The 281,459-nt window shown below is 52.1% G+C and overlaps 1 protein-coding gene across 30 annotated transcripts; it reads right to left on the reverse strand.

Annotated features, from left to right (window-relative positions):
• Positions 1-14,540: 14,540 nt before the first annotated feature.
• ARHGEF10L (Rho guanine nucleotide exchange factor 10 like) lies at positions 14,541-194,263 on the reverse strand. Of its 30 annotated transcripts, none has more exons than XM_074018537.1 (28): positions 193,993-194,263; positions 132,840-132,919; positions 125,161-125,346; positions 124,330-124,363; positions 111,061-111,152; positions 109,710-109,793; positions 105,308-105,477; positions 100,152-100,268; positions 97,145-97,253; positions 93,910-94,016; positions 90,843-90,920; positions 89,608-89,787; positions 88,251-88,367; positions 86,696-86,788; positions 85,236-85,409; positions 80,223-80,368; positions 77,719-77,900; positions 75,014-75,129; positions 74,333-74,460; positions 72,724-72,824; positions 64,241-64,362; positions 58,222-58,308; positions 56,871-57,094; positions 53,635-53,789; positions 45,828-45,976; positions 24,493-24,667; positions 17,168-17,290; positions 14,541-15,562 (listed from the first exon to the last, which is right to left on the reverse strand). In XM_074018537.1, exons 2-28 carry the CDS (start codon positions 132,874-132,876, stop codon positions 15,030-15,032), a joined length of 3,819 nt encoding a protein of 1,272 aa, XP_073874638.1. In that variant the 5' UTR covers positions 132,877-132,919; positions 193,993-194,263; the 3' UTR covers positions 14,541-15,029. The 30 variants fall into 30 exon arrangements, 24 of the variants coding, with proteins under 24 accessions (XP_073874638.1, XP_065385081.1, XP_065385090.1 ...); XM_065529009.2 differs by having other exon boundaries at positions 105,308-105,480; XM_065529018.2 differs by lacking the exon at positions 193,993-194,263 and adding an exon at positions 174,620-174,719 and having other exon boundaries at positions 105,308-105,480.
• Positions 194,264-281,459: the final 87,196 nt, after the last annotated feature.

Below are 281,459 nucleotides of genomic sequence, written 5' to 3' on the forward strand. Positions count from 1 at the left end.
AAGCACCCAGCACTGGGGCCTATGACAGAGCACGTGTACATTTCCTTTCCTTTCCCATGAGAACTGAGCCTCTGAGACAGAAAACAGCACAGCCCATGCTATTTCTAGCAAGATAAGGCGAAGAAACAGAATTGGCATGAAATGGATCCCATCAGTTGCAGTGACAGAAATCAACTCAAACTAACTTAAGGAAAAAAGAACATTTATTGGCTCATGAAACTGGAAAGTCCAGAGGGAGAACTGGCCCACAGAAGCAAAGAGCCCAAAGGTATCACCACCACTACTCTGTCCCTGTCTTGGCCCCCTTCCCTCTCATGTGGCTGGGACTGCTCCATACTGAGCAGGGGTGGGAATGGAGGTGGGGGACATGACCACACTGATTCAGGGTTTACATCTTCCCAATTTAGCAATCCCAGAAAAATCTGAGAGCTTCTCTCACCCAGGAGGAACATGTGAAAGCCAGAGAAGGGCCCTGATTGGTTCCTCTTGGTTCACATGCCCATCTCTGGACCAATCGCTATTGCCAGGGGTGAGTCATTTTACTGATCAGGCCTGGGTCCCACATCCACTCCTGTGGGTGAAGGAACAGGGTATGTTTTTTATTGGCAGCCCCACCAGGTGAGCAGGTGAGGGGGGATTTCGAAAGAATGCTTTTACTACCAAAAGAGGAGAGATGAGGTCACACAGAACAAACCACCCCAAAACTGAGCATCTTAAAACAGCAGGCTTTGTGATGATCTCATGATTCTGTGCTCAGCTGGGCAGTTCTTCTGCTCGACAAGATGGCATCTGGTCATTTGACCAGGCAGCAGCATCCAAGATGACTCCCCCATGTGTGCTGCCTGCGGGGTGGCCAACTAGGGGTGCCAGGCCTCTCTCTCAGGTCCTCTGTGTCTCCATGAGTATGCCTACACAATTTCTCCATCAGGGTACTTAGACTTCTTTTGGGATCAGGGTTCCCAAAAGCATGAAAGCAGAAGTTGCCAGGCTCAGAACTGTCACAGCACTCCTTCCATCATATTCCACAGTTCAAGCAAAGACCAACTCAGATTCAAGAAGAAGGAAAATAAACTCCACTTCTCAATGTGGGGAAGTGGCAAAGAACTTTCCACCACCTTTAACTCACCCTGGGAGGGTTGGGTACATCAAAAAGCACCTATGGAGGTCCTGTTTGGGGCCAGGCCTTGTGCTGGGGGCTGGGGCTGAAGTTCCTTTCCTCAAGGGACACAGGATCTCTCAAAGGGCACAGAATGTTCTCATAACAAGCTACCCCACCACCCTGCCACATTGCCATGGAAACCTGGAGGCTCAGGGGCTCCTACTGTTCCTGCCTTCCTCATACCTGAGGCAATCCAGTGAAACAGAAGAAGAAAAGTCCTTTCCCTGGGAACGAAGGGAGGTTCAGGAGATTCCGAGGAGGGGTGGAGGCCAGTGCACCCACGGCTCCTAGGGCTGCCAGAGGTTGGGTTTCTTACTCTCCTAAATCAAGACAGAAAAGTTCTGGAACCAAATCGACCTGTGTTTGAGTCTAGGGCCTCCAAAGACCAGTTACATGGCCTTGGATAGGTCACTTTGGGTCTCTGAACTTCAGTTTGCTCGTCTCTAAAATGGATTTGAAAGCAGCACACATCTAAGTCTCTGAGAAGACAATGAACTAACTGACAGAGCAGATGCATCACCATATTGGACAAACACCACTATTTTAAGTTCACCTTGATTTAAAAACTGCCCAAATCCAGCCCCAAAACATCAGCCTAATGGCTAATGTCAGCATAACCAGAAACATTCCAATCCTAAGATAAACCCCCCTCCAACCAGAAACACACCAACCCCAAGATAGCCTCCGCTCCGACCAGAGACATTCCAACATCTTAATCAACTTTCCATCACGTGGAAACATGCCGAGCCTGTGCTAAGCTCTCCCCTTCCTAAACCCTTAAATATCCTTAGTCTGTAAGAGAGAATCCTCCTGACCAAAATCAGTCAGAAGCCCCTCTCAGATTTACTCTCCAAAATAAAGCTGGCTTTGACTGTTGAGCTGCTTTTTGTGTTTCTTTCCTCTTTCTTTAACTGTTACACTAACATTCCTGAAGAGTCTGGTGCAGTGCCTGGCACATAGTAGGTGTTGAACAACCAGGGCTTATTAGAACAGGTGCCACCACATCCCATCTACACCTGTCCGCAGTTCTAAGGTCTGTACTGAGCAGCCAAGGTTGCCCTGTGCTGTGGTTTCATCTCAGCTTCTTTAGCTCCTTTGCACCCAGGTGCCCAAAGCTCCCGTTTCCCCTGGTCCAGAGTTACACAGGAAAGAGCTGACCCCAGGGTCCCTTCCTGCTCTAACCATCCTTTGGGGACCACCCACCCCTCTGAACTCCTCCATCCCTGCCTGTGGGGTTCAGGTCAGCGAAGAAGGGTAGACTCAACACACTTATTTTGTTTTACACACTTTGAGTTTGGGCCTCTTGAACTTCAGACCCAGAGAAACATGTAAATAGGATGTAAATAGGCCCTCATGTGTATGCAAAACAGTCTATAAATGCATGACCCTCAGAAAGGAAAAATTAAGCAAAACAAAAAAAGATAAATAAAATAAATGCACGGCCCTGGATTTGCCAAAGAAAAAATGCCTGGTCATCCAATAACAGGAGAAGAAGATTGTATCTCCTCCTTAGAGTTAGGTTCAGACCAGAAAGAACTCACAACACCTTCTGGAAGGGAGCTGAGGGATTCCTGGCCACCCTGGGTCACAGCACTCCCCTGACACCCCAGTTCCTGAAGCCACAAGCCCCCAGCCCTGGGTTTGAGAAAAGAGTCCAGCCCCACAATGGTGCCCAATTCCCCTGCAGCTGAGCACCTGGATCTCTCCACCTTCCAGATGGGGTCCTCGCAGAGGATGGTCCCCAGCCCCAGGCTCAGTCCCATCATACCAGCCCCACCCACTCACAACTATACACTCACAACAGGTCAGGCCCACCATTAATGTTATTACCATTAAAAATAGTTGCTGTTGATGGCACACCTCCCCTTTACCAGGCCCTGTGCTGAGCACTGTGTACACATCGTCTCCTCTAATCCGAGCAGCAGCCCAGGATAAATTCTCTTACTACCATCTTGCAGAGGGGAAAACTGAAGCCAGTAAAGGGTAAAACCCCAGGAGTGGAACCAAGTGGGAGACTCCACATCTGTGAGGCCCCAAAGCCACCAGCATTCTTTTCCCTGAACTCTCTTTCTTTTTTCTTTTCTTTTCTTTTTTCTTTTCTTTTCTTTTCTTTCTTTCTTTCTCTTTCTTTCTTTCTTTCTCTCTCTCTCTTTCTCTCTCTCTCTTTCTCTTTCTTTCTTTCTTTCTTTCTTTCTTTCTTTCTTTCTTTCTTTCTTTCTTTCTTTCTTTCATTTCAAGACAGGATTTCACTCTGTCCCCCAGACTGGAGTGCAGTGGCACAATCACAACTCACTGCAGTCTTAACCTCTTGGGTCCAGGTGATCCTCCTACCTCAGCCTCCCGAGTAGCTGCACTACAGGCATGTGCCACCACCCCCAGCTAACTTTTTAATTGTATATAGAGACAAGGGTCTCCCTATGTTGGCCAGGCTGGTCTCAAACTCCTGGGCTCAAGCGATCCTCCCACCTCGGCCTTCCAAAGTGCTGGGATTACAAGTGTGAGCCACTGTGCCCAACCAAACTTTCTCTTTTCAAGCCTGTCTCACCCATGAAGCTAGAGGCTCAGATCTAGGAGGGTAGGGCTGTGTCTGTCCCTCCACTGCCCAGGTGCCAGAGCCCAGCCCAGAGCCCGGCACACAGCGGCCAGCAGTAGACATTTGCTGAATGAATAGGTACACTCGCTCAAACCCAGCTGGGTTTTCTGCAAATTCGCACCATCCACTCTCTGGACCACTGTATGGGTCATTGTGGGATGTGTATTTGACAGTACACTGCCGACTGTACTTTGTCCTTGTTTTCTAAAAATGCTTGGTGAGTGGCAACAGTGTTTGTATACCCTAAGCCAGCAGAATGGAGAGAAGTTTCTACACAGACAGCAGGGCCCTCCAGCTAACTTAAGAGGGGCTGTGGCCACTCTTAAGAAGGTACTAAGGGCAGCTGCGCACAGTGACTCATGCCTGTAATCCCAGCACTTTGGGAGAGGTCAAGGCAGGTGGATCACTTGAGATCAGGAGTTTGAGACCAGCCTGGCCAATATGGTGAAACCCTGACTCTATTAAAAATACAAAAATTAGCTGGGCATGGTGGTGGGTGCCTGTAATCCCAGCTACTCGGGAGGCTGAGGCAGGAGAATCGCTAGAACCAAGGAGGCAGAGGTTTCAGTGAGCCAGGATCACACCACTGCACTCCAGCCTGGGCAACAGAGTGAGACTGTCAGGAAAGAAAAAAAAAAAGAAAAGAAAAGGAAAGAAAAGAAGGTGCTGAGGACTCAGCAAGATGCCTATGCCTGGGTGTGTATTCCGAGAGACAAAGAGGGGCCTCTTGGAATACAGGTAGACACCTGGCTGACCCCTCTCGAGACGGTGATAATCAAGTTAATGAGGGCCCACTAGAGGCCAGGAGCTGAGTATTTTACATGAATCAGTTCGTTTCATCCTTGTAACAGCCCCTGCAGTGAATGCTGCGAATAGCCCCATGTTCTGGAAGAGGAAACTGAGGCCCAGGATTCACAAGCATTCTGCAGCTTGTATTGACATGTCACCTGTTCTCACACGGGGTCCTCAGGCAGTAAAGTGGTGGAGGGTTGGGGGGTGCTGGGAAACATGCTTTGTTTTCTGACCGAGGATAGGGGCAGCAGTCGGGGCATGGTTAAAGGTATGGTATTGAGTCCACAGCCCTGGGTCCGCTTCTGTGCCATGTGATTCCAAGGCAAGTGACTTCACCTCCCTGACCTCCGTTTCCTCTGTAAGGTGGGGACAATAATAGCACCTCCCCCTGGGTGTGGTTGTGATGACTGCTGTGATGGAAGGTAGACTGCACACATCCCAGCGCCGGAACCCAGAAAGAGCACAGCGCTTCTGGACAGGATTGGACCACAGAGGATCACTCAGCGGACCAGTGACAGAGCCAGAACTCGAACCCAGGTCTCCCAACTCCAGGATCCTCTGGAACCCACACACCGGGCACCTGGAAGGGCCCACGATGCAGAGAAGGAGCCTCAGTTTCCTGCCTCAGGTGGAGAGCCCAGAATGACCGCCACTCACCAGGAAAGGTTTTATGGTTTCTGTGGAGATGAAGAGCTGACAAGAAATAGCTTGGGTAATTATATTAATTTTCCTCAATTTACACATTCTTGCTATTTGCCATTTCCCCAGGAATGTGTAAATGAGGAGTTTCGAGTGGTTCGGCAATGCCGCAATTAGGTCTGCATTGTTAAAAAGTTTCCGTTAAGTGTCTTATCATTGGGTCTCTTTCACGATTGGGAGACCTGTCTCCCATTCAGACTGGGAGCTCACCGAGGGCACAGGGTTGAACTCCCACTTCAGCCCGGGGATCTCCACCATCGGATTGGAGAATCCTCTGAGGACAGGGAACTATCTCCCCCAGCAGATTAGAGTTGCCCCCCGGGGCAGAAATTAGATCTTACCCCATCTGGGGTAGGGACAGCAGAGTCAGGGCTCCCTAGCAGACTTGTGACTTTCCCATCAAACCCGGTGATAGGAGCTGCACGTCCTCCAGCAGCCTGGGAGCTCCCTAAGAACAAGGCCATCTCCCCCAGCAGACGGGGAACATCCCGGGTCAGTGACTCAGTATCACCCATCAGAGCGGTAGGACTGTGAAAGCTCAGACCTCATCCTCCTGTGACCACCCTGCCACCCCATGGCCTCCTGCATGAACACACAGGCTCGTGCTTTGGAGTCTAAAGAGAGCAGGCATTGAGGCTGGGAGCAGTGGCTCATGTAATCCCAGCACAGTGGGAGGCTGAGGTGGCAGATCGCTTGAGCCCAGGAGTTCGAGACCAGCCTGACCAACATGGCGAGACCCTGTCTCAACAAAAGATTGGAAAAACTAGCCAGGCATGGTGGTGTGTGCCTGTGGTCCCAGCTACTCAGGAGGCTGAAGCGGGAGGATCTTCTGGGCCTGAGCAACACAGCAACACCCTGTCTCAAAAAAAAAGCAGGCACTGGGTCCTCCAGAAGGCATGCTTCAGAGGCTCCATTACCCCCAGGGAACCGCAGGGAAGCTGCTGGGCTTTCACAGGACCGGAGCCAGCTGGGGGGCCACACAAAACATATTGGTGGCAGGAGGGCCAGTTCCGCTCTGAAAGGGCAACAGACTTGTGGCCAGTAGTCTGACATGGTTCTGGCCCCAAGGAGTGATGCCTGGAGTCTCCTCCTGAGCCCAGGTTTAGAAACAGATCACGCCAGCTTGGACTGAAACACGGCCTCAAGCCCCAGCCTTAGCCCTCCCAGGACCAGATCTCCCCAGGATCCCTTCAGTCCTCCCTCCCCCAGCCCCAGCTCTAGCTCCCAGCCCCAGCCCAAGGCCCAGCCCCAGCCCCAGCCCCAGTGCATGGCCCAGCCCCAGCCCCAGCCCCAGCCCCAGCCCCAGCCCTCCCCAGGGCCTCCCTCAGTCCTCCTTCCCTCACCCCCAAGGCTGTGAGCACTCCAGCAGGTCACTGCATCCTCTGAGGCTTCATTTCATCTGCCTCCCTTTCTGGTTAATTTTGAGGATTCCCAGAGATAATGCTTGTAGAAGCAGCAGCTGGGCCTGGAGACACAGTAGAAACTGCTCACACCTGAGGCCCCCTGGGTGCTCACAGCCATCCCTTAAGGAAGCCCTCAAAAGCCCATTTGTTCAGCTGAGGGCATAGAAGCCCAGGAGTAGCACTCGTTTAAGGCCACACAGTCAATATGTAACAGAGCCAAGATCCAAACTCAAATCTGCTCCAACGCCCACATCTGCTGTGCCACACCTCCCTGCCTCCAGGAAGCCTTCCTTGGTTGACTCTCCTTGGCGCCAGCATCCTGCCTATTGGACTACATGTTCAGAGAGGACAGGGACACTATTACATCCTTAGTAACTCTAGCCTAATGTCAGGTACAGCAAAGGTGCTTAGTTGTGTAGGGGGCGCAATTTGTTGGAGACACAGCCTGAGGTTTATTTTTATCCCTTATTGTATGAGTCGTTTCTCACAGTGCTGTAAAGAAATACCTGAGACTGGGTAATTTATAAATCAAGGAGATTTGATTGACTTACAGTTCCCCATGGCTGGGGAGTCCTCAGGAAACTTACAATCATGGTGGAAGGGGAAGCAGGCACCTTCTTCCAAGGTAGTAGGAGACAGGAGCATCTAAGAGCAGGGAGGCCGGGCGCGGTGGTTCACACCTGTAATCCCAGCACTTTGGGAGGCCAAGGCAGGTGGATCACGAGGTCAGGAGATCAAGACCATCCTGGCTAACACGGTGAAACCCCCGTCTCTACTAAAAATACAAAAAAATTAGCCAGGCGTGGTGGCGGGCGCCTGTGGTCCCAGCTACTCAGGAGGCTGAGGTAGGAGAATGGCGTGAACCCGGGATGCGGAGGTTGCCGTGAGCCAAGATCGTGCCACTGCACTCCAGCCTGGGCAACAGAGTGAAACTCTGTCTCAAAAAAAAAAAAAAAAAAAAAAAAAAAAGGCAGGGAAAGCTGATCTCAAGAACCAGCAGATCTCATGAGAACTCGCTATCACGAGAACAGCATGGGGAAAACTGCCCCCGTAATCCAATCACTTCCCACAGGGTCTCTGCCTAAACACCTGGGATTACAACTCAAGATGAGATTCGAGTGGGGACACTCACTTATAAATCTTGATGAGTTGATGTTTCCAAACCTCCACCTCAGTCAGTGCCATTTATCACATGTTGTGGGGTGGGGGTAGGAAGAGTGTTATGGCCTTAACGTTTGTGTCCCCTCAAAGTTCATGTGTTGATGTTCTAAACCCCAATGTGATGATATTCGGAGGTGGGGCCATTGGGAGGTGATTATGTCATGAGGGTAGAGCCCCCATGATGGGGTTCATGCCTTTATAAAAAGAAGAAAGAGGCCGGGCACAGTGGCTCACACCTATAATCCCAGCACCAGCACTTTAGGAGGCCAAGGTGAGCGGCTCACCTCAAGTCAGGAGTTCGAGACCAGCCTGACCAACATGGCGAAACCCTGTCTCTACTAAAAATACAAAAATTAGCCAGGTGTGGTGGTGTGCGCCTGTAATCCCAGCTACTCAGGAGGCTGAGACAGAAGAATTGCTTGAACCCAAGAGGCAAGGTTGCAGTGAGCCCAGATCGTGCCACTGCACTCCAGCCTGGGTGATAGAGCAAGACTCCATCTCCAAAAAAAAAAAAAGTGGGGGGGAAAGAAAGAGGGACCAGAGCTTACACTCTCTGCCATGTGAGGACACTGCAAAAAAGCAGCTGCCTGCAACCTGGGAGGAGCCTCCCGGACAGTGGATCTGCCAGCTCCTTGCTCTTGCACTTCCAGCCTGCCGAACTGTGAGAATAGATGCTCGTTGTTGAAGCTGCCTGGCAAGTGGTATTTTGTTAGCACAGCGCGAGCTGAGACGGAGATATAACCTAGAACAAACAACCGGCTTTGGGTTCCAAATTCCACATGTTTGTGTCCACAGCAAGACTATCCTCTTGAAAGTCTGGTTTTGTTGGGGTAGAAAAAATTTTAAATGATAAAAGCCACAGCTTGCTACGGGCACTTGCTATAGCGCACAGGCAAGCACGCCTGCTCTCTCCACCTAAGTCCCATCTCTGGCTAACAAGGAAGCAGACACGACTGCCAGGAACCCACGCCTCCAGGGGCAGCTCAGTCAGGCACCCAGCTGGTGGGGGTTGGAGAAGAAAGCTCTACACTGTCTCCCAGAGTCCCTCAGCGGGCTTGGGCCCGAGGTACCCACTCAGTAACATGTTCAATACCTCCTCCCGCACTGGCTGCCTTCCCTTCCCCATTTCATGCCCCCATCAGGGTTCCCTGGTCTCCCCTCCCAAATAAACAACCTGAATCAAAATCCTTGTCTCAGACTCTGCTTTCTTTTACGAAGCAAGAACAGAGCTCAGCGCCTGAGCACACAGCTCCCACAGGCCGAAGGGCAGCTTTCCCTTTAGGAAATCCCTTTGTAAGCAGCAAGGCAGCAACAGGATGGACTGGAGGGACCTGCCTGAGGTTGAACTCACCTGGCTTCTAGGAGTCCATCAGAAAGGTTGAAGCGAGCACGAGAGCCCGCGGGCAGGGGTCTGATCCCTGACATACCCCTCAGGGTGGGGAGAGCAGGGCAGGGGAGGGGTCTGAGGTACACAGGTCTGTGAGTGTCCTGGGGGTGGAGGCTGGTGAGGGTGTGGAAGGGCTAAGGGAGACTGAGACAGGGTTGGGGCATACAGAAGGTGAGGTGCCCAAGACCAGAGACAGGCAGCACCGATAATGCCAGCCTGACACCAAGGATGGGACGGCCCACCATGGCAGGGGATGTAGGGACATGGAGACCAAAAGAAGCCAGAACAGAGAGTAGGGACACCCCCAACGCCCCTGCCACTGTGCAGACACCTGCACCCTGGTCACCACCACTGCATCCTATTAGCGTCCCCTGGGTTCATATGCCAGGCGGGGGACAGAAGGGGAAGGAGATGGGCCTAAAAGACTATCAATTCACCCCAAATAGACTGTGTTAGCCCCAAGAAGCAGCTTAAGCCCCAGCGGAAATGATTATGTCACATTTAATTAAGAATTAGAGGCCGGGCACGGTGGCTCACGCCTGTAATCCCAGCAGTTTGAGAGGCTGAGGTGGGTTGATCACCTGAGGTCAGGAGTTCAAGACCAGCCTGGCCAACATGGAAAAACCCTGTCTCTACTAAAAATATAAAAATTAACCAGGCATAGTGGCCGGCACCTGTAATCCCAGCTACTTGGGACGCTGAGGCAGGAGAATCGCTTGAACCTGGGAGGAGGAGGTTGCAGGGAGCCGAGACGGTGCCACTGCACTCCAGCCTGGGCAAGAGTGAGACTCCGTCTCAAAAAAAAAAAAAAAAAAAAAAATTAGAATTAGAGTTTTCTGCTATGAGATGTCCAAACTACAGTAAGGTCCGTTATTGGAACGCAGTGAGAGGGTCATTCTGTATCCCAACTGCAGGTCTCCCCCCACCGCAGGCAGTCGGGCTCCAAGGCCGGGGACTGCTCAGATGCTGGATGAGGACGGCCTCTGCTTCCCTCCCACCTTTGGGGTCCATAGCTTGGGGCCAGAAGTGCCCAGGGAACAATTCCCACCTCCCTCTGAGGGATGGGGGTATCAGGCCCTGACCTCCCCAGGCCTGAGCGCAGAGACAGAGGCGGCTGGCAGTAACCCAGCCTGGCAGGCTAGCTTTCCCCCGGGGTGGGGTTGGGGCAACCTGTCACTAGCCAGAGATTCTCAACCAGCCGCTGTGCAGGATTCCTGGTGGGAGACCGGCCTGGCTCACAGCTGCCTCCTGAGAACTGGGCTTGTCTGCAGCCTCAGCCTGCTCACCAGGGGTGGAGAAAGTAGTTTTCCCCCTTGGGGAAGGGCAAGGGGATGAAGGCCCATGAACCGATAAACTCCGGGGCCTCTGAGCTGTGGCTTGCATGGCTGGGGCATCTGTCATGGCCCCTCCTTCCCTCCACCCAATCACTGGGGCCTGAGAACCACCCAGGACCCCACTGCTCATGTGCTCCTCTCCCAGACCCTCCTTCCTCATCCTCAGGCTTCCCCACCACCACTTCTGCCCACATACCTCTCCTGTGGCTAAATTCAAGGTAGGCCTCAGGCTCCTCCTTAGCCTCAGCAGCATTCTGCACAGATCACCCCTCCCCTTCCAACCCTCGCCCTGCCCTCTCAGTCTTCCACCTTCATCCTGGCATCTCAGCCTCCCCCCTGCTTCCTGATCAGCTCCTGGACCTCCCGACACTGGCCTTCTCTGGACTCTGTCCTCACACCTCCTCCGTCCACTCTGCTCCCTTGGAGGCTGCACCCAGGCTCAGGCACCCCTGGTATGGACCTCTCTGCTGACTCCAAATTCACACAGTCAACTGTCCTCCCTACGTCTCCACTCGGATGCCCAAAGGCAACTTAAATGTAGCCCGTCCAAACCCCATTCCCGCTCTTCCTGCAGAAAAGCTGCCCCTCACAGCTACCCTGCCAGGGAAGCTGGCAGCTCTGACCTTCCTGTCGCCAGGCCAGACCCCGGGGACATGCTTGACTCCTCTCTTTCCTTCCCAGCCCATCTATCTGCAAACCTAGTGGGCTCTAGGACAACAGAATCCACCCTGAAGCTGACCACTCTCCATTGCTGCCCCTGCCTCTCGAGCCTGGCTGACTGCAACAGCGCTCAACAGGAGGGCTCCTGGCTCCCACACTGGTGTCCCCAACTCCACGGATTATTCTTAATTTAGCAGCCAAACGTGATTGTTTGAAAATATCAGACAGATGGTGTCTCTCTTCTGCTCGAAACCCTCCAGTGACTTCCCACTGCCCACTGCCTCCCCTCCCCAGCCCGGCCCTGCTCCAGCCACACTCCTGCCTCCGCGCTTTGCACCTGCACTTGCCCTCAGCCCGAAATGCTCTACCACCCGATGCCTGCTCCGCCTTCAGGTCTTAGCTCGGAGGTCACCTCCTCAGTAAGGCCTCCTGACCACCCTTTTTGATATCATGAGCCCCCTCCCCAGCACTCCCCATCCCCCTTCTCTGTTATGTTTCTCCAGAGCTCAAATATCATCTGACATGTTTTTCTCCTGGTCTGTTCCCTCCCGCCCCCACCAGTAGAATGGAGAGCTGTTGTGTATGGGATTTGCCTTTTTCACTACACCCTACCCAGTGTCTACTTGAAAACGGGTCCGGGCGATGACTTGAAAACGTAATCGGCGTTCCGTGAATACTGAATGAATGATGATCCGTTCCCATGGCAGGGACTCCCTGAGACCCAGATTAAGGCACTTGCCTGATGTACCCCAGCTGCTAAGTGGGGAGAGCACAGTAGCAACTCTGCGCTGTTTGTCTCCAAGCTTTTGCTCTGGGGGGCGAGTAGTCTGATGGCTAAGAGCCACCTTGGTGGCAGACAGACTACAGTCTCAGGCCTGACTTTTAGGCTCTGAGGCTTCCTAGGCAGGTTGCTTAAATTCCCTGAACTTCAGACCCCTCACCTACAAAACGAGGCAAACAAAAGCAGCCTCAGAGAACAGTTGTAACGAAGAAAGGAGTTCAGGCACCCGGAACACTCTGGGTATTATTACTTTATCAATATCTAAGGCCAGGCCTCCGCTCACATGCGAGGCACGTCCTCAGTGGGTCTCGGGAGCCGTTCGCAGCGCCCCGACCCTCCCTTGCTCTGTTGTCGGAGGCACGGGAGATGAGCTGGTGACTAATGTGATAATTTCACTGAAGTAGCAAAGTCAGTCGTTTTCTCCGTGACGGGATTTAACAGGCACCATTCGATCTCCCAGGTCCCTTTTAGCCGAGTGATCTGTAGGTCTAGAATCTAACAGGCCCATGGAGATCCCAGATGCCAGCTCCAGCACCAAAGAGGAAACTCCTCAATAAGAACCACCAGCCTTGGCCGGGCGCGGTGGCTCAAGCCTGTAATCCCAGCACTTTGGGAGGCCGAGACGGGCAGATCACGAGGTCAGGAGATCGAGACCATCCTGGCTAACACGGTGAAACCCCGTCTCTACTGAAAAAAAAATACAAAAAACTAGCCAGGCGAGGTGATGGGCACCTGTAGTCCTAGCTACTCAGGAGGCTGAGGCAGGAGAATGGCATAAACCCGGGAGGCGGAGCTTGCAGTGAGCTAAGATCCAGCCACTGCACTCCAGCCTGGGCAACAGAGCGAGACTCCGTCTCAAAAAAAAAAAAAAAAAAAAAAAAAAGAACCACCAGCCTCAAACCGTTTGGAGCGAGGATATAAGGAACCATCACCAAAAACGCCACTGGAGGGCTCTTCCAGATGCTTTCTGTGGTGTCTGGAACTCTGCGACACATCACCCCCTCCATTCTAGAGATAAGGAAACAGAGGGACGTGCTGGGAGCCACACAGCTGCATTTTGGTGGGACTGGACTTGAACGCGGGCCGGCCAGACCCTACAGTCCAGGCTCACTCCTTGTACCAGGCAGCCTGGCCTCACTGGTCTCTGTCTCAGGAAGTCTTGGTTGACATTTGATTGATGGGATAAACACACCTCTTGGGAGGCCCATTCAGACAGAGTATTTGTTCAATAACCCACTTGTACAACAAAAATGGAACCAGGGCACTTTATTCTCTTCCAAGAGAGGTAGACAGGGCAGTGATGGTTCTTTTGATACAAAATGGGATCCTGAGGCCCAAAGGAGGTGGAATCGTCTGAGCCATAGTCAGTGTGGGACCTTCAGGTGTACTGGTTCCTCTGGACCAGCTTCCTTTCTCCCTTTCCCGGGGACCCACACTGGCTACCTCCTTCTGGGCATAGCCAACTTCTGTCTACCCTCCACCTGAGCACGGGCTGCTCCTCCCTCCCCCTTCCTCCTCCGCAGCACCCTCGATCTCCTCAAGCCTTCACTCGCGGGTATTTACGCCTGCCCTCCCAGCTACATCATGCACTTCCTGTGGGCATGGAGAGCTGCAGTCTTGCCCACATAGCACAGTGCCCGGCAAATAGCAGGAACTCGAGGGGTTTGCAAAATGAGTAATGAATGACTTCTCTAGTGGGCGAGAATCTATCAGGAGGTTAGAACCCGGCTGGAAGGTCCACTCCTTGGTAGTTTTTCCACTGCGTTCCCAGCACTTCAGTGGAAAGAGCTCAATGCAAGTACTGGTGGGTGGTGGGTAGACAGACGACAGACAGGCAGAGGGTGGGAAGATGGAGGAAACACTTCCCTTTTGGGTGGTGGCTTTTGATTTCGACTTTCTTTCCTGCAGGCAGCTCTAGAAATCTAAGGATGAACTGAGTCAGAAGAGAGGAGCCAGGGCCAGAGGCAGCCCCACCTGCCCATCCCACCTGCAGTCTAGGCTCTGCTCCTGCTGCTAACGGACCTCACCTGAAGCCCACCCAGTCCTCCCTCTGACCCCAAGTCCTGGGACATGGCTGCCAGTTTGCAGAGACGCCCCTCATCTTCCCCTCCCTGCTGGCTTGCACTGTGAGACACCACGGCCTTCCGCCCCCATGCTACTCCAGAGCTGGGGGGAACCCGTCTTTTTTCCAAAAAATATTCAGAAAAGAAGCTCCCAGAGCTCCTTCTGGAGCAGAAGTGAGCTTTCTTCTACAGCAGAAATGGTTATATCTGTGCCACCTCATCCTTCACCACTCACCACTCAAGTCACATCTGAAATGTGGCTACGGTGACTGAGAGATTGAATGTTTGATTTCATTTTCATTAATGTGAAAATTAATTAGCCACCTGTGGTAAATGGCAACCAGATTGGACTGTGAGGTTCTAGAGCCAATTCCCGCAGCAGCTCCACCCTCCGGCCAAGCCTAAGAGTTGCTCCTGGGTCCTGAATAACCCCTCTCTACCAATAGCTGCTGTCTCTGTCTCTTTCCCATCATGTCTTTAAAAAACCACAACAAAACCTCAATCCAAGTCCGGATGTAACTCTTGTCTTTTATTCCAGCATCTCCCAGAGCTCCAATATGTACAGACTTTATTTATACACATATAATATACACCATATATACGTATTTATAGATATTCACACACCAGCCCACACACTCGCACACACTCACATGCACACACCCTTCCAGGAGGGATGTGTGGCTGCCTTGGAGCCCCGCTAGGGCCCAAACAAGTGATACTGGGCTTGCCAGGCAGTTGTGAGGTTTTGTGTTTTTTGCTTTTAAAAAGAAGGCCATTTCCTCCAGATGTGTCCTCCCTCTCCCCAAGCCCTAAAACTTCTCCCCAAAACACTCTGAAAATTTTTTTTAAAAAGAAGAGGTTTTCCTTTGCTCTGCCCAAGTAGTTTCTGGAGAGTCCAGGCCCAACCACACATCCCGTGCAGGTCTCTAGAGCACAAGAGCCGGTTGTAGCCTCGGTCAGGCCTGCAGCTGTGCCCTCTGAGGGAAGACGGGAGGGGCTATAGCATCAAGGGCACCTGCCAGATGAGGAGGGTGCTGTTGGTCTCCCCACACGGGGCCGGCCTCCCACTGCTGCCCAGTGCGCTGCCGAAGTTGCGGTAGCCCTGCCCACCGGAGATGATGGCCACGGAGCAAATCTCCTTGCGGTGGGCGTCGCGGGCGCAGGGCCGGCTGCGCACCCAGACGTCGGGGTCGTCGGCCATCTCGTAAATGGAGCCGTCTTCCTCGCTGTGCTCCAGGGCCGCGCCGTCAGCAGGCGCCGGCTCCCGCATGGAGAGCAGCGGGCCCGGGAGGTGCGCGGTGGAGCGCAGGCGGTACTGCAAGAGGATGCCCTTCTTTCGGGTCAGCTCTCGGCCCACGTGGCTGTCGGGCACGGGCTCGTGTGCCTGCCCGTCTGGCTTGTCCTCCTCAGCCCGGGGCCCCTCAGCCTCCTCCTGGTCACTCCGCAGGATGTCGGGGGCCAGGATGCTGGTAGCCACAGCCAGGAAGGCCACGGGCCCACAGTGCCCGTTGAGTGAGACCATGCCTTTCCCTGCAGAAAATGGGGCGAGAGAGAAAGGGGCCCAAAGGCCCAGCGCATTAAGGGAGGCGCCTGAGTCTCTCTCCTGGAGAACTCTCTGTGTGGGTATTTGGGGGGGGGGGGGGGGTCACTTCTTCTATGTTGGCACCTCCCCCGAAGGCCACGGGTCTGGCTATCCCATGCTCCTGCACAACTTCCTCAGGGGAGCGGAACAGGAACCACCTTATACACCACACAGGGGAGCCTCAGTGTGAAATTCCAAGAATTTCCTCCTCTCTGAGCCTTTGCCAAGAGGCTGCCTCTACCTAGAAATCCTTTCCCGTCTACCTGATTCTGCAACTCTTTCTGCAAGGCCCAGCTCAAGCTCCTCACTGTGAATCCCTCCTGAATTCATGCATGGGGAGCTGCCCGTCCCAGTCTCTGTGTCCCCAGCCCGCGGAGCACCCTCATCCCAGCACCTGTCACCCGAGCTATGATGACACCCAGGAGACCATCAGCTTGTTGAGAGCAGGGTCTCTCTCTGCCTGATTCATCCCTACATCCCAGGATTTCACCTGGAAATAGACCCTCCACAAATGCCTTTTGGATGGACAAAATGCCCTATTTGGATGGACAAAATGCCCTATTTGATGAGACCTTGAAAATAGAAAATCTCAGAATTTAGAAGCTTTTTTTTTTTTTTTTTTTTTTTTTGAGATGGAGTCTCACTCTGTCCTCCAGGCTGGAGTGCAATGGCACAATCTCTGCTCACTGCAACCACGTCCCAAGTTCAAGAAATTCTCTTGCCTCAGCCTCCCAAGTAACTAGGATTACAGGCGTATGCTGCCACGCCCAGCTTTTTTTTTTTTTTTTTTTTTAGGTAGAGACGGGGTTACACTATGTTGCTCAGGCTGGTCTCAAACTCCTGAGCTCAGGCAATCCACCCACCTCAGCCTCCCAAAGTGCTAGGATTACAGGTGTGAGTCACTGTGCCCAGCCAAAGCAACTCTTCTTTAGCAGAAGGACTTGAGGTCTGCGCAGGGAGCCAGCCCACCCCCAGGGCTTCCGATCGGCCCTGCTCCCTTGCTGAAAGAGACCACAGTCATCATTCTCAGGGCAGAGGCAGAAGGGGCCCCGGGGCTCCAGGCATCCAAGTGTGGGGGGCTTCTCTAATCCTGTCCTTGTTCTCCTGGGCCCAGTGGCAGAGATCAGAGCAGACCTTCGTCTGATCTATGCGAACACATTCATTTGCACAGGGACCCCACGAGGAGGCTGGGCCTGGCCCCAGAAGCGCTTAGTTATTTCTCTCTCTGGAGCCTGGACATCTTGAAACTGCTATGGGAAGGAGCAGAAAGGGCCAGTGGGGCCCCTGCCATTAGGCAGGTGTCTCAGCCAGGCCCCAAGCCACTCTTGTGTTCATCTGCCAGATTAGGAAACTGAGACTCAGAAAGGTGGGAGACTATGGGGCTGGGACGATTCAGTTCTACTGGCCACCATGCCACCTGAGATGAGAGGAAGCTGGAGACTGGAACCCCATCCCCATACCGATGAGGGCATAATACACCCTCCCTGCCGAGCCCCACCGGCCAGCCGTAGCTGACCACCAGGTCCTGCCAACACCAGCTCCCAAAGCCTCACCTGTGATCTTAGGGATGCCCTCCAGCCGAGGCACAGGCAGCAGGACGATGACACCCTGGTCAGTGCCCACCCAGAGCAGACCCTGGCAGATCAGGAGGCTGGTGACACATAAGTGTTTCTGGCCTGCAGAGAGAGAGGGTGGCTGAGCAGTGCCCTCCTGGGGAGACGGCATGGGCTCTGGGCGCCACCACGAGGTGAGGGCATGGCACAGCGGGCTCCTCCCCTGAAACCAGCAAGAAGCTGGACGGTGGGGTGGGTAAGAGCTGGGGCTTTGAGGGCTAACCTGCCTGGGGTGTGGCCGTGGGGTCCTCCAGCTGGGCACTCCCCTAACCAGCCTCAATTTCCTCCTGTGTAAAATGGGGCTGCCATGCGGATGCATTGGGGAAACACCACAGGCACAGTGCCTGATCTATGTGCGCTCTCAATACACGGCGGCCAGGTCATCTGGCACAAAGGGTTGTCCAAGGGCAACCCAAGCAGGGATCCAGCTGGCCAGCTACAAGCAAAACCAGGGAAGACTGGGGAGGTGCAAGCTTCTCAACGGTGTTGGTGCAGATGGAAGGCATAAGGGCCGGGTAGGGCTCGAGAGGCATCCAGGTGGGTCTGCCGGTGTGGATGCTTCAGATGAGGTCACAGCACACCCTGCAGGCCCTGGGCCCAAGAGTGAAGCAGAAAGCTCGCTGGTGGGAAGAGCGTGTTTCCGATGCCAGCCCAGATTCACTACTCTTAGCTCTCCCCTCAGTGCTGTCTCTTCATTTGAGCAAGAATGGCAATGTCAGGGAGGCCTGGGGGCAGTCCCCTGCTCCTGACAGAGAAGGCGCCAGGTGTGGGCTGCCCAGCACAGGGGCCGAGAACAGGGCTCCAGAGCCAGGTGCGGGGCTCACACCTCGGCTCTGCCACTCTCCTGCTACGTGACCCGGGGCCTGTCCTAAACTCCTCTGGGCCATGGTGTCCTCACTTGTAAAAGGGGACAAAGATAATACAGTCACATGTCACATAATGACCTTTCGGTCAACAACAGACCATGTATACAATGGCAGTCCTATAGGATCATATTTTTACTGTCCCTTTTTGATGTTTAGAACACAAATACTCTCCACTGGGTTAAATGAATGAACGTAAAACAACCCTGTGCCCACACATGGCACAATGGGTGCTATTGCTGTCATCACTGCTGCTGCACTGTTGCCAACAATTCTCAGCAACGGGAATGGGCACAGAGGAGAGGCTGGGAGTGCAGGGGGCAGGAGGCTCTCTGAGGGGGCTAAGAGGCATGGAGTATAGGCTGCCAGCTCAGGGACAGACCCCCCACCATGTCACACACAGGGTGTACGGCTCTACCATACTTCCTTGGGCTTCACTGGGCACCTGCCTTTCTAAAGGGCTGTCTCCTTCTTGCCCTAATCCTGCTGCCTTCTGGGAGAGGCTTAGGCTGCATTCCAGAAAGTTCCCACTTTCTGCTGCTTCTGGTCCATGGATCACACTTGAAAAAATACAGCTTTGGAGTTTCCAAAGCACTCGTATACCTGCTCTCATCTGACAGAAGCCTTGCAATAGCCAAGACGTACGCAAGACACAAATGCTGGCCCCATTTTCCAGGCACGGATGTTAAGGCTCAAGGAGGCCCCCAGCTGGTGAGCACAGGGTGGGGTAGAGTTGAGGTCTACGGCTCACCACCGCCCAGTGCTTCCATCACCTCTCCCTCCTTGGGCGTGACACTTCAACTCCATACATGTGGGTGTATGTGCTTCCTCTGCAGTGTAGGCATGGAGAGAAATGGTGTGGCTCTCTCACCCCAAAAGGCAGGTTACCGACTCAGGGTACACCCAGCATTGCCTAACACAGTATGCCATCCCATCAGCAATCCATTTACCTCCCAGATGCCTACTGCATGGCAGACACCACACTCGGTGCTGGGGGCACAGCTGGGACCATGTACACAGAGTCCTGTCATAAGAAGCAGACACTCTAGAGTTTTCTTTGATGATGGACATGTTCCCTACCATGCTGTCCAATTTGACAGCCATCAGCCATATGTGGCTTCCGAGCACTGGAAATATAGCTAGTGGCACTGATGGACTGAATGTGTTATTTTCTTTCATTGTAATAACGGCTACTGTATTAGACACAGAGGCGTAGAGAGGAGATACAGGAAACAAAAACAGAAACAAGGGATGTAAACACCAGGCAGAGGATTGAAACAGGGTGACGGGGCAGAGCCAGTGGAGGATTCCCGGGTCTTCAGGCCTCTCTCTGCTTCCTGGAAGGATGGGGAGGCAGGCGTGAGGCTGCAAACTCCCGGCAACAAGGCAGAGGTGACCACACCCAAGACCTGACCCGAGGCCCAGGAGACAGGGCATGCAAAGGCCCTGTGACAGGAACAAGCTCAGCCAGTCCACCAAGCAGAGTGAAGTCAGTGCAGCTGGGGCACAAAGGCGGACTCCAGATGGTCAGAAGAGGGGATGGGTCAGGGCCAGGACTGGGGCTCTTAATTCTGGCTGCAGTGAAAAGCTACCAGAAGGCCTAGGCAGGGGAGTGGCGTGACCCAATTTGAGTGGAACGTTCTAGCTGCAGTTGTGGAGGGTGGAAATGAGAGGAGCAAGGAGCCCAGCAGGGGCTCCCACAGCTGCCCAGGCAGGAAGGGAGGCAAGGAGAGCCCAACCTGTTCGAGACCTGTTTGGAGCAGAATGACAGAGCTGCTGGGAGAGGGGAGCAGGGGTGGAGCGAAGGAAGGAACCCAGGACAGCACTGAGGCTCCCCTGCCTGGAGCAGCTGGGTGCACAGCAGTGCCATGGCCTGAGATGGCAAAGGAGCAGGTTTGGGGGTTGAAGCCCAGAGCTCCTGGTTGGATGTGTGGTCTGAGACACAAATTAGACACCTGAGTGGAGCTATCGAGCAGGCAGTGGGATTCGAGTCTGGCAACATGATGCAACCTCAAAAAATCACATTCATAGTGCCCATGTAATGTGGAAACACAAACCCGGCTGGAAAAAAAAAGCCCACTAGTGATTTACAGGCTTGGCAACTGGGGCTATTTCACAAACAGTACCTGGGTGTCTGTGGAGCTGGGACTATTTCCCACACCTAAATCCATTCCAAAAGTGAAGGCTCACTATGATGGCAGCCTCCGGTCCAGGGTCAGGCCCCCAGCCCTCCTGGAGTTGGCCAACATGGGAGGTTCAGGCCATGAGCTCCTTTCCTCAACACCTGACTTCTCTTGTTAGCCCTGGCCAAGGCCTGTGATGATCTTACTCTGCTGTTTGTTTACTTATGACAAGCTTTGTGAGGGCAGTGGCTTATCTGTGTGCTCACAGTTAACTCCCCAACTCCTGGCCAAGTACCTTGGCTCATGGTAGACTCTCAAGAAGTATCTGTGAGTGAATGAGTAAATGGATGGATGGTTGGACAGATGGATAGATGAAGGAAAGGAGAAAACTTGGACAAGTCACTTCTCTTATCCATCAATGAGTACTACAAACCTCCCTTGCTCAATTTTATAATTATTAGAAATACTAAATATATACACACATATGTACACATAAAATATATACACACAACTGAGCACAGCTCTTAGCCCATAGTACACAATCAATAAATAGAGGCTATGAGGATAATGTTGACGATTATTAAAAGGATCTGGACGTTAATGTCTTCAGATCAGCTCCATCAGAGCCATAAACCCGCAAGAACAATAAAGCCAAGAGAGGGGACAGTAGTGAATTTTTCATTCCACAAGCCTCATCGCCTCCCTCTCCAGGGCCCCCAGGGCATGGAGACCGGCAGGAGACCATTTCCCGATGCCCCTGCATCCTCCCGGCCCCCACTGGACGGCGAAACCGACAAATGGGAGGAAGGCAAGCAAGAAACCGAAAGAGATGCCGGAATTGAGAAATGACTTCATCTGCAGACCTCATTCTGGGGCCTTCCCCTCCCCCTCCGCCTCAAGGAAAGAGCAAGACACTTCACAAACAGTCCGAAAGAAAAAAAAAAAAATTTTCTAATGGTGAATAAATATTTTATCACAGAGACTTAATGCAGCAGTGTTCAACTCACCCAAGCCATCTATCTGGAGATATACAACTTTAAAAAGCTCAGGCTCTTGGAGAACATTTTATTAATGACCTGTCTGGTTAAAAGGAGGAGGGAGTTTAGGTTAAAAAATGCATTAATACCAGTCGGGTACTCGAGTGGAAGAAAGGGGTCAGGGGAAGGAAGCGTGATAAATTTTTAACACACCCTAAAAAAATCCACACTTAGTGGAGGAACAAATTTATTACTAATTATGCAATTATTTCATTTGGTGGTGTGGGGGAAGGAAAAAAATACTTAAAAGCCTTTTTAAAATATCTCTAATAAAGAATTTAAGAATCCTGCTGTGTTGCGCTTCTGCAAAGGCACAACGTGGGGTGGATCTGAAGCTGCGCCCCACGCTCTGGTCCCCAGCATGGTGACTGGGGCTGGCTCTGGCTCAGGGACCCAGTCTCAGATATGAGGGGTCAGGACAATCTGGTCTGGCAGGTCCCCAGGGTTGCTGATTAGGAAAGTTCAGGCCTGAGGGAAGGAGGGAATCTTCGGGAAACCCCACACTCTGGAACCTCAGCCTAGACCCAGCCCTCTCCAGGGTTCAGCCTCAGGGAGGTCTGGCAAGAGAGGGGTCACCTCTGTCTGCTCTGATGCAGCTGATGCGACAGGAATGGCACACTGACCTGGAGGGTCTTAGGAGGGGCAAGGAGTCCTCGTAGGAGATGCAAGGTGGGGATGCAGTAAAGACGATGATGGCAAATGTCACCATCATGGACTGCTGCTGGCTTGACACGGGGACTGTGGGCACTGCCCTCACTCTGTCTCATGCAACACCCACACCTGCCCTGTGGGGTGGGGACCGAGGATGGGAAGCGGGTGCTTCGAGTGCTCCCAGTCAGAGCTGGAAGGCAGGGGAGCAGGGATTCCAGGAGGAATCCTGGCTCCAGGCTCTGGTGTACCCCACCCAGCATGGCCAAGCTGACTCAAATCTCAGCCCTTCATTGTATGAATGGGGAAACTGAGGCCCAGGACAGGAACACAACCGCCCAAGCCTACACAGTAAGTGTGAGGAAGCTCTAATGAGAGCCCGTGAGGCTGCTCCTGGCTCTGTCCGTATCAGCACTGCGATGGCAGACCAGTCATTTCACCTCCCGAGCCCCAGCTTACCCGGCCCTCAAATCATCGTAACAACGAATGCCCTTCCTTCCTTAAAGGCAAAGAGAAAGTAAAGAAAACAGACGTGAAGGTGCGTGTGAAACACAGTGAAGTCAGGGTTGTACAGGCAGGAGGGGTTGTTCTAACTGCAGCCGGGTCTGTCCACACATCCTGCCTCCCACCACTTGATGAGCTTCACTCTCTCACTTTCCTCTGCGCTGACAAGATGAGATTCCAAAGATTTTTAAAAGCCCGTAAGATTATCCATTTCTTCATTGTTCCACTAACTTGAAATAATTTAGCTATCAGAGGAAATGTGGAGATAGTTCTGTGATACAGAGACATTTTTATCGTACTTAAAATGGATTGAACTTGTATAATGGCTAAATACTATGAAACAAGAAAGGGAGGAAGGAGGGAAGGAGGAAAGAAGAGACAGAGGGAGGAATGGAGAGAGGGAGGGGGAAGGAGGCAACCCAAACACAGGTCCCACCAAGCCTCTCACACACCCCAGGAGAACATGAGTGAAGGGTTCAGTCTCATCGGGCACCTGCCACCCTGTTGGCCCAGGACAGCCACATTCCCAGCCCGGGCAGCATTTATCCTCATAACAGTCCCTGAGCTGGGAACTACATCCCATCTTACAGAGGGATGAGGGGCTCTGGGAGATGAAGGGACTTGTCTGATACTACGCGTTGGCCAAGCCAGGCCTCAAGCCAACTCTCTTTCCCCATTACACACAGTAGGACGCTGGACTGAGTCCAGTCTGATGTGACTTGTGGTCCTGCCTCTGGTCCACTGCATGACCGTGGGCAAGACGCCTGGCCTGCTGAACCAATCTCAGTGTCTGCATCTGGAACGTGGGGACGATCCCCAGCTTGCGGGGTTAGGGTGACATGAGATCCTGTACCCAAGCACCTGCGGCCTCATCACCTCGGGCCTGGGCAGGGTGGCAGTTATTACACCGTTGTGACTGCCATGGACTGTGTTGTTAGTAACCACTATCCCCGTGTGACCAGTTCAGACTCAAGGACCATCATGACTGGCTAAGAGGAAGCAGAAACCAGGCTGATTTCTAGGCCCTCGGGAGGGAGTTAGGGACCAGGCGCCTGGGGTAGTAGAGGTCCCCAAGGCTCCTGCAGTGCTGGCTAACGTGACTGCCCTTGGTATGGCCCCAGAAGACAGAACACTCAACCCTGCTGGGCATACGGCTGCTCCCAGCCTCTGCCATGGCCCATCTGCCAGGTCCTGTGACAATCAGCTCCAGGCCCCTGCCTGCCACACGAGCTGTGTTTCCCTGGCCCGAGGGCCCTTTGGCTCTCCCAGCTGCTGAACCCAGCACTGCCTGGGGCACTGGGACAAGACAGAGCCACTGCACCCTCCCACACTGGCCTCAGGTCAGTCTCTCTGGGGGAAGCTGGACCAAGGAGGGAAGCAAGGTTAACTGACGCCTGCTGGCCCCATAGGCTGCTCTGAAGCCAGCTGGGGTGAGGATGGGCATGGCGCCTGCATCTTGGGCAGCAGGTGGTAAGGAAGGGCTGAGAGCCAACTCCATGGAGGCCTTGGGGGCATTAGGTGAGCTCCAGCCTTAATCGTTTGCTGCCATTCCCACTTCATCTACACACGGCTATGCAGGAGGGGCCCTAGCCATAGCAGATGCCATCCAAACCCACAGACCAGAAGGCCAAGAGGGACATTTGCCTTTCTTAGAACAACCTCCAAGGACAGAGACCATCCGTTGGCTTTCTCACTTTCCCATCACCTCATCCTGCAGGGGATTTGAGGCAGAATTGGGTGTTTGGTCAACCTGGGGAGTGGGGCAGAACAGAAAGACCTGGATTCCTGCCCAGCTTGGCCTTTCCTTAGCAGCTGCCTGACTTTGGAGGGCCCACAACTGGGGGCCACTTCCTGAGCGCCCCAGGGTGCTGTGATGTGGTAGCTGGATACAGTGACAGGCAGGGGCTTTGAGATGACAGTCCTAGGTGTGAATCCCAACCCCACCACTTCCTGGGGAGTGTCCTGCCTTAAAGCCCCAGTTTTCAGGGTTGACGAGGGAAAATGGGATAGGCTGCCCAGGTCACACCGCTACCTGGTCGTGGAAGGTGCTCTGTGACTGTCACCTCCCGCCCTTCCCGCGGCAGCCTCACCTGGCAGGAGGAAGGTGGTCCTGGTGGCAATGTTGATCTCTTGCAGATGCTCCAGGGTCTCGGTGTGGAAGAGGCGGATGGAGGTGCCAGAGGAGAAGGCCATCCAGACGCCGCTGCCTGCCTTCACCATGTGTGTCACACTCACTGCCTCGTCCTGGTGCGCCTCGAAGCTTTGCTGTGGCACAAAAGGAGGGGTGTCGGTGCTGGCTGGGCCTGCCAGCTGAGCCTCCCTACAAGGCCCCATCCCTGGGCCAGCCATTCTCACATTCTTCAAAAGCACAAGCTACTCAGGGCTGGAAAGGAACCTTAGAAGCCCAGCTGTGCTGTGTTGGCCAAAGTTTAACAACCGTCAGGGAATCCTGCTTTGCAGGGTTTGCCAATTTCCATGGTGTAAACATTCTAACGTGGCCAGTTGCAAACTACCAACATGATATCACCAAGTGAGGAGCAGGAAAGACACGCACACGCTCACTCACAAGCCAATAGAACCAGGCACGGTCCAGTGACCCCTCAGAGCTTTACCTTACTAGAGGGAAAGATGGAGCCGAAAATCATGAAAGAAGAAGTTGTGGTTTACGTAAATGATTTAAAGTGACAAAAGCAACTGACAGAATGACCGGGGAAGGAATGGGGGTAATATGGGCCACATCCTCATCTTTCACAGCGAGGAGACAACAGGTAATGTCCCAAAATTGATATATCAGGAAACAGCAGAGTGAACAAGTTTGGGTCCTGAGGAAAGTGCCAGGTGGATTAAAAACATAACAGGTGAAAAGCATTCTCTTCCAAAAAGCAGAACTGAGATAAGGATGGGGGATGAGTCCTTCAGGATAAACCACTTCATGTTTTCTTTTTTTTTTTTTTTTTTGCAAGTGTATGCACAATTTTGATCTTAAAACAAACAAAAACTTTTTTAAAAAAGAAGATACAAATGATCAACCTTCCCCTCCACTGCAGGACAAAGCCCAAGTTCCTTAGCTCAGCATTCAGGGCCCCAGTGCTGCCTCCACTCCTGCCCTTCCTTGTGGGCTCCCTACATGTCAGGCCAGCCAATGCTCAGGACGCACCACGCAGCCGTACCTCTGCCCTCGCCGTGACTTGCGCACAGCACGTAACCTCCCTCCCCAACTGTCCTCCTTCAACATCTGAAGACTCCACTTCAGGGTGGTGTCCTCAGTCCAGGAGGCAGGCCCCACCCCGCCCAAGGACCAGCCACTTCCTTCTGAATGGTGTGCTCTGCTGTCTAGCCTGGAATACCTACACCATTCTGTGGCTGTACTTGGCCACTTCCCACAAGACTGTGGACTCCAAGGACAGAGCCTGAGCCTCATGCCCTTTAGTGTCTGTCCCCTGCTTGACACAGGGCCCAGCACAGTAAAATTTGGTCAAAAAATGAATGGATGGACATTTCAATTCCATCTACAACACTCAGATGTCACTAACTCAGGCACACCAGACTAGAAACAATCTAAATGCCCAAGCCTTGGGGACAGGCAGGTAACTCTGTGTATCCAGCTCTGTGCCGTCCTCCCTGCATTTAAACTCGTGCTTATAGACACTGCATGATGGACACAGAAAATGTGAATGCTACAGAAAATGAAATTAAAAAAAAAAAAACCCACACCCAAAGCTGGGGGAAGAAGAGGGGCAGGAGAGGGAGAGCTGCACCCTGAGGATTACCCCAGGAGCAGGATGGGGTACGTTTCCTCTTTTCCAGTTTTCTAGCTTTTCTCCTTTTTCCATAAAGAATTTGTCCTGGGTGGAAGCCCAAGACTGCAGGAGGATCCTGGATGGGGCATTTATTTGGGATCCAACCTGCTATTAAATCTGACTTCCTTGGCAGCTTCACAGGCCAGGCCTCAGTGTCTTCAATTGTAAGTGCAGGCTGCTATGAGGATTACGGGGACCTGGGTGAAGAGAGCTTGGCAACAGCCCGGTGCCTAGTAGGGTCTCATTTATTCAGCAGATGTTCTGAGTCCCTACTATGTGCCTGGTATGGGTCTAGGTGCTGGAAATGTCGTGATGACTGCAAGACCCACTCTTGTGGGGCAAACGTTCCCAGGACAGGAGGCAATTAACACAAAGAAAGATTACATCAGATAGTGAGAAGCACTGCACAGAAAAAATACTGAGAGCCATTGACTGGGGTCAGGGAGGGTCTCGCTAGGAGGTGACATTTAGTGAGAGACCTGAATGATGTGGAGGAAACATCCTTGTGATGATTGGGAGGAGGGGGAAGAGCATTCTAGGCAAAGGGCACAGCAGTGCAAAGGCCCGGGGGCAGGAATGAGAAGTAGAAGGACCCATGGTGGGGAGCACAGCAATGGGACTGGCCAGGGCAGGTAGGGCCAGATTGCACCAGGCTACCTTGGAGTCCATGGGGAAAAGTTTAGATTTTATTTGCCCACTGCAGGGGGTTGAGCTGGTAAGTAACAGGGTCAGTTTTACTTTTAAAGAAATTCAGTCTGACAACAGTGTGGGGAAGGCTGGCTTCTTGGTTCAGCCCCCGAAGACCTCGCATGGGCTTAGCAAGTGGAGCGGGAGGAACAGGACTCAGCCTCTTTTGCCCTGGAGGATGGCCCCAGCTCCTTCCCAGCTCAAATTACTAAGCGGTTTCCCACTGAGTTAAGGAAGCTTGTGAGGGGCAGGGGTCTCCATGGGGAGCTGAGCCAATGAGCTCTGGGCTCATTCCTGATCGGAGTATGGGGACCAGGAGGGCAAGACTGTGAGCTGTCCAAGGAAATTGCTTTTTCTGAGCCAGTCCCTGATGGCTGAGCTGCGAGTAGCAAGGGTGGCAGGGGGAGCAGGAAAGGCCAGGCTCCCCAGAAGAGGAGAGGGGAGGGGAGAAGAGACAGCAGTGTGGTTCCTCTCCCCAGGGTCAGGCTGCTCTTGGAGAGGGGTGGTTCTACTGCACAGCCCACCCCTGGCCAGGGGGACGCCCCCAGAGCAGACGCGGTAGTTTCCTCAGACCGAAAGTTCACCAAAGGCAGAGGCGCAGTGTCTCCACTGGGTGGGGACCCCAGGAGAAATGAGAGAATCTTGTATCAAGCTGGGCATGCTCAGCGGAAGCGAACTGTCTCCTCTCTCAGACTGGGGACTCAGGCTAAGGGCTCCGGAGGTATCGGGGGTCTCTTCCCCTTTTCTTAGCCACCCACTCCCTGCCCTCAGAGAAGGACCAGGTGCAGGAGGCTCAGACCCTCTGATTTTTGGGAGGAGGCCACGCCTCCTCCCAGCCTGCACAAAGTCAGGTTCAGTAGTCCATGCCGTATGGGGGAGAGACCATGTCCCCATCTCTCTGGCCTTCCGCCCATATCTGCTGCCCACAACCCAGGCAGTCCTGGCTTTCAGTTCTCTCATCCTGAGATGTGTGCTCCTTCAAGGAAATATGCAGAATAGCTTTGTTTTGCAGAACCAGCCTGTAGGAGGAATCCAGGAGGAAGGAAACCTCCCACGAAGCCTTGCTGGGAAAAGCCAGCTGAGGCAGCATCAGCCCCAATCACAGATGAGGACAGTGAGGCTAAGGGGACCCTGTCAGCACCTGTCAGCGAGCAGCAGGGCGAATGGAGGGGGCAGCAGGACAGTCAGTGAGACCCAACATGCTTGTCTGCAGGCTTTTCCAAAACACAGCACGCACCTCCTTGCTCATGGATGCACAAACCTGCACACACTGGGAGAGGTATCTGCACGCTCACGCGCATGCAGCCAGCCTCCCTCTCGACTCCCGAAGAAAGGTCAGAAGTACTTCCTGCTTCCGAAAAAGCCAAGCGCACTGAAACCCAGAGGCCTGGGACCAAGGAAAGCTGCACCTGAATCTGCAGCCAGCCAACCCTGTGTGCTGCTGTCAGAATCTAATTAAAAGAGAAGTCGGTGGTGGAAATCCAGGCTCATTTCTCCAGTGGCATAACAAGTCTGTCTCCAGGCCCAGAGGGCTTTGCAGAAGGCTTGTGCAAACCTGCCGAGCCCAGAGGGGGGAGGCGGGCGGGGGAAAGGGCAGGAATGAATAAGAAGAACGGCACAGCATCTCCAGCCCCAGCCCCAGTCCGGCATGTCTCGGTTACCTCTGGGCTCCTGGGTCCCCTCCTCATGCCAGGAGCCTGGAGTCCTGCCTGAGCCTCCTGGGCCCACAGGGCAGGGAGTAGGTGGAGCCAGAGAGACGTGCCAGCATCACGGGTCCCAGAGGGGGCTGAGGGACTAAGCCTGGCACCCGGGTGAGAGCAGGGGGCAGTGGTCACCTGGGTGAGAGCATGGGGGAAGCCCTCACTGCCCACTGATCTCGCTGCTGGCAGGCCATGCAGTTCATTTCATTTTCCAAATACAAGGTATCCACGTACCCTGAGAGAGCTCAGAATTCATTGCCAGGGGAGGCTGTCAGCTCATCAAACTCTGCTCTCCTCCCAGCCGGGAAAGGGTGAAACCCTGCTCACCCAGCCCACCAATCCCAGGCCACGCACCTCCAGACCTGTCCCTCATCCTTGGCTGGTCTGGGAGGTCCAGGCGTGTCGGGTTGGTGGGGTGAGGGGCTGTCCTACTCTCTAAGAGGCCTCTATCCCCTTTATCCCTGAAAAAGGCCACCTACCCACCCACTACCAGGAATGCCCAGTGCTTCCTGCCCCCTCAGCCTCCATGATCAGGCACAGCTATTTGCTGGGTGAGTGCTCACCCTGCACCAGAAACTGTGCTGTTAGGATTATATACTAGAGCAGCCGTCTGCAAACAATGCCCCTCAGGCTACAACCAGCCTGCACCAGTTTCGGTAAATGAAGCTTTATTGGAACACAGTCACACCCACGTAGAAAAGAATCCACTGAAGTAGCTCAAGATCACAGCATTCCAACTGTACACCCCTGGTCCCTGCTGGAGGACAAAATGATCTGCAAGGGAAACCTGAACTTCCTTGGCAGGCTTGGAGGTGGTGGGGCAGGCACAGTGATTCTGAGCCTATGCAGTGGGACTGAGATGCACTGATGTTATTGGGAACCAGGGTTTGTATAGATAGAAGGGAGTCCGGTGTGGGATGGCAGAGATGAGGGTAGACTCTAGGATCTCAAATCTAAATTAGAGATACCAAAACGAACTCTAACTCGAGCTTTCTTCCCTGGCCTTGTCCACTGAAAGAGCCTGAAGGCAATCACTCTAGCCAGGGCACCCTGGAGAAATGCCTAGAACTTCTCACAGCTGAAAAGCAAGGAAGGGCTCAAAGAATGATGGGGATGTGTCCAAAGGACCTAGGAGCCAGCACGAAGGGGTCCCCATGGGCCAAATTCGAGACAATGTGACATCAAAAATAATAATGATGGTCCTGATTAGAGCATGCTGGATTTTTTTTTTTTAATCTAGGAATTTGTAGTGATAGTAAGGGCAGAGTGTGGAGTGGGGTCAGGGAAATCTCTGTAACTAGTGACAACTAGTCAATGCCGAAGGCATGGCAGAATTAGACAATGGTGAATTGGCAATCACCAAGGATGACCCGTGGATGACAAAGCCCCAGGGGGAAAGTTTGTGGAGGAACAGGATATTCACACAGTCTCCAAGAATCACTCAAAGGTGACTGAGTAATCACAAAGGGAAACCAGCATCTTTAGACTGAGAGATCCGGCCGACACTACCCTAACCAAGTGATCAGGACAGGGCCAGCTGCTCTTCTTCCTCCCCGAGGACTATTGTGGGAGGTGCAGCGCTCCCCTGACCCCCGGCCCCGCAGCACCTGGCCAAATGCTGGCACCTCATCGGAAGGAAATAACCAGGCAATTCCAGACTGTGGAACCTCTATGAGACGCTGGCTTGGACTTCTCAACAAAGTCAATATCATGAAGAAAACAAAAAAGCAAAGGGATTATTCTAGATTAAAAGGAGACTTAAGAGACAAGAACACCAAAGGCTGCATGTGATTTCAGGCTGGATCCTGGATGGCATCTGGGGGAGTAGCTCTGAAAGATATTTTGGGGACAACTGGGAAAATCTGCACCTGGACAGTATTTAGATAGCATCACTGCATTGACCTAAATTCCTGGGTGTGATATGCCATGCAGTTATGTGGGAGAGACAAGAAGTATTTAGGGGTAAAGGGTAATGATGTCTGCAACTGGCATTTTTAAAAGTGAGTGTATGTCTCTGTGCGTTATGGGGGAAGATTGTAGCAACATGCTAACAGTTAACTGGGTAAAGAATATCTGTGTAATGTATTATTCTCTCCCCTTCCCTGCAGTTTGAAATTTTTCAAAGTAAAAAGTTATGGGGGACTGGGCGTAGTGGCTCACGTTTGTAATCCCAGTACTTTGGGAGGCTGAGGTGGGTGGATCACTTGAGGTCAGCAGTTCAAGACTAGCCTGGCCAACATGTCTCTACTAAAATTATAAAACTTCTCTGGGCGTGGTGGTGGGCACTTGTAATCCCAGCTACTTGGGAGGCTGAGGCGGGAGAATCGCCTGAACCCGGGAGGCAGAAATTGCAGTGAGCCGAGATCACGCCACTGCAGTCCGGCCTGAGTGACGACAGAGTGAAACTCCATCTCCAAAAAAAAAAAAAGGTATGGGAGAAAAGTCAAAGTAATTAAAAAAACAGAAAATGCTGGCAGGCAGAGGGGAGGGGTTGGGTCTGCCTCCTCCGGCTCCCAGATCCCCGCTACCCAAGTGACTCAGTCTCCTGTCATCCGTACACGGGGACAGAAAGAGAACATGCCTCTTGGGCACGCTGAGGACTCCAGGGAGAGCATTGGCACACTATGACCTGGAATGAACCCAGGTGAGCTGAGACGAACCCGTGGGTCCCGCCCCCACCCAGGGCGCCCCTCCCTGCAGCCTCCCATCCACCCGCTGCAGGCGCCCACACAGTCAGTTTCAGGTGAGTGATACTGCTCCCAATAGTGCTGACACAGCCCAACCTCCAGTCCTACAATATTTATGTGCCTCCAGGTGACGCTTCCGTGCATGCTTTCCATAAATTCCCAGGGTGAGCAGCTCAGCACTCAAAGTCATTAGAGCTGAGATGTCGCCAAGGGGCCGGAAGGCTCGCTGGGTTCAGGGGCTCTCAGGAGCTGCGAGCTCCTGAGGAAATGGCAGGAGGCTGGCGGGGCTTCTACTTTCCAGGTACCCACTGTGTGTCAGGACTTTCCAATGCCTGACTGGGCACTGTGCACACAGTGTCTCACCTCACAGAGACTCTATGAAAAGAGAGCAAACCAACCCCAGGTGGCCCAGATGGGCAGGGGCAGGGCGGGGCAGGAGCAGGGCAGGGGCAGGGGCGGGGCAGGGGCAGGGCAGGGGCAGGGGCGGGGCAGGGGCGTGCACCTTGCTCCAAGCTCACATGCTCTCCTCCGAGGGTCTTACGGGGGACTCTCACTGCTGAGCACCAGAGCTGAGTGTGAGCATGAAGGGGCTGTGCCACCCACTCCCAGCCTGGTCACCACCGAGCTGGCCCTGGGAGACACAGTCGTGGGCCCAGAGATCACCCACAATCACCTGCCAGCACCTCACCAACTCTGCCTCCCTTTAATCCCCACAGCCACCTGGGAGGTGGGCGTCACCATTCCATCCTCACCCCACAGCTAGGGCACAAGAAATGACCTGTGCAGGGCCACCCCGCCAACAAGGGGCAGGGCTGGGAATTCAGACCCAGGGTCACGTCCGCTCTGCATGGCTGCACTGGGCACACGGAGAGCCGCCTTCTACAGGCAATGATCACAACTCCCTTCCTGGTCTTTATCTCATTCTCATCAACACTTTACAGCTGAGGAAACAAACTGAGAGGCTAAATGATGTCTGCAAAGTCGCACTGCTTAGGAAATGGGAGGAAAGCCAAATTCAAACCTAGGGTGACCAGTCCGAGCCGGTTTGCCCAGGACTGTCCAGGCTGTGGCACCGGAAGCCCCAAACCCCAGGAAATTCCTCAATCCTGGGCAAACCAAGACACTTGGTCACCCTCACGGGACTCCAGTGACAATACTCGGCCTGCAAGCCATGGATGGATCCCTCTGTCGGCTCTGTCTGATTCCCCAATACTCCTGCCCTCAGAGCCCTGACCTGGTTGAGGCCAAGAGGTTGTGCACCAGGAGCAGATCTGCCCTGCCTGATGCGTTTCTCAGGGAGGCTCCGGGTGCAACGACCGGTCCACCTCTTCCCAGCAAACTGGTTAAGGTCTCCGGGTCTCCGTTCATTCATCTGGAAGGTGGGCGTGAGGTCATCCTGTGGAGCAGAGACTTCACTGGATGCTGGACTCTCCTAGCGCAGGGCCATCATGGGAGCCTGCGAGGGATGGAGGGATGGACGTCCCTGCCAGCTCCAAGACTTGTGCCCAGATCCCAAATTTCCTTCAATAATCCATTTTGGAATTGATTGTACAAAATTTGGTATTTTTGGTGTGTCTTTCTAGAAAGATGGTTAACTATTTTTACCAGCATTTCAGAGAGGTCTATAAACCACCCTTGCCTACCTCCAAAAAAGTTAACAATTCCAAAAAAGTTAACAATAACAAGTAAGGCCTACTTGTTACTAAGCACACAAGAAAGTGGACGCAGATGTTGGGGTCAACCCAACAACCCAGACCAAGGCATACAGAAAGCACCACTGCAGAGAATGCTGTTCTGACCTGGCTGTGCCAAAATTTTGCCTTTAAAAACAAAACTAAACTAAAATCCGGCCAGGTTCAGTGGCTCATGCCTGTAATCCCAGCACTTCGAGAGGCCGAGGCGGGAAGATCACCTGAGGTCAGGAGTTCAAAACCAGCCTGGCCAACATGGTGAAACCTCATCTCTACTAAAAATACAAAATTAGCCAGGTGTGGTGGCACATGCCTGTAATCGCAGCTACTTGGGAGGCTGAGGCAGAAGAATCGCTTGAACCTGGGAGGTGGAGGTAGCAGTGAGCCGAGATCACGCCATTGCACTCCAACCTGGGCAACAAGAACAAAACTCTGTCTCAAAAAAAACAAAAATAAAAACAAAACAACCACCACCACCACCAAAAAAAACCCCACAAAACCTGAAATCCATCAGTGCACCTGGCTATTCTGGAAGAAGTGGAATAGAAAAAGCATCTTGAAGTATGGGCTATTGATATTCTCCTCATTAGTCCTGTTTAATTTCTTTTGTTTTCTTCAATTATGGCAGCCAGACTAGCGTTTCTTCTCCAGCATCGATACTTTAGGACGGAGGCCTGGGCAGCCAGCTACCTGGGCCATCTGGGCCACCTGGGGCCAGCAACCACCTTTGCTGTGAGTTTTACCCTCAGCAGCTGCTCCAACCTTGCCCTGTACAAGCATGTGCCAGGGCTGAGCTAGTACCTGCGCCTGCCCCCCACGCTGGGGACCTGGTGAAGACTGAGCCATAGAGAGGGGTCAGGCATCTTCTGGCTCCTACACGTGCTGGGCTACCCTCAGCTAAGCTCAGCTCAGCTCACCTGCAGCCCCCATGAGAAAGGAGGGACCACCGAGCCTCTAGTCAGAGAGGACAGGGAGGCCAGGCAGGGGAGTGACCAGTGCAGGCAGTGACGGCACCAGCCTGGGTCTGCATGGCATTCACTGTGGCCTGGGATTGTCTTGTTATGTTTGCTGTTTGCAAGAAGCAGTAAGCCCACAGGCCCGGGGGCAGACCTGCAGGGTTCAGGTCCCGACCCTGCCACTTCCTGCCTTGGTTTCTTCCATTTTAAAGTGGGTGTGATAATATTAATAGTACCTACTGCACAGGGCTGACTCACAGAGATGACTCGAGTTGCTGCTAATGGAGAGTTCAAAGCAGCCTCTGGGACCCATGAGTCTCAAACCACATTAAGTGGGTGGTGGTGGTCTCTCCCCCCATGTCCCCTCCCCTACCACACCCATATCAGATAGGCAGGTCCATGAGGGCAGGGGCTGCTGCTGGGACCCAGTGCCAAGCACAGGGACTGAAGCTCCAGCCAGTGCCAACCCTGGGCCAGAGGGCCTGGAAGAGCCGGGGCGGCACTGACCGAAGGAGACACCGATACAGAGATAGAAGCTGAGATCAGCAGAGCGTAAGCACACAAACCAGACCACCAGGGAGGAAGAGACGAGTGAGTGCTGAAAGAGAGACAGACAGACAGTGGTAAGGCAGAGGAAAGAACGCCTGTGCGTGCAAGAGGGTGCCGGTGAGCAGGCGCAGTCAGGGTTGTTTCTCTGGATACATTTAACATCTAGAAAGGGAAGCACTGAAGGCAAAATCAGGTCCCTGGCTGAGCCCCCAGCACACAGTAGGGGTTTGGTCACTATCAGCTCCTCACCTGATGTAAAGGGATTTCCTACACCCTGCTGATTGCAGGCACGCGACCACCCCTGCCCACCTCCTTTCCTTGGTCCTGCTTGCTCACTCAGCAAACCTCATGGAGCGTTCGTGCCTGCCAGGCCCTGAGGACACAGCATGGCCAGGGAGATGCTCAGAGTCCTGTTCCAGGCCCCAGGCGATTGAGGAGGGAGTGAGGACTAAGGGAGCCCAGAGGAGAACTAGTGGAGGTAGTTGGGCTCCTTGGAGAAAGGGGCAGGAAGTCAGTCACCACTAAGATTCTGCCCAATCAGAAGACAGCCTGAGGATCCCAGCAGAGAGAGCAGTGGGGGCAAAGGCCCGGGGAAATGGAGTGCCCAGGCAGAGCCTTTGGGGGACTGGGACCTGTCCAGTGGCCGGAGAAGGGGACCTCAAGGGATAGTGACCAAGTGCAGCCTGACTTTGGGCCACAGGCAGCCTGGATGGTTCTGATGCAGGTTCAGATGTGATAGGAGCAGTCAAGCCTCAGCATGAGCCCAGCAGTCAAGCCTCAGCATGAGGCCCAGAAAGTGTCTCCAGGCACTGGCTGTGGCTGCCCTGCTCTGCGCTGAGCTCTGCATAAGGGAGCCACGTGGAGCCTGCAGGCCTCGCCTGCATGATATTGAATGGTGGAATCCAGACACCTCACCTGGCCCTCCACCACCCCACACCTGTACCCATGCCTGCACCTACACCTGCACACAAACCTGTACCCACACCTGCACCCACACCTGTACCCATGCCCGCATCTACATCTGCACACAAAGCTGTACCCACACCTGCACCCACGCCCACATCTAAACCTGCACACAAACCTGTACCCACACCTGCACCCACACCTGCACCTATACCTGCATCCACACCTGCACCCACGCCTGCACCCATGCCTGCACCTACACCTGCACACAAACCTGCACCCACACCTGCACCCACGCCTGCACCTACACCTGCACACAAACCTGCACCCACGCCTGCACCCACGCCTGCACCCACACCTGCACCCATACCTGCACCCATACCTGCACCCACACCTGCACCTACACCTGCACACAAACCTGTACCCACATCTGCATCCACACCTGCATCCACGCCTGCACCCACACCTGCACCCACGCCTGCACCCACACCTGCACCCATGCCTGCACCCACGCCTGCACCCATACCTGTACCCACACCTGCACCCACACCTGCACCTACACCTGCACCCACACCTGCACCCACGCCTGCACCCACACCTGAACACACACCTGTACCCACACCTGCACCCACACCTACATACAACCTGCACCCACACCTGCACCCATATCTGCACAGTATCTGCTCAGCACCCATTTGCCTGTGCTTAGCCAGAGGGGACATCACCAACATCTTAAGGCTGAGACTCTAGGTTCCCCTTGATGACAGTGCAGGGGGGTGGGGAGGCCACAGGCAGAGATGGCTCAGCCAAGGTGGTTGCCCTGCTTCCCACATAGGCTGTGAGAACTGCAGAGAAGGATGGTTCTCAGTTTCCACAGGTAAATCCCCATCCAAGACTGCTGGGCAGTGGTGGCTGCATGAAAGGTCAGAAGTGGCCGGGCGCGGTGGCTCAAGCCTGTAATCCCAGCACTTTGGGAGGCCGAGGCGGGTGGATCACGAGGTCAGGAGATCGAGACTATCCTGGCTAACATGGTGAAACCCCGTCTCTACTAAAAATACAAAAAACTAGCCGGGCGTGGTGGCGGGCGCCTGTAGTCTCAGCTACTTGGGAGGCTGAGGCGGGAGAATGGCGTGAACCCGGGAGGCGGAGTTTGCAGTGAGCCGAGATCACGCCACTGCACTCCAGCCTGGGAGACACAGCGAGACTCCGTCTCAAAAAAAAAAAAAAAAAAAAAAAAAAAAAAAAAAAGGTCAGAAGTGATGTGCCCAAGACAAAGCTGGGACCAGCCCAGAACAGGTAGGGCTGGGAAGGGGGAGTGGGACAGCTGGGGTTTCCAGGCTTGATCAGAGCCCCAGCTCCCAAGTGGACACTGCACAAAAGACTCAAGCCACAGTCAAGAACTTATATGATATAGACACGTGTTGCTTAATGACAGGAATAACGCCGTTCTGAGAAAGGCACCATTAGGCAATTTTGTCATCTGATCATAGAGTGAGCTTACACAAATCTAGGTGGTAAGGCCTACTGCACACCTAGGTTATGCTGTACAGCCTGTTGCTCCTAGGCCCCACACCTGTATAGCATGAGACTGTACTGAACACTGAAGGCAACTATAACACAATAGTATTTGCGAATCTGAACATATCTAAACATAGAAAAGGTACAGCAAAATACGGTATTGTAATCGTAAGGGACCATCATAATATGTGTGCTCTGTTGTTGACTGAAAGTCACTACGCAGCATGTGACTATATTAATATAACTGACCAATTTCCCTCCCTCTCACACGCATGCACAGGCATCAGCTCACGCTTCTCAGGGGCCCTCCCGCTGAATGCCCTCCAGGGAGCCTGGCCCACCACCAGCCCCACTCTCACTCCCCTCCTGGGTTCCTTCCTGGGCTCCTCGAATCAGTGGCAGATGTGTCTGCCCCATAGCTGGGCACATGTATGGGGCTGACCCGCATCCTCTCCTGTGGGTGAGGCTTCCTCATTGGGGCACCTGCTCTGCAGGACCTGTGCTGTCACTGGGCTGGTGTCACCACCCACTCTATGAAGCTCCCTTCTCTCCCCAGGTACCTGGGAGGAGCCAAGAGCCCGGTCTTCACCTGTGGTCAGCAACCCCCATCAGGGCCCACTAGTCGTGTGAACACTATGGGCCAAGAGTAGCTGGAGCCCTGGAAGGCTCAGAGTCAGGCAGAAGGGAAGAGCTGGCGTGGGAAAAAAGGGAGATTTGGAGGAGAATGAAAGCGAAGGAGAGAGAGAAGCCAAGTCAATGCCTGCACTTGCACTTCAGGACAATACAGAGAGAATGAGACCCTGGCCCTGCTCACAGATATTTTGCCATCTGGAAGGAGGAAGGTGTGGGCAGAGCACACCCACAAGACCCAGGGGAATACAGGGCCGACGAGGCAGAGGACGGCAGACCAGGTGGGGGCTTCGGAATCAGAGGCACCCTGAGAACCTGGCTCCACCACTGTGTGGTCCCGGGCACCCTGAGCAAGTCCTGTGACCACAAGGATGCAACAACTGACATGTGGTGCTTCCTCCCACCAGGCACAGCCCTGGGATCTGCATGTACAGGAAGCTGCTTAGTCCTGGGGCAGGTTCTGTAATTATTCCCCATTTTACAGGAAGGAAACTGAGTCATCAGTGGAAAGGCTAGCCAACCCAGAGCCCACACCGACCATCATCCAAGCCCACTCAGACAAGGTATGCAGGGGTAGCCGGGAATGCCTCCTGCAGAGGTTGCCTCCTGTGGACCCTCCCTGCAGCCCGGCTGCCAGGATCAGAGGACCATTGCTTAGCGGCCACTCTGCCTGAGTGTGCATTAGGCACTAACCTACACCCTCTGCACGTGTGACCTCATTCATTCTTCCCAACCACCCAGGGAGGGATCCTCCCTAATTACACCCAGGGCCTGGCCTCCACTGCGTTAAGCCCTCAGCCCAGCGGCTGACATTCAGCAGACCCATGTCCATGGCTCTATTTGTTCCTTGCCAAGTTCCAGAAGGACTGGGCAGTTGCCCCTTGGACATCTACCCTCCCCCTCTCCCTGCTGATGGGCTCAGAGGGGAGGTGGATGTGGAAGAGACACACGGAGTGGAGGGGAGGCGAGGATCAGGGGCTGGCTGCTGCCAGCTAAGACTGGGGGGTGACTCACAAGGACAGGACTGCCCCTGCTGTGCCAGCACCCCTTCCTCACCTCCCGTCCCATATGTCCTCTCCATGATGTCTGTTCGTCCGCCTTCCCTGTACCGGCTCCCTTTCTCCTCCAGGTTCCGTCCTGCTCCAGGTCAGGTTTCGTGAAGCCTGTTCCCTGAGCCATCAGCTCCCAACTGGTTTTTAAAATCACGAAATCTTTTCATCCCCTAAATCTTCTGGTTGGGGGAAAACCAAGTGCTAGACACAGGAAAGATGTGAGCTCCTCCAGGTGAGGAGAGAGGGGCCTGGAGGCTGACCCTCAGCCATCTACTGCCCCACAAGACATGCCTTGAGATGCTCTTCACCCCCTTTGGGCCCGACTTTGCAGCCAACCAACTTATTTCTGACCCCTCCACGGAGGAAGGCCCTATGGGGTCCCAAACGCACCCCTACCTCCCATGTGTCACAAATTTCCTGAAAGAGAATCCTGAACATCTAACTTCAAGCCTTCCTGATGCTGGAAAACGCTCGCCTTCCTTGTGAACTTGCTCTTGTCGGAGCCTCCTGGGAAGTCTCCACAATCTTTAGAAAATCCATTTCTCAAGTTTTGCTTGCCAACTTTTAATTTAAAAAACATAACAGGGTGACAACCACAATGACACACACATTAACAAAAAAAATTAAGACAAACTGCCGAGCAGAGCTGACTCCATGCGGTGATAGGACGCGAGACCCTGCACGCACTGGCGGTGGCCCAGACCCCGGGCGCTCCTCCTCGGCAGCTCCTGGGCGCCGGGAGGGCCTGGTGCATCTTTTCACCCTCACGCCAATTTGCATACCATTACCCAAGAAGCCCTGCGCCTAGATTTCTCTTCTGCAAATTCCCACCCGTTTCGTGTCATAAATAAGATAGGAGACAGAAAACTAATACAGCCCAGTGATGCATTATTCATGCCATGTCACACTGGTATGATAGATTTACAACAGCTAATACATGCAAACTAAGTTTAGGCACTAAACATGAAAATTAAGGGTGGGGAAGGCAGCTGGGGGTGGGGGGGGTGGGCACGGGAAATCAAGGGTTGTTGGTGTCCAGGAGCCCAGAGAAGTTTCTTCTCTGTCATGCTTAGGGACAAAAAGCATGAGTGCCGGTATGAGAGACCAGTGCAGAGGTACCAGCAGGAGGCGTCAGACGCAGAGCAGATTGCTGACAGCACGCACTTCACGAAGCACCTTCATGCTCCGAAGCTGGTTAAAACCAAGCCGGTCGGCTGTTCCGCAATGCCCCCACCGCACTTGGGGAAACACCACAGACAGAGCCCATCTCCCTAAGGGCTGCCCTTCTGGCCTTAACCACCCTTTACTGAGCACCTGCTCTGTGTCAGACCTGGCCTTGGGCCACGGGGATACGATGGTAACAATGGGAGCCAGTCAGGCCCGGTCCCACCCTACTCAGCTTCGGTCTGGTTAATCCCATAACCGGCCCCAGGATGTCAGCACGTAGCTGTGGTGTGTGTAGGAGGTGAAATGGTCCAGACAGGCTTCTCCAAGGATGGGGAGCCTGGGTCTAATGGGGGAGGGGCTACCCCAGTTAATCCCACCACAGCCATGCAAGGCAGGAGCCGGGCCTGGGGTCCAAATACTGATGCCACTCGCCCCAAGTTCCAGCACTTTCCAGGCAGGACCCAGGCCTGCGCTTCTTGGAACTGCACCACGAAGGCTGAAAATCTGCTTGGGGGAAGGGGGTTGCCATAGAAACACCGCAAGGCTGGAGTGGGGGCAGGTCCAGGCAGGGCTCTCACCCTCAAGTGACACAGTTGTCCATCTGTCCCTGGCTGCCATCCAGGCAGGGACTATCCCCACTGGCCACAGAACCTCTGGACAAGCCCCTTCTGTGAATTCCTCCCTCCCCTCTCTTGGGAGGGGCCTCCCTGCCCTACTTCCTTGAAGGCACAGTTCTTCCCAGGACACTTCCCTAACTGCCCCAGCGCAGAAAGAATGCCTAACCCCCCAAATCTCACCTTCCTGGAGTCCTGCGAGGGCCCTGCGACCGCCCTGCAGAGGCAGCTCCACCTTGGAGGAGGAAGGTGCCGGCACACTCACCCCTAACTGGCTGAGAGGCTACACCGTGCCCGGCCCTGGGACTCACTGGTTAACAAGGCAGTGAGGCGCCGTTTCCATGGTGCTTACATCCCAGTGGTGCAGACGGACAACTGCATTCAAGGAGATAATTGCAGAAAGTGACCAACACTCTGAAGACAATAAAGCCGGGTGATGTGCTGAGACCATAAAGGGGTAGGGATGACTCAGCTGGAGCAGTCAGGGTGGCTTCACTGATGAGGCGGCAGTTAAGCCGAGACCCAAGCTACAGAGGAGCCACACAGGAGGGGAGCAGCGCTCCAGGCAGAGGGAACAACAGAGGTGAAGGCCTGGTGGTGGGAAGGAGCTTGGCCTGGTGGTGGGAAGGGGCCAGCATGGCTGCAGACTGAAAGCAAAAGGGCCTGGCCTTTAGTCCACACCCCCATCTATAAAATGGGCCCAGTGGGTCACTCCTCAGCCTTGAGGAGATCCAATAGCATAATGTGTATTCACAGCCCAGCTGGGTCCCCAATACCCCACCCTGTCACTACTGTTGTCCTCCCACAGGCCAGGGTGGCAGAGACCCCAGCCCACACCTTGTCAGGGAGCAGCCTTGAGGGCACCGGCCCTCCATGCAGCAGAGCACACCCCGTGTGCCTCAGGCCTGCTATCAGCCTGTTCCCAATAAGTTCTTTTAAATTAAGATGCAACAATCATCCCACAGCCGGCTTCCCCCTCCAGCGATCGGTTAAAATGAACTCCAGACGACTGGATTAGACTTTGAAGGCGGTGTGATCTAGATCATGAACGCACAGGACGCGGTGTTGACACGGGCCCCGGTGAGCGACATTATTATTTACCAGGCCTCGCTTCTGCCTCTGCTGGGATCAAGGAGCTGAATAAGCAGTTGGTGGGCAAGCGTAAAACCCACAGACCGACCGCGGGTGCCAGCTCTGCAGGGGATGGTGGCATGAAACAGGTCAAGGCGGCCCAGCAGGGACCAGCTGGACAAGGCGCGGAGTCCAGGCCACATGGGCCTCAGGGAGGCAGTCCTCAGCTCAGGCGCCCCACCCCTGGAGGCCATCTGGCCACTCGAAGGCTGCCGCTGGCCTGGGCGTTGCTCGCGGTGCTTTCTTCTGGCCAGAACATCACTTCCCCCTTCCTTCATAGTCACACACCAACTCACCCGCATAGCTGAGCCCGGGGATCCTGACCTCCAGACAACCGTCTCCTGCTCCTGTCCTGCCTCCGGCTGGGTCTGGCACCCCTCTCGCCTCCCCCGGGATCCTGCCTACCCTGGGCTTTCCCTGTCCCTGGTCTCACAACACTGGGCAGCAGCTGACAGTCCCAGCTCTGTCTCTGCACACTGGACTCCGAGCTCCTGGACTGCTGAGCCCACCTTGCTCATTTCTGTGCCTCCAGCACCTCACACAGAAGGCCTGGAATTGGGAGCCCCTGCTAGGTGCCAGTGATCCAGGCACTGTGGAAACAAAGATGAACACAACACAGTCCTCAGCCCGGAAGGCGTGCTCATGGAAACAAGAGGAGCTCCCGGGAGTTACATCTGACATGGACAGAAAGCTTTGGAGGCCCAGGCAGTCCAAAGGAAACTGAGCCTTCTGCCTACCAAGGTGGATGAGTTAAGCACAGGGGTTCAGAATGCCTGTGTTCAAATACCAACCCTGCCTCTTCTAGCTGTGTGACCTTGGGCAAGTTACTTAACCTCTCTGTGCCTCTGTTTCATCTGTAAAGTGGGAATAATAGTATTCATCTGAAAGCGTGATTTGAGGATTAAATGAGATCCTACAGGAAAAGTGCAAAACTTATTTCTGGTCCAAAGGAATTGCTCAATATACATTGGTTTGGATTACTTCCTGAGGGTGGGAGGAATCAGAAAAGCCCCTTAGAGGTAACACAGTCCTAGATTAAGCCCCTGTGTTTTCACATTTGGTCCTGGGCCATGCCAGCCACACCCTCGGCCAAAACACATGCCTGAATCTCCTGGCTTGGAGCATTGAACAGCTCCAAGAATCTCAAACCCCATAGGCGGTTTTCTCAAGCCTAGGGCAGATTCTGCCACATGGCTGCCAGCAAGGAATGCCCTTCCTCTGAAGGTAAGCGTTCTGCTGCAGACATCACACGCGAGGCACAGCCCACAGGTGCCGAGCCCTAGGCACACGTATGAGACCACAGCCAGTGAGGGAGCAGCAGCAGCCCAGGCTTCAGGCGGCTCCCCCAGGCCTGGCTGGCCATGCAGTGGCAACTGTGGTGAGCGTGGAGCTGGGCAGCCCAGGAGCAGGTCAAGCAGTCGTTAGCAGCAACCAGACGGAGCCATTTCCAGATCTCCAGCGCCAAGGTGGAGCCGGCTTCCCCTGTATTCCAAGCAGCAGGAGCATGGCCTTATTAAATATGCATGGCGATCACCTTGTTACTGTGCCGAGTGATTGTATGTACTGAAGGCAAGCTGCCCGCGCTGCGCAGCGAACAGAAACTTTTCCATTTTCCCGGTTGTGGACAGGGGCGCGTGCTGGCCTCTGCTGCAGGGGCTCCCTGGCCACCCCTTCCTCCATCTCGCCTCCCTCCAGTCAGCAGCCCTCCTGATGCCCCCTGAGGTATGCAAAGCAGGTGAAAGGCCATATTGATCTAAGGGTCTAAAGACTCTTCTTTAGAGCAGCTGACCCAGAACTAATCTTAAATAATCACAGCCTCAGGCTATAGCCTGGTGACCACTGGGGCCCCAGGGATGGTCACGCCAGAGCTGAGCTCTGTGGGCTGGGAGTGGACTGCACTATGGCTGGCAAGGGGCAAAAACAGGTGAGAGCCAGGCAGGGCCTGACCCGGGCCCCTGTCCTTCCCTTCACCATCTGTCCCATGCTCCTGGACAGCTGTCGGCAGGAGGAAGGCTGTCTTCCGGTGAGGCGAGAGGATAGCAGACCTGCAGGGTGGGCTCCATGCCCCACACCCACTGACGACACTGACCCCGGGAGCAGCTTGATTTTCCAAATCAACGACATACACAGCAGTGCAGATTTAAGATGGGTAAATTATTACAATGACAGCAAATAATGTTCATCCAGCCCTCCCCCTTTCACTTGAATGTCCTCAGTTTGTCCTCCTGCTAACTCCCCACTGGTACTGTTACCATCCCATTTTACAGATGAAATAACTGAGGCCCAGGAAGGCTCCATGTCTTATTCAAGGTCGCATCGCTTGGCAGGGGCACAGCTAGGGTCCCGTCTGAAGCAGCCTGCTCTCCAACTGCACACCTCTAAGGGGACAGGGTGCCAGCTACCCAGAGTTGGAAGTGGCTGGGACACAGGCAGGGGGGTTGCTGTCTTCAATGATGCCTCCCCAGTCCTCCCCACTCCTGAAGTCTCAAGTGCTCCTGAGCTGCCGGAGAGCCTGGGAGGAGCTCCACAGGCCCAGCTCACAGGGGCAGCTCTGTGCCCTGGGGCCCTGCCACTCACATCTCCCCCGCCAGCAGGTCCCTCCTGTCTAAGGAGCTGGGCTGGGTAACTCCACCTCCCCTTCCCAGCACCCAGGAAGAGCCACTGATCAGTTACCTCCCAGGCTGCCACTGGCCGGGTACCATGGCTCCCAAGCATCATCTTACTCCTTGAGAGATAGTTAATTTTATGTGTCAACTTGACTGGGCCACGGGAGCCCAGATATGTGGTTAAACGTGGCTCTGGGTGTGTCTGTGAGGGTGTCTCCGGATGAGATTAGCATCTGAACGGTAGGCTTAGTCATGCACACGGCCCTCCCAGTGTGGGCAGGCCTCACCCAATCTGCTGAAGCCTGAATGGAAAAGGCTGAGGGGGAGAATTCGCTCCCTGCCTGACTACCTTCCACTGGTTCTTTCCTGCCTTCAGAATCACGCTGAAGCATCAGCTCTTTTGAGTCTCAGGTCTGCCAGCTTTTGAACCGGAAGGCACACCACCAGCTCGCAGGTTTCCAGGCCTCCGTATTCACACTGAACTATGCCGGCAGCTTGCCTGTGTCTCCAGCGTGCTGTCCATAGATGCTGGGGCTTTGCTGCCTCCACCACCCCATGAGCCGACTCTCTATAAATGAATCTCTTCCTATGTACGTGTGTATACATATACATGCACATACACACACTCACATATGTCCCATTGGTTCTGTTCCTCTGGAGAACCCTGACTGATACAGTAAGGAAAAGGATTCCAGGAATGGGACGCTTATTCCCATTACAGACTAGAAGCCTCGTGCTCCCATGGGGGCCAGCACAGAGGCCCCAGGTGTAAGCCACAGAACTGAAAGACAATCTGGTTGGTTTGGCTCCAACAAGCCAGGGAAAAAAGCGGGCCACATCCCTGAGACTCAGCCCCCAGTCTCAGAGCTCATTCATAAGGCCTCATGCCTCAGTTTTCCCCTTTGTCAAATGAGAGTTGTGTCATCTGGAGCCCAGCCCTGATCATCTGTGCTCTTAAGATCCCAGGACTCCACTTAGTGTTTCTGCTGTTGAGTAGCTGATTTACAGCTGCATGAGAGAGAACTAGGTAGGCAAATGAAGACGCCCCTCATGAGGAAGCACCCTGGGAGGATTCCACTCCAGGCCAGGTGGCGACTCATTGCAATCGATAGTCCAAACAAATCAAACATCACCAAAATGCCTCTTGGGGAACCACGCTAGGTCTTCCGCCCAGGATGGACTGCAGGTGTGGTCAGGTAAGCGGGCAGTGCTGTTGATCAGAGACAGGCATGGGCCTAGGCTGAGCCAGGGACGAGCCCCCCAGACCAGTCCCTCATCCTGGGGACCAAGGCGTGGGCGGTGCTGGAAACAGGGCAAGGCAGGACCCAGGCAGCCTCTCCCTCCATGTGGTTTGAAGAGCCCAGCGGATGGCTGTATCCACCCTGGCCACACCCTCAGCATGGCCCGGGCTCCGTGGGTACAAGTCCTGGCTATCAATCCAAGGACAGGGACCCCAGTCCCACTTCCACAAGCAGCAGCCAACACAACTCAGGATCCAGGCCACAGTGCAGTGCAGCTGGGCGCTTTCTGCTCTTGGTAGCCTTGGCGATGTGTGGCAGAGGAAGAGATCAGGCCCAATTGGGACCTTGGCCCCCTCTGCTTCCAGACAAACTCTGCCCAATCGATCCCTGAGATGCCACTGGGAGCTGAAAGCAGTGCCAGGGTGGACGTAAGAAAGGGTCAGCAAAAGGGACGCAGGCCTCCAGGGCCACAAGCCAAAGGATAGGGCAGTACCTGAGGCTGGAGGGTGGTGGCTTCCAGGACAGAGACCCGGGGCCCACAGCTGGCCCACACAGCATCCTCCAGGCTCAACAGGGTGCGGACAGGCCCAGGCCCCACAGTCAGGCACACGGGAGGGCTCTCCAGGTCCCACAGGACACCTCCTGCAGGGAGAGAGGGGAGGCAGGTCAGGGGCCAGGAGTGGCAAGCAGGTCCCCCAGGAACGCAGGCCAGCAGCAGGGGGCTCAGCGGGGCCCCACACACCCTCTCCCCGCACTCCAGGGCCTTTCGCTCTCCATCCAGCTGGATGGTGGCTGTCCCCATCTGCCTCCGACTCCCACCATTCATTTCCCACACCCGGCCACACCTACTCTCAGATTCGTCCCTTCCTTCCTCCCTCCCTCCATTCTCTTTCCCCCTTCCCTTCCCTGCCTCTCTCTCTCTTTCCCTCTCTCCCATTCGTGTAGTAAGCACCTACTCCACACCAGGCCATGCACTGGGTGCTGGGAAGACAGAAAGGAATCAGACACAGGCCCCACCCTCAAGGAAGCCCTTCACTGGTCAGAGCAACCAACAGGTTAATCAACAGTTATCACATGACATGCCAAGCACAAATGAGCAGGCCTGCACCAGGGTCTGGAGAACTGCTGAGATGGACAGAGCTAATTCTGCCCTGGAGGAAATCCGGGAGGCTTCTCAGAAGAGGCAGCATGATATGGTGGAAAGTGTCCTGGACCCAGAGTCGGGAGACTTGGGGTCTAGCCCTGGTTCTGCCACTACTAACTTGCTAAGGACCTTGAGCACATCTCTACCCTTCAAGAGGCCTTGGTTTCCCCATGTGTAAAATGGGGTGGGGAGTTGACAAGATTGTCTCTGAAGACTTTTCCGACGCTGTAGCTTATCCAGACTGAATCTTGATTTCTCATGAATCTTCTGGCCAACTCCAAGGCACTTCTGTCAAATTTACCAAGACCTCTTCCTCCTCCAGAAACACTGCTGCTACCAGGTGAGGTAGAGGTTGTTTTTTGTTTGTTTATTTATTTGTTTTTTCTTTGAGACAGAGTCTCATTCTGTCTCCCAAGCTGGATTGCAGTGGCACAATCTTGGCTCACTGCACGCTCTGCCTCCCCGGATTCCAGCGATTCTCTTGCCTCAGCCTCCGAAGTAACTGAGATTATAGGTGCCCACCACCATGCCCGGTTAATTTAAAGTAGACATAGGGTTTCGCCATGTTGGCCAGGCTGGTCTCGAACTCCTGACTTCAAGTGATCCACCTGCCTCGGCCTCCCAAAGTTCTGGGATTACAGGCATGAGCCACTGCGCCTGATCCAGAGGATGTTCGGAGAGACAATAAATCTCCAGTCTGTCATCCCTGAAAACCAAACAGACCTAGGAACCTGGCCCAAGCCAGGTCCTCCCCTCCCCCGGGATGCTGAGCTCACCCAAGAACCATTTTCTCTGGCAACCAAGCAGTGCGTGCCGAGATTGTTTTTTCTCAGAAGTCACACCCGATGCCACACAGAACCCTGGTGGCTGCCCTGTCTTGTCAGGGTGCCAGGTAGGTAAAGAGAGTTGAAGGGGAAGCTGGGCCCAGCCTGGAGCAGCCTGGGCCATGGCACACTCTGGAGAGAGAGGCAGCAGTGGTGGGGACTGAGAGACAGGACACAGCCAGCTGTGAGCCTGCCAATGCCCTGCTACCCCACCTGGCCTCCGCTGGGTCCCTGATACAGAGCAGCCCATCACAGGCAGACCCTTCCCCTCTGAGCCAGCTGCTTGGTGGCACGATGGGGCACAGCTGTCTCCAAAGCTTGAAGAGCCGCAGGGTACGTGACGGAAGCCACTGCTGGGGTGTGGTCAGAAGAGCCAAACTAGATTCCCACCCCCTCCCCGTCCTTCCCTACCGTACCCTGTCTTATCCCATGCTTTTCCTGGTCCCAGTTTTCCCTCCCTCCCCTCCTCTTTCCCATCTATAAAACAGGTTCCCCTTCTGCCCTTATGCCCTACTTAAAATGGGCAGACTCCAAGCTCAGCTAAGAGGCAGGGGAACAAGGACTCCCCTCGACTTCCAGGCACACAGAGCGCTCTGCCCAGCCAGCCAGCGTGAGCACAAGGGAAGCAGTCAGAGCAGGGCAGTCCTCAGCCCCAGAGCTTCTTTGTGAACTGGGACAGGGGGCTTCGCCTCTCTGGACCTCAGTTTCCCTCATCTGCACACTGGGCATGATAACCACACCTGCATTTCTCCGGATGTTGCAGGGAGTCAATAAAATATGCAAGAATATTTATCTGGGCACACAGTCAGGAGCCCTGACAGCAGTTCTTACACAGCATTCTGTATCCGCACACCAGGCCCTCCTTCCTTGAATTACTTCCTTAACTCCCAGCAAGCCTGTGTGGTAGATACTATTATTATCCCTGTTCATAACAGAGACAACTGAGACATAGCGAGTTTAAATAACTACCCCAATTCACTCAGCTACAAAGGAGTCTATGCTTGTGGCTCTTACTGTTTGATGTCATTTGCCACAACACAACAGTGTGTGGAAGCAAGTGTTGAATCCACTTAACCAACGTGACAGCAGTGACCTGTGGAGCTAAGACCTTGCACAATGGGTTTTGAGCTTGGCTCTGTCTGACTCTGGGCCTGGCCTGCTTCTCCAACCACACTACCCTCTCAGGTTTCTGAAGGGCTGTGCAGCTGGGCCTGGTGTCCAGGAGGGGTGAGTGACCTGAAGGCGGCCAGGCCTCCACCAGGGCTGGAGCCAAGAAAATGCAAGGCTTTGAGCACCCCCCAGTGGCCAGAGGTGAGTAGTGTTCGTGGCTGGAAGCTGGAGTCTAATTAGGCTGCTATGGCTGAGATGGGGGCTGGGACCCCTCCCAGGGACAAAGCAGCTAGGGATGGTGAGGAAACACCTCCCAAAACTGGAAAGTGAGGTTCTATCCAGCAGTGATAGCCACCGGAGCCCCTGCATCCACTCCCCTGGAACAGAGCCTCGTTGTGGCAGCCTAGGGTAGGAGCTAGGGTCAAACCCTGAGGACTACATGAATGCCGTTCCTGCATTTGCGGGGAGTCTCCAGAAATCCTCTAAGAAGTCCTGACTCCAGGGCAGAATGATGAACTGTGATGAAATTTAATAATGCTAATACTGTTAGATGAAAAAGCTCACAAAGGCCGGGTACGGTGGCTCACACCTGTAATCCCAACACTTCGGGAGGCCGAGGCAGGTGGATCACCTGAGGTGGCGAGTTCAAGACCAGCCTGGCCAACATGGTGAAACCCTGTCTCTACTAAAAATTAAAAAATTAGCTGGGCATGGTGGTGTGCACCTGTAATCCCAGCTACTTGGGAGACTGAGGCAGGAGAATTGCTTGAACCCGGGAGGCAGAGGTTGCAGTGGAGCGCCACTGCACTCTAGCCCGGGCAATAGAGTGAGACTCTGTCTCCAAAAAAAAAAAAAAAAAAAAAAAAAAAAAACGCTCATAAAGGACACTGGACAGGAGTCCCTCATTAGAGGGCCCATGGTGGGATCCTGAACAAGAGACTTCCCCTTGCGGGGACTCAGTTTTCCCATCTGCACCATGAGGACAAAACTTGGTCCTCTGAGATTCTTTCCAGCTCTCATACACCGTGATTCTGAGATCACAAACCCAATTGCTGTGAGCTCTGATGAGAGCTGCCCCTGCCTGATGGCAGCCCCGCACTTTCCACCCCCCTCATCTTCCCCTCCAGTGGCTGTGTGTATGCACACACATGTTCTGGAACACAGGCCCACACGCACACACCTGCCCCTGCGTGACAGCCCATTCATCTGGCCCCGGCACCAGCTCTCACAGCCAGCACAAGGGAGATGAAGGTCCTGTCTCAGCAAAGGCAGCTTCAGGAGGCTGGCATCCCTCCTCTCCCAGCCCGCAGTGGAGAAAGCCCTCGGGTCTCCCTCAGGGGTCAAGATTGTGCTGCAGCCAGAAAGCAGGTCCCAGAGTGAGTCATCACAGCTGAGAGGGGCCCAAAGGGCAGCCCCTCCTGGGCGACAGTAAATAGTGACTGTGATGATGATGACTGTGATAAAGGGACACGTGGGAGGCGCCAATCCTCCAGGCTCTGTCGTGGCATTCATGGGAATTGCCATGTCTACGCTTCACAACCATTCTATGAAGTGGGGCTGCCCACACCCCCATTTCACGGGTGAGGAAACTGAGGATTAGAGGGCAAAGCAAAGGCCCAACCTCTCGCAGTGGGAACTCAATCCTAGCAGCCTGATGCCCAACCCATCCCTCACCCATTATGCCATGTACCTCCTCAAGGGGGGACTCCAAACCACGGCACCAGTGCCCAACCAGGGATACTCCAGCATCCCCACCCAAGGCCTGGCAATGCCCCTGTATCACGGGAGAGCCCAGGTAGCACGCAGGCAAGGACAGTGGCCACCTGGCTCAGCTCCGGGCCCCAGCACCCTGCTGTGTGCCTGACACTTCAGGGGCACTGGCTTATTGAGCAAATGAATGAGCGAAACAATGAATGAGAACAAGCAGATGCTCCTGAGGGCAGCAGAGTGACTGCCATGGCCACACTGCTCTCGCCTCAGTTTCCCCATCTCTCAGCTGCAGGTGGGACTCTGAGGCTCTGCCAGTCCATTCCTCCACGTGGCCTGGTCACTGTGGAGTCTGGACAGTCAACCTTCAGCTACTGGTTCTGTAGGTTCTGTCCTACAGACCTATTTGTGTCTGGTCCTGTCCTTCTCCAATAAGCCAAAGCATGGCCAGGAATGCCAGTTTTAGCAGGAATGCCAGTCTTGGTCTCAGCCTAACCCGGCAGGACAGTGACCATGTGACTTCAAACACCAGCAAATACTTCATGGAGTACCTGCTTCTGGATGAAGATGAGGGGTCTAGATTTTCACAATCCCTGGACCCTCCACACCACCAGGGCCGCCACAGTGGGTTCTGAGGTTGATACAGAGCCTGCCAGGTTGATGCAGGTGCAGTTCCAAGCACTGGCTCTGCCGCTGGGATGGGTGGGGGTATCTGAGGGGTATCCAAGGCCTCAGTGAATCTGGATGAGGGCCAAGCTGATGCCAGTCCCACAGCTGGTCACAGACCAGGAGGATGATTCCAGACCCGGCTGCATGTAATCCAGGTAGAAGGTGATGGAGGCGAATCCCACCCACCCCATACCGTGTAGCAGGTCCTGAGAACCCAGCTGCCTGCCTGGGCCACCTCTGAAAGATAACACCGGGTACGGGTGGGGATACCAGGTAAGGCAAGCCCTTTCTCAGGGGCCTCCTGGCCACAGCCAAACTGGACACCCAGAGAGAGCATGACCACCAAATTCACCTGTCCAGGTGGCTGCCTCAGCCTCTCAGCCAGCCAACCTGCCTCCCCTCCTGTCTACCAGCCAGAGGGACCCCAGTGCTCAGCCACCTCTAACATGCCTCTCTACTCCCTGACACACTGAGACAAGTTGGAGGCCCTCACAAACAGCTCTGTCTGCCCCTGGCTCACGCCTAGTGCCACTTCATCTTCCAGTTGTCCAGCAAAACAGCCTCCTCTCCGGCTTCCCCCACCAGATCAAGCATTCTCCTGCCTTCGGGCCTTTGCATGTACTGTTCCCTCTGCTGAGAACACCATTCCCCCAACTCTCCACTTGCCTGACTTCTTAAGATCTTAGCCTCAGGATCCCCCTCCTCAGGGAGGCCTTTGCGGCACACCCCGCCCCATACTTGGGTAGTGAGGCTGTCACACAACACTCATTCCTTCCCGTAGGGGCCCTCGGCACCATGTATAATCTTATACCTCTGTTTGTTTACTAACCGATTCTCTCTCCCTCTATAGACTGTAAGCTCCATGAGGGCAGGCAGTCTGTCCATTTTGCTTGCCACTGTGTCCATGGCATATAGTACGTTCTCAGTAAGCATTTGGTGTACACATGTTTGCAAGGCAGGAAAGCTGGTAGAACATCTCAGCCTTCAGGCCTCATGGCCTCCACTCTACCTGGACAAGCCAAAGCCCCCTCACGTCTGCAGAGAGCTCTAGTCTGGGAGGCAGGGTACTGGGTGCAGGTTCAGCTCAGTCAGGGGGCTCTGGACAGTCTGCTCCCATCCAGAAAATGAGGGCGTGGGGTTCAATGGTCCCCAGTGGCCCTTTTGGTCCTGACAAACTAACAGGCTCCAACCCCAGGCTAGAAGCCAATGGGTAGACCCCAAGCCCCCTGTTTTGGGGTGAACTGTGGCCCCTCATCTGTATGTTAAGGTCCCAGCACCCAATACCTCAGAATGTGACCTCCTTGGGAAGTAAGGTCACTGCAGATGTAATTAGTTAAGATGAGTTAATACTAGAGAGGAACAGGTCCCTAATCCAATATTATCTGTGTCCTCATAAAAAAGGGAAATTTGCACACCGACACACAGCCAGGGAGAACACCACGCAGAAGCTGAAGTTCTGCAGCCATAGGCAAGGAAACACCTGAAGCAGCTGGGAGCAAGGCCCTTCCCTAGTGCCTACTGAGGGCACATGACCCATCCAAACATGGACCCCTGGGTTCCAGCCTCTAGGATACGCGACTCTACATATCTGCCATTTGTGGTCCTTGTCAGGGCAGCCTCGCCTCCTTCCAACCCAGGTGTCCAAACTGGCGAATCGAGCAGTAAGAGGGAACAGGCCAAAGGCGACCCAAGCTGGGGACCAGGGTGCCAGGGCGGCACAGGCCAGGCTCACAGTGTTCCGTGGGAGCCGGTCGGGAGTGGTCCCTCTAGAACTCCTCATGCGTCTCTGCAGATCTGAGCCCGTATTTACATTCACACGCACACTCGGTCTGACGGTGAGAAGGGTTTTTTCCCTCCCTCTTCCCCCTTTAATTAAAAACTATAAATGCCTTATCAAAAGCTAATTAAAAATACCAACACAGTGCCAAGTGGCAAAAAAAAAAAAAATTTAGCTCAGTACAAATATCCGTTTATTACCCTGCAACAGGCTGTGATGATGCAGCAACCATAGCCTGGCTGGCGGAAAAGGCAGAGGAGAAGAGACGCCATGGGCCTTCAGGCTCCTCTGTCCCTTCCGGGGGACTGGGGGTGGCTACACTCTCCGCTCAGTCCCCTTCATCAAATCGGGGCTGAACAAGCCCAGGGGATGGGGATGACAGCAATCCACATGGCTGGGGAGAAGGCGCGTTCGGTCCCCAGTCAGCATCATCTCAGTAAAGCAAACGAAATTCTTAAGGGGTGCATGAAAATTAAGATAACGTGCATGCATTAAGCACTTTACCCCTGCCCTGGAGCACAGCAGCCCAAACATGGCCCTCCTGCCCTCCTGACATCGTAACCTGTGCTAGGGATGACTCAATAAAACAACCCAGACGGAAATATTTGACTCCACTGAGTGCGCCCTGGGCCTGGCCCTGTGCTTTGCCCTAATGGAGTTGTCTAACCCTCCAGGACCCATGAGCAGTGGGCGCTGCCCTTATTCTCATGAAGAGCCCCAGGCACCAAAGAAGGGAGACCATGCAGCAAGGGATACAGCTGTCATCGGGCAAAGCCTGAACGGGAAGCCAGGTCCCTCCGACCTGCGAGTACCTCTCTTATCCGCTAGAGTCTCCTGCCAACAGGTTTCACTGCCCACATGGTAGTGAGCACCCTATTCCAGCAAGTATTCACGTATGGAGGGGCCACCCATTGAACCCCAGTGGGGCTCAGGGATCTCCAAATGCCCTCAGCACTAAGATTTCCCAATTCATCCCTGCCCAGCCTCCTGTATCCTCTCTTGGTAGAGAATCTGGCACCCAGCTGGCATCCAGAACTGCCCCCCTTCCCCCATTTCCCCCAGTCCTCACCGCTGGTCCGAGGGTAGGCAGCAAGGGTCCCATCCTGCAGGCCAGCGAGCAGGTGGAAGGGGCTGTGTCGCAGGCAGAGCACAGGCTGCAGACCTGGGCTCCTGCAGGTCGCCAGGCACTGGGTGCCAGTGTCCACACTGCCATAGAGCAGGATGCTGCAGAGAGAGGTCGGAGAAGCAGTCTGAGCAGTGTGAGTGACACACTGAGCACTCCCACCCGCTCACTGCCCCCATGCCCTCCTAGGGAGAGGGCCCCAGGGAGCTGCTCCCTCTAAGCCATGCCTTTCTGCTGTGTGGCCAGGCCATAGCTCCACCATGCGGGAGCTCACTTTTCCATGGTTTTCTGGAATGGTACCCTCCCTGACCTCTGTCATGAAGAGGACTCAGGGAGGCTCCAGAGGCAGCACAATAAAGGTGCTGAGAGAGCTATTTTCAGAGTCACATGGACCTGAGTTCGAATCCAGACGTGCCACTTTCCAGTCTGACAGACCCTGGACTGCTAAGCCTCAGTTCTCTCTGTAAAATGGGGCAACGATGCCTACTTCACCACCATAAAAGGAACAAAGTACTGACACATGCTACACAGAAGGATCCTGTAGGTGTGATGCTAAGAGAAGCAGACAGGAAAAGCCACATAGCGTCTGAGTCCATTTACATGAAACATACATAGCGTGTGAGTCATTCACATGAAACATACATAGTGTGAGCCCATTCACATGAAATATACTAGTATGCAAGTCATTCACATGAAATGTACATAGCGTGTGAGTCATTCACATGAAACATACAGTGTCATTCACATGAAACGTACATAGTGTGTGAGTCATTCACATGAAACATACATAGTGTGAGCCCATTCACATGACATATACTAGTATGCAAGTCATTCACATGAAATGTACATAGCGTGTGAGTCATTCACATGAAACATACAGTGTCATTCACATGAAACGTACATAGTGTGTGAGTCATTCACATGAAATGTACATAGTGTGTGTCATTCACATGAAATGTACATAGCGTGTGAGTCATTCACATGAAATGTACATAGTGTGTGACAATCACACGAAACATACATAGTATGAGTCCATTCACATGAAATGTACTAATGTGCAAGTCATTCACATGAAATGTACATAGTATGTGAGTCATTCACATGAAACGCACACAGTGTGTGTCATTCACATGAAATGTACATAGCACATGAGTCATTCACATGAAATGTACATAGCATGTGAGTCATTCACATGAAATGTACACAGTATGTGGCAATCACATGAAGCATACATAGTGTGAGTCCATGCATATGAAATGTACCCAGTGTGAGTCATTCACATAAAATATACATAGTGTGAGTCATTCACATGAAATGCACAGTGTGTCACTCACATGAAACATGCAGTGTGAGTCCATTCACATGAAATGTACATAGTGCATGAGTCATTCACACGAAATGTACATAGCATGTGAGTCATTCACATGAAATGTACATAGCATGTGAGTCATTCACATGAAACATACACAGTGTGTGTCATTCACATGAAATGTACACAGTGTGTGGCAATCACATGAAACATACATAGTGTGAGTCCATTCACATGAAATGTACTAGCGTGCAAGTCATTCACATGAAATGTACATAGTAAGTCATTCACATGAAATGTACAGTGTGTCATTCACATGAAATGTACATAGCGCGTGAGTCATTCACATGAAATGTACACAGTGTGTGTCATTCACATGAAATGTACATAGCATGTGAGTCATTCACATGAAATGTATATAGTGTGGCAATCACATGAAATGTACATAGCGTGTGAGTCATTCACGTGAAATGTACATAGTGTGTGGCAATCACATGAAATGTACATAGCGTGTGAGTCATTCACATGAAATGTACAGTGTGTCACTCACATGAAACTTGCATAGTGTGAGTCCATTCACATGAAATGTACATAGCACGTGAGTCATTCACTTGAAACATATGTAGTGTGAGTCCATTAACATGAAATGTACTTGGAGTATGAGCCATTTACATGGAACATACATAGTGTGTGAGTCCATTTATACAGTGTCCTGAGGAGACAAACCCATAGAGACAGAAAGTAGATTAGTGGTTTCTGGGGTGGGGGTGGGGAGCAGGAGAATGGAGGGAGATTATTTAATGAACATGTGGGTTCTTTAGGGGGTAAAAAGAAAGGTCTGGAAGGCCCCTCCTAGGTCCAGGCCCTGGCTGGGCCCTTGGCTGTAGGCCAAGCCTGGACTGTGCGGAGCTTAGAGTGGCTCCCAGTTGACTTCAGTAACCTTGGCTTTTGCTCCTTACTCGGTTTCCTTGTGTGGGAAAGGGGAGGGAACGACCTCCGCATTACAGAGGAGTGGCTATGAGGCTCACCTCTGAGCAGCACACAGTAGGTGCTCAGGAAACATGCTCTCATCTCATCTCCTTCTCTCTAGGAGGGGTGGAGTGCACAGAGACGCAGGGAGGACAGGACACAGCAGTGCCAGGCCCTAGACTTCCCGGGGCACGGCCCCCCTCAGATCTTCACTGATCCTCACCTTCACCTCCCTGTGCACAGGATGAACATTCCCTCTCCCTTTCCGCTACGGGAGGTGGTCTACCCACCCTGCACAGGCCACAGCTTGCCCTGAGCCTCCTTGCTTTGAGTCAGGGTTTTGCTGACTCACAAAGCCCCAGATGTCTTACAGAGGGCAGCCCTCTCTGCCAGTAGTAACCTCTTGACCTGGAAATACCCTGGAACCCTCACCCTGCCCAGCAAGGCGAATGGGGGCCACATATGGTGAACATTCAATGACAGCTAAGTGAACTGAAGGCCTCATGTGGCTGTGTCTCGGTGGGCTCTCACGGCAGCCCTGCATGGGGGGATTCTGGTCCCCACTTTACGGATGAGAAACTGAGGTTCAGAGAGGTTAAATGAGTGCCCAGGACCCAGAGCAAGGAAGTGGGTGAGCTGAAATTCAAACCCAGGTCTGGCTGACAGCAGAGCCAGCATCCACCTCCACCAGCCATGCTGCCTGGGAGGAGCCAGAAAACTGCACTGCAGGCAGCTCCCAACACTTCGGCGGCCACACTGGGCAGCTCTGGTGCCTACCTTCCTGGAGACCAGGGGCAGAGAATGTTGGCAGGCAACAGGCAGATCTGGAAAGCTACAGGAACAGCCCCCACCCAGTGCCCAGCCCTGCAGGGGCTGCTCTCACCCCTCCTTCTGGGCCCCTCACCTGCCATCCTGGAGCCCGAGGCAGATGGTTGGATGCACTGCGGCCGAGGGGTCAGCAGCTGTCCGGCTCTCATCTCTGCTCTCCGCCTCCTCCTCCAATTCTGGGATGTACTCCATGCAGAGCACAGGGGCTGCCAGTGGGAAGGACTTGACGGTGCGGGGCGAGGGCCGGTTCAAGGAAAAGATTTCCACCTGGCCCCCTGCACCTTCCTGTCCACCCCCGACCTGGGAGCAGAGACCCAGAGAGGCCATCAGGTGGGAACCACAAGAGGGAGCAGAGGAGGACCTGCTTTCCCAAGGACCCCATCCTTTAAGAGACACATCCCTTCTCCTGCCCACACGCTCCTGCGGTCACAAAGGTCATTTACCCCCAGCTGCCATGGCAACAAGTTAGCTTCAGGGCCCATAGGAAATCAGGTAAGGAGCTAAGGTGGGCTAAATACTCAGTCAGCTTTCTATTTCCTCCTCTGCAGGGTGCATTTCAACCAATATAAAGTAAACATCTACTCCATCCCTTTAAAATGCCCTTCTCTGTGTTGACCATTTTTTTACCTCTGTGTCTAGCATATGATAGATACATACTCAACATATTGTTGTTGGATGGATGGATAGATGGATGGATGGATGGATGGGTGGACAGATGATAGACAGATAGATGGAAGGCTGTATAGGTGAATGAATGGATGGGTGGGTGGATGGGTGGATGGACAGATAAATAAATTGATGGATTAAATATATATTCTTGTTGGATGGATAAATTGATAGGTAGGTGGGTGGGTAGATGGATAGATGGATAGGTGGGTGGATAGATGGATGGATGATGGATGGATGGATATACCATGTGCTAGATCCTGGGGAAACGATGAGGAACAAATCACTCTCAGACGGCGAGCAGCAATGAGAGCGCACAATTTGCAGCACAAGGAATATGGTGGAGGGTACCTCACTTGAATCAAGGGAGGCTTTGCCAGGAAGCCCAAGGATAGAAAGGTGGGCTGGAATGTCTGCATGAGTAGGGCACTAGCCAGCCCTGCCTCCTGACTCCAGGGGCGAAGATCCTGAGACCCAGGCCCTCTGCACAGCTCCCCCTTTCACTTCCTTCTCAGCCCTGTCACCATTTGAAAAGGCACACTCTCTTATTAGCTCCCTGGTTTTCTGTTGCCCCAGATGAGGTTGCACCTCCCAACTCCATATACAGTGCCTGGCACCAGAGGTTCCCAGGAAGACCTTGCTGGATGAAGCTGCATGAGATGAGGCAGGCAGCTGCTGTCTCCAGCACCCCCTCCCAGGTACTGCTCTTCCTACTCCCGTCCTGAGGCCAGAATGCCCAGCTGGGCAGGGGGGTGACTCACCCAGAGGTAGCCCTGTGGAAGGGAGGTGCTGACCGCTGAGAAGCCCAGCAGGGGACAGTTGACAGGACTGTGGACCAGGGCCCCAAGCTGCAGAGACAGAAATGGTACATGTGAGGTTAATCGTCAAGGTGCCCAGATGCCAATATTTGGCAGATTCCTGGGCCCCATCCAACTCTCCCTGGATTAGAATCCCTGTGGGTGGAGACCAGGAAAGCAACATGCTTCACAAGTGCCTGCTTCTCCAGGCAGTTCCTACACGCTCACACTTGTTTTTCCTCTCCTAGAACCTCCCGGCTAGAAGAGGCCTGCAGAAGGCTCTGTATCAGCCCAGGGTCTCTGAAACTGAGCAGCTTCCAGATACGGTTTCTTGAAAGCCACTAATGCCCACCCCTCCTTATTCTACAGACGGGGAAACGAGGGTCACAGAGGGCAGGTGACTGCCCTAGACCACAGGGGAGGTGAGTGGCAGGGCTGGGCAGCTTGTGAGGGCCACGCACAGAAACCAGGGCTCAGCCTGTCACCGCTATCACCAGTAACCACCTTCCGCCTACTCCCCCTGAATCAGCTGCCCCAGACCCCATGTTGGGTGGCCTCTTTCTGAGGCCTGTCTCCTGAGCTAGACCTGGCCAGTCCCTCTCTCTGGCCAGGACAGCAATTCTAGGAAATGGCCTGACCCACTCATGGGCCACATTGAAAGAGAAGACAGAGTGGAGACAGCGCTTGGCTGGAGGGAGGATGCAGCCGACCACTGGGCCCTTTTCCAGGCAGCTGCTGCCCTCTGCTGGTGCTGAAGGCCCTAGCCGTCCCTGGACCCATTGTTAGAATATTCTAACAAAATTTCTAATGGCCATGGGCGAGGGCCCTAAGAGGTCACCTCATCCAGCCTCCTCATTTAGCAGATGCCAACTTAAAGGTCAGAGGGAGGCGTGCCTGGCTCAAGGTCACACAGCATGTTAGTTGCAGAGTCAGGGCTAGAATTCAAACCTTCTACTCCTGGTTCAGGTCTCTTTCTATTCTGGTTGAATTTTACCCCAGAAGCCTGGCTGCACGCCAGAGGCCTCGGCACTCGGGGACCCCAGTTCTGCCTGCTGAAAACATGGGTCCCCACATTCAGAGCAGGGGGCTTCACAAAGCCTGGCCTCCGGGCTCCGTCTTCTCTGCTTCCTGGTGGCTGCATCTAGCTGAGGGTGCACACCCTTTCTGCTGGGCTGATGCTCTCTCTCTGCTCCCTTGGTGGAAAGGAGGCCACAGCAGCCCCTGCTCGGGCATTTCCATGGCAACTCCAGTGGGCCCTGATGTCAGCTGAGTCAACAGAGCCAGGTTGAAGATGGTGGGAAAAACTCAAATGGCTCCTTCATGGGCAAGGCCCTGGCCCTAAATGTCTTGCCTATGCCAGGAAGCTGGGAAGTCAAGGTACCCTATGCAGAAGAGAAGAGGGGAGCACAAGGCTGTGAAGGGAAGCAGCTTCAGGTACAGCCAACCTGGCTCCAGCTCCAGCTCAGTGGTTACCATCTGGATGGTACTGAACAAATCAGGTCCTCACCTACAGAGCAGAGACCCTGAAATCTCTCAGGATGGCCGTGGGGACTGGAGAGGGAAAGTGTAAAGTACCCGGCCCAGGGCCAGGTACCCAGTTACCCCACAGCTGCTAAGCCTTACCAAGGGCCTCCCATGGGATATTCTAGCACTTCACACACCTTAGCTCATTTCATCACCGCAGCAAAGCTATGAGGGCGGAGCTATCACGGATGAGCAGAAGACAGGGTACATGGCCAACAGCAGTTCTGGCTGAGGTTGGTGAAGGTCAAGACACAGCCCAATGGGCTGGTGCTTTGGCCTAAGCAAGCCTGGCCACAGACTCCCTGTGGGTCTGGGCTCCCAAGATGCTTGAGTTTTAAAGCATCTCAGAGCAGGCAGCACCCCCAGCCCCATCCCCAAAGCCCTGTCCCCGGGCAGGCTCTGAGACTGACAGTCAAGGAAACGGGTTTGTGCTGAGCCCTCCCTGCCCACCTGCTGCCCTTCCAGGGAGAACATTCCCCCTTGGGTGGAGCCAGGGCTCCAAGAAGAACCTTCAACACCCCAGTAGTCAGGCCTTCAGAAATGCCACAGAACAGACTCCGGTGTCCTTTCCTTCCTGGGGACCAAGGTGTCCTCAGGTGTTCGCTTCCATTTCTTGAGCCCTGAGCGCACCCCATGCAACTGGCTAAGCACCTGACCCAAATTGTATCCTTTAATCCTCATGGTGACCCAGTCAGGGAGGTGCTGTGACCACCCCAGTTTAAGATACCATGAGCTGAGGCAGCATTCCTGATGTCACACTGTTGGGACTCAATCCAAGGCAGGTGGCTCCTGCTGATGCTTTTTCACGCCCCCAGCCGATTCCCTTGAGTCAGAAGGCCTTGGTGTGGCCCAGTGTGGGTAGCGGCCACTGTCAGCACAGACGAGAGACCTACTCCTGCCTCCCGCCCCAACACCCCGGTCCCTTGAAGGAAAGAGCCCAACACACCCTCGTCCACTGGTACAAGAGTACTGACCCTGTCTACACTGTGGCCAGCAACTCCCTCTGCCCAGCCCAAGCCCTCCCTAGACAAATAGTCTGGACCACTGGTTGCCATGAGGTCAGCCAGAGCTGGAGTCACCCCTGCCCCAGGACCACCTGGAAACGTGGTGTGCTGGAAGGGGGCCTGGGCAGCGGTTCACACACTCACATCTGTTTCTGCAGTAATTGGACAGGGCCTTGGAACTCCAAGGCCCTAATTCATCAGGCTGCCAGCACACAGCTGATGGGGCACATGTGTCTGGACTGGCGGGGGGTGGGGTAGGGTGTGGGCAGAGTGGGATGGCAATTTGAGGCCTAGCAAGTGTGGTCAGACAGGCTCTGCTCTGGCTTCTGGGAGCTCCACAGGCCCCTTACCACAGAGAGTCACTTGCCGCCCTCCACTAGCCCTGGCGCTCCTCAGGAGACAGTGAGCTGGGGCCAGCAGGACTGAGGCTTCTGGCCTACCTATTCCTGGGCCCTGAGAGCTCACACTGAGGAGGTTCGTGGGCCCTGGTTCCCCAGGTTTGAGGTGGCAGAGGCTCCCCACCTGGATGGGGGTTTCTTCTGGGGAGGCCCTGGAGGCAGTGGCCAGTCTGTGACTCCACCACTGGGGTCTGATCTGTCAGGGCTCAGCCTGCATCCTGTGCTCTCAAGAGACCCAAGGCCCTAAGGGATACAGGAGAATCCAATGCCCATCATAAAAGTCACCCAGGGCCAGCCTTCTGCAGGGATGCCCTAAGGCCAAGCTGGCCGCAGGCACAGTGGGCCCTGCTACTCCCCACTCCATGGTCGCTGCCTCCAGCCCAAGGCCCCAGGGCCCACAAGTAACCCCCAATCTGGCATACCCCATCTATCACCAGTTAAGCCAGTCCCACCCCAACATATCCCCAACGTGTTCCCACCTCCCTTGCCCAAGGCCTCCACCAGGGCTGGGGCACTGGTGATAGACAGGGCACCTAGCTGGGGTACAAAATTTAAAAGGGCACCAAAAACGCAGTCACAAAAAATATATAGAGAGAGACAGAGTAAGGCAAATCAATATTAATGCAAAAAATCCACAATGAATAATTACTTAAAAGTTTAAATACAGACAAAACTTCACCCTACACTTGTACAACCCTGGCTCACTCGCCTCACCCTAATCCTGGCCCTTTGTGTATCAAGAGACAAAAAGAGTGACCAAACCACAAGCAGAAATTTGCTGATTTGGTTACATTTAAGCACTGCATTAAAACCGTATTTATTTTAATTATTGAGATTTTTGACATCTGCTGGAATTTTGTGCCTGAGGCAAGGATGCCTTACTCCAGTCACAGCCCTGGCCTCCACCCACGTCAAGTCTTGTCACGTCTCAGCAGGATCCTGAGCTGAGCTCTGAGCTGCTCCCTCTATATCCATTCTTTTTTTTTTTTTTTTTTTTTTGAGACAGGGGCTCACTGTGTCACACAGGCTGGAATGCAGTGGCACGATTTCGGTTCACTGCAACTTCTGCCTCCCAGGTTCAAGTGATTTTTCCACCTCAGCCTCTCCAGTAGCTGGGACTACAGGTGTGCACCACCAAGCTCAGCTAATTTTTGTATTTTTGGCAGAGACAGGGTTTCACCTTGTTTGCCAGGCTGGTCTCGAACTCCTGACCTCAAGTGATCCACCTGCCTTGGCCTCCCAAAATGCTGGGATTACAGACATGAGCCACCCCACCCAGCCGACATCCATTCCTTTTGTATTATTTACTTATTTATTTGAGACAGGGTCTCACTCTGTCCCCCAGGCTGGAGTGCAGGGGTGCAATCACAGCTTACTGCAGCCTCAACCTCCTGGGCTCAAGCGATCCTCCCATCTCAGCCTCCCAAGTCGCTAGGACTATAGGCTCGCGCCACCACACCTGGCTAATCTTATTTTTTATTTTGTAGAGATGGGGGTCTTACTATGTTGCCCAGGCTGGTCTCAGACCCCTGGACTCAAGTGACCCTCCCACCTTAGCCTCCCAAAGTGCTGGGATTACAGGCATGAGCCACCACGCCCAGTCCCGGTATCCATTCTTGTCTGCAATTCACTGTCACACACCAGCCAGAAGGATCCAAAAAATGCAAATTATAAATCAAATCGTGCTAGTCCCCAGCTTGGGAAACATCTGTTTCCAAGGCTTTTCACTGTTCTGAGAATGAAATCCAAAGCTGACCCAGCCTGCAAGGCTGGTGTGGTCCAGCTCACCCATCAGCTGACCTCGGGGCCCGCCCTCTCTCCTCCCGCCTTACCTGGCTTCCCCCACTGTTCCTGCTGCACCCTCTGTGTGGGTTTGTCTACTGGGAATATCATTCCCATCCCTGGGCTGAATCCTTCTTGCCATTCAGGTCTCAGTTTAAACGCCACCTCCTCCAAGTGGCCATCTCTGAACCTCAACCCACCCATGTATCTATTGTGGCCCCGATGTCTTTGTTATGCACCTCACTCTTTTCTATTTCCTTTGGTTTGCTGGGTTTTTGCCTCTCTCTCTCTGCTAGGATTCAAAGCTATATAAGGGTTGGGACCTTGTAAGTCTTAGTCACTACTGTATTCCCAGGGTCTAACACAAAATAGGTGCTCAAAAAATTACATGCAGAATGGACAAGTGAACAAATGAACTCACATCTCAAGGATTTGTTCTTTCAGCTGTTTAGATCCCCAGTCTACAGCCCAATCGGCACGTCTCTTGGGGCTCACCAAGCTAAGCCTGGGTCCCCAGCTGGTGCTCCCATCCCTGCAGCTGAGACGACCTCATCTCCCTGGGAAAGGGGAGGCAGTAGTTGCTCCAGATGGAGGGCGGGCTAGGACAGGGTATAAGGCCAGGTAACCCGTAGGGGCTGAACATCCTCATGGTTAAGACCCTGGGTGTTGTGATCAGGCAGGGCAAGGTTCAAATTCTTACTCGCTGTGTCCTTTTTGGAAAATCATAGCACCTGTCTTAGCCTTAGTTTCCTTATCTGTGAAATGGATAGAGAAACATCTACTCGCAAGGTTCTTATGGATATTAAAATAAGAGAATGGCAGGAAAGAACCAGGGGGTACAGCAAGTGCTCAATACATGGGAGGCCTGATGGCACATCAGGGAGCATCCCACAATGAGGGCAATCCCTGCACCAAAGCCAGCTCCTACCTGGCAGACCACAAAGCACCCAACCCACAGGGGCTGGCACAGCCGCTTTGGTATGATCTGGAGCCATGCCATCAACAGATGAGATCATTGCTGTTTATTATCTCAAAATAATGGAATTTTCCAGTCACTTGACCCACAGTGGTCATTCGCCTCCATTTTTTTGGTGGGAAAGCTAATTCCCGAAGCAACAAAAAGGCTCGACCAAGTCTGTCAGTAAGAATTTAGAAGCCGCAGCTGGAACCTGAGCCTTCCCTGCTGTGGGCGCTCCCTGGAAACTCTGGTTCTCCCAGGCGAGGGGGAGCCGCAGCCACCTTCGAGGTCGGCTCAGCAAGATCCGCTCCACTCACCTGCAGGCTGAGTGCCCGGGAGGAGAAGGCAGGGATGCAGCAGGCCAGGATCGGGCACCAGAACGGGGCTTTGCTCTTCTTGTCCTCATCCGGGCATAGCCAGCCTGGCTGGTTCTCCTCCCCTACAGCAAGAGGAAGGAGGTGGGTAGAGCTGGTCAGAGTCCAAGGACCAACCAGGCCATGAGGAGCCCTCCAAGCCCCAGGGAGCCACTGCAGGCCCCAGAAGCCTGGCCCCATCCAGTCACTCCCCACCCTACTCCTGCCAGACTGAGATGAAATCCAGCCTCAGGAGTGAGGCCGTGGCCAGGGTCTCAGGCAGGGAGCTGAAAAACTTAAGGTCCCAGCTTGACCATCCTACTGCTGAACAACCCTGTGCAAGTCACCCCAACTCTCTGAGCCTCGATTTCTTTGCCTAGAAAATAGGAATGCTAGAAATGCTTTCGTCCTGTGGTTGTTATGAGAACCAAATGAAATAATAGATGTGAAAGGGTTTTTTAAAAAAAATATTAAGATGCTGAACAGAGTACAGATCCCTGTTGCCTTGAATTTCTGCTGCAGAGTAGGAGATAGACCATGAATGATCAGAGGACAGGAGGCCGCCATTGTGGCACTCACACTTGACCGTGGTGGTGATGGAAATGCGGGAGAATTACACTCCTGCTTCCTTCAAGACTATCCTGAAATTAGGAAGCCACCTGCCTTCAGTTCGCCCACCCTAGCTGTGCCTCAAAGCTCCCAGGGACCTGTTACAAGTACACATGCCTAACCTGATCCCAGACCCAGGACTCACCACGGGAGATCACCGTGCTAAAGAGCATCTGCTAAACCTCGTTCTTTATGGAGGCTCCTTTACACGGCTTGGGGCTCTGCTCACACGTCCCCTCCTCCGAGAAGTCCTCCCTGACTACCCTGACTACAGTGGCCCCTTCTCTCAGGAATCACTCTAAAGACCCTGTCTTACTTTCCTCACAGCCTTCATAACGATCTAAAATTATCTGTGGTTCATTTCCATAAGTCTCTAATGTGAAAGCTATAGGCAGTGGGGGTCTGCACTGTCTCATTCACCGCTGTCCCCCTGACACCCAGCACACTGCAAGGCACATAGTGAGTGCTCAGAAAACATGGCTGGAAAGAATGAATGAAAGGAAAGAGGGAGGAATAAACCACTATCTGTTCTGAAGAATTCTCCCTGTGGAGGATCCCTTCCTCCTTTACGCTCCCTATGAGGACTCCCTTCCAGGAAGCCCACAGCAAGGATGGGCATGAGGAAGACGCCACCTACTATGCGCCCACACATCAGGCACCACACTGAGCGCCACCGTCTATGCCTGGCTTAGTCTTCACAATTGCTGAGCATAGTCAGAATCATTATTTTCACCCCACAGAGGATGACACTGGCACTCAGGGATTTGGTAACACAGCCAGACCACAGCCATGGCTAGGGGGCAGCACCCAGATTCAGGCCTAGGTCTGAAACCCAAGACTGAATTCTCTGGACTAGACCAGGCAGCCTTCAGCAACCACACCCACCGAGGCTCCGTCGCAAAGGCCTGTGGGCCCAGTGATGCTAGAGTAGCTCTGCTGCAGGCAGCCAGAGACATGGACAGGTGGCCCAAGGAAGAGAGGCCACTTACTGCAGTGACCCCACGCTGAGGAGTGCCCAGAGCTCCAGAGCCACAAGGGCAGGTCACAGACTGAACCGTTGTGTTGCAACGCACTTCTCCGTGACAGAGAGGAAGCTGGGACCTACAGCCAGCCTGCCTCTCCCCTAGGAGGGGCCAGCTCCGCCTAAGAGTGCCCGCCAGCCACACCAGGGCCCCCTGACACTACAGTCATCTTCACTCAGCAGCCAGGCCCATCCTGCTAAAACTTACATCTGGCCTCACCGTTCCCCTGCTTGGAAACATCAATGGAGACCCAGTCTGCCCAGAATAAGATCCAAACTCTCCTGGAAGAGCTGCGAAGGCCCCTTCCCTCCCCGGCCTCCTCCCTCGGCCACCAGCTCCACTGAGCTGGACTGTGCTCAGCAACCTCACTGGGACGGGCCCGGAGGGTCCCTCTGTCCGGAACTCTACCCCTCAGCTCCCCAGGGCTGGTTTCTCTCCTTCTTAGAGAGGCCTGCACCGCCCATGTCTCCATGCCCTGGCCTCTACCACCTCAGCCCACTGGAGGGTATCACACCTCTCAGAGCTACTCCCTGCTCCTCCACCAGTGTGGCTCTTCTTCCTTTGTGTGCGTGCACATGTGCATGTGTGCACACGTGTGTGTGTGCGCACATGGAAGTAGGGGCTCCTCCACCATGTCGGTGTTCTGTGAAGGCCGAAACCTCCCACCCTATTTCCTTCCACACCTCACCCAACCCACTCACGCAGCACTGGACCCACCACGGACCATCAGTACATTCAGTGACACGAACAAAAAGTCTCTTTTCTCAGAGCTTCATTTTCCAGGTTTGTCAGATGTACCCCTGACATGAACATTAATCTGACTCGCTTTCATCGAAGAGATCCTGCCGGGTCAGAGCGAAGGGCTGGACATGAGTGAGGAAGGACCACCCTGAGAGCAGTCGCAGGCCATCGCTGCCCGAGAGAGGCGGCATCTGAACGCCAGCACAGCAGGAGGAGCTGGAATGAGGTGGCAGGTGAGATGCTATTTGAGAAGTGAAAGACATTCCCAAATGTCAGGCATAACGACGTGAAGGCGCCAGCACCCAGCGCGCTCACACCCTCCGGCCTGAGTCACTGAGCAGTGAACTCACTCCCGAAGCGGGCCCAGAGCCGTCGTCCTCCATGTCCGGCCCTCTACCCTGCTGGGCCCTGGAAGCAGAGTTACGTAAGACCTGATCCCTGCCACTAGGGAGGAAAGGCCAACATGAGAGACCCTCAGGGAAAGGGCACGACCGCACAGGGCGCGCACATTGCCATAACAGACACTTCTACGTGCCCCCACCTCACAGTTTCCACACTGCCTCACTGCATCCTCACAGCCATCATGGGAAACAGGTCCTTCCATCCACACTCCACGCTGGCCAGCAGAGGAAAGGGGAAAGCAGGGGAAGGCCCAGATGCCAAGGAACTAACCCACGGGGGCACCTTGCATGGTGCCTGCAATGCAGCTCGTCCCGGGGCAGCGCAGCTCTCCTAGCCTCTCCTAGCCTCTCCTAGCCTCTCCTAGTGTGCCGGGGCTCACCACGCCGCCTCTTGGACAAGCCCCTGGGCAGCAAATAAAGATAGGCCAGATTTGAGAGCTTGTCCCTGCTCTCAAGGAACTTACAATCAAGCAGATCCTCACCTCTACCAGACAAGAGCTCTGGTCTGGACCCCCAATTCCTCACCCCACAGCCTGCAGGAGCTAGGTGAGCGAGCATCTCCCCGCCCTAGCCCCTGTCACCAGGGCACCCAGAGCTCAGCTCCTCTCTTTCCTCCCCGAACACCCATAGCCCATCAAGTCCTGGCAATTTATTCGTATGTATTTTTTTAATGATCTGACCTTCTCCTTCCAGATGGTGCCTTCCCTGCCTGCGACTGGGGACATTACAAGAAAATGGAGTCGTTGCTCCCCATCTGCCACTGCCATTGTTCCCATCACAAAACCAGAGTGGCGGAGACCAAATGAGAAGGCTGCTGTCGCTGAAAATTGAAAGCCCGCTTGGGATAAGTGACATTAAGAACTGGCACCGACGGCAGAGCCGCGATTTCCATTTGACACTAAGTGGGGGCTTATTTAGCGCCCAGCTCTGTTTGCCAACACCCCCTGGGCATGAGAGCTCCCCATGGGACACAGGGAACAGCTCCAGGGTTGCAGATCCCCCACCACCCTCAGAACAATCCCCTCTGGTCTGCTAGAAGGACCCGGGCAGATCCCACCTCAGTCTCCAACTCGCCGTGTGACACGGAGCCAGGTACTTACCCTCTCTGAGCCTGCGGCCTCATCTAGAAAATGGGGGAAAGAACTCCAACCATATGGAGTTGTGAGCACTGGAAATCATATATATCATGCCTAGCAGACACCAGGCACTCTGGAAATAGCAGCCATGATGGTCGCTGTCCTCGCTGCTCCTATTACTGAGGGCAGCTGAGCCCACCGCAGGCCCTGCCCCGCTTCTCCAGCCCGACCTGCCTCCCAGACTCCTACTGGGTTCAGTCCCAGTATCATGCCTTTACTGCTCTTCCCGAACCTCCCAAACTTAAAGCCACCTTCAAGATACCGCTCACACCTCCCCAGCACCACAGAGATGCTGCTGGCCACAGCCACAGACGTCAGACTGGGCCAGACCTCAGCAGGCATCTCATCCAACCACCTGTCCCCTACAGAGAGGGCCATTGGTGTCCAGGGAGGCCAGGCAAGTGGCCAGCCTCCCAGCTGGGGTAAAACCAGGGTCAGGCTCCAAGGCCATGCCCTCCTTGGAGAGTAGACCCATCCCTTCCAGCTGCAGGGCGTGGGCAGATCCCAGCACCAGCCTGTGGGACAGCAGTGAGGGTTAAAGGACATGATGAGGTCTAGAACGCACTTCACACGCTGCCAGGGCTGTGCTCAGGACCCAGCAGCTGGAGTCACCACTGGAAGGAAAACTGGCGTCAGTGTGATGACTACGGGCCAGGAAACTAAACCAAATGAGAGGCGGCAAGGGAGGGGAGGGCCCAGCCCGGCGCTCAGGCTCACTGCCTTGGGCCACCTGGTTATGTCCCTGTGAGTTTGGCATTGGCCGTGGCCTGCCAGGCCCATGTCCCCTTGAGAGGTGGGAATGAGGAGGGCCACGGGTGGGAGGAGCTCCAAGGGCCCAAGGGTATGGGGCAGCAATGCAGCTGTGTGGGCAGAGCAGGTGGTGCTGGGGGAGGGCACAGGAAGGGAAATCAGGGAGCCCCCTACCTCACCTCTTCCTTCTCTGGGGCCTTCCATCTACAGCCCTGTTCAAGCCCTAACAAGAGCCGAACCGGTAGAAAGAGGTAGGAAGATATCCTGGCCCTGTACTAAATCGCGTGTGACCTCAGAAAGGCCATTCCCCTTCTGAAATGCAGACACTGCTTGACCTAGGAGCCTCTCTGACAGCTCCTATGTGCCAAGGGCTGGCTGTCTAGGCATCTTCCACGCACCATCTCCCCACATTTTCATGTGACCCCTGTGCAGGGGGCACTGGCATTTTCCCCATTTTCTGATGGAAAATCCAAGGCATCTCAGAGTAGTTTGCCGGGATCACAGAGCTGGTCAGTGGCAGAGCTGGCAACGGAACCTGGATGGTCTGGCTCCATTTCCCATGGTGCTGAGGACCACGCCTTACTGCCTCTCAAACCTTCCTGTGTGCCAAAGAATGCAACAGGGCCCTTGGAGATCTAGTCCAACTCACAAATAGGAAAACTGGGTTTCGGGATGGAGTCTGCCTTTCCCAGGACCACAAGGTATGGTGGTGGCCACGCTGGGGTTTGAACTGGGTCCGCAGATTCCCCAGGGCTCCCTGCCCCTCCAAAGGGCAGAGCTAATACACTCTCCCAGATCCCAGGCTCCCCCACCACATCCCTCTCCTTTCTCAATCTTCAGATTATGATCCTGACACACTGTAGTCAGGGAGAGAGAAAGATACAGAAAATAAAATAAAGGAATAACAGGCTTTGGGAATAAATGTTTTTAACATATTCTATTTCTAACAGGCTCATATTATTGTCCCCTCCCAAACCAGGCACTGCAGATTAAAAAAAAAAAAAAGTACTGGCAAAATAAAAGAAACAAATAATTCAAGCCCCAAGGGAACACAGGCATTCAAATAAGATTTCAAATGACTCTCCTTCCATTAAAACTTTTGCTGCAGTGAAGCTGTGTGAAGATAAGGCAGCCCAGCGTCTTCACAGGCTGCGGAGAGCTGGGGCTGCCTGAATCGCCATCTCCCATCCCTCCAGCACCAAGCCCCATGCAGCAAAGCACATGTTGTTCAAACAGGAGAGTCATCTGCCTTTAAAGCAGGTGTACACATGGGGCTTGGGCACTTCCCAGGATGGAAGTGATGCGCGGGGTGGGGAGGGGAGCGCATGGTCCAAGGGGCAGGGAAGCCACGTTAGCCTTTCTGAGGGCCAGGATTCCCAAAGTCTTCTGCCAGGGACAGGGCAGCTTCTGCTTAAAACCCTTTCTGCACACTCCAAAGGCCTTTCTGTCACCCAGAAACATCCAGCTGAGGCCAGAGCAATATCAGCACTGGATCCAAGAAGGGATGGGCTGAGTAGAAGCCTCTGGTCCAGGTTCCCCCACAGGCAACCCCTCCCCATTCCTTCCCCCACCTCCACACCTGCCTCTCCCATGCCCTCTCCCCACAGCAGCCAGAATGACCCACTTAAATGAAAATCAGATCAGGACATTATTCAGCTCTCAATGCTATAATGCACAGCTTCCCATCATGCCCAGAACAAATCCCATACGGCTCTCCCTGGCTTCCCAGAAAACCTGCCCACAACATACCCACCCACCTACTTCCCTCCCCTTCATCTGCCAGTGCTGGCCACTCTGGCTTCCTTTTGTCCCTACCTCAGGGCCTTTGCATGTGCCGTCCCCATGCCTGGATCACTCCGCCCAGATCTTTGTGCAGCTTCTGAGGTCCCTGCCTCCAGGTCCCCCACATGGCAGCCCCAGGCCAGCTCTATGCCCTGCACAGCATAACTCCTGCTTGCAGATTTGCTCCCCATTTAATGTCCTCCTTCCTGCCCCTCATAAATTTAAGTTCCTTGAGAGCAGAGATCTCTCTGCTTTTGTCATTATTCTTTCCCCCATGCCCAAAATTACGTAGAGTCTCAATAGTTTTTTTCAATTAATGAAAACCAGTGACAAAGGTCCTCTTTTTTTTTTTTTTTTTTCTTTCTTTTTTGTGAGATGGAGTCTCACTCTACTGCTCAGGCTGGAGTACAGTGGCACGATGTTGGCTCACTGCAACCTCCGCCTCCTGGGTTCAAGTGATTTTCCTGCCCAACCTCCCGAGTAGCTGGGACTACAGACATATGCCACCACGCCTGGCTAATTTTTTTGTATTTTTAGTAGAGACGGGATTTCACCATGTTGGCCAGGCTCGTCTCGAATTCCTGACCTCAGGTGATCTGCCCACTTCGGCCTCCCAAAGTGCTAGGATTACAGGCGTGAGCCACTGCGCCCAGCCAAAGGTCCTGACTTCTTTCCAGAAATGTTTGTTTTGTTTTGTTTTGTTTTGTTTTTGAGATGGAGTCTGGCTCTGTTGCCCAGACTGGAGTGCAAACTCGAACTCCCGGATTCAAGCAATTCTCCTGCTTTGGCCTCCCAAGTAGCTGGGACTACAGGCATGTGCCAGGCTCATTTTTTGCATTTTTAGTAGAAACAGGGTTTCACCATGTTAGCAAGCATGTCTCGATCTCCTGACCTCGTGATCCACCTGCCTCAGCCTCCCAAAGTGCTGGGATTACAGGTGTGAGCCACTGTGCCCGGCCTTCTGTAAATGTTTTAAAACCTGTTGGAAATGTGTGCTTCTCTATAGAAAGATCATACCAGAAACAAAATCAAAAAAAATGTCCCTGCTATTGGCTGGCATCGGCAAATGGGAACTGTGGTACATCATAGGGAATAATAGCTCTGTCTGGAGGGTACATGAGCCTCTCATCAACTCAAAAAATGGACAAGTAAAGTAATTACAACTTAATGAACGCAGTCTGCAGACAGACTCTTGCCAAGCCGAGGAAGCAGAATGGACAGGGATCGAGACCGGGCTTTGGAGGCAGGCCGCCCAGGGTCTGCAGCCCAGATCTGCCCCTTCCTGCTGTGTGACCTCAGGCAAGTCCCCGCACCTCTCTGGGCCTCAGAATCCTCAATGGAAAAGAGATTCTCAACAGACCTAACTCTTAGGGCTATTGTGAATGTGAAATGAAAAAGATGCACATAAAATACTCAGAAAAGTGCACATAAATATCCATTTATGTATCTGTGTTCGTATCATGGGGTGCACCGAAAGAAAAGCATAGTAGTGAGGTCTTTGGTCTTTGAGAATCAGTATAGTCCAACCTGCATCATTTTTCCAGGTATCATTTTTATTGAGATATAATTCAGTTACCATAAAATGCACCCTTTTGAAGTACACATGTCACTGATTTTTGGTGTAGTCACAGAGTTAAGAAATCACCACCATCTAATTTTAGAACATTTCATCACCTCCACCAAAAAACCCTTAGCAGTCACTCTCCATTACCCTCTCCTCCCAGGTCCCTGGCAACCACTAATTTACTTTCTGTCAAGTTCCATCAATTCCTAGTTGGGGAAGCTGAGGCTCAGAGAGGGGAAGTGACTTGTCCAGGGTCACAGAGCAGAGCCTCAGGGCTCTGGCTCCGGCCCCAGCTGTTTCTCCACCACACCGCCTCCCTCCCACTCAGAAGCCTCCCTGCCCCCCACAGACCCTGAACACCCATCCTGTACCCTCACATACCCCAAACCTCCCCTCTCTGCACCCCTGCCCCCTGAGGCACTCTCCCTGGGGCTATACTCACGGAGTCCGATTTTGGCCAAATGTAACCTGTTGACCCAGGAAATCTTGCTCAGGGGGTTGGGGGTGATGAAAACCACCATAAAGCTGATGGGGCGGCCGGACCTGCGGTGAGAAGGGTGAGGGTGGATGTGTGAGTACCCACACAAGGGCTGGGCTCCCCCGGCTGTCACGTAGTACTTCCTCCAACCCACGTGCCCTGGAGATTGGGGAGGTCTGGTCGGAGCATCCCCAAAACGTGGCCAAAGAGGTTAGTGGCCTGGCAAAGCCTCAGTCCCCTGGAGGAGGAATCCCTTCACCCACAATGGCCCCCAGAGGGAGGTACCTGGCCAGAGTGGCCGAGCCACGCTCCCCAGCCTGGCTCCGGGAGCCTCTGGCTTTGTGCCCGGCAGAGCCTCTGCAGGCTGCGACTCCACCTAGTCAGCGGTCAGCTGTCCACAGGCCTTAGACACCTTACGTGTCTGACCACGTGCCTCTAGAGGGAGGAATGGGTCTCACTTGGGTCTGTTCCCAGCACCTGGCATAGGGCAGTTGCTCAGTAAATGTTTGCTGAGTGGACACATGAATGAATGAAGAAATGAATGAATCGGGTTAAGCACCAGCTTGGGGCAACCAGAGGTTGCTGTTGTCACCATACTGTCCTCTCACCTCGGAGCAGTGGGGGCCTTCCTAGCCCTTTGGGAGGTGGGCAGGGCAGTGTCACAAGCCTCTAGGGTGTGCGTGGAGAATGGGAGGCAGAGAGAAGGGAGACGGAAGAAGGGAGATGGGCAGGCCACTCGGCAGAGAGGCGGTAGATTCAAAGCTGCTGACTCCTGCACATGGTTCCCTGGGGAACCAAGCCCATGGTCCTGCCTCAAATGATAGTGCTCCAACCTTCTCTTCCTTGCAGCCACTGTGCTTGTGACACTCTATCCCCACCTTCACCCCACCCTGGAAGCCAAAACCTGGGCATTGAGCCCCTCACTGCACTGGCCTCGGCTTCAGAGTCAGACCCCATCAGGACCCAGCTCTGCCTCTCACAATGTGGCCTTCAGCCTCTCCTGTAACTCTCTGAGCCTCACCTTCCTCATCTGTAAAGTGGAAATAAAAAGACCCAACTTACAAAGCCTCAGGAGGACCAGAAAGATACCTTCCCCTGTCTCTGCTGGGCCAAACAGCTACGTCTATCATCAGTTCCACAAACCTCAGTTGGGGTCTACTGTGCACAGCTTCTGTGGTGGGCATTTTGGGGGTAAGGTAGTGCTGCGGGGAGGCTGGGTCCAGAGAGAGGAAACCCAGGGCCTGGCCTGGGGGCCTAGATAGGCTGATGTGACTGAAAAGGACATAGCGCAATGGAACTGACCAATGGCAGAGTGTCTGAGTATCCTAACAGTGAGCCAGGCTTATCCAGGATATGACCAGGGTGTTCATTCATTCATTCATTCCACAGTCTTTCCATGAGCACCTACTGCATGCCAGGTGCTATCCCAGACACTGCCCACGATGCCTACATATCCACTCCCACCATGGCATCTTGACAAATAAGAGGGCTCCAGGTACCCTCTCCGGATCCCCTGCTCCACTGGAAGCCCAGCAGAGGCAGCAGCCCTCCCTCCAAGACCCCCTCCTCTCACTTGTCAGGTTTCCCAGGAAGCAGGAGCCTGAGACGGCATTTGTTGGCCGAGTGGATCTCTTCCTCCTTCACCCGCATCAGCCTCTGCAGGGCCAGGCACCAGTCTTGAGCCACGGTCATGTTCAGGTTCTAGGGTTCAGGAGGCGAATGAGGTTACCACACAGCCCACTGGTTCCCCAAAAGCCACCCCAGATCCTATAGGAATCACAGCACCCCAGAGGAAGGGAACTGAAGAAGTCCTGGAGCCTCACTGAGGCTGCACATTTAGCCCCAAGCAGGAAGCCAACTCGCCATGCCCCAGGCTTCCCAGCCCTGGACTCAGATCCCACCTGGCAGCCCTCCTCTGAGAGGGACAGGCCGTCGCAGCCACTTCCCTTCCAGACTGGGCAGAGGCCCAGGAGGGGCCACATGACGGAATGGCCACTGTGCAGAGAACAAAGACCCCACAGCCAGGGTCCGCTCAACCCAAACCAGAGGGTGTACCCGAACCAGGGGCTGCACAAGAGACTTCCAGGCAGGGACACAGAGCTTCAGCAGCGACGGTTGCCTATGGGAGCTCAGAAGCCAGAAGCGCATGGTGGGCATGGGCCAGGAGAGGAGCCCCTCCCTACTGAGCTTTCTGAATCCAGGTACTGCCCACACCAGGGAGCTCAGGCCAAAAAGGCCAGGCCAGGCCACGTACCTGGTAGGTGCCGTGCAGCGTGCTGATGAGAAGCGTGATCTGCTCCACCACGGCCAGGTCCTTCTGCAGGTCCTGCAGCTCCTGGAAGAGGCGTGGGGGGCCGAGGTACACCTTATCTGGGCAGAGGAGAGACCAACTCGGGCTCAGGTGAAGAAGGCGTTAACAAGAAGCCAAGCATCTGCTCACAACAAAAAAGATCCAGAAAGTAACATTATCCAGTTCCTACCCTGCCCAGAGCACCCAGACTAGCTGGGAAGCCAGATCCTTTCAAGGGTGAAGCCTAACACCTGAGATCCAGGCCACAGTCAGTCCGTACAAAGGGCTGTACGAGACCACAAGACCAAGAGCAAGCTGTGCCTGGGAGCAGGGAGGGGCCTGCATGGGGCTGGAAGTGTGGTGGGCACTGCCGGGAGAGAAAGACAAGAGCATGTGCAAAGGCACTGTGGCTTGAGGCACCCCGTGAACAGCAAGTTGTTCAAAGACAGCCTGAGGACCTATCGTGTGCCAGATTCCATGCTAGAGACTGGAGACAGCAGTACACAAGACAGACAGGGTCCCCACTCTTCCGGAGCTTATGACCTGGGCAGGACGAGTGGTGGAAGAAGCGGTCAGTTAACGAAGGTGGGTGGTAGGAGGTGGTGGGGAGAAATATCAGCGTGGTGGGACAGTGATGGGGTGAGTGGGCCCAGATCCCCAGTGATGATACAGATGGAGTAAGGATGAGATGGGGGTACGGGGCGGCAGCTAGAGATAGAGCAGGAGGGTCCAGGAGGACCAGATGGGAAGGCTTTGAACACCGGGCTAGGAATCTGGACTGTATTCTCTAGGCCATGGTTTTGCACACTGAGGTCTTACGAAGCCCCAGGGGAATGGAGGGGAAGCCTTAATGGGGGTTTTCATTGAGACAATGATCTGAAAAACAGGTGCGTATCCTGAGTCACCTGTGTGGAATGAGTTTAAAGCCACACTCTGCTGCCTGGTATCAAGGCTTCCATGGACTGTGGCACCTGAATGGTCACCGGGCAACAAGCAAAGAGCGTGGCGAGCTTGGGATGTGGACAATGCGCTCACATCAGAGGGTCTCTGCAGTGACCCAAACTGGGGAGCTCATGGGAAATGCAGATCCCCAAAGGGCACCCTGTGGCACAGGCACGAAAACGCAGAGGCACCTGCTCCACCAGGGCCTGCGCCACATCCACATTGTGAGCAAATTGGTTTCAGCAAAACAACATCATCCATCAAGTTACATTAATGCTGTTAATTGGAATGTTATGGTTTTGTAGCTTTATTTTTATTCAGTTTGTGGTTTGGTTTTGGTTTTATGGTTCTTCAGAGGCTATAAGCAGAAGGCGTTGATTTCAGGGGGGTTTGTATTTGTATATATTTGAATACAATATAATGAAGGGTTCCACAAGAACTTCTTTCCCCTTTAGAAGGGGTCTGGCAGTACGTGACTCTGGTTTGAGGAATGCGGCTACAGACACGTCATTGTCACTGAAGGAGGGATCCCCTAAGCAACCCTGGAGTGCATGAAGGATGCTAGACCCCGCGGCCAGCAGAAAGGAACCCTGTGCCCCAAGCGGCGGCGAGGGAGAGTGCGGTCGAGCCAGCGCAGAAGGTGCCTCTGAGGAAGGCACGTGGGCCAGAGGATTCTTCCTATACCCAGCAGAGCTGCCGGAAGAGACAGCATCGGCAAGCGGGCACAGCTGTCCCAGACCAGCACCCAGACGGCAAGAGTAGGTGGTGCAATCGCTCCCTCAGAATTTCCAGAATTGTGAGCGGCCCATGAGGCAACCTCCCGGGTCAGACAGTAGACAGAGGGGGAAGTGAAACCCCAGTGCCTTTCTCACCCATGGAAGATGCCTCTGGGCACAGGGTTCCTTTCTGCTAGCCCTGCAATTTAGCATCCTGCGTGCATTCAAGGAACACTTATTAACGCCCATCGTGCCCTGGGCTCCCGGACAGGGCTGCAGCCAGGCTGAGAGGAGAGACATCAACCGGTCAATCACTCATAAAGGGGAAAATGCACCAGAGGTCTCGAGAGCACAGGAGGGGCAACCTGGCTCAGCACGAGGGCATAAGAAAAGGCTTCTCTGAGGAAATGCCATTTGAGACAAGCATAGATGAGACAAAAACAGGATGGCAGGAGAGTACTTGGCAAAAGGCACAGGCTGGAGAGGGCATGGTGGGAGGGAGCGTGGCCCATCCAGGAGCCCAGAGAGACTGGCATGGCTGCAGCAGAGAGAAGGGGCAGAGGGAGGTGAGTGAGGCAGGTGGGGCGCCCCCAGGACCGGCAATGGGAAGCCACTAGGGAAGGATGACACGCACTGATCTGACCTGCGTTTTGAAGAATCAGCCCTGGGGATGCGCAGAGGATGGACAGGGAGGGGGCACAGGTAGGAAGAAGGAAGGAGAGCAGCCAGGTAGCTGCCACAGCAGGACTGGGTGTGTGGCACCCAATGTGGAGACGGAGCGAAGTGCATGGATTGGGAGATGTACCTGCGCACACGCAGGTGAGGCCGTAGCTCTGCATTTCGGTCCAGGGTGGGGCTGCAAAACCAGCAAGAGCTTCCCGGCCAAGCCACCCATCAGATCAGCCTGTGTAGGAGTCCCCAAGACGGGGCCAAGCCTGGGTAGGAGCAGCCCAGGCTGTGGCTGGTGAGGGCGAGGGTGATGCATGCAGGGCACAGAGAGGGGGTACTCACTCTGGGCCTGCCCTGAGGTGGAGGCCTTCTTGGCGCCTGCGTGCTGGATGAGCACGTTGTCCTTGTCATAGGTGCCACCGTCCTGGCCCACCTCTACCACCTGCACCTGAGGCAGCGCCGTGTTCCACTTCACCACGTACTTGGGCCCCAGGGGCACCAGGCTGCTGATCTCCAGCTGGCCCCTGTCGGGACAGAGAGGACGAGGCCGTGGAGAGGCCGCAGCCACCCCGCCCCACGGCTGGCCCAGGGCAATGCTCCTCCACACCAGCTCAGCCAGGCTTCACGCAGCCCCAGCGCAAGACCTCAGGCCAAAACCAAGCCAGGCAGAGCAGGGAGCCCTCACCAGGGTAGAAGCACCAGGCGCCCAGGGCCCAGCCCCATGTCCAGAACCACATGCCACCAGAGCCCCAGAGCCCCGGAGCCCCCTGAACCGCGTACCTGTGGTTGGCAGGCCTGGGAAAACAGACAAGAAGGAAAGGGAGGTTGTTATTACAAAGGAGTGGCTAATCTGGGGGCTGTGACCCCATGGGGGGCCGGCCATGGGGCTGGAAGGACAGACAGCCTCCTGCGGGGAGTGAGGGCATCAGAGGCCAGGTGTGGACAGAGGCGGGCCTTCCTTCATCTCTAGGTCTCACAACAGCCCCGCTAGGAAGCTTGGATGATCCCAGACAAGGACACTGATTCTCAGCCAAGTGAAGTGACTCAGCCCAAATCACCCAAACTGATTCCCCAACACTGGGCCACTAGCACCCCACTTTGCACTTTGCGCTAGAGCAACATGAAGGCAGAGAGGGTATTCATCATACCGCGGCACCGTATGATGTCCAGGATATAAATGGGACTGAAGAATTACCATCTTTGATTGAGTGAGTGAGTAAATGAACGAATGGGTCAGCCACAAGCCCTGCCCAGACCCATCTGTGACAGAGGCTTCCTTGCCTGAGTCCGTAACCAGGCCCTGAGCTCCTGGAGGCGGGGGCCAGGTCTCGGTCTACATTCAATAGATTCATAGACGGGTGGACAAATGGGTGGATGGTGAATGAGTGCGCAGGTCCTGAAACAGCCCTGTTTGTCCCCTTTCAGGACTCGTGATCGGTAACCACAGAAAATCCCCAAACCTACTCTGGCCAAACCCAGGAAGGCCCAAGCTGACTCAGTCCAGAGCCTAGAACTGATTCAGCTGGGAGGCGGGAGAGCTATGCTGAGATTCACATTCTACCGAGGTGATTGTTTCCCTCCTAGATTTCGGTGATTGTGGCCATACTATTGCTTCTGTGATGCTTTTTTAAAGTGGTGTCAAGGTGGGGCACAGTGGCTCATGCCTGTAATCCCAGCACTTTGGGAGGCCGAGGCAGGCCAATCACCTGAGGTCAGGAGTTTGAGACTAGCCTGGCCAACATGGTGAAACTCCGTCTCTAATAAAAAAACAAAAACAAAAAAAAAGCTAGGCGTGATGGCGGGTGCCTACAATCCCAGCTACTTGGGAGGCTGAGGCAGGAGAATCGCTTAAACCCGGGAGGCGGAGGTTGCAGTAAACTGAGATCGTGCCATTGCACTCCAGCCTGGGAGACAGAGCAAGACTCCATCTCAAAAAAAACAATAAAATAAAAAAATAAAAATAAAAATAAAATAAAAGTCTTGTCAAATATTGAGAGCAGAGATTCTCCTAAGAGCCTGGCTAGAAAAACCACCGCTGAAGTTCTCAGGGAGCATTTGATAGAGGGTCCCCCGCAGGACCAAGCAGGGGACACGAGCAGGTGAGCCGGGCAGGGCAGGAAGGCTGGAGAACAGCAGGGCCCAAGACCCAGCACCAGGCCCACGCGGCCTCGGGCAGCCAGGCCCCAGAATGTTGGATCTCTCCTATGTCTCACCCGTGGTTTGGGCTCCCTGTGTGAGTAAAACATAAGATACCCAGAAGCCTAAAGCAACTGACGGGCCACATCTTCAGGCTCCGGCCTAAAGCCTCGCCCTCACCCCGCACCAGGGCTCCGGCTCCCAGGCACAGCCCAGCAGCCGGGCTCTGGGCATTTCCACAACCCCTGGCCCAGAACCAGGAAACCAGGCTCCTCTGGGCTGATGACGATGCTCTGGTCTGTGGGGGAAAGGCAAAGGCTCACATTGAGAAATTCTGCGATCTGGCCAGAGCAAAACAGATTTGAGTTAAAGCCACAGGGATATGGGGTAGACACAAGGAAGAATCTCATGAATTTCAGTGTGGACAAAACCACTGTTTAGTCACCAACTGCAGAGTTCCAGAACAGACAACTCTGTACCATGGACAGCTGTGTGCCCAAGGCTGAGGGCTGCCCCCGATGACTGCTCCAGGTACTTCCCAGCATTGGGGACCAGCGGCAGAGCAGGCCGAGAGGGATGGAGAGGAATATTGGAAATCTAAACCAAGCTCATGTAGGGTCCCACTGCAGTGGGCGGCAGAGAGACTGGAGTAGGGCGGGACGGAGCATCTAGGAAGGGGTGCTTGCCCCCTCCAACCCAGGCCCACTTACTTGAAGTTGATGTTGGCGCAGACAAGCATGTCATTGAGCAGGAAGACCCGACGCTCCTTGGACTTAATTAGCTGCCCACGGTCACCGTACACGGTCTCCGTCAACGTCTCACACAGGAGCAGCTGCCGCTGGCCCGAGGTCAACAGCTGGGGGAGGGGCAGGGAAGGTCAGCATCAGCATCGTGGCCCGGCGGCTTTACCACGCCACAGACTCAGAATCCTCCCATGGTGCAGAAAGGGAGACTGAGCCTGGGAGAGGCGGAGGAGGTGGAGCTACTCCTTCCATCCCTGGGTGACAAGATGCACTGGGGAGGAAGACCAGAGGACCACACGCTGGGGTCTCCTTTCTGGGCAGGCCTTGGGGAGTCTGAGCATTCACCAGCACCCGTGTGGGCCCAGCAGCCAGTGCCCCCTTCTCAGATGAGCCAGCCATTGCCAGCCCCTCTCTGTAGGGATTCTGCTTGATTGCCACTGCCAAGGACACAGCTCTGGAGTTACAGAGGTAGCTCTGCCCCCGTCCCCACTCCTGCTGTGAAGCCCTCGGGCAGGTCACTTCGTATGTCCAAGCCTCAGTTTACTCAGCTACGAAGTGGGGGCAATTACCTCTACTGTTCACACAAGGTAATGAACATGTGACCAGGTCTGGCTACACGATTCTTGGGGTCCAGTGCAAAATGAAAACATAGGCTCTTGTTCAAAGTGACTATGAATTTCAAGATGGCCATAACAAAACATGAAAGCAAGCATGGCGCCCTTCTGGGCACCAGCCGTGTGTGATGGCACAGGTCCCGTGTGATGGCAAGGGTCACACGTGAAGGCACAGGTCACATGTGATGGCACGGGTTACTTGTGAAGGCACAGGTCACATGCGATGGCACGGGTCATGGCCTGAGAGGCCAGCCCTGTATGTGTGCTCCATAGACAGCTCCTGTCTGTGATAGTCTTTCTGGTGGAGCAGGCGTGGCCTTGTGCAGGGGACCCCAGCCTGCCCCCCAACCTGTTGAAAGCCTTGGCCTGTCTCGCCTCTTAGGTAGCCTCATGACAGAGTTGGAACAGACCTGCCAGTCTATAACACCACCTTCTGAGGACAAAGACTTTCACACCCCAGGCATCGGAGCAGGCGCTTGGCAACCTCAGGCTGGATGTCAAGACCCCCCTGCTGGTGTCAGGGCCACTAACTCACCCAGGGACCCCCTGGGAAAACGTCTTTTTTCTAACGGGGATTTTTTTTGGGGGGGGAGGGAAGATATTCAGCAAAATTCATTCCCAAAACCCGTGACTCTGACGACAACCATTACGCTCCCCTTCCTTCCCCATCCTGTCTGGGAAAAGGACAGATCACCCCAAGCCTCCCCGGGAGAGAAAAAGACAGATCACCCCCAGGCATCCCCAGGAGAGAAAAGGACAGATCACCCTGAGCCTCTCCAGAGAAAAAGACAGATCACCCCCGAGCATCCCCAGGAGAGAAAAGGACAGATCACCCTGAGCCTTCCCGGGAGAGAAAAGGACAGATCACCCCGAGCCTCTCCAGAGAAAAAGACAGATCACCCCCGAGCATCCCCAGGAGAGAAAAGGACAGACCACCCCGAGCCTTCCCGGGAGAGAAAAGGACAGACCACCCCAAGCCTCCCCGGGAGAGACTGCTGTTGTTCTCCAAAGCATCATCTCTCTCAAGTCAACACACAACCAAAAGTCCCAGTGGGACCAAATGCCCAGTGTGTGCCAGGCCCTGAGGACAGCACTCAATATTCCACATCTCATTGAATCAGCTCAGCAGTCCTTGAGGTCCTCCCCATTGCCCAGGTGAGGAAACCGAGATTCCAGGGGTAAAGTGACCTGCTGAGACCCGCCTGCTGTTGATTGACAGCACAGGACAGAGCAGGCCATGTTCACCGTTCCCTGCATTGAGCAGCTAGTTCATAGTGTGACAGGAGCCAGGGGAGGCCCCGCCGCTCCTAACATGCAGAACTCAGGGTCCTCCATGGCTGCTAAGGCCAGGCTCCACCTCACTATTTCCACAAGCAAACCAAATGCCAACTCAAGAGAGCACTACTTGGACCCTGAAGACAGCAGGGCCCCCCACCCCAAGGGCTGACCAATGTGCCAAGACCCAGAACTTGGAAGAGGAAAGTCCCCTGGGCTATGGCAGTCAGCCCCTGCCCCTTTGGCAGATTAAAACCAAGAAAAAGAAAAAGAAAACCAGGATGTTGCACAAACGTCCCCTTTGGAGGCTCCTGCGTAGGCTATTTTGAAACAGCTGGCATGGTTCCGTTTCGGGTTACACCCAGTTTCGTTTCTGCTTCTCCCTGGGTGTTGGTGATAGGGACATCACTGAACAGGTCACAGAACTGGCCAGGACTCTCCAGGGAGGGCCCTGGAAGGGAAGCCCAGGGTGCAGGCCCCACCACACTCTTCCTAACATCTCACACGGTCCAACCCACCCTTACCTGGCAAATGGAGAAACGGAAGCTTAGAGCCTCCAGTCCTTTGCCCAACATCAAACAGCCAGGGCCCACCTCACAGAACAGGAGAGGGCGGAATGGCTCTTTCCAAGCAATACAGAATTGATTGCCTCCTCCCACGAGGCCTCTCCCCACTGCGGCTGCAGGGGTGTATGAGGCAAAGCAAGAGAAAGCCTCTTGGCCACCAAAAAGGGAGCTGAAGGTGGGGAGAGGAGGAGATTCCTGAGCACAAAGGCCAGCACGGGTGGCCATGGCTTCAGCGGGGCTGAAGGCTTTTTCTCCCGAGACATTCCAAACTCGAGGCTTGTGTGGGGGATGGCTGAGTTAGTCCTGCCTGGAACCAGGGGGTGGAGAGTGACCCTGCCGCTCACGCCCAACCTGAGCCACGTGGATGGGGACATCCCGAGGAGAGGGCGCTGTCCCCTGCCCATCTCATCTTCCCCAGCCCAATCCTTCAGGAGTAGGTAAAGTGAACTCAGATGCCTTAGAGGCCAGCAGGTAACATCAGTGGGAAAGGTGGGTGGGGACCAAGGGGAAGAGGTCACCAGCCACTCAGGGGGCTGGTGCCGCGTGGGAAGGTGGGCCAGTGAGCCAGCTCTTCCTACCCTCCGAGGAGACCCACAAGTCTGAATTTTATACGATCCCTCCCAATTTTTAAATGTTGGCAACTACTGCCATGTTCTTAAAAATACCGTGTGGGCCAGGCGCGGTGGCTCATGCCTGTAATCCTAACACTTTGGGAGGCTGAGGCAGGAGGATCACTTGATCCCAGGAGTTTGAGACCAGCCTGGGCAACATAGTGAGACCCCATCTCTACAAAAAAAAAAAATTAATTAGCTGGATGTGGTCGCTCATACTTGTAGTCTCAGCTACTCGAGAAGCTGAGGCAGGAGGCTCACTTGAGCCCAGGAGCTCAAGGCTGCAGTGAGCCATTATTGCACCACTGTACTCCAGCCTGGGCAACAGCATGAGGTCCTGTTTCAAAATAAAATGAAAATGAATATTAAATTAAATAGGATAAAATACTGTGTGGGCCACAACACAACCTGCAACGTGAATTTAGCCCGAAGCAGCAGAGTCCAAAGATGTGGGCTGCCTGAAGCTCGGCACTGCAGGGGATCCTACAGGAGGACTTGTCCCCGCCCCACTTCACAGCCATGGGGTGGAGGGCAAAGATGCTGATGCAAGTTAGACAGCACTCTACACTGTAAAGTGCAGCGCACACGGAAAGGGCCACCGTCCCTCTGGGCACTCCTTCCTGGACTCTTAGAAAGGTCTTCCCCATGCTGCTAAAACCTCCCTCCCGGAAACGGCCAGCCACAGGCCTTAGTTCTGCTTCTAGGACCCCACAGAGCCAAGAGCCTCCCAGTCTATTCCCCAGAAGATTTAAACCTCTCCCTATGACCTCACACAGTATCCCTTCTCCAAAGAACAGTCCTGCAATGTGCCCAGGGCCTGGGCACCCCAGCCTGAACTATCCCAGCCCTCCCCAACGCTCCAGTAGGTGAGCAGGGGGGCCGGGGTGTGGGACCTCCCAGAGACCCCAGCAAAGCACCAGGCAGTTCATGTCATATGCTGAGAGGGAAGAAGAGGGACTCCAGTGACCAACAGGTGACTCTGTGAGGTGACCTTGTGCTTTAAAAACAGGCTCCTCTGTGGACTCATTTGCAAGTCTTTTTTTTCCCCCCCTTTGGAAACATAGCATTTTGCTCTGTCACCCAGGCTGGAGTGCAGTGTCACAATCTCGGCTCACTGCAACTTCTGCCTCCTGAGTTCAAGTGATTCTCCTGCCTCAGCCTCCCAAGTAGCTGGGATTACAGGCGTGTGCCACCAAGCCTGGTTAATTTTTGTATTTTTAGTAGAGACAAGTTTTTACCATGTTGGCCAGGCTGGTCTCGAACTCCTGACCTCAGGTGATCTGCCTGCCTCGGCCTCCCAAAGTGCTGGGATTACAGGTATGAGTCACCACACTCGGCTCAATTTTTTTTTTAATAGCATGTTCCTAAGTGGCAACCCCAAAATGTGGTATGGACTTTTCATCTTTCTTCTTGTGTTAAGGACAGTCAGGAAGCCGCTTTGCCAGCTCCCTCCTTCACTGCAGCAGCCCTGGGGCTCCGGTGCTATTAAATGCTCCTCGTTTCAAAGGGAACAAGTGAGATTCAGAGAGGGTGGGTGATTCCCTTGAGGGCACACAGCAAGCACCTGTGGCAAAATCTGGATTTAAACCCAGATTCTGACTCTCCAGAGCCTGCTCATTTAACTAGGCTTTGATTTCTGGAGTCTTTACTGGAAATCACACTGATGCGCAAAATGAACTTTTATCCTAAAATAACATGAATAGGAATGAACGTGGAGGTCCCGCTGAGGATCCAATCCTCAAGTCACGTCTGGGGGCCTGGAAGAGCGAGGCCTCCCCTCCCTCAGAGAACACTGCCACCTAGTGGGTGGCGTGGGTCAGGGACACGGGCAGGAGCGCAGGTGAGGGCAGGCAGGTGAGGGCAGGCAGGTGAGGGCAGGCAGGTGAGGGCAGGCAGGTGGGAGGACCAGTTCACCTTATTAAGGCTGCTGCGGTCACTGACGCTCTTGGTCAGCTGCTGGATCTCAGCCACCTGGTCAGCCAGACGCTTCTGCTCGTTCAGCTTCTCTGCCAGCGTCTCCAGCTCCGTGAGGGCCAGCTGCAGCGACAGCCTGTCCGGGTGGCCCCTGGGGGTGTTCTTCAGCATGTCCTGCCAGGCCAGAGCCGAGACTGAGCAGCCCACCCATGACCAACTCTACCCCAGCCTGGGCAAAGCCTCACCCTGCGCACCCCCCTACACACACTCGGTCTGCAAAGGGCCCGGCCTGAGGCCAGGACACATGGCACCAGATGCAGAGCAAGACCTCAAGATACAGCTAATGAATGAAAAAGAAAACAAAAGCATGGATCTTTCTAGGAATAGACTCAAATGAACTGAAAGCAGGCTCTCAAACAGATATTTATCCAGCCATGTTCATAGCAGCATTAGCCACAGTCGCCAAAATGTGGAGGCAAAAATGTCCATCGACACACAAATGGGTAAACAAAATGTGGTCTCTCCATACAATGGCATATCATTCAGCCTTGAAAAGGAGGGAAAATCAGACACGTGCTAGGACACGGATGAATCTTGAGGATCTTATGCTAAGGAAAACAAACCAGTCAAGAAAAGAAAAACATTGTGATTCCACATATACGTGTTCTCCTAGAGCAGTCAGAGTCATAGAGACACAGGGTAGAATGGTGGTTGCCAGAGGCTGTGGGAAGGGAGAATCGGGAGTTGTTAAATGGGCACACAGTTTCGGTTTGGGATAATGAGAAAGTTCTGGCATGGGTGGTGGTGATGGTTGCAGAACAATGTGAATGCACTGAACTGTACACTTAGAAATGGTTGTGATGGTAAATAAATGTATAGATCAATCACTGACCAATTGATAAATGGTATGGTTACATGAGAGCCTACTCCCACAGCCCGGCAGCACTGAGAGTGGAGAGGAATATGCCACCAGACCCCTCAGTCTGGTAACCACCCTCTCAGCTCCCTGATGAGGACCAGCCCCTGCCCAAGGACCCTCAGCAGTTGGGACAGTGTCCCAGGCTCTCCAGGACCCTGTGTGGGGCTAATGTCCCTTAGGCATCCCCTGTTCTGCAGCTGGAATCTGAACTGGCCAAGCTCAGCACGTTTACTGGACATCTCCATGCCAGGAGCCCCGTGGGTCCTGGGATTCCCTGTGCCTTCATTCCCTTCCTGCAACCTAGGCTCAGGCCACCAGCAGCCTCTCGGCATTCCCCACAGAGGGGTGTGCCAACTGAGCTGTGAGTTATGATCAGTGTCACTCTAGAAGTGGAGAAAGATGAGGCCAGAGTCCCACAGCAGGTTGGGTGGGTTGTGGATCATGGACAAGAGCCCGGACCTCCTCCCTCCCACCCCAGGAGTCGCCTCCCAGCCCACAGGCAAACCCTGTGGGTCGAGGCTGCTGGAATCCCGAGCGGTACCTGAAGCAGAAGGATGAACTGTGGGAACCTCTGGATGGGCTTGACCATCAGCCCGTAGAGGGTGACACGGTCTGGGCTGCACACCTGCCGTCGCTGGTGGAGACAAGTTTCTGTCATTCGCTGACTCCCTGCAGAGAGGGCCCAGTGCCCCAGAGTCCAGACACTGTCCCCATTCTGGGGTCCTCTCCCCAGGCCCTAAGACCCTGCCCATCCCTGGGCTTGCAAGAAGAGCTGACAGAGGTCCCTGGTTCCGCAGCCAGGGATCCCTCCCACCACCAGTGCCCCTGCATGGCCCCACACCCTCAGGAGACTAAAGCAGTCATCTTAAGGTCTCTGGACTAAAGGCATAACCGGAAACTCGGTAATTTATTCAAGACATCAGACTTCTAGAAGTGGCCAAGGCAACCATTCCCTCCACTTAAACTAAATGCAGACAGGTTTGGGCTAGGATAAGGGGCGGGGCACAGGGGGGGCCTTCTGTCCTGTCTCTTGCATCTGTCCCCCACTCCATCCACACACCTGTTACCTGGTCCTGGCCCCCATATGCTGCAATCCCACAGTTTCTCCACCTGCCTCCACTTCCATCTGCCCCAGCTCAAAATCCTTCAATGGCTCCCCATTGCCTGAAATATTACATCCTAGGCCCTGAGCCTGGAGGTCTAGAACCACCCAAACTGAACTCAGCTGCCTCTCGGTGTGCACACTCAGGCCTTCTCTCCTGGGACTCCCCAACAGGCATCAGTGCTCCCAGAATCCAAACAGACCTTCCCACCCCTCTCCTCCTGCCTCTGACCTTTGCCCCACTATCCTTACACCTGATATAGCCTCTCCTCTGTCTTTTACCTGGCACAATCCCACCATCCCCCACCAGGGCCCATGTCAGATGGCAGCTCCTCCTGATCCCCTGTTCTTTTCGATGGAGACAGTGGGTTCCTCCACCGAGGCCACGGCATCTAACCTGGGCTGCCTGCACATGTGAACGTCTCCTGGCACCTAGCCCAGCTGCATCCTCTGCCAGCCAGCAGGCTCCCTGCTGGCAGGGGCTCTGACTCACCAGACTACACTCCCAGAGAAATCAGCGGAGCCTGGGCTCAGCAGCACATGAGAACTCTGAAGTTTTCGAAGCCTTTAACCTTTACTCTCCCACGCAATGCTCAAGATACTCCTTTAAGGAATTTTCTCACCCTTTCATAAATGAGGAAAAGGAACCAGCTTAGCAACCCTGGAGCCACAGCCCGCCACAGGGCCAGCCAGGTGGACCCACGCACTCACCAGGGCACAGGAGGCAAAGGCTCAGCGAGATGACACAGGTCTCCCCTCTACCCTGCCAAAGCTCCAGGATCCCAACTGCTTAGAGACACTTGGCTACCCTCCTCCCAGGGGCAGGAGGCAATGATTTTCCTCCCATGGGACTGGGCTGCCCCAAAAGGAAGAAGGGAGGTGTCCAGGCCAAAGCTACGATGTCATACCCAAAGCTGGGGCCAGAATGCTCCCTCCCGCCTGAGCAATCTCCCTGCCCACCCTGACCAGGCCCGGTACCACCGTGGAGGCCCACCTTGAGGAACTCGAGGAAGGCAGGCTTGGTGAGGCAGGCCTTCTTGATGATGGACATGGCGCTGGTGAAGTTGTTCACGTAGTCACTGTACACGTCTAGCACCATGGACTTGGAAAACTGAAACAAGGCCGGTGTGGGCCAGGGAGGCCGCCTCAGTGCAGGGAGCGGAACGAAACGAGGCAAGTATGGGCCAGGGAGGCTATCTCAGTGCAGGGAGCGGAAGGGCAGCCTGCACTCACCCCATGCTCCCTTAGTGCCTCGAGCTGTGCAAATCCATCAACCTCACTGGGGTGAGGACATGGGGCTCAGAGAGGTAGAGAGGCCGGCCTGAGGTCACAGGTGGGATGGGGTGGTGCCATGGGAGAGCCCAGGGGGCCTTCACCTCCCAGGTCTCCATCCCCAGTGCAGCAGCCCAAGCCCACAGGTGGAGGGAGGAGAGGTGGGGAGAGAGGAGAGGGGTGGAGGGAGGGTGGGGGCAACACCCATTCTACTGCATTCGTTCATGAAATCGAATGCCCCTGGCCCTCCGCCTTTAAGGAGAGTGCTCCTGGCCTCTCACCAGGCAGTGTGCCCAGAGTTGAGTTGCCGAGGGAGGGATGGTCGGCCCAGAGTCAACCAACCCTCTCACCAGAGCCCCTGACATACACCTGGAAGGTCGGACCTATTTAGTGACTCTATTGAGCACTATGGCTTTCAAAAAAAAAAAAAGGTTTTTTCTTTTAGCAAAACCTTATCACCTAAAACACATCAAAGCAGAGTGCTACCAACGTGACCTTCCCTCACCCCATGACCCTCAGACTTCAGCCAGAACAGCCAGAAATCCAGTGCACCCCTCATTCCACAGATGGGAAGCCTGGGCCCAGCGTGGGCCCTGGACCTGCCCTAGGTTGCAGAACTGAGCTGGGACCACAACCAGGTCCCCCAGATCATGAGCCAGTGCCCCTTCCCCAGCACTGCAGCACGTCCTCTCGGGGCCAAAGTTGTGGTCTTTCACAGCATTTCACACTGGCTTGTCACCCCTCAAGTGCTCGGTAAGGGAGCTTGCAACCGGCCAGGTGGCTGCCCACAGTGACTGGGATGCCAGGGGCGCTGCCACCTGGGAGGAACCAGGACAGCCACCTGGCTCCGGCAGCACCATGGCCTGCCAGCTATATCCAAGGACATCCTGGCCACGTCAAGGTGTCACACTCACCCCTAGATCAGGTCTGGAAGACTCAGAGACCCTGCCACCCTCTAATCCCACTGACTTGAACAAGGAGAGCAGGCAGAGGCAGGAGACTGGACTGCATGGCCCCGGGGTCAGACTGGTTGTGGTTTTACCTTGGTGGGCTGGGGGAAAAGTTTGGGGGACACTTACCGAGGCCACGAAGAGGTCCCCGATCTTCTCAGTGGAATCCCACTCAGCCACGCGGGAGGACAGGGCGATCTGGAACATGGAGTGGCAGTGCAGGATCTCCTTCACGCGGAAGAACACCGCCTGGCACTTGCGGGCACTCAGTGCCTTGGGCTCCATCTCCATCAGGGGGTTGCGGTAGTCCTGCCGGGGAGGGCGGGGTGAGGCCACAGGCCAGGCCGCAGCCTCTCTCCCTACCTGCCTTCATGCAGAACTCAGCCAACCATGAATGGTCCTTCCTGTGGCGCGGGTGGAGGCACTCATCCCTCACTCATGTGTCCTTCTGGAAGGATCTCCATCAACATAACACCTTGGCCTCACTGGTCACCCACAACACCCCCATGCTTCTGTGTTAAATTGGGTGGGAGGAAGAGGGTCTTTTATGTGCCATCTGCCGGCAAGGAGCTCCTTGGAGGCCGGCCTGAGGGCAAAGCTCTGCCTGTCACTGAGCCCGTGAGTGGTAAGGTCACTACAAGCTCCCTTGGCTCCCACACCCAGCGTCACTCTCCAACCAGCTTTGTCAGAGACAGGTGATATGTTCATCTCTACCTGCCTGACGCCTAGGATCTCTCTCTGAGGATCCAAACTGGAGAGGGGAAGAGAGGGTATCATGAGCAACAATTCCCTGCCCCGGGGTTCTCACTCTGGTAGCCCACAACATCCCAGAAAAGTCACTGTCTCAGGGATTCAAACACTGTCTCAGGGATTCTCAGGTTGGCACACACTAGTCACTTCACGCAAGCATCCACTCAGCAATCCCTGGGCCTCCTGATGCAATAAAGAGGACTCAATCCTACCCCTCCTGATGCAAGAAGGAGGACTCCATCCTACACATTTTCCCACCTAAGGATCTCAGGAGGATGGGAAGACATGGTCCAAGCCCCAGGGGCTCCCAGAGTGTCAGGAAGGACACAGTCCCTTCCAGACATAAATGGGGGTATATGCCCTCAGCTCTCCAGGAGTCATTTCAAAGAATCCCATTTTGTTCAGAAAGAAGACACTCCTGTGAACACCAAGGCGCCAGGACTTCTTGCTGCCTACATTTGGAGGTTCTACTGTCTGTCCCCATAAAGCAGTGCTGGCTTGTGGTCCTGTCCCCTCAAAACTGCCCACAGTCCCCAAACACTCCATGTAAAGTAACCCTCCAGGGCCCTCCCTGCTTCTCCCCAGAGACCCTTGAGAACTCCCTGAAGTCGCACCTGTAGTATCCGCTTCAGAGACTCCACGTAGCTGCCTTCGCTCTGCACGATGGAGCCCAGGATGTGCCTCCGGACCACCTGCTCGGGCCGAAAAGCACAGTCAGTGCACATGACACCTGCTGCACAGGGCCAGTGCCTGCTGTGGCCTAGGTGACAGGAAGGGGAGCTGATGACTACAGGACAGAGAAACCCATCCCTCCCAGTCCCACCTGGGACCACTGGGTCTGGTGGCTGCTCTTCCTTCCACAGCCCCTGCCAACCCAAAAGAAATGCCCTACTGCCCAGGCTGCAGAATAGAGGCGGAAGGGCACATCCCAGGGAAAGCCCCTCTACGCACATATATCTGGGGGTGGGGTAATCACCACGCTCCTCCATGGTGGCAGGTGACCACCTCCATCTTTGGACAACTCTAATAGAAAATTCTAGGCCGGGCGAGGTGGCTCATGCCTATAATCCCAGCACTTTGGGAGGCAGAGATGGGCAAATCACCTGAAGTCAGGAGTTCAAGACCAGCCTGGCCGACATGGTGAAACCCCGTCTCTAGTAAAAATACAAAAATCAGCTGGGTGTGGTGGCGCATGCCTATAGTCCTAGCTGCCTGGGAGGCTGAGGCAAGAGAATTGCTGGAACCTGGGAGGCAGAGGTTGCAGTGAGCCGAGATCGTGCCACTGCACTCCAGCCTGGGCAACAGAGCAAGACTCCATCTCAGAAAAAAAGAAAAAAGAAAAGAAAATTCTGTCTTAGCATTATCGTGAACTGAATCTCAGCTCCCTTCACTTGTGAATGAAATCCTTGAGCTATCCCTCTTCCACAAGACAGGCCTTGGGGTACTGTCCCCCCGCATGGGTGGTCTCTGCTTCCGGCTAAACATCCCCAGTCCCTTCTCCTTTCCCTCCCACCATCACCCTAATCCCTCCAGAAGCCTGGTCCACGGAGGGGACCACAACCCCTCAGCCTGCAGCACCCCATTGAGCGTGGTGTGGCTTGCACCTCCCTCAGCTGGGGATCTTTCCAACACAGTCACCTGGCTCCCACCCCAGACCTTCTGAAGTTCTACTGTCCTCCGAATGAGGTGCAACCTGGATATCAGGGATTTTGAAATCTTCCCGGGTGGCTCTATTGTGCAGCCTGGGACAACGGGACAGTTAGGACAGTGCTCACAGGTGTCACATGTGAGAGGGGTCCAAGGGGGAGCCCATCCCTCGCGATCTCAGGTTGGGAGGTAACTGACCCCCCGCTCTACCCCCACAGCTGTCCCGAGTGTCCATCAGGAGCCCACTGTCACTAGAACCCTGATCCCCTGCCCTACTCCCTCTGCTGCCTCCTCCTGCCTCCAGCAGGCTCTTCTCCCATCTTCCACTGCCCTGCCTGCAGCCAGGGCTGACCATGGCCTGGCCACACAGTCTCAGCAGATGGCAAGACCCCTGCCCCATTGTCGATCCATTGCCAACAATTCCCAGGTATTCAAGCAGCACCCAGAGCAGAGCACAAGGACATTTGGGGCCGTGTAACTCCCCGTGGTGGGGCTGTCCCATGCCTTGCAGGATGTTCAGCAGCTTCCCTGGCCTCTACCCATCAGATGCCAGTAGCAACCCAAGTGATGACAACCAAAATTGTCTTCAAATGTTGCCAAATATCTCCTGGGGGGCAAAAATCACCCTTGGTTGAGAGCTGCTGGCCCAGAGTAACTGACATTGCCTGATCCAGAAATTGCACAGGGCTGCAGGGGAAAGGCCCAGGGGCAGCACCAGGAGGACGGAGTCCTGGGCAGCACGAGCAGGAGTGGGAGGCCCGGATTTTGAGCTGCAGGTCTGGTCTCTCGGGCTCTCATAGCTGAGGCTTCGCCATCACAAATGCCATGCTGGGCCGGGCAGGTACCGTCCATGAGGGAGGCAGGTGGACTGCCATGAATGGGAGAGTAAGTGTCCTGAGAAGGGAGCCGCCTGCCCCAGCTCTGCTCTGGCCAGCTGCTGCCAGCAGGAGTCTGGTGGCTCTATCTTCCTGATTTTCAAAAAGGGCCAAGCGTCAGGATTTTCTGCTGACCAAAAAAATGGGAAATCCCTTCCATTGAGCTATCTGCCCTGACACATCCCGCTCAGTGGCCTCACAGCCAGAGGAACCAGGGATCTCGCACCCTGTTTCACAGCTGGCAAAACGCAGATAGCGAAGGGAAAACGTGACTGGGCTGAGATCCCAGAGCAAAGCCGCCCAGCCTCAGCATGATGCTCTACAATAAGAAAGCCTTTTTTTTTTTTTTTTTGAGATGGAGTCTCGCTCCCTTTGTCGCCAGGCTGGAGTGCAGTGGTGCGATCTCGGCTCACTGCAACCTCTGCCTTCTGGGTTCAAGTGATTCTCCTGCGTCAACTTCCTGAATAGCTGAGACTACAAGCATGCACCACCATGCCCATCTAATTTTTTTTTTTTTTTTTTTGTATTTTTATTAGAAACGGGGTTTCACCATGTTGGCCAGGATGGTCTCGAATTCCTGACCTCAGTTGATCCACCCATCTCACCCTCCCAAAGTGTTGGGGTTACAGGCGTGAGCCACTGCACCCGGCCAAGGAAGCCATTCTTAAAGAGCCTCAGTTCCTGGTAGGAGCTCGTGGCAGCACTGAGGCCCAGGGTGAGGACCAGTGGACAGATGGCAGGGGCTGGGCACCTACACACCTGCAGCCTCCCCTGAGTCTGTTTTCCCATCTTATTCTTCAAATGACACCTTAGTCAGAAACAGCCAACAGGACAGCTCTGCGTGGCATGGAGTGGGAGGAGGCAAGCACTCTAGATGCTGGGAGCCCACCCCCTAAAACCAACAGCACAGAGCACATGGGGTAGAAAGTGGGAAGCCTGTGCAGTGGCTGAGGAGAGAACCCGGGGGGAGAAAGTGGGAAGCCTGTGCAGTGGCTGAGGAGAGAACCCAGGAGGCTCCCGCCCAGCTGAGCTCTGCCAAGAGCCCCCAGTCATCACATCCCCTGTGAGATCCAGACCAGCAGGGCCCCAGAGAACAGGCTGGAAGCCCCAAGCCACCCCTGCCCCTGCAGACCTCCACCTTCCCCACTCCCCCACAGACCTGCTGAGGGCTCAGGCCCTCTGGCATGGGGCCCAGCTCTGGGGCTGGGGGCTTGATGTCCGAAACGCTGACCTCCAGGAGCCCCATATCCTCCTCCTCCGAGTCACCTGGAAAGTCAGATGGGCCGATGACACAGCTAAGGCAGGGACAGCACACCCTTCTCAGGCCTCAGGAGCTGAGAGCCCCCCTAGACCAGCCTTGGACCCGGGTCCTAGGGCACGAGCAGCTCCTGGGGCCCCGTGGGGTTACAGCCGCCCGGTTGCTCCTTCTCAGGAGTTCCCTGCTACGTCTCAGGGCCTGGAACAGTCCATCAGTGAACAATTGCGAGTGAGTGAGCGAGAGGGTAAACAGGCAGAAACCAAAGCCACATCCTGCAGGGCCCGGGCTGTCGGCATCCACGCTGCCAGAAGCCACTGTCCCTGCTCAGGCCCGCCCGCTCTGGCCTGGCGAAGGCCAGTCGCCCGTGTCCCCATCACTAGGAACTAAAAATAGTTTTCTTCTGGAAGTCTAAAACGGGGAAGAAAATAAGCCCCGAGAAGAACAGGGCAGCGTGGTTTGGCACTTTCATTTCTAAATGAAAAATGCAGAGCTAAAGGGAAAATGTTCAACAGGAGCCTGACAGGGAATCCTGGGCATGAGTGGAGCTGGACCTCGGACGGAGGACGTAATGAGATGGACAAAGGCCCAGGCCTCTGAGAGTGGGAGGAGGTCAGACAGTGAGGGAGGCTCCAGAGAGGGTTCCAGCCCCCACCAGAGCAAGGTACAGGTGCTGGGAGATGGGACCCCAGCTGCTGAGGGGCTCTGACTCCAGCGGCGGCTGTGGGCAGCAGCGAACGGGAGCTGTGAGGAAGCTGGGGAGGAAAGAAGAAGCGGCAGCGATCCCAGGGGTGGGAGGGGGCAGGGACACCCCAGTAGGCCCTTACCTGAGCAGGAGACAGAGGAGGAGGAGGAGGAGGGACAGCGGATGACAGCGTTGGGGTGGGGGTGGTGCAGGCCCTCCTGCCGGGCCCACATCACGCCCCGGGCATCACTCCGCACCCACCCCAGCCGGCCTCGCAGCTTCCTCTTCCCCCACGAGCTGCTGGGTAACATTCTTGGCCTGTGATCCGAGCCCTGCCACGGCTATTAATATCGCCTCTGCGGGGAGGGTCACTTCAGGAAGGCGCTGGGCTCATGGGCGGGGTGGGGAGGCCTGAGGAGAGCCCTGGCCAGCCTGGGGTTGGGAGGGTGACCCAGGAAGAGCTCCCAGCCAGCTGGCCTGGCCACGCTGTCCTTTCTTAGGACCATCTCAATGAGTTTAGAATGGCCACTTGGCCTGCTCCCTCCCTCATCAAGGGTCAGTGCTCCCCGAAATGCAGAGGGAACATGGACAATCACTGAGCACCCGCCTGTACCAGGCCTGCACACACCTACCTGGTTTATCACCGCACCAAGTACACAGGTGGGGCTCAACCCATTTTACAGATGAAAACTCATTTGCAGTCTGCTGCCCCAAAAGGGGAAAAAGTGCAAGGTGACATGGCCAGAAGGCCACAGAGCCAGGGTCTGAGCAAGCCAGCACGAGGCCGTCCTAGCACCAAACGCCTCCACTAAGGGACTGACTGCCCACCAAGAATAACGTCTGCTACACAGGACTCTCTCTGTCCCCATACTACCTCGGACATCCTCACCACAGCCCTACAAGAGAGACAGCCACGCCACTGTACGGATGAGGAAACCGAGGCACAGGGAGGTGAAACTACATTTTCCAGGAGGACACAGGCTCTCAAAGTTCTGCCTGGCTTGAGGCCTGTGTTCCTTCCGCTGCACCAGACCATGAGCTGAGGACGGGCAGGAGACAAAGCCTACATCCTTCCAAGGAGAACTGGCACCCCCAGAATTCCATCAGCTGTGATCCCACTGTACTGGGATTCTTTGTCTCCTTGTCTGTCGCCTCCAAAGATGTGAGGTGAGCAGCAGGGGCTGGTCTCACTTGGCCCTGTCCCACCAATGCCTGGGAACACATCAGGGGCCCTGACCTAGACATTCTCTGGAGGAATGGACCAGAGCCTGGTGGGGACCAGGAGCGAGGGTAGGCACCTGAAGGGGGGTTCGGGGGAACAGGGGCAAGATTCATGTTCACAGCTGTGTCCCAAGGCTTTAGGACAGTTCCTAGCACATAGTAAATGCTTAATAAAACTTGTCGCATGAATGACCAATTGAAATCTAACCATGGGACACTTCTGTGTAAAACCTTCTACTGACCTTCCAGCGTCCTTAAGACCAAAGGCAAATGCCCAGCAAGGCCGACAGAGCCTGTACTGACCAGACCCTAACCTATCACGCCTGCCCTCACTCCCGCCACCTGAGGCCTCCTCTATCCCTTCCAGGCCTGTGTGTCCTCAGCCCTGTCACAACCTCTCTGTGCCTATTCCCTCATCTGCTGCATGGGAATGTGAGAGTTCTCTGCACCTTGTGTGGTGAGGATAAGGATTAAGTGAGGAACTGCAGGCTCATAGGAGAGCACCTGGCACACAAGAAATACTCAATCGGTGCTGACTAGGAGCACCTCTGGAACATCTCGTACTTTCCCACATCCGGGGCTCTGCACACCCGCTTGCTCCTCTTCCCAGAGCACCCACTCTGCTCCACCTGGTGACCTGTGCCTCCTCCTTCCCTGATCTTCCATCCCCCAAGTCCATCCTCATTTTCTCCATGCCCCCAGGGCACCCCAGTGGACCACTTGTCAACCTGTCCTGTCATTTCCCACGTCCGTGTCTGTCTCCCACGCTGTGCCACCAGCTGGCCCCGGAGGCACTGCTGATACATGCACCCTGGGTCCCTGCATGCAGCGCCGGCTGTGGCGCTTAGTAGGATTCAGTAAATGTCAGCTGGTTGGAGAGATGGGTGGATGGATAAAGGAAGGAGGCAACAGGAACAAAAAAGATGAGGACAGGTGAGCCAGACAGCACAGGGGGCAGGAAGCCAAGACAGCTGTGACAAAAGCAACAGGGACGCTGAAGGGAGAGGCCCAGCTCTCCCAGAAGAGACAGGCCATGCCTGCCAGAGGAAGGGGAGGCACACTGGGACCTACCAGGATATTTGGGACTCAGCCCCCAACCCCCACCGCCAGAGGAAGCCATACGCCAAGTGGTACCCACCCAGCATGACCACTGGGTTGTAAAGCAAAATCCCACCCTCCTGACCCGCAGCCCAGAGCTGGGCACCAGACCCTCCCGCTCGGGCAGCGCCTCACCGAGGACGTCCTTCCTGTGCAGGAAGGAGACTTTGCGCATGACGGCCATCCGCGTCTTCTCCAGCCCATCCTTGGTCCCGCTTTTGGCGGCCTTCATGAGCTGGGTCATCTGAGCAAAGGTAGAGAGGCTCATCAGGGAAAGGACGGCCTGGGATGCCTGCCACCGAGGGCCACCCGCCTCCCCGGGCCTCAGCCTGCAGAGGTCAGAACCACCCAGACCCTTTCCTCCCAGGTCAGTGAGCAGAGGCCAAGGACGCCAGCGGGGGTGAGAAGGTGCGTTCATGCCCAGGGATCTCCCTCTTTATGGGCAAGAGGGGGCCATAACTGATTTTTTTCCCTTCGGGACAGACTATGTGAACAGATTTCAAATCTAGGAGATGATGTGACCTGGCGAGGAGTGTGGCAAGGGGTGCTGGAGACCTGGAGCCCTGGGCCACCCCCCAGTGGCATGACTCTGGGCATGTCACTGAACGTCACTGAGCCTCCATTTCCCCAGGCAAAACTGAGGAACAGCAATACCTATCCTTGTCAGGGTCTGTGAGCACCAAACATTCCGGGTCTGGGAAAGCTCCCTGAGCAGCAAAATGCACCCCACGATGTCGAACATGACCTTAGGAGCAACTGAAGGAGGTGTGTGCACACCCCCATCCCATCAGCCAAACCCAGGCGAGGGACCCGTCCCTTGCCTCCCCCAAAACAGTCAGGTTTCTTACTGAGTCACTGTCTGGGAAAAGGAGAAAAGGCTGAAGTTGCCAGAAAGAAGAGGCAGCTTCCCCTGGCGGTGGGGGGGAGCCATGGACACGAGCGTAGCAAGCTAAGCAGATGTGAGAAGTAAGGAGAGCGTGTGCCCAGGAGGGAGAAGTGGGCATCCAGGGCGATGGGGGAGCCCAGGCCTGAGACAGAGCTGCCGTCCCCTCAGCCAGTCCTTTGTCCTCCCAAGCCCCAGCCCCGGCCCCTGCATCTTCTCCAACACACAGCAGCACCAGCCGAGAGAAGGCTCTGCCATGACAGAAACACCTGTATCTGCCCTGTCCAAAATGGAAGCCACAGGCCACATGTGACCATGGAGCACTTGAAATGTGCTGGTGCGAGGAAGGACCCAAATTTCTAAGTATATTTAATTTTAGTTAATTTCCATTTAAAGAGCCACATGGCTATCATAATGGACAGTGCAGTCCTAAGAAAACCTTCTCCTTCCTAAAACTCTCTACTGAAGGTGGGGAGCGTGTCTCTGGTCTCTGCTCTATCACCTCCAATAACCCCTTGGTCCCCACTTAAGTATCCAAGTACTTCTTGGGGGTCTGGGCAAGGAAGGGTTGCTGAAAAGCCACCAGGTGCTGTGCACGGGGAAGCAGGGGTGATGGCTTTTAAGGAACGAGGCTGACTTTCTGGAAGGAACCAGCAGCAGGGAAAAAGAAGGAAGTTCCCTGCCTGCCCTGCATTTCTACGGGACAATCCTAGAGTAGTTGTGCTTGGCCTTTTCTGGGGTTGGGCAGGGGGAGTGGTCACAGAGCCTTTGAGAATCTAATGAAATGGATGGCACAGACGCTCATCTTCTTGTTGGGGGAGCGGGAGGAGGGGTTACACCCTCAGAGACCCGAAACCTCTGTTCCAGAATCCAGTTTCTGTCCTGGCAGAAAGCCATCAATGGTGCTGTCGTGAGCCCCACAAGTGGTCTTTCAGGGGATCATCTGAGGCCATTCTCCTGGCATTTTCCTGGGCAAAAAAGAACAGGCCAACACCCTAGAAAGTGTCCCTGAGTAAACCTGCCGAATCCACCCCTTCCCACAGTGTGTGGCCACACCAGGCGAAATGCCCGGTCTTAGACTCTGCCCTTCGCTAGCTCCGGGTCCTTCTCTCAGCCTTGGCTCCCTGAGAGGTTAGAGCCACCCCCACCCTGGGTTACAGCCCTCTAGGGGGTATCTGTGAAAGATCTTGTAAACTGTAAGGGGTCTGCTCTCCTCCTCCTGGAAGGCTTCACATTCCAATAAAGTGGGCAGCACTGCAGGATGGAGGATGTTTGGGCTCCGGCACGCCGCAGACCCGAGTTGGAATCCCAGCTCTGGTCTAGCTGACCACTGGTGTGGCCACTAGCCGGTTACTTGACACTAAAAGATGCAGAAAGGCAGCTACTGCCCAGAGTGCCACAAGGACAGGGCGGTCAGGTGCGTAGATAACAACAGCCACTGTCCACTGAGCTCCTAGACCCAGCACAGCACCACACACCCAACAGGCCTGACCATCCACCCTCACAGCCACCCTGGGGGCCGGTACTGTGCATGCCCCCATTTCAAAGGCAAGGAAACCAAGGCTCAGAGAGGCCAAGGGGCCTGCTCAGGATCACACCATGAGGAAGTGGTGAGATTGGGATTCAAACCAGGCCCACAGACCTCGACAGTCCATGCCTTCAGCCAAGACACACAGCTGGTGCTCAGTTAAGGGAAGCTACTGTTGTCGACACCATCATTATCCAAAAGTTGAAGAAAGTACTGTGATTTCTCCTACACACTTCCTTATCCTGGATTCCTCTGAACAGTGTGGAGAGATAGGAACATCCAATGTCACCGACATTCACGTTTTTTAACGTGTAACCCCAACTGTGCAGATTATGAAATGTGCAGATTCCTAAGCCTCGTCCCAGACCTACAGAAGTGGCACCCTTGGGGCTGGAGCTCAGGAACCTGCATTTTTAACACAGCACCCCAGGTGATTCCAAGGGTCCTGAAGTTTGAAAACCCTCCTGGGAATTCTCGTGGACTATCAGGGTTTCACTTGCAGGTGGCGAGAAAGATAGGGGCGAGAACATGGAAGGGAACACGTGGCTTAAGGCATCTGCCAGTTCCAGCACAGACGAGAGGGTGGCCAGGGTCCAGGTCTCAGGACAGCCCTGGGACTCAGAGTGGGCCTGGGAGGCTTCGTGGTACCAGGGCAGCAGGCAAGGCCCCTGGAGGTAGCTGCAGCCGGAAACAGCTCCCATCCAGGACTTGAGAAGACAGACAGACAATACCTTACAATCGTACTTGTGCTTCAGCTCCTGCATGTCTCTCCCCCCAACTCTCAAAGCCAAGATGTCTCTCTTAGTCCTGGCGTATCTCTCCTTTAGCCTAGTCAGGTCTGGAGAAAGCTGGAGCCCCAAGCGGCCAGGCAGAAGGAGAGCAGGTGAGAGGAGCAGGCGGGACAGGGAGGAGACAAAACACAGACAACAGGGGAGAAAGGAGACTCAGGTAAAGTGCGGATGGACAGCTCGGGCAGGCGGGATGCGGCACCCCAGGTCCCAGGCAGCAGTCCAGCCAGATCCTGCTTGGAATCTGCTCCAGCTGTGTCCAACCCCACCACGCCAGGCAGCTGGGGGCCGGGTCTCTGCAGCAGGGAATCTGGGCTGCTGGGGTGGAGGGGTGGGAGGGGACCAAACCCAGGCCTCCTATCTTAGGGAAATGGGAAAATGTTCTGAGGGCAAGGACTGTGTCTTCTCCCCAGCCCCGTGGCCCAGCACAGGGCTTGTAACATAGGAGCTTCTTGGTAAGTTTGTGACAAGGACAGATGGCAGGTGGATGGATGTATGGAATGAGGTCGGGGGATAAATGGATAAGTGGGCAAATCCACAGAAAGATGAATGGATGGGTAGAGGGAGGGTTTGGCAGATGGATGGGCAACAGACAGGCAGGTGGATGGGTAGATGAACAGGCTCATAGAGGGATGGATGGATGGATAAATAAATGGATGAATGAATGGATGGACAGATAAACAGATGGATGAGCAAATGGATAAATTTGGTTAGGTGACTATATAGCTGGGCAAATGGACAGATGGATGGATGAAGAGAGAGTCAGATGAAGGAATAAGAGGATGGATGGATGGATGGATGGATGGATGGATGGATGGATGGATAGGAGAATGGATTTAGGCAGTGCTGTGCTGGCAAATATTTAACAACCAGTTCTCCAGGAAAAGGGCCCTGCTTTGAAGCATTTCCATGGTGTGAATACTTCCACCAATTTCAAGCTATCAAATTGACATTACTGAATGGGAATTTGTAAAGAGATGCTCATAACTGGTTCCTGAGTTCTTGTGAGCTGACACTAGCTGCCTCTGGCACACTGCTGGAGGATGAATGGAGGGAGGATGAGTGAAAGGTAAAGGGAGGGAGGGGGATGGGCAACTGGATGGAAGAATGGATGCTCAGCTTACAGACTATCTGCAGGATGGATGGATGGACAAACAGATGAGAGAACAGGTGGATGGACAGAAGAACAGATAGATATTCAAGTGCATGAACCATATGAGCAACAGTGATATTTGGTAAAGTGCACAAAAGACCAAGACAGGTGCTATTTCTAGAGAAGCAGACACAAGGATCAAGAGGCAGGTAGACCTACTTCAAATCATGGCTCCCTGCTTACTAGTTGGAAAAGTCTCTACCTCTCTGAGTTGCAACTTCCTCACTGGTAAAGTGGCCATAATAATAGCCTCTGCATAGGGTTGTTGAGAAAATTAAATGTACATGCAAAGCTGAGAGCCGAGAGCTTATTAAGTATTCAAAAAATGGAAGCCATTATTATCTTTCAAATTGCAAGTGCTCAATATTTGTTGGGTGGGTGAATGGATGAGTGGATGGATGGATGGATGGATGGATGGATGGACATACAGACAGATGAGGCAAATGTGGTGTTGCATTCTACATCATTTAAATCTCTCTGAGCTTCACACAGGTTTTCTGATCAACAAAATGAGAATCTTAGCAACAATAATACTGACCACTTAGGGTACCACTTAGGGTAAATGGCACTGCTTTGTAAAGTGCACCATTCTAGGCAAATGTTCACTATTGTCATGCAAAGAAGTATGCAAGACAGGGGTCTCTCTGAGACCTACCCAGACTCCCAAAAAACTGGGGAGTTTGGGGTTTGACCTGAGTCATGTTCATCTATAAAATAGTTTCACACAATAAAATCAGAAAGTCCCTGGGTCTTCTGGTGCTCCCTCCCTTCTCTCAGGGTCAGAAGAACAAGGAAATGTCAGGATCAGAGGCCACTTGCTGAGTTGGCCAGATCAGAGCAGGGGGTGGAGCAGGCTAGGCCAGGGCTGGCATTTCTGTAATGAATCCACGAGTTCTGCCCAGTCCCCGTCCAGCTAGATCAGAGACCTTGATTTCAAAGAGGTCACTGCTGGAGAGTGGAACAGTTCAATGCAATCCATCCCACAACTGGAAAAAAAAAAAAAAAAAAAAAACCACAGACCCCAGATTGGCACCAGCAGGACCACTTGTTCACATAACAGGATGAGGTAGTTGCTTCCACTTGGGTCCGTGCCCTTCTACAGATCCCATGGTCACTTTTTTTGGCAAGAGTCCACCTGCCTAGGGATGGCCTCTACGGATATCTGAAGAAGGGGTTCCATTAGTTCTCTTGCAGCTGGGCAGGGTGCCTGGCAATGGTCAGACTCCAAGAACAGGACAAAACACATCCCCAGATCCCTGCTGTCCTATGCCCGCAGCACATATAACACATAGCCAAGCAGCAGTGGCTCTAAAACATGCAGCTGCTGCAATGCCAGCGGGTGAGCAAGTGCGTCCCAAGCGGCTCAGGAGGGTGAAGCACCACAGGCAGGCTCAGTAGAGTCCCTGGCAGAAGTGGGTACCTGAGGAAAAGCCCTCCACAACCTCCTGTCTCCCTAGGAGCCTGCTGATCAGGGAGCAGGTGGGCCTTGGCCATGGCCAGAGAAAAACTCCAAATGGTTAGAAATCCTAACAACCGTGCAAAATAGTTTGTCTGCTGAGGAAGGGTCCAAAGCCTCCAGCTTGAGAGTGTGAGGGACACAAGCTCACAGGCAGCCCCCAGAGGCCCCATTCCCAGGGCCAGGCCATGGTGAGCATGGCCCAGCATTTCTTGGAGTACTCTGTGAGCCCCTTGTACTCCCTGGGGGCAGAGAGCTGCTTAAAAGGCAGATTATCGGGCCCCACCCAACCTCTGAATCAGAGTACCTGGTGAGGCCCTGGCATCTGTGATTCAATCAGTTACCCATGTGATTCTGATGCCTGTGGAAGAATGAGGACCACCACTGGAAAGCCTGAATTCAGCATCGTCATCCCTCCTTCCCTCTGAGAGAAACGCATGGTATCCTCCCAGTCCCAGCAAGAGGGCCGGGGCTACCATGGGAAAGAAGGAACGCCAGAGGCTGAGGCTAAAAGGCTAGGCCAGGACTCGAGAGTCCCAAACTGGTCACTGCCCAGAGCAGGGCTGGGACACTCCAGTCCTGCCATAGGGAGAGGCTACTGGGGGGAGTGGGGGCTTCATAACCAAAGCCCCCTTCCCTAAAGCAGTGCATGCTGCCCCTTCTGAACTGCAGGAAGAAGCTACAAGCTATTCCTGGGCTTCTGCCTAGGCTGCTCCCGCAGGCTGGATCACCTGTCCCATCTCCTCTGGCTCCTAAGCCCAGCTCCAACTCACCACTCTCAGAGGCCTCCTCTGATTGGTCACATCAGTCCCTACCCCTATCAGGCACACAGCCAGGCTGGACACAGGCTCAAGTTTATATAAAGGCATTTTTGTCTTCATTTTGTTTTGAAGGGCATGATAGTTTATTTTTGAAAATTGCACCACACTGATCATGATGACCAGCATTTTGTCTTCATTTTGACAAACTGTTTCCCATTCAGCGTCTCCTGTGGACCGTAAAGGTTCACTGAGTACAGATCAGGTCTTTCTGTTCCAATGTATCTCATCCCACAGCTGAAGAAATGGACTAGGCAGACCGTAGGTGGTGCAAATGCTTCGCTTTTTGGCTAGCAAGACATTAAGGCTGTTTCCCACAGCCCAGCCTTGGAGGCCCATCCCTGGAAAGTCCCAGGCTTGCTCAGGACTCAGGGAGCCCATCTTGGTCTGAAGAACGGCTGCCTGAGGACTCAGGTGTTGGTGTTCCTCCGGCCAGCATGCCTCTCCCAGAGTGGATCCCCAAACCCAGAAAAGGTGGGAAGCACCGGGAAAGTCCCCTCTCTTGTCCCTACCCTGCCCATGAAGGAATGGCCCCAGGTGGAGCTCTCCTGCCCTGCTACATCTTTTAAAAGGAGCTTGAGGCTGGGTACGGTGGCTCACACCTGTAATCCCAGCACTTTGGGAGGCCGAGGCAGGTGGATCACTTGAGGCCAGGAGTTTGAGACCAGCCTGGGCAACCTGGCGAAACTCCATCTCTACAAAAATATAAAAATTAGCCAGGCATGATGGTGCATGCCTGCAATCCCAGCTACCCAGGAGGCTGAGGCAGAAAATTGCTTGAATCTGGGAAGCAGAAGTTGCAGTGAGCCGAGATAATGCCACTGTACTCCATCCTGGGTGAAAGAGTGAGACTCTGTCTCAAAAGAATAAATAATAAAAATAAAAGGAGCAGAGGGGCCCCATCCCCTCTGCTTAGTCAGGGCCTATAAGAAGCTGTCCCCATGAAACTGCAAATCTCAGCACGGACAGACACTACCTCTTGGTGGCTTCTGCAGAACACAGGGAAGGAGCATGAGTGCCACGGGAAAGGAGGAACCAGATGACCTGTCCTCCTCGCAGCCTCAAGGGCTCCCCTCCAGGAAATAAGCAGAATGGCCCCTGCTCCAGGCAGAAACACCAGGAAAGCCGAATGCATGGATGGCACTGTGTGAGGCCCCGGAGAGAAGCCTTCCATGTCGCTCTGGCTGAGCCACAGCAGCCCCCACTGTCCACTCCCCAGAGCAGAGAGGACTGTGCGGGCTGAGGCCTGGACTGTCCCCGAGAATCAGTCCCAGAGGGCGGGGAGAGCAAGTGGATCTGATCCCGGCTCCACCTCTAAGCAAGTTGCTGGGCTACCTGGAGTGCGGCGTTGAGAGGACTCTGAAGCCCAGTCTGAGCCCGTGAGCATGAGGATCAATCGACCAGGTCTGCTATAGCAAGGGGATGGGAGGAGCACCTGTGCCAGGTACCAGCCATGCCCATCCCGGGCTTACAGCTGCCAACAGCAATGTCTGTGGGCCACCTCCTGTTTCAGGATGCCCTGGGCTTCTGGCTCCCCTCTCACCACACATTCCTCGGAATCCCTGGGACCCAGACGTGAGTCCTGGGCCTGGCCCTCACCACCCTGCTCCCTCCCTCCCTGAAGGGGTCTCCATGCCCTGAGTGAAGTGAGAGACACCCCCGGTCCCCTCACCTTGGGCTGGAAGGACACTCGGTGCTTGGTGGGCTCGACCTCCGGCTTGGCCTCCTCCCCTGAGTCCTCGCTGTAGCTCTCGAACTCACTGGAGCTCCAGCCTAGGTCCTCCGCCTGCCGAGGGGCCCCAGCCCTGTGCGCATCCTCGTCGAGCAGGTTCCTCTCTGCCCCTGCTGGCCAAGCGGCAGCCGGTGAGCCCAGGCCCTGAGGCCAAGCCTACCAGACTTCCAGCCTCAGACCCAATTTCTGAACACAGGTGGGGTGAGGCGGGGTCAGGGAGAACGTGGGGGCCCTGGGGCTCCAGCTCTACTTCCTCAACCATGAAACGAAGATGATAATACATCTTCCCCCTCGTAGGGTAAGGAGGGCCTGAGAAAATGGGGAAAACACAAGAAACACATCAGCTGCGCATGGGCCCACTCACTTCCTTTTGCTCCCAGCACTGCTTTTGTATGGTCCCAGCTCTCATTCTGGGCCTCCTTGGCAATGTTTTTTTTTTCTAGAGACAGGGTCTCATTGTCTCACCCAGGCTGGAGTGCAGTGGTGCAATCACAGCTCACTGTGGCCTCAAACTCCTGGGCTCAAGTGATCCATCTCAGTCTCCCGGGTAGCTGGGACTACAGGCGTGAACCATCACACCCAGCTATTTTTAAATTTTTTTTGTGGAGATGGAGTCTTGTTATGTTGCCCAGGCTGGTCTTGAGCTCCTGGGCTCAAGTGATCCTCCTGCCACCGCCTCCCAAAGTGCCAGGGTTACAGGTGTGAGCCACCGCACCCAGCCGAGCCATCACACGTGACCTGTTTCTTACTGGAAAAGAGAAGACCCGGAGCCAAGTCCTGGCTCAGGCCCTCAGCATCCTCACGAATGAAACAGAGATTGTTGGGGCCTCAGAGTCCCTCACCCCAAATCTGAGTTCACGTGCAGCCCGAGATCTTCCAGTAGGGGGTGCAGCTGGCCCGGAGTCCAGGAGCTCCTTTCCTTCCTAAGCCCGCGGGAAATGCCTTGGACTGAAAACTTGGGGACAAAAAGCTGAGTCACATCGTCTGGAGGGACAGGTCCCACAAGGGCCAGGGCACTCGTGGGGCCCATTCAATTGGGCTATGAGATGCCGCTTGAAGCCTGAGGTGGGAAAGCCACTGTCCCGAGGCCAGAACACGTGGCCCCAGCCCCAGCTCTGTCACTGGGGGATCTTGGGCAAGGCCCTTTGCCCCTCTGGGTTTCATTTCGTCATCTGTTACTTGGAGAACCGCAGACCTCACGGAAGTGGGGTCGGACACCAAAATGTACATGAAGATGAAAATGCTTTTGTCATCACAGAAGAAATATAGCATTGGGAAAGGTTTTTTTTTAAAAAAAGGAATCTGACCGGTCGTGGTGTCTCCTACCTGTAATCCCACCACTTTGGGAGGCTGAGATGGGTAGATCGCCTGAGGTCAGGAGTTTGAGACCAGCCTGGCCAACACAGTGAAACCCCGTCTCTACTAAAAATACAAAAACTAGCCAGGTGTGGTGGTATGCACCTGTAGTCCCAGCTACTTAGGAGGCTGAGGCAGGAGAATCACTTGAACCCGGGAGGCGGAGGCTACAGTGAGCCAAGATCGTGCCACTGAACTCCACCCTGGGTGACAGAGACAACATCTCAAAAAAAAAAAAAAAAGAAGAAGAAGAAGAAAAGAAATCTGCTCAGAAACGACTATGCCAAAAAACTGTGAGCTTTGGTCATCGGATACCTCTCTGCAAAATGGGGCTAATAATAAGCGGACAGATCGAGCAAATAAAACAGCCAAGAGGCTCTTGGCAAAGTGCCTGGCACATAGCATGCACTCAGCTGAGAGCAGCAGGCCGTCACTCATGGTGGGTCTGGGGGAGCTTGGGTGTCAGTCCATAGACCCAGGGCCCCCGAGCTTCACCCCACAGGAAAGCTGGGGTGTGAGGGGTTGGGGGCAAGAGTGCCAGCCAAAGAACAAAACAGATGTGCCAAAGCTTAATGGGAGATGGATCCCAGAACCAGGAGGGAACATGAGGTTATTTTTAAGCAAAAGATAATGGTAACTGATGTCTTTAGAGAGTGAAGCAGCTGTGACCTTCAGAAAGCCAAGCTGATTGTCCCATTACTGCAGTGGAGGCCCCTCGACTAGTGACCAAAGAGGCAGAGTTCTCGGGGTAGCCCTGAGGAGGAACCCCGGCAGCACGTGGCAGGTCCATGCCTCCACAGGGCTGAGCTGTGCACCTGACCACCTCCATCCTCAGTGTGCCACGGCGGCTCCCAGCGGCCCTGTGCAGACAGCAGGGTGTGAAAGATCACTCCTGTTAGACAGATGGGAGAGACGTGGCTGGCCACAGTAACACAGTGAGTGGGGCTGGGGCTCCACACCACCTTCCATTGAAGTCTCTACCATCTACACATATAGAAATATCCTCTCCAGTGGAGACAGAGTCACAGAACTCTTGTGCCTGTGCACCGCCCGAGGACCAACTCCTTAGCTTTCAGGGACCACATAACGGTCCCCTCATGCTTCCTGCTCAGTGTCCTCATCAATTACCTCATGGAATCCACACTACCACCCTAGGACTGGCTATTATTGCCCCAGTTTTACAGATGGGTCAACTGAGGCCCAGAGAGATTGGCCAGGACCCTGTGTGACCCTCCCCAAAGGCCTGTGAGCTGGGGATTTTCCTGCTTTATATGAAGAAGCCAAGGCACAAAGGCACAAAGCCCTGTGCCCAAATCAATGGCAGAGCCGGGATTCAAACACAGGGCTGCGTGTGCCCACTGTTGCATACAGCCTGTCCCTCGGGTAACGACCTCCTCTCCGAGCTCCTGCTGAGCCCACATCAGCCCCAGGCAGGCCAATGCTGGGACCCTCGGCAGGCATAACACTAACAACAGCCACAATGGCCCTGTGTGAAGAGCGTCTCCAAGAGCCAGCCCTGCACTGAGCTCTTTGCAGCCTTGTCACACTTGATCCTCCCACAGCCCAGCACGCGGGGATCCTGGAGTGGGTATTGTGGTCCTCATCTGCAGGCTCAGAGCTAGGGCGCAAACACAGGCTGTGTGACACCCAGGCCATGAACATGCCACATCCTCCCAGACCCTGAGGACCGTGAAGACTGGGGCCAGGGACTTAGTGGCTTGATTGAATTCAGGTGGGAAGTAGGCCAAATGGGTTAAACAACAACTGAGGCCCCTCAGCCACTCAGACCTCCCAGCTCTGGGACTTTCCTAAGACTCCTTTGCCTCCCAATACAGTGGGAATCCTACAAACAGGAAAATGTGCTCCAAGCACATCCCAGGCTTGCTAAAGGGATAAGCATATCCTTGGCCCATCTGTCCCCGTTTCTGAGACAGGAGTCAGGAGTGTGGCTCTGGGGCCCTCGGGCCTTGCCATGTTGTCTGTGTGTCTCTCCCATTGCGCTTTGTGCTGCTCAAGGATGGTTAGAGCCTCTCCATCAGACTTGGAGCTCCTCAAAAGCAGGCAGGGGCTGTGCTTCCCCGTTGGATGGAGAGCCCCTGAAAACAGGAGGAATCGCATAGTAGGAAAAGAAGTCGTCTGTTCGAATCCTGGCTGTGTGCTCTGGGGCTGGTGGTTTAACCTCTTTATCACGGGAGCCATAGATAAGCCTGGCCCTGCTGACCTCATGGGGTCGTGGGATCAGTGGGATCAAATGTGCCTCATCTGTCATAAAATGTCACTCAAATCCTCCTGAGGTAGGGGACAGAGCATTGCACTTAGGGTCAGAATAACCCACATTCAAATCCTAGCCCTGCCTTTGCCGTTCCCTTGTCTGTAAAATAAGAACGTAACATCCCAAATCAAAGTCTTGAAGCCGTTCCATGATTGAAAATATGCTTGGCCTAACGTGTTCAAGCAAAGATGGCTCTTCCTGTTAATTGTCATTGAACAGTCCTCTCTCCCATCAGGTGAGTTCCAGCAAGACTCGCCCTAGTCCCGCCCCATCTCCCTCTGTGGCCACAACCACCTGCTTGCCCGCCCACCTCAGCCCTCAACCCAGAGCAGGGCGCAGGGCTTTGCAAAGCTTTATCTGCTTTACCCTTTGAGTACAACAGGCTGTCTTCTTCCCCAATGGCCCTGGAAAGCCGGGAGTATGGCCCCATTTTCCTGAGGGAGGAATCAAGGCTTGAAAAGGTGATGACCTGCCCAGGGACCCACATTCGGAGCATGGCCCTGCCCATGATGCCCATGCCCTGCCCAGCCCCGCTGGCCACGCCCTCAGCCATCTCCAGATTATCCCTGATGACTACAGTTGTTTCTAAAGACAAGAAGGAGGGGCACAGGGCCAGGTGGGGATAGAAGGAAACAGAAGGAGACGACCCTCCCCGGTCCCCGCCTCCCTCCCCTGTCCCCAAGAGAAACGGGGAAAGCACTGCAGACACCATACCGGGCTGATGTGCATCTGGGCTCTCGCAGGGGACGTCGTCATAAATCACATCCTCTTCCAGGGCGGGGAAAGTGAACCGGTCGACTGCGAGGGAATGGGGGAGACAGAGCACCAACACGGGCTGTGGCAGCCTGGCCAGAGGTGTTGCAGATGACATCAGGACTGCACCAGCTGGTGGCACGCAGCACCCTCCTTTCTGCCAGCCCAGTCCAGCCCTCAGCCTCGCCAGCTGCTCTCAGGGGATGCTGGCTCCCCGTTTCTCCCCGCCCCCCACCTCCTCCAAGGCGCCCACCTGGCTCCCTGCTGCCCACAGGCCTGCTCATCTGGCTAATGGACAGCTTCTCCCGGCCCCTGCAGGGAGCACGATGCAATCCAGCACCTGTGCCCTCGCCCTAGCATCCTCAGTCACCCAGGACCCTGGGGCTAGCCCCTCATCACTGAGCAGTGCTAGGGTTGGGAAAACCAGCCCCCACCCATGATGGGAGCTGGTCCTCGACCCACAGGCCTTCCAGGAAGAAGTCACAAGACCCACTGGTCTGTGATGCTTCCCTAGGTCCTGGGGCCCCTAGAGCCCTGTCAGAGCCCCCTCTTCCTCCCACACCAGCTCCCAGGCCTGCCCACATCTCTCTAGGCCCCTAGTTCCCACCCTCAGACTTCCCGTCCTACAAGACCATGATAGCCTCCCAGCAGGCTCCACCCCTCCCCACCCGGTCTTCTACACTGCCCCCACCCCAGTACAAGGGGACGGAAAGGCAAAGGCAGCCACATCACTGGCCTTCCTTCTGTGGCTTCCTATTTCCTTGAGAACCTTAAGCACAGCCTCTGAGGCCCTGAGGAGCTGCAGGGCCCGCAGCCACACCTCACCCTGTAATGCTCCCCCACACCCCACAGATGGTACCCTTGCTGCTTCCCAGGAGCCAGGTGTCCTCCTGCCCTCAGGCCCTTGCACAAGCTGGCCCCTCTGTCTGGGACCCTCTTTCCCCCACCCCTGCTGCCTCCTTCTCTATCTGCAGGGCTCATCTGGGCAGGCACCTTCCCATGGCAAAGTGTCTGGTTCTGTTAACAGAGGGACCTCATCCTGGTCCCCAGGGCATGAACACCACTGAGCCGCCCTGGCTTGTTGTGGGAGCTTTGTAAGTATTTGAGGAGCAGATGAAAAACTGGGTGTGTCAGCTGACCCTGGACCTCGGCTCTTGTGGGCAGTGGTTGGTCCTCCGGGGCCACAGCAGCCCCCAGTGAGGATGAACCCTGGGCTCACAGGAACCCACATCAGCTCTCTTGGGTTAGGGAAGACTAGGATATCCCGGAGCTAGCTACCCGGGGTGGGTGGCGGGCCGGAGGGGAGACTTACTGCGACGGGAACTCTTCCGCTTCCAGCTGGAGTGCCGGGCCCCGGAGAAGGCTGCATCCGCTGCATCCCCATTGCTCACCCAGGCCGGCACCCTGCGGGCAAGAGACGGCACTGCAGAGGTGTCCAGAGGTGGCCCCTGGAAGCCTCTGGCAGACCCTCACCTGGTCAGCAGGACATGATGGGCAAAAGTGGGCTGAGGGCCAGGCTACTGGGGAGACCCGAGGCGGAGGTGGCCTCAGACAAGCCCCCAGGGTCCTCATCTTTAGAAGGCACGCACAAGGCTGGGCTGGCACTTCACGAGAGCATAAAGATCAACTGCGTTCACAGCGATAACCACTTAGCACTGTCCGCAAGGGGGCTGTCTCGTCTCTCGCCAGTGCAGACTCAAAGGGAACCTCCATCTCTCCACTCTCCCACATACAACAGAAGGGGCAGGCTGGGAGATCCCTGCCTCTTACAAGAAACAAGGACTTGGCCGGGCACAGTGGCTCACACCTGTAATCACAGCACTTTGGGAGGCCCAGGCAGGTGGATCACTAGAGGTCAGGAGCTCAAGACCAGCCTGGCCAACATGGTGAAACTCCTTCTCTACTAAAAATACAAAAATTGGCCAGGCGTGGTGGTGCGCACCTGTAGCCCCAGCTACTCAGGAGGCTGATGCACAAGAATCACTTGAACCCAGAAGAGGGAGGTTGCAGTGAGCCAAGATAATGCCACTGTGCTCCAGCCTGGGTGACAAAACAACACTCCATCAGAAAAAAAAAAAAAAAGGAAAAAGAAACAAGGAATTGCAAAGCTTCAAAAGACTATACGTGGGAGGTAGAGCTTAGTCCCTCACGCACACTTGAGGAGGGGCTGGCCCAGTGAGTCCCTTCCACAGAGCAGACATGCAAATGGGAAACAGCAGAGAAGCCCAGCAGACACGTCCTGAACCAAGAGACCCAGGTGAGCATCTGTAGCGACACCACTCAGGTGCCATGTGTCCTGATATGACGTCATGAAATGGGTACTTCACCTCCGTGGTGTTTTTATCCAAAACCCATAACCCCAGTCTAATCATGGAGAAAACATCAGACAAAACCAGAGTGGGGAACATTGTACCGAATACCTGGCATTACTCCTCAAGACTATTTTTTTTTTTTTTTTTTTTTGAGACAGAGTCTTGCTCTGTCACCCAGGGCAGTAGTGCAATCTTGACTCACTGCAACCTCTGCCTCCTGGGTTCAAGCAATCCTCCCACCTCAGTCTCCCGAGTAGCTGGAATTACAGGCACGCGCCACCACACCCAGCTAATTTTTGCACTTTTGGTAGAGACTGGGTTTCACCATGTTGGCCAGGCTGGTCTCGAACTCCTGACCTCAAGTGATCCACCCACCTCAGCCCCCCAAAGTGCTGGGATTACAGGCGTGAGCCGCCGTGCCTGAACATCACTCCTCAATAGTCTCAAGGTCACAGAAATCAAGGAAAGACCGAGAAACTGCCGCGGGCCGGAGAGGGCTACAGAGACATGACAGTAAAGTGCGATGTGGGATCCTGGATTGGATCTTGGGTCAAAAAATGAACATAAGTGGGAAAACTGATGAAATCCACACAAAGTCTGTTTAGTCAATGGTAATGTGCCAACGTAGGTCTCAGCTTTGACAACTGTGCCAAAGCCATGTGAGATGCTCATAGCAGGGAAGCTGGATGAGGGTAATGTGGAGCTCTATGTACCATCTTCAGAACATCTCTGAAAATCTACAGCTATTCTAACGTGAATTTTTTTTAAGTCCAGGTTCAAAAAAAATAAAATAAAACAAAGATCAAAGACCACTTATGCCAACTGAGAGGGCAGAGGCCTTAGACTGTGAAGAGAGCAGCGCCATTGCCAAAGAATCAACTTGAACTTCCTGGCACCCGAGCCCTTAGCAGATGAAGAGCAGGACAGTGCAGGGGAAGAGGGAGGGGAGGAGGCTGCGAGGAGGGATCTCCGCTGTTGAGCACCTTCTGTGAGCCAGGCCCTCTGCCTCACCTTCCCAGCACCAAATGGGATCCTGGCATCTTCTGTATTCTGCAGGCAAGTAGAGGACCCGGCCCAAGATCACTCTGCCAGGGAGTGGCAGGGCTAGACCATGAGGCCAGCTTGCCTGGCTCCCAAGCTGAGCTCTGAATACCACCCTCCACTGCCTCTCAGATAATAAGCAGAGTGATGGTGGTGGCGAGAATTTTCCTGCCTGTCCTATCCGGTGCAGCAGCCGCCAGCCACATGGTTATTGAACACCTGACATGTGGCTAGTGGGACTAAGGAACTTAATTTTTAATTCTATTTGATTTCAAGTAATTTAATTTTAAATAGCTACACATGACTAGTGGCCACTGGACTGGGTGGTGCAGGTCTAAGTCACCTGCCCTATTAGAGGAGCAAGTGTCAGCTCACAGCCAGAAGTCAGCAGTGTCACCCTAGGGCAAGGAAGGCAGCACATTCAGTCCTGGGGAAACACTTTTCACCAGTGACAGGAAGTAAAGGCCAAGAGAGGACAGGGCTGCTCTGGACCAGGAAGGTGGGTGATAGGCTGATGGGAGCCACCTGAACCCCGATTTCTACAGCTGCTTCGCTGAGTCGCCACCTCCTCAACACAGAAACATCCTGAAGGCGCCGCATCAGTTGCTCAGAATTATTCAGATGGAACCAAACTGTTCCAGCTGGAACAGACATGAGCTTGGAAGAGGTTGGCTGGACAGTCTCCCGGCCACAGGTCCTCTTGGCTCTGATATGTGACCATGACAAACAGTGACCGTTACAAAGCATCCGCTATGCGCTGCTTGCTCTGCTTTACATGTAATTGCACGTTTCTTTCTTTTTTTTTTTTTTTTTTGAGTCTCACTGGTCACTCAGACTAGAGTGCAGTGGCACGATCTCAGCTCACTGCAACCTCTACCTCCTCGATTTAAGCAATTCTCCCATCTCAGCCCTGAGTAGCTGGGACTACAGGCATGCGCCACTACGCCCAGCTAATTTTTGTATTTTAGTAGAGACAGGGTTTTGCCGTGTTAGCCAAGCTGGTCTCAAACTCCTGATCTCAGGTCATCTGCCCACCTTGGCCTCCCACAGTGCTGGGAGTGAGCCAACAAGCCCGGCCTGCACATTTAATTTCGCAGGAACACACCGGAGGCGGGTGTTGTTACCCCCATTCACAGTGGGGAAACAGCCTCACAAAGGTTCAATTACTTACCCAAAAATCACTCAGCTAATGAGTGGGAGCTGGGATCTTAGACTACGTCTACCTGCAAAGCTTCTATTGTTTCAACCAGACCACCTGGAAGCAGAGGACTTGCATGTAGACATTCGCCTACATCACAGGCTTGCTGTGGCATACGGTCACCTCAACTCTTGCCTGTTTAGTCACCACTTTATAAAAAGAAAGAGAGCAGTAGCCCTCGGCACACTCAGAGGCATAAGTTCAAGTCTCCAACTGCTGTGGTGTGAATGTCTGTGTTCCCCTGACAAAAAAAAGTCCATGTGTTCAAATCCTCACCCCCAAGGTGGTCGTATCAGGCGGTGGGGCCTTTGGAGAGGTGATTAGGTTTTAAGAGCAGAGCCCCCATGGGTGGGATTACTGCCCATATAGAAGAGGCTCTAGAGAGCTCCTCTGCCCTTTCCACCACGTAAGGACCCAGTGAGAAGGCGCCATCTATGATCAGGAAACGAACCCTCATCAGACACTAATCTGCTGGCGCCCTCATCTTGGACCTCCCAGCCTTGAGAACTGTGAGAAATAAGTTTCTCTTAGGCAGGACATGGTAGCTTACGCCTGTAATCCCAGAACTGTGGAAGGTTAAAGGTTAAGGTGGGTGGATCACTTGAGGACAGGAGTTTGAGACCAGCCTAGCCAATATGGTGAAACCCTGTCTCTACCAAAAATACAAAAATTAGCCAGGCATGGTGGTACATGCCTGTAATCCCAGTCCTCCTGGCTGCACCTTATCAAAACCCAGTGAGCGACCAGCCTAGGTACTGGCTCTGGTGTCCTGGTCTGGGGAATGGGGGTCTGCACAGCATAGAGAGGTCACTTCATGCCCACCCCCACTGCCCAAGTCACCTGGCCAGCAAGTGGCACAGCGGCAGTTTGAACCCCGGAGATCTGCCTGCAAAGCCTTGCTCTCAGGACCACCTCCACTGCCCCCCTAGACTGGAGCAGGTGTTCCTGGGGCCAATGAGATGGGGAAAGGGCTTCCCAGGCAGGGGAAGAGGAATAAAGTTGGGGGAGCAGGGACACGAGCAAAGTTCCAGTTCAAGACACGATGTAAGGAAGGCACAGCAAGAAATAAGGCTAGGGGTGCCTCCTGTATCCGTGACCCTCCCTGCTGCCTGCCAAGGCCCCAGACCCACCCTGTAACCACCCGGAGCAGCCTCTCCCAGCCGCTGTCCGTGGAAGCCACACAGGGCTGCAGTGTCTAATTCTCCCAGTGAACAAACACTCCTTCAGGGGCCTCCGGGTCATGAAAGAGCCATAAAAACCAATAAGAGGCAATTATCTCACCCTTATCTGAGCTTCCCGCTCTCCTAATGCCTCTCAGCTTGCAAATGAGAGTAAGGCCAGCAACCTGAATGCAAAGGAAAGAAGCTGAATCCATGGAGAGGGGCGCCAGATGGGGAGGAAAAGGCAGACAGACGCAGAGGCAAGGGAGAGAGGAAAGGACCCCTCCCAGCACCCCCAAGCAGCAACCTACATTGCTGGCAGAGGAGTTCAAGTCCACCAGAAGGCCACCGGGCGCGTTTCTGGTCCACAGAGTTCCAAGCACCTTTGTGCCCCACCTCTTCTCTCTCCAAAGAGCAGCAGGGCAGGGAAGTGTAGGTCCCCGTGTGCCACCATGCCTGTCTACTTTTTTTTGTATTTTTAGTTGAGACAGGGTTTCATCATGTTGGCCAGGCTGGTCTTGAACTCCTGACCTCAGGTGACCCACCTGCCTCGGATCCGCCTAGTACTCCCAAAGTACTGGGATTACAGGTGTGAGCCACCACGCCAGGCCCCCAGCCTATTTTAAAGATAAGAAGCCCCACTCCAGAGAATGGCACCCGCCACCCCGGCAGGGGCTGGTACAGGCCCTAGTTTCTCAGTGAACCTCCAAGGGTCCCTTCCCAGAGTCTGTCCCATGTGGGTGGTCGGGGAGGAGACCCCCAACATCAGAACAAGTAAGGATTCCTGGCCAGCGGGGTCCGCACGCACAGGCAATCTGGGGCCCTCGCCAGGACAAGGCATAACAAATATGAGAAAGGAAAGAATTTCACCTTTGGGGATGGAACTAGAAAGGACTGGAATGACATTTGCCTTATAAGGCCTCAAGGAAAACCCGAGCCGCAGCACAGGGAGGGACAGGACAGAAGAGTCTGCGTAGGACAGCCCCACACAGTGTCACCGCCCACCTCGGAAACGCCCCCCAGCATGATGGCCCGATCAAGAGATCAAGAGACACGAAGGAAAGGGAATAACATGCAGCCCAGGTTCAGCCTCCTGCCGGGTCTCTGTCGGCCCTGGCCACTTTACCGGATTGTACAGCATGTCAAAGCTGAGGACCTTAGAGAGCATCTGGCTTGGCTGCCCACTAGAGTCAGCAGGGCGCCCCTAGAAGATGCGGGTGCCAGGGCCCCTGCCCCAGAGACTCTGACTGTTGCTCAGGGGTAAGCTCCCTGCGGGCTCCAGCATGCAGCCAGGGTTGAGAACCAGGGCTCCCAGGCGTGACAGGGGAAGAAGCAAACACTCCGGGGCCGTGACCTGGGATAAGACTGTGGCTCGGCCACTTGGCTGTGTGCACCAGGACAAGTTACTGAATGTGGACCAGGGTGAAGTATCAGTCCTACTTCCAGCTGTGAAGATTCAGTGAGATGATGAAGCACTTAGCATTTCTCCATGCCTCAGTTTCCATATCTGTAAAATGAGGCAATGCTACCTCCCTCACAGGGTTCTGGTATGGAGTAAATAAAGAAGGCATGTAAATCTCCCAGCACAGGGGCTGGCATGTGGTACTGCCTCGTGTGCGCTGCTTCTCTGCCCTCTCCTTCCCTCCACCCTTCCTCCAGGCACGGGGTCCTCACCTACATGTGTTCCCTCTTCCCTCTATGGCCCCCCATCCTGCGCACAGAGGGCTTCCAGGACCCAGTGTGTCTGTCCTGTGCCACCCCACACATGGTCACAGATCCCCTTACTGGATGAGCCGAGAGCAGTGAGAAGCCCCCCAGGGGAAGTCTCGGAGCGGCCCTCAGGTGGCATCATATCACAGACCTCAGCAGGGAGCAAGCTTCGAGGCTTCTGGGGAACCATCTCTGTACAGCTGGCCCCCTACACGCATGCTGGGCCAAAGCCCGGCCTCTGGCCTCCTGCCCTGTGGCATACGCACCTCCCTCCCTGACATCTCAGGGGCCCCAAGGCTCAGTCAGACATGGAGAGGCCCTGCACCCCCGGCAAGAATGTATCAAGAGCCATAGGGGTTGTTGCAGAACAATACAAGTTCCCCTGGGGAAATGCTCATGATATGTAATTAGCTTAAAAAAAAAAAAAAAAAAAAGCAAGGTGAGCCACGAAACAGCATGTGCAATAAAACCACAGTTTTATAAAAAAAAGTTTTGCATACTTGTATACATGCCTAGCAAAGATGCTGGACAGAAACACACCATGGTAGGATTAAAAGTTGCTTTTAGTCTATCATTTTCCTTACTTTCTAATTTTTCTACAACAAACATGTATTTTTTTTAAAGGAAGAGAGAGAGGGAGGTGGGGAAGAGATGGACTGATGAGCATCTCAGGTAATGCTAAGCAATTCATTGGCAGGGAGGGGTCCCTTGGGCCTGGAGTCTGCCCCAGACAGATCTGCACCCTTTGGGGACAGTGACAATGGGCAGCTTACCAAGTAAGCACCTAATCTCTCACATCTCATTTCATCCCCACCAAAAGTGTCATCTGGTGAGTCTCATCACCCCACTTTACAGAGATTAGAAACTGAGGGGGCCGGGTGCGGTGGCTCATGCCTGTAATCCTAGCACTTTGGGAAGCCAAGGCAGGCAGATCACTTGAAGTCAGGAGTTTGAACCAGCCTGTCCAACATGGTGAAACCCTGTTTCTACTAAAAATTCAAAAAAAAAAAAAAAATTAGCTGGGCACGGTGGTGGGTGCCTGTAATCCCAGCCACTCGGAATGCCGAGGCAGGAGAATCGCTTGAACCCAGAGGGCAAAGCAGAGGTTAGAGTGAGCTGAGACCACGCCACTGCACTCCAGCCTGGGTGACAGAGACTCCGTCTCAAAAAAAAAAAAAAAAGGAAGAAAAGAAAAGAAAAGAAACTGAGGGTTAGGCAGAGAAGCCAAAGAGCACATCCTGGGTCATGCAGCTAACACGTAGGGCAGGCGGGATCCAAACCAGCTCTGTGTGGGAGACGGTAGCACCAGAGGGATTAGAACACAGGTTCTGGAAGCCAGCTGGGGTTATCTCTGGCTCTGCCCATCTTTCTCTGTGATCTTGGGCTGATGTCATGTCCTCTCTGTGCCAGTTCCCACATCTCTAGAATGCAGATTATATCAGCGCCTGTCCTGTGAGAGTGTTGCAAGGATGAATGGCACTGGGGAGGGAAAGCTCTCAGAGCCCAGCATATAAGAAGTGCTGGGTACATCCAGGCCATTATGATCTGGCCCTAGAGCCAAACACACACAGGCACGTAAAAATAACACGGCTGGCAGAGCACGTCGGCCCCCATCGCAGTCACTCAGTAAAGAGGTGCTGGGTGGAAGGACAGGAAGACGCAAGGGAAGGGCAGGGGAATCCCAGCCAGTCAGCAGAGCACCATCCTAGATGCACAGAGAGGGCCATAGAGGAAGAGCAAACAGAGCCCCTGGCCTGAGGCTTTGAGCCCAAGCACCACGCCTGCCAGCCCAGCCCCACAGACAAGTGACGCCCTCTCCCGGGTCAACAAAATGGCGCCCACGATAATTTCCTCTTCCGGGGCTGTCGTGTTCGTGTCCTATGGCTGCTGTAACAGGTGACCATGAACTTAGTGACCTACAACACAAATCTATTCTCACAGGTGTGGAGGTCAGCAGGCCATCAAGGGATTCGCAGATTTAAAAGCGAGGTTTCGGCAGGGCTGTGCTCTCGCTAAAAGCGAGGTTTCAGTGGGGCAGCTCCAGGGGAGAAGCCATCCCCCATCTTTTCCAGCCTCAAGAAGCCGCCTGCATTCCTTGGTCACAATCCCGTCCCCCATTTCCAAGGCCAGCAACGTGGCATCTTCCCACCTCTCTCTGACTCTGGCCCTCCTGCCTCCCTCTTGTCACAACCCTTGTGGTGACACTGGGCCCACGGATAACCCAGGGTCATCTCCCCATCTCAAAATCCCTCACTTAATCACATCTGCCAAGTCCCTTTGCCACGCAACGCCACAGATTCGCAGGTGCTGGGGATGTGGACGGGGAAACCTCCAAGGGGTGGAAGGGCCGTGATTCTGCCTCCCAGTTGTAAGAATCAAAATAAGATGTAAACTGTGAAGTCCGTGCACGTGTAGGTTGTTAGTATTGTTGCACCATCTCTGTGCCAGGCACCGGGATAAAAAATGGTGAGGCAGAGTCCTACCGCTGCAGGGAGAAAGGGAGGGATGTCACAGGATTCCTCGAAGGCATATTTATACCACGAAGAGATGCGCCAACCAGGTACCCTGTGTGTGCCTTTTTCAACGAAGAGACTGTGTGCGTCCTCAAAGAGCCTGGGATCCAAAGGTCCTGGCTCTGATTGGAAACTGGGAGCCCTTATTTCCACCCTCGGAGGAGGAAAAGAAGGAAAGAAAACACAAAAACCAGCTTTTCCAATTTAGGATTTGGCAAGGGACCTTCAGAGAAAGATTTTTAATGGAAAGAAGGACCTGGTCCCCACAGCCCTCCCATGAGGGACTCCATGGGCAGAAAGCCGGTATCTGCCAGGCCTCACGTCCCACACGGACCCTGTGGGACAGGACACAGGAGGCTCAAATGCTCTGGATTTGGGAAACAGCGCATGTAAGGAGAATTCCAGGATTCCAAGCAACTCCAGACTAGGTCTGTGGCAATCTGGAAAACCTTGAAGATTTCCTCCGGCCTTGCTGACCTGCCCTTCCCAAGAGCCCCTATGTCCCCCACACCCAGCAGTCTCAGAAGGCACAGGCCACCAGTGCCCTGTTTCCATCCTGTGCCAACACTGCTTCGTTGAGCCTGGTCTCCTCTTGGCCTGATCCTCTCAGTCCCTGGTACCTCCAGGGAGGATGGGTCTCCCTGTCCTCTCCCAAAATCCGGCTGCCCCATCCCTTCCCCTGGCTCCAGGCTCCAGTGACAGACACTGGCCAATAGGCAGTACAATCATCTTATCCAGAAAAGCCCAGGAAGGGGTAGGCCAGGTACCTATAGGGAGCCCATGAGAATCCCCGCGACCAGGGCCAGGAGCCAAAACGCTGACCCACAGAAAAGTGTGGAGGTCACAGGGGGATAAAGGCAAAACTAAACAGGAAAAGCAAACAACACCAGAGGGGGCCGGAGTCCATGGGGCTATTGCACTCAGAGGCGAGGGGTGCAGGCCTGAGTCCAGGAAAAACACAGGAAGCCAGCAATCTGCAGCGCTCACGTTTCCCGGGCACTGCTGGGTACTCAGGGCTACTCTTTCAATCACGACTCCCCCAGCGAGAGCTCAGGGTGGACATGAGTGCACCTGTTTCAGAATCCACCAGGAGAAGCAAACCCTGCAGGCCTCAGCAGACAGCTTTGAGGGCAGACAGGCCTAGTCCCAGCCCTGCCATTTACTAGCTCCATGAGATTTGGGTAAATTACTTCAGTTCGCCAAGCCTCAGCTGCTCGTCTGCAAAATGGGCATATTCAATAGTCCCCGTCTTCTAGGGCTCCTAGGGGTATAACTAATAAGATAATATGGGCCAGATGCAGTGGTTCATGTCTGTAATTCCAGCACTTTGGGAGACCAAGGTGGGAGGATTGCTCGAGCCCAGGAGTTCAAGACCAGCCTGGGCAACAGAGTGAGACCTCCATCTCTACAAAAAAATATGAAAATTAGCCTGGGCACGGTGGCTCACACCTATAATCTCTGCACTTTGGGAGGCCAAGGTAGGTGGATCACCTGAGGTCAGGAGCTCGAGACCAGCCTGGCCAACATGATGAAACCCCATCTCTACTAAAAATATAAAAAATTAGTTTGGCATGGTGGCGCATGCCTATAATCCCAGCTACTCAGGAGGCTGAGGCAGGAGAATTGTTTGAACCCAGGAGGCAAAGGTTGCAGTGAGCCGAGATGGCGCCACTGCACTCGAGCCTGGGCAACAAGAGCAAAACTGTCTCAGAAAAAAAAAAAAATTAGCCAGGCATGGTGGCACATGCCTGTAATCCCAGCTTCTCGGGAGGCTAAGGCAGGAGCATCACTCAAGCCTGGAAGGTCGAGGCTGCAGTGAGCTGTGATCACACCACTGCACTCCAGCCTGGGCAACAGAGTGAGACCCTGTCTCAAACAACAGCAAAAAGAGATAATGTACATAGAGCACTTAGCACAGCCTGTGGCTCAGCACAGCACCATCAACACCAGTGAGGTCAGGTGACTCTAGCTATGTGGCCTTGGACCACACAACCACTCCTGCTTCCCTTCCCTGGCCTCAGTCTTGGCCCCTGCAGGTGCCAGAGTCAGAATCCAATAGAAACCCTATTGACATGCCGTTTGGTTGGAGGTTGGGGGGTGGGCTGGTATTTTTTGATAGGTTTTGTTTGTTTTTGAGACAGAATCTCACTTTATCACACAGGCTGGAGTGAAATGGCGCAATCTCGCCTCATTGCAACCTCCACCTCGCAGGTTCAAGCGATTCTCCTGCCTCAGCCTCCCCAGTAGCTGGAATAACAGGCACCCGCCACCAGGCCCGGCTAATTTTTGTATTTTTAGTAGAGATGGGGTTTCACCATGTTGTCCAGGCTGGGTCTTGAACTCCTGACCTCAGTGGTCCACCCACCTTGACCTCCCAAAGTGCTGGGATTACAGGCGTGAGCCACTTCACCCGGCCTGACATGCTGTTAGTTTTCTCCTTGCTTCCACGGAGACACAGACCCTCTTGTCCTTCCGTCCATCATTCGTTCAACAAGGACATCTTTGGTACTCAGCCCGTGCCTGCCACTGTGCTAAGCCATGAGGTTCGGCAGCAAACAAAACATCCCCCTCCAAAAAACCAAAAAGTCCCTGTCGCCATAGAGGTAACTGCTGGTGACGAGACCAGCACACCCCTCTTTCCTCACAAGATCTCCATGCTGGGGGAGCGAAGAGGAGGCTCTCTTTGCTCTGCTCTCATGTCAAGGGAAGGGACCTCACCAGGAATCACGCACCGGGCACTGCTGCGCAAGGCTCCCCATGAGGGACCTATGGAACATTCCACCAACCGCTTAGACGCCACTCTCCCAAGAGCTCAGAGATCATCTCTGAGTGGGCAAAAATCTTACCTCAAAAAATGGACACACAATCAGATCATTCCTATGAAGCCAGCCACACCCTCTCATCAGGGACCAGGGCATGAGCTCCTGGAGGCACAGAAGCACGGTGGCCAAGCGCCTGGCCTCCGTGTCAGAGGGGCCTTGGCCTCTGTTCTGAATGAGCATGTACTTATCTACATGGAACCCTGGGCACATCACCTACCTCCTGGGGTCTCTAGGAGGGTAGCTTGAAGGAAGCGAGTGCGCTGACCACCCTGTGTGCCAGCCCTGTGCCTCTGCTCAGGGGCTTCCTCTGTGGGCACTCCTCCTGCCCCTCTGCCATCCTGAATGGAGAATTTCCACGCACTTGCTGAGCCAGGACCTGGCCCAGGAGTCTTCCCTGATGGCCCCACCCTTGATCCCCTCCAGTGTCCCAGCTCCCTGGGCATCCGTCTCTGTCCCACTCTGACGCATCTGCATCTCCCACCAGACTGAGTTTCTCCACAACCTCACCCCTGGCCCACCCTGGAGATTTAAACCCTTGGAAGATTGCAGCCATCACGGCCCTTCCCAGCCCAGGTGCAGGACGAATGGCTGCTGATTCATTTCAGGTCCCTAATCAGGGAGGATAGGCTGGCCCCTAATTCTGACCTTAATTACACAGCAGCAAGCTCAGCAGAAACCCTCCCCGAGTCCACCCACTCTGGACAGCAAATGAGTACATGAAGGACTTCTCCTCCAGGGGCCTGGGCCTGCAATCTGCATCTCTGAAACCTCCCGCTGGGTGACACCTGCCTGAGAATCAGCCCCTCTTGCTCAGTTTGGGGCACCCCAGGAAGACAAAGCAGGGCTCAAACATGCCTCCCCTCACCAGGGTAGTCAGGATTTAAACTCGGGGTTCCAGATGCTTGGGCCATTCATTTGGAGCCTAGACCCCTCCACTGCTTAGGCAAGGAGGCTCTAAGCACCCGGTCCTGAGAGGCCTCAGCTCCCACCACCCCCAGTTGCCCAATTACCCTTCCAACCCAGACGTGACTTGCAGAAGACAAAGAACGGTGATAAAAAGCAAATGCCTTGATTAGGCACCTACCACGAGGCTAAGCATTTACCCAATGGCCCATTTTTACAGATGAGAAAACCAAAGGGGGACTTGACTGACAAGAGGACCTATGGCCAGTGTGGGGGCCACAGACAAGATGCAGGCCCTCACCCCAACATCCAGGCTCCTAACCACTAGACTACACTGCCTCTGACAGGCTCGCAGGCACCGAGGGCAGGGTCCCTGACAGCAACTGATATAGGATTGGGAATATTAGCAAGACAAATGGTAACTGCAAAAATAATTACAGTGGGCTGCATCCCCCCACCCTCAAACACCCCCAGTACCCCCCGACTACACACACACACACACACACACACACACACACACACACTCACACACACACTGAGCACCACACAGCTGTTCGCTTCTTCAAGACGAACCCAACAGAGGGGGTGCTCTCATTGTTTCCCTTTCACCAGTGAACAGACTGACACTTGGACAGTTTCTGTGACTCCTCCAAGGCTACACAGCTAGCAAGGGACAGAGGCAGGGTTTGGAGCCAGGCCTGCCTCCTGCTGTTTCAGAGGCTTGTGGGCAAAGTAAAGGAAAAAGTACCATGAGTTTCTGGAACTGACCTCTTCCCCCACGGCACAGGGCCTCAATGAAATGCTTTCCTCCTTAGCTAAAGACCAGTCAGGTCCTCTGGGCCTCAGCTCCACCCCATCCCCACCCCCTGCCCGGTGTCTCCCCGTTTCCAACCGCCAAAGCGAAGGAGCCAGGTTCACTTACTCTGTGCTGGGTGGAGCAGCCGCTGGGTCTGGGTCTGCAAAAGAGGAGCAGACAGAGAGCCTGTCAGGCCAGAGGCTGGCCCCAAGCACTCAGGCCTTCCCCGCCCCTTTCCCAGCCTCCCCAGGGGCGCCGCAGACAGGGCCTGGCCAGCCTGGGTGCCTGCTGAGCCCCGCCTCCCTCCCCCAGCCCTGGCTCAGTCATCAGCTCCCCTACCTGGCCTGCACCACCCCCACCCACCCCATGTCCCACTTCCCAACTCCAGCCAGAACTCGTGGCAGCCGCCCCGCCTGCTCTGGGCCTGCCCTCCACCCCCAGCTGCTCCAGGAGCCTGCTGTCCCCAAGCCTGCAGGAAGTTCCAGCTGGTCGGGTCCCCAGATTCTCTCTCTGATAACAGACTCTAAGAGCCCAGAAGCTGCCATTTAACACCAGCTTAGCAGGGCCCTCCTGCCCCCCAGGGTTGCCAGCTCCCCAAGGCAGACAGGAGAGGGGACCTCTGGGAGGCTGCTCTTCTGGCTGGTGTCGATTCTTTAGGAGAAGCTGCAGGGAGGACTTCAGAGACACGAGCTCTGGGCAGCAACTGTCTCCAAAGCAAAACTCAGGCCAACCACTTCCATTTACAATGTGCCAAAGTGCACCAGATGTTGCAGGAATGCTAGGAATTTCAAATTCCCAAGGGAAGCCATAGACTGCAGCTTCTTCCCACTGGCTTTTCCCTTCCTGCTTTCTGGGGACAGTGGAGGGGCCACCAGGCATCCCTGAGAGCCTGGAGCTTCCGCCAGTTCTCTATGCTCCCTGTAGCCCCAGGACCGGAAGTTCCCAGAAACATCTTACCAGTGACAGGAATGGGGTCGAAGTGGATCAGCGGGGGGTCTGTGTCCCTCTTAGGAGCAAGGCTAGGGACTCCCAGGGCTGCGCTGGTGTCCTCTTCATCATCACTGTCGTCAAACTCAAAGGCCTCTCCTGGGTCGTCCTCCGCCTCGGAGGAGGGGCCTGGGGCTCCTGGAACCAGCTGATCTCCTGGAAGAGAGGAGGAGTTGGCCAGGCTGCAGGATCTCCGAAGTTTGGTCAATGGAGAGATGGCTGGGGTAGATGGGCATGGGCTGGAACTGGGTGAGCACTTCAGGTCTGAGCCAGGGAATGAGAGCCATCAAACTCAAGCCACATGGCCCTACAGTGCTGGTAAGGCTGAGGGGAGGCGGTTGGGTTAGGTCTCTCAGCAAGTGGCAGTTGAGGGAGGGAAGGGAGTGTGCTCCCGGGGCGAGCCTGTGCACCTCAGTACTTCAGTGTATATCTTTCCTCTTCTTATTTCCTGTCTCCCTGTTTTGTGAGCAAGGGGTCTTTTTAAATGTGTGTGTATGCATGAGCACAAGCTTATCGTATGTTTCTGTGTTGATTTGTCTGTGTGTTTTGTGTGTGCAAACGCGCACAGACAGGTGCCTCCTTCCCACTGCACTTTATTTGGTATGTGCAGCAGCATGAAACACAGCTGCCTAGGAATGCCTGGACTTGGAGGCAGCCTGCTTGCAGGTACTAGGGCACAGACTGACTAGGGCAGGAGAAAGCATCAAGCTCGCAGCATGGAGGTCAGCTCGCTAGGCCTCATCCCCTGCTTTTCCCCTCCTGGGGGACCCCCTTCATGACTATGAACTCCTGTCCTCCTCACCTATTAAAGCTCAACTCAAGCAGAGAGACCCTCTCCGCCTACCCTACTACAGGAGGCGTGGCCTCCCCTTCTCTGCCCCCGCCCCTTGTTTGTACTCCCACCAAGATCGGATCCCTGAGAGCAGACGTCTCACCTATCTGTCCCCTCTACTGTGGGTCCTGGACTGACCCAGACCAGGAGCTCAGCCGCTTTTGTTAAATGAGTTAAGGGATGAATTCTCCACCCTAGAGGGCACAAGAAGCCATTTCCAGCCATTTCACCCCATGGAGCTTCCCCAGTCCTCTTCCTAGAAGACTTCCTTCCTGAACTCTGGGCTGAACGGAACCTCAGGAGTTCAGTAACTCCATCCCCTACCTTATGCAGACCCTCTGCAAAACCAACAGGCAGTTTGGTTCTGGTTTTAAACATCTGCCAAGCTGACCGCCCTCAGCAGTCCTCTCGTGGCACATGCCACACAGCTCAGGCATGAGCTCTGTGCTCACATGGCCGTGTCTGAGCTCCCTGCTAGCTGTGTGGTTCCGAGCAAGTCACTTTGCCTCTCTGAATCTTTGTTTCCTCTGCAAACTGGAGAATAGAAACAGCACTTTCCCCATAAGGCTGACATGAACGTCCACTGAGGTGCAGCTTAGGGTTTCTCAGCCTTGGTACCACTGACATTTGGGACTGGATAATTCTTTCTGTGGGTGGGGAGGGGGACTGTCTTGTGCCCTGTAGGACGATTAGCAGCATCCCTACCTTCTACACCCTACAGGCCAGGGGGACCCTCCAGCTGTGACAACCAAAAATGTCTCCAGACATTGCCCTATGTCCCCCTGGAGGGCAAAAATCACCATTATCAGAACCACTAGGGTAGGTATAGCCCTCAGCACAGTGCCTGTATATGTAAGGATTATGACAATAACAGCTGTTGCAATTACTGTTCCCCTCCCAGCCTCAGACCCTTGAGGACAAACAGGATTTTCTAGTCCCTGGGTCTGCGGACCCAGCCCTAGCAAATGCTCAATAAACATTAGATGGATGGATGAGTGATGGGTGAGGAGGTGGCTGGAACAGAGAGATGGACAGATGGGCCAGCAGATGAACAGATGGACGGATGGACATATCTGATTCCAACAGTCTCTTGGATTAGAAAAATCCAGTCACTCCCCTACAATGACCTGGAGGTTCCCAAAGCATAATATTTTGGGGGCAGATGTAGGAAACCCCTTCTTCAGTTGCTCAACTGCAGTGGAAGCCCAGAGCACGCCCTCCCTACCCAGAGTGAGAAGTACCCAACTTCCTCTGAGGCCATGGAGGAGGAGACACAGCTGCTCCTCCTGGGACTTTGGGGACCCCACAGACCAGGTCAGCAGGGGTGGACTCTGGGCAGCGATGCGGCCTGTAGAGCCAACTCCTTCCCCAGGTGTCAAGAAACAAGACCTGAGAGAGCCTGAGCTGTGCCCCGGGCAGTTTCCTCATCCAGCTTCAGGATCACCTCCATTTACCCAAGACCCCAGAGACACAGGCAAAGCAATGTGCCCACAGTCAGCAGCTAAGAGGATGGGATGGATTGGAACCCAGTTCCATTCACCCTCCACACCCATCTACTAAGCCCTCAGACATTCTGCCCTGCACTGACATAAAGGGCTTGGGTGGGAGCTGGATCTGTGGTTTTCAGATGCAGTTCCCAACCCCTGGTAGCTCATAAGTTCAATCAGGGGATTCCCAATCAGGATTTCATTAGGTGTTTGGATTGCTTGTTTCAGATGTTTCTAAACATTGTATTCTAATATTAGTAAAATGATATGGGGTGTTCTTTTTGATATTATAATACCAAATAAAATACATTTGGTATTGAATTATTTCAGATGTTTAAAAAATAATGTATTGTGATACTAATGAATTCACCTTGGTATAATTTCGATATTAGTTTTGTCACTTCTGTTTCAGTTACATATACACATTGGGTAGGGGTGTGTGTGTGGGTGTGTGTGGCTGTGTGGGGGGTGTGTGGGGGCATGTGTGTGGTGTGTGGGTGTGTGGGTGTGTGGGGGGTATGTGGGGTATGTGTGTGGGCGTATGGGTGTGTGTGAGTGTGTGGGCGTGTGTGGGGGGTGTGGGTGTGTGGTGTGGGTGTGTGGTGTGGGCGTGTGTGGGGTGTGTGTGTGGGGGGGGGAGTGTGGGGGTGTTGGTGTGTGTGGGTGTGTGTGGGTGTGAGGGGGGTGTGTGGGGGCATGTGTGTGGGGTGTATGTGTGGGTGTATGTGGGTGTGTGGGTGTGTGGGTGTGTGGGGGGGTGTGGGGGGGTGTGTGTGGGTGTGTGGGTGTGTATGTACACACACATGTACATATGTGCAAAGAATCTTCTGCTCATCCCTTGCTCCCTCCACTCCAGTCACATTGATCTCCTTCCCGTACCACAAATGTGCCAGGCATGCCCCTGCCTCAGGACCTTTGCACTTGCAGCCCCAGGGCCTAGCACGTTCTTCCCGCGAGTATCTTCTCCTGCTCTCCTCTCTTTCAGGTCTTTACTGCACATCATCTCTCTGCATGCTGTGGCATCTCTACTGCACGCTGCCACAGAGACCTGCTGAGACTCCCAGTTTGTGCTGCCTACTTTACCTTTCTCTATGGCTGTTGTCAGCATATGATGCTATATGCTATTTATGTTGATGTCTCTCTCCTCTACTCAAATATAAGCTTCACGAGGGCAGGTATTTTTGTCTGTTTTGTTTGCTGTTGCATCCTCAGCATCTAGTGCAATGTCCAACATATAGTAGGCACATGATAAGCGTTTACGAAACACACACACACACACACGCACCTCTGTTGTCATGTCTATGGGTGGCAATTTTCAAAGTTTAAAACACAGGCTGGGTGCTGTGGCTCACACCTGTAATCCCAGCACTTTGGGTTTGGGTGCCTGGGGCGAGAGGATGGCTTCAGTTCAAAAGCTTGTGACCAGCCCAGGTAACATGGTGAGACCTTGTCTCTACTAAAAATGAGACAATTAGTCGGGTGTGGTGGCATACACCTGTAGTCCCAGCTACTTGGGAGGCTGAGGTGGGGGGATCGCTTGAACCCAGGAGTTCAAGGCTGCAGCGAGCCATGATTGTGCCACTGCACCCCAACCCAGGTGACAAAGCGAGACTCTGTCTCAAAAAAATAAACAAAAGTAAAAATGTTTAAATAATTTTTAAATCAGCTGGGTATGGTGGTGTGTGCCTGCAGTCTCAGCTACTCCAGAGGCTGAAGCAGGAGTTCAAGGTTGCAGTGAGCCACGATCACACCATTGTACTCCAGCCTGGGTAACAGAGCAAAATCCTGTCTCAAAAAAATTTGCTTAAATTCTGGAATAAATGACCACAAAGTCCCCACCCACTATTTTGGGGGTACCAGATACAGGCTCATCCTGACTTAAACAGGGCTTTCTTAGCCTCTCAGTGCCCCCTGGTTGTTGCCCGAGTGAATCTGCTGGGAGTGGGGGTGGGGGTCTCCCATTATAAGTGAATGGTGTCACTGCAGTGACTAAGGTTTTAGAGTCAGACCACCTGAGTTCAGCTCAAACGCCAGCTTACCCAGGTACCAGCTGGATGAGTGTCGGGTTATTTGACCAACTCCCAGTTTCCTGATCTGTAAAATGAGGACAATAATAGCAACTACCTCACAGGGTTGTCGGGAGGATGGAATGAATGAACGTAAATAAAGCACCTGGTGCAGGGTGTGTGCTCACCAAATGTTAGCTGTTCTTACGATGATGATTCTGCATATCATTATCACCATCGTTATATCATCACTGTCATATTATTACTACCATTATCACTGTTATTATTATGATTTCAGCCTTGTCATAGCCCAGTCCCTGCTGCTGGGTGAGAAGGGCAGTCCTCTCCAACTCCCAGGCCAGGCAACCCTGAGGCAACCTCCAGCCATGTCTTGAGACTCGGGTCACTTCTACACCTCCTTTTTTTTTTTTTTCTTTTTAAATGAAGCTCACTCTGTCACCCAGGCTGGAGGACAGTGGCATGATCATGGCTCACTGCAGCCTCGACCTCCTGGGCTCAAGTGATCCTCCCACCTCAGCCTCCCAGGTAGCTGGAACTATAGGTATGCGCCACCACGCCCAGCTAATTTTTTTTTTTTTTTTTTGCATTTTTTGTAGAGACAGGGCTTCACTGTGTTGTCCAGACTGGTCTCAAACTCCTGAGCTCAAGCAAGGCTTCCCAAAGTGCTAGGATTATAGGCGTGAGCCACTGTACCTGGCCTACACCTCCTCCCTGTAAGAGTACAAATAGCGGCTGGGCGTGATGGTTCAGGCCTGTAATCCCAGCACTTTGGGAGGCCGAGGCAGGCTGATCACGAGGTCAGGAGATCAAGACCATCTTGGCTAACATGGTGAAACCCCATCTCTACTAAAAATACAAAAAATTAACCAGGCATGGTGGCAGGCACCTGTAAGTCCCAGCTACTTGGGAGGCTGAGGCAGGAGAATGGCGTGAACCCAGGAGGCAGAGCTTGCAGTGAGTCAAGATCGCACCACAGCCCTCCAGCCTGGGTGAAAGAGCGAGACTCCATCTCAAAGAAAAAAAAAAAGAGTACAAATAGCTTCAGTTACCCATGCATGCAGTGAGCAGCTCCCAGCATCCAGTGGGCAGGGAGAGGGAATGAGAGGTAAGACACAGTCCTGGGGTCCAGGGGTGGACTGTGAGCTCCCCTCTGAAGTTCACTGTGAGGCTGGCAGTACAGAGCCAGCAGGAGAAAACCTAAAATCTCAGAGACTGAGACGGTGCCAAGAGGAAGGGGCTGGGGCTCTCTGGGGCTTCAGGAAGGGCTTCGAGGATGAGGCTGCCCTTGCACTGAGCCTTAAAGGATGAGAAAAGGCCTGACAGGCTCCAACTAGAGCATGGATTCCAGGCAGAGGCCACAGCAAAGACAGAGAAGAAACACCAAGGGCCCCAGGGGCGCTGAAGATACACGCAAGGATGAAGAAGGTCACTAGACAGTTGACAAGGTGCGTGCAGGAATCCCCTACTCAGGAATTTCAATTTAGTTTGGGAAGGTAATGGGAAGCTCTCAGAGAATGAGGAAATGGTAAAGAGCTGGGTTCACCCAGATGATACTAGCCAGCAATATTAGAAAGAGCTGGAACAATAAATATTTGTCAAATGTTTGCTGAACAGAACAGAATTGACTTAGTCATAAATTTTTTTTCTCATTCCCCATGTTCAGGTTCAGGCCTCTTGGTGGGGAGGGGAAAGGGAACAGATGCCCACGGCAGCAGGGGCGGGATGGGGCAAGGCCATGGCCATGCATGCTGGGACCCAAGTCCCCGTTGTGAATTGGGAGGTGAGATGTGCTTGCCCCTAGGCCCCCTTCTATCCTCCCCCCAGGCAATCAGGCATTGCTCCTTATCAGAAGGAAAACTCAGGAGGCCCAGCCCAGCCCAGCTGAGAGCTGCAGGAAGCCCTTCCTAACCGCCTGCCCGGGTGGTGCAGCCAGAGCTAGTCACTCATGCCTCTGATGTTCCTGGACACACCGGGTCCTTGTGAGAACCAATACAAGCGAGTCCAGGAGGCGGGGGACCCTGGGAAGCCACCCATCGCCACAGAGAAGACAGGTCTGCTGTGCTGCTCCCCACCCCCACCCCAGAAGAACCCCGAGGCTCAGGGAAGAGGAGATGCGTCATTTGGCTCTCCCAGGGGTGCGGGCACGTACTGTCTGTCCTGCCGACACCCACGATAATAAGCACTCCCATCCGTGAGCAATTGATTACCCCAAGCCCATGCCTGACAGATATTTAAACCTTGCAACAGCCCGGGAGAGGGTGTCATTGTCCCCATGTTTACTGATGATGAAACTAAGCCACAGAGACAACATGTCACTTAACCAACCCCGCAGTCTAAGTGGCAGGGTCGGGATTCAAACTCAGATGGGGCTGATGACAAAGCCCTCACTCGTTACCATCTGCAATTCTGCCTCTCTCGTAGTGGTACAAGAGGACAGGAAGCTGCCGCTGAGGGTGAAACAGCCCTGGGCCCTGTTCCTCCCGGGCGGGGCCTGGATTCCACCTGCAGCATCTGAGGCCCCAGTGCCAGGGTTGCCAAATGAAATACAGGACACAGACTTGAATTTCAGATAAACAATGAATAATTTTGTTAGTATAAGTATGTATTTTTCTTTTTTTTTTTTTCAAGACAGAGTCTTGTTCTGTCACCCAGGCTGGAGTGCAGTGGTGTGATTTCAGCTCACTGCAACCTCCATCTCCCAGGTTCAAGCAATTCTCCTGCCTCAGCCTCTCAAGTAGCTGAGATTACAAGTGCCACACCATACCCAGCTAATTTTGGTATTTTTGTAGAGATGGGATTTCACCATGTTGGCCAGGATGGTCTCAAACTCATGACCTCAAGTGATCTGCCCGCCTTGGTCTCCCAAAGTGCTGGGATTACAGGCGTGAGATACCACGCCTGGCTGTATTTTTCTTTTACTTTCTCTTTTTTTCACTCAACATGGCAATGCTACCACTGTTCGATGGCCTGACCCTATGGTGCAACCCTCTCCCCCAACCTCAGTTCCTCACCCCTGATTTATAAGCTTCAGCCTGAGACCCCCATGTGTTCACCTCTCCAGGGGATCTCAGGGAGACAGCAAAAGGATTGACCCTTGCCCAGAACCTCCTCCGTGAGCAGAAAGTTACTTCTATTTTGTAGACAAGGAACATGAGGCAGAGGACGCGGCCCAGGCAGGGCCAGCAGCCAGCAGAGCGGACTTCCCACCCGGCGCCACGCCGCTCCAGAGCAAGGCCCTCCGCCGGCCCCTGCGGCCCCGTTCTAAGAAGGAATGAGAGGGACAGGAAGCCCTGGGTACGGTACCTATGGCAGGCTGTGGAGGAGGGTTGGAGGAAGCCATCAGACAAGGTCCAGCTCAGACCAGCACTGTCCCAGCTACACACCTGTGGAAAGAAGACCAGAAATTGCATTAGCTGGAGTCAGGGCTGCAGTTTCAGCCACGGAGATGAGTCACTGGCTCACAACCTGTGCTTCAGTCCGGTGGCTCTCAGACAGATATTTCTGGGCAGCCCTAGAAAGGCCCCAGCCTCCACCCTTCATAAATCATTAACCCATAGAAACACCAGCAGCTGTGCAGCCCAAATCCCTGCAGCCACAGACCTTCCTGTTGCCAGTGACAAGGGACCTGCTGGGTGTCCCTCCTCATCCCCTCTAGCTTACAGGTGAAGCTCTGGCCCCAGAGTCCAGGGTTATGCTCAGTCCCCCACCTTCCAGGAATCATATCATGCCTGACTGTCATAAATGGGGCTGGCTACTTCCTCCTCCTGGCTGCCCAGGAAGCACGGGCTCCGCTCCCTAAGGTCTGCCTGCTCCTGCCAGTCCCTTCCTGTGGCCCTGCTGAAGGCCACTCTCACTCTGCCTTTCCCTGTCCCGCCCCATGGGTTGACCAGCAGGCAGGAGGTAACCTGGCCTTGGCACATGAGTGTGAGGAAAGCAATGGCTCCAGAGGCCAATGGCGCAAGACAGGGACAGAATCCCAAATGCTCAGCGCAGAGGCACAGTTCCTCCTGCCCCAAGGTGGCACCGCCCTCCCCTCACAGTGGGAGATCACATCACCAAGAGGCCGACACCTCCGCCTCCAGTGAGCTTCCTGGGCCCTGGAGCCAACCCTGCCCCAGCTCCCTACTGTCACCTTCAATTGTGCGCTGGGGGCTGTCCTCCTAGACATCCTGTGGAGGAGGACATGCACCCTGGAGGGAAAGCAGCCAGCCCTCTGGTCTAATCTGCCCAGGCCACAAACTGGCTGTGTTCCTGTTTTCGTTTCCATTCCTAAAGGCTTTATTTTTATTAAACTGCCTTACTAAACAAAAATGAAATGCAGGTTAATGGCAATATTAGTAATAGTAGACATTCTTGCATTGCCAACGACATCTCAGATATAATTTTAAGCTCTTTACAAATATTAACATCTATTAGTCCAAATTATAAATGAGAAAATGAGACCAAGAATGGTTAAGTAACTTGCCCAAGATCACAAAGGTAGGAAGAGCCAGGGTTCAAACCCAGGCCATGGGGCTCTGGAGTCTGTGCTCAGAAGCAGCCACTAGACTCTAGCACCTTTCAGGACTCAAACGATACAACAGGTAGACAATGAAAAGTTAGTCTCCAGGCTGGGCGCGGTGGCTCACTCCTGTATCTCAGCACTTTGGGAGGCCAAGGTGGGCGTATCACGTCAGGTCAGGAGTTCGAGACCAGCCTGGCCAACATGGTGAAACTCCATCTCTACTAAAAATACAAAAATTAGCTGGGCGTGGTGGCACATGCCTTTAATCCCAGTTACTCAGTAGTCTGAGGCAGGAGAATCGCTTGAATGTGGGAGGCGGAGGTTACAGTGAGCCAAGACTGTGCCACCACACTCCAGCACTCCAGTCTGGGAGACAGAGCAAGACTCTGTATGAAAAAATTAAAAAAAAAAAAAAAAGTCTACCTCCCATCCTTGTTGCCCTAATCCCGCAGTCCCTCAGAAGAGATGACTGTTACCGACTTCTCAAGAATCCTTCCAGAACTTTCCCATGCATGGGCCAACTTGCATATCTGCAGATATGCCTTGTTTCATACAGTAGGAGCACACAGCACCCACTGTGCTGCAACTGCCTTTTTAACTTAAATCTCTGTGATGATTTCAGAATACTACTAATACATAGAAATTGACCCCACTTTTTTTAACAGCTGCATAGTAGGTTTGGTTTTGCTTTGATGTAGGTATATTTTTTTTTCGGGGGGGGTTTAATTTATATAGCCCCCATCGATAGGTACTGAGGCTGCTTTGGTCTCTGTTTCCCAGGTTGGAGTGCAATGGCACAATCACGGCTCACTGCAACCTAGAACTCCTGGGCTCAAGTGATCCTCTTGCCTCAGCCTCCCCAGTAGCTGGGACTACAGGTGCACACCACCACGCCTGGCTAATTTTTAAAAATTTTTTCTAGAGATAGGGTCTTACTCTATTGCCCAGGCGGGTCCCAAACTCCTGGGCTCAAGCCATCCTCCATTCTTGACCTCACCAAGCGCTGGGATCACAGACGTGAACCCCGACGCCTGCCTGCGTTTCTCACTGTGACTGATGATACCAGTTACTCTCTGCTAAGCGTGTGACTGTGCCTTTTAGATCCGCACTGAAAGCTCTCAGGACTAAACTGGTGCTTCAGCAAAGGGTTTTGGAAAGCAAACTAGTATGTCTGCAAACCCCTTTGCAACTTGAAAGATCAAACAACAGCTGTACAGCTGTCCTGCTACACAGCCCCCTCCCAGTGGGCTCATTCAAAACCCCTGAAGTCTGCTCGGCCTTTCTCTGAGGGCTCTGCTGCCCCAAGAGCTCCAGGAGGGAAGCGGCAGAAAGACCTATACCCATTTTACAGAAGGGAAAAGGGAGTCTCTTTGCCCAGCCTCCTGCCCAAATTGCTCCTTAAATACAATTTGATGACACAGAAAGAGGCAGCTTCTTTACCCTGGGGCCAAAACCTAGGATCCTTCCCTCCCAGAGCAGAAAGCCCAATGTCCTCCCCTTTCTTCACCCTTTGGGGCCGATTCCTGCCCTCCCCTCCAAGCGCAAGGCTTTCCCTAGAAAGGAAGAGAGACACCAACATGTATAAAGCCTGACATTTTATTAGCATTATTCCATCTCATTCTCATAACACCCCAGCTTACGGATGAGGAAACAGAAACTCAGAGAAGCAAATATTTTTCCTAGGTCATAGAAGCAAGAGGACAAGCACACTAGGATTCCAGCCAGCGAGCACTGACCCTAAAGCCTCATCTCAATCCTCTGATCACACTGCCTCCCTAGCCTTTGGGGCTGGAATCTGGAAGGTGTTTGCTACAGACTAATGCGGGGCTCTGAAGTGTCGGGACAAGGACACAGGCCAGCAAGCCCTGCCCATACTCATAGACCTATGGCCACCATTTTGCACACACAGGCTGCTAGTCTCAGAAGGATGTGGACAAGGGAGTGGGGATGGCTCACAGAAGCCCACTGCCACCACTACAGATCCTCACGGGGTTAGAAAAGAGTTCAGGGTACCCAATACCACTAAGGCTCCACTCAGCAGCTATGAGACCTTGGATGAGTTAATCCTACCTCTGGACCTCAGTTTACTCATCTGCAAAATGGGGATTAAAAAGTACCCACTTCAGTCCAGTCATGGTGGCTCACGCCTGTAATCCCAGCACTTTGGGAAGCCGGGGCAGGCAGATCACTTGAGGTCAGGAGTTTGAAACCAGCCTGGCCAATATGGTGAAACCCCATCTCTACTAAAAATACAAAAAATTAGCCAGACATGGTGGCGCATGCCTGTAGTCCCAGCTACTCAAGAAGCTGAGGCAGGAGAGTCACTTGAACCTGGGAGGTGGAGGTTGCAGTGAGCCAAGACTGCACCACTGCCACTCCAGCCTGGGCGACAGAGCAAGACTGTCTCAAAATAAATAAATAATAACCATTCTCATCTTTTTTTTTTTTTTTTTTTTTTTTTTTTGAGATGGAGTCTTGCTCTGTCGCCCAGGCTAGAGTACAGTGGCGTGATCTCAGCTCACTGCCAGCTCTGCGTCCCAGGTTCACGCCATTCTCCTGCCTCAGCCTCCTGAGTAGCTGGGACTACAGGCGCCCACCACCACGCATGGCTAATTTTTTGTATTTTTTAGTAGAGACAGGGTTTCACGAACCGTGTTAACCAGGATAGTCTCGATCTCCTGACCTCGTGATCCACCCGCCTTAGCCTCCCAAAGTGCTGGAATTATAGGCATGAGCCACCCGCACCCAGCCCATTCTCATCTTTAAAAAGGGAACTAACACAAAAGCATCATGGCGTGTCAGAATCAGAAAGTAGCTCCAATATGGCGGTGTTGCTCTTGCTCTTGCTTTACAGACGTGGAAACTGAGTCCAAAGGAGGAGGACACTGCCCGCAGTGCTGTCACTCTCCAGGTGGTGACAGCAAAGGCCATGGTTAGAGGATAGGATTTGGTGCCAGGATGATTCAGGTTCAAATCCCAGCTCTGCCACTTGCCACAGCAGCAGTTAATTCCTTTCTCACTGGGACAATGGGAGTAAGACCAGCACCTGCCTCCTGAGCATCCTGTGCTCATGAAATGAGGACCCACCGGTGGGTGTGACGAATTCTACACTCCATGCCCTGCACGGAGTAAGCTCTGGGTAGACAGGGACCTCCGTTACCATGGGGACCCTATCCAGGCTATGTTTGGGGGGTGAGGTTATAGCAGATTGTCTTCTCTTGGAGGTCATCTTTTTAATAATGACCGCCAAACCCAAGGGACAGGCGGACACCGAACAGCTCCCGTTCCTGCTGCTGTGTGGAATGGCTGAGGAGGAGGCAGCACTCAGACAAGGGAGGAAGAGGCGAGGCCCCAGCTCCCAACTGCAGGGTATGCCCACCAGAGGCCCGGAGCAGGTTAGGCTCGGTGACAGGCCACCCAGAGCAGCCCGGCACTGGCACCTCCCGCTGCCCTCAGCTGCCCAGCCCATCATAGCAGGTGTCTTCCTGGCTTGGCTAATTTAGTCAAAGTGCTCATCAGTTCGCCTCCCTCTAGGGTTCAAAGACCATCTGCCCAGAGGCCCCTCCAGGAAACCCTCCTCCTGCCTGCCCCTGTCCCACGCTGGGCCCCCCAAGACTATCTCCCACCCCTCACCCATCAAGCTGCCCCATCCCTCTTCCACCTGAATGAGGCCTGGAGGAAGAAAACACCTGGGGGCCCTGAAAGTCTGGAAGGCTGAGCAAGTCATGCCTTGAGGACAGGGAAGGCCGGCCTCTCTCTCCAACAAGGTCTAGGCAGAAGCAGGGGAAGCAGCAACTGGGTTGCTGGGCTGAGCTGGGCAGCGGCCACCCAGCCCTGCCCAGAGAGAAACAAGAATCGGTTCTGGCCCAGGCACCCTTGTCAAGCTCTGGCCTCGGAGGCCCTCTGCAGGGTCCACCTCCTGAAGGAGAAAGAAGGTGGGGAATGGGGGGAAAGACCAGGTGCTTGGGCTGGTCAGGACTGGAGCTCCTCCACATACCTGTGTTCTCTGAGAGGTCGCTCTGGCTTTCAGCTCTCATTAGACACATGCTAGGCCAACCTGCCTGCCACCTCTGCTGCCACAGAGACACTCCACAAACACACCTGCCACCTCAGCTTGTTGCTTCAAACTCTTCCCCATCACTGTCAGAATGGAGCCTGGGTCCTGAGCAAGGCCCTCCAAGATTCGTCCCCTCCACTGACCTCTCGGGTCTCGGCAGCTCCGGGCCTGGCCTGGAACTCTGCTCTGGCTCTCATGAATGGCTTTCAGCCCCATGACCATGCCACCCGACCCGTTTCACATCTCCGGGCCTTTGCTTAAGCCGTCTGTTCCCTCCACATGGAATTCTCTCTCACAGCCAGCAAGCAAATTCCTATTCAACCATCAAAATCCAGCCCCATTTCTCCTCTACAAAGCTTCCTTAGACCCATTTCACACAGTGGTTTCCAGTTGTGAAGCTTTTTAAAAATACTTATGTCCCAGGCCCACACCCGGAGATTCTGTTACAGTAGCTCAGAGGTGCAGCTGATAGGGGGTCAACAGGCTCTTTTCAAAGAGCATGGGTGGTGCTGGGACACGTACATGCCTGCAGGCACAGCCCCATTATAACTGTTGTCCTCCCTAAGAGCCTGTGACCTCTCTGGGGGCACTGGGCTTCTTTCCATCTCAGCATGGGTAGCACTGGGATTGGCCCGGGGCACACACTAGATAACAGCTTGTGACCCTCCCTTGCTTGGGACCCACCCAGCATGGAACCAAAGGGCATAGACCAGGAACCCAGGAGGCCGGGACATCCCTGCTCCTGGGGAGCTGCTTGTGTGGGGCTTCAGCCCAGAGGAGGGGAGAACAGATGGAAGGTGGAGTACAAGCCCTCCTGGTGTCCTCTGCCTGTCCTGAAAGCCCAGGACCCAGAAGGAAGAGAAGGGGATGCAAACTGCACAATGGAGCTGGAACAGGAAGTGGGGTGGGGCCTCCTGACCAAGAAGAGGGCCCACAGCTCCCCCATGCAGGGCAGCAAGATGCCCACAGCTCTTCTCAGATCAAAGGGCCACCTGGTGGAGAGTCCGAGATGGGGAGAGAGGAGGAGCTGCCTTCAAGAAAACACAGGCGGAGCTACAGCAGGAGGGGCGCAGGCAGAAGAGAGGGATAAGGTACGTGGACAGGAACCCAGCCTCAGTATGAAGCCAGCCCAGACAACGTTCATCCTCTGCTCTCCAGCAGCCCTGCTCCAAAGCAGGCACCCCTCGGCACCTCCTGTGCTCACCTGTCAGGTGCAGGTGTAAATAAGATGACATTGGACAATGCTGGTAGGTTTGTAACGAATGTCAGTTTCCTTTCCAGAGTTCCTGCCAGTCCCTGAGGACCAACAGCATTTTCTCATTTTACAGACTGCTAAACTAAGTCTAAGACAAACGTATTCCACCAGAACACCAGGCCTGAGATCACAAAATTTGAAATGACAATAGCTGACGCCTCCAAGCACTGTGTGCACCAGGCCCCATACCGAACATTTTAGTTTGCATCTCATTTGATTCCCACAGCAGATGGGGAAAACAAGGCTGACAGAGACTGAGGGGCATCCCCAAGGCCATACAGCTACTGAGCCCCTGGGAGCAAAAGGGCAGGACCCAGGCCCAGGGTGGAAGGGGGAGTAGGGGAGTGGGTGGGTCGGGGAACGTCCTCCCAGACCCTCCTCAGTCCTGCAGGTGCTAGAGCTGCAGAACCTGGCAAGGGACCACACATCCCAGCTCCTCCTTCACCCACCTGATGGACACTCAAAGGGCTTCCCAAGGTGGGGGTGACTCCAACTTCCTTTCCTCTTTACCAGGGAGGGGGAGGGGGGCTCTGAGAAGGGGGCCTGCCTAGCTGGGGCAGGGGCCAAGTTTGGTCAATGGCTGGAGCCTCAGACAATGAAGACTCTGTCCTGAGCCCAGAGTCGGTGGCACCCGCCCTCCCTCACTGACCTCTTAGGGAGCCCCTGGTGAGGATCCACAGGCAGGAAGAGTGGGGAGCACTGGGGAGGGGGCCCTGGGAGTAGGTCTCTGTGGGAAGGAGCTGACCCTGAGGCCAGGCCAGAGGGGACCCCTGGGGGCTGTTGCCTGGGAAACCAGAGCCAGCCTGGAGAAGCCGCTGGACAGCGTGGGAGGGGGGCAGCCCCAGACTCTGTCTCCAGCCTCCCTCCTCCGCCTCCTCCTCCTCCTCCTCCTCCTCCTGCTCTTCCTCCTTCCCTCCCATCCCCCAGACACATTAACCCCTTCGTCCCCAACAACCCAGCCCAGCAGGAGTGAAGAAGCTGAAGTGCTGGAGGAAGCCGCCTGCCATCAGCTGAACTGACTCCCTTCTTCTCCAGAGAACCCCAGACCCTCAGCCCCACATCAGGGGTGTCCCTGCGATGGGGCACTGTGGCTCCCACCTGGAAGCCAGAGAAGGGACAGCAGCTGGCATGACACAGACTCTGTGACATCACCTCGCCCATTCGAGCCTCAGTTTCCCCACCTACAACAGGGATGCCCGCCTCCCAGCCGCTGAGTGTCCCCGCTGCTGGGCCCTCGCCACTCAGCATGAGAGTGTATTTAGGCTGCAGGCAGCCTGCGAGGCGGGTTTCCTCCCTCCTTTTTAGACACAGGGAAGCTGAGGCTCAGATGGGGGAGGGACCTACCCAAAGCCCCCCGGGAGGATGAGGCAGGCAGGGAAAGGGAGGTCCGTGTGCGTCCCTGCAACCCAGCAGGTGTACACAGACGGAAGAATGGCAGGAAAGAGCTGGGGTTCAGGGAAGGGCACTGCCAAGGGAGACAGTAGGTGTCAGGGGCACACACAGGGGTGTCTACCCCTCCCCAGGCATCAGGGTGGAGCCAAAGGGAGGGGCAGGGTTGCTCCTGCTACACCTCAGGGCTGAACTAAAGCCTCCAGGGGGGCAAGGTGAGGTGCAACCTTTGGGGACTCTGTGACCCCAGTTCACCCTCCTCACCTCCAGGGGTCAAGCTCACCTCCTCCTGCTTTCCCAAAGTAAGTCACTCATCCCGTCACTCCCTTCCCCGCTCAGCCAACATCTCGCTGCGCACCTACTGCCTGCCAGGCCCCAGCTTGGCACTGGGGACAAAGAAACAAAAGAGAGTTCCAGGTTCCTGTCCTCAGACAGTAGCCACAGGAGGCCAGCGCGTACAGACCCCAAGGCAGGGGCGGGCCCAGTGTCCCACTTCCAGATCAGAGCCAGGGCAGGGGCCCAGGAATCAGGCATGTGTGATCCTGGCTCCACCGCTGGTTTAGGCTTCTTAGACTCACTTAGCCATGTAAGTAAAAGGGGGGAGTATGCAAGGAGGAGAGGCTCTCTCGGGTTTAGATGAGGAACCAGTAAGGTAATAAACTTGGCCCAGCTCTGGGCAGGAACTCACCTAAAGCACAACAAAAGGATGGCAGGAAGGGGCCCGCACCGCGCTCTCCATCGGTCGCAGGTGGAACCCAACCCAAAGTTAAACTCTCCATGCCTGCAGTTTTCTACCCTGATATTCCCACAGGGCCCCATGGAGAAGAGGGCTGAGGAAGGGCGTCGCAGGCTCCCAAAATGGACCCAGTACAAGGTATTCTCCTCTGCTGGTGCCCTGGTGGTCTCTCCCAGGCTGCACCCTCCCGCATCGAGTGGATTGACCCCCGCAAGCAAAGAATTCGGGCTGGGTCAGGGAGATGGTTGCGCGCAGCTGCATCTCAGAATTGCTGCCCACCAGTGGCCCCTGCCTTTCTGCGTGGGATTACCTGCAGGGGCCCCCTGCCCATCCCATCCCTGGTCTGCAGGTCTACAGATGGGTGACTGGAGGAGCCCCCCACACTGGCCTCTGAGCTGATGCCAGAATGGGATGAGATGGGGTACGGAGGGCAGGGAGGAGTGTTTCGCATGGTACAGGGATGTCTTTCTGGGGTAGAAGCCAAGGCCACCGAGAGACACAACTCCTCTCTACTGCGTCATTCCCAGCAAATAGAAATACGTAGCCAGACACGGTGGTTCATGCCTGTAATCCCAGCACTTTGGGAGGCTAAGGTGGGTGGATCACTTGAGTTCAGAAGTCCAAGACCAGCCTGGCCAATGTGGTGAAACCCTATCTCTACTAAAAATACAAAAATTAGCTGGGCGTGGTGGCGTGCACCTGTAATCCCAGCTACTTGGAAGGCTGAGGCAGGAGAATCATTTGAACCCAGGAGGCAGAGGCTGTGGTGAGCCGAGATTGCACCACTGCACTCCAGCCGGGGGGACAGAACAAGACTCCATCTCAAAAAAAAAATCATAATAAATAAATGAACAAATACACTGCGTAGTTACTGCTCATCTGATCCCATACCATCTCCACCCACTACCCCATATCTCTGCTCCCCTTTTCAAGACTTCCCCGAGGAGTACCTATGCTCCGCCTCCTGTCCGTCTCCCATTCTGTGCTGAGCAACCAAGTGTGTGCCCACCGCTTTGCCAGCCAGTTCATGAGGTCACCTGGGGCCCCCACTACACCGGTTCTGATGGACACATCTCGGACCCCATTCTGCCTGATCTGCCAGCTGCTCCCTTCTTTCACTTCTCGCTCCGGCTCCCCTTCCTCTGCTCTTCCTTCCTCCCTCCAGGTTGGCAGTTCCCAGGTTCAGGCTCCACCTCGGCTCCTCCCCAGGCCACCTCGACCACCTGGCTCACTTCGTGGGTCCAGAGCCATGGCCATAGTGATGCTGCCAGCCTGTCCTGCCCTTGAACTCCAGGCTCCGCCCCTCTGCCTGCTCTGTGTCTTCACTCAGTGATCGATCAGGCGTCTCAGCCTTAATGTGCCCTTACCCACCTCCTGATCACCACGCTGCCACGAACAAAGAACCCTGCTCCTCCCAGTCTTCCCATCCCGCTTGCTAGCTCCATCCCACCAGCTGCTAAGGCCAAAACCTTGGAGTCATCTTTGACGCCTCTGTCTCACACCCAGGGCCTACTATTAGCAAACCTGCTGGCTCTACCTTCAATATACGCCCAGAATCCAAACTCATTTCACCCTCTCCACCGTGGCCCAAACCACCATCATCTCTCACCTGGGCTATTCAAAACGCCTCCTGACCAGTCCCTCTGCTCTCACCTCTACCCCTGCCCTGACATGTTGTTCTCAACACAGCAGCCAAGTTCATCCTCCACTCAGAGCCCTGGAGTGTTTGCCTATCTCATTTAAGGAAGACCAAAGTCCTCATCTTGGTCTTCGAGGGCCCACATGTCAGAGCCCCCACAACCTCCCTGACTTCATGTCCTACCTGTCTCTACACAGCTCACTCTAGTCACTACCAGCTTCCAGCTCCCTGAATGCCCCAAGCATATTTCTGCCTCAGGGCCTTTGCACTTGCTGTTCCCTCTGCCTGAAATGCTGTTCCCCCTGCCTGAAATGCTGTTCCCCCAGGTACCCACACACTGCTGCCCTCACCTTCAGGGCCTTGCTCCAAGGTCGCTGTATCAGAGGCCTTCTCCTGACAGCCCACACACATCCCCCTGACCCAGCGTCCCCATTGTCACAGGATTTAACACCTGCAGCAACTACAAATTTTAGTTATTTATCAGTTTCCTCCTAGGAGAATGTGGACTCCATGAAGGCAGGACTGTGGCCACTGTTCCCCACTCTTACCTGCACCCACGGCACAGGCCTGACACACAAGCGACCCAAGGCACAGTTGCCGAAGGAATGCAGAAATCCCTGGTCCCAAGTTGGGCCCCTGGGGAGGAGGCAGCCACAGCTGGGCCCCTCCCTTCTGAAACCAGCCTGCACCCAGGACAGCTCCTCCCCAGTAAGCTTCACAAACAGCTTCACGGCCAAGTTGCAAAGGGGCAGTTCCCCAAAACCAGAGTGGAAAGAGGTCTGGGGCTGATGCCAGGAAATGATGAGAAGGGGAGGAGTGGGACAGGGCCAGAGAAGGACTTGGACTGTTTTTAAAAACTCTCTCCCAAAAAGACCACATTCTTCCTCTGGTGAGTCAGAAGCATGTGGCCAGGCAAAGGGGACAGGACCTGCAAGCCTCCGCGGCTGCCACTGTCATCTGCTACTAGCAGGCAGGCACATACCCCAGCCTTTCCCACGGGTCAGGTGTGAGGCCCTGGCATCTATTCAGCTTCCCAGAGAAGGAGCAAGGCTGGGCACCGGTGTCCCAGGTTGGCAGGCCACAGACAGCAAACTAGGCCTCCCTTTCAAAGCCCACAGGGTCCCATCTGGCTCCAAGCCCTTTCTTCAGGCCCAAGCTCTGACTGGCAGGGAGGGGGCCATTCACTCTGTCCCACAAGGGAGCTCTGGGCAGGAAAGAAATAGCCTTCGCAAAACTCAGAGCTAAAAGCAGCTCAACCCACCCAACCAGGGCAGGGCAAGCGGGCCGGCAGAATCTGAGGTCTCCTGAAACGCAAGCCCAGCATGGAGCCACAGGACACCCAGGGGCCCTCAGCCACACAGCCCAGGATAGCTCTGGCTGAATTCAGAGTAGCCAGCACTTATGATTCAAACCATGCCCCTCAGTGATGTGCTGTCCTCCCCAGAGATGGGTGTGAGTGCAGTTCCAGCTGTTCCGGGGCTTCTCTGGAGGGAGTTGGCTCTGAGCACTGCTCCAGGCCAGGAGACGTGTCTGGTGCCTCCTCTAATCCTCCCACCAGCTCCTCCAGGCGCAGGGCCAACCCACAGATGGCAGTCACCAGACCCCGTTTTACAGAGGAGGAAACTGAGGCTCAGAGAGGTAGAGAGATTTGTCCAAAGCCAAGAATCTGATCCAAGGTGGATCCATGATTAGACCCAAGGTCTTTCAGCTGTGACTGGAAAGGTCCATCAGGATCAGGCTAGTGGGTCCATCCCACTCCCTTGCAATTAACTTCACCATCTGAGAAGATGCGGCCTGGGGCTGTGGGAAGGGGACAGGGGAGACTGGGCTGGAGGTGCTGGGGGAGGGAGAGCAGGGAGGGATGACTCCAATCATGAAAAGGATTTGCCCTGAGTCCTGCTGTCCTGGGTTGAGGTCAAATCTGGGACCATGATCCCCCCAGAGAATTGTTCCCAAACACCCATCCTCTTTCCCTATCAACTTTAACAAGAGCCAGACTGCTTCTGACCGACCCTGTGGTGCGACTTACGAGGAACCAGATGACGCGGATGCTGCCCACAGCCTGGTCCTAAACTCCCCCTAGTATTCCTTCGGCCTTGGCATGGAAGCCACACTGGGTGCAATGAGCTTCAAGCCCCCCACTGCCGACATCCTGCAGGCAGACACCGCTGCTTGTCCAGTGAAAAACGGGACCACTCTACTCCAGGTCATTTCTGCTCTGAAGCAATCTCTGGTCCTGCCAGGGTGCCCTCCAGGTTCCCCTTTTTGCCACCACCATGCCCTGCATATGAATTTTTAGGAGAATGAGCTCTGTGCTCAATCCCAGCGGAGGCCAGCTGTGACAGATGCCATCCACTGCTCCGATCCCTGGTTTCCTCTTCCATACAATGACAACTGTAAGAATCACCATGGCACAGGGCTGTTCTAAGGATTAAATGAGATAATAATTCTCAGAAAGTGCTTCACTGAGAGCCTGGAACACAGTAAGTGCTCAATATGTGTTTGTTGAATGAATAAATGACCGCCTACTCCTAAATGAACAGCAGCACTAGCCTACAAGAAGGGGTGGCGTTCCAGGCTAGAGCTGAAAGGTCCTAGAGCTCCCCGTCACTGCCCTCCAGGAAGGCACTGCCTGCCTGGATGAAGGCAAGGCTTAGGGGGCAGCCCCTCCCACAGTATCTGACCATGCAGTACCCACCCTCACTGGGGAAGAGGAGGCCACTGAAGTGCTCTAGGAAGCCATCAGCTTGGCCCAACACTGAGCACCCAAAAGCCTGCACCCAGCCCCTTCCTCTTTTAAAGTCAAGATTCCAGGGAAGAGGGTCAAGGTCAGGAAGGGGGAGTATCCAAAAACGAGACAGCAAGGCCAGAGTTGCCTTAGTTGGTGCGAAATGCAGCAATGACCAAGCTCTGTACATGATGCCAAAGAGACATTCCAATTCCCTGCATCCGCATGGTCAGCACAGGGCCAGCTTGGAGCCGTCTGCAGACACAGCGCCTTCAAGTAAAGCACTCCGGCTGCAGAATCAGCCCCAGGAACTCAGGTTCCACTTCCTGACTGGACCTCAAAAAATATTCTGCTAGGCTGGTCGCAGTGGTTCACGACTGTAATCCCAGCACTTTGGGAGGCCAAGACAGGTGGATCACTTGAGGTCAGGAGTTTGAGACCAGTCTGACTGACATGGTGAAACCCTGTCTCTACTAAAAATACAAAAAAGTCGCTGGGCGTGGTGGACATGCCTGTAATCCCAGCTACTCAAGAGGCTGAGGCAGGAGAATCGCTTGAACCCGGGAGGCGAAGATTGCAGTGAGCCGAGATCGCGCCATTGCACTCCAGCCTGTGTGACAGAGCGAGACTATGTCTCAAAAAAAAACAAAAAAAAGTCTGCTCAATTTAGGAACAGCAAACCCCTCCAGGCAACAAACCTTCAATGATCCCCCAGCATGTCCCCGGTGTCACTTGACACAGGAGCATCCCAAGTAACCAGCAGAAAGAGGCCAGTGGCCTGGGAAGGTGGGATCAAGGGCTCAGTTCTTGCAGGCTGCCAGCAAGCATAACAGGTGCCCAAAAATGCTAGCTGGAGGGGCGAATGCACAGACGGCCACCTGGACACTGCCTGCCAACACTGAGCCTTTGCCAGGTCTATCCAAGGTCGTCCTGTGGCCCGGTTCTTTGTCAGAGGATGAGGACACAGGGACACCATCTGCTTCCAGAACAGGGTGCAAAGCAGGAAGAGAGTGATGGCGGTCACATCTTCCACACATGCTGTGTCAGAGTCAAGGTCTCCAGACCCCCCACTCCCTCACTCTGGAGACTTTTAAGTTCAACGGCATTCAAGAGGGTGACAGAAAAGCCAGTCTTCATCCCTTGGGATCCCTCTGCCATCCAATAACCCCGCCCTACTCATTCAGCAAATCTTGATTGTGCCCCGGGAAGCACTCCAGGTTCTGGGATTTGCTGATGAGCACTTGGTCCCCTGGTCATAGGTGCCGTGAGGTGAGGGAGAATACTGGGGCTGAACTGAGGTTCAAGAGGACAGTTGAACATCTGGACTCAACTCTCCCAGGTATGATGCTGGCCATGTGATGACTGGCCCAACACTGCATCCACACAGAACAGGGCGCATGAAGACCTGGCAATGATCCACTTCATTCCACCAGGGGCCCTGCTTCTCTGTGGCCTGGACAAGGTGCACAGCTGCTCTGGCCTCCAAGGGCCCCTCCACATCCCAGAAGATGTTTGCATTTTATGCCAAACCAGATCACTGATGCTCCCAAGGTACATGGGATGTTGAGGAGGGAGATAGGATTGGATTTCAAAATTTCCATCCCATCTTAATTTATAGTTACAGCTTTATAGATCTATAGGAGGCCATGGTTCTCAACCGGGGGCTATTGTGTCCCCCAAGGGACATTTGGCAATGGCAGGAGACGCTATGGTTGCCACACTAGGTGGGGAGTGGGGACGCTACTGGCATCTGGTGGGTGGAGGCCAAGGAAGCTGCTAAACATCCTTTAGGGCACAGGACAGCCCCAACGCAAAGAATGATCCAGCCCAAATATCAATGGATCGAGGCTGGGAAACCCGGATCAGAGGGCATTGGTGAAGTCCTCTGGGGATCTATAGCAGGCGCTGGCCTGTTAATGCAGGGTTGTGTCACCGTCACTAGTCACAGGAATACAGAGACCAAAGCCATTGCCACTGGTTTCCATGGCAGATAAACACCAGGCTACAAGTGTCTAAAGAAACTGCATCCTGCTACAGTACTTGTTTTTGTGCCTCTCCCTGCTAGACTGTGGGGGCGGAGACCACGACCTACTTGTCTCTGCATCTGCACCACCTGGCCCAGCATCCAGAATACAGGAGGTGGGGAGAGGAGGCAGCTGGGGAGGCAGGGGGAATATGTACGGCCACTTCTTTAAGGTGGGACTGCATCTTATGCCTCTCCACATCCTCAGCGCCCAGCCACGGTCCTGGCACCCGAGTTCGTAAATAATCAGACTGTGAGCTCTCGGAGACCAGGAGCTGTGCCCTCCTGCCCTGTGTCCCGGAGCCTAGCGCATGGCTCAACCCTGTATGCATATTCATCGAGTATCCCCTGCTGTGGTGAGAAAGACACAGCCGCTGGCAGTCCAGAAGGGGACGGAGAACGGAACGGAAACGGTATTGACAATAGCCGCTGGGCTTCCCTTCAGGAGGCCTGGGGCCTCTAGGAACTCCTGAGAGCAGACTCAAGCCTAGATTCAGGCAATGGGGAGTTGGAGGAGGACCTGTCCATCAGCGCTCCTTGAAAGGGTGACCAAAAGCATGGATAGTTCTTCTGCAATGCCTGGGACGCAGCAGCAAGAAGCAAATGCTTCGTGGGAGGGAGAAGGGAAGAAGGTAGAAATGAGGGCTTCCACGGCCTGTGCCTTGAGCCCCACAGTATTTGCATGTTTGTATCCCCCTACAATTCCTATGCAGAAACCTCACCCCAAGGTGATGGATTAGGCGGTGGGGCTTTGGGGAGGTAATCAGGTCATGAGGATGGAGCCCTCGTGAAAGGGGTTAGTGTCCTTGTAAACAAGGCCCCAGCTAGGCCCTCCCACCACACAGGGACACAGTGAGAAGGTGTCATCTATAAGGAACAGGCCCTCACCAGACACCGAATCTGCTGTTGCCTTGATCATGGGCTTCCAGCCTTCAGAACTTTGAGAAATAACTGCCTGTTGCTGGTAACAGTCATGGCATTTCGTTATAGCTGCCCGAATGGGGCCTTGGATGGGAGTGAAGTGTCCCGGTGCTGCCTTTGCTCCTCTTGTCCTTGCTGACCTGGCCCAGGGACTCATCCATTCACGACAAGCATTAACTGAGGAAGTGGAATCCAGGTCCCAGTCAAAGGGCACAAAAGAAATGCAGTGGCTCCTTGGGTTGCCCAATGTCAGTGCTAAAATCAACATCAGACACCAAACGTGTTAACAGCGTGCTAAGGGCCCAGTGCTAATCCAAGCCCTTTACTCCTACAGCTCCTATAATTTCTTCCTAAAAACCCTCTGAGATTAGGGGCCACTCTCATTGCCATTTTACAGATTGGGAAACAGAGGCATAGAAAGGTTCCGAAAATTGCTGGAGGTCACACAGTCAATAAATGAGAGAGCTGGGCTTTGAACCCAGGCCACGTGGCTGCAGAGCCTGTGCCTTGAGCCCCTGCAGTATTTGCATGTTAAAACCTCAGCCACCAGCCAGCCACCAGCCAGCCACCAGTCAGCTGGGCTCCTGTGCTGCCGGGGTGCACTCAGGTGGGACCATGAAGACCCCACCCATGGGAGCAAGTAGGACAGGGCCCCAGTGGGACAGCACATCAGGAGGAGAACTTGGGGGACTCACAGACCAAGTGCCCCAGACCAATGGCCCCCCGTGAAGTGTTGCAGCTGCACTGCCCCTAACAGAGGCTCTGAAAGCCGCACCCCTCCAAGTCTCTCTGGGTCCCAGCCCTAGGCTCCCGGGCATTCCGATCCAGAACCACCTGGGGGCTGAGGGCAGGCTTATGTCCCCGTGAAGACCTGGGGTTCACCCAGGCCATCCAGCCACCACCCTGGAGATGTACCCAGGCAGGGGTGAGCTGAGACACAGGCCCCACTGTGCAGGCCACAGCAAGCACTATGTACCAGCCATGCCAGAGCCAGTGACCTCCCGCTCTGTGGCTGAGGATAACGATGATGTCAGACCAAGCCTGGAAGGGCCTCCTTGGGGCTGGCAGCATCCATCTCTCTCCCAACCTGGCTCCTTGAAAGGGCACCCACTGATCAGAACAGGAGTTAGTGGCAGGAGCTATCTGCTGTCCACTCGCAGCACTGACCCAGTCGTTGTCTGGGTCAATCATTTTGTTTCTTCCCACAATCAGACCCTCTCAGATGATGGAGGAGTCTTTGAGAGGCTGAAATCCAACCTGTCAGTCACAGAAAGAATTCCTCCTTGAGGATCCTAATAGATGGGTGGGTCTGTGCACAGGCTCTGGAGTCAGACAGTGGGGACACCAAATCCCAGATCCCCAACCTAGCAAATGTGCGACTTAACCTCCCTAAGCCTCAGTTTATTCATCTGCAAACTGGGTGTCATGACACACCTGAGACCCAATTAGGTAACATTCATTCATTCATCCAATCATTCATTCATTCAACCCACATTTATTAAGCACCTCCATGAGCCAAGCCCTGTTCTGGGTACTTGGGACACATCAGTGAACAAACAGAAAAGAAAAATGGGCTGGGCACGGTGGCTCATGCCTGTAATCCCAGCACTTTGGGAGGCCGAGACAGGCAGATTGCTTGACCTCAGGAGTTCAAGACTAGCCCGGGCAACATGGGGAAACCCCATGTCTACAAAACATACAAAAATTAGCCGGGCATGGTGGTACGCGCCTGTAGTCCCAGCTACTCCGGAGGCTAAAGTGGGGGGATCACTTGAGCCTGGGAAGTCGAGGGTGCAGTGAGCCAAGATGGTGCCACTGCACTCCACCCCGGGCAATGGAATGAGACCCTGTCTCAAAAAAACAAAAAAAGAAAAGGGTTCCCTGACAAAGCTTACTGATCCTAGCCCTGTGCCTGGCACAGTGTGGGTATTCCATAAATGCCCCCCACTCTAAGCCCGACTCACTGGCCCACATCAAACTCCCATATTGAAATTCCTCCTTTGGCAGAAGAGTCCTTGCCCCCGAGGAGAAGGGTCTAAATCTGCCTCCTCCCCACACCCAGCCCTCCCCTCATCCTCGAGTTTCTCAGAATGAGGCCTCTCATCCTGCACAGGCCAGTCCTCAGCTTCCTCTCCCATCCCAGGGCCCCTCTTGCCCTGGTCAGATGGTCCCATGGCCGCCTGCTGTGGCTCCCAGACTCCCAGTTCCCACGTCAATCACACTGCTAGGATGTACCCCAGCTTGCCACTGCCTCTCCTATTAGTTCAACAAACACCTCTTGGGTGCCCAGCATGGGCCAGGGGTGAACTGCCCTAGGACAGGGCCCACATGGGCTGTGCTTCCTCCTTCAAAGATCTGGGCATACCTGGTAACATGGCAGCCTCAACTCACAAGCAGGGAGTAGCTCACCTCACCAATGTATACAAAAAATCAACACAATACCAGCAGAAGCAGCCTCCGCACTTTCCTGCTAACAAGTATGAAATCAAAGTGACAAAGATTCACCTGAAATCCCAGCACTGCTCTCACTAGCCGGGAATAAATGAACGTTCAATGTCATTTCTGAGACTCTACTAAAACCAGGAACCATATGCAGTGCTATGTGTTATTTCACATAATCCTCACAACACTGCGAGGTGGATATCCAGGGCCCCACTTGACGCCCCACTCAATCTTTTTGTGTGTTTGTTTGAGACAAGGTCTCACTCTGTCCCACAGGCTGGAGTGCAGTGGCACTATTATGGTTCACTACAGCCTCTACTACCCAGGCTCAAATGATCCTCCCACTTCAGCCTCCTGAGTAGCTAGGACTGCAGGTGTACACCACCACGCCCAGCTAATTTTGTGTATTTGTCTGTAGAGACAGGGTCTCATCATGCTGCCCAGGTTGGTCTCCAACTCCTAGGCTCAAGTGATCCACCCACCTCAGCCTCCCAAAGTGCTGGGATTACAGGCGTGAGCCACTGCACCCAACCCCGACTCAATCTTGAGGCTCCCAGGGGAGCTGCTCCACCTGCAATGGCTAATATCATACCGGGCACTAACAAGTCTTCAATAAATGTTGGTTGGATTGAACTGAATCTGAAAACTGAGGCTGAGAGAGGCAAAGCGACTTGTCCAAGGTCACACAGCAAGGGAGTGGGTCGGCCAAGCTATGGCCGAGGTCTGTGCAGCTCTGATGCCTTTGCTCAGCCTCCCTTGGAACCTTCCCGATGAGCAGCTGTGGTTGACAGCTAACAGGAGCTCTGCCAGGACAGGCTTTCCAGGGCAAAAGGCACTGCCATCTCAGAGCCCCAAGAAAGGAGAAGCAAGGGCTACAAGAGACCGTATTAGGGAAAAGTAAAAGAAAGGAAAACAAAAAGTGCACTGGCCGAGGAAGGGCCAGCCTTGTGAGTCATGTACCCCAGAATATTCCTTACATAGCTGGCTCCAGGGCAGACCAGGGAGGCCAGGGCGCCCGACAGCCCCAGGGACCTACGCCAAGGAGCTAGGAGTGCAGCATCGGGATCAGGTGGGCCTCGGGCTGGGGGTCAGCCTGGCTCTGCCACCAGCGCCCATCGACGCTGGGCAAGTCACTTCTGCTATCAGGGGTTCTGAGTTTCCCCCTCTGTGAAACAGGAGAAGAAGGCACTCAGAACTGCAGAGGGCTCATCAGGGCTACCTCTGACTGCAAGGCTGTGGGGGCAGGACCAAGGAAAAGCCAGCATCTCCCTCTCCTCCCAGTCAAGCCTGGCCCCACCTCCCAGTGCCCCCACTGTGGAGCTGACGCCCACTTCTGCCCCATCTCCAGCTGCCCACAGAACTGTCAGAGGCTGCTCCCGGGCTGCCAGCATCATGGCGGTGAGTGCAGGGCAGAGGAAGCAGCCCTCAATCACCTTTGAGGCCCACTGGTTGCTCTCAGACTTAGAAGACAGTCATCTGAGGGTCTGGGCAGGGGAAACCATCTTACTGAGCACCTACTGTGTGCTGGGAGCTTTGCAGACACCATCTCACTCTAGCTTCACAATGTACTCTGAAGTAAGACTTGTTATTCCCATCTTTGGAGGAAGCCCCAGGAGCCCCAAAGGCTGAGCAAGGCAAAGGCACCTGCCCAAGACCACACAGCTACTAAGACCCAGGATTCAAACCCAGTCCTGAAGCCCCTAAACCTGTGTTCTCACTCTTGCTCATGTGTCAGCTCCCAGAGGACAGAAACCGCGGCTCCTCCCTGGGTGTCCCCACAGTGCCTCCTGGGAGGTCTTCAAGAGGTGCTTGAGGGCCGGGTGCGGTGGCTCACGCCTGTAATTCCAGCACTTTGGGAGGTGGGCAGATCACCTGAGGTTGGGGGTTTAAGACCAGCCTGACAACATGGAGAAACCCCATCTCTACTAAAAATACAAAATTAGCCGGGTGTGGTGGTGCATGCCTGTAAACCCAGCTACTCAGGAGGCTGAGGCAGGAAAATCGACTGAACCCAGGAGACGGAGGTTGTGGTGAGCTGAGACTGCGCCGTTGCACTCCAGCCTGGGCAACAAGAATGAAACTCCATCTCAAAAATAAAAAAAGAAAAAGATGCTTGTTTGGCTGTCCAGGTGGTTACTCCCAAATCCCAACCCAGGCCCCATTACTGCACTCAGGTGTCCTGGGTTGGTTCCTGCCTATCAGGGACCCCAAACCAGCCTGACCCCACTTCACAAAAGGGGCATTTGAGGCCCCGGCAAAGTAGAGCCAGAAAGCAAACCTAGGTGCCTCTGATACACACAGCATTGCCGTGTGACCCTAACAGCAAGGAGACAGCTGGAGATCCAGGTGGGACAAGTGTGGACTCTGCAGGGAGGCACTCCCGGGTTCCAGCCACAGGCCTGTTTCTCATTAACCGTGTAACCGAGCTGGCCTCCCCTCCTGATGTCTTGGTTTCCTCCTCTGCTGTAAAATAGATACAGCAGCCCCTGCTACTGGACAGTGGTATGAATTCAGTGCAATCACCTGGCACAGAGCAGGTGACCTTGTTCCCCTGGAGGGCACCTGCTTGCCTTGACCATCAGCTTGGAGGAGAGGGGGCACTCAGAACCTAGCAATCCCCCAAGCAGCCAGTCTAAACAGGTTTGCATTCAGAGCTATGCGTGTGGGTTAATATTTACCTGCTTGTGACCCAAATCTTGCAGGGCATCAGGCATGCCTGAGTCACCCAACCCTGAGAATTCAAACCAAGCAGGAACATGAGGTGTGGAGGGACGGGGGTGCTGAACCCAGGGCAGGCACCAGGAACCTCAGTCTTTCCTGGGCACCCAGACGCAGTGTGGCTGGAGGAGGACAGTCACCTTCCCCAGCACTCCTGCAAATGAAATGGCGCCAGCCTGACCCTCTGCGCCTGTAGCACCTTGTTCTAAAGACCCTGGGCCCCAGTCACATGACCATCCCTTTCCTTAGGAACCTGCAACTGTGAGGGCAACTGAGGGAGAAGGCCAGGGCCAAGAGAGGTGGCCCGACAGACCCCACAGACCGACTCCCAGGCACAGCCATCCAGGCCACCCTAGCAAACGAAGAGTTCACTCCTCCTGTTTAGAGTTTTCCTACCTCAATCATAAGCCCAACACAGAGGATGAGCGATCAGACCCAGTGACACCTCCCAGCAGCCCTGGGGGGTGTCGGTCCCCTTTTCACAGATGACAAATCTGAGCTCAGAGCATTGAGTCAGCCTGCCAAGGTCTCTACAATCAGTCAGAGGCAGGGGTGGGATTCCAAGCAGGTCTTCTGGCTCCAGGGCTAATAAATACCCAGCCCCTTCTAGCTCCTGCCCCTGTGACACGGCTGCCTCCAAAGTTCCACATCGAAGCTGCCTTGTGTCGATGCTTACCGTGTACCAGGATTGCGCTAAGTGCTTCACTAGAAATAACTCCTAAATGTCCCAACAACCATATGAGATAGGGGTTGATATTATCCCCAACCGAGAAACTGAACTGAAACAGAAAGGTTGAGACACTTGCCCCAGGACACACAGCTGACAAGTGGCAGAAGTGAAACTCTACATCAGGCAGTCTGATTCCAGAGGCCAAGGCTCTTAGCTGCCGCTGCATCCACCACTCTCCTCTTCCCACGTCATTCTGTTCCCCCCAACACCCCAACTGAGGCCGGGCCCTTGGGTTGCAGGAAATTCACTGGTGGAAAGGAGTCATCAACTTCTGTGAATGCAAAGGTTCCAATCTGCACAAGAAAAGAGCTGAAAGCCGAGGAAGCTGGGGAAGGGCCCCTCAGCCCTCCCCTCCATTCTCCCTGCCCAGCCCAGGGAGCCTGTGGCACAGTGTTGTCCCCTGCCTGGACCCTGTCTGTGGCCCCCAGAGCCACAGCTCCTCAGTGAGGTTCACAGGGCATCCTTTCTGACTCATCTCCCCATTCACTGACAACTCATGTTGGCTAAGCATCTACCAAGGACCAGACCTCGTGGGGCCACTTGGAAAACCAAAGAGAATCTGAGTGTCAAGAGAGGAAGAGGTCCCCATCTGCCCCAGCCATGATGACCTGCCTTCCCAAAGGCAAGACCCTTCCTGGGCCTGGAAGCCATTCCCCACCTCATCTGCTGGGCCACTCCTGAATACATTTTGCTTAGCACATGCAGTTGGCATTGGAGCAGTCTCCCATGATGACCACTGGGACAGACAGCTGGCCACTTGTCCCTCTGGGCACCTAACACTCTGGACTGGAATCATTTGCTTAGTTTTCTGACAGCCCACTAGACTGTGAGTTCCCTGAAGGCAAGAATAATGCCTTTCATTTCTGTCTCTCCAATACCCAGACAGTCCTTAGCATGCCGAAGAGATTCAAGAGATGATGGGTGGATGAGTGGGTAAATAAATGGGTGGGTGGGTGGATGAATAGATGAATGAATAAGTAGGTGGATGGGTAGATAAATGGATGAATGGATGGGTAAGCAGATGGATGGATGGATGGATGGCTGGCTGGATGGATGGATGGATGGATGGACGGACGGACAAACAGGTAGACAGACGGACAGATGGACGGATGGATGCATGGGTAGGTGGGTAAATGAATGGATAGATGAATGAATGGGTGAGTGGGTGGATGAGGGGGAGGGAGAGTGGATGGATGACAGGAGAATGTAAGTAGTGGCCAGAGGACACTGCCAGGGCTTTATTTCAATGTAGAATTTACTGGAGCTCAGCAACCCAGGAATCCTAGCTTTGCCCCAAGTATTTAGTCTGACCCAACCATTTTCTTGCTATGTGTTTCCCCAGCCTGGCCAAGCATCCCTATGTAATCACCGTCTGTCTCCTTCACCAAGCCATAGAGCAGGTGACATAATGTCCGAGACTGTGTCTGGCCTTACAATTATGTGTCCTTTCCCTGGGCCTAGGCCATTCCATCACAGGCCTTGAGACATACTTGTCCAACAAATGATAAACAAATTAACAAAAGACCTGAGGAGCTTTTCAAACATGGGGATCCTGCGGTCCCAGTCAAGATCTGCTGCCTCAGAATCTCTAATAATAAGGCTCAGGAATTCCTATTTTGTTCAAAAGCTTTCTGGCAATTCTGACAATCAGCCAGGTTTGGGACACACCAGTGTATAGGAAGAGGAGTCACCAGGTCACCAGCTCTTGAAGGCTGTTACTGCAGGTGAGGGCATCCCACACAGTGCCCATCACCAACCCCAAAAGGTTAGCATGTTCCTACGCATTTTCTCTTTTTTTTTTTTTTTTTTTTTTTTTTTTTTTTTTTGAGATGGAGTCTGGCTCTTGTCGCCCAGGCTGGAGTGCAACGGCGCGATCTTGGCTCACTGCAACCTCCGCCTCCTGAGTTCAAGCAATTCTCCTGTCTCAGCCTCCTGAAGCAGCTGGGATTACAGGTGCACGCCACCACACCCAGCTAATTTTTGTATTTTTAGTAGAGACAAGGTTTCCCCATGTTGGCCAGGCTGGTCTCAAACTCCTGACCTCAAGTGATCCACCCACCTCAGCCTCCCAAAATGCTGGGATTACAGGCCTGAGCCACTCCACCTGGCTGCATTTTTTTTTCTTTTTTTTAAGAGATGGGGTCTTGCTATGTTGTCCAAGCTGGAGTGCAGTAGCTATTCGCAAGCACAGTCATAGCATATTGCAGCCTCTTACTCCTGGACTCAAGTGATTGTCCTGCCTTAGCCTCCTGAGGACCTGGGACTACAGGCAAGTGCCGCTGTGCTCAGCCTTTCCTAAGGCTCAAAGAGTCTAACAGCCTTTTTCAAAAAGTCATCCTTGAACTACTGACTTCAGAGCCACCTGAGCGAAGGGGAGGCTTCTTTTAAATGCAGATGCTAAGCTTCTGATACCAAACTATAACACTAGAGTCTCTTGGGATGAGACCCAAGAATCTGCCTTCTTAGCAGGCTTGTCTGGGTGACCCTGGCTCACATTAATGTATGAGAATTACTGGCTCTCGGTTCCCAGGGTGCTTAGGCCACCTGCCTGTATCCAGCATCTTCATACATACCGCGCCTTCTGAGAGAGAAAAGTTCCTGATGGGGGAAGCCTTGGAGGACCCCAAGAAACCCAGCAAACCAGGGTGTGGCCAAAAGGTACAAAATGTACCTATTCCTCCATTACTTAGTTCACAGAACGTCAGCCCTGAAGGGAACCAAGAAATCACCAAGCCCAGGCCTTCATTTCACAGATGAGGAAACTGAGGCCCAGAGAGGACTGTGCCCTGCCCAAGGTCATTAAAAGGGTGAATGACAGAGCCAAGCTAACCCCCGTGCTCCCAAGTCCGCCCCCATACTCCCAGTCTCTCCCTGTGCTCCCGGCCTTCCCCACCATGCTCCCAGGGCCCCCACGCGCTCCCAGGCCCCTCCTCATGTCCCCAGGCCCACCCCAGTGCTCACAGGCTGCCCTGACCTAATTGGGAGTCTCTGCTCCTCCCTCACCATCCTCCTTGCCTCCAAATATGCTCCCAGGTGAGCCAGGGTCCCTGAGAAGAGCCTTTGTAGGGCAGTTGCCGCTGCCCAGGACATCTCAGCCAGTCTTCCTGCCCCACGTAGGCAGGGTGGCTCCAATTACAGAAGCCTGACCTTCCTCCCAGGAAGGCTCCTGCTGATAAAGCAATGGGTGCTCCAGGGTAGAGGGGGTATGAGAGAAAGAAAGAAGCAAGAACAGACGGGGGATTATGGTGCTGCTGACCCCAGATGGGGGTTGACTGTCACAGCTCAGTAGATGTGTCCCCCAAACTCCATAATCAGTCCACAGTGTCTGAGTTTAAAAGTTTAAACAGGCCAGGTGTGGTGGCTCACACCTGTAATCCCAGCACTTTGGGAGGCCGAGGCAGGCAGATCACCTGAGGTCAGGAGTTCGAGACCACCAGCCTGACCAACATGGAGAAACCCCGTCTCTACTAAAAATACAAAATTATCTGGGCGTGGTGGCGTGAGCCTGTAATCCCAGCTACTCGGGAGGCTGAGAAAGCACTTAACCCAGCAGGCGGAGGTTGCAGTGAGATGAGATCATGCCATTACGCTCCCACCTGGGAGACAGAGCAAGACTCTGTCAAAAAAAAAAAAAAAAGTTTAAACCGTCCTGAGAAACCACTGACACCAGTGTTCTCAATCTGTGTATTTGGGGAAACATTTGTATCCTGAAATATGTCAATAGGTGCTCACTGGGAGAAAAAAAAAAGCATTCAATATTCAAGGAACAATGGAAAACCACAGCAGGAGTCTCCCTGCTGGAGAATAACAATACTCCACATGTTAAAGGCACTGAGAAGTGCTGCAATTTCAGAGTCTACTTAAACCATGGCACAGCTAAAGGAACTTGGAGGCTAAGAGGAGTTATGTGCCTTGCCCAGAGTCATCCACCTAGGAAGAGGAGGAGGTGGGACTTGGGTACAGTCTATCCATATTGGCAACCAATATGCTTAGGATTTAGCAAGATGATTCCTTTATTATTGTTGCTGTTTGTTCTTGTTCTCCTGATTGGAGAAAGAGAAGGCAAACAGCATAGTGCCCGGTCAGAAAGTCATGCCCATGAAAGTGGCCAGGGTCAGGCACAGTGGCTCACACCTCTAATCCCAGCACTTTGGGAGGCCAAGGCAGAAAGATCGCTTGAGTGCAGGAGTTTGAGACCAGCCTGGGCAACGTGGCAAAACCCCATCTCTACAAAAAAAAATGCAAAAACTAGCCTAGCATGTTGGCATGTGCCTATAGCCCCAGTTACTCGGTAGGCTGAGGTGGGAGGATCACCTGAGCCCAGGAATCGAGGCTGCAGTGAGCTGTGATCATGCCACTGTGTTCCAGCCTGGGCGACAGAGCAAGACCCTGTCAAAAAAAAAAAAAGAAGACGAGAAGAAAAAAAAAGAAAGGAAGGAAGGAAGGGAAGGAGGGAGGGAGAGAAGGAGGTAGGAAGGCTGAATCCTCAGCCTCCCTCAAAATCCCCTTCTATTGCTGGGTCTGGCACCATGGACTGTGTGACCTAGGGTAAGTCTTGGCCCCTCTCTGGGACTGAGATGTCCTATATGTGGACTGGATGACCCCTGAAAACCCTTCTAGCTCTGCTGTCTGACCCTCAGCTCCTCTGTCTCCCTCCCTGCCGCCGCATCCTCTCCCTGCTCCCAAGTCCCCTTCTCTGTCAACAGCTGAGGCCTGCCCTCTGGGCTGAGCCCCTTGGCAAGGCTGAACTCTGGCCAGTGGTGGGCTAAGCACTATTCCTCCCTGCCTAGCCCCTCACCATCCTCACTGTGACTCACCTGTTTAGTGTTTCCAGATCTGACTCAACATCATTTCTCAAGGGTGGATGAACTGGGTGGATTTTTGCATCTGGGGCCCGGGAGAACGGGTTTTGCAGAGAGCTCCAAGTGATGGGACGTGAGGTAGAGAGGCCGTACCCACCCCCACAAGGAAGCACCTACCAAACGTGTCCTCTGCACTTCCTCTGGTCTTGGAAGTCCAGCTTTCATATACAGGTAATGCAATCACTTGACCCTTTGGAAAGTTAGCTAAACATTTTGTGTCTCAGTTCTCACATCTAACATGGAGCTAATCATACTCGCCTCCCTGTTGAGGAGGCAATAAAATAATACATGACGCAGCCAGCACAGTGCCTGGCACCCAATGGTACTCAAGTGATAGTCGTTATCATAGGCTGCTAGTAAGCTATATATTTTTTTATTTTTTAGAGACAGGGTCTCACTGAGCTGCCCAGGCTGGAGTACAGCGGTACCATCATAGCTCACTGCAGCCTCAACCACCTGGGCTCAAGCCATCTTTCCACTTTAACCTCTTGAGTAGCTGGGACCACAGGTGCACACCACTACACCAGGCTAAATTTTGGTTTTTTGATTTTTTTGTAAAGATGGGGTCTCACTATGTTGCCCAGTCTGGTCTTGAACTCCAGGGCTCAAGCAACGCTCCCACCTCAGCCTACCAAAGTGCTGGAATTTTACAGGTATGAGCCACACCCTCAGACTACAGCCTATCAAACTCTAGAGGGTTCACTGAATTGTTTTCTCATCTCAATCTCTCTGAGTCCCATAGGCAATAGAGGACAGGAAGTAGAAAAGGTGGCAAATGTTTGATTCTTACAGGTTCCTAGAAACCTGAAATCTTACACTTACGAATTATTAGAATTGGTAAAGACTCTAGATTCTCAATCTACCCATCTCACAGAAGAGGGAACTGAGGCTTAGGGTAAAGGCGGGAGCAAAGTGAAATGTTGCCCAAGCTCTTCTGGCTGGTTCAAGGAAGAAGTGGGATTATAACCCAGGCAACTGGCTCCCAGTCCGGTCCCCCTCTGAGGCCCTGGAGGAGTGAAAAGAGTAGAAGTCCAGGAGTCTGGGATGCTGGGGTTCTGGTCCCAGGTCAGCCCCAAGTGGCTGCAAGATTATGAGCCAGGGGCTGAGGCCCACTGGAGCTCCAAGGCTTCGTGATAAAACTTAGGGGGTTGTAGGGATTGGGGTGCCCCAAACTCGGGTGGGCAGAATGCTAGTGCCCCACAGGATCCTATCAAGTGATTTGCCAAGGAACGGACTCATGCTCAGCTGAGCAAAGTTTGGCGAGGAACAGAGGGATTTCAGGGGAGGGCTCCAGAGTTAGAGGGTCAGGTTCAAATTCTGCCATTTACTAGCTGTGTGACTTGGGGCAAAATATCTACCCTTTCTGTTCCTCAGCTGTGTCATCTATAAAATGAAGATAATGACCATCCACACCTCACAAGATGACAAGGGATTGAAACAAGAGGCTGGATGCGGTGGCTCACGCCTGTAATCCCAGCACTTTGGGAGGCTTAGGGGACCAGATCACTTGAGGTCAGGAGTTCGAGACCAGCCTGGCTGATATGGTGAAACCCTGTATCTACTAAAAATATATATATATATATTAGCCAGGTGTGGTGGCACACACCTGTAGTCCCAGCTACTTGGGAGGTTGAGGCAGGAGAATCACTTGAACCTGGGAGGCAGAGGTTGCAGAGAGCCAAGATCACACCACTGCACTCCAGCCTGGGTGACAGAGTGAGATTCTATCTCAAAAAAAAAAAGAAAAAAGAGAGATTGAAACAAGATCATGAACGGTGCCTGGCACACTTCAGGCCTGCAGTGGACATTGGTTATTTTTTCAATCCTATTGGTCACATTTCATATTATCTCTGCTTTACAGGCGAGGGAACCAAGACTCCAGTGAGGTGAGACACCTGCCCAAAGTGACAGAGCTCATAGCGCAGGGCTCTGGGAAATGCTCCCATCTCCCCCTCCCCCCAGCCTCTGCCTGGCATCTGCCCTCCCCAGCGGGGACTGCCTCCCTCACTGGCCTCATGTGACCTGTTAATCGAATCCTGCACCAGCCCCGTGGATTTTTCCCATCACTCACTGGGAAGGAAGCAGATGCCCAGGAACTGCTTAAATAACCCATGCAGCTCCAGGAAAGCCCCAGTCCCGGCTCCCAGCAGCAGCCCAGCTCCTTCTGCCCGGAAGCACCAACTGTTCTCTGAGACTGCAAAAAGGCAATGTTTAAAGCCACACAGGGACCTGTGGACGGTGACCTTCAACTCAAGCCTCCAGTGAGCCCCTCCTTAGGGTTACTCACCATCCGCTTCCACCCCTGGGACTGTGGTTGTTTCCGTTAGGAGACCAGTCCCAGCCCGGATGCCCTGGCACCCTGTGCGACCTCAGGCAAGTTGCTGAACCTCTCTGACTCAGAAATATTTTTGGAAAAGAAAAATTAGCAGAATTTGGGAAGGAGTAAGGAAGCAGCAGCGTTCAGAGAATGACCTAGAAATCAGAGAGCCTTTTTTTTTTTTTTTTTTTTTTTGGAGACAGAGTCTCACTCTGTCACCCAGGCTGGAGTACAGTGGTGTGATCTCAGCTCACTGCAAGCTCTGCCTCCCAGGTTCACGCCATTCTCCTGCCTCAGCCTCCCGAGTAGCTGGGACTACAGGCGACTGTCACCACACCCAGCTAATTTTTTGTATTTTTAGTAGAGATGGGGTTTCACCGTGTTAGTCAGGATGGTTTTGATCTCCTGACCTCGTGATCCGCCCACCTCAGCCTCCCAAAGTGCTGAGATTACAGGCATGAGCCACCACGCCTGGCCAGAGAGCCTTTTAACAGCCTTGAAAGCTCTCCCTGGTAACCCCTGTTCCTTGCAGCACAATCTCTACCTCAAACAAAAAGTTCTAATCCCATCATCCCCTGGCTTGAAACAGGTGACCGGCTCACAGGGCCCACAAGATAAAGTACAAGCCCCCAGTGCAATGGACAGAGGTCCTGAGCAGCACCCCCTGCACCCTCCCTGACATGGCCCTGCTATTGCCTTCCCCGAGCCTTGACACATGCCTGGAATGCCTCCTGCTTCCTGACCTAACTCTGCCTTTTCCACTGCTTGGCTTGGACACTCCCCTGGGAAGCCTCCTCAGGGCTCCTCCACCTGCATCAGGCACCGTCCACCCTTCAGCTGTTGCCCGTCCGCCTCCCTCACCAGACTAAGGGGCGCCATACTTTACTCATCTTGGAATCTCCAGTTCCTTGCCCAGCACACAGCATTCAGTAGGTGCTCAGTAAATATGTGTTGGAAGAAGAGGAATGCAAGGACAGACAAATGAAAACAAATTAACGAAATCACAAGCTTTGGTATCCTCCTCTGCAACACAGGAATGCCGTGGGCGAAGGAGCTGGACTGCCCCCTTGGTGTGAATCCTCACTCCCCACGCAGTTGTGCACCTGTTGGCCAGTGCGCTGGGTCACCTCTGGGCCTCTTTCCCCTTCCATAAGGTGAAAAGCATAACAGCACCTGCACCTCACAGACTTATTGTGAGGACCAGGGGCCGATCCTCCCCAAGTGCTGAGCTCAGCACCTGGCACTAAAAGTAAGTTCCTTGCACCCATCTTCCCCCAGTTCCCAGGCTGCCCGCCCTGGCTCCTCCTCCTCCTCCACCAGACTATAAATATAAGAGCTCCCAGAGCTCACCTCCCTGTGGAGGGATCTTTCCTCCGAATTGTCCCTCTGGGTGGTCATACCTGTCCTCCTTATATGTTAAGGATGCCCAAGTTTGCATCTCCACCCCAGAGGCCCTCACTACCCGCTTGGACTTCTTTGGGGTTTTGGGGTTTGTTTGTTTTTTTTCTTTTTTGAGACGGAGTTTCACTCTCATTGCCCAGGCTGGAGTGCAATGGCACAGTCTCAGCTCACTGCAAACTCCACCTCCTGGGTTCAAACAATTCTCCTGCCTCAGCCTCCTGAGTAGCTGGGATTACAGGTGCCCACTACCACACCTAGCTAATTTTTGTATTTTTAGTAGAGACGGGGTTTCACCATGTTGGCCAGGCTGGTCTCAAACTCACAACCTCAAGTGATCCTCCCACCGTGGGATTACAGGCATGAGCCACCGCGCCCGGCATACCCCCTTGGACTTCTAATCAGCCTCTCAATGTGAACCTGTCCCAGACCTAACCCTTGGTTTCTCCAAAAGCCATGCTCCTCACTCCCTCTTAACCATCTCCTTTCATGACACCAGCATTCACTCAGATACTCAGAAGAATCTAGAAGTCATGCTCAGTTCTTCTCTTTCCCTCACCCCTGTGTACAATCCACCAGAAATTCCAGTTGATTCCAGCCGATATATAACCCGAACCCAACACTTTTCTCCTATTCCACTGACAAATGGGAACCTTTCCTTGCCTTTCCTCTAGTTCCCAGCTCCACCTCTCCACCCTGGCTCTCTACAGCCAATTCTCCTCCCAGCAGACATGGGATCTTTGGCAAAGGTAAATCAGTCACTCCCTGCCCTTGACCCTGCGAATGTTTGTAGTCTTGTTTGCTGGACCGTGGGTTATTGGAGCCTAAAACCTCACCTTATCTTTATATCCATCCATCATCCCACAGCACTGAGTCAAGTGCTTCCACATCATAGGCACTCAGTAAATTATTTTTGAATAAATTATTGGGAAAAGGTGAATTTCTTAACAGAGTTATTACTAGCTGGAATCTTGGAACTATATTTCATTAGTAAAGGTATTTATGGGAAGTAGAAAACAAACCTCGATGGCTTCCTTTTGCACCTAGAGTAACAATCCTAACTAACACGGTCTCTGCTACACCCTCCTCTCCCCACCACGCAGGCCCAGGCCGTTCTGTTGCTCAAACAAGCCAAGTTCCTCTGGCCTCAGGGCCTTTGCATTTGCTGTAGCCCCTTTTCCCTCAGATCCTTGCAGGGGGAGCTCCTGCTTGTCATTCAGGTCTGGCTTAAACGTCTCTCTGCAGAGAGGCCTCCCTGACCACCTGCAGATAACGAATCCTGTAACCCCCACCCCCACATACACCCTCTCTACCCTTCATCCCCAGTTATCACCGTCACACCAGTCTGTTTCCTTCACAGGACTTAATGCATACAATGTGGTTACTTTATAAATTCGATGTGTTTGATTTTTGTCTCCTCCACCATCATATAAGACCCATGAGGCCAGGCACTGTAGCTCACATCTGTAATCCCAGCACTTCGGGAGGCTGAGGTGGGAGAATCACTTGAGGTCAGGAGTTCGAGACCAGCCTGGCCAACATACTAAAACCCCATCTCTACTAAAAACACAAAAAATTAGCCATGTGTAATGGCAGGAGCCTGTAATCCCATCTACTCAGGAGGCTGAGGCTGGAGAATCACTTGAACCCAGGAGGCAGAGGTTGCACCATTGCACTCCAGCCTGGGTGACAGAGCAACACTCCATCTCAAAAAAAAAAAAAAAAAAAAACCACCAGGGCAAGGTTAATGTCAGCCTGCTCACTGTTGTAACTGAAAAAGATCAAAATATGCCATCTCAGGGCCAGAAGTCATAGTTCACACCTGTAGTGCCAGCACTTTGGGAGGCTGAGGCAGGAGGATCATTTGAGGTCAGGAGTTCAAGACAAGCCTAGCCAACATGGTGAAACCCTGTCTCTACTAAAAATACAAAAATTATTTGGTTGTGGTGGTGTGCACCTGTAATCCCATCTACTCAGGAGGCTGAGGCTGGAGAATCACTTAAATCCAGGAGGCAGAGGATGCAGTGAGCCAAGATTGGGCTATTACACTCCAGCCTGGGTAACAGAGCAAGATGCTGTCTCACAAAAAAAAAAAAAAAGAATTATTTTGAGCTCAAGGTACTTGAGCAGCAACAGATGCAGGAAGAGCTCTTTGTCTCCCCTTTTCTGCCTATAAGCAGGGCACACATTTCCCTTTGTAAAGGTGATATAAATTTCCATTTGCAAAGGTGTATCCCTCTATCTTATCTGCATCACAAACCTTACTAAACCACCCTTATCTACCATACATTTCCTAGTCACTTTCGTGAAATGCACTGCCCCGCTAAGAGTCCAATCCTTTTCTTTTGTCTCCTGCTTCTCCACAATTTATCGCCCTTTGTTAAAATGTTATGTAAGCTCCCGGGTCTAACTGCCTCTTTGGATTTTCATTTCTTTTCTATGGAGATCCCTTACAGTAAAAAATACATATGTATAGTAACATTAAATAAAATCAATATGCCTTTTCTCCTATTAATCTGTCTTTTGTCAGTTTAATTCATAGGCTCTATCACAGAACCTAACAGGGTAGAAGAAAAGGTATTCCTCCCCTACGTGACAAAAGCCAACATTGCTAAGCTTTGACCTGGGCCGGGCACTATAATGAGCATCCTACTTGCACTTTTGTTAAATCCCCGTGCCTTATGACACAGCTACTAGTGTTATCCCTATTCTAGAGATGAGAAAACAGATAAGAGAAGGGTCAGGTGAGTTGCCCAAGGCCCAACATAGAAAGAGCCCCAGCAGGGAGCAGGGTACCCCTCTACTCCCAGAACCCAATACAGTCTCTCCCTTTCTGGGCCCTAAATAGATACTTGCCAAATGAGCAAATGAAATACTGAATACATGAATGATATGCACCACAATATTGAGAAAGGCTGTCTTTAGGTGGTAAAATGATTTCCATTTTCTTCTCTCTGTATTTTCTCTGTGTTTTCTTCAGTGGTCATGCAATACATATATAACTTAAGAGTAAAACAAATGCCTATTTTAAAAGAAATTCAAAGGTTGTGGGTAATGTCTAGGTTCAGGAATATTTTTCTTCAATTTCGGGAGACTGTTATTTTCCTACTTAATTTAACCATTGTTTTTCTAGGGAAATTGAATAAAAAGCTCACATTTCCAAAGCTCACTCCAAGTCTGCCCACTTCAAACAATGAAGAGAGGGGAGTAATGAGAGCTGGCTCCCGCCTTGTATGCTAATGGCCGGGATTCTGGGATGCATACCAATCAGCCAGTGACTAGAACCAGGACTTTTGCAGAGAGGAGGACACTCTGGGGACAGGCTCTCAAGGAGAAAGGGGTTCCACAACTCAGAAATGCCACCTCATCTTGGGCCCAACATGCCAACATGGGCTGGCACCATCACAAACCACCTGCACTGCCCTGGACTGGGGATGTATCTACAAGAAGGTGGTGTTGGGGCCTTGTCTGAGACCACCCTCTCAACCAATAGGCCAGTGGGAAGATGAACCCCATGGCAGGGAGTTCGGTGCTGGCTCTAACCAAGAGGTGGGCAGACCCTGGGCCTGTGGCCAAGTGGTCAACTATCCTTCCCCATTTTCCATGGCATATGGGCACTGCTGCTAGGGGCTGTCAAAGGCACAGCCGAGCCAGGCCCTGGGAGGGTTGGCACTGCTCAAGGAAAGACACAGAGTGGAGAGGCAGGACTCTGGGGCGAGCAGAATGTGGTGCTTCTACCTCTTGGTTGCACAACCCTGGGCAAGTTCAATGGAGGCAAAACATAAATAATGATGCACCCCACCTCTTGGAGTAGCTGAGAACTGAGCAAGCTCCCACAAGCCATGCACTACCAAGGGGCCTGCCACTCTGCAATTTTTAGCCATTAGTATTAGCTCTTTCCTGACACCAGGCCTAGGGGGCCCATGTGGATACCAGGGTTCTATTCTCATCCTTGCCCCTGAGCCACAGGGTAACAAACCCAGCTATGACCAGACTGGGCCTTGCTAACACTGGATTAAAAAAACACACATTAACTCCAAACTAAGAAGGGCAAAGTGTGCTGAGATTCCAGGCATGTGACTAATCTCTCCCTCCCCTCCTCAAAGGGAAAAGGAACACCGCATAAAGGAAGGGAGCATGGGACTGCAGAAAGATCTCAGCACCTGCCGGGTTCGAATCCTACCACTTACAAACACAGTGCCCTTGGATAAGTCTCTGAGACTCAATTTCCTCATCGATAAGATGGGAAAATAGGACCTACTTGCAAGATCGGCATGGAAATTAAATGAATTGATGCATGAAAAATACCTGGCACACATAGGCATAAAGTCAAAATCAGTTGCCTTTAAACAAACAAGCTCTCAATTGTCTGCCTAAATGAAAGACAGAAGCAGCTTTTCTGGTATTAATTAGCAATGGGGGAAGAACAGGAGACCCCTCTTCCCATCCCAATTAAGTTTTGTTTGGCTTGATATTAACATGGATTTTTTTTTTTTTTTTTTGAGAATCCACCAGCCACAGATGCAGGGGCTGGAACAGCAGCAAGCTTTAGAGACAGCAGGAAACTACCAAGAAACCTTAAAGATTTTCAGGGAAGCAGGGTGATCCACACAGCACAAGGCCCCTGACAGGCGAGGTTTGGCAGACTTCCTTTGCTGGCATCCAGATGATGCTGTGCCCCCTGACTTGAGGAAGGTTCAATGCTTCCCCTGCTCTGTTTCAAACCCTGCAGACTTTTGATTCACCTGACACCAGAGTCAGACTGAGCTCTCAATAATTCATGCCTCTGAGCCTTTGCACATGCCCTTCCTTCTGGGTAGAAAAAACACACATTAACTCCCCTGGGTAGAAGGAGCAGCATGTGCAAAGGCTCGGAGGCATGAACTGTTTCCCTCTCCCTACCCCATTCCCCTGCTACACTCTGCACATCCCTCCACTGTATGTAACTGTGCCGTGTCCATCTCTCAACTAGAGATCACAGGCGGTACAAGAGCAACCGTCTGCTTCTACTCTCTCATGCAGGCCCTGCATCCATATGGACAGGTCATACCCACTGTTGTCTATGCCAGCTCTAGCCACCCATGTCCTGGACGTCACAACTCCACAAGCCCCAAGCTACTTAACTTGTCCATGGTCTGTCCTCAGACGTCACCGCTGTTTTTCCTCCAAGATGCCTGGGTCATCCTGAATAGGGTTATTCAATGGCAAAGTCAGCTCTCAATTAACTGAATCTCCTCCTTGTCCCGTTTCCCCTCTTTCTGGTGCATGGTAACAACTCGCGTGCTGGAGTAGAGAGCTCCCATGATTTGAGGGCAATTTACAACCTCTATCAGCACAGCAGGCCCTGCCCAGCAGCTGCCCTTCAGCCACGAAGACACTAAGATCAGTCCTGGAGTAGCATCACACGAAAATGTAAGTTCAAAGGGAGGGACTGAGTTGCTCATTGCTGGATTCCCAGTGGTGTGCTGGTAAACAAGCTCTTCAGGGGAAAAGATTCTGATTCGCAGTGTTTGCCAATTTATATGGTATAAATATTCTCACTGTGGCCAATTTCAAGCTGCCAACATCACATCACTGAATGGAGTTGAGATATGCAGTAGCACACCACTATGTACATTACACACACACCCACACTGACACCCCCTGATATGGTTTGGCTCTGTCTCCACCCAAATCTCATCTTGAACTGTAGCTCCCATAATCCCTGCATGTCATGGGAGGGACGTGGTGGGAGGTAATTGAATCACAGGGGCAGGTTTTCCCCATGCTGTTCTCATGATAGTGAATAAGTCTCCCAAGATATGATGGTTTTATAAAGGGCAGTTCCCCTGCACAGGGTCTCTTGCCTGCCACCATGTAAGACGTGCCTTTGCTTCTCCTTCACCTTCCACCATGATTGTGAGGCCTCCCCAGCCATGTGGAACTGTGAGTCCATTAAACCTCTTTTTCTTTATAAATTACCTAGTCTCGGGTATTTCTTCATAGCAGTATAAAAACAGCAGTATGAAAAAGAACTAATACACCCCCCAATGCGCGCACACACACACATACACACACACACACACACGCACACAAAGCAGCAAATAACCACAAATGCACAGGTAATAGAGTAAAATAATTAGAAAAAAAATTGAATATTTATTACTTTATAAAATATAATTTACGGCCTGGGCATGGTGGCTGACACCTGTAATCCCAGTACTTTGGGAGGCTGAGGTGGGCAGATCACCTGAGGTCAGGAGTTTGAGACCAGCCTGGACAACATGGTGAAACCCCATCTCTACTAAAAATACAAAAATTAGCCAGGCGTGGTGGTGGGTGCCTGTAAATCCCAGCTACTTGGGAGGCTGAGGCATGAGACTCGCTTGAACGTGGGAGGCAGAGGTTACTGTGAGCCGAGATCATGCCATTGCACTCCAGCCTAAGCAACAAGAGCCAAAACTCTAACTCAAAAAAAAAAATAATAATAATAATAATAGTATATGTATACGTATAAAATTTATGGCTGGACACAGTGGCTCATGACTGTAATTCCAGCAGTTTGAGAGGCCGAGGCAGGTGGACCACCTGAGGTCAGGAGTTCAAGACCAGCCTGGCCAACATGGTGAAACCCCATCTCTACTAAAATACAAAAATTAGCCAGGTGTGGTGGCAGGCGCTTGTAATCCCAGCTACTGTAATCCCAGAGGCTGAGGCAGGAGAATCACTTGAACCCAGGAGGTGGAGGTTGCAGTGAGCAGAGATCACACCATTGCACTCCAGCCTAGGCAACAAGAGTGAAACTCCATCTCAAAAATATATAATAATAGCCGGGCGCGGTGGCTCACGCCTATAATCCCAGCACTTTGGGAGTCTGAGGCGGGTGGATCACCTGAGGTCAAGAGTTTGAGACCAGCCTGGCCAACATGGTGAAATCCTGCCTTTACTAAAAGTACAAAAATTAGCCGGGCATGGTGGTGGGCTCCTGTAATTTCAGCTACTTGGGAGGCTGAGGCTCCCCCTGCACTTGAAACCAGGGGTGGAGGTTGCAGTGAGCTGAGATTGCACCACTTCACTCTAGCCTGGGCGAAAGAACGAGACTCCGTCTTTCTCTCTCTCTCTCTCTCTGCCTCTCTCTCTCTCTCTCTCTGTCTCTCTCTCTCTCTCTCTCTCTATATATATATGTAATTTACTTAATGATGACTGTATATACTAAAAAAAAAAATTGTTTTTGAGACAGAATTTTACTCTTGTCCCCTAGGCTGGAGTACAATGGCACGACCTCGGCTCACTGCAACCTCCACCTCCTGGGTTCAAGCAATTCTCCTGCCTCAGCCTCCCGAGTAGCTGGGATTACAGGCACGCACCACCACACCCGGCTAATTTTTTTATTTTTAGTAGAGACGGGGTTTCACCATGTTGTCCAGGCTGGTCTCGAACTCCCGACCTCAGGTGATCTGCCTGCCTCAGCCTCCCAAAGTGTTGGGATTACAGGTTTGAGCTACCACACCCAGCCTCAAAATTTGTTATAATGGCTGTGTTTAACAACTGGCTCATAAAATTCCTAAAATTTAGCAATCAGCTCTTATGTGTAGGTATGAGCTAGTTCCCAACTCACCACTGCCCAGGATCCAGCAGAGGCTCTATAAGGACTCCTGGGAATGTCATCAGACCAGGGTCCTGAAGGAAAATGGCTCTGATGCCCTCCACTGAGGTAGAGAGACCAAGAACTCTCTGGGACACGGCAAGGAAAGGACTGAGCTGGGCCCAAGGTGGCACCGTGGGGTGGAACAACTTTGGCACGCTCAGTTGTTAAAGAACTTGATTGTCTCCTGGACTTTAGACCCCTTGAGGGCAAGAACAGTGGCTCATTCACCTGTCTAGTCTAGCCGGGTGACAGGAATACAAAAGGCACTGGAGACAGCTGTGCAGAAGAAAGCAAGGACTGCGTGGCCAGGGAGTCCCAGGCTGAGTGCTGGCTCCTTCAATGACTCGCTTCAGCAGTGACATTATATGCTCATCTTCCTCATTAGTAAAATGGGTATGAACCCATCTCCCTGCCTAATTACTAGGGTGTTGTCAAAACAAAGAGAGAGCAGATAGGAAAGTGCAATGTAAATCTATGTTATTATCTTATCACGGCATATATATCACTTACTTTATCTTTTCAAAATTAATCTAAGAAGATTACATGTATTCTTTCTACTCTATTCCTTCTCAATGTATAAGAGGTACATGCTTAAATCATCTAGCCCAGCACCTGGCACTCAGCGTATATTATAAATGTCTGTTAATTAATATACCATTTGTCCAAGTAACAGCACACTTTCCTCAAATATATATACACATATATATACACACACACATAAATATATATATACACACACACACACACACACATATATATATATTTAAGACAGAGTCTCCCTCTGTCACTTAAGCTATAGTACGGTGGCACAATCACAGCTCACTGCAGCCTCGAACTTCCAGGCTCAGTTGATCCTCCCATCTCAGCCTCCTGAGTAGCTGGGACTACAGGCGTGCACCACCACATCCAACTAATTTTTAAAATTTTTTGTAGAGACGTGGTCTCCTGTGTTGCCCAGGCTGGTCCCGAACACCTGGGCTCAAGTGATCCTCCCACCTGAGGCTCCTAAAGTGCTGGGATTACAAGCATGAGCTACCATGCTCAATCTTCTTTTTATTTTTTTTCTTTTGAGATAGAATCTCATTCTGTTACCCAGGCTGGAGCGCAGTGGCACAATATTGGTTCACTGTAACCTCCGCCTCCCGGGTTCAAGTGACCCTCCCACCTCAGCCTCCCAAATAGCTGGGATTACAGACGTGCACCATCACACTCGGCTAATTTCTGGTTTTGTTTTTGTTTTGAAATGGAGTTTCGCTCTTGTCACCCAAGCTGGAGTGCAATGGTGCGATCTCGGCTCACTGCAACCTGCACTTCCCAGGTTCAAGCGATTCTCCTTGAGTAGCTGGGACTACAGGCATGTGCCACTACGCCCAGCTAATTTTATATTTTTAGTAGAGACGGGGTTTCACCATTTTGGCCAGGCTAGTCTTGAACTCCTGACCTCAGGTAATCTGCCCACCTCCGCCTGCCAAAGTGCTGGGATTACAGGCATGAGCTACTGAGCCTGGCCATAATTTTTGTATTTTTAATAAAGACAGGTTTTCACCATGTTGGCCAGGCTGATCTCAAACTCCTGACCTCAAGTGATCCACCCAACTTGGCTTCCCAAAGTGCTGGGATTACAAGCGTGAGCCACCACACCCAACCTCCTCTTATACTAACCTGGTACCTGGGCCCCAGAGCAGTCCACCAGCTTTCCCCCCTCCCCAGACTCCTCCAGAGTTAAAACTTGGAACAGAACTTGGGAACCATTAGTTGTTAGACATTCATTTATTCAGCAACTATGTGTAGTGCACCCACTACGCACCAGGCACTGTTCTGAGCTGTGATCAAGGACAGGCATGGTCCCTGCTCCACTGGAAGAAAAAGCCCCCCGCCCCCACGACTGGGGCAGGAACCCTCAGAGCATTGGGGCTAGCCTGGCTCACTGGACAGGAAGTAGCTCTGGAGTGAGAAATCAGAGGTGAAGGATGGGACCCACTTCCTGGATAGAGAGAACAGCCCGCAGAGGCTCTTTGGTGGAAGGGGAAGGGACAGGGGGCCTCGGGAAGGCAAGTGCCTGGGGACAGCGAGCATCATATTCGGGCACCACAGGAAGCCTTACAGGAGGGTTCTGAGCTTCACCCTGAGGGCCTGAGGAAGGGGCAGGGCAGTCCCCAGCCCACAGTCACAGGGAGCTTGGAGATTTCCGGAGGCTGACCTGCTATCTAGTCTGTGTGTCCAGGGCCTGAACACCGTGGGGGGCACAGTGCTGGGCGGATGCCAGGAAGAGCTATGCATTTTAATGAGCCCGAACAACCTGCCCTCTCTCCCCAGAATCCTAGGAGGAGCAGATGGGGCTACCGGCAGGTGGGGCGCGGCTTCCCAGTAGCATCCCTAAGGGAAGCCAAGGACTTTGGGGCAGCAATTGAGCTCCAAAGCCAGTGGGGAAGTGCAGTCCACTAGCCACCACCTCTCTGCTTGGCACTGACGCAATGCAGGGCCTCCTGACTTTCAGGGCCAAAGGAAGATTCGAGACCCCTGCCCCAGGGCTCTGGGAGAGGGAGGAAGAATTGTCCCCATGCTCCCTACAGTCAGGCCGACGCTCCCTCTCAGAGGCCATCCCAGACACTCCAAGGAGGCTGGTCTTCATGTAGGGCCCTCCTGTTCCAGAGGGATCCGGACTGGCGGCTCTGCAGCCACGGCCTCCGGCTGACCCGGCATCCTCTCCTCCCACAGTCTCCTCCTGCAGGAGGCCGTCCCGTTCCGCCTCTGGGCGGGGGTCCAGGGTGGGAGAGGCTGACTCACCACATAGGCGACAAGGGCACTCCCTGACTTCACCCGATCCCAGGGACCCCCAAGGTCAGCGCAGGAGGAGGTGGACCACAGCGGAAAGTGAGGCACAGGGTGGGGATGGGGGTTCCCAAACTGTCCTGACCCCAACCGGCTGGAGGCTACACACACACAAGCTGAAGTACAAAGGCCACTCGCCCTAGTAACACCAGAACTCCAGGGACACAAGAAGAGACCCACACCGAGGGGAGACGCGGGCGCGGGGCTCTCACACCCAGACACAGGGACACAGCGGCGGACACAGCCCCCGCCAGCCCACGGCGACACGCCCGGGACCTCCGGAGGACCCTGGCGCCTGGAGCGCCTCCCCCGCACTCGCAGACTCGGGGACACGCGAGGATCCCGCGGAGGCAGGGCCCCCGCGCTCACTCACCCGCCTCGGCCGCCCGGGCCCGCGCCTTTGTCATGCGCGCCGCTCACAAAGGCGCTAGGCGGCCGGCGCCGCGCCTCCAGCTCCTCAGGCCGCCGCGGGCGCCCATGGCCGGGACGGCGCCCCCACCGCCGCCGCCGCCGCCGCCGCCGCCGCCCGAGCCAATGGCCGCGCCGCCCGCCGGCCCGCGAGGTCCGGGCCCGCCGGGACTGCGCCCGCGCCTGCCGCGCTCCGAGGCCTGGTCCCGCCGCCGCCGCCGCCGCCGTGAGCGACGCGGCGCCGCCCCCACCCGCCCGGTCCCGGGGCGCCGCGGCTGAGGTCACCGCTTAACCCCTGGTGGCCGGGGCCGCGGCCGCCGCGCCCCCTCCCTGCTCCGAGCGCGCCGCGAGGGAGATGGGGCCTCCCCCAACCCGCTGCGAGCCCCCAGCGGTCCCGGCAGCCCACCCGGCCCCCTACAGTACGGGGCGGAAACTGAGGCCCGCGGGGATGGGGCCCGTCCCCGGCCACACGACGACCTCCTCGCTCCTTCACCCACCCCGGGGTCCCCGCTTCCCGCCTCCCGCTTCTCCTTCCCCCGTTCTCCCGCGGAGAGATCCCGCAGGCGCGCAGGGTGCTGGCTTCTCCTCCCCCGCTTCAACATTTTGCCCTGAGGTTCCCCCAAATGGGTGAGAGATTCCTGGGCCGGCCCCAGGGGAAACCCTAGACTTATGACCTGCCCCTCAACCAGTCTCAGCGGCCCCCTACTGCCCTCCCACCCCCGCCGTGGCAACATAGGGAACCTTGCAGCCATGCACCCTAACCTCCAAGAACAACCCTGGCGGGTTCAGGCATTAGCGGCTTTGAGACTGACAACACCCCAGTGATGTAGCCCCATTTTCCCCAGAAGAAAACTGAGGCTCAGAACTGTGAGTAACTTGGCAAAGCTCACTGAGCAGCAAAGTGCTGGGACTGAGATCCTATCACTCCCCTGCCTTTGCAGCTCCAAAGCTGCCAAACACTAGGTACTCCCTCCTGAAATTCCAAAGAGGGCCTCTGGATATGATGCAATTAATTACAGTTATCAGGTCATTAATTAAGATTATCCGCGTTGTTGTTAAACACTCCCCCGCTACCTCTCTATTTGCAAGGAAATTCACACGCGGGCTTATCAGCAATTACTCCTGGGTTGATAATGATAAGTTCTGCAGCCTCCAAAGGGTACAGGTGCATGTAGGTTGAAATCATTTTCAGCTTGTGTTCCTTACAGCCTACAGCCGGCAAAAACGTTTTTTTGTTGTTGTTGTTGTTTGGGTTTTTTTTTTTTTAGTACTCCCTATTTGTCAGGCACCAACCTCAGGGGCTACCAATGAGACGAGGAAGCAGACAGACCCCAGCCCCGCCCCCTCGGAGCTCATAGGCTTAGGAGAAGACACAAATAAACAGAAGGCTACAGTGCAGTGAGACAAGTCACACAGGCCACACTCTGAAATCATCTTATTCACCGACTCGTTGGTTTGTTTATTATCCCTCTCCACACAAGAACATAAGCACCACAGAGTCGTCCTAAGCCCCAGGCTAGGGCAACACTGGCTCATAGTAATAGGCAGTGGATATTCTTTGAGCATTTTTTGCTCTGTTCCACACATCGTTCTAGTCATGCAGGAGACATCAGTGAACACAACAGGCACGGCCCCTGCCCTGATGTGAATAAATGATGGCAGGACAGCAGACAGGAGACATTTGGGGATGCTAGCAAAGCAGGAAGAACACTTCAGATGTCCATTGAGTGACCTCAGGCTCATGGTATTAAGCTTTGGACCAGAATATGGACTTTTGGGTCCTGCTGTCATAGCCAGAGCCAAGTACACGTGCCAGAGCCAAGTACATGTCCCAGACCAACATCGCAGTCTTACACAATTTACTCCAACCCCTTCCTTGGCTATATGGTTTTTTTCTTTCTTTCTTTCTTTCTTTTTTTAAGAGACTGGGTCTTGGCTGGGCGCGGTGGCTCACACCTGTAATCCCAGCACTTTGGGAGGCCGAGGCGGGCAGATCACGAGGTCAGGAGTTCGAGACCAGTCTGGCCAACATAGTGAAACCCTGTCTCTACTAAAAATACACAAAAAATTAGCCGGATGTGGTGGTGTGCGCCTGTAAGCCCAGCTACTCAGGAGGCTGAGGCGGGAGAATCACATGAACCTGGGAGGCAGAGGTTGCAGTGAGCCAAGATCATGCCACTGCACTTCAGCCTGGGTGACAGAAAGAGACTCTGTCTCAAAAAAAAAAGAGACTGGGTCTTGCCCTGTGGCTCAGGCTGGCACAATCAGCTCAATGTAACCTCAAACTCCTGGGCTCAAGCAATCCTCCTGCCTCAGCCTGCAAGTAGCTGGCACTACAGGTGTGGGCATGGTGGCGCCTGTAGTGCCTGTATTGCCAGGTAGCCATGCCTGGCTAATTTTTTTTTTTTTTTTTTTTGGTAGAGATGGTGGTCTTACTATGTTATCCAGGTTGGTCTTGGACTCCTGGGCTCAAGAGATCATCCCATCTCGGCCTCCCAAAGTGCTGGGATTACAGGTGTGAGTCACCGTGCCCGGCCTCCTTTATTATCTTATTTCCCATCTGATCCCGAAATGTCTGACTCCTCCAGCTCAGGACGCCCTTACCTTCTTTTTTTTTTTTTTTTTTTGAGACGGAGTCTCGCTCTGTAGCCCGGGCTAGAGTGCAGTGGCCGGATCTCAGCTCACTGCAAGCTCCGCCTCCCAGGTTTACGCCATTCTCCTGCCTCAGCCTCCCGAGTAGCTGGGACTACAGGCGCCCGCCACCTCGCCCGGCTAGTTTTTTGTATTTTTTAGTAGAGACGGGGTTTCACGGTGTTCGCCAGGATGGTCTCGATCTCCTGACCTCGTGATCCACCCGTCTCGGCCTCCCAAAGTGCTGGGATTACAGGCTTGAGCCACCGCGCCCGGCCGCCCTTACCTTCTTTGGTTGTACTGAGTGTTACCCTCCCCTCCAAGAACCATCACAAGGCCCAGAATCCCCAGGAGGCCTTTTCACATGGCCTCCTCCATTCCCTGATCTCCCCCTCCTCTGAGCTCTATAGCACCTAGTCCTTTTGTTATAAGTTGGCTCTGGGTGATAACTGATTTGACCCATCTAGCTTGAGGGCAGCTATGATACAGCCTTGAGGGCAGGGGTCATGCCCCAGACCCCCATTGTCCCCCCAGAGTCCAGCACAGTTTAGGGGCATACTCTTTAGAGGATCATAATGGATTCTAAAGGACACCCTAGAACCCTTATCAATAGAACCCTCTGGGTCTAGGGTTCCAAACCACCTGCTCATAAAACAAATTGAGTCTGCAGAAGCATTTTGTTTTGCCTATAGTGGTTTTCTTGTTGTTGTCAGTTGCCATCATTTAGTCATTGGGAGATTTCCCATGAAAAGTCAGATTGCAGCCAGGAGCAGTGGCTCATGCCTATAATCCCAGCACTTTAGGAGGCCAAGGCAAGAGGACTGCTTGAGGCCAGGCATTTTAGACCAGCCTGGGCAACATCGAGAGACCCCCATCTCTACAAAAATAAAAAATAAACCTAGCCAGATGCAGTAGTGCATGCCTGTAGTCCCAGTTGCTCAGGTGGCTGAGATGAGAGGATCACTTGAGCCCAGGAGTTTGAGGCTGCAGTGAGCCATGATCCCACCACTGCACCCCAGCCTAGGCAGCAGCATGACCCTGTCTCTGAAAAAAAAAAAATTAAAAGCCAGATTTTTAGCTTCTCTTAACAAATCTGAAGATCTGATAATGCCAGGTCCACCTTCCCCCATGGCCACACTCTGCAGGGCCCCAGGAGTGGTGGCCCTTTAGACACAGCTGTGCTCTCTACTTGTCAGTGTCACTCCCAGCCCTCTGTCACTCCTCTGATTTGAGGCCCCTCCTCTGTGATTTAGTGTTTTAATTTCATTTTCCCCCTCTACTCTCCACTTTGATGAGAAAGAATCACATCACAAAACATACGCTGGAAAATAAATAAACCTGCAGCCCTCACAGTCCAGGCCAGCCCTCAGCAGGCCACATCCTCACGTACTCTTGTCCTCCTGACATGCACCTGCCTCTTCACTCTCACTTTCCCAAAAGCACATTCTTTTTTTTCTTTTTTGAAGATAGAGTCTTGCTGTGTCACTGAGGCCGGAGTGCAATGATGTGATCTCAGCTCACTGTAACCTCCACCTCCCAGGCCTAAGTGACCCTCCTACCACAACCTCCTAACTGAGACTACAGGTGCATACCATCATGCCCTGCTAATTTTTGTATTTTTTTTGTAGCGATGGGGTTTCACTATGTTGCCCAGGCTGGTCTTGAACTCCTGGACTTAAGTGATCCTCCCACTTTGGCCTCGCAAAGTGCCGGGATTACAGGTGTGAGCCATTGTGCCCTACCCCAGTTGTACACTCTAACCTCCACAGCACAAATGAATGCACAGGTGTTTCTCTGAGCCTTTGCCCTCGGCTGGAATACCCCTGACTACTCCATCCCCCAGACACTATGGTTAATTGCTTTTTAGTGCTGTCAACATAGATAGCACCTCCTCTGGGAGCTCTTTCCAAGGACTTCCGCGGTGGGCCCCTGGTTCCTACCCGCAGCCTGCATTCCCTGGTCAGTGTGCCCTGCCTACCATGTGTGGTGGCATGTATGCCACGTGTCTCCTCCCCGGACTGTGAATCCACGGAGGCTGGACTCTGTTGTTTCATTCCGGGTGGTATCCCCGGCACCTGCTCCAAAACCTGCTGCAGCATAGACACGAGACAAATATGTGCTGAATAGATGAGTGGATGGGTTTCAATAGCCACAAAAGGAACAAAAAGGATTTCTGGGAACATTTCCATGTCCCAGAACATTCAATTAACCAGAATCACCCACTCACTGAGCACTCTGGTGAGGGCAGGATTTATTGTGTAAGCAAAATCATCGATGATACATTACATCTGGATGGGACTCAGGAGTCCATCCTCCTTGTCTCCACTGCTGACCTGGGAAAGAGGGAATGAGGGCGTACAGGGGTGGTATTTCCCTGGTCAGAGAGGCTAGGTGACCTGTCCAAGGTTGCTCAGCAATCTGGTGGAAAAGCCAAGATGGGGACCCAGGGCCCTCGCTGCTGCCTCCCAGTCTGGCCCTGCTCCCACCAGTCAGCTCCATAGTGCAGGGGTCCCCAATCCCCTGGCCATGGACCAGAACCAGTCTGTGGCCTGTTAGGAACCAGGCCACACAGCAGTAAGTGAGTGGCAGGTAAGCAAGCTTCATCTGTATTTACAGCCACTCCCATCACTCACATTACCACCTGAGCTCCGCTTCCTGTCAGATAAGCAGCGGTGGCATTAGATTCTCAGAGGACCACAAACCCTATTGTGAACTGCACATGCGAGGGATCTAGATTGCACGCTCCTTATGAGAATCTAATGCCTGATGATCTGTCACTGTCTCCCATCACCCCCAGATGGAACCGTCTGGTTGTAGGAAAACAAGCTCAGGGCTTCCACTGATTCTACATTATGGTGAGTTGTGTAATTATTTCATTATATATTACAATGTAATAATAGAAATAAAGTGCACAATAAATGTCATGCACTCGAATCATCCCGAAACCATCCCCCAGCCCCAACCGTGGAAAAATTGTCTTCCACATCCACGAAACCAGTTCCTGATGCCAAAAAGTTTGAGGGTGATCAAAAAAGTAGATCAAAAAGTTTGATCTACCTCTGCCGTAGAAAAGAAACTGGCTGGGCATGGTGGCTCACACCTGTAATCTCAGCACTTTGGGAGGCCAAGGCAGACGGATCACCTGAGGTCAGGAGTTTGAGACCAGCCTGGCCAATATGGCAAAACCCTGTCTCCACTAAAAATATAAAAATTAGCTGGGCATGGTGGCACGTGCCTGCAATCCCAGCTACTAGGGAGGCTGAGGCAGGAGAATCACTTGAACCCAGGAGGCGGAGGTTGCAGTGAGCTGAGATTGTGTCACTGCACTCCAGCCCAGGCGACAGAGCAAGACTCCTTCTCCAAAAAAACAAAAACAAAAACAAAAAAAAAAAACAGAAAATGGGTGGGCTGGGCATGTTGGCTGGCAAGGCACAATGACTCACATCTGTAATCCCAGCACTTTGGGAGTCCGAGGTATGTGGATCACTTGAGGTCAGGAGTTCGAGACCAGCCTGGCCAACATGACGAAACTTCGTCTCTACTAAAAATACAAAAATTAGCTAGGTGTGGTGGCAGCTGCCTGTAATCCCAGCTACTCAGGAAGCTGAGGCAGGAGAATCTCTTAAACCCAGGAGGCGGAGGTTGCAGTGAGCCAAGATCACGCTGCTGTACTCCAGCCTGGGAGACAGAACAAGACTCCGTCTCAAGAGAAAAAAAGAAAGAAAGAAAGTGGGTGGATGGGAATGTGGACTTCCCAAGTCTGGATATCCGCCTCGCATAGGCAGCATGAATGGAGAGTGCCCAGCCAGCAGCCAGTCCTTATTATGCACTACGTCATCAAGCCAATCGTGAACAGGCTAGTATCAAAGAGAGAATGGGTCACATTTTGCTTACAAATGAGGATGATAGAGTCTGTCTTACCAAGTTGAAACCCTCTTTCCATAACATTCCTGCCCCTGTTCAATAGGACAGGAATTTTGAGGGGAGCTGGGATGCACTAAGCAACCCCTGAAGTCTTCTAGGTTCTTCATAATCCAGGACCTGCATTTGGGGGGAAGCAAGCTAAGGTCAAAGACACAGCCACAGGTGTCCCAGGGGATCAGGCGGAAGGCAGCCTGACTTCCCTGAGCTGCTCCTTTACGGGACTTAGTGTCAGGAGAGACTAGTCTGAGTAGCCCATTCTCCTGGTGATGCAGTGTCAAAATAACCACGGCAGGCCGGCACAGTGGCTCACGCTTATAATCTCAGCACTTTGGGAAGCCAAGTTGGGAGGATTGCTTGAGCCCAAGAGTTCAAGACCAGCCTGGGCAACATAGCAAGACTCCATCTCTACAAAAATAATGATAAAATAATAATAGCAAATGCCTAATAGCACTCTCTATATACCAGGTTCTGTTTAAACACTTCACATGTATTAGCTCATTTAATCCTCACAGGAACCCTATAAAGTGGATACTTTTATCCCCATTTTACCAATGAGGAAACTGAGGCACAAAGACACTCTGTCCTAGCCTTGAATGTTCGTCAAAATGACCTGTTCTTACTCAGCACCCCTTCACTTGAACCACTTGAGTGGATTTTTATTCCTTGAAAGCAAAGAAGCCTATGATGAGAGGAGAGATGAATATTCGGGAGGTGCTGTTTGTCCCTGGCTACTGTCCTGGTGCAGGACGAAGGGGCCATTCCTGAGTCCTGTGCAAGAAGAGTGACCAATTAAGGCACAAGGTATCCCCAGCACCCTGCTTTAACCTTCCTGTATCTCCTAAAACAGAAAAGACCAAGTCGGGGAGGGGCGCGGGTACGGTGGTTCACACCTGTAACCCCAACACTTTGGGAGGCCGAGGTAGGCGGATTACCTGAGGTCGGGAGTTCGAGACCAGCCTCGCCAATATGGTGAAACCCCGTCTCTACTAAAAATACAAAAATCAGCTGGGTGAGGTGGTCTGCACCTGTAGTCCCAGCTACTCGGGAGACTGAGGCAGGAGAATAGCTAGAACCTGGGGGGGCGGAGGTTGCAGTGAGCCGAGATCACACCACTTCACTCCAGCCTGGGCAACAGAGCGAGACTCCATCTCAAAAAAAAAAAAAAAAAGTCAAGGGGAAAGGGACAAAGGACAAAGCCTTAGCACAGGGTAAATGTAGGCTGGGGTATCAGAGGCAGTTGCAAACACATACAGCTCCTCTACCCAGCAGGCCAAACCCCGCAGGCCCCAGGGGGCCACCTACTCCTCAGGGCTATCTGCAGCCTCCTCTAGGGATAACAGGCAGAGCACTTGGGGCTGTCTGCTGAGCCAAGGGGAGGTTGCATTTCTCGGCTTGGGGCCTGGCCAAGGAGCCAGAAAGGACAAGGAGACAAGGTCTTTGCTTCCTGGCATCAGATTACTGCTCCAACCCAGGGCTCAGAGCACCAGGCCAGGCTCCCAGGCATAAGAGTTGCTGGTCAGCTGATGGCAGACAGGGCAGAGGGCCTGTTCTAGAAGTTACCGTAAAGATAGAGGGAATGTGTCACTGGCTGCTGAGGAGAGGAAGCAGAGAGAGAGCCCAGGGGACACAGTGAACCTCCAGCCTTGCCAAGCAGACCTGGCTGGAGACTGTGGGCCAGGGCAAGAGGTCCTCAGGAGGGCAGGGCCTAGAGAGAGACTTCAGTGACACTTGGTGGGTGGGTGGCGGGGGGCGGGTGCTCAGCTCCCACTGGCTGGCCTGGGCTGTGGCAGGAGGGCCTGGCCATGGCTGCAGCCTGGCACCAGCCCCAGAAACCTTCATCATCCCACAGTCTCACTGCCCAGGGCGGGGAGGCTCCATAAGCTCCCTGGTCTCCCAGATGAAAGACGCTTTCTAAGAGTCATAAAACCATCCCCACTCAGAACAATGGGCTGTTATCCGGCTGTGTCCTTCACATAAACTCCCATGAGCAACACACCAGAAGCTGCAGGCAGGGGTTTTATAGACTGGCTTTTTGGACCAGCCCCAGAGCTCATTACCATCTACTCCCTTGCCCTCTGCGGAGGCTGTGTGGAGGCGGCATGGAATCACACCCATCTCTCCCGTTTACAGAGGTCCACTGTGTGCCACACCTCCAGGCAACCCTGCAAGGAAGGTGGCTCTATCCTGCTTTATGAATAAATACAGAGGCCCAGAGAGGTTAAGTGACTTGTCCAAGGTCACACAGTGGGTGAGTGAAAGAGCTGGGGTTTAAATCCAGAGTCCATGCTCCTTCCCCCAGACTGTGTGACCTCTGGTTAAGCTTGCCCAAGTCTTCCCCCAAAACTCAAGAGGTTAAGCTCCCAGATATGACATCTTCTGAGACCTGAAAGCCCAGGATGGTCATGTTGACCCACCTAGTGGGTCAGCAGAGGCACAGGGGGTGGGTCACCTTGGAAGGGAGACTTAGCACGTCAGGGACATGACATGAAAGAGGCCCTGAGCCCCTTCCCTCCACCAAAACCCAGAGTCCCCACTGTATCCCACATTCACCCCTCCAAAGACCTTTCACCCCATTCCTCCTCTGAAGGCCACCTGTGCTGATGATGTCCCCACTTTTATTGTGCATCTGTCTACATTTACCATATGCCAGGCTCTGCAGTCTTCATGCATGATCCCATTGACTATTGCAAGAACTCTGTAGAATGTCTGCCCTCTTTTTTTTTTTTTTTTTTTTTAAGATGGAGTCTTGTTCTGCTCTGTCACCTAGTCTGTAGTACAGTAGCACGATCTCGGCTCATTGCAACCTCTGCCTCCCAGGTTCAAGCAATTCTCTTGCCTCAGCCTGCCAAGTAGCTGGGATTCTAGGGCGCCTGCCACCATGCCCGGCTAATTTTTGTATTCGGGGTTTTCACCATGTTGGCCAGGCTGGTTTCGAACTCCTGACCTCAAGTGATCCACCCACCTCGGCCTCCCCAGTTGCTGGGATTACAGGCATGAGCCACCACGCCCAACCATAATGGCTGCTTTCAAGATCTCCTTTTTCATACAAGAAACAGGTCCAGAAAGGTAAGTAGCGTGCCTGAGGTCACACAGCAAGTAAACAACAGATTCCAGGTCTATCTGACTCTCCCCCACCACACTGCCCCAAAACTTCACAATGTGGGTCCAGCCGACACTCTATCCCCACCTTCTCAATCCCACAATACTGGCTCACAACCCTGGGTGTCACCACAGATGCATGGATAACAACAATAACAGCTGCTCCTTCATGGGTACCTTCTGAGTGCCAACCTCACCACGCCCTGTACCATCTCCTATCTACACAACAACCCTCAATGTTGATATTGCAATTCCTATTCTGCAGATGAGGAAACTGAGGCTCAGAAAGGGGAAATGTCTTACCCATTGTCCCGCAGAGCTGGTAAGTGGGGGTGCCAGGGTTTGAACTCTCTTCTCTCTGGTTCCAGAACCACTGTTCCTTCCAGGTAAGCCAGCATGACAGTGAGACCACACCATCCCAATAAAGACTTGGCATGCATTCAGCAAACATCCCAGGTGCCTAGGGTGTGCCCAGCACCATTCCAGGAGCCGCCAGTGAAAGAAACAAGACTGCTGTGTGGCCAGGTGCGGTGGCTCACGTCTGTAATCCCAGCATTTTGGAAGGCCGAGGCGAGTGGATCACCTGAGGTCAGGAGTTCAAGACCAGCCTGGCCAACATGGTGAAACCCTATCTCTACTAAAAATACAAAAATTAGCCAGGCGTGGTGGCAGGCACCTGTAATCCCAGCTACTCAGGAGGCTGAGGCAGGAGAATCGCTTGAACCTGGGAGGCAGAGGTCACAGTGAGCCAAGATCGTCCCACTGCACTCCAGCCTAGGCAACAAGAGCAAGATTGCGTCTCAGAAAAAAAAAAAAAAAGACTGATATGATCCTGGCCCCATGGCCCCATAAGCCCCATGGAAGGTTACCAGGGACCCCCGATCATTCCTGGCTGCTCTGCTTAGAGCCTCACTTATAGCTGCCTCCTCTCATCCTCCAGTGCCACCCCTCTCCTCTGAGCTCCCAGGAACTTCCCAGATAGCCTGCCCCAGCCCCTGCGAAGGCAGTCCACAGCTCTTCATCTCATGGGTCATTTTGCCCTCGGATGCTTCTCAACCAGCTCCTAACTGGGCAAACCAGATAGGCAGCTGTGGTGGCCCAGGCTTCCCTGAAGAACCCCTTAGACCCAGCCCAGAAGCCACGGCTGGCATCCACAGCACCTTTGTGGAGGTGGTTTGCTCATGGGCTTCCCCACCCTGAGAAGCTGGCTTGGGGTCTGCCCTATGTCACCATGCCCTCTACTGTCTGTGGCTGCCAAGGATAAGCCAACTGCTCAGAACAACTCATGGATACATCTGGTTAACTAGTTAATGCCAGACCCTGTGTTAAATGATCTTAATTGGCCGGATGTGGTGGCTCATGCCTGTAAACCCAAGGCATGAGAGGCCAAGGAAGGCCAAGGAAAGTGGATCACTTGAGGTCAGGAGTTCAAGACCAGCCTGGCCAACATGGTGAAACCCTGTTTCTACTAAAAATACAAAAATTAGCTGGGTGTGGTGGTACGTGCCTGTAGTCCTAGCTGCTTGGGAGGCTGAGGCAGGAGATCGCTTGAGCCCAGGAGGTAGAGGTTGCAGTGAGCCAAGACTGTGCCACTGCACTCCAGCCTGGGCAACAGAGCGAGACTCCATCTCAAAAAAACAAAACAAAACAAAACAAAATGATCTTAATCATCATCATCTGCATCACCATCATCACAACCATCACCATCAACATAGCTAACATTTATTGAACACTTGCTACACGACAAGACCTGAGCCAGCCCTTTACTGTATTATGCCATGGAAACACAATAATCCCATGAAGTAAGTACCGGAACCATCCCACGCAACAGATGAGCACACTGATAAGCAGAGACGTTAAGCCGTAGCACCAAGTACTATAGTGCTTGTTAAATTGTCTGTTACCCCTGCTATACTGTAATCCTCCTGAGGGCAGGATCATGTATCCAGTGCACAGAGCTGTGTCTCCAGAATGCAGTGCCTGGCATAGAAGAGGAATTCAATAAACAGTCTTTAGATGAATGAATGGATGGAGGATGGATGGATGGATGAAAATTATGGGTGGTGGACAAATGGATGGATGGAGGATGTCTGGATGGCTGGCTGGATGGATCGATGGATGCATGGATGGATGGATGGACGGATAGATGGATGGATAGATGGATGGACAGATAAATACAATTGAAAACCAAAAGGAGGACAAGCACAGTGGTTTATGCCTGTAACACTTTAAGAGGTCAAGGTGGGAGGATCACTTGGGCCCTGGAGTTCAAGACCAGCCTGGGCAACATAGTCTACAAAAAGTAAAAATAAATTATACAGGCATGGTGGTGTACGCCTGTGGTCCTAGCTACTTGGGAGGCTAAGGTGGGAGGATCACTTGAGCCCGGGAGTTCAAGGCTGCAATGAACTGTGATCATGCCACTGTACTCCAGCCTGGGGGACAGAGCAAGACTCTGTTTCAAATAAATAAATAAACAAACAAACAAAGAAAATAATTATCTTAACGAATTTTTTTAAAGTAAAGAAAACCAAGAGGAAAAGGAAAGGGGCCGGGTGCAACAGCTCACACCTATAATCCTAGCACTTTGGGAGACCAAGGCAGGCAGATCATTTGAGTTCAGGAGTTTGAGACCAACATGGCAAAACCCCATCTCTACTAAAAATACGAAAATTAGCCAGGTATGGTGGCTTATGCCTGTGGTCCCAGCTACTCAGGAGACTGAGGCAGGAGAATCGCTTGAACCCCGGAGGCATAGGTTGCAGTGAGCCGAGATCGTGCCACTGCATTACAGCCTGGATGACCGAGTGAGACTCTATCTCAAAAAAATAAAAAAAAAAAAAAGAAAGAAAGAAAGAAAAGAAAAAAGAAAAGGAAGAGGAAAAGCACTAGAGGGCAATAACCCTCCTTTCCCAGTCACCCACCCCCTCAGTGAATAGGTCGGAAACTGGATGCAGTTTTTCTGCTAACTGGAAAATCCCCTGGCAAGGATTCCAGGCAAAGCAGAGAAGAGTATGTTGATGTTTTAGGGGTAGGGAAAAAAAAAAAAGGAGCGTCCTGCGGGTGATGAACTTTGAGAGAGCTCAGTAAAGATAGCAGCGTACAGAGTCTGATCAAGCATTTTCCCAGAAGCCACTGGGAATTTAACCTGCTCAATCCCAAACTACAGGTCTCTGGATGAGCTCCGGCTGGGGGGAACGGGTGGTGCCATAAAATGTCTCCAATGTAGTGAGCTCCCTGCCCTGTGGCTCCAGGGTGGGGCCTGGGAACAGAGCCTTGCCAGACTCTCAAGTTCTGTTCAGAGTCAATCCCAACCCATTCCCTGGGTGCTGTCTCAGAATTGTGTGTGGGGCACCTGCCAGCAGCCTAGAACTTTAGGGAGATGATTCTCTGGCGTATTAAAAGATCTCATGCTGACCCACAAATCCTCTGACCACATGAATTCTGATCAGCGGCGTCAGCCAGCCACCCGGTTCTGGGGTGAGATCAATGTGAAGCAGGTTGCCCCCTTCCCCCACCCCTGCATTCCCTGATCAGAGCCCAGGGCTTCCAGTTTCCTGTGAGAGAAGCAAGACTCAGAGATGAAACAACCCAGTAGTCCCAGGAAAGCAGGCATGGAGGCCTGTGGCCCAGTTTCGTAGTTTCCAGAACAACTTTTCAAGAAAATGAAGAAGAGATAAAGGCTAGAAAGCAGAGTGGGATCCCTGCCCCACTTAGAGACATCCACCGCCTGAATGGAACAAGTCATTGCCGTCCAAGACAGCACAACGAGGCATCCCGCCATCCCTGAGCCTTGTCTTTTTTTTTTCTTTTGGAGACAGGGTCTCACTCTTGTCCAGGCTGGAGTGCAGTGGTGTGATCTTGGCTCACTGCAACCTCTGTCTCACAGGCTCAAGCAATTCTCATGCTTCCGCCTCTAAGTAGCTAAGACTACAGGCACGCACCGCCACGTCTGACTAATTTTCGTATTTTCAGTAGAGATAAGGTTTCGCCATGTTGCCCAGGCTGGTCTCAAACTCCTGGGCTCAAGCAACCCACCCACCTTGGCCTCCCAAAGTGCTGGGATTACAGGTGTGAGTGACTGCGCCCAGCCAGCCTTGTCAATTTGTCAGAAACGGAGTTGGGGCAAACCTGGTGCCAAGACGTGGCCTTCCTTTCACTGAGCATTTGCTATGCACCAGGCTTAGTGATCTGCCTGGGATAACCCTCAACCCTCTCAACACCTCAGTGAGACCAAGTGACTCAACCAAGTTCACACCATCTGAAGGGACAGAGCTGAGATTTGAACCTAAGTCTGACCAAAAAGTCCAAATTTGTCCACTAATAAGGTGGAAAGGACTTAGGAGGCCTCTTCTCCCGCAAACGTTGGCATTCCGGGTTTATTCCAAAAATTGGCCACACAGACTCGGGGCAGGTTTTTACAGAGATCGCTCCAGTCTTGGCCAGTCCCCTGAAAATCAGAAGCAATAAGAACCTCCCCCGCATTCCTGTGCTCCCTGGGCTTTGCGGCCACGCAGGGAGGAAGGAGAGGGGAGCACTGGCAGGGAACCCAGAGAGGGCACCCGGGAGCCACCCATTCGAGCAATTCAGAGACTTTCAGAGCTGGCAGGGCCCTGAGGAATCGGGGGTGGGGTAGAGGGAGTTATTGCCCTCTAGTTATTTTCCTCCTGGTTTTCTTTACTTTTTTTTTTTTTTTTTTTTTTTTTTTTTTTTTGAGAGAGAGGGTCTCGCTCTGTCACCCAGGCTAGAGTGCAGTGGCGGGATCTCAGCTCACTACAACCTCCACCTCCAGAGTTCAAGCAATTCTCCCGCCTTGGCCTCCAGAGTGGCTGGGACGCAGGCGCACGCCACCATTCTTGGCTAATTTTTGTATTTTTAGCAGAGACGAGGTTTCACCATGTTGGCCAGGCTGGTTTCAGACTCCTGATCTCAAGTGATCTGCCCATCTCAGCCTCCCAAAGTGCTGGGATTACAGGCATGAGCCACATCACTCAGCCTCTTTACTTTAAAAAAAAAAAATTATTAAGAAAATGATTTTATTTCTTTATTTGGAAAGGAGTCGCGCTCTGTTGCCCAGGCTGGAGCACAGTGGTGTCATCACAGCTCACGACAGCCTCCAACTTCTGGGCTCAGGCGATCCTTCCATCTCAGCCTCCCGAGTAGCTGGGACCACAGGCATGTGCCACCAGGAACAAGACTAGAACCCATGGCTCAAGCCAACATCCTGCTTTCCTAGAGAGAGAAACTGAGGCCCCAAGAGGGCAAGCATTTGCTCAAGGTCATGCAGGGCGTGAAGAATGGAGTGGGGAGCAGAGGCAGCCTCCTGGCTCCCAGCCTAGGGTCCCATCTGCCACCCCAATTGGCTCAAACCAACCATGACATTGGGACCCTTTTTACCAGATAGAACGGATTTATCAGATTTAATTATAACATTGCTCACGGGGAGAGACAGGGTAGACTAAGATGGGGAGGGAGAAGGTGGGCAGGGGCACTACCTAACCCCACTGGCTCCCTCCCTCTCCTCCCTCCCCCTGCTGGGATATCGGATGTCTTTACAGTAGCTGAGCTGGGTTTGGCTGGGCCAGGAGGAAGGACCAGGGTTACCTGCAGAGCAGGTCACAGTGTGGTCGGGAGAGGTCCCTGTTTTCTTGGTTCCCCTTGAAACAAAGGCTGCCTCTGTTTCTGAGACAAGGAAGGATGGGGGAAGGGGGTCTCTGTCATTCTGCTGAAGGAAAAAATGGGAGCAGGCCTGAGCAGGGGAGAAGAGGACTGACTTGGTGGCAGCACCAGGCCACCTGCCTCAGACCTACCTGCTAAGCTCCTAAACTTTGTTCCTATAAGCCTGGTCTCCTGGAATCCAAGGAGTCCATGCTCCAAACTTGTTCACTGCTTCTTGTCCGAGTACCCTGGGAGACTCTCATTCCCCGGGGAGCTGCCTCTCTACATGACGGGAGGTGCTTACTTCTGGGAACATGAAGACCAGACCAAGTTCAAATCCTTGGTTCCCCATCTCCTGGTCCTATGACCTTGAGTAAGTGAGTTCATGTCCCTGAGTCTCAGCTTCCCTACAATAGAACATGGCTTGTGTTCCTGCATCCCAAAGTCATTTTATACACACACACACACACACACACACATATATATATATATATATATATATATATATATATAATTTTCCTTGAGACAGGGTCTCACTCTGCTGCCCAGGATGGAGTATACCAGTAATACCATTGGTATACCAGTAATACCATCTTGGCTCACTGCAGCCTCAACCTCCTGGGCTCAAGTGATCCTCCTACCTCCGCCTCCTGAGAAGCTGGGACAACAGGTGAGCCACCACACCAGGCTAATTTTTGTTTGTTTGTTTGTTTTTTGTAGAGTTGGGGTTTTACTATGTTGCCCAGTCTGGTCCAAGGTCATTCTTTTTTTGTTTTTTTTTTTTCTTGAGACGGAGTCTCCCTCTGTCACCCAAGCTAGAGTGCAGTGACACAATCTCAGCTCACTGCAACCTCCACCTCTCAGGTTCAAGCGATTCTCCTGCCTCAGCTTCTTGAGTAGCTGGGATTACAGGTGCACAACACTCTGCCCAGCTAATTTTTGTATTTTAGTAGAGATGAGGTTTTGCCATGTTCACCAGGCTGGTCTTGAACTCCTGACCTCATGTGATCCATCTGCCTCAGCCTCCCAAAGCGCTGGGACTACAGGCATGAGCCACCATATCCGGAGGTCCAAGTTCATTCTAAGGATTAAATATCAAAGCTTTCAGTCACAGAAGTGACTGGAGACATGGCTTGGGTAATTACCTCTCTTCATACTAATTCTCTGTGTGCATGTGCCAGTGTTGAAAAGCATTCCCAGACATGACTATCATTCACAGGGAATAAATCACCAGCCCCTGCACTCAGATGGTGTGACCCAGGCCACAAGAGATTCAGTGGCTTGTTTAATGTCCTATAAAGGCAGAAACAACTCTAGAATCCATGGCTCAAAAGTCCCACTGTAGCCCAACCCAGAGGCACTGAGTGGGAAGAGCAGGAAATCAGGATTCAGCCAAGCCAGGCTCTAGTCTTGGCTGTGCCATGAACAGTGTGTGACCTTGGGTGGTGACTTAGGGTGAAGTGTGCTTTCAACTTTCTGACTGGTGATTTCAGTGTCATTGACCAGCTATGTGACCCAGGGCAAGTGACTTCATCTTTCTGGACCTCAGCTTCCTCATCTGTGAAATGGGGTTGCCAGGAGGGCTCAATGAGCTATGGCCTAAAGGATGCCTGGCACAGAGCTTGGTATACGGTGGGTGCCCAATAAATGAAAATGTAGCAATGGTGGGCTGGGTGCAGTGGCTCACTCCTGTAACCCCAGCACTTTAGGAGGCCAAGGCGGGCTGATTACTTGAGGCCAGGAATTCGAGACCAGCCTGGCCAACATGGTGAAACCCCATCTCTACTGAGAATACAAAAATTAGCCAGGCGTGGTGGTGGGCGCCTGTAGTCCCAGCTACTTGGGAGGCTGAGGCAGGAGAATCACTTGAACTCAGGAGGCGGATGTTGCAGTGAGCCGGGATCACACCACTGCACTCCAGTCTGGGCAACAGAGCTAGACCCCATCTCCAAAATAAAAAAAGAAAAGAAAAAGAAAATGTAGCAATGGCAATCACAGTTCACTGCAGCGTCAAACTTCTGGGCTCAGGCGATCCTTCCATCTCAGCCCCCCGAGTAGCTGAGACCACAGACGTGTGCCACTAGGAACATGACTAGCATTAGTAGTTAATATTGCTGTGATTAGTATTATCATTAGGAGAAGGAGAAGACGGGATGGGATCAATTTAAGAATCTCTTGTTCCCATGACTGCCCTGGAGAGGAAGTCTAGGAAGAAGATATCGGGGATGTGAATGGAGCCAGGCCAGTCATCCCCCTGAAAGTCCCAAAGTCTCATTAACTGAAGAGATCCAGCCAGAAGGACTCCTGGCATCACACTCAGAGCAAGCCTTTGCGGGGACAGAAGAGAGGGGTAGCCCTCTCTTCTGCCACCTCAGGAGACTCTGATTTAGGGGCCAAAAGCTGGGGAGACAGCCCTGCCTCAGCAGCCCTGACACTTCTGCCCCTGACGAGGATTTCTCTGGAGGAAAAACCGCATAGAGGAGGAGCCAGCCTTGGTGTAGAGCATGCTCTGTTAGAAGCCGGGGGTCGGGAGGTTGGAGAGGCAGGATCTGACTCTGTTCCATCACTTAGCTGTGCGGCCCCAGGCAGCTCACCTGACCTCTCTGAGCCTCCATCCCTCAACTATGAGCATTATCACAATTCCTGCCCTTCCCAGCTCCCCAGGCTGTTGTGAGCACCCTTCAGGACGGCGTCGGCTGGCTTTGTAAACTGTCCAGCACCGTAGGATGAGGTGCTGCCCTCATTAACCACCAAGCTCCCCTAAATAGATGGGCAAGGTGGGGTGGACAGGCAGCACATGAGGTGCCACTCCAGGAGGTCAAAATGTTAAGAAGGAAACAGACGCAGGGCCCAGGCCCCTCCCACCCCTCTGCCACGCCCACTCTCACCTCCTGCCTCCTTTGCCCAGGACACTCCAAGGAAACCCTGACAGTGGTGTCGGAGATCCCGAGCCACAGCTTTCAACCCTCCCTCTGTTATTGCACGCAACTGTCCTGGGAGTCATCAGTCATTGGTCCTGGATTCTGGTAGCTGGGGGCTACGTGAGGATAGGGTAATCTGCCAAGGAGGCAAAGCAGGTGACAGGAGAAGAGCTTGGATGGTGGCATTTCAGCCCCAGGAGGCCAACCAACCAGAGCGTCACGCAGTCACCTAAATGTCCCCCTTCCAACCTCAGCTTCACCATGCCAGGCAGGACCCCCTCCCTAGGAAGTCCCGTTCTCCTATGGTAGCAGCCAAGTACAGCAGCTAAGACCTTGGCTGAGCCCTGGAACCACACTCCCTGGGTTCAAAACTCGGCTCCTCCTCCTCAAGCTCTGAAATCTTGAGTAAGTTACTTAACCTCTCTGTGCCTGTTTCCTCTGCTATAAAATAAGAGTGATACCAATAACACTTACCTCATTGGGGTGTCGGGGATGAAAGGCATTTGCACACCTACTGTACTTTGTTAGCAAAGTGCTCGCCACGAAGTAAGTGCCCAGTAATTTGCCAGACACTGGCCATGCAAATAAAAGAGACTGCCTCCAAAAACAGTGAGCGCTACGCCTGTAATCCCAGCACTTTGGGAGGCCAAGGCAGGTGGATCACCTGAGGTTGGCAGTTCGAGACCAGCCTGACCAACATGGAGAAACCCTGTCTCTACTAAAAATACAAAATTAGCTGGGCGTGGTGGCGTATGCCTGTAATCCCAGCTACTCGAGAGGCTGAGGCAGGAGAATCGCTTCAACCTGGGAGGTGGAGGTTGTGGTAAGCCAAGATCGTGCCATTGCACTCCAGCCTGGGCAACAAGAGGGAAACTCCATTTCAGGGAAAAAAAAAAAAAGTGAGCTCTCCATTCCCAGGGATAGTCAAGCTGTGGCTAAACAGCCACCTGTCGGAGGTTCATGGCCTAGATGACCTTCAAAATGCCTTCCAACTGTGAGCCCATAAAATCCCCCTGTGAAATGGCTCCCACCAGCTGCATTCCTCCTCCCTGCTGAGGCCCGGATGACATGGGAGAGAGCTAACGGGGGTGGGTGGCGGGGGGAAAGCAGGGGGAAACAGCCAGGAGCCAGGAGGACCAAGGAAGGAGCCCTGGGCAGGGAGTCAGCCAGTCCAGCTTCTAGCCCCAGTTCCGCCATCAATGCATCAATCCACCTTCGTTACTCCCTCTCCCCCAAGCCTCAGTTTTCCCAGCTGTAAAATGATGCCATTGAACTGAAGCCATCTCAAGCTGCGTCCCTCACTCTGTGACCCTAAGAAGGAAGTGAGGAAAGCACCCCCCTACACATGCCCTTGCAGTCCACCTCTGCTGTTCTCACTCCAGGTTGCCGTGACCTGCCCCGCTAGGTGGCTGCAGGGTTGGGGTCACACCCATAGAGGCACCCAGCATGGTTCTCCTCACCGAGTCCATCCCAAGGTGGCCCCAAGCTCCAGCACCTGCTGAGAGGGAGCAGGGTGTCCCTGGGCCTGATGCACAAGGGTGTCAACGACAGCGGGGACCCCTCCCCCACGACCTCCAAAAGATTTTCCTCCAACTCAGCGAGGGGCAGAGATGGTTAAAAACAGAAAGGAAACTGACCTCAATCCTGTGCAGTCCAATCGCAGTCCTCCGGGAAGGGAGCACAAGTGACAGGGGCAGCCCCCTTCTATTGGGAAGGGTCCCGTCTGTCAGTTGAAGTAGCTGGAAGGACAGGCAGGAGCCCAGAGGGTGAGTACACTGGCTCCCAGGGCTGGGCCCACACAGGGCCCAGGTGTGTGAGTCACTCACTTGCCCGACCTGCCGGGCAGGCGAGGGTGGTGAGCAGAAGGACAGGAGGCGGCCCTGGCAGTCCACGAGGAAAAGCTAGACTGAGCCAAGCCAGCCAGGGCTGGGCCATCCATCAGCCAGCCTGGGAGGGCCAGAAAGCTGGCTCGGGTGAGGAAGGGAGGGGCGAGAACCAAGATGGGGCCTCCAGAGGGGGGTGCCAAGCAGTAGGGCTGAGCTCCGACGACTGCCCGCTGGCCCGGGAGGGCACACAGGGCCCGGGTACAGGGCAGGGTTGGAGGGTCACCCATGGGCTGCACCCCTTTTAGCCAGAGAAGGTGGAAAGGAATATGTTTGACGTCGGAAAGATGCAAGCGCCAATCCCTGCCCTCTCCAGCCGTGTGACATCATGCAACCGGCCTTGTCTCTCTGAGCCTCAGTTTCCCCCTTTTTTTTTTTTTTTGAGATGGAGTCTCTGGTTGTCGCCCAGGCTGGAGTGCAATCGTGCGATCTTGGCTCACTGCATCGCTGCAACCTCTGCCTCCCAGGTTCAAGTGATTCTCCTACCTCACTTGTCCCCAGTAGCTGGGATTACAGGCGCCCGCCATCATGCTCAGCTAATTTTTGTATTTTTAGCAGAGACGGGGTTTCACCAGGTTGGCCATGTTGGAGTTTCCTCCTTTGTTTTCATTTTCTTTTTTTGAGGCAAGGGCTCTCTCAGTCACCCAGTGGCAGGACAATCAGATCATGGCTCACTACAGCCTCAACCTCCTGGGCTCAGGTGATCCTCCCACCTCAGCCTCCCAAGTAGCTGGGACCACAGGTACACGCCACCATGCCTGGTTAATTTTTATATTTTTACAAAAAAAATTTTTGTACAGACAGGGTTTCACCATACTGCCCAGGCTGGCCTTGAACTCCTGGGCTCAAGTGATCCTCCTACCTAGGCCTCCCAAAGTGCTGGGATTACAGCCGTGAGCCACTGTGCCCATCCAGTTTCCTCCTTCTTGACCTGGGGTGATTATAATAGGCCCTACCTGATGGGGTTTTTGTGAGAATTAAATGAGACTGTGTAGGGAAAGGGCTCCTGGCTCCGAGAGAATTGGCACTACTGGTGGCTCTGATTATGCTGATGTCTTTTTTTTTTTTCTTTTTTTGAGATGGAGTTTCACTCTTGTTGCCCAGGCTGGAGTACAATGGTGCGATCTTGGCTCACTGCAACCTCCACCTCCCGGATTCAAGCAATTCTCCTGCCTCAGCCTCCCAAGTAGCTGGGATTATGGGCATGCGCCACCACACCTGACTAATTTTGTATTTTTAGTAGAGATGGGGTTTCTCCATGTTGGTCAGGCTGGTCTCGAAACTCCCAACCTCAGGTAATCTGCCACCCGCCTTGGCCTCCCAAAGTGCTGGGATTACCAGCGTGAACCACTGCACCTGGCACTGATGCCGCTTAAGGGCAGCGGGACCAGCACTCTGAGTTCTTCTTTTTTTTTTTTTTATTTTTTTTTTTTTTATTTTTTGAGACAGAGTCTTGCTCTGTTGCCCAGGCTGGAATTCAGTGGTGCAATCTCAGCTTACCGCAACCTCCTCCTCCTCCCAGGTTCAAGTGATTCTCCTGCCTCAGCCTCCCAAGTAGCTCGTACCACAGGTGTGCACCACCATGCCCAGCTAATTTTTGTATTTTTAGTAGAGACGGGGTTTCACCACGTTGACTAGGCTGGTCTCGAACTCCTGACCTCAGGTGATCTACCCACCTCAGCCTCCCAAAGTGCTGGGATTATAGGCTTGAGCCACTGCACCCAGCCTCATTCTGAGTTTGTCTTGTCAGTTTTGATCACCCCTAGATCTTGGCCAACATCTTCCGGGATCATTAAGAGCACAAGTATCTAGACATCAGGAACAAGTCATTTAACCACACACACTTGCTCTACCCTTCTCATGTGCTCCTGAGAACCCAGAATGGGGTTTCAAAGGTAATCAACCCCTTCCCTCAACACACTCACAGATCAGCAGTCTGCACATGGATGCGTGAATTTCACACCAAAGCCCAGCCCCACTTTCTGCTCAGACACCAGCAATAGAAGCCTCAGGGTCCTAGACTGGGGTCCAGCAAACTGTGACCCATGGACCAAATCCAGCCCATCACCTGCTTTGGTAAGAAAAGTTTTATGGAAATACAGCCACACCCATTTGCTAATTTACCATATTGTCCATAGGTACTCTGGAGACACAGCAGCACAATTGAGCAGTGACCGAGACTGAAGGACCCATAAAAGCCAAAAATATTTACAATCTGGTCCTTTACAGAGAAGTTTACTGACTCCTGGCTTAGATGATGAAAATAATAATAATGAAGGCTGGGTGCTGTGGCTCATGCCTGTAATTCTAACACTTTTGGGAGGCCGAGGCAGATGGATCACCTGAGGTCAGGGGTTCGAGAACAGCCTGGCCAACATGGTGAAACTCTGTCTCTACTAAAAATACAAAAAATTAGCTGAGCGTGGAGGTGGGCACCTGTAATCCCAGCTACTCAGGAGGCTGAGGCAGGAGAATTGCTTGAACCCTGGAGGTGGAGGTTGCAGTGAGCCAAGATCGTGCTGCTGCATTCCAGCCTGAGCGACAGAGGGAGACTGTGTCTCAAAAAAACAAGAGAAGGAAGGAAGGAAGAAAGGAAGGAAGGAAGGAAGGAAGGAAGGAAGGAAGGAAGGAAGGAAGGAAGGAAGGAAGGAAGGAAGGAAAGGAGGGAGGGAAGGAGGGAGGGAGGGAGGGAAAAAGGAAGGAAGGAAGAGAGAAACAGAGAAAAGAATAATAATGATAATCCTGGCTATTGGCTCTTACATGTGTTACAGTCTAAAAACCTTCGGTGGTGGCTCACACCTGTAATCTCAGCACTTTGGGAGGCCAAGGTGGGCAGATCACTTGAGGTCAGGAGTTTGAGACCAACCTGGGCAATATGGCGAAACTCTGTCTCTACAAAACTTTGCCAGGCATGGTGGCACATACCTGTAGTCCTAGCTACTCGGGAGGCTGAGGCACAAGAATCACTGAACCTGGAAGTTGCAGTGAGCTGAGGTCGTGCCACTGCGCACTCCAGCCTCAGCGACAGAGCGAGACTCGGTCTCAAAAATAAATAACTAATGATAATAAAACACACCTCTCCATACTGAATTTCATATAAGCTTCACAACAAGATTTCCCCTTTTTATAAAGAGGGAAACTGAGGATTCTCAGAGCTAAAGTAACTTGCCCAAGGTCACACTGAGAGTCTGTAGTACACAAATGTTTTGAATGAAGGGCTGACCAAATCCAGTCTCTGGCTCTCCTGGTTACCCAAATGAGGAAGTCCCTGTTGGATTGAAAAGTCCTGGAGCATGAGAGAGTAAACAGGTGCCTGGTTGACTGGGTTCCCTCCTGGGAGGCTGCCGACCTTTGCACCAGAGACTGCCCAGATTTGAATCCTGGCTCTGATTATGAAATAGGAACACAACCATGCAGGAGAATTAAATGCAGTTTTGCCTATACAGCACCTAGAACAGCGTCCACCAGGCAGAAAGCCTCTTGCCACTGTGGGAGCTTTGTGGTCCTTATTTGAAGGCTTGGAGTGTGAGAGGAGGGAAGGTGGAAACGGGCTGCTCCACCTGCAGACGCAATAGCGTGGAGACCTCTTCCTTGGTGGGGACCTGGCCAGAGATGGGAGGGGCGATTCCAGGTTCCCTTGTTCTGGGGTTTTGCAGGGGGTGATGCTGCCCCCTCCCACCCCCTAGCCTTGATTCCTGCACTTCCCTTAACCCTGGCAAGGAGGAGGTTGCAGCAGTTAGGAGGCTGCATTCTTGTTCCCAGATCCCCACCCACCCGGAAGGCTGACCTGGGCTTTTCACTCCCACAGCAGCAGCCACCGCAGCAGAGGTCAGGGGACAGGGAGGGGAGTGTGGAGCAGCCAGAGCTGACCTTTGTGTGTTCACTTGAAACCCTGGACCAGCCTCCATTTTCTGAAGCGTGGAAAGGTCTCTGGAATCTCCTCTCTTGCCCTGTAGAGGGAAGGGGACTTCTCTACCTTTGCCCCTCTTCACTCCACCCATACCCCCAGCCTGCCCTGGAAAGGCCTGAGGAGGGCAAAGGAGGGGCTGAATATTAGTTGAGAAGGAACCACAAATTCAGAGAAAAACAAATCAGTAAATCCACCTCCACATTTTTTTCCCCAAACTGTTGTTCACTCCAAAAGGTGAGGGGAGGCTTGCTTTTCCCCACTGGTAGCATGACGAGTTTCCTAAGCCACACTCCACTCAACAAGGCTGCCAGGCGACCAGCTGCCCCAGCACACTGGAAGCAGCCCTTGTCAGCAGCAGCTGTGCCCACCTACAGTCACTTAGTCACTGAGACAGTACCCCAAGGAACCCCTCACCAAGCCTTTAGTCTTCTCTGCCATCTGTACAGGACCCCAAAGCGGTACCATGCCGGGCTCACCATTAACTGAGGCTAAACTTTGATTTAGAAGCAGTATCTGGGCAGGTGCAGTGGCTTACACCTGTAATCCCAGCATTTGACTCAGGCGGGCAGATCTCTTGAGTCCAAAAGGTCAAGACTAGCCTGGGCAACATGCAAAACCCTGTCTCTACTAAAAGTATAAAAATTAGCTGGGCATGGTGGCACACACCTGTACTCCCAATTACTCGGGAGGCTGAGGTGGGAGGATCTCTTGAGCCCAGGAGGCACAGGTTGCAGTGAGCCGTGATTGTATCACTCTACCCTAGCCCGGGTGACAGAGCAAGACCGTCTCAAAAAAAAAAAAAAAAAAAAAAAAGGCCGGGCGCGGTGGCTCAAGCCTGTAATCCCAGCACTTTGGGAGGCCGAGACGGGCGGATCATGAGGTCAGGAGATCAAGACCATCCTGGCTAACACGGTGAAACCCCATCTCTACTAAAAAATACAAAAAACTAGCCGGGCAAGGTGGCTGGCGCCTGTAGTCCCAGCTACTCGGGAGGCTGAGGCAGGAGAATGGCGGGAACCCAGGAGGCAGAGCTTGCAGTGAGCCGAGATCCGGCCACTGTACTCCAACCTTGGCGACAGAGCGAGACTCCGTCTCAAAAAAAAAAAAAAAAAAAAAGGGAGAGAGAGAAAGAAAGAAGAGAAAAAGAAATATCTGGCAGGGCACAGTGGCTTGAGCCTGTAATCACAGCACTTTGGGAGGCTGAGGCGGGAAGATCACCTGAGGTCAGGAGTTCGAGACCAGTGTGGCCAACATGGTGAAACCCCATCTCTACTAAAAAAAAAAAAAAAAATACAAAAATTAGCCAGGCATGGTGACTATGCCTGTAATCCCAGCTACTCTAGAAGCTGAGGCAGGAGAATCCCTTGAACCCAGAAGGCAGAGGTTGCAGTGAGCCAGGATCGCACCACTGCACTCCAGCCTGCGCAGCAGAATGAGACTCCGTCTCAAAAAAAAAAAAAAAGAAAGAAAAAGAAATAGTATCTAAGTGCCCACTATGTACCCTGGCCTCCCCTACAAGATGGCAGGAGCACACTCTCCCACACTTCTGTCAGCCAAAAATGTCTGCAGACATTACCTAATGCCCCCCACCAACCACCCAGGACCAATTTCCCGACATTGAGGACCCTTGTTCACAGCCGTCAATTTCATGTGATTCCCGCACCAGCTTTCTGAAGAAAGCAGTCTGGGCATTTTTAGCCGTTTTATCCATAGGAAAGCTGAGGCTTGGTGCTATCAAGAGCGTGTCCCATTTCAAACAGTCAGTGGTTCATGCTCCGAAAACAGAAGCTGGAAAGGGAATAAGTCACTCCCTGGAGGAGCTGAAGGACAACTGGTGCCGGGGTTAAAATGGACTGCACGGGGCCGCTGGCACGAGAGGCTCAGAGGCCGCAACTGGGGCTCCCTCCTCCCCCACCTCCAGCCAACTGGCCTCCAAGCTGAGCAGGTCCCCAGGCCAGGTCAAGGTGGTAGCCTAACCAGGACCCAGGATGACTTTTAGAGGCCCCGCCCCTACATACACACACCTCAAAAGCAATAAGCCAGAAGACACAAAAGATGTATGTAAGGCAAAATGAAAATAGCATCTTTCTAAATCTTCTGATTGAAAATTCCCAGATGATTTCATCAGAGTGGAAGTGATTCCATAGAGGGGTGTCCCGATTCGTTTCTTATTGAGGAGGAGGTTGTCCAATCCCAAACAACCCTCCCATTTCCTTCCTGAGAAGCATGCTCCAAGGATGGATCCAAGGATGGATCCCAGCAGGCAGAGTGATGATGTCATGTGATCCATCCCACGGCTTGCCTACTCAACAGGCACATTCTCTGCCTCAGAAATTTGGAACTGGCCGGTCGGGTGCAGTGGCTCACGCCTGTCATCCCAGGACTTTGGGAGGTTGAGACCAGCAGATCACTTGAGATCAGGAGTTCAAGACCTGCCTGACCAACATGGCAAAACCCCGTCTCTACTAACAATACAAAACTTAGCTGGGCGTGGTGGCAGGCACCTGTAATCCCAGCTACTCAGGAGGCTGAGGCAGGAGAATCGCTTGAACTCGAGAGGTGGAGATTGCAGTGAGCTGAGATAGTGCCACTGCACTACAGCCTGGGTGACAGAGCGAGACTCTGTCTCAAAAAAAAATTTTTTTTAATGTATGTTATGTATATTTTACTACAATTGAGAGAGAGAAAATGAAAGAAGCACTGCCTGGTTTCCTAACCCATGTCCAGCTCCTGAGTCTGCCTCTTATGAGGCCAGGGCAGCTCCCTAGTTTCCAAAACATCCCTGAATCCTCAGAAGATATACTCTCTTTTTTTTTTTTTTTTTTTTTTTTGAGACAGAGTCTCACTCTGTCTCCCAGGCTGGTATGCAGTGCTGCAATCTTGGCTCACATCACCTTCCACCTCCCAGATTCAAGCAATTCTTGTTCCTCAGCCTCCCAAGTAGCTGGAACTACAGGCGTGCACCACCACACCCAGCTAATTTTTGTATTTTTAGTAGACACAGGGTTTCGCCATGTTGGCCAGGCTGGTCTTGAACTCCTGGCCTCAAGCGATCCGCCTGCCTCTGCTTCCCAAAGTGCTGGGATTACAAGCACGAGCCGCTGTGCCCAGCCTACATTCCCTCTTTTGCTTAAGCACATTCAAGCAGGGCTCTGTCCTTGCAAATGAAAGAATTTTGGGCTGGTCGTGGTGGCTCACGCCTATAATCCCAGCACTTTGGGAGGCTGAGGCAGGCGGTTGACCTGAGGTCAGGAGTTCAAGACCAGCCTGACCAGCATGGCAAAACCCCATCTCTACTAAGAAAAATATAAATAATTAGCTAGGTGTGGTGGCAGGCACCTGTAATCCCAGCTACTAGGGGGGCTAAGGCAGGAGAATCATTTAAACCTGGGAGGCAGGGGTTGCAGTAAGCTGAGATCATGCCACTGTACTCCAGCCTGGGCGACAGAGGGAGACTCTGTCTTTAAAAAAAAGAAGAAGAAGAAGAAGAAGCTGGACGTGGTGGCTTATGCCTCTAATCCCAGCACTTTGGGAGGCTGAGGCGGACGGATCACCTGAGGTCGGCAGTTCGAGACCAACTTGACCAACATAGAGAAACCCCATATCTACTAAAGGTACAAAATTAGCCAGGCATGGTGATGCATGCCTGTAATCCCAGCTACTCAGGAGGCTGAGGCAGGAGAATTGCTTGAACCCGGGAGGCGGAGGTTGCGGTGAGCCGAGATTGGGCTGAGCTGAGATTGTGTCATTGCACTCCAACCTGGACAACAAACAATACAAAACTTTTGAGACGGACAACTCCGTCTCAAAAAAAAAAAAAAAAAGATAGCAAAAAAAAAATAATTTCCACGTGACATCTGGGGACAGTTGTTTCTGGAAGGGCATCACCCTCTGCCCAAGGTCAGCCCTCCAAAACTGATACTGCCAATTTAAAACCCCAGATTTCTCTTTCTGACCCATGTGAGAATCATCCTCCAAACATGTTTGACTGCGAAACTGCTTAAAGCAGCTCTCCGGCCCTCCATGATTGAAAACCTTTCTCTACCTTCCCCAACCTGCATTTCATTTCCATTTGTCCTTGTCAGTATTTCCCAGCTCAAATCTTCACCCAAAGTCATCAGTCTTGGATCCAAAGGATTTCTTGCTAATTCCAAACACCAGGCCGACCCTTGGAGAATGAACGCACGCACTCTCCACGGAGCACATTCAAAGCTGTGCCCAGGCTCTGAAGACATTTCCAAGAGCAAAGTTCCCAGGAGCGTCAGGGTTCAGGTGTGCCGCTGGAGGAGGCGGAGCCTTCTAACTGTAACTGCAATAACCCTTTATTGCAATTGAATAACCTTGTTCATGTAAGAGACAATTGTAAGAGACAACAGTCTCTTACATGAACAAGCACTCCTGCGGTTAGAACAAAATCACAGAAAAAGTGGCTATGGGCCACACCCTGTTTTTCCATGGCATTTGGGGAACTGCTGCCAATACCCCACGTTCCTGGAAGAATAGGATTTGACTCGACCAAGGCAGTATGATCATCCAGAAACCAGGCAAAGTCATTTACATAAACCGTCTGGTTTACTCCCAGACAGCCTGAGCTGCGGAGCTTTTTTTTTTTTTTTTTAATTTATTGATTTTTTTTTTGGAGACAGAGTCTTGCTCTGTCACTCAGGCTGGAGTACAGCGGCACGATCTCAGCTCACCGCAACCTCCGCCTCCCGGATTCAGACAATTCTCCTGCCTCAGCCTCCCAAGCAGCTGGGATTACAAGCGCCCGCCACCACACCCAGCTCATTTTTATATTTTTAGTAGAGACGGGATTTCGCCATGTTGGCCAGGCTGGACTCCAATTCCTGGCCTCAAGTGACCCGCTGCCTTGGCCTCCCAAAGTGCTGGGATGACAGGTGTGAGTCACCGCGCCAGGCATCATATTGTGTGCCTGTAGTCCCAGTTACTCGGGAGGCTGAGGCAGGGGGATCACTAGAACCCAGGAGGTCCAGGCTGCAGTAAGCTGAGATCATGCCACTGGACTCCAGCATGAGCAAGAGAGCAAGACCCTGTCTCAAAAAAATTAAATGTAGTCAGGGCGCAGTGGCTCAGGCCTGTAATACCAGCACTTTGGGAGGCCGAAGCAGGTGTATCACTTGAAGTCAGGAGATCGAGACCATACTAGCCAACATGGTGAAACCCTGTCTCCACTAAAAATATTTAAAAATTAGCCAGGCGTGGTGGCAGGCACCTGTAATCCTAGCTACTGAGGAGGCTGATACAGGATAATCACTTGAACCCGGGAGGCAGAGGTTGCAATGAGCCAAGATCACAGCACTGCACTCCAGCCTGGGTGACAGCGAGACTCCGTCTCAAAAAAAAAAAAAAAAATTTTAATTTAAAAATGAAAAATGAAAGGTGAGGAAACTGAGGCTAACAGAGGTTAAATAATCTAACAAGCCATATAGCTATTAAGTGGGAGTACTGGTATTTAAATCTATGTTCTTTCATTTCCAGGGCCCAGGTTCTTAACCACGGGGAGAAATGGATTGAGGCAGCCAATGGCAGGTGGTACCAGAAACAGGGAGTCCAGATTCTGGACTCAAGGTTCTCTAACTGGCTCCCAACCTCCTAAGCCACCCGCCCGCAGCCTTGACAGCATAAGAAGTCGACGCCATGTGACAAGGTGGGCCTCTCGTGCTGCTGAGTGCAGAACGGGAACCCTTATCCCCACCCCTCATCCTCATCCCACTTTTGCAAACAAGGTTGAGACCAGAGGCCCATTTTCAGGGTCAACCTCTTGGAGACAGAGGCCATTTGCTCCCTTTCACTATGGGACAAATTGCTGGGTTGGGCCTTGACTTCAGCAACTTCTAGCTCAGATGGGAGGCCTCACCCCAGGTGAGGGGATGTGACCTACTTGCCCCTTCCGGAGTTGCTGTCTCCCAAGCCTCTAGCCACACAGCCTTAAGAGTTCCCAGCTGAGATGGAGACGCAGCAACAAATACCATAGGTCTGTAATTACAACAGGGAGGGATCAAACGAATCCAAGTTGGAATCCAGCTTCATTAGCAAGCCCTGTGACTTTGGGCAAGCCACTTGACCCCTTGACCTCCATATGCCCGTCTGTAAAATGGGGATAAAGACACTCAACTATAAAGGCTAGTGTAAGGAATAAACGAGCTTATTTGTATAAAGCACTTAGACTGTAGCCTTAGCAGGCCATTCATTATGCAGGGACCACGGGCGCGCTTATTATCGTTTTTTATTCTATTATCCTAAAAAAAAACCTTCAGACTTCATGGGACTGAAACTTACTTTTGTATCATTTAAGTTTTAATAAGCAAATTGTTTGTTTTTTCCAAAGCATTTATTACAATCACTAATGAGGTGATATATCTGTTGGCTTCGATTTTATCTGTGCCCTCAATTGGGTCATAAAGTCCATGGAAATTCGAGTCTGCCAACCTGATTCGCCAGTGTCCCTACTGCCTAACCCAGTGCTGAGCACATAGTAAGGGGCTGATGAGCATGTACTGAAGAAATGAATAAATTTAAGAAAGCAAAATGAACACCGTGGAAGCCCCATGTACACTCCTGATGGCCAGGATAACCGCAAATGCTTCTTATCTGTCATTTAAACAGATCTACTGAAAACCTCCACTGGACCAAAATGCAGAGGAGAGATTAAACTCTTGCCTTGGCGCTCAGGATTTCAGCTGCCCCATCAATGCTGGACTGTCCTGAGTTGAGGGGCAGGGGTAGGTAGGGTCTAGGTGGAACAGAAGTGGGGAAGCCTTACATAAACGGTTAGGGCTCTGAGGGGAAGAGAATTTGGCAGCTAAGGACAGGCACGGTGGCTCACACCTGTCATCCCAGCTACTTGGTGAGGCTGAGGCAGGAGAATCACTTGAATCCAGGAGCTGGAGGATGCAGTGAACCGAGATTGCACCACTGCACTCCAGCCTGGGAAACAGAGTGAGACTATATCTCAAAAAAAAAAAACCAGGAATTTGACAGCTGGCATTTTCTGGGTGCCTGCTCCATCCCCACCACTGAGCCACCTTTACTTGTTTCTGCCAAGATTCACCCCACCTATTTGTAATAGGTTTATTATTATCCCCATTTTTTTAGAGGTGGGGTCTCACTATGTTGCCCAGGCTGGTCTTGAAATCCTGGGCTCAAGTGATTCTCCTGCCTCTGCCTCCCAAAGAGCTAGGATTACTGGTGTGAGCCACCGTGCCTGGCCATTATCCCCATTTTGTAGATGAGAACATTGAGGTTCAAAGAGATTTAAGAGTCTTGTCCAATCATCACAAAGCGAGAAAGAGGCAGAGTTGGGATGTGGAGCTTCTTCTTCCTTCTTCTTCTAATTTGGGCCTAGTTTGGTCAAATGTCAGCCCGTCAGCGACTGTCCCAAGTTGGAGTCCTGATAGCAGCATCCAGGCGGCCGCATTCCTCAGTGTCAGAGGCTGATACCACCGCAATGTGGAGCAATCCCTCCAGCTGCCTTGGCCAGGGAAGGAGGATCCCTCTGGGGCCCCTCCTACTGCTAGAGATGGGCAGAGTATAGGGCCCAGCCCAGGGAAACCAAGGCAGGCAGTCAGGTGCAAGGCACAGGTAGGGCCAGGTAGGCCATGGAGGGCCCTTCCCCCTCCTCGTTCATAGGCAAAGCCCACGCAGGCCAGGCCAGCACTGGCAGTTGGAGGTGACAGAGCCTTAGTCCTACCACATTGTACAACTCGAGAGGTGCCTTTGCAGCCTGGGGACGGAGCCCCCAGAGTCATGAAGTGCTCCGCCCTGACATCAGGCACCTGGACTGCACCAAAGGCAAGGCTGCCCCAAGTGCTGGGAAATTTAAAGGCTGATTCACTGAAAATCTGTCCCTTCCAGAGACCCCACAAGGCTCAGAAGAGGCTTCACTTTCCCCTCACCCCACCCCTCTGAAGCCAGTGAGTTCCTGGGCTTTCAACATTGAATGCAGCTTCCTCAAAGACTTCCTGTTTGGAAGTCATTAGACCTCAGGATCACCGATGAAACCGGGGAGGAAGGAACTTTTTAAAGTTAAGTGATTTCTGGCCGGACACAGTGGCTCACACCTGTAATCCCAGCACTTTGGGAGACCGAGGCAGACAGATCACCTGAGGTCTGGAGTTCGAGACCAGCCTGGCCAACATGGCGAAACCGTGTCTCTACTAAAAACACAAAAATTAGCTGGGCATGGTGGCAGGCACCTGTAATCCCAGCTACTCGGGTGGCTGAGGCAGGAGAATTGCTTGAACCTGAGAGTCAGAGGTTGCAGTGAGCTGAGATCACACCACTGCACTCCAGCCTGGGTGACAGAGCAAGACTCTGTCTAAAAAAATAATAATGATGATGAAAATAAATTAATTAAGTGATCTCTATTGCCAATAAAGCTCCTCAGTGGGGCCCCTGATGAGACCCCACCCTCACTTTCCAGACAAGTGTCAGCCAGCCAAGGACAACTGTGGAAGTCATTGCTCATTGGGGCTGGCACCATCCATGACTCGGGGGAGGAGGTCATGGAGAGGAGAAGGACGGGGTGCGAGCCGGGGTGGATGGGCAGCCATGGAGCTTGGCGCTGGGAGGCAAAGGGGCAGGAAAGAGGGCAGGACAGAGCTGGGCACAGTGGCTCACACCTGTAATCCAGCACTTTTTTTTTTTTTTTTTTTTTGAGACGGAGTCTCGCTGTGTCGCCCAGGCTGGAGTGCAGTGGCCGGATCTCAGCTCACTGCAAGCTCCGCCTCCGGGGTTTACGCCATTCTCCTGCCTCATCCTCCCGAGTAGCTGGGACTACAGGCGCCCGCCATCTCGCCCGGCTAGTTTTTTGTATTTTTTAGTAGAGACGGGGTTTCACCGTGTTAGCCAGGATGGTCTCGATCTCCTGACCTCGTGATCCACCCGTCTCGGCCTCCCAAAGTGCTGGGATTACAGGCTTGAGCCACGGCGCCCGGCCTAATCCAGCACTTTTGGAGGCTGAGGCAGGCAGATCACTTGAGGTCAGGAGTTAAAGAGCAGCCTGGCCAACATAGTGAAACCCCATCCCTACTAAAAATACAAAAACTAGTCAGGCATGGTGGTGTGCGACTGTGGTCTCAGCTACTCAGGAGGCTGAGACAGGAGAATTGTTTGAACCCAGGAGGTGGAGGTTGCAGTGAGCCGAGATCATACCACTGCACTCCAGCCTGTGTGACAGAGCAAGGCTCCATCTCAAAAAAAAAAAAAAACCAGAGGTCAGGACAGGTGCTCAGGGGCCCGTGTTAAGATGAGCTGTGTCTCAGAGCTCACGTGGAGCAGAGCAGGGAGGAGCAGCGAGGCGTCTAGAAAGGCAGTGCGGCCTCAACCTCTGCATCCCAAAATAGGTGGGAAAGGGTCACCGTGAACAAAGGCCACGAGGAAGAGAGGATGGGGTGCTTGGTGCCCAGTGCCTAGAAGGGGCCGCTGCTGTTGTTCCTGTGGCATGTCGCCAGTCACGTTCCTTTTTCCCAGAGGGCAGTGTCTGCTGTGCGCCGGGCCCTGATGCCCACCTGCAGCCCAGCATGGCATCCTACAGCACAGCAGGCAGCCCAGGGCAGAGGCCCTGAGATTAGTTCATTCTATACCGACGGGAGCACCTCCAGAGACCTGTCTCCACTCGCTTGCTTGTGTAACCACCGGAGGCTGCTCCTGGAACTGCACCCAGGAGCTGTGATGGACAAGGCAACCATCCACGCTCTCTCCCCAACCTCCCAGCAGATCCATGAGGACCAGTGGCTCATAAACTTACTTCCTTGGGTTCAGGGGGCACCTGCAGCAAAGCAGGAATGCAAGAAGCTGTCGTTAACCACCTACTAAGTGCCAGGTGCTTTCATAAGCCTCTCTACCTCCCAACAAGCTCGCGGGGGGGGGGGGTGCCATTAGCACACCCATTTTCCAGATGAGAATGCTGAGGCCCACAGTGGGACAGTGCCTTGCCAGAGTCAAAAAGACATGATCTGGCTGGGCACAGTGGCTCACACCTGTAATCCCAGCCCTTTAGGAGGCCGAGGCAAGCAGATCACTTGAGGTCAGGAGTTCCAGACTAGCCTGGCCAACATGGTGAAACCCTGTTTCTACTAAAAATTCAAAAATTAGCCTGGCATGGTCGTGTTTGCCTGTAGTCGCAGCTAATCAGGAGATTGAGAGGAGAAGATGGCTTCAGCCCAGAAGGCACAGGTGGTAGTAACTACAGGCGCCCACCACCACACCCGGCTAATTTTTGCATTTTTAGTAGAGACAGGGTTTTGCCATGTTGGCCAGGCTGGTCTCAAACTCCGGACCTCAAGTGATCCACTGCCTCGGCCTCTCAAAGTTCTGGGATTACAGGTGTGAGCCACGGCGCCCAGCCAGGACACTGGATTTGAACCAGGTGGCCAGTCTGTGACCTTGAACTTGTCCCAGAGCCTCGGATACCATGTTTGTAGAGTTGGAGTCATAATAAGAGCTTTGGTCATCTCTTATGTGAGTGCATGTGCGTGCGTGTGGCGGAAGGTGCCTAGGGGAGAGCAGAAGAGCTCAAGAACTCAAGAATGTAAGAGTCCTTTATACCTTAAGGTTAGAGGTGAAGACGTGGGGTGAGGCTGCCTGAGTTCCAATTGTGGTTCCTTACCAGCTATAGGACCTTGGACAGGACACATACCTCTCTGTGCATGTGTTCCCACTTGCGTAAAATAGGGATAATAGCAGAGGGTTTGGGGAGCTTTTAATAAGAAAATGCTCACAAAGCCCTTAGCATAGCGTGAGTAGACAGTGCCGGTGCAGTCAATACAGGCTATTGCTATGAATGGCTGTGCGAGATGAGGAGTCGCCATCAGTCTGATGGGGCTAAGGAGGCCCTGTGCCTCTTGACTACCTCAGCCTATACTGGAATTCCTCAAAGGAATTTATAGCACAAAACTGAAAGGATCGGGGGAATGAAGGTGCAAAACCAGACAGTTCTTGTCTGATTTCTTTTCTATTCAGAGATGCGGGTCTCACTATTTTGCCCAAGCTGGTCTTGAACCCCTGGCCTCAGGGGATTCTCCTGCCTCAGTCTCCCAAAGTGCTGGGATTACAGGCATGAGCCACTGTACTTGACCTATTCTTTGCTGATTCCTGATCATAACTGACAGGAGTCCAGATGGACCAGTCCAGTGGATGGACAGCCTGATCTGGCTCCTTGCCTAATCTCTGGGACACCTTGGTCAGCCTTTAGGGAGCATTAAAAAGGGGTCACAGCTGGGCACGGTGGCTCACGCCTATAATCCCAGCACTTTGGGAGGCCGAGACAGGTGGATCACCTGAGGTTGGGTGTTCAAGACCAGCCTGACCAACATGGAGAAACCCCGTCTCTACTAAAAATACAAAATTAGCCGGACTTGGTGGCCTATGCCTGTAATACCAGCTACTCGGGAGGCTGAGGCAGGAGAATCGCTTGAACCTGGGAGGCGGAGGTTGTGGTGAGATGAGATCGCGCCATTGCACTCCAGCCTGGGCAACAAGAACAAAACTCCATCTCAAAAAAAAATAGAGTCCTGGATCCAAATCCTGGCTCTGCCACAAACCTGGCCATGCCAGGCAGGTCCCTTACACTCTCTGAGCTTCATCCTGCACTAAAAGGGGGACAATAAGATTGATCTAACGGGGTTCTTGTAAGGATTCAATGACACAGATTAAAGGCCTATCCCTGTGCTGGCATACAGTAGGTACTCAATACGTGGAACTGCTATTACGCTATTGTGACTTCTGTTACCACTGCTTCCAGCCAGGCGCAGCGGCTCATGCCTGAAATCTCAGCACTTTAGGAGGCCAAGGTGGGTGTATTGCTTGAGCTCAGGAGTTCGAGATCACCCTGGGTAACATGGTGAAACCCGTCTCTACCAAAAATACAAAAATTAGCTGGGCATGGTGGAGGGCACCTGTAATCCCAGATACCCGGGAGGCTGAGGCAGGAGAATTACTGGAACCTGGGAGGCGGAGGCTTCAGTGAGCCAAGATCACGCCACTGCACTCCAGGCTGGGTGACAAAGTGAGACCCTCTCTCGAAAAAACAAAACAATATTGGTTCGTTTTATTTTCACTTTACTACTCTTCCGACTTGAGGGCTCAAGCAGAAAGCAATACCCAACACGCATTCACTGCTCATATGAAGTCATAAATGTTGTTCACCAAATACTTCCAGCTCTCCCCTTCTAGAAAGAAAGATGGGCCCTTTGGGTGGGTGGGACTGATGAGTTCTGAACTCCCTCCTGAGTTTCTCTTTTCTCTCTGGTGCAGTGGCCAGCAAAGTGCCAAGATGAAGAACATCACCAGCTCAGGACTCTACGTGACCGTAATGCTCACAGCTCCTGGTCCACCTACTGTGGACATGTAACAAGGGCAAGGAATAGATCTTTGCTGCTTTGTTGTTGTTGTTGTTGTTGTTGTTGTTGTTGTTGTTGTCGTTGTCGTTGTTTGAGATGGAGTCTCACTATGTTGCCCAGGCTGGAATGCAGTGGCACGATCTTACCTCACTGCAACCTCTGCCTCTTGGATTCAAGCAATTCTCCTGTCTCAGCCTTCTGAATAGCTGGGATTACAGGCTCCTGCCACCATGCCTGGCTGTTTTTGTTTTGTTTTGTTTTGGTTTGGTTTTGTATTTTTAGTAGAGTTGGGGTTTCACCATGTTAGCCAGGATGGTCTTGATCTCCTGACCTTGTAATCTGCCCACCTCGGCCTCCCAAAGTGCTGGGATTACAGGCGTGAGCCACCTCACCCGGCTTTTTTTTTTTTTTTTTTTTGAAACAGAGTATTGCTCTCTCGCCCAGGCTGGAGTGCAGTGGCACAATCTCGGCTCACTGTAACCTCTACCTCCTGGGTTCAAGCGATTCTCCTGCCTCAGCCTCCAGAGTAGCTAGGATTACAAGCACGTACCACCACACCCAGCTAATTTTTGTATTTTTATTTATTTTTTATTCTATTTTATTTTTTTCCGAGACAGAGTCTTGCTCTGTCACCCAGGCTCGAGTGCAGTGGCGTGATCTCGGCTCACTGCAACCTCTGCCTCCCAGGTTCAAGTAATTCTCCTGCCTCAGCCTCCCAAGTAGCTGGGACTACAGGCGCCTGCCACCACACCTGGCTAATTTTTGTATTTTTAGTAGAGATGGAGTTTCACCATGTTGGCCAGGCTGGTCTCAAACTCCTGACCTTGTGATCTGCCCACCTCTACCTCCCACAGTGCTGGGATTATACACCTGAGCCACCTCACCCGGCTAATTTTTGTATTTTTATTAGAGATGGGGTGCTACCATATTGACCAGGCTGATCTCGAACTCCCGACCTCGTGATTTGCCCACCTCCGCCTCCTAAAGTGCTGGGATTACAGGTGTGAGCCACCGGACCTAGCCGACCTTTGCTGTTTCAAATCACTAAGATAGGCCTGGCGCGGTGGCTCACGCCTGTAATTCCAGCACTTTGGGGGGCCAAGGCAGGCGGATCACAAGGTCAGGAGATCCAGACCATCCTGGCTAACATGGTGAAACCCTGTCTCTACTAAAAATACAAAAAATTAGCCGAGCATGTTGGCGGGCGCCTGTAGTCCTAGCTACTCAGGAGGCTGAGGCAGGAGACTCTAGCCTGGGTGACAGAGCGAGACTCCTTAAAAATAAATAAATAAATAAATAAAAATAAAATCACTAAGATTTGGGGTTGCTAATTTTTTTTTTTTTTTTTAATGGAGTCTTGCTCTGTCACATAGGCTGGAGTGCAGTGGCATGATCTTGGCTCACTGAAGCCACCGCCTCCCGAGTTCCAGCAATTCTCCTGCCTCAGCCCCCCAGGGTAGCTGGGACTACAGGCACGCACCACTGCTCCTGGCTAATTTTTGTATTTTTAGTTCAGATGGGGTTTCACCATGTTGGCCAGGCTGGTCTCAAACTCCTGACCTCAGGTGATCCACCCGCCTCAGCCTCCCAAAGTGCTGGGATTACAGGCGTGAGCCACCGCTCCCAGCCTGGGGTTGCTAAGTATGGCCGCACCACCAGGCCCATTCCAGCTGATATTCTCCACGTCAGACACTGTGCAAGCAACCTTATGAACATCTAACTTATTCCTCATTTTGCTTCTCTGGGACAGAGACCACTATCATATATTGTACCTGTCACACACATAAAGAAATTGAGGCTCACAGGAGTATGCAAATGGACCATGACCATTTCACTATAATTAGCCATATCGGTTCATGGTTGCTACATAATACACTAATCTAAATGGAATGACTTACAGAGTGATAAGCCTCTATTACAGTTCAGGATCTACAGGTTAGCCGTGTGGTTTTGCTCGCCAGGGTTGAGCTAGGTTGATCTCAACTGGACTTGGCTTGCTCATGAATCTGCTGTCAGCTGGCAGGCCAGCTGGGGACAGGCTGGTCTAGGATGGCCTTGCTTGGGACACTCTCCTCCACATGGTCTCTCATCCCCCTGCACTCTAACCCAGGCTCATATCACACCAAGGTCCGAGAGAGAGAACGTGGAAGTGGGCAAGACCTCTTGAGGTCCTGGCTTGGAAGCCACGAGTCCTCCATCACTTTGTATTGGTCCAAAAGAAGTGGAAAAATATGCCTCAACGATGAGAGAAATGAAGCATGGTGGCCATTTTTGACACACACACACACACACACACACACACAGTGGTTGGGTCAGGATTGAAACACAGACCCGTCACTTCACTATTATGTCATCCTGACCCTAGTTCCAGCTCAAATTGCCAACAGGCACCTTGTTGAGGATGGAACTTGCATCTCTTCCGTTTCCAGCTCAGGCCCGTAAACATTCTTCTGAGGATGAGTGACCCCACGGAGAGCTTCAGAGGCACAACTTATTTACTTATTTATACCTATTTGCCTGGCCACCCATGCATTTATGAGATTCCCGTTGCATCCGTCCTCTGCAGGAATTAAATTCACATCACAGGCAGCTGGGGCACAGGCAAGACATTGCAGAAAGGAAAGCAAGTAGGAGGAGACCTCGGAGCACATGGCTTGGCAGGGGCCCAGTCCCCAAGGGGCCAGTCATGAGTATCATGGGTCATTCCCATTTATAGTGCTGTCCTCACGAAACCATCTTCGCAGAAATCCATCGAAGGAGGCAGCAGCTGCACCCCGAGGGCTGGGAAACCACAAAGGGTTCTTCGATGCGCACGGCGCCCCCTGGCGTCATGAACTGAGCAGCACCTCCAGGACTGAGGGGACTGTATGAAGCGCATGACCCTGGGCCCCTTCCCCCGCCCCAGAGGTAGCCTCTGGGCTTGCAGGAGTGGACCTGGAACAAGTCTCTCAGTGTTCTGGAGCCTCAGTTTTCTTGTCCACTAATCAGGATTATGATGCTACCTCTCATCCTGGCTCCGAGGAATCAATGAAATAAAAGGTTAGTGTCTGGTGGTGGCCACAGAGCGTATTTCCTCTATCCAGAGGGCAGTAGCTCCACCTCCCCAGTCAGAAACAGCAACACAGCGGGGCGCGGTGCCTCACACCTGTAACCCCAGCACTTTGGGAGGCTGAGGCAGGAGGATCAAGAGGTCAGGAGTTCGAGACCAGGCTGACCAACATGGTGAAACCCCGTCTCTACTAAAAATACAGAAATTAGAAGAGCATGGTGGTGGGAGCCTGTAATCCCAGCTACTCAAGAGGCTAAGGCAGGAGAATCGCTTGAACCCAGGAGGTGGAGGTTACAGTGAGCCAAGACCGTGCCACTGCACTCCAGCCTGGGCGACAGAGCGAGACTGTGTCTCAAAAAAAAAAAAAAAAAAGGAAGAAAGAAACAGAAATATGAATGCTGACCAATGCGGAACTCAGGGTCACCCCTCGCCATTAGTCTCAGGGTGCTCACCTGGACAATATACTCTTGTATTGCTCTAGTAAAAATCACATAGAAACCCTGCAGGAGATAAAAGTTTTCCTTTTTTTTTTTTTTTTTTTTTGAGACAAAAGTCACTCTGTCACCTAGGCTGGAATGCAGTGGCATGATCTTGACTCACTGCAACCTCCACCTCTCAGGTTCTAGCAATTCTATGCCTCAGCCTTGATCCACTTGCCTCAGCCTCCCAAAGTGCTCATATTACAGGCATAAGCCACTGCGCCCAGCCGAGAAAAGGTGTCTTTTTCTCACCGGCTGAGCCACCTGTAACAAAAAACAAATTAAGAGAAAAGCATAGTGATGTGTTTAATATAAGTCCTACATGCCACGGAGGCTTCAAAAATGAAAACCAAAAGAAACAGGGAAACTTCCCAGCCAGAGTAATCAGGCAAGAGAAAGAAAGAACGAGCATCCAAATTGGAAAAGAAGTCTAGCTCTGTTTGCTGATGATATAATCATACACCTAGAAAACCCTACAGACTCCCCCAAAAGAATTCTAGATTTGTAAACGAATTCGGTAAAGTCTCAGGTTACAAAATCAATGTACACAAATCAGTAGCACTGCTATATACCAACAACAACCAAGCTGAGAATCAACTCAAGAATTCAATCCCTTTTACAATAGCTGTAAAAATAAAGTAAAATACCTAACAAAATATTCTTTTTTTAAAAAATAAAGACGGGGGGGGTCTCACTATGTTGACCAGGCTGGTCTCGAACTCCTGGCCTCAAGTGATCCTCCCATCTCAGCCTCCCAAAGTGCTGGGATCACAGGTATGAGCCACCATGCTCTGCTTTTTAGGATTATTCTTAACCAAGGATGTGAAAAATCTTTCTGGCTGGCGTGGTGGCTCACACCTGTAATTGCAGCATTTTGGGAGGCCAAGGCAAATGGATCACTTGAGGTCAGGAGTTCGAGACCAGCCTGGCCAACATGGTGAGACTCCGTCTCTACCAAAAAAATGGAAAAATTAGCCAGGCATGGTGGCACACACCTGTAGTCCCAGCTACTCGGGAGGCTGAGGCACAAGAATTGTTTGAACCCGAGAGGTGGAGGTTGCAGTGAGCCGAGATGATGCCACCACTGCACTATAGCCTGGGTAACACACAAGACTGTCTCAAAAAAGGACTCTGTCTCAAAAAAAAAAAAAAAAAAAAAAAGAACTGAGGAGAACTACAGAACGCTGCTGAAATAAACCATAGATGACACAAACAAATGCAAACACATCCCATGCTCATGGATTAGAAGAATCAATATCATGGAAATGACCATGCTTCAAAAGTGATCCACAGATTCAATGCAATTCCTATCAAAATACCAACATCATTTTTCACAGAAAAACAAGGGGCTGGGCGCGGTGACTCATGCCTGTAATCCCACGACTTTGGGTGGCTGAGGTGGGTGGATCACGAGGTCAAGAGATCGAGACCATCCTAGCCAACATGGTGAAACCCCATTCTACTAAAAATACAAAATTTAGCTGGGCATAGTGGCTCGTGCCTGTAGTCTCAGCTACTCAGGAGGCTGAGGCAGGAGAATCGCTTGAACCCAGGAGGCAGAGGTTGAAGTCAGCTGAGATCACGCCACTGCACTCCAGCCTGGCAACAGAGCAAGACTCCGTCTCAAAAAAAAAAAAAAAATCCTAAAATTCATATTGAACCAAAAAAGACCCCAAATAGCCAAAGTAATCCTAAGCAAAAAGAACAAATCTGGAGGCATCACATTACCTGACTTTGAATTATACAAGGCTATAGTTATCAAAACATCATGGTACTGGTATAAAAGCAGACACATAGACTAATAGAACAGAATAGAGAACCCATAAATAAAGCCAAATACTTACAACCAACTGATCTTCAACAAAGTATACGACAACATAAATTGTGGAAAGGACACCCTATTTCATAAACGGTGCTGGGAAAACTGGCCACATGTAGAAGAATGAAACTGGGCCGGGTGTGGTGGCTCATACCTGTAATCCTAGCACTTTGGGAGGCTGAAGTGGGTGGATCACCTGAGGTCAGGAGTTCGCAATTAGCCTGGCCAACATGGTGAAACCTCGTCTCTACTAAAAATACAAATATTAGATGGGCATGGTGGCAGGTGCTGTAATTCCAGCTACTCAGGAGGCTGAGGCAGGAGAATTTCTTGAACTCAGGAGGTGGAGGTTGCAGGGAGCTGAGATTGTACCACTGCACTCCAGCCTGGGCAACAAAGCGAGAGTTCCTCTCAAAAAAAAAAGAAAAATGCCGGGCGCGGTGGCTCAAGCCTGTAATCCCAGCACTTTGGGAGGCCGAGACAGGCGGATCACGAGGTCAGGAAATCGAGACCATCCTGGCTAACACGGTGAAACCCCGTCTCTACTAAAAAGTACAAAAAACTAGCCGGGCGAGGTGGCGGGCGCCTGTAGTCCCAGCTACTCGGGAGGCGGAGGCAGGAGAATGGCGTAAACCCGGGAGGCGGAGCTTGCAGTGAGCTGAGATCCAGCCACTGCACTCCAGCCTGGGCGACAGAGAGAGACTCCGTCTCAAAAAAAAAAAAAAGAAAAGAAAAGAAGAATGAAACTGGATCCCTATCTATCTCTCACCTCATAAAAAACTCAACTTGAGATGGATCAAAGACTTAAATCTAAGACCTGAAACAATAACAATTCTAGAAGACAACATTGGAAAAACTCTTCTGGGCATTGGCTTAAGCAAAGAATTTATGACTAAGAACCCAAAAACAAGTACAACAAAAACAAAGATAAAAATGGGACCTAATTAAACTAAAAGCCTTCTGCACAGTGAAAGAAATAATCATCAAACAGACAACCCACAGAATGGCAGACAATATTTACAAACTATGCACCCGACAAAGGACTAATAATCCAGAAGCTGTAAGGAACTCAAACAAATCAGCACGAAAACAAATAATCTCATCAAAAAGTGGGCAAAGGACATGAATAGATATTCCTCAAAAGAAAATATACGAATGGTCAACAAATGAAAAAATGCTCAACATCACTAATCATCAGGGAAATGCAAATTAAAACCACAGCGAGATACTACCTCACTCCTGCAAGAATGACCATTATTAAAAAGTCAAAAAAAAAAAATAGATGTTGGCATGGATGTGGGCAAAGGGGAACACTTGTACACTGCTGGTGAGAATGTAGATTAGTACAACCTCTGTGGAAAAGAGTATGGAGATTTCTTAAAGAACTGAATACCGGGTCTGTCCTGCCGACCCTGGCTGATGGATGAAATGAGTACTCAGACACAGGTATGCAGTGTTAGAGCAGCTAGGTGGCTGCCTGGCTCTCGTGGCCAGAGAGCAGTCCGGAGAAGCTGGGGCTGCTTGCTTTTATTCAGTGCAGGCACTATGCCAAAAACCTGGAGTCAACACAACCTGTAAGTAATTAACATTTATTGTTCCCCTTTCAGGGAACTCACAAGTGCCTGCGGATGATCAAAGGTCAGTTCCTGGTCAACATAAGTAAACAAGCCTGTTTAAGATCAATTCCTCTACACTCCCTTGTACCTACTCCTTGCTCTCTGTCTCAGGATTATAGAACAATTACCTTCAACTATTCTCCCCTGGGGCTCTGCAGAACCTTCTGACCTTTCAGAAGATTTGCATCCTTTCCTTATAGTTTTTCCCACAACTAAAAGTAGATCTACCATTCAATCCAGCAATCCCACTACTGGGTATCTATCCAAAGGGAAAGTAGTCATTAGGCTGGGTGCCGTGGCTCACACCTGTAATCCCAGCACTTTGGGAGGCCGAGGCATGCGGATCACCTGAGGTCAGGAGTTCAAGACCAGGCTGGCCAACATGGTGAAACCCTGTCTCTACTAAAAATACAAAAAAGCCTATAATCCCAGCTACTCAGGAGGTTGAGACAGGAGAATTGCTTGACCCCAGGCGGCAGAGGTTGCAGTGAGCCAAGACTGCGCCACTTCACTCTACACAGAGCAAGACTCTGTCTCAAAAAAAAAAAAAAAAAGGAAAAGAAAAAAAAAAAGATACCTGTATGCATATATTTATTGCAGTACACTTCACAGTTGCAAAGATATAGAACCAACTTCAGTGACCATTGACCAATAGGTGGATAAAGAAAATGTGGTATGTGGCCGGGCGCGGTGGCTCAAGCCTGTAATCCCAGCACTTTGGGAGGCCGAGACGGGCGGATCACGAGGTCAGGAGATCGAGACCATCCTGGCTAACACGGTGAAACCCCGTCTCTACTAAAAAATACAAAAAACTAGCCGGGCGAGGTGGCAGGCGCCTGTAGTCCCAGCTACTCGGGAGGCTGAGGCAGGAGAATGGCGTGAACCCGGGAGGCGGAGCTTGCAGTGAGCTGAGATCCGGCCACTGCACTCCAGCCTGGGCGGCAGAGCGAGACTCCGTCTCAAAAAAAAAAAAAAAAAAAAAAAAAGAAAATGTGGTATGTATACACCATAAAATATTACTTGGGAATAAAAAAGAATGAAATAATGTCTTTTGCAGCAACTTGGATGGAGCTGGAGGCCATTATTTGAAGGCCATTATTCTAAGCAAAGTAACTCAGGAATGGAAAACCAAATACTGTATGTTCTCATTTATAAGTGGGAGCTAAGCTATGGGTATGTAAAGGCATACAGAGTGGTATAATGGACTTTGGAGACTCAAAAGAGGGAGGGTGAGGGGAATGAGGGATAAAAAAGAGATAGGGTCTCATTGTACATAGTGGGTGCAATGTACACTACTCGGGTGACAGGTGCACTAAAATCTCAGACTTCATCACTATACAATTCATCCATGTCACCAAACATACTTGTACCCCAAAAGCTATTGAGAAAATATTTTTAACAAGAAGAAACATGGCTGGGCACAGTGGCTCATGCCTGTAATCCTGACATTTTAGGAGGCCGAGGCAGATGGATTGCCTGAGCTCAGGAGTTCGAGACCAGCCTGGGCAACATGGTGAAACCCTGTCTCTACTAAAATACAAAAAATTAGCCGGGCGTGGCAGCGTGCAGCTGTAGTACCAGCTACTCGGGAGACTGAGGCAGGAGAATTTCTTGAACCTAGGAGGCAGAGGTTGCAGTGAGCCAAGATAGCGCCACTGTACTCCAGCCTGGGCGACAGAGCAACGCTCCGTTTCAAAAAAGAAAAAGAAAAAAGAAACAGGTAGCCAGGCACGGTGGCTCACAACTATAAATCCAGCACTTTGGGAGCCTGAGGCGGGTGGATTGCTTGAGCCCAGGAGTTCAAGACCAATCTGGGCAACATGGTGAAACTCTGTCTCTACTAAAATATAAAAAATTAGGCAGGTGTGGTGGCACGCGCCTGTAGTCCCACCTACTCCCAAGGCTGAGGCATGAGAATTGCTTGAACCCAGGAGGCGGAGGTGGCAGTGAGCCGAGACTGCGCCACTGCACTCTAGCCTGGATGATAGAGTAAGACACGGTCTCAAAAAAAAAAAAGAAGGAGAAGAAGAAACAAGTAAATTTGTGTACTTTTCTGCTTTGGTTTGATGAAGAGTAGGCAGTTGTGAAGAAGTATAATTGGAGAACAGAAGAGTCTGATCTAACGATGATAGATGAGGGGCGGGGAGAGGTGGCAGGACAGTGGAAACGGGACTTAGCACGGCCCGATTGCTCAGATTCTTCTTGGCATCTCTGTGTCTTTGGCTCCTTTCCTCTGGGAATAGGGAGGGCACCTCCTCAGTGAAAGCTTTATGGTCTCATCAGGGAAGAAGGGAGCGGCAAAGGTGAGAGAGTGCCCATCTGCTTCTGCTGTTTTCTCCAAGGTTAAGATGCCATGGGCCGGCTGTGGTGACTGACGCCTGTAATCCCAGCACTTTGGGAGGCTGAGGCGGGCAGATCACCTGAGGTCAGGAGTTCAAGACCAGCCTGACCAACATGGAGAAACCCTGTCTCTACTCAAAATACAAAATTAGCCGGGTGTGGTGGCCCATGCCTGTAATCCCAGCTACTCAGGAGGCTGAGGCTGGAGAATCAACTGAACCCAGGAGGCAGAGGTTTCAGTGAGCCGAGATTGTAACACTGAACTCCAGCCTGGGTGACAGAGTGAGATTCCGTCTCAAAAAACACAAAAACAAAAAAAAAACTGGGTGGGTGCAGTGGCTCACACCTGTAATCCCAATGCTTTAGGAGGCTGAGGGAGGAGGATAGCTTGAGTCCAGGAGTCTGAGACCAGCCTGGGCAACATGGCAAGACCCTGTCTCTACAAAAAATTTTAAAAATCAGGCCAGTCACAGTGGCTCACAGCTGTAATCCCAGCACTTTGGGAGGCTGAGGCAGGCAGATCCCCTGAGGTCAAGAGTTTGAAACCAGCCTGGCCAACATGGCGAAACTCTGTCTGTACTAAAAATACAAAAATTAGCCAGGCGTAGTGGCAGGCGCCTGTAATCCCAGCTACTCAGGAGGCTGAGGCAGGAGAATTGCTTAAACCTGGGAGGCAGAGGTTGCAGTGAGCTGAGATTGCGCCACTGCACTCTCCAGCCTAGGGAACAGAGCGAGACTCCATCTAAAAAAAAAAGACTGGGTGTGGTGGCTCACGCCTGTAACCCCAGCACTTTGGGAGGCCAAGGTCAGTGGATCACCTGAGGTCAGGAGTTCAAAACCAGCCTGGTCCAATATGGCGAAACCCTGTCTCCACTAAAAATACAAAAATCGGCGTGGTGGGCCGGGCGCGGTGGCTCAAGCCTGTAATCCCAGCACTTTGGGAGGCCGAGACGGGCGGATCACGAGGTCAGGAGATCGAGACCATCCTGGCTAACACAGTGAAACCCCGTCTCTACTAAAAATACAAAAACTTAGCCGGGCGAGGTGGCAGGTGCCTGTAGTCCCAGCTACTCGGGAGGCGGAGGCAGGAGAATGGCGTGAACCCGAGAGGCGGAGCTTGCAGTGAGCTGAGATCCGGCCACTGCACTTCAGCCTGGGTGACAGAGCGAGACTCCGTCTCAAAAAAAAAAAAAAAAAAAATCGGCGTGGTGGCAGATGCCTGTAATCCCAAGTACTCAGGGGGCTGAAGCAGGAGAATCGCTTGAACCCAGTAGTTGGAGGTTGCAGTGAGCCGAGATCTCGCCTCTGCACTCCAGCCTAGGCGACAGAGCGAGACTCCATCTAGGGAAAAAAAAAAAAAAAGCCCAGGCACGGTGGCTCACGCCTGTAATCCCAGCACTTCAGGAGGCTGAGGCAGGTGGATCATGAGGTCAGGAGTTCGAGACCAGCTTGACCAACATGGTGATTCCCCCATCTCTACTAAAAATACAAAAAATTGGCCAGGCGCATTGACTCACGCCTGTAATCCCAGCACTTTGGGAGGCTAAGGTGGGCAGATCACGAGGTCGGGAGATCGAGACCATCCTGGCTAACACGGTGAAACCCTGCCTCTACTAAAAATACAAAGAAAACTAGGGCATGGTGGCGGGCACCTGTAGTCCCAGCCACGCGGGATGCTGAGGCAGGAGAATGGCGTGAACCCGGGAGGCGGAGCTTGCAGTAAGCCGAGATCGCACCACTGCACTCCAGCCTGGGCGACAGAGTGAGACTCTGTCTCAAAAAAAAAAAAAAAAAAAAAAATTAGCCAGGCACGGTGGTGCGTGCCTGTAATCCCGGCTATTAAGGAGGCTGAGGCAGGAGAATCTCTTGAACTCAGGAGGTGGAGGGTGTAGTGAGCCAAGATCCCGCCATTGCACTCCAGCCTGGACAACGAGAGCAAAACTTCATCTCAAAAAGAAAAAAAAATTTAATTTAATTTAAAAATCAGCCAGGCATTGTGGTGCATGCCTGTAGTCCCAGATACTTGGGGGGCTGCGGTGGGAGGATCACCTGAGCTTGGGCAGTCAAGGCTGCACTGAGCAGTGATCACACCACTGCACATCAACCTGGGTGACAGAGCAAGACCCCGTCTCTGAAAACAAACAAACAAAAGACAAAGACCAGAGGCAGTGCAGAGGGTACATGTACCAGATGCCTCCTGAGGGGCACAGTCTCTACATACCCCCATCAAGCCCCACCCTCTGCCCTGCCCCATCCCCTTGAGATGATGGCTGTAAGTCTGGCCTTGCCACCAGTCTCCCTCTCCTCCCTGCTGCCTCTGCTTCCTGTCTACAGGGGACATTTTTTTGTTTTTTTTGGGGAGTTTTTTTAGACTCACTCTGTTGCCCAGGATGGAGTGCAGTGGCGCGATCTCAGCTCACTACAACCTCCGCCTCCTGGGTTCAAGTGTTCAAGCGCTTCTCCTGCCTCAGCCTCCTGAGTAGCTGGGATTACAGGCATGCGCCACCACTCCCGGCTAATTTTTGTATTTTTAGTAAAGACGGAGTTTCACCAAGTTGTCCAGGCTGGTCTTGAACTCCTGACCTCAGGTGATCTGCCCCCCTCAGCCTCCCAATGTGCTGGGATTACAGGAGTGAGCCACTACACCTGGCCTACAGGGGACATCTTCATAGAGGGCAGGGTCTGCTCAGGGACTCAGGAAAGCCTGGGATTCTGTGGGGGCCTCCAGATGCCACCTGGCGCCCAGCTCAGGCCAAGCGCCTCCACTAACCCCTCAGGGGAAGGCTGGCTATGGATCCTGCCCCTACCTAGGGTAACAGCTCCAGGAGAGCCCAGGGACTAAAGGTGGTGCAGCCTTGGCCGGGCACAGTGGCTCACACTTGTAATCCCAGCACTTTGGGAGGCCAAGATAGGCAGATCACAAGGTCAGGAGTTCGAGACCAGCGTGACCAACATAGTGAAACCCCACCTCTACTAAAAATACAAAAATTAGCCAGGTGTGGTGTCAGGCGTCTGTAATCCCAGCTACTTTGGAGGCTGAGGCAAGAGAATTGCTTGAAACCAGGAGGCAGAGGTTGCAGTGAGCCAAGATCGCGCCACTGCACTCCAGCCTGGGTGACAGAGCAAGACTCTGTTTTAAAAAAAAAAAAAGGTGGTGCAGCCTCTACCCTACAGTCATCATGGGTGCGACATGGCAGGTGAAAGTCGGAGCTGGGCCATTCTCTCATTAACCAGCAATAATAATAAAGGAAATGATAACACAGTTCTGGCCATGTGCCTGGCGCTCTGCTTCATGTTTTATAAATAACTCATTTAATTGTCCCAACAGCCCTATGAGGTGGTTACAATTATCCCCATTTTGCAGGCGAGGAAACTGAGGCACAGAGAAGCAAAATCACCAGTCCATGGTTACCCAGCTAGCAAGCGGTGCCTCTAAGCTCAGCAATGCATTGATGATTTTATTAGAGACTCACAAACTCCCCAAGGTAATACAGCCAATTTATAGATGAGAAAATCAAGAAATCAAGGGTCAGATGGGAAAGTCACAAACTCCAAGATCACACAGCTAGCAGTGTCTGCACCCAAGGCCTGGGCACTTAACCACTCGGGACCTGGTTCTCAAAGAACAAAGGAAGTCTCCCCTCTGTCCTGAAGCCTCCTGAGGACACGGAGGTTGGCTGCGGCCACACCGGAGGCTGGACCCACCTGGGCAGAATCGTGGTACAGAGGCGCCCTCTGCTGGCAGCAGGGAAACGACCAGCAAGAGGCGTCTTCCTTTCCTCCCTTTGCTTCTGGCCTAGAGCAGGTTCCTGAGCACCTCCTCTGGGCCTTGCCTGGCACTGGGGATGCTAAAATGGATGAGTCATCATCGCTCTGTTATCCCCTCAGAGGAAATGAACCATTTTGAAGGGATTATCAGCAGAGGGCTGGGGAGAAACACTTGACCTAGCCTGGGCAGTCTGAGAGGGCTTCCTGGAGGAGGTGACCTGCATTGAATGAAAGGTAGCCTGATTCAGTTCAAGTCTCTAGGACCAAAACAATTTAGGCTTCATTGGCCAGGGTAGTTATCACAGGCCACCCTGCCCGTGATGTCAAGAAAAGCCAAGACCCAGACATGGTAGCTCATGCCTGTAATCCCAACAGTTTGGGAGGCCAAGAAGGGAGGATCGCTTGAGCCAAGGAGTTTGAGACCAGAGTAAGCAACATAGCAAGAGCCTGTCTCTACAAAAAAGTTAAAAAAATTAGCCAGTGATGGTGGCACACCCCTGTGGTCCCAGCTACTTAAAAAGCAGAGGTGGGAGAATCCCTTGAGCCCTGGACATCAAGGCTGCAGTAAGCTGTGATGGTGCCACTGCACACCAGCCTGGGTGACAGAGCAAAACCCCATCTCAAAAAAAAGAAAAAAGAAAACCCACAGAAATGAAATGTAAATGAGGGCTCTGATGAGCCAAGGAATTTCAGGGGAAAATGCCTTCCAGGCGAAAGGAACAGAGAGGGCAAAGGCTCTGAACACAGAAGGTGAGACAGCCTGAGGAACAGCAAGAGGGCAGGTGTGGCTGGAACAGGGTGGGCAGAGGGGAAGGCAAAGAGTTAGGGAAGGGAGCTAATAGAAAAAGTATGACTTTATGTGTGGGTGTGCTGCCTAACTCACCCAATCCACCTTTCATTGTCTTTTTTTTTTTTTTTTTTTTGAGACAGTCTCGCTCTATTGCCCAGGCTGGAGTGCAGTGGCACAATCTCGGCTCACTGCGACCTCCGCCTCTTGGGTTCAAGTGATTCTCCTGCCTCAGCCTCCCAAGTAGCTGGGATTATAGGCACACACCACCATTCCCGGCTAATTTTTTGTATTTTTAATAGAGATGGGGTTTCACTCTGCTGGCCAGGCTGGGTCTCAAACTCCTGACCTCAAGATTCATCTACCTAGTCCCCCGAAGTGCTGGGATCACAGGCGTGAGCCACCATGCCCGGCCTCATTGTCTTTAAGGAAACTTAAAACGAGGTAAATAATAAAAAACCGTGTGGGAGGCCAAGGCAGGCGGATCACGAGGTCAAGAGATCAAGATCATCCTGGCCAACATGGTAAAACTCTGTCTCTACTGAAAATACAAAATAAATTAGCCAGGCATGGTGGTGCACGCCTATAGTCCCAGCTATTCAGGAGGCTGAGGCAGGAGAATCGTACGAACCCAGAGGCAGAGGTTGCAGTGAGCCAAGATCGTGCCCCTGCACTCCAGCCTGGCGACAGAGCAAGACTCTGTCTCAAAAATAAATAAATAAATAAATAAATAAATAAATAAAACTGATAGCAATGCGAATCACTTTTCATAAAAATGTGAATTGTGTCCCTGGAATACAATTGATTTAAAGATTCATCTGCATACGAAAGTCTCATCTGCATACAGACGGTAATTAAAGCCTAGAGACTAAGTGAGAGTAGCTAAGGTTGCATTTAACCAGGGTCAGGATTTCACCTAGTGAGTATAATTTGATGAATGGATGGATGAATGGACAGATCCATGAAACAAAAGGAAAGGAGGAGAAGAGAGAGGGGTGAGATGGTTAATACCGAGTGTCAGCTTGATTGGATTGAAGGATAGAAAGTATCGATCCTGGGTGTGTCTGTGAGGGTGTTGCCAAAGGAGATTCACATTTGAGACAGGGGGCTGGGGAAGGCAGAACCACCCTGAATATGGTGGGCACCGTCTAATCAGCTGCCAGCAAATATAAAGCAGGCAGAAAAACGTGAAAAGGAGAGACTGGCCTAGCCACCCATCTACATCTTTCTCCTGTGCTGGATCCTTCCTGCCTTCGAACATCAGACTCCAAGTTCTTCAGTTTTGGAACTTGGACTGGCCCTCCTTGCTCCTTGGCCTGCAGCCTATTGCGGTACTTGTGATCATGTAAGTTAATATTAATTATATATATACACACACACATACATATATATACACACATACACATATATATATAATCTCCTATTAGTTCTGCCTCTCTAGAGAACCCTGACTAATACAGATGATTTTGGTACCAGGAGTGGTTCTAGAGGAACAGAATATTAAGGATGGAGTTCTTTCTTTCCTTAGTTTTGGGGTTTCTGGAGTTGGCTGCTTAATATGATTAGACTCAAAAATGCAAAGGACTCTACTTCATTTTTTTTTTTTTTTTTTTTTGAGACAGTGTCTCGCTCTGTTGCCCAGGCTGGAGTACAGTGGCCTGATCTTAGCTCGCTGCAACCTCCGCCTCCCGGGTTCAAGCAATTCTCCTGCCTCAGCCTCCCAAGTAGCTGGAACTACAGGCATGGACCACCATGCCTGGCTAATTTTTGTATTTTTAGTAGAGAAAGTGTTTCACAATGTTGGCCAGGCTGGTCTCAAACTCCCGACCTCGTGATCTGCCCACCTCGGCCTCCCAAAGTGCTGGGATTACAGGCGTGAGCCACTGCGCCTGGCCTAAGGACTCTACTAATAGTATGGAGAATACTGATAGTCCTTCACATGAACTGTTTAGAGAGTTATGCAAAAATAAATGTGTTTGACACTCCTGATTCACTCCTCATTGAGTGGCAAGGAGTTTAGTGACTCAGTACATAATACCTTTGACTATAAGTGGAGAACCAAGCCAGATAATGAAGCTGGTTGGTTGCTACTAAATTCAGTGGACAAAGTAATAAAAGAAAATGATGAACTCGGCCGGGCGCGGTGGCTCAAGCCTGTAATCCCAGCACTTTGGGAGGCCGAGATGGGCGGATCACGAGGTCAGGAGATCAAGACCATCCTGGCCTACACGGTGAAACCCCGTCTCTACTAAAAAATACAAAAAACTAGCCAGGCGAGGTGGCGGGCGTCTGTAGTCCCAGCTACTCGGGAGGCTGAGGCAGGAGAATAGCGTAAACCCGGGAGGCAGAGCTTGCAGTGAGCTGAGATCCGGCCACTGCACTCCAACCTGGGCGACAGAGTGAGACTCCGTCTCAAAAAAAAAAAAAGAAAATGATGAATTCAGAGATTCTGTCTCCTGGCTTCAGAAGCAGATACTGAGCCTCAAATCTGCTAAGATTGCCCTGAGTGAGAGTCTTATCTCCTGTGGAGAAAGTGCTGAAATTGTGGAAAAACAGATACAAGCTCTTATTATGTGAGTGGCTGATCTGCAATGAAAGATGCATGCACAGCTGAGTGCGGTGGCTCACGCCTGTAATCCCAATACTTTGGAAGTCCGAGGTGGGTGGATCACAAGGCTAGGTGTTTAAGACCAGCCTGGCCAAGATGGTGAAACCCCCTCTCTACTAAAAATTACAAAAACTAGCCGGGTGGGCCGGGCGCGGTGGCTCAAGCCTGTAATCCCAGCACTTTGGGAGGCCGAGACGGGCGGATCACAAGGTCAGGAGATCGAGACCATCCTGGTGAACATGGTGAAACCCCGTCTCTACTAAAAAAATACAAAAAAACTAGCCGGGCGAGGTGGCAGGCGCCTGTAGTCCCAGCTACTCGGGAGGCTGAGGCAGGAGAATGGCGTGAACCCGGGAGGCGGAGCTTGCAGTGAGCTGAGATCCGGCCACTGCACTCCAGCCTGGGTGACAGAGCGAGACTCCGTCTCAAAAAAACAAAAAAAAAAAAACAAACAAACAAAAAAAAAACTAGCCGGGTGCAGTGGCAGGTGCCTGTAATCCCAGCTACTCAGGAGTCTGAGGCAGGAGAATCGCTTGAACCCCGGGTGGGGTGGGGGGTGCCGGGTGGAGGTTGCAGTGAGCCGAGATTGCACCACTGCACTCCAGCCTGGGTGACAGAGTGAGACTCTGTCTCAAAAATCATAATAATAATAAAAATAAATAAAAGTTTTTAGGACAGGGTGCAGTGGCTCATGCCTGTAACCCCAGCACTTTGGGAGGCTGAGGCGGGCGGATCACCTAAGGTCAGGAGTTCAAGACCAGCCTGACTAACATTGTGAAACCCCCACCTCTACTAAAAAATACTAAGTTAGCCAGGCGTGGTGGTACACACCCGTAATTTCAGCTACTCAGGAGGCTGAGGCAGAAGAATCGCTTGAACCTGAGAGGTGGAGGTTGCAGTGAGCCGAGATCACACCACTGGAAAAAAAAAAAAAAAAAGCTTTAAGGAGTGAAATTCCTTCCTCGGGAAGGACAAGGTGGCCATCCTGGTTCTCCGTGAGTTCATGCTTAATTAACATTAGACTTACATCCTCTTGGAAACCACTTGTTTTTCCAAATCAGGTACATAACACTGACAAGAAAATTTCGTTTTTTTTTTTTTTTTTTTTTTTTTTTTTGAGACAGAGTTTCGCTCTCGTTACCCAGGCTGGAATGTAATGGCACAATCTTGGCTCACCGCATCCTCTGCTTCCTGGGTTTAAGCAATTCTCCTGCCTCAACCTCCCGAGTAACTGGGATTACAGGCATCTACCTGCAGGCAAATTTGGTTATTTCTATGGTTTACAATAACTTAGCATAATAGCCATAATTATAATTGATAGCATATACTTAGACATTGGAATTTTGGAAATCCCATACCATTTTGGAACATATATTAGTATTATTCACAAAAATAGAACCCAAAGAAGACTGACTGCCTGGGAGTCAAAGAAGACTGAACTCCTCACTGTCTGGGACGTGAGGAGCGCCTCTGCCCAGCCGCCATGCAACCCTCCAGGTGTGAAGTGGCAGCCTTGTGTGAGATCTTTCTGCCCTCCCCAAGTTTGCATTTTGGACAGTAAAGTTTACTTTTAAATTAAAAGATTTCAACTGGGGAAGATTGAAAAAAGAAGAAGATTGAGCATCATTTTGGCAATCTCATGTTGAATAATCCTGTTTACCTCCTTTCTGGATGTTTTCAGCGGCCCTCTGACCCATCCGAAATGGCAGGCGTTAGGAAAGACGATTCTGAAGTTTGATTTTGGAATTCCAGATTACCGTCAGTTCTTTATTTTGCCAAAATGATGACTCAGAAATTTTAAAGAAGGAAAAACTTTGTATAACCCTTTTGACTTTAGTCAATACGTTCACACAGAGAACCTCTTCTGCAAATTAATTGCGACAATTCTTCCACCACTTCTTTGAACCTTCGGCTTTTTCTATCTAACTCAAAATAATCATTTAACCCTAGGCAAAAGTTTACATTTCCATCCCTTCTTATCACCTTTTACAAAAAAACACATTTTACTGTTCTTATACACCTTGCATGTAAATCTATTTCTAGTAGTCTCACTCTGTCACCCAGACTGGAGTGCAGTGGTGTGATATCAGCTCACAGAAACCTCCACCTCCCGTGTTCAAGCAATTCTCCTGCCTCAGCCTCCCCAGCAGCTGGGATTACAGGTGCATACCACCACACCCAGCTAATCCTTGTATTTTTAGCAGAGATGGGGTTTCACCATGTTGGCCAGGTTGGTTTCGAACTCCTGATCTCAGGTGATCCACCCGCCTCAGCATCCCAAAGTGCTGGGATTAGAGGCGTGAGCCACCATGCCCAGACGTATTTCCAGTACTCTTGATTGCATGTTACAATGGTGTCTCTTTGGCAATGTTAACTGCAATATAAAACCTGGTAAGTTACGTTCTGATAAGATTTGACTGTTTTCAGCATAGCTAGGTCATTGCCAACGCCACATGTCCCCAGGCCTTACCTAGCTGGAAAGCAGACAAGTAAAACAATTTTCGAAAGCCAAAATAGCTTATGATCTTAAGCATTTAGCAATCCTAATATTTGAACATAATTTAGACCACATGTTTACACTTTGAAGACAATTGTATTTCACCAAAAATTTTTAAAACTGTCTTTATTGCTGGGTGCAGTGGCTCATGTCTGTAATCCCAGTACTTTGGGAGGCCGAGGCGGGCAGATCACCTGAGGTCAGGAGTTCGAGACCAGCCTAGCCAACATGGTGAAATCTCATCTTTACTAAAAATTAGCCAGGTATGATGGTGGACGCCTGTAGTCCCAGCTACTCGTGAGGCTGAGGCAGGAAAATCACTTGAACCCAGGAGGCGGAGGTTGCAATAAGCCAAGATCACACCATTGCACCCCAGCCTGGGTGACAAGATCAAAACTCTGTCCCCCCAAAATAAAGGAGGCCAGGGACGGTGGCTCACGCCTGTAATCCCAACACTTTGGTAGGCCTAGGTGGGCGTATCACCTGAGTTTGGGAGTTCAAGACCAGCCTGACCAACATGGAGAAACCCCATCTCTACTAAAGAAAAATACAAAATTAGCTGGGCATGATGGTGCATGCCACTAGCAGCTACTTAGGAGGCTGAGGCAGGAGAATCACTTGAACCTGGGAGGTGGAGGTTGCCATCAGCCGAGATCACCTGGGAGCAATGACAGCAAAACTCCTTCTCATTTAAAAACAAAAACAAAACAAAACAAAACAAAACAAAACAAAAAAAACAGGCCGGTGCAGTGGGTCACACCTGTAATCCCAGCTTTGGGAGGCTGAGGCAGGTGGATCGCTTGAGGTCAGGAGTTCCAGACCAGCCTGGCCAACATGGTGAAACCCTGTCTTTACTAAAAATACAAAAAAAAAAAAAAATTAGTTGGGCGTGGTGGCGGGCACCTGTAATCCCAGCTACTTAGGAGGCTGAGGTATGAGAATCACTTGAGCTCCGGAGGCAGAGGTTGCAGTGAGCCGAGACTATGCCATGGCACTCCAGCCTGGGCAACAGAGAGAGACTCAACCTCAAAAAAAAAAAAAAAAAAAAAAAAAAAAAAAGCTGGGCACAGTGGCTCGTGCCTGTAATCCTAGCACTCTGGGAGGCCGAGAGGGGCGGATTGCCTGAGCTCAGAAGTTTGAGACCAGCCTGGGCAACGTGGTGAAACCCTGTCTCTAGTAAAAAGAACAAAAAATCAGCTGGGCGTGCTGGTGGGTACCTGTAATCCAGCTACCCAGGAGGGGTAGGCATGAGGCATGAGAATTGCTTGAATCCGGGAGGCGGATGTTGCAGTGAGCTGAGATTTTGCCTATGCACCCAGCCTGGGCAACAAAGAAAAACTCTGTCTTAAAAAAAAATATATATATATATATATATATTTGGTGGGCGTGGTGGTGGATGCCTGTAACCCCAGGTACTCGGGAGGCTGAGGCAGGAGAATCACTTGAACTCAGGAGGTAGAGGTTGCAATGAGCCAAGACTGCACTCCAGCTTGGGTGACAGAGCAAAACTCTGTCTTGAAAAAAAGAAAATAGAAAAAAAAGAAAAAGAAAAAGAAATGCAAAAACTTGAAAAGACACCCCAAAAAACCAATCATAGGTTCTACCATAGTGATGTTCTCTGCAAGAGTAATTAGGGAAGTTGCAAATCTTAGAACCTCTGGAATAATGGCTGGGAATTATTATCAATTCGGGCCCCTCTCACTCTCCTAATTTGGTGGCTTTTCATTAGTTTTACATGAATAGTTTTGGGGGAATGGCTATTATCATTTAAACTAAAAGGTAAATTTCTCCCAAAGTTAGCTTGGCCCACAGCCAGAAATGAGCCAAGGCAGGCAACCTCTGAGGCTAGAAGCAAGATGGAGTCAGCCATGTCAGATTTCTCTTACTGCCTAGTTTTACAAAGGTGCTTTCAGCACTGGAAATCAAGAACACACAATTTAGGCCGGGCGAAGTGGTGCATGCCTGTAATCCCAGCACTTAGGGAAACCAAGGTGGGCAGCTCACTTGAGGCCAGGAGTTAAAGACCAGACTGGCCAACATGGCAAAACCCTGTCTCCACAAAATTTAGCCAGGCATGGTGGTGCGCTCCTGTAATCTCAGCTACTCAGAAAGCTGAGGCAGGAAAACAACTTAAACCCAGGAGATGAAGGTTGCAGTGAGTGGAGATCGCGCCACTGCACTCCAGCCTGGTGACAGAGCAAGATCCTGTCTCAAAACAAAACAAAACAGCTGGACGTGGTGGCTCATGCCTGTAATCCCAGTACATTGGAGGCTGAGGTGGGCGGATCACGAGATCAGGAGTTCAAGACCAGCCTGGCCAACATAGTGAAATCCCGTTTCTACCAAAAATACAAAAAATTAGCTGGGCAACGTGGTGGCAGGTGTCTGTAATCCCAGCTACTCGGAAGGCTGTGAATCGCTTGAAGCCGGGAAGCAGAGGTTGCACGTTGCAGTGAGCAGAGATCGCGCCACTGCACTCCAGCCTGGGTGACTGTGTGAGACTCTATCTCAAAAAAAAAAAAAAAAAAAAAAACCCACAGAATTTAGCAGTTAAACCTCCTTTATGCAAAAGCCAACGTGTGTGTGTGTGTGTGTGTGTCTGTATGTTTGTGTATTTCTTTAAATCAGCCCCTGAAGAAACATCAAATTTTCTAAGAACATTTAAGCCAGTTCAGCACAAAGCAAAAAGCCATTAAATGACCTCTCAGGCTCCCTTCTAACCCTTTGATTTTTGTACTTTCTGGAAACAGACACCACCTGACCACTGGATGGACAGATGATCTTCACATTTAGTTTTGTTTTTCCAGAAAGCTCAACATCATGAGGCTATGAGGAAACTTTCGCTGCAATTGTGCCTGGAATCATGGTCCAGGGTAGCAATGACAAATTTGCATTTACTGGGCAGGTCAATTGTAGGCCATACACTCTACTGGGCACCTTCCCATCTCTGAATACCTTTGATCCTCCTAATCCAGAGAAACCAAGTCACTTGCCTGAGGTCACACAGTCATGTAGAGCTGGGACAGGATCCAATCCCAGTTCACACTTCTCTTTCCCTCCATAGAATGAGACCTTTCTTCGTTAACGAAAACATCACTTACTGCCATCACTTTTCACTGTACCCAAGTGAGCCTGGAAATTCTCTCCTCGGAATCCTCCCCCATCTCCAGGACAGTTGATAAATGCCGTAGGGTGAAGAAGTCGGTCTCTGAGGCCCCATGGAGATACAAAACACACATGGCTGTAAAGTCGGCTTGAGTGTTACGATCAAAGCTACACATCTGGTTCTGGCCACTTTCCCCTCTACAGGCCCCATGCCAGCACCCCAGCTCTGACCACCACAGCTGAAAACAATTCTTTCCAGTAACTAAGTGATTCCTAACTGGGAAAAGGACGGTGATTTGGCCCCCAGGGAACATCTGTCAATGTCCAGGAAATATTTTTTATTTTTGTAACTGGAAGAGGCGGGTGCTTCGGCATCTAGTATGAAGCCCGGGATGCGGCTAAACAACCTCCTGGCCAGGCACAGTGGCCCTGTAATCCCAGCACTTAGGGAGGCTGAGGCAGGTAGATCACCTGAGGTCAGGAGTTCGAGACCAGCCTGGGCTACATGGTGAAACCCTGTCTCTACTAAAAAATACAAAAATTGGACAGGCATGGTGGCGGACACCTGTAATCCCAGCTACTCAGGAGGCTGAGGCAGGAGAATTGCTTGAACCTAGGAGGCAGAGGTTGCAGTGAGCCAAGATCACACCACTGCACTCCAGCCTGGGCGACAAAGCAAGACTCTGATTCAAAAAAAAAAAAAAAAAGCCACTGAGTCAGGAGGGTGAGAGGGGCCAGAATTCTAAATAATTCTCAGCCATTATTTCAGAGGTCCTAAGGTTTGCAACTTCCCAATTACTCTTGCAGAGAACATCACTATAGTAGAACCTACCATTGATCTTTTTGTTTTGTTTTGTGTTTTGTTTTTTTGTTTTTTGAGACAGAGTTTCACTCTTGTCTCCCAGGCTAGAGTGCAATGGCGCAATCTCAACTCACTGCAACCTCCGCCTGCCGGGTTCAAGCGATTCTCCTGCCTCAGCCTCCTGAGAAGCTGGGACTACAGGCTTGCGCCACCACGCCCAGCTAATTTTGTATTTTTATTTTATTTATTTATGTATTTATTTATTTGAGAGAAGTATCGCTTTTATCCCCCAGGTTTGAGTGCAATGGCGCGACCTCGGCTCACTGCAATCTCCTCCTCCCAGGTTCAAATGATTCTTCTGCCTCTGCCTCCCAAGTAACTGGGATTAAGTCACCTGCCACCACACCCAGCTAATTTTTGTATATTTTAGTACAGACGGGCTTTCATCGTGTTGGCCAGGCTGGTTTCCAACTCCTGATCGCAAGTGATCTGCCCGCCTCGGCCTCCCAAAGTGCTGGGATTACAGGCATGAGCCACTGCGCCCGGCCTCGTTTTGTATTTTTAGTAGAGATGGGGTTTCTCCATGTTGGTCAGGCTGGTCTCAAACTCCCAACCTCAGGTGATCCACCCACCTCAGCCTCCCAAAGTGCTGGGATCATAGGTATGAGCCACCGCGCCCAGCCCCATTGATCTTTTCGGATGTCTTTTCAAGTTTTTACATTTCTGACTACCAGCTGGCCCCACCTGGACCCTCCAACTAGTCTGTGGTCCCCACCCAGGAACTGACTCAGCACAAGAGAACAGCTTCCATTCCCTGTGAGTTCATATTCAACCCAACCAATCAGGATGCGCCCTACCCTGGCTCCCTGCCCACCAAACTATATTTGAAAAACCCCTAGCCTAGGCTGGGCGTGGTGGCTCACGCCTGTAATGCGAGCACTTTGGGAGGCCAAGGCAGGTGGATCACCTGAGGTAAGGAGTTCAAGACCAGCCTGGCCAACATGGTGAAACCCCGTCTCTACTAAAAATACAAAAGTTAGCCGGGCGTGGTGGCATGTGCCTGTCATCCCAGCTATTTGGGAGGCTGAGGCAGGAGAATCGCTTGAACCTGGGAGGTGGAGGTTGTAGCAGGCCGAGATCACGCCACTGCACTCCAGCCTGGGCAACAAGAGTGAAACTCCATCTCCAAAAAAAAAAAGAAAGAAAGAAAGTTCGGGCGGGGTGGTTCACGCCTATAACCCCAGCACTTTGGGAGGCCAAGGAGCCCAAGATGGGCGAATTGCCTGAGCTTAGGAGTTTGAGACCCACTTGCGCAACACAGTGAAACCCCATCTCTACTAAAAATACAAAAAAAAATTAGCCAGGCATGGCAGCTTGCACCTGTAATCCCAGCTACTCGGGAAGCTGAGGCAGGAGAATCACTTGAACCCAGGAGGTGGAGGTTGTAGTGAGTCAAGATTGCACCACTGCACTCCAGCCTGGGCAACAGTGTGAGGCTTCATTTCAAAAAAAAACAAAAAAGCAAAATTCCGCCTAGTGTGGTGGTGCATGCCTATAGTCCCAGCTACTCAGGAGGTTGTGGTTGGGGGATAGCTTGGGCCTGGAAGGCAGAGATTGCAGTGAGCCGAGATCTCGCCACTACACTCCAGTCTGGGCGAAAGAGATAGACCTTGTCTCAAAAAGAAAACAAAAGGAAAAGCAATAACAAACTGGGTGTGAGAATGGGTGCTGGTCTTGCCAACAAGGTCTTATTCCTAACTTTGTCATCACCGGGATATGTGACCTAGAACCAGCATCTTCATCAGCTCAATTACAATCAACTCTGCTATAACAAAATACCATAGACAACAGTAATGTATTTCTCACAGTTCCAGCAGCTGAAAAGTCCAAGATCAAGGCATTGGTAGGCTTGGTGTCTGCCAAGGGCCCCTTTTCTGGTTGACAGATGGCACTTCGCTGTGTGTCCTCACATGGCAGAGGGGTCAGCAAGCTCTTGGGAGCAGCGAAGGTCTCTTTTATAAGGTCACTAATCTCATTCATGAGGGCTGTGCCCTTAAGACATAATCACCTCCCAAAGCCCCACCTTCTAATACCGTCACATGCGGGGTACGTTTCAACACTCGAATTTTGCAGGGATAAAACATGTAGTGACGGTCCCCAACGTTTTTGGCACCAGGAACTGGTTTCGTGGAGGATAATTTTTCCACAGACTGAATGGGGAGAGGAGGAAAGGATGGCTTCTGGATGATTCAAGTGCATGAAATTTATCATTAGATTCTCATAAGGAGTGAGCAATCTAGACCCCTCACATGTGCAGTTCACAATGGGGTTCACGCTTCTATAAGAATCTAATGCTGCCATTTATCTGATAGGAGGAGGAGTTCAGCTTCCCTAGAGCCCACTGCTCACCTCCTGCTGTGCGGCCGGCTTCCTAACAGGCCACAGACAGGTAATGCTCTGTAACCCAGGGGTTAGGGACTCCTGATCTATAGCAATAAATAACCTCCCCTTTCTGGGCTTCTATTAATACTTTCCCGCCCCCCGCCCCCTCCGTGAAATGTGAGTCTTGGATTGGAGGAGCTGCAGGGGGCCTTCCAGTGCCATGGATTCTGCTCCTCTGAGGATCCCATGCACTTCAAGGCTTTACGTGATCTATCTCCCTGAGGTGGACAGACTCCCATATTTCTTTTTTTTCTTTTCTTTCTTTTTTTTTTTTTTTTTTTTTTGAGACAGAGTCTCACTTCATTGCTAGGCTGGATGGTGCGATCTTGGCTCACTGCAACCTCTGCCTCCCCAGTTCAAGCGATTCTCCTGTCTCAGCCTCTCGAGTAGCTGGGATTACAGGCACGCACTACCACGCCTGGCTAATTTTTGTACTTTTAGTAGAAATGGGGTTTCACCATGTTGGCCAAGATGGTCTCAATCTCTTGACCTTGTGATCTGCCCGCCGTGGCCTCCCAAAGTGCTGAGATTACAGGCATGAGCCACCACGCCTGGCCAGACTCCCGTATTTCTATCTCTAGGCCAGACCTCTCCAGATTCAGAGAGCCAACTGCTTGTGCAGCACCTCCACTGGGATGCTGACAACATCTTGTGTCCATGTGTCCCGGACTGAGCTCCCAAGTACACAGTCCAACCTGCTCCCCACACCATTGGTCCATCCATCTTCTCGTCTTCATTGATGGCCATGACTCCAGGCTTCCAGCAGCTTAGGGTACAAACCGTACAGTTATCCACACCCAACAACCAGTGAATCCTAATGGCTCCTCCTTCAAAATAGATCTCAAATGCAACCATGTTTGACCACCTTGCCTTCCTGCCAACATCTTGAGCAAACCGTGTTCACCTCTCCTTTGGATTTTCACCGTGGTTGCCAACCCACCTCCGTGCTACCAACAGGGGGCAAGCACAGCATACCATTATTCCTTTTCAACATAGCAAGCACAGCATTTCACTAAAAAATAAGACAAGTCAGCCACGCATGGTGGCTCACGCCTGTAATTCCACAACTTTGGGAGGCCTACGTGGGCAGATCACGAGGTCAAGAGACTGAGACCATCCTGGCCAACATGGTGAAACCCCATCTCTACTAAAAATACAAAAAATTAGCCGGGCGTGGTGGCGGGCGCCTGTAGTCCCAGCTACTCGGGAGGCTGAGGCAGGAGAATCACTTGAACCCAGGAGGCGGAGGTTGTAGTGAGCCGAGATTGCGCCAATATACTCCAGCCTGGCGATGGAGTGAGACTCCGTCTCAAAAAAAAAAAAAAAAGAAAGAAAGGCCGGGCGCGGTGGCTCAAGCCTGTAATCCCAGCACTTTGGGAGGCCAAGACGGGCGGATCACGAGGTCAGGAGATCGAGACCATCCTGGCTGACACGGTGAAACCCCGTCTCTACTAAAAAATACAAAAAACTAGCCGGGCGAGGTGGCGGGCGCCTGTAGTCCCAGCTACTCAGGAGGCTGAGGCAGGAGAATGGCGTGAACCCGGGAGGCAGAGCTTGCAGTGAGCCGAGATCTGGCCACTGCACTCCAGCCTGGGCGGCAGAGCGAGACTCCGTCTCAAAAAAAAAAAAAAAAAAAAAAAAAGAAAGAAATGAACCGGGCATGGTGGCAGGCACCTGTAGTCCCAGCTACTTGGGAGGCTAAGGCAGGAGAATCGCTTGAACCCAGGAGGCGGAGGTTGCAGTGAGCCGAGATTGTGCCACCGAACTCCAGTCTGGGCAACACAGCAAGACTCTGTCTTAATAAATAAATAAATACATACATACATAAATAAGACAAGTGATGTCCCCTCCATTCAGTACATTCCACAGGTGAAAGGTCCTGCACCCTGCACCCCTTACCTCTCCCTCTTCATCTCCTCCCCATCACTTCTCACTCCACTCCAGTCACACCAGCTCCCTTGCCTGTGTAGCCTCAACACAATGGGCACACTACAATGGGCACACTCCTGTCTCAGGGCCTTTGCACCTGCTGGCCTCCTGAATGCTTCTTTCCCAGTGAAATCTTCTCTGGCCACATCCACACCTGCAGTTGTAACCTTTCCCTGCAACGGAGGTCTTCCCTCACAGACCCCACAGTTCATTCTCTCCTTTGTTCAATGACTGCTTCCCCACATTAGAATGGAAGCCCTGGGAGGACGGGATCTTTTCTTTTTTTTTTTTTTCTTTGAGACGGAGTCTCGCTCTGTCGCCTAGGCTGGAGTGCAGTGGCCAGATCTCAGCTCACTGCAAGCTCCGCCTCCCGGGTTCCCGCCATTCTCCTGCCTCAGCCTCCCGAGTAGCTGGGACCACAGACGCCCACCACCTCGCCCGGCTAGTTTTTTGTATCTTTTAGTAGAGACGGGGTTTCACCGTGTTAGCCAGGATGGTCTCGATCTCCTGACCTCGTGATCCGCCCGTCTCGGCCTCCCAAAGTGCTGGGATTACAGGCTTGAGCCACCGCGCCCGGCCAGGAGGACGGGATCTTTACTGGAATTGGTCACTGCTGTATTCCCAGTGCCTGAAGCCAACAAGTACTTCCAACAAGCGGCTTTTGGAAAACGTCATGCTGGGGCATGTACCTATGGAAAATAAGGTCAGCTGGGCACGGTGGCTCACGCCTGTAATCCTAACACTTTGGGAGGCCAAGATGATTGCTTGAGCTCAGGAGTTCAAGATCAGCCTGGGCAATATGGTGAAACGCTGTCTCTCCAAAAAAGAATTAGGCTGCACGCAGTGGCTCACGCCTGTAATCCCAGCACTTTGGGAGGTGAGGTGGGCGGATCACAAGGTCAAGAGTTGGAGATAATCCTGGCCAACATGGTGAAACTTCATCTCTACTAAAAATACAAAAATTAGCTGGGTGTGGTGGCACGTGCCTGTAGTACTAACTACTCAGGAGGCTGAGGCAACAGAATCGCTTGAACCCGGGAGGCGGAGGCTGCAGTGAGCCGAGATCACGCCAACTGCACTCCAGCCTGGCGACAGAGTAAAACTCTGCCTCAAAAAAAAAAAAAAAGAATTAGCCTGGCATGGTGGCACACATCTGTGGTCCCACCTACTTGGGAGGCTGAGGTGGGAGGATCACTTGAGCCAGGGAGGCAGAGGTTGCAGTGAGCCAAGATTCCACCACTGCACTCCAGCCCAGGTGACAGAGTGAGAGTTCATCTCAAAAAAAAAAAAAAAAAAAAAAAAAAGGAAAACAAGGTCCAATTAATTCTGAGACATTTGCCCTAACTCTGAAAAAGCGCTTTCCTTTTCATTTTTCCTCTCATCTGCCCCTCCTCCCGCCTCCAGTTCCCAGCCCCCTCCCATCAAAATAATTTACAAATGGGCCACCTGTATTAGTCCGTTCTCATGCTGCTATGAAGAAATACTCAAGACTGGGTAATTTATACAGAAAAGAGGTTCGACTGACTCAGTTCCACATGTCTCGAAAGGCCACAGGAAACTTACAATCATGGTGGAAGGGGAAGCAGACACATGCTTCTTGACAAGGCAGAAGGAGAGGCTGGACCCAGTGGCTCACACTTGTAATCCCAGCACTTTGGGAGACAGAGGCAGGGGGATCACTTGAGGTAGGGAGTTCGAGACCAGCCTGGCCAACATGGTGAAACCCTGTCTCTACTAAAAATACAAAATTAGCCAGGCGTGGTAGCACATGCCTCTAATCCCAGCTACTCAGGAGGCTGAGGCAGGAGAATCACTTGAACCCGGGAGGCAGAAGTTGCGGTGAGCCAAGATTGAGCCATTTACACTCCAGCCTGGGCAACAAGAGTGAAATTCCGTCTCAAAAAAAATAAAAATACAGATCTCCCAGCATTTTGGGAGACTGAGGCTGGCAGATCACGAGGTCAGGAGTTCAAGACCAGCCTGGCCAATATGGTGAAACCCCGTCTCTACTAAAAAATACAAAATTAGTTGGGCATGGTGGAGTAACTGTAATCCCAGCTACTTGGGAGCTAAGGCAGGAGAATCGCTTGAACCTGGGAGATGGAGGTTGTGGTGAGCAGAGATCAAGCCACTGCACTCCAGCCTGAGTGACAGAGCGAGACTCCCTCTCAAAAAAAACAAAACAAAAGAAAAGTCTGGGCACGGTGGCTCATACCTGTAATCCTAGCACTTTGGAAGTCTGAGGCGGGCAGATCATGAGGTCAGGAGTTCAAGACCAGCCTGGTCAAGAGACCAGCCTGGTCAACATGGTGAAACCACGTCTCTACTAAAAATACAAAAATTACCCAGGCATGGTGGTGGGTGCCTGTAAATTCAGCTACTCAGGAGGCTGAGGCAGGATAATTGCCTGAACCCGCAAGGTTGCAGCGGGCCGAGATCATGCCATTGCACTCCAGCCTGGGCAACAGACCGAGACTCTGTCTCAAAAAAAAAAAACAAACAAAAAAAAAAACAAGGCAGCAGGAGAGAGAAGGAGTGCCAGCAGGAGAAATGCTAGACACCTGTAAAACCATCAGACCTCCTGAGACTCACTCATTATCACAAGAATAACATGGGGGAACCACCCCCATGATCCAATTACCTCCACCTGGTCCCTCCCACAACATGTGGGGATTATGGGAACTACAGCTCAAGATGAGATTTGAGTGGGGACACAGCCAAACCATATCACCACCCCTTCCCTCATTTGCAAAAAAATGTGCCAGGTCTGGCCGGGCGTGGTGGCTCACACCTGTAATCCCAGCACTTTGGGAGGCCAAGGTGGGCGGATCACCTGAGGTCAGGAGTTCCAGACCAGCCTGACGAACATGGAGAAACCCCTTCTGTACTAAAAATACAAAAAAACTTAGCCGGGCATGGTGGCCCATGCTTGTAATCCCAGCTACTCGGGAGGCTAAGGCAGGAGAATCGCTTGAACCCAGGAGGCGGAGGTGGAGGTGAGCCGAGATCGAGCCATTGCACTCCAGCCTGGACAACAAAAGCAAAACTCTGTCTCAGAAAAAAAAAAAAAAAAGTGCCAGGTCTATCTCCCAGATCTGGGCTCTGGGATTGAATAAACATCACGAATAAATCAGGTGAGCCCTTGCTCCCCCTCCTGACAGGGGCACTGTTAAAATAAAATTATTCTGCCGGGCGCAGTGGCTCAAGCCTGTAATCCCAGCACTTTGGGAGGCCGAGACGGGCGGATCATGAGGTCAGGAGATCAAGACCATTCTGGCTAACACGGTGAAACCCCGTCTCTACTAAAAAATACAAAAAAACTAGCCAGGCGAGGTGGTGGGCGCCGTAGTCCCAGCTACTCTGGAGGCTGAAGCAGGAGAATGGTATAAACCCGGGAGGCGGAGCTTGCAGTGAGCTGAGATCTGGCCACTGCACTCCAGCCTGGGCAACAAAGTGAGACTCCATCTCAAAAAAAAAAAAATTAATTAATTAAATAAAATAAAATTATTCACCTCCCTCACTCTGCTCCTTGGCTAGGTAGAGTGGCAAAATATGTCACGCCAAAACATGCAGCTTCGGCATAAGGATCATGCTGAGCTGAAGCCAATTAAGAAGCAGCAGATACAAGAAAAGCCCTCTGCCCTTCCCCTAGTTGACAAAAAGCAAGATGTAAATTTACAAAGGTGGCTGGGCATGGTGGCTCACGCCTGTAATCGTAGCACTTTGGGAGGCCAAGCCGGGTGGATCACCTGAGGTCAGGAGTTCGAGACCAGCCTGACCAACATGGTGAAACCCCATCTCTACTAAAACTAAAAAAATTGGCCAGGCATGGTGGTGTGCACCGGTAATCCCAGCTACTCAGGAGGCTGCAGCAGGAGAATCACTTGAACCTGGAGGACAGAGGTTGCAGTGAGCTAAGATCGCACCACTGCACTCCAGGCTAGGTGACAGAGCAAGACTCCGTCTCTAAATAAATAAATAGATAAATAAATTTACTAAGGTACCCACCTCAAGACCACTAGAAAGGACTGAAGTTAATCCCAGAGACAGCTGTAGATTCTTATCCACCTGGAATGGCACTGGAGGAGTCTACATAACCAATCGACCAACTCGCCCTCATCTTCCATTCGTTCCCCCATATATTGACCCTCTCATGATTTGCTGCACTAGAAACTCAAAGTGATTTCCCTTCATCTTGTCTAAAAATACTTCTTTAAAAATGTATTACTCGTCGGGCACGGGGGCTCACGCCTGTAATCCCAGCACTTTGGGTGACCGAGGCGGGTGGATCATGAGGTCAGGAGTTCAAGACCAGCCTGGCCAATATGATGAAACCCCATCTCTGCTAAAAGTACAAAAATTAGTCGGGTGTGGTGGCATACACCTGTAGTCCCAGGAACTGAGGAGGCTGAGGCAGAAGACTCGCTTGAACCCGGGAGGCAGAGGTTGCAGTGAGCAGAGATCGCCTGGGTGACAGAGCACTCCAGCCTGGGTGACAGCGAGACTCCATCTCAAAAAAATAAATAAATAAAATAAAAATGTATTACTCTTGACCAGGAGCAGTGACTCATGCCTGTAATCCCAGCACTTTGGAAAGTCAAGGTAGGCAGATCCCTGGGAGTTCAAGACCAGCCTGGCCAACATGGTGAAACCCCGTCTCTACTAAAAATACAAAAATCAGCTGGACATGGTGGCGGGTGCCTGTAATCCCACCTACTGGGGAGGCTGAGGCAGGAGAATCACTTGAGCCCAGGAGGCAGAGGCTGCAGTGAGCTAAGACCACACCATTGCACTCCAACCTGGGCAATAAGAGTGAAACTCCGTCTCAAAAAAAAAAAAAAAAAAAAGGATTACTCTTTTGTTAAGCTACTATACAAGCCCCAGTTCTTATTTTTTTCTTTCTTTTTTTTTTTTTTTTCTTTTTTCAGACAGGGTCTCGCTGTGTCACCTAGGCTGAATGGAGTAGCGTGATCTTGGCTCACTGCAACCTCCACCTCCTGGGCTCAAGTGATCCTCCCACCTCAGCCTGAGTAGTAACTGGGACTATAGGCGTGATGGTGCCACCATGCCTGACTAATTTTTGTATTTTTTGTAAAGACAGGATTTCATCATGTTCCCCAGGCTCATCTCAAACTCCTGGGGCGAAGTGATCCACCGTCTTTGGCCTCCCAAATCTTTGGAATTACAGGCATGAGCCACCATGCCTGGCCTCCCTCCTTCTAATTGCCCTCCTGAGTTACTTATCTCTGGGTGTTCCCACGTGTATGTGTAATGCACATGTGAACAAAACCATCTGTTTTTCTCTGTCAATCTGTCTTTTGTCAGCCCAATGTACAAGGCCCCAGCCATATAACCTACAATGACTAGTTGAAAAAAATTTTTCCACCCCTATGGCTATAAATCCTCAGCTGTCTGTGCTGTATTCATGGTTGTGTTCAATCTCTCCACCACTGTAATAGACTTGAATAAGTCTTGCTTGCCATTTTTAACAAGTTTCCAATGCAACTTTTTCCTTTTACTAGCACACATCGTCATTGTGGTTTTTTTTTGTTTTCTGTTTTTTTCCTTTTTTTTTTTTTTTTTTGAGACTTAGTCTTGCTCCATTGCTCAGGCTGGGGTGCAGTGGCGCTATCTCAGCTCACTGCAACCTCTGCCTCCCGGGTTCAAGCGATTCTCCTGCCTCAGCTTCCCTGGTAGCTGGGACTACAGGCATGTGCCACCACGCCCAGCTATGGTTTTTGTTTTTGAGATGGAGTCTTGCTCTGTTGCCCAGGCTGGAGTGCAGAGGTACAGTCTTGACTCACTGCAACCTCTGCCTCCTGGGTTCAAGTGATTCTCCTGCCTCAGCCTCCCAAGTAGCTGGGATTACAGGTGCCTGCCACCATGCCCAGCTAATTTTTGTATTTTTAGTAGAGACAGGGTTTTGCCATATTGGTCAGGCTGGTCTCGAATTCCGGGCCTCAAGTGATCCACCTGCCTGAACCCAGGAGGTGGAGGTTGCAGTAAGCCAAGATAGTGTCATTGCACTCTAGGCTGGGCGACAGATCAAGACTCCATCTCAAAAAAGAAAAAAAAAAAAAAAAGAAAAGTGCTGTCAACCATATATAACAATATTCAGAAACTATGATTAAGTACAGAGTTTATTCCAGCTCAGAGCTTCAGAATGGCAACCCAGGAGCATAGATTCAGGCTGTTCTGAATACACAGTCTGACTCACAGCAGTTAAAGTGGGTTTTTGGCCGGGTGCAGTGGCTCACGCCTGTAATCCCAGCATTTTGGGAGGCCGAGGCAGGCGGATCACAAAGTCAGGAGTTCAAGACCAGCCTAGCCAATATGGTGAAACCCCTCTCTACTTTCATGCAAATTATTGGTAAATTTGCATGTATTGCTAAAAAATACAGAAATTAACCCGGCATGGTGGCTTACGCCTGTAGTCCCAGCTACCTGGGAGCTGAGGCAGGAGAATCGCTTGAACCCGGGAGGCGGAGGTTGCAGTGAGCCGAGATTGCGCCACTGCACTCCAGCCTGGGCAGCAGAATGAGACTTGGTCCCCCCCAAAAAAAATAAATAGGCCGGGCGCAGTGGCTCACGCCTGTAATCCCAGCACTTTGGGAGGCCAGGGCGGGTGGATCACAAAGTCAAGAGATTGAGACCATCCTGGCCAACGGAGTGAAACCCTGTCTCTAGGCTGGGCACAGTGGCTCACACCTATAATCCCAGCACTTTGGGAGGCCGATGTGGGAGGATCACCTGAGGTCGGGAGTTCAAGACCAGCCTGACCTACACGGAGAAACCCCATCTCTACTAAAAATACAAAATTAGCTGGGCTTGGTGGCGCATGCCTATAATCCCAGCTACTTGGGAAGACTGAGGCAGGAGAATTGCTTGAAACTGGGAGGTGAAGGTTGCAGTGAGCCGAGATCCCGCCATTGCACTACAGCCTGGGCAACAAGAACAAAACTCCGTCTCAAAAAAAAAAAAAAAAGAAACCCCGTCTCTACTAAAGAATACAAAAATTAGATTAGCTGGTCATGGTGGCTTGTGACTGTAGGGCCAGCTACTCGGGAGGCTGAGGCAGGAGAATCACTTGAACCTGGGAGGGGGAGGTTGCAGTGAGACGAGATTGCGCCACTGCACTCCAGCCTGGTGACAGAGCAACACTCCATCTCAAAAATAAATAAATAAATAAATAAATAAATAAATAAATAAATAGACCGGGCACGGTGGCTCACACCTGTAATCCCAACACTTTGGGAGGCCGAGGCGGGTGGACTATGAGGTCAGGAGTTCGAGACCAGCCTGGCCAAGATGGCAATACTCCATCTCTACTAAAAAATACAAAAATTAGCCAGGCGCGGTCGCAGATGCCTGTAAGCCCAGTCACTCAGGAGGCTGAGGCAGGAGAATCGCTTGAACCCGGGAGGCGGAGTTTGCAGTGAGCCGAGATCACGCCACTGCACTCTATGCACTTAGCCTGGGCAACAGAGCAAGACTCTGTCTCAAAAAAAAAAAAGATATATATATATTAATTAATTAATGGAATAAAGTGAGTTTTTGAGGAAAAAGAAGAGTGAATTTCTAAGTTTTTACCAATAATTTGCATGAAAGTTACATAAACTATTGATCAGCTATACGTTGTTCTTAGTTATCACAAATTCCAGGAACAGGAAGATAATGGGTGAAGAAGTTAGGAAAGAAATACCTCTAAACAATTGCCCCCAGGGCTTGGGGGGTAAGAGTGGGACTGAAGTCCCAAACTAGTGCCTCTCTGGGCCTGATAAATTTTACATTCCTCACATAGATTAGACTGCTGTGAGGGATTTTTCTTTTCTCAGTGCCCGTCTCTAGTATTGTAATGATAACTTTGCCAGTACCTAGTAAGTCCTCGTACAAGCTACCTATATTATTGTATTATTACTATTGCGTTTTTTTGAAACAGAGTTCACCCTGTCGCCCAAACGGGACAGCAGTGGTGTAATAATGACTCACTATAACCTTGAACTCCTGGGCTCAAGCAATCCTCCCACCTCAGCTTCCTAAAGAGGATTACAGACCCATGCCATCATGCCCAGCTAATTTTGTAATTTTTTATAGACATGGTGTCTTAAGCTGCATGGTGGTTCATGCCTATAATCTTAACACTTTGGGAGGCCAAGGCGAGAGGATCTCTGGAGTTCGGGAGTTCAAGACCACCCTGGGCAACATGGCAAAACCTGTTTCTAAATAAATTTTTGTTTTTTGTTTTCTTTGAGACGGAGTCTTGCTCTGTCACCCAGGTTGGAATGCAGTGGTGCGATCTCGGCTCACTGCAACCTCTGCCAACCAGATTCAAGCAATTCTCCTGCCTCAGCCTCTCAATTACCTGGGATTACAATTTTTGTGTTTTCAGTAGAGGTGGGGTTTCAGCATCTTGGCAAGGCTGGTCCTGAACTCCTGACCTCGTGATCCACCCATCTTGGCCTCCCAGAGTGCTGGGATTACAGGAGTGATCCACCGAGCCCAACCTTTTTTTTTTTGGCAATGGAGTTTCGCTCTTGTTGCCCAGGCTGGAGTGCAATGGTGCGATCTCAGCTCACCACAACCTCCGCCTCCCGGGTTCATGTGATTCTACTGCCTCAGCCTCCCGAGTAGCTGGGATTACAGGCATGTGCCACCATGCCCGGCTAATTTTGTATTTTTTAAATAGAGACAGGGTTTCTCCATGTTGGTCAGGCTGGTCTCAAACTCCCGACCTCAGGTGATCTGCCCGCCTCAGCCTCCCAAAGTGCTGGGATTACAGGTGTGACCCACCGTGTCCGGCCAAGGCCTTGTGCTTTTTCTAGGGATAATCAGGTACTTATCACACATTATTTTATTCCTTCTTGGGAGGTGGGCATTGTTACCTCCAGCAACGGGAAGCTCAGAGTGATGGAATTTATTAGCTTCATTTCGCTTACACAGTCGGTTTGTGCTAAAGGTTATGTAATAATCCCGGCACTTTGGGAGGGTCCATTGAACCCAGGAGTTCAAAACCAGCCTGGGCAACATAGTGACACTTGCATTTTTGTTTAAAATTTTTAAAAAAGGCCGGGCACGGTGCCTCACTCTTGTAATCCCAGCACTTTGGGAGGCCGAGGTGGGCAGATCACATGAGGTCGGGAATTCGAGACCAGCCTGACCAACATGGAGAAACCCTGTCTCTACTAAAAATACAAGATTAGCTGGGTGTGGTGGCTCATGCCTGTAATCCCAGCTACTCGAGAGGCTGAGGCAGGAGAATCGCTTGAACCCAGGAGGCAGAGGTTGTGGTGAACCAAAATCCCGCCGTTGCACTCCAGCCTGGGCAACAAGAGTGAAACTCCATCCTCCCAACAAAAAAAGGAAAAGCACAAGGCCAGGCATGGTGGCTCATGCCTGTAATCCCAGCACTTTGGGAGGCCAAGGCAGGCTGATCACATGAGGTCAAGCGTTCAAGACCAACCTGGCCAACATAGTGAAACCCCATCTCTACTAAAAATACAAAGATTAGCTGGACATCGTGGTGCACGCCTGTAATCCCAGCTACTCGGTAGGCTGAGGCAGAAGAATCGCTTGAACCCAGGAGGTGAAGGTTGTAGTGAGCCAAGATCATGCCACTGCACTCCAGCCTGGGCAACAGGAGTGAAACTCTTTCTCAAAAAAAACAGAAAGGCCAGGTGCAGTGGATCATGCTTGTAATCCCAGCACTTTGGGAGTCCGAGGCAGGCGGATCACGAGGTCAGGAGATCAAGACCATCCTGGCTAACGCGGTAAAACCCTGTCTCTACTAAAAATACAAAAAATTAGCTGGGCATGGTGGCGGGCGCCTGTAGTCCCAGCTACTCGGGAGGCTGAGGCAGGAGAATGGTGTGAACCCGGGAGGCGGATCTTGCAGTGAGCCAAGATCACGCCACTGCACTCTAGCCTGGGCAACAGAGAGAGAATCTGTCTCGGAAAAAAAAAAAAAGAAAGGAAGGAAGGAAGGAAGGAAGGAAGGAAGGAAGGAAGGAAGGAAGGAAGGAAGGAAGGGAGAGAAACCCTGTCTCTACTAAAAATACAAAAATTAGCCCAGTGTGTTGGTGCGCGCCTGTTATCCCAGCTACTCGGGAGACAGAAGCAGGAGAATCACTTGAACCCAGGACACAGAGGTTGCAGTGAGCCGAGATCCGAGATCACACCACTGCACTCCAGGCTGGGTGGCAGAGCAAGGCCCTGTCCCAAAAAACAAGAAAAATTAAGGCCACCAAAGCAAAACATGCCGACGCTGAGTCCATGCTCAGGCCAAAATGCAGAGTAGCAGAGAAACACAACTGTGGTTCCTGAGGCAGAGTCAGCGGGTTTCAAGGCTGAAAAGGGAGTCAGTTGCACTCTGCAAATGAGGCCTGGAAAACCACTGCCCGGGAGAGGAACGAATGGGTCCGCAGGTCTGAACACAGTTGGTCCTACTGCTCATTGATCAGGAAAACTTCTTCCATTAATATCTGCTGAGGTCCTGGCCATTCCAACTTCAGGATCTTTTATCAGCTTCAGCTCACCAGAGCCCCTTGTGGTGAAATACAACACTTAGGTTTGAAGGCTTCTAGAAAGTGCTGCTATAAATGGAAAAAACAATTTACGAAGTGAAGTGTCAATGGACAACCTTTCTTCTCCCTCAACTTCTTTTCTGTAATTTTTTTTTTTTTTTCTGAGATGGAGTCTCGCTCTATTGCCAGGCTGGAGTGCAGTAGGGCGATCTCAGCTCACTGCAACCTTCACCTCCCGGGTTCAAGCAGTTCTCCTGCCTCAGCCTCCCAAAGTAGCTGGGACTACAGGCACGTGCCACCACCCCCAGCTAGTTTTTGTATTTTTTAGTAGAGACGGGGTTTCACCATGTTGGCTAGAATGGTCTCGATCTTTTGACCTCGTGATCCACCTGCATCAGCCTCCCAAAGTGCTGGGATTACAGGTGTGAGCCACTGTGCCCGGCCAACCTTTTCTGCATTTTTCTACTTTCCCTTCAGTGATCCTCTGTATTATTTTAATATTTATAAGAGACGGCAGGGCGTGATCTCTCATACCTGTAATCCCAGCCCTTTGGGAGTCTGAAGCGGGCAGATGATTTGGGGTCAGGAGTTTGAGACCGGCCTGGGCAACATGGTGAAACCCCATCTCTACTAAAAATACATAAATTATCCAGGAGTGGTGGCGTGCCTGTAATCCTAGCACTTTGGGAGGCCAAGGTGGGTGGGTCATGAGGTCCAGAGTTTGAGACCAGCCTGGCCAATATGGTGAAACCCCCTCTCTACTAAAAAATAACAAAAATTAGCGGGGCATCGTGGTGTGCACCTGTAGTCCCAGCTACTTGGGAGGCTGAGGCAGGAGAATCGCTGGAACCCAGGAGGCGGAGGTTGCAGTGAGCCGAGATCACACCATTGCACCCCAGCCAGGGCAACAGAGCGACACTGCATCTCAAAAAAAAAAAAAAAAGAAGAAAAGAAAAGAAAGAAAGAAGTAATAAAGATCAGAAATCAATGAATTAGAAGAAGGAAGAAAATAGAAAAAAATTATCAAAAACAAAAGTTGGGCCAAGAGACGTGGCTCATGCTTGTAATCCCAGCTACTTGGGAGGCTGAGGCAGGAGAATCACTGGAACCTAAGAGGCAGAGGTTGCAGTGAGCTGAGATCCTGCCACTACATTCCAGCCTGGGCGACAGAACGAGACTCTGTCTCAAAACAAACAAACAAACCCACAAAAGTTGGTTATTTGAAAATATTTACGCCGGGCGCGGTGGCTCAAGCCTGTAATCCCAGCACTTTGGGAGGCCGAGACGGGCGGATCACGAGGTCAGGAGATCGAGACCATCCTGGCTAACAAGGTGAAACCCCATCTCAACTAAAAAATACAAAAAATAACTAGCCGGGCGAGGTGGCGGGCGCCTGTAGTCCCAGCTACTCCGGAGGCTGAGGCAGGAGAATGGCGTAAACCCGGGAGGCGGAGCTTGCAGTGAGCTGAGATCCGGCCACTGCATCCCAGCCTGGGCGACAGAGCAAGACTCCCTCTCAAAAAAAAAAAAAAAAAGAAAGAAAATATTCACAACATTGATAAACCTCAAGCAAGACTAATCAAGAATACAAAAGTGAATTAGCCAGTCGTGGAGACACACGCCTGTAATTCCAGCTACCCAGAGACTGAGGCTGGTGAATCGCTTGAACCTGGGAGGTGGAGGTTGCAGTGAGGCAAAATTGCACCATTGCACTACAGCCTGGGTGACAGAGCAAGACTCTGTCTCAAAAAATAAAAATAAAAAAATTTAAAAGTAGGCCTGGCACGGTGGCACACGCCTCTCCTTCCAGCACTTTGGGAGGCCAAGGCAGGTGGATCATGAGTCAGGAGTTCGAGACCAGCCTGGCCAATATGGTGAAATCCTGTCTCTACTAAAAATACAAAAATTAGCTGGGCATGGTGGCACACGCATGTAGTCCCAGCTGCTCAGGAACCTGAGGCAGGAGAATGGCTTGAACCCAGGAGGCAGGGGTTGCAGTGAGCCGAGGTTGTGCCATTGCACTCCAGTCTGGGGGATAAGAGTGAGACTTCTTCTCAAAAATAAATAAATAAATAAATAAATAAATAAATAAATAAATAAATAAAAATTAAAAAGTAAAAAACACAAATTCCTAACATTAGGAATTAAAGGATATCATTATAGATTCTAACACATAACAAAACTTGTGACAGCAGACAGAGTGACTCACATCTGTAATCACAACCCTTCAGGTGGTCATGACAGCAGGAAGATCAGTTGAAGCCAGGAGTTCAAGACTAGCCTGGGCAACATAGCCAGACTCCATCTCTACAAAAAAATTTTTTTTTTTTTTTTTTTTTTTGAGACGGAGTCTAGCTCTGTTGCCCAGGCTGGAGTGCAGTGGCCGGATCTCAGCTCACTGCAAGCTCCGCCTCCCGGGTTCACGCCATTCTCCTGCCTCAGCCTCCCGAGTAGCTGGGACTACAGGCGCCCGCCACCGCGCCCGGCTAGTTTTTTGTATTTTTTAGTAGAGACGGGGTTTTACCGTGTTAGCCAGGATGGTCTCGATCTCCTGACCTCGTGATCCGCCCGTCTCGGCCTCCCAAAGTGCTGGGATTACAGGCGTGAGCCACTGCGCCCGGCCTCTACAAAAAATTTTTAAAAAATTAACTGGGCTTGTTGGTGTTTCCTACAATCCCAAAGGCTGTAGTGACCACAGGCACACATGACCACAGTTGGCTAATTTTAAAAAGAATTTTTTTTTTTTTGAGACAGAGTCTTGCTCTGTTACCCATGCTGGAGTGCAGTGGCGCGATCTCAGCTCACTGCAAGCTCCACCTGCCAGGTTCACTCCATTCTCCTGCCTCAGCCTCCTGAGTAGCTGGAATTACAGGCGCCGCCACCACGCCTGGCTAATTTTTGTGTATTTAGTAGAGACAGGGTTTCACCATGTTTACCAGGCTGGTCTTGAACTTCTGACCTCAGGTGATCCACCCGCCTCAGCCTCCCAAAGTGCTGGGGTTACAGGCATGAACCACCACGCCCAACCTCATAATAATAGTTGACCAAAGTTCTTGTTACCAGAAAGGGGTCCTGATGCAGACCCCCCAAGTTCCTGGATCTCTCCCAAGAAAGAATTCAGGGCGAGTCTGTAGAGTAAAATGAAAGCAAGTTTATTTGAAAAGTAAAGGAACAGATAGGTACTCCATAGGCAAAGCAGCCCCGAGGGCTGCTGGTTGCCCATTTTGATGATTATTTATTAATTATACGCTAAACAAGAGGTGGATTATTCACGTTTCTCCTTTTTAGACCTTACACAGTAACTTCCTGTCGTTGCCATGGCATTTGTAAACTGTCATGGCACTGGTGGGAGTATAGCAGTGAGGACAACCAGAGGTCATTCTTATCGCCATCTTGGTTTTGGTGAGTTTTAACTGGCTTCTTTACTGCAACCCTGTTTTATCAGTAAGGTCTTTATGATCTGTATCTTGTGCCAATCTCCTATCTCATGCTGTGACTTAAAATGCCTTAAATGGGCCAGGTGCTGTGGCTCAGGCCTGTAATCCCAGCATTTAGGGAGGCCCAGGCCAGTGGATCCCTTGAGGTCAGCAGTTCAAGATCAGCCTGGCCAACACGGTGAAACCCAGTCTCTACCGAAAATACAAAAATTAGCCAGGTGTAGTGATGCATGCCTGTAGTCCCAGCTACACGGGGGGCTGAGGCGCAAGAATTGCTTGAGCCCGGGAGATAGAGATCACGCCACTGCACTCCAGCCTGGGCAACAGAGACAGACTCTTGCCTCAAAGAAAAGAAAAAAATGCCTTAACCATCTGTGAATGCAGCCCAGTAGGTTTCAGTCTTACTTTACCTAGCTCCTATTCAAGATGGAGTTGCTCTGGTTCAAATGCTTCTGACGGTTGGGAGAACTTGTGGTCCAGTCAAGCTGACAAATGAAATTAACCATTACAGGTATAGTTCAGTGCAACAGAGGGTGCTGGGACAACCAGATATCCATGTGGGGATAAAATTAAACTGAAGGCCAGGCGCAGTGGCTCTCGTCTGTAATCTCAGCACTCTGGGAGGCCAAGGCAGATGGATCACCTGAGGTCAGGAGTTCGAGACCAGTCTGGCCAACATGGTGAAACCTTGTCTCTACTAAAACTACAAAAATTAGCCAGGTGTGATGGCACGTACCTGTAATCCCAGCTACTTGGAGGCCGAGAAAGGAGAATTGCTTGAACCCGGGAGGCGAAGGTTGCAGTGAGCGCAGATCGCACTACTGCACTCCACCCTGGGTGACAGAGTGAGACTCTGTCTCAAAAAATAAACTAATTAATTAATAAAATAATTAACCTGGACTCATATTTCACACCTTACACAAAAACAGAATTCTTTTTTTTTTTTTTTTGAGACGGAGTTTCCCTCCCTCTGTTGCCCAGGCTGGAGTGCAGTGGCGTGATGTCGGCTCACTGCAACCTCCGCTTCCCGGGTTCAAGTGATTCTTCTGCCTCAGCCTCCCAAGTAGTTGGGACTACAGGCGTGTGCTGCCATACCTGGCTAATTTTTGTATTTTTAGTAGAGACGGAGTTTCACCATCTTGGTCAGGCTTGTCTGGTTTTGAACTCCTCACCTCGTGATCTGCCCGTCTCGGCCTCCCAAAGTGCTGGGATTGCAGGTGTGAGCCACCGTGCCCGGCCAAGTTCTTTTTTTAAAAAAAAAGTGTCTCCACCAGGCACAATGGCTCACACATATAATTCCAGCACTTTGGGAAGCCGAGGATCGCTTGAGCCCAGGAGTTTGTGACCAGTGTGGGCAACATGCCAAAGTCACATCTCTATAAAAAATACAAAAATTAGCTGGATGTGATGGCACATGCCTGAAATCCCAACTTCTAGGGAGGCTGTGGTGGGAGGTTTGCTTGAGCCAGGAGGTTGAGGCTACAGTGAGTTATGATCATGTGGCAGAGTGAGACTCCATGTCCAAAAAAAAATAAAAGAAAAGAGGGTCTTGCTCTATTGCCCAGGCTAGACTGCAGTGGTGCAATTATAGATTACTGTAGCCTTGAGTTCCTGGCCTAAAACAATCCTACGAGCTCAGCCTCTTGAGTAGCTGAGACTACAGATATCCATATCCACCACCATGCCTAACTAATTTTTAAATGTTTTGTAGCGACTAGGTCTCACTATGTTGCCTAAGCTGGTCTGGAGCTCCTGTTCTCAAGTGATCCTCCCTTGTTGGCATCCTAAAGTGCCGGGATTGTAGGCATGAACCACCACACCCAGCCCCATTTTTTTTCATGGGCAGTACACTTGAACAGACATTTCATAAAACAAAGTAGATGAGTATGCCATAAGTACATGAAAAGATGTTCTATATCATTAGTTATCAAGGAAATGCAAATTAAATCACAATGATCAAATTAAAATCATAATCACTTCTACTAGAATGGTTATAATTTTAAACATTTTGCCAAAACACCATGACTCATGCCTGTAATCTCAGCCCTTTGGCAGGCCAAGGCCAGAGGATTGCTTGAGCCCAGGAGTTCAAGACCAGCCTGGGCAACACAGTGAGACTCTGTCTCTACAAAAAATTTAAAAATTTAAAAAAAAAAAAAATAGCCAAGCATAGTGGTGCACACCTATGGTCCCAGCTGCTCTGGAGGCTGAGGTGGGAGGATTACTTGAGCCCTGGAGGTTGAAGCTGCACTGAGCCGAGACTGTGCCACTGCACTCCAGCCTACGTGACAGTGGGAGATTCTGACTGGAAAAAAAAAAAAAAGATTTACAATATCAAGTGTTGTAGAGGATTAGGAGCAAACAGAACATTCATAATTTGCTGGTGAGGATGTAATATAGTACAGCCTCTTTGGAAATAGTTTGTCAATTTCCAATCCACACAACATAAGACTTACCAATCTCACTCCTAGATATTTATATGAGAATTGATACCATGTGGCTACATAAGACTTTTACCTGAATATTCATCGCTGCTGTGTGCACAAGAGCCCCAAACTGGAAAGAATCCAAATTTCCATCAACAGGAGAATGGATAAACAAATTGTGGTATATCTGTACAGCGTGGAAAACTTGCAGGAGGCCAGAAATATGCCACCCCAAAATAAGACTGCAGGAGACCAGAATATGCCACCCCAAAATACGCCTCATTGGCATAAGGATTATTTAGAGCTGATTATTTTGAGAAACTGCAGACACAAGAGAAGCTCTAAAAACAGAGTAGGAGTTACTCTTTTGTAAGGGAAATTTGCATCTCCAAAGGAAGCCTCCATTTGTGAGGGTATCTCCCTCTCCATATCAGGAAGAGAAGGATGACTCTAAATTACTAGAAACTCTTATCAATGGAGAAATCATCAGTTTCAATCTGCATAACAAACCCTTGTTCACTGAGCTGTTTTTCCTGGTCATCTCTCCATTGCTGCCCTCCACCCCCACACACCTTTCTTTCTTTTTTTTTTTTTTGAGAAGGAGTCCCGCTCTGTCTCCCAGGCTAGAGTGCAGTGGCGCCATCTGGACTCACTGCAACCTCCGCCCCACCTCCCGGGTTCAAGCAATTCTTTTGCCTCAGCCTCCCAAGTAGCTGGGATTACAGGTGCCCACCACCACGCCCAGCTAATTTTTGTATTTTTGGGAGAGATGGGGTTTCACTATGTTGGCCAGGCCGGTCTCGAACTCCTGACTTCAGGTGATCCACCCACCTTGGCCTCCACCTGGGCCTCCCAAAGCGCTGGGATTACAGGATTGAGCCACTGTGCCATGTCTCCTTTTCTTTGGAGTCTGGCTCTGTCACCAGACTGGAGTGCAGTGGCTTGATCTCGGCTCACTGCCTTTGCCTCCCGGGTTCAAGCAATTATCCTGCCTCAGCCTCCCAAGTAGCTGGGATTACAGGTGCCCGCCAACATGCCTGGCTAATTTTTGTATTTTTAGTAGTGACGGGGGTTTCACCATGTTGGCCAGGCTGGTCTCGAACCCCTGACATCAGGTGATCTGCACGCCTCTGTCTCCCAAAGTGCAGGGATTAGGGGCCTGAGCCACCACATCCAGCACCCCCACCCCCACCCCCACCCCCACGCCTTTCTTCATGTTAGTTGAAGATAGCATTTAAGCCACTTCTTGGAGATTTCCCGTTTCTCTGGGCTTCCCCCACGTATACATAAGGTAAACGTCTTAATCAACTTGTTTTGTTTTTCTCTGTTTAACCTGCCTCTTGGTACAGGAGAGGGCTCCAGCTTCCTCCCCTGTCCTGTGCACCGTGAAAAACTTCTCATCAATAAAAAGGGGTGGATTTGGCACAGTGCGGTGGCTCACGTCTGTAATCCTAGCATTTTGAGAGGCCAAGGCGGGCGGATCACCTGAGGTCAGGAGTTCGAGACGAGGCTGGCCAACAGGGAGAAACCCCGTCTCTACTAAAAATACAAAAATTAGCTGGGCATGGTGGCGCGTGCCTGTAATCCCAACTACCCTGGAGGCTGAGGCATGAGAACAGCTTGAACCCGGGAGGCAAAGGTTGCAGTAAGTAGAGGTCTTGCCACTGCAATCCAGCCTGGGCAGATAGTGAGACAGTGAGGTCCTATCTCAAAAAAATAAATAAGGGCAGGCGCAGTGGCTCATGCCTGTAATCCCAGCATTTTGAGAGGCCAAAGTGGGTGGGTCACTTGAGCTCAGGAGTTAGAGACCAGCATGGCCAACATGGCGAAACCCGGTCTCTACCAAAAAATACAAAAAATAGCCAGGCATTGTGGCACGTACCTGTAATCCCAGCTGTTCAGGAAGCTGAGGCAGGAGAATCGCTTGAACCTGGGAGGCGGAGGTTGCAGTGAGCTCAGATAGTTCCACTGCACTCCAGCCTGGGTGACAGAGTGAGACTCTGCCTCTAAATAAATAAATAAACAAATAAAGTTTTAGGACAAGCAAAACTGAGCCATAGTGATAGAAATCAGAACAGAGGTTGCCCGGGGGAAGAGGGTGGGAGATGAGAGATAGCAAAGGAGCTGGAGGAAACACCCCTGGGGCCTGGACATGCTCCACATATGACAGTTAGATGAATGCTCGTATTTCTCAAGAGTCAGGGCAGAGCGTGGTGGCTTATGCCTGAGATCTCAGCTCTGTGGGAGGCTGAGGCGGGCAGGTCATTTGCGGTCAGGAGTTCGAGACCAGCATGGCCAACATGGTGAAACCCCATTTCTGTTAGAAATACAAAAATTAGCTGAGTGTGGTGGGGGCATGCCTGTAGTCCCAGCTATTTGGGAGGCTGAGGCAGAAGAATCGCTTGAACCTAGAAGGCGAAGGTTGTGGTGAGCAGAGATCACACCACTGCACTCCAGCCTGGGTGACAAAGAGAGACTCTGTGTCAAAAAAGAAAAAAAAAAAAAAAAAGAATCATGAACTGTACACTTAAAATGTGTGCATGCATTTTATGTGTACATCATGCCTCATCGTTTAAAAGAATGAAGAAACATTGCCGAGCACGGTGGCTCGGGCCTGTAATTCCAGCACTTTGGGAGGCTGAGGTGGGTGGATCACCTGAAGTCAGGAGTTTGAGACCAGGATGACCAATCTGGTGAGACCCCGTCTCTACTAAAAATACAAAAAATTAGCCGGGCGTGGTGGTGCATGCCTGTAATCCCAGCTACTCGAGAGGCTGAGGCAGGAAAATCGCTTGAATCTGGGAGGCAGAGGCTGCAGTGAGCCGAGATCGTGCCACTGCACTCCAACCTCCTGGGCAACAGAGTGTGAGTCCCTCTGTCTCAAGAAAAAAAAAAAAAAAAAGAAGAAGAAGAAATGTCATATCAGTATGTAACATAGCAGAGGCATTCTGTTTTTGTTTTTTATGATAAAGTGTGCTCACAAGATGCCAGGAAAACTCAACATCTGCTTTGAGAGTTGTTGGCAAGTTTTCTCACAGGTTGAAGGAGCTGGTTATGGAATTTATAAAGGGATACATGAATGGGCTCTTGTGTGCCAGGCAGGCTGCATGAGAAGTGCATTATAGATATTACTTAATACTTAAAGCCGGACACGGTGGCTGACGCCTGTAGTCTAATCAGTTTGGGAGGCTGAGGCGGGTAGTTTGCTTGAGCTCAGGAGTTTGAGACCAGCCTGGGCAACATGAAGAAACCCCGTCTCTATTCTTAAAAAATTTTTATTATTATTATTATTAATTTTTTTGAGATGGAGTCTCACTCTGTTGCCCAGGTTGGAGTGCAGTGGCGCGATCTCAGCTCAGTGCAACCTCCACCTCCCGGGTTCAAGCGATTCTCCTGCCTCAGCCTTCCAAGTAGCTGGGATTACAGGCATGCACTACCACACCCGCTTAATTTTTGTGTTTTTAGTACAGATGGGATTTCACCATGTTGGCCAGGCTGGTCTCAATCTCCTGTCTTCAGGTGATCCACCCACCTCTGCCTCCCAAAGTATTAGGATTACAGGCGTGAGCCACTTTGCATGGCAAAAACTTAAAAAAAAAAAAAATTTATTTAATACTTAGAAGAAGACTTTGAGGTCAAGAATTTGTTATTCCTGTTTTACAGAAGGGGAAAGTAAGGCACAGAGAAGTTCAGTAGCTCAATGTAGCTCAGAAATGGGAGCCAGGGCCGGGTGCAGTGGTTCATGCCTATAATCCCAGCCCTTTGGCAGGCCGAGGCAAGCAGATCATCTAAGATCAGAAGTTCGAGACCAGCATGGCCAACATGGAAACCCCATCTCTACTTAAAAGTACAAAAATTAGCTGGGCGTGGTGGTACACACCTGTAATCCCAGCTGCTTGGGAGGCTGAGGCATGATAATTGCCTGAACCCTGGAGGCAGAGGTTGCAGTAAGTGGAGATCATGACACTGCACTCCAGGCTAAGTGACAGAGCAAGACTCTGTCCAAAGGGGGAAAAAAAAAAAAGAGACTGGACTGGGCCCCTGAGTCAGGAACAGTGCGGGGAACCTTCCAGCAAGGCAGGGGATGAGATGGAGATCGGATGGGATCTCCCTGAAGATGGGACAGCGCTCCCTGCCCCTGAACCTGAGCAAATCTACTTTCCCTCCCGAATCCCACCCACCTGTTCTGGGCCCCGCTTCTCAGACTCCTCTGAAGGTTGACAGATACAATAGCCCAAAACATGCCACTTTGCAATGAGGATCCTGTTGAGCTGAAAGCAAATGAGAAGAAGTAGATACAAGAAAGGCTCTCTCTGCCAGGGTCAGTGGCTCCCACCTGTAATCCCAGCACTTTGGGAGACCAAGGCGGGTGGATCACTTGAGGTCGAGAGTTTGAGACCAGTCTGACCAACATGGAGTAATTCCGTCTGTACTAAAAATATAAAATTAGCCGGGCGTGGTGGCACATACCTGTAATCCCAGCTACTCGAGAGGCTGAGGTATGAGAATTGCTTGAACCCTGGAGAAGGTTGCATTGAGCCGAGATAGCACCATTGCACTCCAGCGTGGGCAACAAGACCAAAACGCGTCTCAAAAAGAAAAGAAAGAAAAGCAAGCCAGGCACAGTGGCTCACGACTGTAATCCCAGCACTTTGGGAGGCCAAGGTGGGTGGATCAGGAAGTCAGGAGTTCGAGACCTTCCTGGACAACATGGTGAAAACCCACCTCAAAAAAAAAAAAAAAAAAAAAAACCATCTCTACTAAAAATGCAAAAATTAGCTGGGCTTAGTGGCACGCATCTGTAATCCCAGCTACTCGGGAGGCTGAGACAGGAAAACTGCTTGAACCCGGTAGGTGGAGGTTGTGGTGAGCTGAGATTGCACCATTGCACTCCAGCCTAGGCAACAAGAGCAAGATTCCGTCTCAAAAAAAAAAAAAAAAAAAGAGAAGAATAGCTTTCTGCCCTTCCCGTAGCTGCCAAAAAGCAAGACATAAATTTACAAATGTGCCCACCCCGCAAAAAAAAAAAAAAAACCACCAGGAAGGACAAAAGTGGATCCCAGAGACACCTCTAGACCCTAAACTGCCTGGGGCCCAGAGGAGTAGACTTAAGCGACTCCACTCCTAGCTCCCATCTTCCATTCATCCCCCGTATATTGACCCTCTCAGGATTTGCTGCCCTAGAAACAGTCCTTTCCCTTCCTCTTTTCGCTTCTCTAAAATGTGTTCTTCTTTTGTTAAGATGCTATATAAACCGCAGTTCTAACCACCCTCTTGAGTCACTTACCTCTGAGTACTCCCATGTACAAGTGTCATAATTTCTCTTGTTAATCTGTCTTTTGTTGGTCTAATGAAAAGGGTTGCAGTCAAAGAATCGAAGATGGGTACACGCCCTACCCGCTTTCCTTCTCCCTTCCTCAAGATTCTGAGCTCTCACTGCGGTTTAATCATCTCTACCTGTGCCTGTTCTCGCTTTTCTTTTCTTTTCTTTTTTTGAGATGGAGTTTTGCTCTTGTTGCCTAGGTTGGAGCACAGTGTTGCAATCTCAGCTCACTGCAACCTCCACCTCCCAGGTTCAAGAGATTCTCCTGCCACAGTCTCCCAAGTAGCTGGGATTACAGGTGCACACCACCATCCCCAGCTAATTTTTGTATTCTCAGTACAGACAGGGTTTCACCATGTTGGCCAAGCTGGTCTTGAACTCATGACCTCGGGTGATCCACCAACTTCGGCCTCCCCAAGTGCTGGGATTACAGGCATGAGCCACTGCACCTGGCCTGTGCCTGTTCTTATACTGTCCCTGGCCAAGCCTCTCATACTCCACCATAATTTCCTCATCTGTGAAATGGGGATTTCAAGAGTACCTACTTCCTGGGCACATATGTGAGGCATGAGGACTAAACTATGATTTTTTTTTTTTTTTTTTGAGACATTGTCTTGCTCTGTTGCCCAGGCTGGAGTGCGGTGGCACGATCTCGGCTCACTGCAAGCTTTCCCTCCCGGGTTCATGCCATTCTCCTGCCTCAGCCTCCCATGTAGCTGGGATTACAGGTGCTCGCCACCACGCCCAGCTAATTTTTTGTATTTTTAGTAGAGACGGGGTTTCACCGTGTTAGCCAGGATGGTCTCCATCTCCTGACCTTGTGATCCGCTTGCCTCGGCCTCCCAAAGCGCTGGGATTATAGGCGTGAGCCACCGCGTCCGGCCTCAACTCTGGTTTCTATCTTGCCCAAAGTCTGGGGAGCCATGCCCTACAAATCATAAATTCTCATCAGATGGGTTTTATTTAACCCTAGGTATTGTGACTGACTTTCCAACCTGACTGACGCTGGCATAACATTATGAGACAAGGAAGAAAATCAAAATATTTGACCCCAAAACATGTTTCTTTGTCATATTTTGAAATGTTCCTACAAAGCTGTTCTTTGCGAGGGAGAATTTGCCTCTGTGAAGAATCTCTATTAACATAGCTAGATTGGCCAGGTGTGGTGGCTCAAGCCTGTAATCCCAGTACTTTGGGAGGCCGAGACGGGCAGATCACGAGTTCAGGAGATCGAGACCACCCTGGCTAACATGGTGAAATCCCATCTCTACTAAAAATACAAAAAAAAAATTAGCCGGGCGAGGTGGCAGGCGCCTGTAATCCCAGCTACTCAGGAGGCTGAGGCAGGAGAACGGCGTGAACCCGGGAGGCAGAGCTTGCAGTGAGCTGAGATCCGGCCACTGCACTCCAGCCTGGGCGACAGAGCAAGACTCCATCTCAAAAAAAAAAAAAAAAAAAAAAAAAAAAAAACATAGCTAGATCTTTTCCTTCCAGACCCTCCCAGATCCTATAGAGATTAACTAAGATCTGAATAGAAAACATTTGCCATGCATTGTCTCTAAGAGCAGCCCCTATAAGACTTCAAAAGAACTTTGGTGTCCACAATATTTATCTTTTTTTTTTCTGAGACAGAGTTTTGCTCTTGCTGCCCAGACTGGAGTGCAATTGCATGATCTCGGCTCACTGCAACCTCCACCTCCAGGGTTCAAGCGATTCTCCTGCCTCAGCCTCCCGAGTAGCCGGGATTACAGGCATGTACCACTATGCCTGGCTAATTTTGTATTTTTAGTAGAGACAGGGTTTCTCCATGCTGGTCAGGCTGGTCTTAAACTCCTGACCTCAGGTGATCTGCCTGCCTTGGCCTCCCAAAGTGCTGGGATTACAGGTGTGAGCCACTGTGCCTGGGCTCACAATATTTATCTTAACCTGAACATTCCCTTTCTATGAATCCCAGGTCTTTGGACAAATTCAACCAATTGTCAACCAGAAAGTATTTAAATTCACCTATAGCCTGGAAGCAACCCCACCCTGCTTCAAGTTGTCCTAACTTTCTAGACCAAGCCGACATAGTTCTTAAATGTAATTGATGTCTCATGTCTCTCAAAAATGTATAAAAGCAAGTTGTGCTCCAGCCACCTTGGGCACACGTTCTCAGGACCTCCTGAGGGCTATGTCACAGGCCATGGTCACTCATATTTGGCTCAGAATAAATCTCTTCAAATATTTTACAGGGTTAGACTCTTTGTTGGCAGGCATATATAAAGAAGTTTGTCGGGCACGGTGGCTCACGCCTGTAGTCCCAACACTTTGAAAGGCCGAGGTGGGTGGATCACCTGAGGTCAGGAGTTTGACACCAGCCTGGCCAACATGGCGAAACCCTATCTCTACTAAGAATACAAAAATTAGCCGGGTGTGGTGGCGCATGCCTGTAATCCCAGCTACTCAGGAGGTTGAGAGAAGAGACTTGCTGGAACCCGGGAGGCGGAGGTTGCCAGTGAGCTGAGATCACACCACTGTACTCCAGCCTGGGCGACAGAACGAAACTCCATCTCCAAACAAACAAACAAAGTTAAAGTTAAGATATGCAAAAGGGGGCCTGGCATAGTGCTCACATCTGTATTCCTAGCACTTTGGGAAGCCAAGGTGCGAGAATTGCTTGAGTCCAGGAGTTCAAGACCAACTTGGGCAACAAGGTGAAACCTCGTCTCTACAAAAATGTGTAAAAATTAGGTGTGGTAGCATGTGCCTGTGGTTCCAACTACTGAGGTAGGAGGCCAGGAGGTCGAGGCTGCAGTAAGCCACAATTGCAACACTGTACTCCAGCCTGGGTGACAGAAGGAGATGCTGTCTCAAAAAGAAAAATCACGGCCGGGCGCGGTGGCTCAAGCCTGTAATCCCAGCACTTTGGGAGGCCGAGATGGGCGGATCACGAGTTCAGGAGATCGAGACCATCCTGGCTAACACGGTGAAACCCCGTCTCTACTAAAATACAAAAAAAATTAGCCGGGCGAGGTGGCGGGCGCCTGTAGTCCCAGCTACTCGGGAGGCTGAGGCAGGAGAATGGCGTGAACCCGGGAGGCGGGGCTTGCAGTGAGCTGAGATCTGGCCACTGCACTCCAGCCTGGGCAACAGAGCTAGACTCTGTCTCAAAAAAAAAAAAAAAAAAAAAAAAAAAAAAGAATCACAACAAACCCTTCTTCCCTTCATGTGTTCAATAAAGATGTGTTGGCCGGGCGCGGTGGCTCAAGCCTGTAATCCCAGCACTTTGGGAGGCCGAGACGGGCGGATCACTAGGTCAGGAGATCGAGACCATCCTGGCTAACACGGTGAAACCCCGTCTCTACTAAAAAATACAAAAAACTAGCCGGGCGAGGTGGCGGGCGCCTGTAGTCCCAGCTACTCAGGAGGCTGAGACAGGAGAATGGCCCGAACCCGGGAGGCGGAGCTTGCAGTGAGCTGAGATCCGGCCACTGCACTCCAGCCTGGGCGACAGAGCGAGACTCCGTCTCAAAAAAAAAAAAAAAAAAAAAAAAAAAAAATAAAGATGTGTTAGAAATTTTATTTTTATGTATTTATTTATTTACTTAGAGCCTCGCTCTGTAGCTCAGGCTGGAGTACAGTGGTGCAATCTCGGCTCACTGCAAACTCTGCCTTCTGGGTTCAAGTGATTCTCCTGTGTTAGCCTCCTGGGTAGTTGGAATTGTAGGCACCCGCTACCACGGCTGGCTAATTTTTGTATTTTTAGTAGAGATGGGCTCTCACCATGTTGGCCAGACTGCTCTCGAAATCCTGACCTCAAGTGATCTGCTGCCTCAGCCTCCCAAAGTGCTGGGATTAAAGGCATGAGCCACTGTGTCTGGCTAGGTGTTAGGAATTTTAAATGCAACACTGATGTCAGGACCTGAGAGGGTCCTGCTGTGCACTGCTTTTGACAGGTAGGAAGCACCACTTGCTCTTTGGGTGTGCAGTTTGCATCAAGAGTCTTAAAAATAGTCATGGCCGGGCGCGGTGGCTCAAGCCTGTAATCCCAGCACTTTGGGAGGCCGAGACGGGCGGATCACGAGGTCAGGAGATCAAGACCATCCTGGCTAACACGGTGAAACCCCATCTCTACTAAAAAATACAAAAAAAAACTAGCCGGGCGAGGTGGCGGGCGCCTGTAGTCCCAGCTACTCGGGAGGCTGAGGCAGGAGAATGGCGTAAACCCGGGAGGCGGAGTTTGCAGTAAGCTGAGATCCGGCCACTGCACTCCAGCCTGGGCGACAGAGCCAGACTCCCTCTCAAAAAAAAAAAAAAAAAAAAATAGTCATGCCCATGGCCGGGCGTGGTGGCTTACACCTGTAATTCCACCACTTTGGGAGGCTGAGGTGTACTGATCACGAAGTCAGGAGTTCGAGACCAGCCTGGCCAATATGGTGAAACCCCATTTCCACTAAAGATACAAACAATTAGCCAAGCGTGGTGATGTGTGCCTGTAATCCCAGCTATTCCGGAGGCTGAGGCAGGAGAATCATTTGAACCTGGGAGGTGGAGGTTGCAGTGAGCTGAGATGGTGCCATTGAACTCCAGGCTGGGCGACAGGGTGAGACTCCGTCTTTAAAAAAAAAAAAAAAAAAAAAAAAAGTCATGCCCTTTACCCCAGAAATTCTACTTTGGGGAATCTAGCCTGAAAGAAAAAAAAAAAAATTCCTAACTACCGAAAAGTCCTGTGATTTGTTTAGTCATCAATTCAGACTTTCCTTCCTTCCTTCCTTCCTTCCTTCCTTCCTTCCTCTCTTTCTTTTTTTTTTTTTTTTTGAGACGGAGTCTCACTATGTCACCCAGGCTGGAGTGCAGTGGTACGATCTTGGCTCACTGCAATCTCCGCCTCCCGGGTTCAAGGGATTCTCCTGCCTCAGCTTCCCTGGTAGCTGGGACTATAGGCGCCTGCCACCACACCTGGCTAATTTTTGTATTTTTAGTAGAGAGGGGGTTTTACTATGCTGACCAGGCTGGTCTGGAACTCCCGACCTCAGGCGATCCGGTGTGAGCCACTGCACTCCGGCCAAAAATGGTTTTTAACACACGCATAAAATGGTTTGGAAAGCAGCCTTTCTCTAATGCAAGGTGTGGCAAGCATTCGTGGCCAGGTTTAATGCGGTCTATATTTCAGGTTGAGGTTTCTGCTTTGAGGCACTCCCGATGACTTGAAGGTTTTTCTTTTTTCTCTGAGCAGAGTTGCTTGGCTGAAGAGCTCCGATGTCCCCTCCCCAGGGTGCATGCCTGTCACCTGCCACCCTGGAGGAGCCCCTGGGAAGCCAGCATCTTGCATGTGGAGATTTTGCCTGAAGCATCCTCCTTGGCATCTGGCACGGCCAGGCTGGCATCTGGAGAGTCCGGGCTGCCTAGCTGAGGGTCATGCCAGGCAAAGCAGGTTTGAACTTGGTGGATGATCAGAGGCCCCTCCCACTCACTCTCACGCCACTGACTCCACATCCTTCAGGCGCCAGGCCCCGGAGCACCCTGCACTGAGCTGGGCAGGAGGAAGGCGGTGGCTCTGAGGAATCCAATTGGGACGCAGAGAAGGAGGCAACTCCAGAACCCACCCTCTGGATGGTGGAGGACTCCAGGGAGTGAATCACACCCAGAGAACTTGGGTTTCACTGGTCCTTAGAGGAAGCTGTGACACAGCGAAGGGAAGGGTATAGACTCTGGGATTCCACAAGCCTGGGTTGAATCCGGCTCTGCCACTTTCCGGTGTGTGACTTCTGGGAACTTAGGTCATCTCTCTGAGCACCTATAAAACAGCAATGGTAAAAACAGGCCGGGCACGATGACTCATGCCTATAAGCCCAGCACTTTGGGAGGCTGAGGTGGGTGGATCACCTGAGGTCAGGAGTTCAAGACCAGTCTGGTCAACGTGGTGAAACCCCATCTCTACTACAAATACGAAAAGTGGCTGGGCTTGGTGGTGCACACCTGTAGTCGCAGCTACTGGGGAGGCTAAGGCAGGAGAATCTCTTGAACCTGGGAGGTGGAGGTTGCAGTGAGCTGGAGGTTGCAGTGAGGTGGAGGTTGGAGGTGAGATTGCACCATTGCACTCCAGCCTGGGTGACAGAGCGAGACTCTGTCTCAGAAAAACAAACAAAAAAACATTAGCCAGGCATGGTGACCTGCGCTTGTAATCCCAGCAACTTGGGAGGTTGAGGCAGGAGAACAGTGTGAACCCGGGAGGCAGAGGTTGCCGTGAGCCGAGATCACGCTATTGCATTCCAGCCTGGGAGACAAGAGCAAAACTCCATCTCAAAAAAAAAAAAAAAAAAAAAGCAATGATAACAATAATAATACATGCCCCAAGGTATTATAACATTTACCCAGACTTGGCTGTTATGAAGATTTCATGACCTTGTAATTTATGAAGCACCTGATAGGGACTCAAAACTTTTTTTTTTCTTTCTGAGACAGAGTCTTGCTCGGTTGCCCAGGCTAGAGTGCAGCGGCGTGATCTCAGCTCACTGCAATCTCTTCCTCCTGGATTCACGTGATTCTCCTACCTCAGCCTCCCGAATAGCTGGGATTACAGGCACAAGCCACCACTCCAGGCTAATTGTTGTATTTTTAGCAGGGACCGTGTTTTATCATGTTGTCCAGGCTGCTCTCAAACTCCCGACCTTACTTGACCTGCCAGCCCCAGCCTCCCAAAGTGCTGGGATTACAGATGTGAGCCACTGTGCCTGGCCAGATTCAAAACTTGGAACACAGATGTGTGAAAATAGTCCTCTGTTATGGAAGCAGTAGTGTGTGTGGCTGAGATCACTGACTCTGATAATAGGAGGACCTGCATTCAAACCCTACATTACCTCTGTTCAAAAAAAAACAAAGTTGTTCAACCTTGGACTAGATACTTTACCTCTCTGGGCCTCAGTTTTCTATTCTGCGAACTGAGGTTTGTAACAATAATCCCTGCTCTATATCATCATCCCTATCCTCATTATTGGTAAATCAGGGAAGGCTTCTGGGAAGCCTTGGAAAGAGCTTTGAAGGGTGAATAGGAGTCTGACAGATGGTGAGCAAAGGCTCTAGACACGAAGTCTTGCCATGGGATGGCATTCTTTCTGGGGTATATGTTTGGTTGGTGTGGGGAAAGTTAACATTCAGGAGTGCCTGGATCCTAAGGTGGATGGCTGGGTGGTAGGAACACAGCGGAGGGTCTGAAGATAAAGGTTGCTGCCCACTGGAATGGAAGCCCCTCAAGGGCAGAGGGTAGTTTTTTTTTTTTTTTAAAGACGAAGTCTCACTCTTGTCACCCAGGCTGGAGTGCAATAGCACAATCTTGGCTCACTGCAACCTCCACCTCCCGGGTTCAAGGGATTCTCCTGCCTCAGCCTCCCGAGTAGCTGGGATTACAGGTGCCTGCCACCATGCCCGGCTAATTTCTGTATTTTTAGTAGAGACGGGGTTTCACCATGTTGGCCAGGCTGGTCTCGAACTCCTGACCTCAGGTGATCTGCCTGCCTCAGCCTCCCAAAGTGCTGGGATTACAGGCATGACCCACCGCGCCCGGCCAGCAGAGGGCATATTCTTTTTTTTTTTTTTTTAAACGTAGTTTCACTCTGGTTGCCCAGGCTGGAGTGCAATGGTGCAATCTCGGCTCACAGCAACCTCCGCCTCCCGGGTTCAAGCAATTCTCCTGCCTCAGCTTCCCGAGTAGCTGAGATTACAGGCATGCGACACCACGCCAGGCTAATTTTGTATTTTTAGTAGAGACAGGGTTTCTCCATGTTGGTCAGGCTGGTCTCAAACTCCCAATCTCAGATGATCTGCCTGCCTCAGCCTCCCAAACTGCTAGGATTGCAGGCATGAGCCACCGTGTCCAGACTTTTTTTTTGCAACCTCCCCATCCTGGGTTCAAGGGATTCTCCCACCTCAGCCTCCTGAGTAGCTGGGATTACAGACATGCACCACCATGCTTGGCTAATTTTTGTATTTTTAGTAGAGATGGGGTTTTGTCATGTTGCCCAGGCTGGTCTCGAACTCTTGGCCTCAATCAATCCGCCTGCCTAAGCCTCCCAAAGTGCTGGGATTACAGGTGCACACCACTGCACCTGGCCTGTGTTAAACTTTTCACTGAGGCATAATATATGGATGGATGGATAGATAGGTAGGTAGATAGATAGACAGATAGATACATAGATACATAGATAAAGCCCGCATATCATACATGTACAGCGGAATAAATTTTCACAAATGTAATACCTCATGTAACCAGCACTCAGATCAAGAAACAAAACACAGACTGGGCAATATAGTGAGATCCTGTCTCTACAAAAACATTTAAAAATTAGCTGGGCAGCTAGGTGCAGTGGCTCATGCCTGTAATCCCAGCACTTTGGGAGGCCGAAGCAGGCAGATCACTTGAGGTCAGGAGTTTGAGACCAGTCTTGCCAACATGTAAAACCCTGTCTCTATTAAAAATACAAAAATTAGCTAGGCATGGTGGCGCGTGCCTGTAATCCCAGCTACTCCTGACACAGGAGAATCCCTTGAACCCGGGAGGCAGAGGTTACAGTGAGCTGAGATCACGGCACTACACTGTAGCCTGGGCGGTATGAGTGAGACTCCATCTCTTAAATAAATAAAAATTTGCGGGGCATGGTGGTGCATGCCTGTGGTCTCAGCTACCCAGGAGGCTGTGGCACGAGGATCTCTTGAGCACAGGATTTCAAGACTGCCGTGAGCCCTGATCACACCACTGCACTATAGCCTGGGTGACAGAGTGAGACCCTACCTAAAAAAAAAAAAAAAAAAAAAAAGAGTGGTTTGGCAGGCTTTTTCTGTAAAGGCCTAGAAAGGAAATATTTTAGCCTTTGCGAGCCAAGAGTCAAGCCCAAGGACATAGCTGTATGTGGGACCCATATAATGAGAGAAAACAAATTTTCACAAATGCGTTATTGTTTTTTTCTTTTTCTAATTTTTTTTTTGGTATTTTTTGTAGAGATGGGGTTTTGCCATGCTGCCCAGGCCGGAGTGCAGTGGTTCAATCTCCACTCATTGGAACTTCAGCTTCTTGGATTCAAGTGTGATCCTCCCACCTTAGCCTCCCAAGTAGCTGGGACTACAGGTGTGCACCACCACCTGGACAATTTTTGTATTTCTAGTAAAGACAGGGTTTCTTTTTTTTTTTTTTTGAGACAGAGTCTCGCTCTGTTGCCCAGGCTGGAGTGCAATGGCACAATCTCGGCTCACTGCAAGCTCCGCCTCCCGGGTTCACGCCATTCTCCTGCCTCAGCCTCCCGAGTAGCTGGGACTACAGGCGCCCGCCCCTGCGCCCGGCTAATTTTTTCTATTTTTAGTAGAGACGGAGTTTCACCATGGTCTCGATCTCCTGACCTTGTGATCCGCCCGCCTCGGCCTCCCAAAGTGCTGGGATTACAGGCGTGAGCCACTGCGCCCGGCCTAGACAGGGTTTCACCATGTTGGCCAGGCTTGTCTTGAACTCCCGGGCTCAAGTGATCCACCCTCCTCAGCCTCCCAAAGTGCTGGTATTATAAACATGAGCCACCACACCTGGCACAAATGCTTTATTGTTTTATAACGAATTCTAAAATAATGGTAGTAATTGAGTAGAATTTTTGTATCATCTGTCCACTGATGAGCAGAATGAAATCTGAATGGTGGGGAAATAACATTTTGCTTAACTGAGGCTCAAATGTAAAAAACATTCTTAACTCGAAGGTTGAATTTGGCCTCTCCTTTGCCTGAAGTTCTCAGAGCATTTATCACAAATTCCCTCCTATCATTTGTTGGAATTTGCTAGATCTTGTTCCAACAAAAGGAGTGCCAGGGATGTTCACCCAAACTCTGCTATAGGTTAATTTTATCACCTTGGGGATCACTGTAGCCATAACAGGTCCTTCGTCCAGTACGTGGCAAGTTAAACCCTGAGACACTAGGTTGCAGCAGACAAAGAGGTTCAATCATAGGGCTACTTACGGAGGAGACAGAAGGAAACCTCAAATCCATCTCCTTGAGGAGTGTAGAGCTAGGGTTTTTTTCTTTTTTTTCATTTTTTTTTTGAGATGGAGTCTCACTCTGTCGCCCAGGCTGGAGTGCAGGGCGTCATCTTGGCTCACTACAACCTCTGCCTCCTGGGTTCAAGGGATTCTCCTGCCTCAGCCTCCCGAGTAGCTGGGACTATAGGCATCTGCCACCACGCCCGGCTAATTTTTTTTTTTTTTTTTTTTTGTGAGAGCGAGTCTTGCTCTGTTGCCCAGGCTGGAGTGCAGTGCAGTGGCGCAATCTCCCCTCACTGCAACCTGGATTCAAGCGATTTTCCTTCCTCTGCCTCCCTAGTAGCTGGGATTACAGGTGCTTGCCACCACGCCAGGCTAATTTTTTGCATTTTTAGTAGAGACAGGGTTTCACTGTGTTAGCCAGGATAGTCTCGATCTCCTGACCTCGTGATCCACCTGCCTCGGCCTCCTAAAGTGCTGCGATTACAGGCATGAGCCACTGAGCCCAGCCTTTTCTCTATTTTTTTTTTTTTTTTTGAGACAGAGTCTTGCTCTGTCATCCAGGCTGTAGTGCAGTGGCACTATCTTGGCTCATTGCAACCTCTGCCTCCCGGGGTCAAGCGATTGTCCTGCCTTAGGCTCCTGAGTAGCTGGAATTACAGGTGCCTACCACCACCCCCACCTAATTATTGTATTTTCAGTAGAGACAGGGATTCACCATGTTGGTCAGTCTGGTCTCGAACTCCTGACCTTGTGATCTGCCCACCTTGGCCTCCCAAAAAGCTGGGATTACAGGCATGAGCCACAGCATCGGGCCTATTTATTTATTTAGAGATGGAGTCTCTGTCGCCCAGGCTGGAGTGCAGTGGTGTGATCTTGGCTCACTGCAAACTCCGCCTCCAGGGTTCCTGCCATTCTCCCGCCTTAGCCTCCTGAGTAGCTGGGACTACAGGCGCCCGCCACCACGCTGGCTAATTTTTTGTATTTTTAGTAGAGACGGGGTTTCACCGTGTTAGCCATGGTGGTCTCGATCTTCCGACCTCGTGATCCGCCCGCCTCGGCCTCCCAAAGTGCTGGGATTACAGGTGTGAGCCACCGCACCTGGCCTAATTTTCTATTTTTAATAGCCATACAGGCGTGAGCCACCACATCCAGCCTATTTATTTTTTAAGAGATGGGTTCTTGTTCTGTCATCCAGACTGGAGTGCAATGGCACAACCACAGCTCAAACTCCTGGGCTCAAGCCATACTGCCATCTTAGCCTCCTGAGTAGCTGGGGCCATAGACCTGCACCATCACGTCTAGCTAATTGTCTCTTTTTTTTTTTTGAGACAGAACCTCATGCTGTCGCCCAGGCTGGAGCGCAGTGGCGTGATCTCAGCTCACTGCAAGCTCCACCTCCCAGGTTCATGCCATTCTCCTGCCTCAGCCTCCCAAATAGCTGGCACTACAGGCGCCCACCGCCACACCCAGCTAATTTTTTGTATTTTAATAGAGACGAGGTTTCACCGTGTTAGCCAGGATGGTCTCGATCTGATCTTCATGATTCGCCTGCCTCGGCCTCCCAAAGTGCTGGGATTACAGGTATAAGCCACTGCGCCTGGCCTAATTTTCTATTTTTAATTTTGTGTACAGACAGGGTCTCGCTATGTTGCCCAGGCTGGTCTCAAACTCCCATTTTCAAGAGATGCTCCTGCCTTGGCCTTCCCAGGTTTTGGGATTACAAGCATGACCCACTGTGTCCCCCTGGCTGTAAACAATATTTAAACAAAATCCTTATGATTCTAATGTCAGAAATCCTATCTATAGAGGTCGGGTGTGGTGCCTCATGCCTCTAATCCCAGAAGTTTGGGATGCTGAGGTGGGCGAATCACCTGAGGTCAGAAGTTCAAGACCAGCCTGAGCAACATGGCAAAACCCCCATCTCTACTAAAAATACAAAAATTAGCCAGGTGCGGTGGTGTGCACGTGTAATCCTAACTACTCAGGAGGCTGAGGCACGAGGGTTGCTTGAACCCAGAAGGCAGAGGTTGCAGTGAGCTGAGATCATGCCACTGCACTCCAGCTTGGGCAACAGGGTGAGACTCCATCCAAAAAAGAAAAAAAAATTCCTATCTGTAGGAATAATGGGGATACAAATAGTCAATATCTAATGCTAGGTGACTTTTGGTTATAAGGAAATGGGTCAAAGTGAATCCTGATTAATGCTTAATTATAACATTCTTTCTGCCTGGATTTCTTGTTAACTTGTGAGGACAGCTGCATTACTGCACTCATCTGCAGAATATTTGCTGAACAAATACTATGTTCTGGAAGCTGTGCTTGAGCCTGTGGACACAGCAGGAAACAGGGTAAGTCTGAGCCCTCCCTCTCGAAGCTTCAAGTCTAATAAAGGGAGACAGAAAAGTTAAAAGGTAAGACCCTTGACCTTTCTGAGTCTCAGTTTCCCATACTATAAAATGGACATAATAATCTGTGGCCCATGTCCTCACCAACTGGTCGTGAGGCACAACAGGGAAGATGAATGTGCTTTGTAAACTTGAAACCATCTTACTGATGTGAGCCAGGACCTTCTTCATGTATTATTTTTAGCTGCTTTTTCTGGTCTAAAACAAGAATTTTTTTTTTTTTTTTTGAGACGGAGTCTCGCTCTGTCGCTCAGGCTTTAGTGCAATGGTGTGATCTTGGTTCACTGCAACCTCCGCCTCCCGGGTTCAAGCAATTCTCTGCCTCAGCCTCCCGAGTAGCTGGGATTACAGGCATCCGCAACCACATCCGGCTAATTTTTGTATTTTTAGTAGAGACGGGGTTTCATCATCTTGGCCAGGCTGGTCTTGAACTCCTGACCTCGTGATCCACCCACCTCAGCTTCCCAGAGTGCTTGATTACAGGCGTGAGCCACTGCGCCCGGCTGATTTGTTTGTTTGTTTTTGAGACACAGTCTCACTCTGTCGCCCAGGCTGGGGTGCAATGGTGCCATCTCAGCTCACTGTAGCCTCTGCCTCCCGGGTTCAAGCGATTCTCCTGCCTCAGTCTCCAGAGTAGCTGGGACTACAGGCACATGCTACCATGCCCAGCTAGTTTTTGTATTTTTTAGAAGAGATAGGGTTTCACCATGTTGACCAGGATGGTCTCAAATTCCTGACCTGAAGTGATCGTCCTCCTTCGGCTTCCCAAAGTGCTGGGATTACAGGCATGAGCCACTACAACCAGCTAGAGCTGGGATTTGAACCCAAACACTTCCAGAGCTATCTCTTGCTCTAGGCCACCCTTTTCAGCTGCCCCAGAAGGGCCCTGCTTGGGATTGTGGGGTCACCTGTGCCATCCCTGCTCTGTGAGTCATCTGGAAACTTCCTCTGTATCAGACAGGTTGCCCAGACATCCCAAACACCCTGTTTTGGACACACAGCATCAAGTGGCGATGGTATGGGAGGAAAATGCTTCTGTGTCAGCCAAATTCCCTCCTTCCCTCTGAAGCAAGGAAGGGGAACCAGCTCAAGTCTCGAGAAATTTAATGAGGTTTAGTAAGGAATGCACTCTTTTGAAAAATGCGTGCATAATAACAGTGATTTAAACCACCGAGAAGATGAAAAATAATGAGTGGTTTCGTTGTCAGAGCTGCAGGGACTGAGCCACAGCCTCGAGGGCATGGACATATGGTCCCCCTCCATTCGATTCAGACTTGGAGACAGCTCAGCTTCCCTGGGTCTTAGTTTTCTCATTCCTTAAAGGAAGATTGGATTCCAGCTAGAAAATGATACTTTGCAGGGCAACTAGTGGACACAGAAATGACTGTCTTGGCCCTGTGCAGTGGCTCACGCCTGTAATCCCAGCACTTTGGGAGGCTGAGGCCGGCAGATCACCTGAGGTTGGGAGTTCAAGACCAGCCTGACCAACATGGAGAGACCCTGTCTCTACTAAAAATACAAAATTAGCCCAGTGTGGTGGCACATGCCTGTGGTCCCTGCTGCTTGGGAGGCTGAGGCAGGAGAATCGTTTGAACCTGGGAGGCAGAGGTTGTGGTGAGCTGAGATGGTGCCATTGCACTCCAGCCTGGGTGACAGAGTGAAACTCCGTCTCAAATAAATAAATAAATAAATAAATAAATAAATAAATAAATAAAATAACAACAACAAAAGGAAAATCGACAACCTGGCTCTCGCCTGTAATTCCAGTACTTTGGGAGGCCGAGGTGGGAGGATCATTTGAGTTCAGGAGTTCAAGATCAGCCTGGGCAACACGGCAAGCCCTCATCTCTTACCAAAAATTTAAAAATTAGCTGGGCACGATAGCACACGCATATAGTCCCAGCTACTCCGGAGGTTGAGACTGGAGAACTGCTTGAGCCCAGGAGACTGAGGCTGCAGTCCAGCCTGAGGGACAAAGCAAGACACCATCAGCCTGAGGGACAAAGCAAGACACCATCTCAAAAAAAAAAAAAAAAAGAAAGAAAGAAAAGAAAGAATGGGTTCATGGGTGCAGAGTTGAGCTACTTACGTTGAAATCTTGGCTTCACCATTCCCACCTGTGAGACTGTGAACACCTTTCTTAACCTCTTTATGTCTTGGTTTCCAGATCTGTAAAATGGACTATTAGGGAATGAATATGTCCCCCCGAGTTCACATGTTGAAGTGCAAACCACCAGTATCTCAGCACATGACTGTACTGTGTTTGGAAACTGGGTCTCAAAAGATGTAATAAAGTTAAAAAGAGGTCATGACACTGGCCCTAATGCAATGTGGCTGGTATCCTTATAAGAAAAGATGACACAGACACACTCAGAGGGAAGACCACGTGAAGACAGAGAGAAGGTGGCATCTACAGGCCATGGAGAGAGGCCGCAGAAGAAACCAACCCTGCTGACCTTGGTCTTGGACTCACAGCCTTCAGAACTGTGAGAAAACAAGGTTCTGATTTTAAGCCACGCTGTCTGTGGTACTTTGTTATGGCAGCCCTAGCAAACTAATACAGGGTCCCACAACAGTATCCATGTTGCATGGATGCTATGAAGATTAAACCAGCTTTTTACGGGGAGTGCTTGGCCCAATGTCTGGCGCAAGGTGAGAGTTCAGTGCACACCAGAGCATCTTGGTTCTATTTAAGAACTCCTCCGCTTCATCTGGCTGACTCAGGCCACTTAGTGAATGTGAAAATCAGATAGTCCAGATATTTGGCACTGTAGGGACTCCCCACGGGATCGATTTCTTCATTTTTCAAAGGGTTATTATGGTTTTGCATGACATGACGTGGCCTGAAATGCAATGATTCCCAGCCACCAGGGCCACTTGATACATTAAACAGGCGGCACTCCTTCTGGCCTTGTCATTAACCTTCCCGGCAAATGACACAGTTCTGTAGCTGGGCCCAAAGCCTTGGTTTTTCTCGTCCATTCCAACTCTCATGGTTCTTGACCTCACCCAAAAGTCGCCCGCCTGCTGGGCTTCATTTCGCAATCGACGCTGGATGAACAGCTGTGGGACCTGAACTTTGTTTGTGCCTCTGTCTCTTTTTCTTTTTGAGATGGAGTCTCACTCTGTCACCCAGGCTGGATGCAGTGGCATGATCTCGGCTCACTGCAACCTCCGCCTCCCAGGTTCAAGTGATTCTCCTGCCTCAGCCTCCTGAGTAGCTGGGATTACAGGTGCCTGCCACCATGCCTGGTTAATTTCTATAGTTTTAGTAGAGACAGGGTTTCCCCATGTTGGTCAGGCTGGTCTCAAACTCCTGACCTCAGGTGATCTGCCTGCCTCAGCCTACCAAAATGCTGTGATTATAGGTGTGAGCCACCGTGCCCGGCCAGTTTCTCTTTTTCTAGTCTCATGGCTATACATCCATATTGCCCACCGGCAGGGAAGATGGAACCTCTGCAGAAGATAGCTTTTATGGCCGGGTGCGGTGGCTCAAGCCTGTAATCCCAGCACTTTGGGAGGCCGAGACAGGTGGATCACAAGGTCAGGAGATCGAGACCATCCTGGCTAACACGGTGAAACCCCGTCTCTACAAAAAAAAAATACAAAAATCTAGCTGGGCGAGGTGGTGGGCGCCTGTAGTCCCAGCTACTTGGGAGGCTGAGGCAGGAGAACGGCGTAAACCCTGGAGGCGGAGCTTGCAGTGAGCTGAGATCCGGCCTCTGCACTCCAGCCTGGGCGACAGAGCGAGACTCTGTCTCAAAAAAAAAAAAAAAAGAAGATAGCTTTTATTTGCAAGCTTAGGTGAGAGATAGTCTTAGAAAATGACTGGAGAGCTATTTTTTTTTTTCTTTTTTGAGACTCAGTCTTGCTGTTACCCAGGCTAGAGTGCAGTGGCGCTCTTGGCTCACTGCAATCTCTGCCTCCCACCTCCCGGGTTCAAGCGATTCCCTTGCCTCAGCCTCCTGAGTAGCTAGGACTACAGGCGCGTACCACTAGGCCCAGCTAATTTTTTATATTTTAGTAGAGACGGGGTTTCACCATGTTGGTCAGGATGGTCTCAATCTCCTGACCTCATGATCCGCCCATCTTGGCCTCCTGAAGTGCTGGGATTACAGGCATGAGCCACCATGCCCGGCCGACTGGAGAACTATTGATTACACACCAGCTTTACAAATTGTGGCTCTATCTCAAGCCAGGAACACAACATGAATGCAGACACTCCTGCAGATTGGGAGCGACCCGTGGTTAGAAACTAACAGGCAGACGTTGATGAAAGTGATTTCGATCCTGTTTTTCCTGGGTCTGAAAAATTAGATTTAACTCCCAAGGTGTCCTCATTTTCATTTCAAATTTCTCCTGTACTAAAGGAGGAAGAGCGGTCCCAGCTGGTGGCAAAACTGTGAAGTGGTTGCTTACTCCTTCAGATGCAGAACTGGCGCTGCAAAAGTGTGAGCTCCTCCAACCCTCAGGAATAGAAGTGGGTGCACCAGCTGCCAGGCCCGGGGCAGTGGAGAGGCTCAGTAAATATCTGCTGAATTTCCTTAAGTCTTCATTAGGCCAGTGTATTAGTCCAATCTCACACTGCTATAAAAATACTACCTGAGACTGGGCAATTTATAAACAAAGGAGGTTCAACAGACTCATAGTTCAGCATGGCTGGCGACGCTTCAGGCAACTTACAATCATGGCAGAAGGGCAAGCAGGCACCTTCTTCAAAAGGCGGCAGGAGGCCAGGTGTGGTGGATCACTTGAGCTCAGGAATTTGAGACCTGCCTGGCCAACATGGTGAAACCCCATCTCTACTAAAAATACAAAAATTAGCCGGGTGTGGTGGTGTGTGCCTGTAATCCTAGCTACTTGGGAGGCTGAGACAGGAGAATTGCTTGAACTTGGGAGGCAGAGGCTGCAGTGAGCCAAGATCACGCCATTGCACTCCAGCCTGGGCGACAGAGTGAGACTCCATTTCAGTAAATAAATAAATAATTAAATAAATAAATCAATAAATCATGAGATTTGGGTGGGGACACAAAGCCTAACCACATCAGCCAGCTTGGTGAGTCTTGGCATCCTGCATCCTGGACCTTCTCACCCTGGACTAGATGCATCTTAAAGTATGAGAACCCACCTTTTGAATGGCTTCCACAGGGCATGGAAAAGTGGTATGATTTCAGTAGCACTTCTCATACTTTTTTTTTTTTTTGAGACGGAGTTTCGCTTTTGTTGCCCAGGCTGGAGTGCAATGGCGCGATCTCGGCTCACCACAACCTCTGCCTCCGGGGTTCAAGCAATTCTCCTGCCTCAGCCTCCCAAGGAGCTGGAATTACAGGCATGGGCTACTACGCCTGGCTAATTTTGTATTTTCAGTAGAGACGGGGTTTCTCCACGTTGGTCAAGCTGGTCTCAAACTCACGACCTCAGGTGATCCGCCTGCCTCGACCTCCCAAAGTGCTGGGATTACAGGTGTGAGCCACCATGCCTGGCCGCACTTCTCATACTTCAAGATGCATAAAAATCACCTGTTAAAAATGCACATTCTGGGCTGGGTGTGATGGCTCATGCCTGTAATCCCAGCACTTTGGGAGGTCAAGGCGGGTGGATCACCTGAGGTCAGGAGTTTGAGACCAACCTGGCCAACATGGCAAAACCCCGCCTCTACTAAAAATACAAAAAATTAGCTGGGTGTGGTGGCAGGCACCTGTAATCTCAGCTATTAGTGAGGGCGAGGCAGGAGAATCACTTGAACTGGGAGTTGGAGGTTGCAGTGAGCCCAAATTGCCCCACTGCATTCCAGCCTGGGCAACAAGAGGGAAACTCCAACTCAAAAAAAAAAAAAAAAGCACATTCTGATTCAGTAGGTCTGGGGCTGAATCTGATATTCTGTGTTTTTTTTTGAGACAAGGTCTCACTCTGTCACCCAAGCTGGAGTGCAGTGGCACGATCATGGCTCACAGCAGCCTGGACCTCCCAGGCTCAGGCGATTCTCCCACCTCAGCCTCCTGGGACTACAGGTTTGCGTCACCATGCCTGGCTAATATTTTTCTTTCTTTCTTTTTTTTTTTGAGAGAAGTCTAGCTCTTATCCCCCAGGTTTGAGTGCAATGGCTCGATCTCGGCTCACTGCAACTTCTGCCTCCCAGATTCAAACGATTCTCCTGCCTCTGCCTCCCAAGTAGCTGGGATTAAGTTGCCTGCCACCACGCCCGGCTAATATTTGTATATTTTAGTAGAAACGGGGTTTCACCATGTTGGCCAGGCTGGTTTCGAACTCCTGACCTCAAGTGATCCACTCACCTCGGCCTCCCAAAGTGCTGGGATTACAGGCATGAGCCACTGCGCCCAGCCACTCCTGGCTAATTTTTTTCTAATTTTTGTAGAGATGGGGTCTCACTATGTTGTCCAGGCTGGTCTTGAACTCCTGGGCTTAAGCAATCGTCCTGCCTCAGCCTCCCAAAGTGCTGGGATTACAGGCGTGTACCACCACACCTGGCCAGATTCTGTATTTCTGACAATCCTCCTACTGATGGCAGATGCCTGTATACTTCCTGGCTCTCCTATCTGCCAGCTGTGTGGCCTCAAGAGGCCTCAGCATCTTCCTTGGCTTCAGTTCTTCCACTGGATATTATTTAGATGAACAAACATATATTGACAGCTTACTACATGCCAGGTTGCTCTGGGTGCTTGCTAGAAAAACAAAGATGAAGAAACCACAAGTCAAGCCCAGGCGGGCCTCGCAGACTGGGGACTTAAAGGTCCAATTACAATATTTAAAGACTCTTTGGGTTTGAAAATTTCATGACTCATTGGCAGATATAGGACCACTGGATCTGCATCTCCTAGAAAACATCCCTCCAAACACTATACTGGGACTGCTGTCCTCAGAATCAGGGAATAAGAAATCCAGAAGTAACCTCAAGAGAAATTTAGCCCAAACTTTATCTTGCCATTTTACAGAGAGGAGAAACTAGAGAACAGATGCAGAAAGAGTTGGGTCCAGAGGAAATTACCGGTTTTCCAGCTGTGCTTTCGAAGGCAGTGATGTCCAATAGGAATAACATATGAGCCACAAAAAACTTAATATGTAATATTAAATTTTGTGGTAGGCACATTGAAAAGAGTAAAAAGAAGCCAGGCACGGTGACACATGCCTATGATCCTAGCACTCTGAGAGGCCAAGGCAAAATGACTGCTTGAGGTCAGGAGTTTGAGACCAGCCTGGGGAACATAGTGAGACCTTGTCTCTACAAAAAAATTTTAAAACTTAGCTGGGCGTGGTGGTGCACGTCTGCAGTCTCAGCTACGAGGGTGGCTGAGGCAGGAGAATTGTTTGATCCCAGGAGGTCGAGGCTGTAGGGAGCCAAGATTGCGCCACTACAGTCCAGCCTAGGTGACAGAGTGAGACCCAGTTTCAAAAAAAAAAAAGAAAGAATCATTTATATTGGTTGGTGCATCACTCCCAGGATCATTGGTTTCATTTTTATAGACACTGGATCAGAAAATTAATCTTCCAAGTACAGGTGGAGCTTTCTGTAGCCAAGTTGAATAGAATTACACTTCTGAGGCTGGGCGCAGTGGCTTACGCCTGTAATCCCAGCACTTTGGGAGGCCAAGGCGGATGAGTCACGAGGTCAGAGGTTCGAGACCAGCTTGGTCAACATGGTGAAACCCTGTCTCTACTAAAAATACAAAATTAGCTGGGCGGGGTGGACGCCTGTAATCCCAGCTACTTGGGAGGCTGAGGCAGGAGATTGCTTGAACCTGGGAGGCAGAGGTTGCAGTGAGCCGAGATCGCACCACTGCACTCTAGCCCAGGTGACAGTGCGAGACTCTGCCTCCAAAAAAAAAAAAAAAAGAAAGAAAAAGAAAAAGAAAAAAAGAAAGAATTATACTTTTGAGGCTGTGCACAGTGGCTCACCCCTATAATCCCACAACTTTGGGAGGCTGAGGTGGGAGGATCACTCGAGACCAGCCTGGGCAACAGAGAGAGACCTTGTCTCTATAAAACATTAAAAAAGAAAAAAAAAATTAGCCAGGTGTAGCTGCCCATGCCTGTGGTCTCAGCTACTTGGGAGGCTGAAGCGAGAGGATCGCTTGAGCAAGAAAGGTAGAGGCTGCAGTGAGCTGGGATCATACCATCACCCTCCAGCCTGGGTGCTGGAGGAGCAAGATTCTATCTCAAAAAAAAAAAAAAAAAAAAAAAAAAGGAAGGAAATAAGGAAAGAATCACACGTCACCCCTGGAAGAGAACTTAAGCGTAGCTGAATCTAACTTGCAATATGATTTTGCTGAAGACGAGGTTAAAGAGTGATGGCAGGCTGGCACTTGGAGCCACATTTCCAAAATTCTGGGTGTAAAATACTCAGCACAGTGCCAGACACCTGTGCCCCAAAGTATCAGGCAAATCTCGGCCATCTTCTTTCTCTTCCCCTCTCCAGGTTTTGCACCAAACCATCCTGTCCCTGGAGAAGTTGCTCAATTAAAGCGAGGTGAAATTCCAAGCGCAGTTTGAAGGAGGAAGTGTCATTTTCAGCTTGCCTGTAGGTGCACCTCGCTATGTAGCATTTGTTACATAAGTGGCAGCATGACACACCTAACTGATGAATGTCTGTTGCACACCCGATTCCAGCCAGGAGGGTCACACAGGCTTCCCCTGGGAGAACAGTGGTGTGGAATGGAGGCACGGAGTTGCAAAAATTACTTTTGTCATCTAACAAGTAGGGCCAGTTCCAGGGTGTTATACCCAAAGTGCTTTTCTACTGCAGCATAACCTCAAGAAAAACCAGTTTCGGGAGCACCACACCTAGGATCAGATGATGCAATATGATATTAGCGTCTCATTGCATCATTGTGTCTGACGCATGTGTCTTTTAAGCTGGCAAAAAGCATTATACAGGGGCAGGAGAAAAAAAGAAAAGACTTCCAGACTGAAATCCAAAGGTCCTGTCAGTGCTGTTCCTAATTGGCCACACAGGGTGTTTAGAGGATAAACACCCAGCCGCCCGCCTCGGCTGACAAGCATCAGCATGCCATTTCCTGAAGGGGACTTGACGGCATATTTAGGAGAAATTCTTTTCTGGTTGGTTCTACTTATGCTTTATATCAAAGCATCAAAGTTCAATCTCTAAAAAATCTTTTCAAATGCAGGTCTATTAAGAAGAGGCTTTCAAAGGGTGCTTCTATTCTGTCTTGACTTTCCTGAAAAACTCTGAAATGTACCGGTTGATTTCTCATTTCCAAAGTTCTTTTACATAAGCACTCTCAGCTCCCTTGACACGCAGACTTTTGACTTTGATCAAATACCTTAGATTTGGGCCTCTTGGTTTCTCTGTCTTCCTTTGAAGGACACTTGATACTTCCCAATCCTGTTTCTTGCACTAACAATGAATGAATGAATCACAAAAATCCTAGAACTCTATCCATTTTCAGGAAGTTGCCTAAAGAAGGAACTTCCTTGTGCAGTACGCCTAAGGAAAAAAGAAGCAGGAGAAAAAGCACTGAGAGGAGAGCAAGCGATGGTGAGATCGTAATGGAAGTGGGGTGGAGAGGTGGAGGGTGGAGACCGGTAGGAAGCAAGCAAGCCTTTTTTCACCCCTCCCAGGACAC

This window comes from Macaca fascicularis, chromosome 1 (assembly GCF_037993035.2).
Source record: "Macaca fascicularis isolate 582-1 chromosome 1, T2T-MFA8v1.1".
Taxonomy (NCBI): domain Eukaryota; kingdom Metazoa; phylum Chordata; class Mammalia; order Primates; family Cercopithecidae; genus Macaca; species Macaca fascicularis.

Bases quoted from the DNA above. Each gene is read 5' to 3' on its own strand.
- ARHGEF10L (XM_065529009.2), bottom strand. From the start codon at position 132,876: ATGGCTTCCTCCAACCCTCCTCCACAGCCTGCCATAG. The intron at 77,901-80,222 runs GTAAGTGGGCCT...CTGTCCCGACAG, and splicing joins TGCGCCAACATCAACTTCAA to GGGCCAGCTGGAGATCAGCA. The intron at 74,461-75,013 runs GTACGTGGCCTG...CCTGAACCCTAG, and splicing joins CGCTGCACGGCACCTACCAG to AACCTGAACATGACCGTGGC.